The sequence below is a fragment of the Zeugodacus cucurbitae genome, chromosome 4 (genome assembly GCF_028554725.1).
Source record: "Zeugodacus cucurbitae isolate PBARC_wt_2022May chromosome 4, idZeuCucr1.2, whole genome shotgun sequence".
In the NCBI taxonomy this organism is placed as follows: Eukaryota; Metazoa; Arthropoda; class Insecta; order Diptera; family Tephritidae; genus Zeugodacus; species Zeugodacus cucurbitae.
In genome coordinates this window covers 33,338,009-33,626,366 of record NC_071669.1, presented here as the reverse complement: position 1 = coordinate 33,626,366, position 288,358 = coordinate 33,338,009, and the positions used below count along the sequence as shown (strand labels likewise).

General features: G+C 36.5%; 7 protein-coding genes and 4 long non-coding RNA genes across 25 annotated transcripts; 6 read left to right on the top strand and 5 right to left on the bottom strand.

The window, feature by feature from the left end:
• Positions 1–2,619: 2,619 nt before the first annotated feature.
• On the bottom strand, positions 2,620–24,362 carry LOC105218668 (ubiquitin-conjugating enzyme E2-22 kDa). Its single transcript, XM_011194398.3, has 5 exons — positions 24,130–24,362; positions 21,550–21,702; positions 7,167–7,249; positions 2,894–3,057; positions 2,620–2,841 (listed from the first exon to the last, which is right to left on the bottom strand). The coding sequence occupies exons 1-5, from the start codon at positions 24,190–24,192 to the stop codon at positions 2,705–2,707; spliced, it is 600 nt and encodes a 199-aa protein (XP_011192700.1). The 5' UTR covers positions 24,193–24,362; the 3' UTR covers positions 2,620–2,704.
• Positions 24,363–24,972: 610 nt separating this feature from the next.
• LOC114804761 (uncharacterized) lies at positions 24,973–25,960 on the bottom strand. The gene is made up of 4 exons (XR_003752879.2): positions 25,821–25,960; positions 25,407–25,757; positions 25,175–25,345; positions 24,973–25,110 (listed from the first exon to the last, which is right to left on the bottom strand). It is a non-coding gene; the product is annotated as an uncharacterized LOC114804761 (long non-coding RNA).
• An 18,788-nt stretch (positions 25,961–44,748) lies between these two features.
• On the bottom strand, positions 44,749–62,630 carry LOC105218667 (SANT and BTB domain regulator of class switch recombination). Of its 6 annotated transcripts, none has more exons than XM_054229608.1 (10): positions 62,475–62,630; positions 62,226–62,420; positions 61,724–62,174; positions 61,346–61,655; positions 50,282–50,553; positions 49,989–50,232; positions 49,795–49,932; positions 45,468–45,678; positions 45,196–45,382; positions 44,749–45,143 (listed from the first exon to the last, which is right to left on the bottom strand). In XM_054229608.1, exons 1-10 carry the CDS (start codon positions 62,527–62,529, stop codon positions 44,873–44,875), a joined length of 2,334 nt encoding a protein of 777 aa, XP_054085583.1. In that variant the 5' UTR covers positions 62,530–62,630; the 3' UTR covers positions 44,749–44,872. The 6 variants fall into 6 exon arrangements, with proteins under 6 accessions (XP_054085583.1, XP_054085585.1, XP_011192694.2 ...); XM_054229610.1 differs by having other exon boundaries at positions 62,226–62,297; positions 62,475–62,544; XM_011194392.3 differs by having other exon boundaries at positions 61,724–62,420.
• LOC128921585 (uncharacterized) lies at positions 58,092–59,448 on the top strand. 3 transcript variants are annotated; one of them, XR_008471024.1, is made up of 4 exons: positions 58,092–58,508; positions 58,572–58,921; positions 58,983–59,153; positions 59,218–59,448. It is a non-coding gene; the product is annotated as an uncharacterized LOC128921585 (long non-coding RNA). The 3 variants fall into 3 exon arrangements; XR_008471023.1 differs by having other exon boundaries at positions 58,098–58,921; positions 59,226–59,448; XR_008471022.1 differs by having other exon boundaries at positions 58,100–58,921.
• A 26,453-nt stretch (positions 62,631–89,083) lies between the features above and the next one.
• LOC128921586 (uncharacterized) lies at positions 89,084–89,811 on the top strand. The gene is made up of 3 exons (XR_008471025.1): positions 89,084–89,255; positions 89,317–89,465; positions 89,530–89,811. It is a non-coding gene; the product is annotated as an uncharacterized LOC128921586 (long non-coding RNA).
• Positions 89,812–90,659: 848 nt separating this feature from the next.
• On the top strand, positions 90,660–91,915 carry LOC105218666 (kelch-like protein 5). Its single transcript, XM_011194391.3, has 4 exons — positions 90,660–90,828; positions 90,917–91,004; positions 91,064–91,346; positions 91,444–91,915. The coding sequence occupies exons 3-4, from the start codon at positions 91,126–91,128 to the stop codon at positions 91,760–91,762; spliced, it is 540 nt and encodes a 179-aa protein (XP_011192693.2). The 5' UTR covers positions 90,660–90,828; positions 90,917–91,004; positions 91,064–91,125; the 3' UTR covers positions 91,763–91,915.
• Positions 91,916–124,357: 32,442 nt separating this feature from the next.
• LOC114804768 (uncharacterized) lies at positions 124,358–126,287 on the top strand. Its single transcript, XR_003752886.2, has 3 exons — positions 124,358–125,321; positions 125,414–125,868; positions 125,928–126,287. It is a non-coding gene; the product is annotated as an uncharacterized LOC114804768 (long non-coding RNA).
• Positions 126,288–135,542: 9,255 nt separating this feature from the next.
• On the top strand, positions 135,543–195,410 carry LOC105218665 (alpha-tubulin N-acetyltransferase 1). Of its 6 annotated transcripts, XM_011194390.3 has the most exons (7): positions 193,986–194,203; positions 194,257–194,316; positions 194,369–194,437; positions 194,506–194,577; positions 194,662–194,706; positions 194,771–194,956; positions 195,068–195,410. In XM_011194390.3, the coding sequence occupies exons 1-7, from the start codon at positions 194,138–194,140 to the stop codon at positions 195,272–195,274; spliced, it is 705 nt and encodes a 234-aa protein (XP_011192692.2). In that variant the 5' UTR covers positions 193,986–194,137; the 3' UTR covers positions 195,275–195,410. The 6 variants fall into 6 exon arrangements, 5 of the variants coding, with proteins under 5 accessions (XP_054085594.1, XP_054085593.1, XP_028900309.2 ...); XR_008471021.1 differs by lacking the exons at positions 193,986–194,203; positions 194,257–194,316; positions 194,369–194,437; ... (1 more) ...; positions 194,771–194,956; positions 195,068–195,410 and adding exons at positions 135,543–135,706; positions 171,550–171,706; positions 172,806–172,961; positions 187,764–188,090; positions 193,645–193,764 and having other exon boundaries at positions 194,662–194,699; XM_054229619.1 differs by lacking the exons at positions 193,986–194,203; positions 194,257–194,316; positions 194,369–194,437; positions 194,506–194,577; positions 195,068–195,410 and adding exons at positions 135,544–135,706; positions 171,550–171,706; positions 172,806–172,961; positions 187,764–188,090 and having other exon boundaries at positions 194,771–194,952.
• LOC128921584 (craniofacial development protein 2-like) lies at positions 166,518–205,612 on the bottom strand. Of its 3 annotated transcripts, none has more exons than XM_054229616.1 (4): positions 198,567–205,612; positions 168,930–169,022; positions 168,370–168,864; positions 166,518–167,343 (listed from the first exon to the last, which is right to left on the bottom strand). In XM_054229616.1, exon 1 carries the CDS (start codon positions 203,264–203,266, stop codon positions 202,223–202,225), a length of 1,044 nt encoding a protein of 347 aa, XP_054085591.1. In that variant the 5' UTR covers positions 203,267–205,612; the 3' UTR covers positions 166,518–167,343; positions 168,370–168,864; positions 168,930–169,022; positions 198,567–202,222. The 3 variants fall into 3 exon arrangements, with proteins under 3 accessions (XP_054085591.1, XP_054085590.1, XP_054085589.1); XM_054229615.1 differs by having other exon boundaries at positions 168,370–168,860; XM_054229614.1 differs by having other exon boundaries at positions 168,370–169,022.
• Positions 166,828–168,371, top strand: LOC105218663 (uncharacterized; the record flags this gene model as incomplete). Its single annotated transcript, XM_054229785.1, has 4 exons — positions 166,828–166,965; positions 167,018–167,169; positions 167,222–167,291; positions 167,344–168,371. Coding segments are annotated over 4 exons (600 nt in total), but the record flags the coding sequence as incomplete, so codon positions are not given.
• Positions 205,613–226,037: 20,425 nt separating the features above from the next.
• Positions 226,038–255,403, bottom strand: LOC105218662 (cleavage and polyadenylation specificity factor subunit 5). Its single transcript, XM_011194385.3, has 5 exons — positions 255,144–255,403; positions 236,903–237,167; positions 227,491–227,656; positions 226,195–226,309; positions 226,038–226,129 (listed from the first exon to the last, which is right to left on the bottom strand). Exons 1-5 carry the CDS (start codon positions 255,278–255,280, stop codon positions 226,108–226,110), a joined length of 705 nt encoding a protein of 234 aa, XP_011192687.1. The 5' UTR covers positions 255,281–255,403; the 3' UTR covers positions 226,038–226,107.
• Positions 255,404–288,358: the final 32,955 nt, after the last annotated feature.

Below are 288,358 nucleotides of genomic sequence, written 5' to 3'. Positions count from 1 at the left end.
AGAGGGAGGCCTCCACTCCGATGGAAGGACCAAGCGGAGAAGGACCAGTCTTCCCTTGGTATTACCAATTGGCGCCAAACTGCCAAAAGGAGAGATGCGTGGCGCGCTGTTGTGGACTCGGCTATAACCGCGTAAGCGTTGTCTACGCCAGTCAAGAAGAAGAAGAATTGTATTGCACTGGCAAAAAAACCTGGATAATAATGATCTTAATAAAAAACCTGGAGAAATTCATTATATTTCTCTTCGAACTTGGAACTCTTTTAGAAGAGCCATTGGCCCAAAATATGACACCAAATGATATGACTGTATACAGCAATCCCCACAACAACCGGTTCTGCAATACCGGAATTGACTCGGATTTTCGGATCCGACTAAGGGCTGTTATTTCGGCGACCTATACCTGTCTGGATCGGAAATTTCTAGTCTAAAATTTTCATCAGTTGAGCAACACCAGGGGGGGGGGGGGGCCGCAAGGTTGCTCTCTATCCTTTTGATCCGCGCTAGCGTTGAGCCAAACCCGGGCCCAGGGGAATATTTCTACGGCGTATGCGCCAAAAGGCTCCATCCAAACTTCACCTCGGTTAGGTGTAATACATGCACTGGATGGACCCATCTCAAGACCGGTTCTGGCCTTAAGACTCATAGGAAGTGGACCACAAGTTATGTGGCCCCATGCTGCTAACGCACAAAGGCGCCAACCGCCTCTACGGCAGTGCAATTAGCACCAAGTTTACGCACTGGTCCTCCGGAGATCCAGGCAGCATGACTCCCAGTCTGATCAGACCAATCCCCAACCTTCATCCCGCTCCAATCCTTGTACGAGGACCACAACGCAACTCCTGGTCCCTCGTACCGTCTGTTCCATGTGTCAGACCGTAATACGTCGGAACGTCATATCAGTTAAGTGCAATTATTGCTTTGGCTGGTGTTATTTACCGACGTGCTCCCGTCTGCGCACCACTCGTGAGAGGAGTGGGCCATACGTTGCCCCATGCTGCGGGAGTCTGCCTCGCAACATGTCAAACGGAGTCGCGAAACAACACCCTAGTGCGACAATTTCCTCTGCGGGTTTTGCAGCAGCAACAATCAACACCTGTACATCACACCCACGATCACCACTGGCCAACCGAGACAAACGAAGCTTCACAATTTAACTGCAACGAACTCCAGATTGAGATCGAGGAGATAGTTGAGTTAATAAGTCGGGAAGGCGTATTGATTGATTGAAAACCGATTGGTACTTGGTGACTTTAACGCGCATCACGATCTTTGGCATTGTTGCCTGTCAAATGATCGTCGGGGAATGGAGTTGGCAGAACAGATTGACGATTCGACATTCTGCACATTCGCTAGCGGTGGTCTGATAAATAGCATAACCTGGCGACCTATGCTAACTCTCACATCAGACCATCTGCCTATAATTGTCTCGATCGAAAAACCTCTTGACTTTATATCTATGGACAACCGTAACTTCTAAAAAGCTATCTGCTATCGGCTTCACAGAATTTACCGAGAACACCTTCAACGCACTGCCGATTCCTACGGACGTATTCGTTGACGAACGTCATTTCGCAAGGCGTTCGCAGCTGCTACTGTTCGCTTCATTCCTGCTGGACACATTGCGGACAACCGCCCAAACTTCCCAGCGGAAGCAGCAATTTTTGCCAATGAGCGCGGTGCTTACGCCATGTCGATCCCTGTGATCCCCGTATAAGGGATCTCAATTTGGAGATTCGACGAACGGTAAATCAATATAAGCGGACGAAATAGGCAGCGCACCAGAAGTCTTGTAATCTTTCCACTGGCGTGGGTAAGCTCTGGACTACAGTCAAATCCCTATCCAACCCGATCATCTCCTTTCGCAGAAATCATCCCTGCAGTTACCTACTGGAAGCCGAGCCGCCTCCCAGAGCCATCAAGAGTACATTCCTGAAACACGTCGACGACCTTAAAGACTATACCGACAGGACTTCGGATGCGACTAACTATAGACAAGCACTAAATGCCATTCACTGAGGAGCTATTAACACCTTCATTGACTCTGGCGTACTTAGAGAAACAACACCGACCGACTTTGGTCCGACCCCATCGAAACAGCTCGTTTCCTGGGCCTCCCGTTAGATGACTTCGATGACAATTAGGCTAGGCTTGTTGTTTCCGGCAGGCCTGAGTAACCGCTACAACAACAACAACAACTGTACACAAGTGCCACAAGATTTCATACTCGACCTGGTTCAATAACTATGAAGTTTTCCGAATGTAAAAAACTATGAATTTAGCATAATATCGTTTACATGATAAGTTGCTACTTCTTGTTTTCGTAAATTTAAAATTCTTTAAAAAAAATTAAAAATTTGTAGGGTGTTTTAATACATAATTTTTTGATACACCTCAATAGTAGAAAAAAATAGTATTCAATTTTAAAAGCGTGATCTAGATATTTTACGGTTTAAATTTCTTATGAAATACGTTCTTTTCCGTAACAAAGACAAAGGCTAAAGACTGGCTCTAAATGATTAATAATAATTTCAAATTGTGTTTAACACAATAAATTCAGATTTAAGTAATAGGTTTTAAGCAAACGTTTTCTATAATACGAATAATTATTTTTAAATAAAATAAAAATAATTCAAACCCTGCTAAACAATATTTTTTATAAATTCTTATTTCCATAAAATTTGTATTTTTATAAATAAACAAGAAGCTAGCTAAACAAGCTCTCTGTCGCCTTTTCCAAATCCCAGTTTTCTTTTGACAAAACAGCCCGCGCATCATGCTCATCAATTCCCATATCTTTTAGGCGTTGAATTTTCGTATCACACTCAGTAAATTTGTGTGGACCTTTAAATTATAGACATTGTATATAGTAATCTCATAAATATTTTTTATTTACCTCCAGCATATATATTTGTCCAATGCTTAGCCGTCATAAGAAACAATTGATATTTATCTTTATACTGGTATGCTACTACTGCGTCTTGTGGATCATCAGGCTCTGCAGCAGCCAACAAAGCTTGAAGGGAGAGTAAAACAGTCCGCAAAGTCATTGCAGCGGCCCTATAAAAATTAACAATCATCACACATATCACCACATAAATATCATTAAATATAAGTATTTGCCTATGAAAGAAGCAGATTAAACACAATCGCACTTTTGGATTAGTTTGTTTGTATGATATTATTATTTACTAGTAATTACATCACATCACAACTTTAATTTTAATCATATTAAAATATTTAAGGCATTTAAGATATTTAAGATATTAAAAAAAAAAAACAAATATTTCACAGCAAACAAAACATGAAACGAAGTAAAAAATATTATAAAATGTAAGTTTTTCAGAGAGTATTAAACCCTTAACCCTTTTATGCCCTTATTCTCGTTATTTAAAAATTTTTGGACCAAAATAATTGTTTTATTTAAAAAATACATAAAACGACACACCAGAAATTATAATATACCCAAAACGAGAGTTAGAGCAGCGCACAGAGAAATTTAGACGTCTTAAAGTTGCGATCAAAGGATAAAACACTTTTATATATTACTTAAATAGAATTAGAGAACTCTGGCATAGCCGATGTTATTGTTGTTTCCGACTGCATGAAAGTATATGTACAACTATGTATGTACAACTGTGTTCGAAATTAAATAAGCAAAAGTGAGCCATTAATTTTTTTTTACAATGATATTTGATGTTCATGGAGTACCGTTATATTTTTTGTTTTTTTTTTGCTGTATTTAAAAGTAGCAATGCAAACGAAATGGGCATATTGCTTTAAATAATTTGATTGAAATGCGAAAATCTAAATTGAAGTCAATTGATACAATAGTTCTTTAGTGAATACATCACTCTTTAGATTAGAAAACTTACTTTTTTTTACGAAAATGGGGTATGTGAATACATCGCTTTTTAGATTAGAGAACATATTTGTTTTACGAAAATGGGGTGTGGCGAAAAGTTTTCTAAATAAGAATGAAATATTTATAAAAAGAGTCTTGGCGGAAGGAAAAGCTTACAAGTTTATCGAAGATTTGTTCGGATGTTTTTTTCTTTCAAAGACGCATTAAAACCCAAAAATGGAAACCAAATCCTGAAAATTGTTTTTTTTTCCGAGGACATCAACAGTATGTATGTATGAAGACCAGAAAAAACTATTATTAATCATAGCTGAAATTTTAATTTCCACACTTTCTTTTTATTTAAACAAGTGATTTATGCTATTTTCTAAGGAAACCAATTTTCTTGTAAGCTTGATTATAGGTAAATAATATAAAATAACAACGAACTATAATAAAAATCAATTACATAATTTCTTTTTCATTAAATAAATTTTTGGTCATTCCACTGCTATTTTAGGAATGTTTGAATGTCGCATTAATTCGACAGCTAATTAGAGATCGTTCCAATCCTTTGGATCTTCCACTTGTGAAGTACGCTACGAATTAAAATGTTGTTATTTGTTATTTTTAATATATTTTGTAAATTTTCAAATAGATTTGAAAGATATTTCGGTATATAAAACAAAGCATTTATTTGCATACTTGTTGGACGCAATTTAAATCCATCAACCGATCAACTGATGTCCCTCCAATTATGAAGATTTGCGCAGCGCTATGATTATTTGCTGAAAGAATAATCGTCCCTATTCCCGTTGTCGTTATCGTTTTAAAACGACTTAAGAACGCCTATTTGGCATTCCTGTTGGCGTTAACGACATTTATCGAAAATAAATTGAGATTCCCCAATTTGAAACGACTATAGAGACGACATAGAAACAGTCGTTTTTTGTCGTTGCTATAATTGTGAGCGACATAGAAACGACGCGGTTGTTTGAAGGAATATTTAAAGTGAAGATGAAAATTCCAAATCGGAAACAGTTTGAAAATTTAATTTCTGAAATGGAAAAATATCCTGCATATGCCAAGGACTTTAGAAAAGGGATAAATCCTTTAAATTTCGATTTTTTGGGAGGGATATTTTTTTTCTAAAAAAAAAAACTAAATCCATTCCACCGCCATCTCGCGTCGGAAATTGTTGGCATTAATAAAATTGCATTTTTATATCTAAGAGTATATTTAAGATATGAAAGGTCTTAAAATTCAAAACGAAGAAAAAAATAGAACTCCAACAAGACGAGGAGTTAATAAACAGATACCCATGTCTCCTTTGGCTGTGTTCGGTAGAGTAGTCGGATTAGCCAGAAGCAAGGAGCATAAGACGATGGAAGTATAACATATTTTAGAAGAAAGTTTGGAGACGTAGATGTCACCACTACTTCTTTTAAAAAATCAAACAAAGTTGGAAGACTAACATTGTTGCACGTAAGCACAATAATTACAGTGATAACGTTGTTTAGAGTCTATAGAGAATAGCGTAAAATCCATTAAGGACTGCTTTAAAAATGTGTCTCGTTACATAAGAAAGAAATTTTTATATGGGAAAAGAGCTCCTTAAAGTATACTATATAAAATATGTAGACAAATTTCGATAACTGTTCTTAGGCGTTACGATATACTTCAAGAATACCAATTTAGGAACGAAACGACGATAAGAACGACGACGACTATTAAAACGACAACGACAACGGGAATAGGGCCGAATAGCTATCAGAAAGGCCAAGGGAATGACTTCGGAATTTCACAACTTAAATACAATGTCAGTGACCAGTTACCACATTAATGCAACAGAAAATATGCCCAAAACATATAAAATTTAACATATGTAAGTGAATAAGAGCAATCAAACAGAATTTCCTGGTGTAATCCGATGTATGAATGGAACACATGTGCACATTTCAACACCTGCAACATCTGTATAATAATATCTACATCTACAGCAGTAAATCTTACAAATTGTTAAAAATAAAGGATTATTAAAATATTAGCTTCTGCCATTCTTTTCCAGTACTATGTGGTGACCTGAATCTATTTGTTTCGGCATTAAAGCCTTTCCATTGTACCTCCGGATGGTTTTGCATTTATTTGAAATAATATTTAAAAAGCAACTCATTCAATTATATATTAATGTAAATTTATTTTTTTATTTGTATTTACAATTTCTTCGCCATCTCAATTTATATACTGCTTTACTCAAAACTACAATCTATAATGAAGAAACTGGTCTTGATCAGTAGCGTGTTTTGACATATAATGAATTAGGATAATGACAATAGCGTTTAGAAATCAAATTTCATACAAATTTCCTTCCGTAAATCGAACTTTTTGACCAGGACATAATACAAAATTTAAAATTTTACTATCGAGGCAGAATTTTAAAAGAGTCCCTCTATATCGTATGGTGGCGAACAAAAAATATGATATTACACTTATTTGGATACTATAATGAGGATTGATAGTAATAGATAATATGCAAGAAAGCCAGTAGCCTCTCGAATGTATTTTTCGGGCTACGATAGCCTGAAGGTGACTGGACTAAGGCTATATACATAATATGGGTGTAAATTATAGGCTGAGCATAAGCAGACGAAAAAGAATGTACTAAAGCTTTTTCTTTGGCATACAATTTACCCTTTTTGAATTATGTCGTTATTTGTGAAAAAATATAAATCAATTTCGGTGTCATGATTTGGATGTGTCGTTATTGCGAAAAAAAACAACATGGACAATTATATTACCTTTTCACAAATATCTTTGCAACACAAAATATGTCGATCTTTCTGAAAAAAAAACCAACTTCACCCTATGACAATATGTTCAATAAGGTCACATTCTTATTTCACGGTTTATTTTTCTACGCATCAGAATGAAATTTGTATACAATATGGACGATGAAATTGCGCACATTTCTGCATAATCAACTGAAAAATTGTGTTTTTTGAGTTATGACACTATTCGCGTAAATGAGCGATATGTGCATTTTAGAGCATGGCTTTCAAAAATAATAAACTATAAAGGTTTTTAAGATGTCAGTGATAACTGTAGTTAAAATAAATTAGTATATTAAAATGTCTCATATTCATATATTAAAATGAATCGTGTACTGTGTTTATTAATGAGAATTTTAGATTAATTTGTCTCAAATGCATTATTTTTTAATGTTTTATGTTATATTAGATGTTATGTTGCTATATTATTATAATGTATTTCATTCGAGCGTTATATTGTATTTCTAATGCACTTTTTCTATAAACTTTTCCATACTAACCAATTGTCTTTCAAAATATCCAAGCAAATTGCTCCAGTAACCGAAGAGATATTTGGATGCCAGATTTTTGTTATAAATCGGACCTAAAAATTAATTGGAAACAGTCAAAAAAATTATAATATAATTTAATATATATAATAAACTTTACATAATTTATAAAATAACTTATAAAATTGATTACCAACATTCATGTCGCTTATTATACTCTCGCAACATGATTCACAGAGTGTAATCTGCCTAATCATTGATTCCGCAGGGAATTCGATTTCGATACGATAAGAATTTTCGATCGCAAACTTTTATGCAATCATTGATTCCTTCGATAAACTGCTTTGCCACGAAAGCTGAAACAACATAGCTCGCGAATGCGAAAAAATGCGCTTGACTGCGTATATTACGAGCACCTCCATAAATGCGCTTTTGAATGCGTTGATAGCTGTGCACAAGGTGATACACATATACACTTTTTATTTCCGAGTTTGAAAACGAACTAAATAACATGGACGGCGATTTTAAATTTTAGTGATTTTTATAAGCAGTGTACATAGAATACCTCGAATTAAGCAACGGAAGGAAAATTTAAACTGCCAACCTTGTTTATTAAAACTTTATCCCTCGTTATCTTAAAAAATTATTTTAAATATTTGATAAATATATTATTAAAAAATTAATGGATATTATATTTCACAAAATACTTATATTGTAGCGAAGAAAACGAGCTTAAATAATTAAAACACACAAGATAGTAACATAATGTTGGTTGCTATTCTTAAGAATGTGAAGGTTGTTGTGTTTTCGCATGAAAGTTTAAAATTTTCAACTTCTGTGCGTTTTCGAATCCGAGTTCGAATTTCGGAGCGTTGGTTGCGAAAACATGCACTCAACTGTCAAACGTTCGCATTCGCGAACTATGTAGTTTCCGCTAAAGTGAAAACGTAAAACTGTCGACCTTTGTCTCCAAATTGGCCAAGTTTGATAAATTAAATTTTCAGTGCTTTTTATTTCGTTAAAAAGTTTAAAACCTTCGAGTGAACTTAAAGTTATTAAGCTGAAGGACATACCCCCTGTTTTAGATATGCGTTATACGTTTCTGACATTTTTTTGGTTACATACATAAAATCAGTTTAAAAATATCAATAAAATATTTTAATGACCCATAATATAATATATACACGTGATGCCTTTACACATTTTCTCCCATCCAGTTTTGTCTGGGTTTGGAGAGCCTACACCGTTTAACTACTCAAAAGCTTTGTGACATCACATTTCAAAATTTAGGGCATTATCGTTTTCCGCTCTGCTGCGCTCCTGGGTGCTAGTTCAAAATGTGGCAACTTGTGGCAAGGAGGGGGGGAGGGGTTAAAAAGTCCTTAAATTCGTGTGACGTAATTTATGGATGGCCCCTAATCTAGTTCGTCATCAGTAATTGTTTACAGAAAAACTTCCAAATGGTTTATTTCTTCTAAATTTCCGCAACTCACTCACCAACGGATAGATTTCAATCAAAACTTTCGATTTTCCAGATTCAATGATTTCGAAATTAGCGACATCTATTAGCAGCGAAATTTATTTTATAAAGTCGGTTCAGTTCGATCGAAAATGTTATTTTCGATACGGTTCCAATGATTTCAACGTAAAATGTTTCGATCGAAACGGATTCAATGATTATCCCAATAATTAAAAAACTAAGTGAGAGAAAGAAATCGAAATAAAATATTATGTCGTACTAACCGGATGACGTATAAAACGAATATTTACATATGTATGTAATTATATATTATAAGTGCGAAAGTGTGATTTTCCTATTTAGGTAAATAAAACATGTTGTAGGAATCAGTTACATATGTTTATTTTAATTATTCTTATATGCACACAAATAAGTAGTACATACCAAATTACAACCATAGGTACGTAATGTACTGTAATACTGTCACTAACGTAGGAAATCTGATATTTGGCTTTGTTTTCGACAGACTTTTGTTCGGTAGTCAGAACTTCGGACAGCATTGTGGGTTCGTGACATCATTGTTTTGATATGGTCATCATCAAAGTTAGTCTGAACAAATACATTAAGCGTTTCCGCAGCCTTCAGAGCTTCCGATACACTCAAGGTTGGACAAAACTCTGGTTCGTCATCATCAGCGCCGCTATCTTTGCTATTCGCGCCGTCGGCGATGATATTATCCACAATGTTTTCATCAGACGGCTCTTCACAAGTGGCGACAGCATCATCGACACGCGCGTATTGTTCAAAGTCCTCGTTTGTTATGGGTAACTAATGCTTATCAATAGCCTTCGCACAAATGCTCAGCGGTACGTCGTATTCCCCGGTCGCGCTGAAGCTTAAACCACTGTAACAATGCCTTATCCAACTGCTCATGAGTAAAAGTTCTTACACGTTTGCATTTCAAAACATTGGCATTAAATAGCGGCTCGATCTTGTAATTATTCATCTTTATTGTGGATATTGTAGAATGAGATACGCCAAATTCCTTTGCGAGGGTCGCGTTTGATTCACCAGCTTCTAATCTGTGTAATATTGCACTCCTTTCTTCAATTGTAAAACACTTTCTCTTCACAGAACTCATTTTATGGCGCTTTATGAACTTGTCATAACAGGTGACAAACACTAACTGTGATTTACGCGCGCCAATAAGGAGATTTGAATTGAAGCGCGTCGTTTTAAACGGACGAATTATCGTAAAAAATGTCGCTATAAACGGTTTGTCGCTCAAACCGGAGTCGCACTAAACGGTTACATTTTCTCAGTATGTAACTATTAAACCGAACTTGAGTAAATAATATCGACGCTAAAAACGGTTAGTCGTTATAAGCGACGTCGTTATAAATGAATTCTACTGTAATTATAAATATTCCGAAGGAACATAAGGAATGTTCACAATGGGCCTCCTAAAGGCCTAGGTGAGTCATTTAACAACCACTTTACCTACCTTTACCAACATAATGTGCTGAACACATAGAAGACGACAAGAGACGAGCGACATCTGTCAAATATTAAAATACACGCGTTCTTATGGGCACAGATTTTTTGACAACAGCACGACTACGCGACAACAGGCTTGTAGTTGTCGTTGTCGCCAAATTAGGAATGTTTCTAATTTTGCCGACGACAATGGCTGCCACTAACATGTGAAATGTAAAATTATTCAAAGTTCTCACAAGTATGACGTTATTTTGCCAGCAGAAACGTAAAATAGCTTTGGTATATCATTTATAATAACAATCAATTATTTAAAACAAATAAATCGCCAATTTTTACATTTTTTGCATAATAATTTCACTTTAAACTAAATATGTAAATTTTATTGAAGTGAAAGATGTTAGTACGGCAACAATGAAATTGCTGTTTGATATGTCGCTGCCGTCTTCAAAATGTTCAAGACGCTGGCTTCAAAGCGACATTTGTGGTCATCTGTCGCTACGTCGTGTCGTGTCGTCGTCTTTGTGTTCAGCACTTAAGGAATGATATGTGAAGAATTCATATGGTATAATAGAGCAAGTGGGTAATAATGTAATGTTGTCGTGCTAGGAATCTGTGAATCACAAACGAAGTATGAACCCAATATAACTAATGTGCAAATTATTATATTGGGTATATAGTTGAAAGGTATGGATTCCACAAAATATTAAGTTAAGGTGCAAAATTTAAGATTTACAAAGATACTTCATATTTAATTATAATATTCGGTATATGCATAAACCTTTTGAAGACATATCAGTGGTAATACATATAGTAAAATTTAACTTCAGTTAACAGTCGTAACCGTGTTGTTGCATTTTTACGGTCGCATTTTTTTTTCTTTCTCTCGCTAGTGCTGTTGTTGAGCATCTGCAATTCTAGCGGTATCTGTGCTATAACGCCACTTTACAGTTGTTTACAAAGAACTTTTTTTTTTTTTTTTATTGTCAATTTCTCGTTGTGACTATTTCTTATTGTTAACTTGTGCTACATTCATACAGTTTTGCATACATAAAAAGTAATAGTTTTCACAATGCCCCTGGGGCCAACAATCTGGGTGATAATAGGTTTGCCCTATTATCCACAGCCCAGAAGACTAAAAGAAAAAAGCCTGAACAAACAACGTTGGACCAATTTCCGGAACTCCCGATAACAAAGAAGGATGACCCCAAATACCTCGTCATTAAGTCGCGGGATGCCAGTAAACCTATTACATCCATCTCCTGCTTTGCGATTTATAAAGGTATTCAATCTATCAGTAAAGATATTAACAACATTTCGTCACTTCGCGATGGCAACCTACTCCTCCTTGTAAAAAATCAAAAAATTGCTGATAAATTCCTTTCCACTACGAATCTACCCGGTGCAGGCGCTGTTGAAGTCGCTCTTCACAGCACCCTTAACTCAGTCAAGGGCACAATTTATGCCCCCTTTATTTGCCAACTTAGCGACGATGAAATAATCGAACGTCTCAAGGAACAAGGTGTCTCTGCAGTCCATAAGTTTAACAAATTGGTTAAAGGCGTTCGTGTACCTACTGGTGCCGTATTATTAACATTCAATAAATATACACTTCCTAACAGAATTGATGTAGCCTGGAGAACCCTAGATGTCCGTCCGTACTACCCTAATCCTATGCGCTGCAAAACTTGTCAGCTATTAGGACACACCGCTAAACACTGCCAAAAAACTCCTTCCTGTGTCATTTGCAACCTTCCTCCTAACCACCCTTCACCTTCTGATTGCACCAGAGTTTACTGCGCTAACTGCGCCGGGGAACACCCCTCGTCCTCTAATGCTTGCCCTAAATTTATTCAATCGAAAGAAATATTAAAGATTAAAACTATACACAAATGCACCATGCGGGACGCCATTTCTATGTATAAAAATCAACTTCCTTCCACCCCATCCCCCTTCTCCTTTGCCAACGTGGCAAAAATCCAAACCAACACCGATATAAATACAAACTCAAAAAATCCTAATAACAAAGATAATACTTCAATATCAAAAAATTCTAACCTTAATAATAACGCAACAACAACAAAAGCTAACAACGTATCATCCTCCACCATCAATCCATTGCATCACATAGAACTTCCAGAAACTCCAAAGAACTCCCCTCTTCAATACCCCTCTCCCTTGAATTCTTCCCCCTCCCCATCTTTCTCTCCACTTTCTCACATCCCATCGCCCGCCTCACACACCTTATCTCCCCTGGCATCTTTTGCCATCTCTCCTCTTGCTCATAACACCAATCCAACTTCCTCCTCCCTTTCATCTCCTTCACCCTCGTTGATGGAACAATAAATCCCCTTACCTCACATTATTATTTTTTTATCCATGTTATCAATCCTTCAGTGGAATATCAACGGATACTTAAATAACTACATCGAACTCGAACTTTTAATTAAAATATTCAACCCCTCAGCAATTTTATTAAATGAAACTCATCTTGCCAACAATATTGTAGCTCATACCCCCAAGGCATATATAGGTTATTTTTATAACCTCCCCAACAATACCACCAGCAAACAGGGAATAGCCATTCTTATCAACAGAAAAGTACCACATAACACCCTCCCCCCTACTCCTTCAAACATCTCCTCCCTCTCCATAGAAATTCTTTCTCCTAACAAACTCATCATTATTTGTGCCTATTCCCCTCCTAATGAATCATTCACTTTAAGTGATATCTGTTATCTCGTCCCGTCTTGTACTACCCCTTTCTTACTGGCCGGTGATTTTAACGCTTGGAGCCCCCTTTGGGGGTCTCCCTCTGCTAATCCCAAAGGTCGAATTATTGAAGATTTTATACTTGGTTCTAACTGCATTGTTCTTAATGACGGTTCCCCCACCCACTTTTCCACTCACTCTTCCTTTACACATATTGACCTATCGCTTTGTTCCTCATCCCTACTCACTAAAACCGAATGGCTCCGGATTGATGACCTACATGGTAGCGATCACTTCCCCATTCTTTCTAAAATTTCCTCTCCCCATCATGCATCCCGGTTTAAAACTAGAGTACACTTTAAAACAGACTTGGCTGATTGGGATAAGTTTGAACATTTCTGCGAATCTCTTTCCTGTCTTTTCCCCATTTCGTCCAATGTCCATCAGGAGTCCTCACGTATTCAAAAAATTATCCGTTCTGCAGCCAATTATTCCATACCTCAGTCCTCCTCTAAATCACTCAAACCTGCACCTCGTTGGTGGAATAGTGAACTTTGTGCGTTTAGACAACAAAAACAATTTGCTTGGCACCAATTTAAGCGCACTCGCTCAAATGCTAACTTGATGCAATACAAAAAATCTAATGCGATTTTTCGTCGTAAGGCGAAAGCTGCTAAAGTACTCTGTTTTCAAAAGTTCACTAGCGAAATCAATTCCTCTTCTAACCAAAAAAAGATCTGGGCTGACATAAGGAGACTGTCTGGTTTAACCTCCTTTTCTCCGATTTCTCTCCTCACTTCTCCTCGTGGCAACCTACTATATCCGCAAGATATAGCCTTAGAATTTGCGCTTCACTTTTCCAACGTTTCCTCGGATTCCAGTTTTTCTCCTGAATTTTCCTCCAGCAAACTGTCCATTCTCTCCTCCCCTTACCTTCCTCCCTCGAACTTGTCTTCTTCAGCTAGGTTTTTAGATTCTGATATATCCATTTTTGAACTCCTCTCTGCACTCACTGTAGTTAAAGGCAAAACCCCAGGGATTGATAAAATATCCTACCCTATTATTAAACACCTCCCTCCCTTCCTGCTATCCCGTCTAATTAATCTTTATAATAACATCCTTCGGACAGGCAACTATCCTCTTCTTTGGAAAACCAGCGCTGTCATTCCCATTTTAAAACCTGGTAAGCCCCCCTGCGAAGTCAATAGTTATCGGCCTATATCCCTCCTACCTTGCTTAGGTAAACTTATGGAGAAAATCATTGCTATCAGGCTATCCTGGTATGCTCAATCTAACAATCTTATTCACCATAACCAGTTTGCATTTAAGAAGGGGCAGGGGACGTTAGATGCTCTTCTGCATCTTGACCAATTTGTCTCCGATGCATTATCCCACAAAAATCATGTGTCGATTCTTTCACTTGATTTTTTAAAAGCTTTTGATCGTATTGGTATACACGTGGTATTAAGGCAGCTCAGAAAATGGAAAGTCGGCTCACATATATATAACTTTGTTAAATCTTTTCTCACTAAACGTAAAATTAGTGTACTTGTTTCTAATGTCCGATCCTCTATACTTCCTCTTGATAATGGAACACCCCAAGGTTCCCCCCTTTCAGTCATTCTTTTTATTATCGCATTTGATGAAATCAGTACAATTTTATCTGACTTCCCTAATATCAGTCACCAAATCTATGCTGATGATTTAATATTATTTTCTAATGCCTCCGATTTGTCCGTTGTTACGTCTTCCTTTTCTAGAATCTTATCCCTCTTAATCCACTGGTCTGGTTCTTCGGGCACGTCAATTTCTTCCTCTAAATCTAAGTTATTACATATTTGCAAGAAACATCATTGTAATACACCCACACTTACCGTTAATAATATAAATTTAATCTGTACACATAGTTTTAAGTTCCTAGGCTTAATATTAGACTCTAAGTATTCATTTAAGCAACATTGTCAATATGTAAGAAAAAGACTATTTGTTAACTTAAACATAATCAAGTATCTTTCATGTAAGCGCTCACTCATTGGCCCGGCTCTACTGGTAAAGGTCACCAAAGCTCTCATCTTATCAATAATTAATTACGGCTTAGAAATATATGGACACCATTCAAAAAATCATATTAAGCTGCTTGCCGCTCCGTATCATTCTGCTGCCCGTCGTTCAATTCGTGCGTTTCCAACATCTCCGATAAAAAACATATTGCCTGAATCTGGACTTCCTTTTTTAAAAGACATTATTGTAGACAGCTTATATAAACTCTATCCTAAGCTCGTAATCAATCCCAGTTTTATTCTGAAAAAGGATTTCCACTCAGCTCTGACACGTATACGATCGCCAAAGATTCAATCATCGTTATACAAATGCGCCATATTTGTTAAAGAAAATGAGTTACCGCATAAAATAGCTTTACCCTGGAATATCAAACACCCCCCGTGGCGTGTGAATGAATCATTTGTTTCCGATTTAGTTCAACTACGAAAGAACAATACTTCTAGCAATGTTTATAAAGCCCACTTCCTGAAAGTAACAGCTCCTCTCAAATCAGCTGGTTGGAAACTCCTATTCACAGACGGATCAAAAGGAACTCACACCTCCTTCGCTGCAGTTAGTGAAGATGATAACCCTATTTCGTATGGCCTGCTATTTTCCTTCTGTTCAATATTTACAGCTGAAGCTACCGCAATTCTTAAAGCTGTTCAATACTCAAAGCTAGGGAAATCTACAGTAACTAACTTGCTTGAATTTGTAAACCATGTGTCAATGGGTTTTAGGGATAATAAGAATACTGATGTTATATATACAGACTTTAGTAAAGCATTCGATAGAGTAAACCACTCAATTCTTTTGCAAAAACTGAATCTTCTTGGTTTTCAACCAAGACTTCTTGAATGGGTATCCTCATATCTTACAAACAGAAAACAACAAGTTTTATTTAATAATACTTTATCCGATTCAATTAGTGTCACTTCAGGGGTTCCACAGGGTAGTCATCTCGGCCCGATTCTGTTCTTGATGTTCATCAATGATATACCTTCAGTAATTAAGTTTTCAGAAATTTTATTATATGCGGATGATGTAAAACTTTTTAAATCATATACTTCTCATAACGAAAGGACTGAGTTGCAATCGGATTTAAATAATTTAGTTACTTGGTGTCACAAAAATGATATGCCACTGAATCTTAAAAAATGTAAAACGATGTGCTTTTCCCGTAGAACTGTTGATCTGCCTCTTCGGGCACGTCAATTTCTTCCTCTAAATCTAAGTTATTACATATTTGCAAGAAACATCGTTGTAATACACCCACACTTACCGTTAATAATATAAATTTAATCTGTACACATAGTTTTAAGTTCCTAGGCTTAATATTAGACTCTAAGTATTCATTTAAGCAACATTGTCAATATGTAAGAAAAAGACTATTTGTTAACTTAAACATAATCAAGTATCTTTCATGTAAGCGCTCACTCATTGGCCCGGCTCTACTGGTAAAGGTCACCAAAGCTCTCATCTTATCAATAATTAATTACGGCTTAGAAATATATGGACACCATTCAAAAAATCATATTAAGCTGCTTGCCGCTCCGTATCATTCTGCTGCCCGTCGTTCAATTCGTGCGTTTCCAACATCTCCGATAAAAAACATATTGCCTGAATCTGGACTTCCTTTTTTAAAAGACATTATTGTAGACAGCTTATATAAACTCTATCCTAAGCTCGTAATCAATCCCAGTTTTATTCTGAAAAAGGATTTCCACTCAGCTCTGACACGTATACGATCGCCAAAGATTCAATCATCGTTATACAAATGCGCCATATTTGTTAAAGAAAATGAGTTACCGCATAAAATAGCTTTACCCTGGAATATCAAACACCCCCCGTGGCGTGTGAATGAATCATTTGTTTCCGATTTAGTTCAACTACGAAAGAACAATACTTCTAGCAATGTTTATAAAGCCCACTTCCTGAAAGTAACAGCTCCTCTCAAATCAGCTGGTTGGAAACTCCTATTCACAGACGGATCAAAAGGAACTCACACCTCCTTCGCTGCAGTTAGTGAAGATGATAACCCTATTTCGTATGGCCTGCTATTTTCCTTCTGTTCAATATTTACAGCTGAAGCTACCGCAATTCTTAAAGCTGTTCAATACTCAAAGCTAGGGAAATCTACAGTAACTAACTTGCTTGAATTTGTAAACCATGTGTCAATGGGTTTTAGGGATAATAAGAATACTGATGTTATATATACAGACTTTAGTAAAGCATTCGATAGAGTAAACCACTCAATTCTTTTGCAAAAACTGAATCTTCTTGGTTTTCAACCAAGACTTCTTGAATGGGTATCCTCATATCTTACAAACAGAAAACAACAAGTTTTATTTAATAATACTTTATCCGATTCAATTAGTGTCACTTCAGGGGTTCCACAGGGTAGTCATCTCGGCCCGATTCTGTTCTTGATGTTCACCAATGATATACCTTCAGTAATTAAGTTTTCAGAAATTTTATTATATGCGGATGATGTAAAACTTTTTAAATCATATACTTCTCATAACGAAAGGACTGAGTTGCAATCGGATTTAAATAATTTAGTTACTTGGTGTCACAAAAATGATATGCCACTGAATCTTAAAAAATGTAAAACGATGTGCTTTTCCCGTAGAACTGTTGATCTTTCCCCCTATGTAATAAATAACTTCAGTTTAGAGCAAGTTTTTAGCTTTGTTGATTTAGGAGTTAATATGGACCCTAAACTAAATTTTAATTCTCATGTAAATTCAATTGTCTTAAAAGCTAAAGGTGCTCTTAGCTTTGTTAAACGTTGGTCTAAAGAATTTAGTGATCCGTATATTACTAAAATTCTTTTTACAACATTGGTAAGGCCTATATTGGAGTATGGTTCTGTGGTATGGAATCCTAGCTATCAATCCCATTCTGATAAGCTTGAGTCCGTTCAAAAACAATTTTTACTTTTTGCTTTAGGCCACTTACATTGGGATTCAAGATTGAATCTTCCCCCGTTTACTAGTCGTTTAAAACTTATAAATCTTCCCACACTCACTAGTCGCAGAGAAATGCTAGGTATAATTTTTCTAGTAAAACTTCTGAATGGTTTAGTTTGTAGTTCATTCCTTTTGTCTGATATTAAGTTTAATGTCCCATTGCGTTCATCCAGGCAGTTTAGACCATTATTTCTAAAATCTTCTAGAACAAATTTTGAGTTAAATGAACCATTCTGCCGAATATGTCATGATTTTAATTCGCATTCCAGCACATTTGATCCATCTGACTCAATATTTAGCATCAAAAAAACTATTTTGTCTTCTCTTAATAAATAATATTCAGAAATTTTTAACTTTTTGTTTTTATAAATTTTTAAATCTCAGCTGTTGAAATGTTTCTTTCTGTAGCTGAGCAGTTTGAGAACCGGACGCTTAAAAATCTCTTGCCTTTCTAGACTCGGCAAATTCCGCTCGTATGCGGACTGCGCCCCACGCGTCGGTTGGGCGGGAGGAGGGTAATCGTTTGGGTTAATAATAAACCAAGGAAAATATATTATATGTACTGACAGTTTATCCTGCTTTCAAGCTTTAAAAAACAGCAATAACTCCAATTACATCATTTGCGCCATCAGAGACATTTTGATATTGCTCCCACATAAGCTCAGAATTATGTGGGTTCCCAGCCACTCGGGAATAATTGGAAACATGCTTGCGGACTCAATTGCCAAGGAAATGTGTCACTCTCCCACTATAACCTCACCACTTTTCGTTAAGGGCGACATCTACCGGCTCATCGCTCAACTGAGAAGTACCAATTTAGCTGCTGATTGGGTAATTTACAATCACCATTACTCAAGAATTAACCCAAATCGCACGAAACCTAACTTTCCGACCTCTCTGGCAGTCAATCTCATCACTCCGTACATCAGACTCTGCATTGGGCACACTATTATTACCAATGCACACCTTCTGGTTGGCAGTCGCATCAGCCAATGTCCCTTTTGTGAGTCAACGGTTAGTGTGCTACACCTTCTCGTTTTTTGTCCCGCTCTGGACAGCCTCAGACTTATAAACTTTAACAACGATGATCCTATTCAGCTTTTAATGAACCCTACTATTAGCAACATATCTAAAATTTACAATTATCTGAAGGATACAGATCTCCTTCGATGTATTTAAACTAGTTTCTATTTTTCCCACCAGTCAGCCGAAAGCCTATGATGCTAGCGCTGCGTACTTTAGTTTATTTAATAATTTGTTTATTATGTAAGCTTTAATAAAATAAAATAAAATAAAAAAACTTCAGTTAAATTTTGTTGAGATTTGGCAAGTCATATATGAGATGTGAAACTTCACCCAAATGTCAGCGTTCACTCCCTTTATAGTATACATATACAGAGGTAGGTAGTCAAAATTATTTACACATCAAACGTTTTTTTTACAAGTTTCACAGAAAAAGCTTTGGCTTGTTGTTGTCGCAGGGTAACAATATGCTGTGTTGTTATAAACCTTGATCTATTCCTAAGAGAATGAAGTCAGTTTGAACTAAGGACTCGCAGTAGTCAAAAGTATTTACACACATTTTTTTTTGCGTCAGAATTATTTACACACCGCGATTTAGCCTTTATTCTTGGATTTGATTTAAGCAAGAGTAGTTATTGGCATCTATTGCATTCATAACTAACTAACAAAGCCTCAAAATATAAAACTTGGAAAATAAAAAGCCGAAACCAAAGGAATTATGTATTATAACTAGATAGGAGGCTGTTACTAAGTTTAAGACTGGTGTTTCGGTTTCGGAGTTAGTAAAAATTTATAGAATTTAAAGGAATACTGTTTATAATGCTATTAAAAAGAAGGAGACGAACAAATACAAGAATGATTTAATTAGAACTGGACAGAAACCTGTCATAATTCTAAGATAATGTATAAGATTAGTAGGAACTGTCACACAAAATCCCACAATTAGTCCTGTTAATATTGCAGCAGCATCGAATCAGCATATTGCATGAACTGTCAATGATGCTACACTGTTCAGGACCTTAAAAAATAAATAAACATAAATTCCCACGTTGTCCATAAAGTGGTCAATATTTCCGAAACCTAAAAAAGCGATATTCCTCTCATTTGCCTTAAATTTCTTTAGGATGCAAAATATACCTGTAGTGGGCAAATAATTATTAATTATTATTATTAGTTCCAGGACTTCTTTAGTAAACCCTTTATCCATTTACCAAGTGAGAAGAAGAAGAATGCAGTTTGGACGCTAAATAGAGTCGGAGGTGATATTTTGATTTTTTGGGGATGTTTTCCTTACATGAGTTTTGGCGATTTGGTACTAATTTAGGTACCCAAAATCATCCGAATATATAAGAATGCACATGACCATGCCATTGTAGTGGTTAGTCGGCCTTTTCCAACTATTGACTACATTTTACAACAGGACAATGCTCCATTTCATAAAGGATCGTTACCAACAAAACTTTTATCTGAAGCAAATCAAGTTGACCTCCACAGAGTCCCGACCTAAAATTTATTGAAAATATTTGGGTTTCGTTAAATATCAGAGGACAATTGGTATAATAACCGAAAACGCCAAAATTACCGACATTTGGTCTAAATTAACTTAGCGCACAATTGGGTTGAATCAATTCGGACCATAAAGCAGGCTGATATTGATACCAAAGGCAATGTAACCAATTATGAATTTATCGCCTTTGAATAGGAACTTATACTGATAATTAAAATTTTAAAATTATCATTAAATAAGAAGAGGATAATAGAGTTCAAGTTGCGTGTAAATACTCTTGACGCAAAAAAGGTGTGTAAATACTTTTGACTACTGCGAGTCCTGAGTTCATTTGCTTATTTCTCCGTCATATTTCTAGCTATTCTTGCCAAATTGACTTCATAGATCACTCAGGAATAGATCAAGGTTTACAACAACATAGCATTTTGTTGCCCTGCGACAACAACAACAAGTCAAAGCAGTTTGTGTGAAATTTGTAAAAAAAACGTTCGATGTGTAAATAATTTTTACTACCTCTGTATGTATGAAAATGATCTACGCGTAATACAGCGGTCATCATAAGAGAGATGATTAAGCACACATTTTGAAAATTTAACTTTTGGGAATTAATATATTTGAAAATTTATATGTTAGCGTTGAACAGTGAATAATGATATCTATTGCTATTATTGACTGCGTATATGAAGCGTACAAGAATCTGTGAAAATTATAAACCAGACTGTACTGAATGGGTAGCACCAAAAGAGAAGTTGCCCATAATGATTAACCAAAAATTTCCGTGTATATAGAGTTAGCTACGAAACTGTCTCCAATTTAGCACAATTGTGCTATGAAATGGGAATCCCTGATCTAATGTATTATTCTAGTAAATTAGTTTTTAAAAACATCGTGAAATTAGAAATGTTGTACTCTTGTAACATGTTGTAAATGTACAGAAAAAAACGGATATCAGAAAATAATAGAGGTCAAGCCTATAGAAACTGGAACTAAGACTTTAGATTTTAATACAAGACTTCATATATGTTACTCTTAATCATTTAACGGGAAAACCCGATAGATAGATAGATTGCAAATGATATTTCAAAAAAAAAGGAAAAATTAAACTAGTTTGATGAAAATATAAGGCTTGTTGAATGATCATATTTGAATAATATGAAAAAAAACTTCGAATTAAAATTGTATAATTACTTTAGGTGGATTAAATGGATATGTTTCCGGGACTTTAATCTCTAAAACAAATTTGCCACCCTCATATGGCGTGTCCGGCGGACCAGCAATTTCCCCTCGCAGTTCTGTCCAGCTGTCATTAATTAGTTCAATTTTAATAGAACATTGCACAATCTGAAAATAGTTATAAATAAAGCATTGTTAGATAAAATATCAGTGTTTCAAGATAAAGCTACATGTTCAGGTTATTTATCTATTTAGTATTGGAGGGCTGCGGTAATTCATGGACCGATTTGGACTTTAATATATACAATAATATAGATTATTTAAACAATTCAAAGGTACATTTTTTAAAAAGTATTTTATGAAATTGTTAGTTAAAAATTCCGAAAACTCAGCCAATGGTATTTCATATCCATTGGCGTCTAAAAAGAAATGCTCTTGCAGCGGGCAGCATAACTAATTATTGGTTCATCTAACATATAAACCAAAAATATTTCGATAGAACAATTCGTCCAATTTCGTTATTGAACGCAGGAAAAACAAAAATATAAAAATTTGTATTTTTGATAGATATTCAAAAAAAAAAATTGTTTGGTCAAGTTTTCGGCATATATTGGCTCGAAAAAAATAGAAAAAACCCTTTGTCCAACAACTAGATAATGCTATTTCAAAGTGTGCAATATTTGAAGTAATTCGCTTTATAAATTTTCGAGTAATCTTGTCCATCGACTTGCAAAATTTAGTTTTAAGATAAACGCGTTTAAAGTTTTAAATTGAAAATGGCGTGATCCGATGGGCTTCCATCGTCACTTAGGTCTCTTAGACCTTTACTCGTTAGTACTGTATACATATATTAATTTGAAATATACTTATGTATATTATATTACTTTGATTGACAATTTAAAGGAAAAATACAATGATATGTATACCTATTCAAAAAGCTTGTTTAAATAAATACATAATAATATATTAATTACGTTTTTTATCTATTCGTACTGTATGAAATGACCCAATAAAAAGAAAAGCACACAATGGTTACAACAAACGCTTAAATAAGAGAACTTTTAGAAGGCAATTTAAACTGCATAAAGGACTGTGAAATATGCCAAGTCACCTACTTTCACTAGTGAAGAGTTCCAAGATATCATCATGAAGGCATAAATCCCCAAATCTTAAAACAGACGGAATAAATACGTTGATGCTAAAACATATATGATCGATGTAAGATTCCTCAACAAGTTACTCCACTGTCACTGTGGAAAATCGGACGAGTGTTCCCACTGATGTACCTGGGATCAAGTCGAAGGTATAACAATTCTGTCAATTAACAAATTTGGGTGAAACTTTTGATAGTATTAACATTTTCAAGCCGCTAACGGCCGCGATTTGGACCAAATTACATAGTAACAACAAGATACTCAAAGCGCAGCAGTTTCCGCCGAAATATCTCTGCAGTCATATTATTCTTCAAACAACGAACCATTATGGTCCGAATTTGACCATTTACAGTGCCAAATCTCATGACTGGAGTTTGAAGCAGATTGAGTATAAAATTATATTAGATGGGAAACATGCGTAGTTTTGAACCAATATTGTAATGCACCAAATTTGTAATTGACAATTTATAAAACTAGTAGATTTCAGAAGTGCTATCTCCTATGAAAAATCCCTTTTTAAAAAATATTTGATATCTAAGGGTAATTATTTATACGTTATTAAAAATTAAATGAGACGGTACTAGGAGTTCTCAAGAGAAAGGTTTTACCGAAGATTTATGGTCCTTGAACATTTGCAAGGCGAATACCGCAGACAATGGAGCGATGAGCTGTATGAGTTTTACAACATTGTGTATTTCAGCGAATAAAAAGACAGCGGCTATGGTGGCTAGGTTATATTGTTTGAATGGTTGAACGCACTTAAGCCTTGAAAGTGTTCAATTCAGTACCCGCTGGTGGAAGCCGAGGAAGACTTTCACTCCGTTGGAAAAGCCGGCCTGGCTGCACTTGGTATTATCAATTAACGCCAAACAACCAAATGAAAAAAAAATGGTGCGTTGTTGTTAACTCAGCTACAACCGCATATAGTGTCTAAACAATAAATAAGAAGGGACAACTGAGTTCTGATTATCTTAATCTTAAATTGACAATGGTTTCAAGGAATGCAGAAGTCAATATATTTTATTGTTTTCAAACAAACATAGAACTAGCCATTATTTTTTAATTATTCCTCTAGCTTTTGATCTATACGTACTACAATTTTTCTATATTGGACTTTCTTTTCTTACCTGCTTCGAAAAACACTTCAAAGAACTTAACGAAATAAAACGGGATAAAACCGACAGCTATAATTATAAATTGATTCATAACACAAATTGATTCTAATGAAGAGTTATGTGGTAAGATTCTCATCATATTAACCATATCTAAATGCACTAATTATGACAGCTGGTATATTATATGCATTTAATTGTAAAGCATTCTTATGATACCCATTTACTCAATTCATAATTTATATAAAATTAACATAAATTTTCCATGTCACAACTTTGCATACAGATTTAATAGTGCCATCCAAAACAATTAATATTGTCATACTTACTTCCTCACTTCTCATTACTTCTTTGAACTCTCGCTTTATACGAGAAACAGCCATGTTTGCCATTCTGTTGTATCAATTTTAGGATATTCAATAAGGATATATTCCTTTTCAAGGACCGTTTAAAATTACTCAGTTTATAATTTTTGTTAATTTTGACCTTTATAGAATTTTTTTTAATTGTATGAGTTGAAATGTCAAAATCACAAAACTGTTTCTAATCGATAAGTTTAAATAAGGGAACCCTATTTATCGAGTTAGAATTTAAGATGCCAGAAAATAGGAACTTACAGAACAATCTATTACTTAAATATTGTGAAGAACATGTATACTAGAATAAACCCTGCAAGACAGGTACCGGCGAATTCTCCGGTGAAATGCCAGGGAGCGGTACCCGCAGTTTCAATGAAAGTTTCTATGCCATTCTTAAGGGCGAATTGACAAAAGTACCCGAATCGTTCATCCCTTTCTTGCACATTACATTCTTCATTTAGCAATGTATATATACCTCTTGCACCATTTGGAGAATGGTATTGGTACAATCACGGATGAAAGACCCAATACTGCGAACCAAAACTCCACGTGCACTTTCAGTACTGCGACCCACAAAAGCCCAGAAACTATACCCTCTGTTTTCGGTTAGTTCTACCAAAATCCCAAATGAGAATTTAATAACAAAATCATTAATTATATTACATATTTATTGAAAATATCATGCCTTTTAGTTGTTATTTATTATATTTACTTTATACATATATTATCGTACTACACTATATACATATGTATAAAGTAGGTGAAAATGAATATTTGAACAATTTTTGCTATCGGACAAAGGCTGGAGGAAGAGTGGAAAATGTCAAATACCCCGTGCGGTCTGGATGTGTAAGCTGCGCACATTATGTGAGGACTCTTTTGGTTTCTTTCGGAGTTTTTATAAGATCTGTTCTTTCATTAATGTCACTAGTACTAGATTCATCTGGGTTTCTATACAATATAAAGTAAAATTTGAATTTTTATAAAGTTTGTAATAAAAGTTGGTAATAATTACCTTATGTTTCAGGAATTCTAAATCTAACACGGCACCGTTCAAGTCTTAACATCCATGCTCTTGCTGTAGTATTTCCATTGAACTAATTTCGGTGAATTTATGTCCTTGTAAAGCGATACTACAACGTTATGGTTCCTCAATACAAAGTGAAAATGAATCAAAAAAGTCCGCCTAATTAAACATACAAAAAGTTTTTAAATTCCTATGAGCACAAACATTCACTTAAATTTACCCTTTAATTGCTGTGTTTTAGCTGCTAATGGCACGGCCAAGTGCCGGTAAGCTCAAAGATACTGAAACTGCTTTGCCCTCTAGCTCATTGGCAAAGCCCAGTTGACATACGCCATGTCGTTCCAATTCTCGTGCTTGTGTTGACCAAAAGGTTTAATTGCACGCAAAAAAGTGACATTAAACGTAATATCTGGTGTGTGAATGATTTGTGTTCCATGTAGCAGCGTTTGCGTCCATAGTTTTGGATTTGCTTGCAGCACATATTCCCTCGCTTCGAAAATTCTACGCTGCTACAATAAGTGACACCAATAAGTTTGCGTACCTTTAACGCGCCATATTAGGTTTGAAATATCTGTGTGGAAAATTAATTAGAATTTAAGGCAAGATAATATTATTATATTCAACAATTATTTACGTATTAAATGGTTTCGCCATTGATGTTGATCATTGTTGGCGTAGCTTCTATTGTGTGCTTCGAATTGACAGTATTTTGGTTTTAGAAAACTTTTATTTTACGTTTTACTTATTTAAAAATGCGTGCTTCAAAAATTTAAACTTTAATTAGGCTGCAGATCACTGAATTAAATAAAACACGCAAAATAATACTTCACAAGCAGCCATGATATAGCTCAAAACAAAACTTGTTCAAACACGAGAACTTTGGTTGTTTCTTTCTATCATTCAGGGTGCTGTATGAGAGAAGAGTTGAGTTAAATGTTTATGCACATTTTACCCTTTGTTGTGTATGTGTGTATGTAGTGGTGTTATTAAAATTTCTTTGAATGTCCACTTTCACACGGGCAACTTTTGTTGCTAATTCTCGGGCGATTCTCTTTTGCTGTCGCCCCTTGCGTTCACAATTCTTGTTCGACAACACTGTTCGTGTTTTTCTGTCATTCTCTTTCATATAATTTTCTCAACTTCTTGTACTCATCGTTTCCAAGCAAAAAAATATATTTCATTAAGTAATTTTTATCGTTATTCTCAATTTTCTAGCACATTTTAATTATATTATGCATATTTCTCTATGTATTTGCAAATTATATACAAAATTAAATGATTAAATTCAAATTTTCAAATATATTGTAAACATTAATTTTAAAATGTGTGCAAATGCAACACTGTTACGTAGCAGCGAACTGTTACGAATAAGAACACAAAGCGTGTTGCCTGAACACAGCAAACTCGGCGCGATTCTCCTCTCTTCGTCGCCCCCTCTCCTATAAAACTAAGAATTGCCGCGACAAAAATTGCCCGTATGAAAGGGGTCAATGTGTTGGAGTTTCATTACCCATGACTTGCTGGGAACCAGCATCGACATCGAAATCGATAACTTTCCAGATTAATCCAGACATCGATATTCGAAGTTACCAGAATGTTCGAGTGACAATAACTTGCTAACAATCGACTTTATAAAGGCTGTCGGACTGGCAGCAACACACAGTTCCAATTATAGAGTTGCCGAGTAAAGTGCAAGAAGTTATAAGTGAAAAGTTGTAAACTCGTATAACGAGTAATAATGTGTTTAGTTCTTTGAATTAGAAATAAAGATAAAAGAAATCCGTTACATTATGTTAAAACCCATCTATAATAATTAAAGAATTAAATAGGTTGGCTTTAGTTTACTATTCCAGGCTTTCGGGGATAAAATGGGTATGGTTGGCCTTAATCTCCAGATTAAGAATAAATTACATATAGCTGCAGCTGACTTACAATTTTCGAGATAAGCGTTGCCATATTAATGGTCTATAGAAGAATGAAACTAAATAAAAATAATGGATTTTAAACCAAATACTGAAACTGCAATCGTATGATAGGTAATGAAAAATATTTAATAAGATCATGCAGAAGGTAGTTCTACGCAAAAGAACTTGTCATTCTTTTTGATAATCGGTGTTGGCTCGACCAGTATTATTTCTTTAAGGGGTCCGAGGCCGCCAATGCAGAAAGTAGTTCTTCCCGAAAGAACTTGTCATTTCCATCTTTTTGATAAACATGAAGGCGAGGCCGAAGGTCGCCAATGCAGAAAATAGTTCTACACGTAAGAATTTAAGACACCCCGAGATATTATTTGGTGGATAAACCCTCCTTTTTTTTCTTATTTTGATGCGATTTGCAAAATACGTACATATGACAACATGGAACCCATTTGTTATTGTACATATTAAGAGAGTTGTGGAAAAAGTTAAATGTTTATTTACGGCAAATTTTAATATAATTTATAGAAAATAAATATGTAGCAACAAGTAATCGAAGTGTAAATATATGTAAAGTGCAAAATATTTTTGAAAAATTCAATGTACAGTGAGAAATATCGTGTTGAAAATTGTTTATTTTTAAATTTTAAGTGTGAATATCTCGAAAACTATAAGTCAGCTGCAGCTTTATGTATATGTGTATATTCTTAATCTGAAGAATCTCCACTTTCCAACGATACAAATATTATCACCGATTGTGAGGATATACTAATGTTTCCCCAAATGATCTCATTTTGCCATTTAAATATTATTTAAATACTGTCAACAATGTTTACCTTTTCTTATCAGCTGATTTCCAATTTTTTTTTTGCCAAATCAATACAATTTTTTATTTACAGTACTTTTCGTTTAATTGACTTTATGGTTAATTGGTTTCCCCGTTTAATTGAACGGTGTTAGCGGGCAAAAAATATAGCTTATGAAAGCACATGTAAATTTTCTCGGATAATTGGACTCGGTTAATTGATTTTCCCGCTTAGTTGATTCACAATATATGTCATCAAAAATTATTTTCCTTTTAAATTTCCCCAGTTTATTCCACCAAATGATATTGTTGAAAAAAAAACTAATGTTCTAATCAACACTGTATAATTTTTTAATAATAAATTGGAATAACAAATATATATAATACATGTGTACATAAATAGATTCATAAATATGTACCTACATATGTAAGTACACAAAATTGTTATTGCATTGTTTTCTATAATGTTAAAAAATATTCAAATATTTGAAAAACTTTTAGTGCACATATGTATGTATGTATGCAGTTTCCTTTAAGGAGTTAGTTGGGTTTAAGAGGTTGAAAACATGAGTAAATTTACTTTTTTTTAATGTATACAATCATATATTTCATTCAGCATACTATTGATACATAATATAAACATTACTTTGTGAAATTTATATTTACAAATACCGAAAGCTTAACCGTTGGTACCTCATCTTCCATGAAGTGTCCAAAAAAGGTTCTTGTCGTGGACATCAAAACTCATTATTGGTTCATCCAAATCATAAAATCAAAAATATTTGTTGTTAATGATCGAAGGAAAAAAGAAAAGATTAAAAACTGAATTCTTGATAGATTTTGAACAAAAAAAAAACTAACTTTTGTGGTAAAAGTTTCGCCATATACTGACTCGAAAAATGGTTGTAATAAAGATGTGTGGACATTTATCAACATATGTAATCGCTTCATAACTTTTCAAGAAATCGTGCCCACTGACTTTAAAATTCGAGTTTTGAGATAAAATTTGAGTTTTTTGAAATTTTAAACATATCGATTTCATACTTTTGGATAATATTTTAAAATTGTACTATTTAATAAGACAAACAACTTTAAAATTTTGATACCCACGTAATCGCTTAATTCACCAAATGGTCCAAATAAGCGTGATTCCTGTAATTGAACCAACTGTTCATTTAAACGCGATTATTTTAATCGAACAAATTTTGTTGTGCAATTAAGCGAAAAGTATTGTATATAAATCTGTTTTTATTCTTTCCAACATTCATGCCTTTTATTTTTTTGTACCTATGGCAATTTTGAATAATGGTGAAACCATTAATTAAACCATTAATTAAAGGCTAAATAAAATTTAAAATTAAAAAGAACTTAATTCTCAATGAAAACATTTCGTGAAACCGGCTGTTAGTTAAAAAAACTCTGATTACATGTCACGGCTGTCCAATTGAAAGAAGCATTAAATTTTAAACAGGTACGGTAGGATCTACGGTTAAATTACTAGAAACCCTTTATACCGCTTCAAGGATTTGCTTAGCCTAAATCTTAAGCTAGTTGCATCGTATCATTACATTTCGAACTTTCGTTAAATTGTCGTTACCAGCCAGGTATGTTTTGGACATCTCTCAGCGACGCAGTAATTGAGTCCATTGCTACCTGTACTGGAGGCCGTGGTCGCAAAGAGCACCCTATTAAAAGATGCGCTTGTGTTACCCCGTCGTCTATGGGATCCTAGCTCAAAGGCGCTAGGGGCCGAGAATTGCGAATTGCCATCAAGTCGGCGAGCAGTGTTGACTGCTCCTCTGCTGTGAGTACGGCGAAGAGTTTGGAAGACTTCACTGAGAAGGTGAATCCTGTTTGTGTGGCAAATCCCTTCACTTCTGGAGACATTGCTAGAAACGCCTTTTTCAGCTCGCGCAGCATGCGGTTGCGAAGTTGGTTGCGTTGTCGTTGAATATCATCTGCCGCATTTCTCAGTGACCAATGAATTTTTTAAGGGCAAAAATAAATGAATTGTGTGGGGACTCATGCAAGACATAAATTCTGTATGTCCGAGTTCAGTCTGGATAAGTAGGAGGATAACCTGCTACAATATTCAGAATGTTGCGCAAGGTTCACTCTGATTTCACGACGCAACTCGAGCTCGTCGTCTGCAGATAACATTAGATATGCTAAGAAGATAGAGAACGTTTGTATCAAATAAACCGTGGCTGTCTTTTCTGTAACCTAATTCCCATTACGGGGTTATGGGTGGAAATGTGTCTCTTGAGTAGAAGGGTAGCGAGTTTATTAATGAGCGGATCAAAACTTTAAGGGAAGACCTATTGTTACGCCTTTCAAACAGATGGTGGTACATTAAAGCATCAGTAGCCTTCAACAAATTATTATTTACTCGATATGCGCTGAGTAATATATAACTTTTTAAAATATAAACAATAAATGTATAATATTTGTCAATTCCATTCTGACATCTTATAGCAATCTTCTCGCTTGTACTAATATCGCTTCAGATTATTTCTCAATTGTCAAACCAGATCGATAGTCTGTTCGAAGGGACTTTGAGTAGTAGCTATCAGAAATTTCAGCACAGTTTTCTTTACAGTCGTAAGAGCAGGAGGAACGTCAGTCGTCAGTGACCCACCATAAAGCGGACATGTCAACACAGCTAGAAGCACATGCGGAATTAAAAGATTAGTAGGACCGGAGGTGACCTCAAATATAGCAGAGGTGTTAATATAGATGGAAGTGCACGAGGAGATTACTTCAATAGGAAGCGCATGAACCGCGTATAATATCGCAAGTTTCAGCACATATGCATTCAAAACTCACGGTTGTTATCTCTCATTTTAGTATACTGATATCAGCCGACATATGCCATATAAATCAGGTTATAGTTGCCAGAGCAGTACACGTTTCGGGTAACATCAGGAAAAGGGTAACTATTGCTATCTTTAACTATACGTCGGTGAGATTACCTTGCTCGCTCTCTCCCATGGATGTGCCGCAAATGCTGCATACTTTTTCTCCTGGCATTTTTGTATTGTTATGGAAATCCATCCCTGCAAGGATCCATCCATTGGTTACCAGTAAAAAATGCCTGTCTCTCTTGTTCTAGCATCAGGGAAAAGGATACTATTTCACCTCTTTTACTACAAGGCGATGTGATGTTCTCACTGTTTCTCATTGATATTGTTACAAATGCAGAATATGTCTTTCTGCTCTAATTTTCTATTGTTTTGGAAATATGTCACTCTTTGGTTAGCAGATCTCTCTGCAGTATTCTGTTACTTAATCAATCATCTGTCAGTGGAAATTGTTTGTATCATCATTTCCATGGCCACCCCTTAGTCAGAGGATGTATATTTATTGGTTATTTCTTGGTCACCGTTTCGTTACTAAAGCTGGAAACAATAGTCACAAATCGTCTCATAGTCACCTTTTATTTCGTTCAGAAATGAAAAAAGAAGTTTTTATTTTTATATATTTAATTGTATGAGGTGTTTACTTATATAAATTAGTATGGTATTTTACACTTTTAATAATTATTAAAGATTAATTTTAAGATATTCTCATTTTAGTATCAAATAAACTTTCATTTTTACAAACATTTTTGTGGCTATCATTTATACATTGACAAAATTTATATCTTTTAGATATAAAGTTAGATTAATTATTAAATGTTTATAATTTAAAAATTCTCAAAAGTTTTAAGTATTGATTTTTTGTGTTATACTATACAAATCAAATTTCACCATTATTACGACTGTTATTAATATTCGTATTAATTTGTATATAGATTCTAATAGTATGTTTACATATGAAAATAATCTCGTTTAATAATCAGACCGTTTACATACAGCCAAATGAGATTGGCAATTGTCAAATGTGTCGCATTTGTTGTTGTATTACACATATTTCTCTTACTGTCGGCCATTTTTGTTTACATTTTCATTTGACATTTCCCCTCCTCTTCGCAAAACCGGAAATCTAGTTGTATAAAACGATACTCGTTATATGTAAACATAGTAACAACAACATTGTACATTTAAATTAAAATAAATTTAGTGCTAGTGCGAACGTTTAAAACTTATATATTAACAATCATAATATTGGAAGTTGTTGTTTTGAGTTATGTTATTATCATACCCTGCAAGACAGGTACCGGCGAATTCTTCGGTGAAAAGCCAGGGAGCGGTACTAGCACTTTCAATGAAAGTTTCATGCGATTCTTAAGGGTGAATTGACAAAAGTTCATCCCTTTCTTGTACATTACATTCATTATTTAGCACATTATATATACCTCATGCACAATTCTGGGACTGATCTTGGTACAATCACGGATGAAAGACCGAAAACTGCGAACCAAAACTACATGTGCACTTTCTGTACTGTTCTTGGTATAATCAAGGATGAAAGACCCAAAACTGAGAACGAAAACCCCACGTGCACTTTCAATACTGTGTCCCACAAAAGCCCTGAAACTATACCCGGTATTTTCGGTTAGTTCTACCAAAACCCGAAATGAGAATTTAATAACAAAATCATGAATTATATTAAATATTTATTGAAAATATCATGCCATTTAGATGTTTATTATATTTACTTTATACAAGTTAACACAATTGATTATGAAATTCGCAAACATCGGTCAATAACTTTACCTGCAATCGATGAACTGCTGACGCTCCTGTTATTGACTCCGCACACGCATCCGCCCAAATGCTGACTCCGCACCAGCATATTGGCAATTGGGGTTAAAAATCAACGTGGCCAGCAAATAACATTGGTTTAATTTAAGCTTAAGAAGTATTTTGTATTTAGTCTTTAGTAGACAGTCTTGAGTCGACAACAGCTCTTTGTTGGAGTCTATAATGGACAGTCTTAGTCTTTAGAACTCATTTTAAATAATAAAATAAACTGCGGACGCAAGTCCGCTATTAAAAAAAAAAATAAAGTTTTAATAAAAAACTTAACAGGCGACCGAGCAGGGACCAGCTGAAGTTTAGTTCAAGTGTACTTTAATATAATTTAAAGCAATGTGTTGAGTGAAAGAATCGCCCGTGAAAAAAACGGCCGAAACACAACATATCAAACCGTGGAAAAGACAGCTGAAAGTGCAACATATCAAGTCACCCGTGAAAAAGACGGCTGAAAACGCAACATATCAAATCACCCGTGGAAAAGACGGCTGAAGGATAGGAACACTTGACTGGACGAGCTGGTCCAACACCCAACAAGCGTCAGGATCCTGTAGGAAGAAGACACACCCTCCAAACGTGCGCACCGTGGGAGTTTTAGTAGGTACTAACCAAACGAGAGGACACCCTAGGCGCAAAGACGCTAACAAGTAAGAATTAGAAGATAAGAATATATTAAAGTTAAAAGTTAAAAATTTTGTGAAAGAAAATAAAGAAATTAAAAAATTAAATTATAAAAGTTAAAAAAATTTGTAAAAGAAAAGAAAGGAAACTAACAGCCGGTTTCACGAAAGTTTTTACTTGAAAATTAAGTTCCATTTAATTTTAATTTTTATTTAACTTTGCATTTAAATTTCCTGCGTTTCACCATTATTGACATTTGGCATCCAAAAAATTAAAAGGCAGGGATGTTAGTAAGAATAACAGCTGATTTATGTAAACAAATAAATTGTATTTCATTGTCAAAATGGTAAACAAATGGGAATTCAGCTGATAGAAAAGCGTAACCATGGTTACATATGACACTATTTAAATAATATTTAAATGGCAAAGCGTGACCGTTTAAATAAAAATTAAATCAAATGGTGCAACTGAAATTTATTATTTTTCACTTAAATTTGTTTCGTGAAACCGGCTGTAAAAGTAAGAAAATAAAGAAATTAAAAAGAAGTAAGAAAATTATAAAATTAAAAATTTTATGAAAGAAAAAAAAACATCAAAAAATAATAAAGAAATTAAAAAGGAAGAAAGCAAATTAACAAGCTTAAAATTTGATAAAAAAAAAAATTTTTACATTAATGAAAAAGGGAGAAAGAAAAACACATAGATTTTTAAGAATTAAAAAAAAATAAAAACATTTTAAAAATTAAACAAAAATAATAATTTGAAAAATACAATAAAAAAATACGTACATACGTAAGATTTAACAAAAAGAAAGGAAGCATATAAATCATTAATTTTTATTTTAAAAATATTTTTAAGAAAAATTTTTTAGTAACATTTATCTACATTTAAAATTTACTAACCTTAACTAACATTATAACAAATACATAACAACGGGCTCGTACAGCCAATAAAAAAATAAAAAATCAAGCTGCGATTCACCACCTTCGGGGGGACCCTTTAGAGAATTATAAACATAAAAATAATTAAAACAAACTTTTAACAATAAGAAACGGTTTGTACAACCGATAAACAAAAATAAAAAAGCTGCGATTCGACCCTCCGGTTCTTTATAATTAAAGTTCAACTCTGCGATTCACCACCAAAGGGACCCTCCAGAGTAAAAGAAAAATTAATATAACTACATAAAAAAACTTAACAATATGTCAAACCCTAATAACCTAATCCGACCTCCTGTACTTAACGCTGCTGCTCAGCAATCAGCTTCTTCCTCAAACCTTCTTCTTCTTGACACAAACCTTTCCCACAATATAAATGAACAGGATAAAATACTAGACGTTGTAAGATGCCTGCTCGATTTCTCAGGTAATCCAGGAGAGTTTAACTCTTGGAAAAAAGTGTAGATCGAATCCTTCAGATCTATGAACCTCTGAGAGGAACGCCAAAATATTACGGCATCCTCAATGTTATAAGAAATAAAGTCGTAGGAAATGCCGATATGGCCCTCGAATCTTATAACCCTTGAGTACCAAATGACTTCTTTGGTGCAAGGTAACCACACCATACAAGAATCCAGAGTATTCTCACTTATCTCTCATTCTAAACAAAATCGGATGCATGGAAGTTGGTCCAGAATCAATGCATCTACTTACACGCACTTACCGAGACAAAGCTCTCGATACATTTATTCGGGGATTAAAAGGTGATTTGCCAAGACTTCTTGGTATGAGAGAACCAGTTGATCTCCCTCAAGCACTTCACTAATGTTTAAAACTTGAAAATCAAAACTATCGTTCGCACTACGCGCTAATCAATAATAACCAAATTAGGAAACATCACGATTTTCGACCACCTCTCCCACCTAGAAAGCAGAACAACGTATTTTATCCACAGTTAACTTATATTCCGAGGCCACAGATGCCTCCACAAAATTTCACGTATCATCAACGTCATCAAGCTCCTCCAAATAATTTTCGCAATATGCAAAATTACAAACCATTTGGCCAACCACCTACCAAACCTCAATTTCCACGACCAAAGCCAATGGATGTCGACCGCTCCTTACATTCAAGAGCAGTCAATTACATGAATAGACCCCAAATTAATAACACCGTAAAAAGACCATCTAATTTTTCTCAACAAATACCTCTGAAACAGCAAAGAAATTTCCATATTGAATCAGCTACTCAACAGGATACACAACAATTGATCAAATATTTAGTATACATACGTTTCTACTAGACTTGACGGTGTTAATTTCGGGAATATATATGAAACCTATGAAATAAGTCCTCAGACACCTGAAAATCGCTTGGTTTTCACATACATACATGTACATATGTCTTAATATTACGGTTCCGTTTCAAGGAGAAGGAACATTGAGATCAGTAAAATAGTATAAGGGTGATTGATTATATAACCTTTTATTGGGAGAATTACAAAAAAACAATGAAAAAACCAGAGTTCGAAATATATTCTTTCATAAACAATGGACACTTTTTATTTAAAATTAGATTTTAATAGTAGTTACGTAAAAGAATTGAAGATAACTGGACTTCATTTAACTAATTAGTTCTTCCAACCGTGCCAGTCAAATTAATCTTTTTACAACTTCATATATTTACTTGATACTTTTTTTTTAATTCTCTTTTGAGACGAAATCTCGGTCTCCAATACAGAAACCAAACTGCAATCTTTGCAACTGCGCCTTTTTGACAATCGACTGTTTTGGTTTCTCTTTAATCGCGCAATACCCAGATTTAATAAAAAACGCGAATGAATTATCGTCTCGATATATATAACCGTATATGTATGTAAACGAACTGGTTATGATGGCTTTTATATTAAAAATATATTTGAATCGAAAAATCTATTTGAATTTCTGTAATATAAAATTCGAATGTCAATAAAAATAAACTGGAGAAAAACATATAAAAATGAAACAATATTGTCTACCTCTTGCGTTGGTAAATATCTGCTACTATTTACAACTTTTTGAACAATTTTCTGGATAAATTTTGAAAAAAACATTATTGTTTTGCTAACGCAGAAGGGTTGTCAAAAAAGAGTGAGAAAGCTGTTTACTTATCAAACCTTTTATAATTGAATCATGGGCTCAAGTAAAAATTATATACAGCCCTGCCACGTAACAATACAAGTACTAAATGACGAACCATTTTTCGCAAAATCTATTGCAGGACAGATGAAAATTACTCACTATACAACCATAAATTTGTTCGGCAATAAAGACACTACTTTGAAATTCTTCCTTCTCCCTACATTAAATTCTCTCGACGGTATAATTGGGAATGATAGCCTTAAAGAAATGCGTGCCACCGTTAATACTTATAACAATACTCTGACATTAGGTAATGGCACTAAAATTAAAATTAAACAAAAATTATCTCCGACAGTTAATAAAATAAACGTAAGGACTGATCATATGACAGCTACACAAAAACAATACATAAACCATCTAACTACAGAATATCCTAATCTTTTTACCGAACCAAATGAAAAACTTACTTATACCACCACCGTAATAGGAGAAATTAGAACTTCTTCTGAAACCCCAGTATACACTAAATACTATCCATATTCTTTGGCAATGAGAGATTTTGTTCAAAATGAAATAGGAAACTTACTAAAAGATGGAATCATTAGAACATCGCGATCACCCTACAACTCACCTGTGTGGGTTGTACCAAAAAAATTAGATGCATCAGGACAAAAAAATACAGATTGGTAATTGACTATAGGAAATTGAACACATTAACAATAGCAGATAGATACCCTATTCCAGAAATCAACAAAGTAATTTCACAGCTAGGAAATAATAAATATTTTTCTGTTCTTGATTTGAAGAGCGGCTTTCACCAGATTCCCTTGAAGGATTCCGATATCGAGAAGACGGCATTTTCAGTCAATAACGGCAAATACGAATTCCAAAGAGCATTAGATGATATTTTGAAGAATCATATAGGAGGTGAACGAAGCCACTTCCAAAATGTGAGATTTTTTTAGAAAAGAAGTCGAATTCTTAGGTTTCATAATATCCCAAACAGGCATAAAAACTAATCCTGCCAAAGTAAAATTAATTCATGAATTTCCATGTCCAAGAACGTTGAAAGACTTAAGGTCTTTTCTTGGTCTATCAGGTTACTATCGACGCTTCATCAGAGATTACGCTAAACTAGCGAAACCTCTGACCTCGATTTTGAGAGGGGAAGATGGACGAGTGTCCAAAAATGCCTCAAGCAAAAAGCTAGTTGTTTTCGATAAAAGTGCATTAGAAGCTTTCAATAAAATTAAATTATCACTAATATCAAAAGAAGCTATATTATCATACCCAAATTTCAAACAAGAATTTCACCTTACCACAGACGCATCCAACTATGCTCTAGGAACAGTCCTTAAACAAGCTGGTAAACCAATAACTTTCATATCCCGATCATTAAATAAAACCGAAGAAAGCTACGCCGCAAATGAAAAAGAAATGCTGGTAATTATTTGGGCTCTCACCTCACTTAGAAATTATTTGTATGGATCAGCGAAATTTGTAATTTTCACAGACCACCAACCGCATTGAGTAACAAAAATCACAATGGAAAAATGAAGAGATGGAAGTGTATCTTAGAAGAATACAACTACGAGATGAGATACAAACCAAGAAAAACGAATATCGTAACAGACGCACTCTCTAGACCTCCACAGACTGACATCAATGTTCTAACAACTACCGACCATAGTGATGAAAGCTCAGCACATCACCTCATCCCAGCCACAGAAGCACCGATAAATGCTTTTAAAAACCAGATTTTCTTAATATCAGGGAATGAAGATAGCTATGCATTTCAATTCCCATTTCCATCCTATCACAGACACACAATTACAAAACAAAATTACTCGACCTTACTTACTGTCCTGTACATTATATCAGCGAAATTTGTAATTTTCACAGACCACCAACCGCATTGAGTAACAAAAATCACAATGGAAAAATGAAGAGATGGAAGTGTATCTTAGAAGAATACAACTACGAGATGAGATACAAACCAAGAAAAACGAATATCGTAACAGACGCACTCTCTAGACCTCCACAGACTGATATCAATGTTCTAACAACTACCGACCATAGTGATGAAAGCTCAGCACATCACCTCATCCCAGCCACAGAAGCACCGATAAATGCTTTTAAAAACCAGATTTTCTTAATATCAGGGAATGAAGATAGCTATGCATTTCAATTCCCATTTCCATCCTATCACAGACACACAATTACAAAACAAAATTACTCGACCTTACTTACTGTCCTGTACATTATAGACATATTCAAACAATACCTTGACCCAGCATTACTTAACGGACTAATACACATCATTGTCTTGGACAAATACGAACATTTTTTGAAAATTATCTATGACGAAATAACTACTCAAATCCCCAGAAATAATTTCCTATATCCTATACTAAAACACGAAACTATCCAAACCTTTGAAATCCTAAACGCACTTAAACATATCTATAATAACAAAATGAAAAGAAAAATTGCTATATTGGGAACGGCATGGAAATATATTGCCGGATCTCCTGATCATGAAGATCTAAATATAATAACTAGTAATTTAAATAATCTGAATAACAACAAGTGAGGAAGGGCTAAGTTCGGGTGTAACCGAACATTTTATACTCTCGCAATTTATTTATTTAACTTAATTAATATTATATAATACACAATTTGACCCACATATTCGTTATATATATTGTATAATGTCCATTGAAAGTTGGAAACCATATTAGGTTAGAAGCACCGAGGTCCTCATGTTCGATATATGGGTCCTTGAAAACCTAAGGTCCGATTTTGGCGATTTTTAGAATGGGGCTGCCACACTAAAAACATAGTATTTGGGCAAAGTTCCGCACCGATATCTTCACTAGTGTTTACTTTATATATTGTAAGGTAAACGATCCAGATCGTCTTCAAAGTTCTGGTATATAGGAAGTAGGCGTGGTTGTGAAGCGATTTGGCCAATTTTCACAACATATTCGCCCCTATTCCCGTTGTCGTTATCGTTTTAAAACGACTTAAGAACGCCTATTTGGCATTCCTGTTGGCGTTAACGACATTTATCGAAAATAAATTGAGATTCCCCAATTTGAAACGACTATAGAAACGACATAGAAACAGTCGTTTTTTGTCGTTGCTATAATTGTGAGCGACATAGAAACGACGCGGTTGTTTGAAGGAATATTTGAAGTGAAGATGAAAATTCCAAATCGGAAACAGTTTGAAATTTTAATTTCTGAAATGGAAAAATATCCTGCATATGCCAAAGACTTTAGAAAAGGGATAAATCCTTTAAATTTCGATTTTTTGGGAGGGATAATTTTTTCTCAAAAAAAAAAAAATAAAATAAATCCATTCCACCGCCATCTCTCGTCGGAAATTGTTGGCATTAATAAAATTGCATTTTTATATCTAAGAATATATTTAAGATATGAAAGATCTTAAAATTCAAAACGAAGAAAAAAATAGTACTCCAACAAGAGGAGGAGTTAATAAACAGATACCCATGTCTCCTTTGGCTGGACCACTAGTTAGAGTAGTCGGATTAGCCAGAAGCAAGGAGCATGAGACGATGGAAGTATAACATATTTTAGAAAAAAGTTTGGAGGACGCAGATGTCACCACTACTTCTTTTAAAAAATCTAATAAAGATGGAAGACTAACATTATTGTTCTTAAGTACAATAATTACAGTGATAACGTTGTTTAGAGTCAATATAGAATAGCATAAAATCCATTAAGGACTGCTTTAAAAATGTGTCTCGTTGCATAAGAAATAAATTTTTATATGGGAAAAGAGCTCCTTAAAGTATACTATATAAAATATGTAGACAAATTTCGATAACTTTTCTTAGGCGTTACGATATACTTCAAGAATACCAATTTAGGAACGAAACGACGATAAGAACGACAACGACTTAGAAACGACTATTAAAACGACAACGACAACGGGAATAGGGCCGATTATTGGGAGGTAAGGAAACTATTACAAACCAAGTTTCATTGAAATCGGTCAAGTAGTTCCTGAGATATGGTTTTTGACCCATAAGTGGGCTACGCCCCGCCCATTTTCCATTTTGTAAAAAAATCTGAGTGCAGCTTCCATCTGCCATTTCTTATGTGAAATTTAGTGTTTCTGACGTTTTTCGTTAGTGAGTTAACCCACTTTTAATAATTTTCAACCTAACCTTTGTATGGGAGGTGGGCGTGGTTATTATCCGATTTCAACTATTTTTATGGGGTGTGGTGAGGTACGTAAGAGAATCGACTACAGAAAGTTTGGTTTATATAACTCTATTGGTTTGCGAGTTATATACAAAAAACCTATTTGGGGGGGGGGTCACGCCCACTTTTCCAAAAAAAAATACATCCAAATGTGCCCCTCCCTAATGCGATCCTATGTTCCAAATTTTATTTTCATAACTTTATTTATGGCTTAGTTATGACACTGTATAAGTTTTCGGTTTTCGCCATTTTGTGGGCGTGGCAGTGGACCGATTTTACCCATTTTTGAAAGCAACCTCCTCAGGGTGCCAAGGAATGTGTGTTCCAAGTTTCATTAAGATATCTTAATTTTTACTCAAGTTATCGCTTGCATGGACAGACGGACGGACAGACATCCGGATTTCAAATCCACTCGTCATCCTGATCATTTATATATATATAACCCCATATCTAACTATTTTATTTCTTGGTGACACAAACAACCGATATGTGTACAAAACTATAATACTCTGTGCAACAGGTTGCGAGAGTATAATAACGATAAACAAGTAATCATAAATAACTTATTTGAAACACGAATGAATAATATAACTAACATAGTAAATAAGATGTCAAATTCCATAAGAAAAGACGAAAATTTTATAACTGAAAATCTAATAAATTCGCAAAATAAAATAAGATTAATAAAAGAAGAATTAGTAAATTTAAGATATGCCATTCAATGGGCCAAAAATAATATTATAATTTCAGTAATGTTAAGGGGATGGGGTCATATGTAGAAGTTCACGCAAGTGAGGAAAGTTTCTGATTGCCATTCACTTGGGAGTGGCCAGGAACGATTCTTTTGAATATGACTCAAGCAGCTCACGACTTCCGGTTTTAGACCAAGTATCCCCTGGGTAGCTAACAGACATCCGTTTGGAGGCGAGCTAAAGTGAGAAGGCGAAGCCCGCTTGTGCGGTTGTGCGTAGGGCTTGGGACCCACCACATAAAAAAATCTCCCCAATGAAAACAAACACCGAGCCTCGGATGAGAAACCCCCCTTTTGATGACGACCCCTGCAAACGTACTAAGGATCATGATTTGAGGGCATGCACCTGGAATGTCCGGATTGGGAAGGTGCCTCTGCCCAGCTGGTTGATGTCCTCATACAACTAAAGGCTGACATCACCGCCGTCCAAGAAGTGCGATGGACCGGACAAGGACGGAAGAAGGTGGGTCCTTGTGACATCTACTACAACAACCATATAAAGGAGTGCAAATTCGGTGTTGGATTTGTGGTGGGAGAGAGACTACGTCGCCGAGTCCTAGCATTCACCCCGGTGGATGAACGTCTTGCCACAATCCGCATCAAAGCGAGGTTCTTCAACATATCGCTGATTTGCGCCCACGCCCCAACGGAAGAGAAGGACGATGTGACCAAAGATGCTTTCTATGAGCGCCTAGAACGCACCTATGAGCGCTGCCCCCGCCACGATGTCAAAATCGTGCTTGGCGATTTTAACGCCAGGGTGGGTAAAGAAGGTGTCACAATTAAGGTTCGACGTCGAAAAGCTGCAATCACAACCGACAGCCGAACGATTTTCTACTCGACTTGCACTCCTGCTCTCTGAGAGCACTCATCAGCATCTCGATATAAGGGAGCTGTGGAACGGCTTCTCAAACTCATTGCATACCGCTGCAGCCGAAACAATTGGTCTCCGGCAACGCCAAAAAACCAGTTGGTACGATGAGAATTGTCGTTCCGCAGTGGAGAGAAAACAGACTGCCTACCTCGCAACGTTGCGATCGACCACAACACGTTCGGGGTGGGATAGATATCGAGAACTGAAGAGGGAAGCGAGACGCATTTGCAGACGTAAAAAGAAAGAGGCCGAAATGCGTGAGTATGAAAAGCTTGAAAAGCTGGCCGACATGGGTAATGCTCGAAAATTTTATGAAAAGATGAGGCGATTAACAGAAGGTTTCAAGACCGGAGCATTATCATGTAGGGACCGAGAAGGTAATCTGGTAACGGATGTCCAGAGCACACTGGGATTATGGAGGGAACACTTCTCCGACCTGCTCAATGGCAGTGAAAGTACAACACCAGGAGATGGCGAACCCGATTCCCCAATCGATGACGATGGAATAGATGTTCCATTACCCGACCATGAAGAAATTCGAATAGCAATTACCCGCTTGAAGAACAACAAAGCGGCGGTTGCCGATGGATTACCGGCCGAGCTATTCAAATACGGCGGCGAAGAACTGATAAGGTGCATGCATCAGCTTCTTTGTAGAATATGGTCGGAAGAAAGCATGCCTGACGATTGGAATCTTAGTGTGCTCTGCCCAATCCATAAGAAGGGAGACCCCACAATCTGCGCCAACTACCGTGGTATAAGTCTCCTCAATATTGCATATAAGGTTTTGTCGAGCGTATTGTGTGAAAGACTAAAGCCCACCGTCAATGAACTGATTGGACCTTATCAGTGTGGCTTTAGACCTGGAAAATCCACAATGGACCAGATATTCACCATGCGCCAAATCTTGGAAAAGACCCGAGAGAGAAGAATCGATACTCACCATCTTTTTATCGATTTTAAAGCTGCCTTCGATAGCACGAAAAGGAGCTGCCTTTATGCCGCGATGTCTGAATTTGGTATCCCTGCAAAACTAATACGGCTATGTAAGCTGACGTTGAGCAACACCAAAAGCTCCGTCAGGATCGGGAAGGACCTCTCCGAGTCGTTCGATACCAAACGAGGCTTCAGACAGGGTGACTCACTATCGTGCGACTTCTTCAATCTATTACTGGAAAAAATAATACGAGCTGCAGAGCTAAATAGAGAAGGTACAATCTTCTACAAGAGTGTACAGCTGCTGGCGTATGCCGATGATATTGATATCATCGGAAGCAACAACCGCGCCGTTTGTTCTGCGTTTTCCAGACTGGATAAAGAAGCGAAGCGTATGGGTCTGGTGGTGAATGAGGACAAGACGAAATATCTCCTGTCATCAAACAAACAGTCAGCGCACTCGCGTCTTGGCTCCCACGTCACTGTTGACAGTCATAACTTTGAAGTTGTAGATAATTTCGTTTATCTGGGAACCAGCGTTAACAACACCAACAATATCAGCCTTGAAATCCAACGCAGAATCACTCTTGGCAACAGGTGCTACTTTGGACTGAGTAGGCAATTGAAAAGTAAAGTCCTCTCTCGACGAACTAAAATCAAACTCTATAAGTCGCTCATTATTCCCGTCCTGATGTATGGCGCTGAAGCGTGGACGATGACAACATCCGATGAGACGACTCTTGGGGTTTTCGAGAGAAAGGTTTTGCGCAAGATTTATGGTCCTCTAAACATTTTCAACGGCGAATACCGCAGACGATGGAACGATGAGCTGTACGATTTATACGACGACATTGACATAGTTCAGCGAATAAAAAGACAGCGGCTACGCTGGCTAGGTCATGTTGTACGGATAGAAGAAAACACTCCAACTCTGAAAGTATTCGATGCAGTACCCGCTGGAGGAAGCCGCGGAAGAGGACGACCTCCACTCCGGTGGAAAGACCAAGTGCAAAGTGACCTGGCTTCACTTGGTGTTTCCAGTTGGGGCCAAAAAGCAAAAAGGAGGAATGAGTGGCGCGCTCTGGTGGATTCGGCTATAATCGCTTAAAGCGGTTCCTACGCCAAATATATATATATACCAAAATATCAGGTTGGGCAGACTCCCCCATGCCAACTCTTCTTTTAAAAGTGCAGAGGATATATTACTTCTTTAAAAAGTCAGTAAATGTTATTTAGAGTAAAGAGGATCACACTAGGAAGGGGAACATCAATTTATTTTCACACTTTTTAGTGCTCATTGTGGTGAAATTCATTAATTTTCAGGTTCAGGAGTTATCCCAGCCCCCAGATACTATACATTCTGATTCTCGTTATTCTAGTAGACTTTATGTCAAATATATGGGCCGAATTGTGTGTTATTTTAATAACAATAAATAAATAATTTGCGAGAGTATACAATGTATTTTATATATTTAATATTTATTTGTATATATTATAGATTTTATACTCTTCAAATTAGAAATGGTACTATATATCTTTCTTCCACCAACAACTTGGAGATCTGTTTATTTTGGATTCTCCAAAAAGTCAAAAAATATTTCAAAAATTAAAATAATCTCAAAGATAAAACTTATACCGTCTTATTCTTTGAAAAAATGACAAATAAATAATGTATATAATGTTTTGCTAGTTTGTTAGTTAATAAATTAAATTGACACATCTGCCTGGTAATATATATACATTTCTTAACGTGTCGTATTGAAAATATATTTAATATATATTAATGATAAAGTCGGTTATTTATATTTGTTTTTTCCGATAGTAGACGACGATGAACTGCTCATAGGGTTTGAAGAAGTTCTATGTTTTAGCTGATCCTTCCATTCGGATTCTAGACGCACATAAATGCCTCCAACCGACCCGCATGGAAGAACGCTCTTATCTAATCCATAATTTTTATTTATTTGAAGTACAATGTTTTTCAAAGCCCGTTCTTCGAATTCTCTCTGATGATCTTGATTACTTCGAGCAGATAGTTCTCCAAACCAATTACGACCGGAATTTAAACTAAATCAGGAAGATTTAAGAATATACAAAATTTATACACATGGTTACTTACTTTTTTTTTAATTTTTTGGTGGTCAATACTTCAGAACATGTCTTTTCTGATTCGCAACCATCACTGCTAAAATCAATTTCAGATTTGTTTGTGTTAATTTTATTGTTTCGGCAATGTATATTGAAAGGTGATTCGCTGCCACTGCTGTCACTGCAAGAATCGTCGATAATTGAAATCCCATCATGGTCTATATATCAAATAGTTTTTGTTGTTTGTTCTTTAATAACTATATCATGTATAAATTTCAAAACATATATAATAATTAGTTTTACCTCCAGCATTCATAGCAGGCAAAAATCCCTGCCGGCATTGTTGCGGAGTAAGTGGCACTCCAACCCAAGGGTGAATTTTTTCCGAAGTCCTACAATTTTCACCTGGTGGATCACAAAGTATGCAATCATCAGGTATAACCTGAATTATTTGTAAAATCTGGCGCTCTCGATCGGTCTCTGCAAGTACACTATGCTCACGAAAATGGCATCCCTTAAAAGTAACAAATATTATATTATAAAGCAAGTCTACTAAATAAAGAATTTTTATGTTCGGATGAAGTCGCAGACTTGGCCTGGCTACGGTATCGCCAAACAACATCCAAGTATGGCAACTACATCTGTGGGTATTGCAGCAGCAACAACCAACATTAGCTCTCTCATTCCTAGGTTCTTCATTGTTCAACCGATACAAACTATACTACTACAATTTAACAGCAACGGACTCCAAAGTAATTTCATTGGGATAGTTGATTTAATGAGTTCGGAAGGCCTATTGATAGCCAAGAAACCAAGCTAAATGGTCACTCAAATCTTCCAAGCTGTACCCGTTTCAACATTATACATAAACATCGCGATCGAGACAGTGCCATGTCATCTCATCGATGGTGACATCGACTGCAGGGATACCACTCTACAATGTCAGAGAATAGCTATTCCTTAGGATGCGATGTCGCGTTCAAATATTTAATATATAACCAGTTACACATTGCCCAACAGGATATCACCTGAACATATGTACTTGGCCACTTTAATACGCACCACGAGCTATGGCACTCTTACTTGCCAAACGATCCTAGGGAAATGGAGCTGGTAAACAGATTTACAATTCGATATTCTGTACAATGAATGACGAGGTGAGGGTATCAAAAAGACTCCGAATCTCTGAAACTGAAAATCGTCGTGTAAGTCATTCTCTTTGCATCGCAATCGCGTGCCAGAGAGTCGTAACGAGAGCTCGCAGCAGCTTGCTGAACAAAATTTCAAAACCTCCCAAGTAGGGCTTGAGAGTCGAGAACGGAGCGTGTGCAGCGGCTTGAAGAATAAAATATTAGAAATATACAAGTTCGCACTAGGGCGTCGAAATTATGAAAGCTCAGAGATCATGTGCAGAACACATAGAAGACGACAAGCGATGAGCGACTGTCAGATATTAAAATACACGCGTTCTTATGGGCACAGATTTTTTGACAACAGGTTTGTATTTGTCGTTGTCGCCAAATTAGAAATATTTCTAATTTTGGCGACGACAATGGGCAGCTGTAGAGTTGCTACTAATATGTGAAATGTAAAATTATTAAAAGTTATAACAAATATGATCTTATTTTGCCAGCAGAAACGTAAAATAGCTTTGATATATCATTTATAATAACAATCGATTATTTAAAACAAATAAATCGTCAATATTTACATTTTTTGCGTAAATAATTTCCCTTTAAACTAAATATGTAAATTTTATTGAAGTGAAAGATGTTAGTACGGCAACAATGAAATTGCTGTTTAATATGTCGCTGCCGTCTTTAAAATGTTCAAGACGCTAGCTTCAAAGCGACATTTGTGATCAGCCGTCGCTACGTCGCGTCGTGTCGTCGTCTTTGTGTTCAGCACTTCAGAGAGAAAGACAACGGACATCAAAGACTAGAGGTCGTAATAAGTTTTAGCTCATTACAAATAAAATATAATTTCATATTCGAATTTTCCTCATTTTACTTTTTTAAAATGAACACACGCATGAAACGGTACAAACATATGCATGGGAGAGTATGTACAAGTGTGTAAACACTTATAATTTTTGAAATGTTTGGTTAAATCCGTCCGATGCCGGAACGGTCTGCTAGTTTTAAATAAGTTTTTACGTTAATTGTGTGAAAACTCTTTTTAGAATTTACAACGAAAAGAAGGAAGAAATAATAAATTGGTGTCTCTTCAACAATTACAGTTATTTTACTTTTTAGTATTAAAATACAATTTAACTATTAATATTTTTCTGTTAAAAATATAATGCTTCAAATAACTCATAGTTAATTTAAGCAATAATAAGTATTTTATTTTAACTTTACAAAATTCGGTGCAAACGCTTGACACACCATACATGTTTCCCCATTCATTCTTTTAAGCACATAATAGCTATAATCGTTTGGCCACATCTCTGCTAGCTATCTTTGGGCTCTGCACGCTTGTCAAAAATTTTACATGTGAAAGCAACAACAAAGTTATTCAGTTGAGTTCGAGCAAGAGAGTATGCGGATACCTCATTAAAAATTCTATCGCCGCTTGCAGAGTGCTGCCAAATTTTGTTTTACATTTTTACATACCAAATTCACAAATATATACTTTTGTTGTTTTTACTTTGAAATACATTTTAATTGATTAAATAAAACGTAAGGCATAGACGCAGCTCGAAACAATGGGGTACAAAAATTTATTTTTGCGCGGATTTAAATATTTCTCCACCTAAGAAAATGGTGCAACACTATTGCGATACATGTCTGTTTGAATTACAGCATATGCGTTCTAATGTCTTCTCTATAACTCTTAGCCAATCGATGACAGCTTATAATAATCTAACTCTTTGTTTTAATAATAATAATAATTAATAAATTTCATTGCCTTGCTGGTTCATTTGCTGAAACCGTTTGATTTAAATATACACCATACATATAAACATTATAAATGCCTATTTACATGAAGATATTTTTATAAATATATAGTCAAAATATATACTTATGTACATATACAGAGGTAGTCAAAATTATTTACACATCGGACTTTTTTTACAAGTTTCACATAAAAAGACTTTACTTGTTGTTGTTGTTGTCGCAGGGCAGCAAAATGCTATGTTGTTATAAACCTTGATCTATTTCTGAGAGAATGAAGTCATTTTGGCACGAATAACTAGAAATATGGCGGAGATATAAGAACAAATGAATTACAGACTCGCAGTAGTTAAAAGTATTTGCACACAACTTGAAATGGATTATCCTTTTCATCATTTTTGTAATTTTAATGTCTAGTCTAAGTTACTAATCGATACATTCGTAATTGGTTACATCGACCTTGGGATCAATAACAGCATATTTTATGGCCCGAATTGATTCAACACAATTGGGCGCTAAGTTAACTGTAAATTTAGACCAAATGTCTGTAATTTCGGCATTTTCGGTTATTATGTCAATTGTCCTCTGATATTTAACGAAACCCCAAATTTTCAATAAAGTTTAGGTCGGGACTCTGCGGAGGTCAACGTGATTTACTTCACTTAAAAGTTTTGTTGGTAACTATCCTTTATGAAATGGAGCATTGTCCTGTTGTAAAATGTAGTAAATAGTTGGAAAAGGCCGACTAACCACTATAATGGCATGGTCATGTGAATTCTCATATATCCGGCTGATTTAGGGTCCCTAAATTAGTATCAAATCTCCAGAACTTAATTAAGGATAACTTCCCCAAAAAATCACCTCCGTTTTCACGTGGTAAATCCATAAAGCGTTTACTAAACAAGCCCTGGAACCAAAATTCAGCATTATCTGTCGACGACAGGCTCCAGGATCTAATTTAAGGCAAATGACTGGCATATCGCTTTTTTATTTTCGGAAATATTGACCAATTTTCGCAAAACGTCAGGTATTTATGTTAACTTTTTTAATGTCCTGGACAGTGTAGTATCATTGACTGTTCGTGCAATATGCTGATTCGATGCTGCTGCAATATTAGCAGGACTAATTGTGGAATTTTGTATGACAGTTCCTACTAATCTTCGGAATTCTCTTTGAGTTACCACAAGTTTCCGTCCAGCTATCTTTAAATTGTCTTTGCAATATTTCGTGTCCTTTTTTTAATAACATTATAAACAGTATTTCATCAAATTTTACAAATTTTAACTAACTCCGAAGCCGAAACCCCAGTCTTAAACTTAGTAACAGTCTCCGATCTAGTTATAATCGATAATCCTTTGTTTTCTGCATTTTATTTACAATTTTTATATTATATTATGTATATTTTAAGCCTGAGTTAGTTTGTTATGAATGCAATAGAATCCAATTACTACTATTGCTCAAACCAAATCCAAGGATAAAGGCTAATCGAAAAAAAATATGTTTAAATACTTTTGACTACTGCGAGTCTGTAGTTCATTTTCTTATATCTCCGCCATATTTCCAGCTATTCTTGCCAAACTGACTTCATTCCCTCAGGAATAGATCAAGGTGTATAACAACATAGCATTTTGTTACAACAACAAGCAAAAGCTTTTTCTGTGAAACTTGTAAAAAAACGTCCGATGTGTAAATAATTTTGACTACCTCTGTATACTTTACTTAAAGGTACTCACATTCGCTTCAGGAAATGTTTCAAAACGAAATGCTTTTTGTCCGCAACAAGGATAACGACCAACTGGCCCGGCTATGAAATCATCATTAACTGATTCCATATAATTTGGACTAAGAGGATGAAAACGACACCATGTCATCTACAAATACATACATATCTCAAAATATATTAATATATTTATATATACTTACATACCTTGTATACTGGAAAATGTGATTCACATATACAGCAATATAGAAAATGGCAATGACCCCAAAGATTCCAATAAACCCTACGCCATGACCGATGTTCCTTAAATATCTGCGCAATAAAGTTATTCATGTTCCACAGGTTGTCGCGCACATGAAGGCTGTTAAGTTGACCCCACCGCGTTAAACGTGTGTTGTTAGGTTGACAGGGAATGTAACTTTTAATGGTGTTTGTAAGATGTTCACCACATCTTAAAAAAAAATTATAAATTATATATATAATTAGCAAATTAATACCACCTTGAACATCGAAACAAGCCAGCTAAACTATAAGAGTGCCCTCGCAGTGCCTCTGGCTCTGGCTCACAAAGGCTTTGAATTAACTTTATCCACAAACGCGGGGCTAAACGTTCCTTTTTGTCTCGCACCATTTCCAATTCTAAATTGGTAAACATAGCAGCTAACCGCGTGATTATGGAATCATTTAAACAGGAGAGGTTTAAGGAACATCGTACAACATCACATAACCGTGCATGGCAAAAAGATAAACATTCCAAAATTAATGGCTCCATCTTTAAAAAATTATAAAAATAATGGAGTTGAAATGGAGAAAGTATTTTAAACAATTTTAAATGGTCTTATATTGCTATTCATATTTTTATTGGCTGATAAAAGCTCTATTTTCTCTTAATAATGGATACGAATATATGATAATTAAATAGTGTAATATAGTGTAAGCTCTACTAAATTATTTGATTACAGCAGCTGTATGTGCAGCATTTTCAAGCCTGGAAAACGAAGCGAAGCACATTTTTTTTTTGTTTTTAATTACAGTTGTACCTATTATACAATGATTAAATACTAACCATAATTCAATTCTAATAAGTTAAAAATAATAATTAAAAGCTAAATGTTAGAGAAATTCATTTGCTGCTACAGTTGCCTTGCAAGTCTGAAGGACTCTTACGTTTCAGTCGGTTTTTTCGTTCAGCAGTACCGATGAGTCTGGATGCCTCTTCATTTACATGCTGTATAAGCCTCATTTCGTGAGTCTTTGCAAGTTTGGTTATTTCGTTTATTTCTGAATTTACACCAAGATCACGAATGCGCCACTTGGAAGCCTATTTAGTAATTGCATTAACTGCTGTTTGCACTCGAAGAGTAGATTTTGAGGTTGACTCTTCTGCTGCTAACAGGGCTGTGTCATACGCAAATGTCGCTGTCACATAACTTGAGTCAGTGGGGATATCACTTGTAAAAAGCAAGTAAAGCATTGGCCCCAACAACCTTCCTTTGGAAACACCCGCTTCTAACGGTTGTAAATTTGAGTATGCATCCTCTTGTTTTATGCGAAAGTATCTATCTTTTAGGTAGGAAGCAATTATTTCGCAATATTGTTTGGGTAACATGCATTTCCATTCCAGCAGTAGACCCGAATGTCAAACTCTATCAAAAGCCTGAGACACGTCTAAGAAGGCCGCCGAACAAACGATTTTTTTATCCATAGCATTTTCAACGAAATTAACGATTCGGTGTACCTGGTCAATTGTTGAATGATGATCAGGAAAACCGAACTGATGTATTGGTATAAGGTGTTTTCGATCTATTATTGATTTGAGCCTCTTTATGAGAACATTCTCCAAGACTTTCGATAGAGCTGGCAGCAGCGATATTGGCCTATAAGAGGTGATATCATGTAGTGGTTTACCCGGCTTAGGTATCATAATAACTTCAGATACTTTTCAAAGCGATGGTACTTATCTTAAGTATAATGCACTGTTTACAATGTTTACAATTTTTTTTATACAATTATTTGGTAGATTGCTTAATATTTCTCCGGTTATTAAATCAAACCCGGGAGCTTTTTTGCCTTGAGTTCTTTTAATTTCATTACTAGTAACTGGAGAAATGCTGACGAGTGGATCCAATCAACTATTTTCACAGTTTAGCTCAGTCCATCGTTAGGTGTAAATGTGTTTCTCAAATGATTTGCAAATATTGCAGCTTTTTGTGCATTCATTTTGCCCATTCAATTTCGTTTAATTTTATTGGTGCGGCATGTTTTATTTGTTTGTTAATACAGTAATCCCCGCTTAAGTGCCCCTGCTTAACATGCAAGACTTTTGGGACACTTTAGCGGAAAAGGCACTTAAATAAATCCCGCTTAAGTGCCTCGAGGTACTTACCAAGCTTTTTCTCAAATACTTCGAATTTATATTTTTTCTTTGAGAATGAAAATTACATTTATTTCTTATTAATAACAATAAATATTAGGAAAAAACATTACAAAACTATGTATATGTTTTCCTTTTGACAATTATCAGCGCAATCACAAAAAGTCAACATCTGTCGATATGCGCATTAGCTTAAAATCGACTTTATTCAGTATAGTCTTAAATTTATACCAATCAGTATGTTTATTAGATAAAGAACACGTGCCGGACCGAATTACTGGTTTTTCACATAAAGTTAGTGACACTGGAGACTAATCAGAGCTTAAATCTGAGTTAACTTCAATACGTAAATTCATTTTCGATAATGAGAATGTTTTGCATTAAAGTCACCACCCATGATGTACCTTCCGTCATATTTTTTAATAAACTCGTATAAGTATCAGTTTTGATATTATGCCTGGGCGGACTATATAGAGCAATTAAGTATAATGACGGACTGTGCACTTTTACTGAAATTGCTGTAGTTTGAATTTCTTCAGTCTTAACTTCTTCGAAATGTTTAATAATACTTTTGATTAAAACCGCGCTTCCTCTTCGTGCTGAGTTTTCTGGGTGCGAAGTGTGGTATAAGTTATAATTTTTAAATTATAAAAATGAATGGTTCGTAAAATGTGCTTCGGACAACAAACATACATTAATATTTCTGTCGTTTAGAATAATTTCCAATTCATTTGTACTTTTGGAAAGACCATTGGCGTTCCATAGCATTATTTTCAAAGAGTTACAGTTCATCAATAAATTGTATATGGTATTCAAGATCTCAGGAACTACTCGACCGATTTCCATGAAACTTGATTTGTAATAGTCTCCTTACCAACCCAATATTATGTTGTGAAAATAGGCCAAATCGGTTCACAATCACGCCTACTTGCTATATACCAGAACTTTGAAGACGATCTGAATCGTTTACTTTACAATATAGAAAGTTAGCACTAGTGAAGATATCGGTGCAGAACTTTGCACAAATACTACGTTTATAGTGTGGCAGCCCCATTATAGAAATCAAAATCGGACCATAGGTTTTCAAGTCCCCATATATCGAACATGAGAACCTTGGTGCTTCTAACCTAATATTAGGGTTTCCAACTTTCAATGGACTTTATACAATTTAAGTATATGTGTATTGTATAATATTAATAAATTTAAGTAAATAAATTGCTTGTTATTAACTATTTTGTTAGTTTTTTTATTCAATTTAAATTTTTCCCTTATGACTTGCAATTTTCCGAATTGTACTATTAAAGGCGAATCTGATCGTTTTGTTTCTTGTTGGCTTTGTGACGGGGTTGCTCATCTTAAATGTGCTGGATTGACAGGTAGAATCTGGATTCTATTCTCGATGGTAAGGGTCTGCGCTGGTCGTGCTTAAAGCGAAGACCAACAGAAATTGAATTATTCAAAGTTTGTAAACATGCGCGCAATAATTTTAAACAAATCGGTCGAGAACTTCAAAACCTTACAGAAAAATTTAGGCATTATGAAATGTTGTTTCAATCATTTAAATGCTTCAATGATCAAGAAGATGAACGTTCGTCAAAACATAAACTTCCGTCTGATGAAGAATCTACCACAATCTCTGACAAGAGAATTTTCCTTGCCCTCAAGGTAAGAAGCCTTCGTCATCGAAAGTATTTAATCCATCGAAAATTACTACTGATAATCCTTAGCGGAAAACTACTCAGGATTCCCCTTCTAATAATTCTTCGTCTGGGGCTAAAAATTTGGTCGTAATAAGGTAATCTATTTTCATTTCAAGATTGGCCGAAGATATAAAGTGTAATACTATCGAGATAATCTCGTCGAGATTAAAAACGAATGATACTGACATTCGAAAAATTAACTTCAAATACGAAAAAAATTATTTTAAAATTTACGTATCTGCTGATAATTTTCCAATGCTTATTGATTCATCATTTCTGCTGTCTATTCTTCAATTCCATCCGAAGAAGTTGAAGTTCCTCATGTGGACATAATTGAATTTAAGTGCATACGAATTTGCATTAATAGATGTTCTATTTACTTAACTTTATCTTATATACCGTCTCAATCGGACTTATCTGTATATATGCAGCATGCTTCTTTAATAAATAATGTTTTTTTAATTGCTAAGAATACTGATTACATAATTGTTGTACGCGATTTCAATTTACCGTGTGTATCTTGGAAATCTGTTGACGATTGCATTACTTCTGTTTGCACTCGTTTAAGCTTTAATGAGTTCTTGGAAGAAATGTCTGAGATGGGTCTTAACCAAATTAACTTAATTCCGAACAAGTTCCGTAAATTCTTAGATTTGGTCTATGTTGATAATACTTCAATATTTTCTGTTGTCCGGTCTGATCCTTTAGTTTTGCCAGAGGACTCTTATCACCCTGCCTTGGAAATTAATATCGATATCATAGACAAATTACTTGTTTACAATAAACAGGACTTTTGTTCTAAAGCTAACTTCAAAAAGATTAATTGTGAACTTTCTAAATTGACTTGGCCTGATTACAGTGGTAATATTGAATTAAATGTATCACATTTTAATAAAACAATTTTTAATATTTTTGAAAGATTTGTTTCGAAATGCTTTGTTACCCAAAGAAAAAGCTCAATGAGCAATGTAAATTAAAAAAATAGAAAAGCTCGAGCTTTAAACTTTATAAAATACTGAAGCTCTTGTTGACTATTTAAAATATTCTAAATTGCGTCGACAGTTTGCGGAACTTAACAAAAAATGTTATAAAAATTACATTATCAAAGTAAAAAATAGTATTATTCGTAATTGTTTTATGGTTTCGATAACACCAAACGTATGATATCTAATTTTCCGTCCGCGATGAAATATTAATCAACCATGTCATGTGACAATTATATTATTTCTAATATGTTTTCAGGATTCTTAAAGTCCAATTATTTTTCAAACTCCCCTATGAGTGTGCCATATCATCAAGTGTTACGTCCGGGTACTGTAATTAATACCCCAATTATTTCTGAAACAGATGTCTTAAATTATTTAGTTACGTTTAAAAATTCGTTTAAATATGGCACTGATATGGTTCCCTCAAGCTTCCTTAAAAAATGTGCAAAATATGCATACATATCTATCTGCCCTTTACTAAGCTTTTTAACCAATATCTTAAACAAGGTATTTTTCCGTCAATGTGGAAAAACTCTAGAAAACAACAAGTTTTATTAAATAATATTTTATCCGATTCAATTAGTTAGGCGTTCCACAAGGTAGTCATCTCGGCCCGATTCTGTTATTGTTGTTCATCAAAGATATACCTTACAATTATAATTAATTATAATTAAGTTTTCAGAAATTTTATTATATGCGGATGATTTAAAACTTTTTAAATCATATACTTCTTATAACGAATAGGCTGAGTTACAATCGAATTTAAATAATTAAGTTACTTGGTGTCACAAAAGTGATATGCCACTGAATCTTAAAAAATGTAAAACGATGTGCTTTTCTCGTAGATCGAGTGACCATTCTCCATATGTAATAAATAATTTCAGTTTAGAGCAAGTTTTTAGCTTTGTTGATTTAGGAGTTACTATGGATAATAAATTAAATTTTAACTCACATGTAAATTCAATAGTTTTAAAAGCTAAAGGTGCTCTTAGTATATTACTAAAAATCTTTTTACAACATTGGTAAGGCCTGCATTGTTGTATGGAATCCAGGTTACCATACAGATTCTGATAAGCTAGAGTCCGTTCAAAAAAAATTAATTTTCGCTTTACGTCATTTACATTGGTCAATCTTAATCTTCTTCCGTATACTAGTCGTTTAAAACTTATAAATCTACCTATACTCACTAGTCGCAGAGAAATGCTAGGTATAACATTCCTAGTAAAACTTCTGATTGGTTTAGTTTGTAGTTCATTCCTTTTGTCTGATATTAATTTTAATATCCCATCGCGATCATCTAGGCAGTTTAGACCATTACTGCTAATGTCGTCTAGAACAAATTTTTAATTAAACGAACCATTCCGCCGAATATGTCATGATTTTAATTCTCTTTTCAGCACATTTAATCCATCAGAAACAATCTTAAACCTCAAAAAACTTCTCTTAATAAGTTATTCTTCTCTTAATAAGTTATATTCAGAAATTTTAGATTTTTTTATAAATTTTTAATCTGAGCTGTTGAAATGTTTCTTTCTTTAGCTGAACAGTTTGAGAACTCGGAGCTCTCTTGCCTTTCTAGACTCGGTGAATTCTGCTCGTTTGCGGACTGCGCCCCACGCGTCGGTTGGGCGGGAGGAGGGTAATCGTTTGGGTTTATAATATTAATAAACTATTTTAATAATTCAAAGCTATGATATTCATATTTGTGGGCCTTGGACATAGCAATCTTTGTGATTACCATTTTGATCAGGATGTAATACGCCAACGCCATCTACTTCGATGATCGTTCGAGGTTTGGGTTAATATTTTTCAGATGGTCCGTGAGGTTCCCACTTATGGTTATGTGAAATATGCCATTGTCCCATTATCAAATATTTTTTATTGATTAAAATAAATAAAGTAACAGATAATGCATTATTATTAAGGTGAAGCGATAATGTAAAGAGAAAAAAATTGTTCTTGTTTTTTAACGGCATAGCTATGAAAAGTTGCTTTTTAATAAATAAAACAAACAAACAAAATATGAAACAGCTGGCTTAATGTTGTGAGCTGCCCCAGTAAGTCGAAAATTAAACAAATTTACATTTTAAACGTTAATAAGAAAAATATTCTCCTACATTACTTAAAATACTATTCACACATCAAACAGTTTTTCGTATTGAATAAGGCATTCGTTGACGCGATAGCAGCCTTGCCCTAATAAAACTATCTCGTTAATTTTCCCCAAAAGTGCACTTGATGCTTCTGTACCAACTTGATGCATCGCTCCACGGCTTGGGTGTGACATGTACCAAAACAGTTTTTGACAATGTCTTTCAAGGTTTCATCAGACATGTTTAAAGTTATAGGTGGCTCACTTATTTTAAAGTCTCGCCAAATAATAATGTCAGTGTCAGAAGTTTAATGCAGGTACTTTAAACGTTCGAATTTTTCGAGCATTCCCTGCTTTTACAATTCATTGATATGCAATATCCCTTATTTATCTGTTGTCCCCAAGCACTTCATTGGATTACTTTGTCAACGATTGCTTTAATATCGGAATTCAAATAACGACTTAGGTTAATGGTTTGCCATAGATTTTTGCATCCGTTAATGCACGAGGAATTAAATTTTATTGTAAACCACATTGTTCCATAAACTTTCATAACCTACGTGGCTAATACTTTTTTTCTGGGTCAGTTTAAGTGGCATACAATCTTAGAATTCGATTGGCTATTGTTAGCCAGCTGGAATAGTTAAGGGCTTCATATTAGCTAAATCAGATGAAAATATACGTGTAATGATAGCAGTCATTATGTCGTATAAATACTTTTGGTCGGTACTAAGTTCTTCCATAGTTATTTCACGTAATATTGTAGGTATAACGGTAAATTCGACTATCGGCATTGTTTGACAAAAAAATAAAATATCACCAAGATTGATGATTTTAAAACTAGTATACAAAAAATCTTCACTATCAAGAAATCTGTGAACCAGTGTTTTTAGAATTTAGAATTGTTGTTACAATCAAATTTTTATTACATAAATTCGCAAAATAGTTTTTTTTTAGCAGATCGCCACAAATTCTTGCAGAGATTTGCAATAGTTAAGTTTCTGTTTCAAAAATTACCATCATATCGTACATAATGAATTAACATATTTAATTTTAACCGAAAACATTCAGGCAACACTGGAATAGAGAATGAAAAGAGAAACAGAGAGAGAGAGAGAGAACAGTTCAAATATCAACGCAACTTAGAATTCTAAATTCAACAGACTTTCAAGTCAAGTCAAGCGTTCGATAATCACCCAGCAAGTCATGGGTACTGAAACTCCAACACATTCAAAGAAATTTTAATATCACCACTACATACACACATACACATCAAAGGGTAAAATGTGCATAAACATTTAACTCAACTCTTCTCTCATACAGCACCCTGAATGATGGCTGCTTGTGATTTATTATTTTTCGTGTTTTATTTAAATCAGTAATCTGCAGCCTAATTAAAGTTTAAATTTTTGAAGTACGCATTTTTAAATAAGTAAAACGTAAAATAAAAGTTTCCTAAAGCCAAAATATGGAATTGAAGAGGGTGATACAGAAATACTTCATTGCACTGCCAATTCGAAGCACGCAATAGAAGCTACGCCAATTGATGTTGACAATGGCGAAACCATTTAATACGTAAATAATTGTTGAATATAATAATATTATCTTGCCTTAAATTCTAATTAATTTTCCACACAGATATTTCAAACCTCTTATGGCGCGTTAAAGGTACGCAAACTTATTGGTGTCACTTATTGTAGCAGCGTAGAACTTTCGAAGCGATGGAATATGTGCTTCAAGCAAATCCAAAACTATGGACGCAAACGCTGCTACATGGAACACAAATCATTCACACACCAGATATTACGTTTAAAGTCACTTTTTTCGTGCAATTAAACCTTTTGGTCAACACAATCACGAGAATTGGAACGACATGGCGTATGTCAACTGGGCTTTGCCAATGAGCTAGAGGGCAAAGCAGTTTCAGTATCTTTGAGCTTACCGGCACTTGGCCGTGCCATTAGCAGCTAAAACACAGCAATTAAAGGGTAAATTTAAGTGAATGTTTGTGCTCATAGGAATTTAAAAACTTTTTGTATGTTTAATTAGGAGGACTTTTTTGATTAATTTTCACCTTGTATTGAGGAACCATAACGTTGTTGTATCGCTTTACAAGGACATAAATTCACCGAAATTAGTTCAATGGAAATACTACAGCAAGAGCATGGATGTTAAGACTTGAACGGTGCCGTGTTAGATTTAGAATTCCTGAAACATAAGGTAATTATTACCAACTTTTATTACAAACTTTATAAAAATTCAAATTTTACTTTATATTTTACAGAAACCCAGATGAATCTAGTACTAGTGAAATTAATGAAAGAACAGATCTTATAAAAACTCCGAAAGAAACCAAGAGTCCTCACATAATGTGCGCAGCTTTCACTTCTAGACCGCACGGGGTATTTGACATTTTCCACTCTTCCTCCAGCCTTTGTCCGATAGCAAAAATTGTTCAAATATTCATTTTCACCTACTTTATACATATGTATATAGTGTAGTACGATAATAAATATAATAAGTAACAACTAAAAGGCATGGTATTTTCAATAAATATGTAATATAATTAATGATTTTGTTATTAAATTCTCATTTGGGATTTTGGTAGAACTAACCGAAAACAGAGGGTATAGTTTCTGGGTTTTTTTGTGTCGCAGTACTGAAAGTGCACGTGGAGTTTTGGTTCGCAGTATTGGGTCTTTCATCCGTGATTGTACCAATACCATTCTCCAAATTTTTTATCGGTATCCTTTTTTTTAAGAGTACATTTTGAAGTAGGGTGTAAATCACCACATACCACACAAACACTGCGTAGAGTGCAATAAGACTTAGTATGCCCATACTCTTAGCAGTTGGTGCATTGTACCGAACCATTTCTTTTATGAGGTACCACATTCTTAATTCCCAACCCGCATTCTTCAAGGGCTTCCGAAGACTCTATGCCTTTTACAACAACAACTAGGCCTTTCGAGCTCGTCAGTTGATAAGAATACTAGTTTTTATTGTTATTTGACAAACATTTCACTATAACCAAAAAACTTTTCTCAGTGTAGGACTGTATTTTAGTTTCATCTAAATTGCCTTTTTTCAAAGGCACTATATGAAATTTGTTAGTACCTACAATTCCACTTAGTTTTGCAACAAGTACATTTGAGCTACACTCTCGCAAATATATTTGCGGCGACTTGGCATTCACGACCGTGGCATCGTCGTTCGATCCATTGCTTAATATGGCAAATCTGATGCCATTTAAAGTTCCAGGCTTATTTTTATTAAGCGTGGCGGGTTGGAATTTTTTGGAATTGACCGCTGACTTTAAAGGAGTTGATTTCCTTTTAATATTGACGTAGCGGTCAATACCAATCTGTACAGATGGTGTTTTTCTTTTTGGTACATGCTCACTTTGTATTGTTTTTTCCTTTGGTGTCCGCTCGTTTGCTGGTACCTGCTTGCTTGCTGTTGTCTGCTGTTTTGTTGTTGAGCACTTGTTTGTTTTTCTTTGTTTGTTTTGTTCACTTCAATTGTATTATTATTTATTTTTATTGTTTATAAACTTTTTTGTTTTAGTATTTTTTTTATGTTTAACTTTTGATTTTCCACAGTACTTGTAGTTGTTTTGTTAATCAATTTTATTTGTTTTTAATGAATTCAATTAAATCACGGAGCGCATTAAAACACGTCCGTACTCTTTGAATGCTTACAAATATTTTGATTTTTTCATTCTAAAAGAAAAAATATTGGTTCGAAGTATTTGAGAAAAAGTTTGGTAAGTACCTCCAGGCACTTAAACGGGTTAAGTGTCTTAAGTATCTTAAGCGGGGATTACTGTATTTAACTGTGGTAAAGAAATTTATTGTCAAAATGATATAACTAAGACATATGTACATTGCAAAAACTATTATAGGGGAGAATATAAATAAGCATTATCAATTTTCAAATCAATCAATCAATAAATTTTTTACAATTAAATTTCAAATGCGACCCTTGGAAATACAAAATCGTTATTTTTTTAATACCTGATATGGGATTGGATGAATATATTAATATATATACACAATATGTCAAATAAGTGTTTTGACAAGAGAAATTTATAGTTTTCGCAATTTTTTTGCGCTTGCGGTGAAATTCGGTGTCCTTTTATTGTTTCCATCTATTTCCCAGATACTAAAGTTATTCGTCGCAAAGTTATTTTTCATCAACAATAATTTCTATTTGTCAGATGGTATTTGTAAACAAATGTTTTTCATTGTGCTGCCATATATCATAATAGAATTTTATAGAAAATAAGCATCGACTGTGAAACGCAAATGACTACTCAGGAAGCAGGAGGTTTGATCTTTTGGGACACAGAAAGTTTGGGTGTAATCTCAACTACAAATGTTTATACTCTTTATTGATAGAAATGATCTTACTTGTAAAAATCCAGCAGATACCAATATTGGAATTACATTGTTTGCATCCAATCGTGGCATATCTTCTGATCCTTCAATTGTGGTTTTCTTACAATCTGATGATTCAACAAAATCTTTTAATTTCATCCACTTTATCAACCAATCGAATATTTGTAAATCGCAATGCACCGAAATGTCCATTTCATCAAGCTTTTGTCCAGCTGTAACCTCAGCAAAGTATCCCATTTTACTCACCAATAACCGTTGTGAGCAACTAAAATCCCTGGTAGTATTTTTAACCTCATCGCATACATGGATAACAATTTCAGGTCTGAATTTTATGAAAATAAAAAATATTGTACAATGTGAAATGTGTGTTTGTATACCGGATTAGCATACTCTTTTGTATCTCCTGAAGTCCTTAACTTTCTCATTGACTTCGCTTCGTTCAAATAAGTTCCACAATTTAATCCTTTTCTGTCATTAACATTTTCAATTTCATTACATTTTCCGTTATTATTCACTATTACAGAACCTGCATTCTCCAAAAGTATATGTTTAGAATTAAACGATTCCTTTTTATTGCCATGTTTAAGTTTTAATTGATTTGGAAAAGAAGCTGGTACCGGTATTGGGCAAATAAACGAGAGAACAGAATCAGCCATTCCTTCATTAATAACATAATCTAACTTTTTATATAATTTTGTTTCCGCACATTCTTTCACTTTTACACCGCTTTCTAATTTCTTGAAACTACGTCGAGAAAATGATCCAATGGCCAATCCCACGGTACTTCGCCTTTGGGAGAGGTTATTATCATCTATTTCGCTTAAAGAGATTTCACCACCTTCTACAACATTTGGCTTCATAATTTTATTCTGAAATCTCTGTTCCAAAATACCTTGAAAGATCTCTCTATCCACCATTGTTTCGAAATTCAGTTCATCTTTCGGGATATCTGAGTGATGATTTTCTGATGAATTACATATCAAATGACCTTGTTGATTAGTGTGCATTGATACAACATTATTTACGTGACAAGAAACTTTTATGAAATCTAAAAACTTATTAATTTGTATTTCTTCTTCGGCATTTTCTACAAGTAAATTAATATCAGCTGTAGGCTGAAGTAAATTATTATCAAAATTACTTTTCTCTTCACACTTTTCTTTATAAGACTCTGTTTCTACTTTTCCTAAATTCATAACTTAACTTTATACGTCTTGTTATAAGCTGAACCGATTCGATATGGTAAACATTTTTGACAAAACACAATACTTGTTTCCCTTGGAGATGGCTGACTACTTAGCCTATAATAAATTCTCTATCTTGCATAAGTTTATTTGTACACAAATAAAATTGTGCGAACACATTGATTATACATAGATACATATATACATTACAAATATTAAATAAATTATGTAGTTAATATGTATAACCGCGTAATCTGGAATAACGATCCCACGATTTCAGGGTGAAAATGGGTATGGTCGGATAGAAGAGATTCTACAGATTAAGAATATAAAGTCTCTAACTTGAGTCACCATAAACCACAAAAAAAACTTCGATTTAGAGAGACTTCAAGTTATAGAACTTCGAGTTATGGAAGTACAACTGTATATGTATAATTATAGTCGCCGGAAGTTTCCGATATATTCGCATTTTTAGTTGAAAATATGATAAATCTTAACTTAAAATTTCTCGATTTAGAGTTTATTTTTAACATATTTATTTTGTATAAATCATTCTAATATTTGGTTTAAATAAGATTATACCCCAAATTATATCTCGGAGTGTCCTAAGCTAGCGTAGAATTACTTTCTGGATTGACGGCCTTAGGTCGCGCTTTTAATAAAATAATAATATATATATATTTTTTTTTATTTGCAAATTATGTAGACATGTGTGGTAACATTTATTATTAGTCAACATGGACTAAAATAATTGGTATGAACTAAAGATTTAGTAACAATGTAGTGAAGTGTTAGTATATAATAAGTTCATAATATTATATACATGAAAAATTAACTATAAATCGGGAAATTACAAGTTAAAATTTATCGAATTTTCTATAAGTTTCCGGTAGCTATAATTCTATTATTATTCTTAATCTGGAGGCACTCCTCCATCCGAATATACCCATATTAACTCTGCAATCGTTGAATGATATGCTGAAGCCGACCCTCAGTAATATAGGATATCAAACAAAAACTAATTTTAATAATATGTACTTTTTTAATTCAATAATAATCTATATACTTACTAGCGGACCCTATAGACGTTATTCTGTATAAATGTCTTTAATTGGAATATTTCAAAATTTGTTACGAATAAAACAAGTAAGGAAGGGCTAGGTTCGGTTGTGACCGAACATTTTATACTCTCGCAATTTATTTATTTAATTTTATTAATATAACACACGATTTGTCCCACATATTCGTCATATATATGATATTAAGTCCATTGAAAGTTGGAAACCCTAATATTAGATTAGAAGCACCGAGGTCCTCATGTTCGATATATGGTTCCTTGAAAACCTATGGTCCGATTTCGGCGATTTTTAGAAAGGGGCTGCCACACTATAAATACAGTATTTATGCAAAGTTCTATTCCGATATTTTCAGGTCGACACCCACTTAAAATTTTGTATATTAATTTGGGTGGAGCCCTTCTGTACCTTCTTTATAATGAAATTTAAGGTTTCTGGTGTTTTCCCTTAAGCGCCAAATATACGACACGAATACTTCCGCGAACATTCCGCAATCTTGTTCGCAGCTTTGGCCATACACCATACGAACTTTTGGCCGAACATTAGTTCTCTTTCAGACAGCGATGAATACGGAAAACAATTGTGCTGCAGCAATATTGCTCGCTGTGGCAATTAAGCGTAGAAAAAAGAGAGAATCTTTGATTTATCTTTGCTTTTTACTTGCCACAATGATGGCAAAGATTTATACATTTCAATAAATGCACTCAGAAATTTTTTATTGTCTATTTTACTTTTCCGAGCACAGAAATTACTACGATTATGAGCTATTTCGCCATACACGCACGAACATTTGCGCGAACTGGCAAACACCACCATACACGACAGAAAAGTTCGCAGAAACATGACATAACGGGAATGTTCGCGGAAATGTTCGTATCGTGTATTTGGCGCTTTACTGAATAAAAGCATTTTTAGCATACCGTTGTATGGGAGGTGGGCGTGGTTATAATCCGATAACCTCCATTTATGGACTGTATAAGGTAGTAACTAAAAGAACAGATCCTAGAAAGTCTGGTTAGTATAGCTTAAGTCAAACTGCAGCGGTTGGCTTGTATATGCATCACTGGTGCTATGCGCACGTGTCCAACTGCAGCATTGGAGGCAATCCTAAACCTTACCCCACTTCATTTGGTGGTTGGCACTATGGCCAAGAAAACCTTACTGGCGCTAACAAGGCCAGGTTTAGGAAACAGCAGGATGTTAAGCGCCCGGCAATTGGATATCATCGGTAGGAAGCTTCCAATGACTCTCCTGCCGAGGGACGACATCATTAAAAGGGTTCATCTTGTGAGACGTTTCAAAACAGTAATATCCAACAAAAGGGAATGGGAGGACTCAACTCTCAAGGAACTCATAAGTAGAAGCACACAACAATGGTACACAGACGGATCAAAGACAGCAGTTGGTATAGGCGCCGGGATAACGGGGCCACGCCTGAAGCTGTCTTTACCCATGGGCAATTTTCCCAGCATCTTCCAAGCTGAAGTCTATGCCATTACCAAGTGTGCAGAGGTAATATTGGACAGGGGATATCATAAGGAACGCATAGCCATTATCAGCGATAGCCAAGCAGCTCTTCAGGCACTATCATCCTTCGAGGTGGACTCGGGGCTGGTCATGGACTGCATAGATACTTTGAACAGGATTTGCAGAAATAACAGCATAACTCTAGCTTGGGTTCCAGGGCATAAAGGAATAAAGGGAAACGAATTCGCGGACCAACTGGCAAGGAAGGCCGCGGCCACCAACCCAATCGGGCCAGAACCCTTTATTGCGGTTGGTCGGCATGTTCTTACAACCCGCCTGAAAGAGGAGGAGGCAGCAAGCAGGAATCGCTGTTGGTTGCACATGCAGGGACTTCGCCACTCAAAACTGTTCCTGGGAGGATACAATCTGAAAAGATTCAAACAGTTAATGGCGCTCCCCAGGAACAAGCTGAGACAATTGGTGACACTATATACCGGCCACTGCAGACTACGGTGTCATCTGCACAAAATGGGAATACACTCGTCGGACCTTTGCCGATTTTGTGATTTAGAGGCGGAGACACCAGAGCACCTACTCCTTGACTCCGGCAATCGCGAAGGAGAGGGGACAGTCAATTGGGGCTCTTTATCCCCAAAGAGGAAGTATCGCATGCATCAGCCTTGCAACACTGTTAAGATTTCTTAACGTGACGGAGTTGGAGGGGGTGCTGTGATAACTGGAGAGAGCATAATAGACCTTAGGTCGCGGTGCAATCCTCACAATATAATCTAATCTAATGTAATAGCTTAAGTAGTTTACGAGATATGTACGGGGCTACGCCCACCTCTCCAAAAAAAATTACATCCACATATGCCCCTTCATAATGAGATCCTTTGTACCAAATTATATTTACATAGCTTTAATTATGGCTTAGTTATGGCACTTTATGTGTTTTCGGTTTTCGCCATTTTGTGGGCGTGTCGGTGGTCCCATTTTCGAAAGCAACCTTCCTATGGTGCCAAGAAAGAAGTGTGCCAAGTTTCTTAATTTTTACTCAAGTTACAGTTTGCACAGACGGACAGGCAGACATCCGGATTTGAACTCCACTCTTCACCCCGATCACTTTGGTATATATAAACCTATATCTAACTCATTTAGTTTTGGGTGTTACAAACAACCGTTATGTGAACACAACTATAATACTATCTTAGCAACTTTGTTGCGAGAGTATAAAAATTATTCAAATACCTAATATCGTTACACGTACCTTTATCATAACCACTCAATTCGTGGGAGTATGGGTATAACATGACCCAAGTGAAATGTGGAGGTAGTTTCAACTCATTAACACCAAAATCAAAACTGGTGGTTTGAAAACGTTTTCATTGTTATTTATTAATTCAATCATCGATAAAGAAGTTAAAAAGAAAGAAATCATTGTTATTTATTAATTCAATCATCGATAAAGAAGTTAAAAAGAAAAATTCAAATTTGTTTGTTTCATTTTTTAGAAAAAGAGGGTGTCCTCGCGAGGGGACAATGGGTAGTTTAAGTTTTGTGCACAATTCACTTATTCCTTTGGAATATTACACAATCGTCGTACTTTTCTTAAGCGCTCTATGTAATAATTTGTTTGACCACATATTGTCCTTCCAACGTACTATTGTAATCACATTATTTTTTCAAAACGATAATCATATTCTTGTTTCGAACTTGTTTTCTTCATTTCCTTTATGGATATCAGTGGACACCTTTTTTTTCTATTATCTCATGTTGTACCAGTAGCTCTGTAACTCAATTTTTTTATATCGCATAAAGGTGGTATTTGTTAAAAATATTTTCAAAATATTCAAATGGTACTATAATAACCTAATATTGCTAGTAAGAACTTGACTACTCGTTCACCAAGCTGATCTTTAGTAATTTGTACAGGATTACCACAGTACACGTCAAAAATATAATAATATAACCGGGTTTCACTTAATAAAAAGTTTTTTTCTGAATGTCGGCCAAACAATTTAACCATGGACTCAACCACTGACTTTCATAATTATACTTATGAACACCACAAAAAACGTTGGTAAATTAAATGGTTATGCCTATTGTCACCAATTGGGGACACCACAATGAAACTACAGTGATCCCAGTTTAAGGGCCTCCCCCAGCTTAAGTGCCTTTCCCGCTTAAATGCCTGTAATATTTAAGCAACAAAAATAAAATTGTTTGCAATTTTCCTCTTTTAAGTGCCTTTTAATATTTTTTGCATTGAATGCGCTGAGTTTTGTCAAATAGAAAACATATGTATACTTTTGTAATGTTTTCTTTTCATATTTACTATTATTAATAAGAAATAAATGTTACTTTCATTCTAAAAGACAAAATAGTTGATCGAAGTATTTGAGAAAAAGCTTGGTAAGTACCTCGAGGAACTTAAGCATAATTAATTTAAGTGCCTTTCTCGCTTTAGTGCCTCAAAAGTGTTACATCTTTAGTCAAAATCGTTTAGTTTAGTTTCACAATATACATAATCGAAAAAATATATAGTTGAACTTCCATAACTTCTATAACTTTAAGATGTAGACTCATCCCACTCGGACACGGCGAGTATTGGTGATGGATCCGTCTTCAATCTCGGCAAACTCGAAGAGGATCGAGTTGAATGCATGGAGAGTGCGGAACTCGCACTGTTGGAGAAGAATTTGGAGGATGAAGATCCTGGTGGTGAACAACCTACTGAGGGAACTTGAAAATCAAGGCTGTCGAGTGACGGCCTATGCTGATGATGTAGCCATTTTGGTCAAAGGAAAATTCCTTAACACCGTATATGAGATGACCCAAAGATACCTAGTAGTGGTAACCCGCTGAGCCATGAACCCTAGTAAAACGGAACTCGTCTTATTTACAAGAAGGTACAAAATTCTAAATGCACCTCCCTCCTCACTGCTAGGCTCCAGTCTGCAACCTGCGGACAAAGTGAAATACCTGGGGCTTATTAGTGATAGGAAGCTCTCATAGAAGCCAAACATTGAGGAGAGAGTGAAAAAGGTTTCGGTAAACCGACATTAGCCGTCTAAAGAAATTCGTAACGGATTCCAAGCGTTTTGCTGAATCTTAAGGGTGATCCAAAGGGAGTTTTACTGGTATCACAATGGACAGAGCGCTAAGCTGTCTAAGTGAGATCTTCTGTGTTTTTACAGAGGTCTGCCTGCAAACCTAACCTAACATATAACTCTAATATCTCCATAATTCGAATTATTGAATTGGCAATAGCGGCTAGATATGAAATGCCAAACTAAATAAATAAATAAACTGTGTATAAATCCATATTTTACAGCTTTTTGAAAGATTGTATATTTTAATGAAAACTTCTATAATTCGAAGTCTCTCAAAGTCGATGTTTTTTGTTGCTTCAGGTGATTCAAGTTAGGGAAGTTCAACGGTATATATAAATGCTCCACAATATTTACATCGTCCAAATGTCTAATTTTGGAGCGCTAGCAATTTCACTTTATTGACACAATCAACAACTATTGCGCCATCTATTAATTATAGTTGAGGATTGAATTTTCAAAACAGGGATATTTACATTTTTTTTACTAAGTATGCAGTCTTGTTCTTAGTGCTATTATACAAAATTTCGACACTTGGGTTATGATCTGAACGAGATAGTTTCCAAGTAAAGAAGCTTTAAATGTAAACAAAAGAGGATATGAACTAATTATTTTTTTCTAGTGCAGACTTTTCAAAACGGGATATTTACTTTTACAAAGTGTTTTATTTGTTTAGGATCGCGGGATTCCGTATGAAAAGGGGATATTCTGTTTTTTTTTTAAATTGAGTTGTTCTAAATGGCAACGTCCTATTTTTACCAAATTGTGTAGTTAGAACAACGTAACGACATAGTTTCTAAACACAAAAACTATTTTTCACTTCTCAATTGAAGATTTTTGGTGTTAAAGATGCTGATATCGATATTTGAAAAAGTGTCCTCGTATGGGGACAGAAGACGGTAGTGGGTTAACCTAAAAACGAAATGTTGAAACTCAAACTATTATTCCTTAACAGATTAGTCTAGTTTAGTCTAGACATAGTTTCTAAACACAAAAACTATTTTTCACTTCTCAATTGAAGATTTTTGGTGTTAAAGATGCTGATATCGATATTTGAAAAAGTGTCTCGTATGGGGACAGAAGACGGTAGTGGGTTAACCTAAAAACGAAATGTTGAAACTCAAACTATTATTCCTTAACAGATTTTTTTTTTTACAAAAACTTAATTTATCATAATACCATTGAATAGACTATATTTTTGGATAATTCTTGAGGAGCAAATTATGTGTACATATGTTTTTCCAACTCTAGAATATATTATAAAAATTTAAGCCACAAATTGTTATTGTTTCACCTTGTGCAAATTAATAGTAATGCAAGTTTCTAGCGGTTTGGAAATTGCTCATAATATTTTTTTATTATATATATATTGCAAAGTTTCTCTGGGAGTCAAATACATTTACACTTGATGTATATTCATACAATCGTCAACTTCTAAAAATGTGTCTTGCAATCGAAGCTAATAAATCATTTTGACGTTGAACGCAAGTATAAAGAGCATAATTTAATATTATTTTAATTAATTGTTTATTTCATCAGCTGTAGTTTCATGTCGCAAATGTTAGAAATGTTTCAGGCGGCTCTAAGCGAGTGCATGTGAGCCAATGTACATACATCTTCTTCTTTACTTGCGTAGACAACGCTTACGCGGATATAGCCGAGTTAATAACAATACGACATTCATTTTTCATTTTCGCTGCTTGATGTCAATAGGTGATATCAAATGAAGCCAGGTCCTTTTACACATGGTCTTTCCTCTCTGCTTCCATCAGGTGGTACTGTATCGAACATTTTCAAAGCTGGAGTGCATTCGTTCATTTGTACAACATGACCTAAATAGCGTATCCGCGGTATATCGTCGGATAACTCGTACAGCTCAACGTTCCATCGTCTGCGGTATTCGCCGTGGCCAATGTTCAAAACACCATAAATCTTCTGCAAAACCTTTCTCTCGGAAACTTCTAGTACCGTCTCATCGGTTGTTGACATCGTCCACGCTTCAGCGTAGAGTGTGGCTTTTGTTCGTACTCAGTCCATAGCAGGATCTATCGACAAGAGGGATTCTGTGTTGGATTTCCAGGCTGTCATTGTTATTGGGGTTAATACTGGTTCCGAGGTAGACGAAATTATCCAAAACTTATCTACAAAGTTATGACTATCGATAGTGACGTGGAAGCCAAGTCGCGATTGTGCTGACTGTTTATTTGATGATCTCCTGTCATCTTGTCGTCTTGTCCTCCTTCACTACCACTCCTTCGCTTCCATAACATATCTGGAAAAAGCAGTTCTAACGGCGCGGTTGTTGTTCCCCAAGATATCGATATCATACGCCAAGAACTGTATACTCTTAAGGAAGATTGTGCCTTCTCTATTTAGCTCTGCTGCTCGTATTATTTCATCCTGTCTTAAACTGCGTTTGGTATCAAACATTCACACCGTCAAAGAGACAGCTTTGTCTTAGAAAGCAGCTTAAAAATCGACAAAGATGTGGTGGATATCGATCCTCTTTTCACCGGTCTTTTCAAAAATTTGGCGCATATCTGATCTGTTGTAGATTTTCCAGGTCTAAAGACACACTGATAAGGTCCAATCAGACTGTTGACGATGGGCTTCAGTATTTCAAATAGTATACTCGATAGAACCTTATGCGTGCGATATTTAGGGGTCTTATAACACGGTAATTGGAGATTGAGTTTCTTATCATTGGACTTGCTTTCGTCCAACCAAATTCTGGAAAGAATCTGATACATGTACAATATCAGTTTTTTAGTTCCTTATTTGAATAGCTAGGCCTGCAATTCATCGGCCCGCAACACTTTGTTCGCATTCTCCTGGTGTTGTAGTTTCACAGTCATTCAGCAGATCGGAGAATTGTTCCCTCAATAATCCCAGTATGCCCTGGACATCAGTGACCGGATGGCCACCTTGGTTCCTACATTAGAATGCTCTGTAAGTCGCTCCATTTTTTCGACCAGCTCGTTGCCGAAATCCAATTGTTTCGTTTTCAGCGGTACGCTGGGAGTTTGAGATGCCGTTAAACCGTTGCCTTATGGCGAGATGCTGATGAGTGTAGAGAGAGCAGGCGACGTTGAATCTTCCTTGTATTTGTTGACGGGCGTTCTTTGCTGCACAGAGGCGAATGTGTATCGTTGAAGTGAATAGAGGTAAGTGCGGTGTAATTAATTGTTACACGGCCACACGTTTTTGTGGCTAAGGTATATATTAAATTTGTAAGATTTTCAATATAGTGATAGAGTTCTTACGCATAAAGACGAAAACGTTATAGCCGGTAAATTTGAAAATGATTAATGCAAATCAACATAGTTTGTTAAGGCAGTAGTCTGCTTTACAGGCTTCAAAAAATCGATTTTTTGTTTTGTTTTAAATCTCTTTCAAAACTATCCAAGAATATCTCTTTAAAATTCCAAAGGCCAATTCGACATATTTTTGAAGCTAGAGCAGGTTTAGTGGCCGAGCGTCGAGCAGGTGCGAATGGATACTGAAAACTTTAAAGCGCGTTTTCTCGAGTTTTCATTTCCACAAGTGTTAGAAAACGGTGCCGGCGATAGCAAAAAGAATATATATACGATCGAAAAAAACCAAAGTGATCTACCTTCAGTATTAAATTATCTTCTATTTGAACTAGACAAAAGTAGTTGAAGTTGTACAAAAATATTATTTAAACTACAGTAGAACTCCAATTATCCGAATTAATGGGGACCGGGACCCATTCGGATAATCAAATATTCGGATAATCGGATTTTTTTTTTTAATTGCTATTGGAGAGAATAAAAGCTACGTTTTGATATTACACTATTTTTTTATTGAATTAAATGAAAGAAGCATGAAATTTTCACATGTTTTAAATATAAATAAAATGTATTTATGTACAAGTTTAGAAATAAAAATCATTGTTTTTTAAACATCTCCGTCAATGTAAGCTGTTTTGCGGTCTTCAACCGTTTTCGGGCAGCCAGGTCACGCATTAGCTTGACGGTGAGCAGTTGCAAGTGGTCACACTCGGGCTGACGCTCCATCCACTTCAAAGCAGTCTCGAGGCCGGCAAATGCTTCACTTCGCGGGGGGAAGTTAGTGTAGGCACAACGGCAAGTTAAGACAAGTCAAGTCAAGACTTGACGCGCAAACACTGGCTTCGCGGGGGAAGAATAATAGCGCACTTAGACTTTTTTTGGGCAAATTTTTTGTGATTCGGATAATCGGCGATTCGGATAGTCGGAGTTCGGATAATTGGAGTTCTACTGTACTTGTTTTGCAACTTAAAGACAATTTTTTTTTTTTTAAAAAGTGATTTTTTTTTTCAAACTTCGAAAAAATTTGGAATTTTATAACTTCTTCGATATTTGTTTAGTTCCTAAAGAAAAGAAATTTATAAAAATAAAAAAAAAAATTGTTCGACTGTTTCAGATGCATCGCACGACCTCCATCACCGGCACCGATTTACAAGTGCAGACTCCAGGCGCTCCAGAAAAATACTTACAACTTTGAAAAAAATTCAGTATTTTTTAATAATAAATATTGTTTTTTAAGCCTTAAATATAGTACACCATCGTCTTAAAATTCCGTTTACCGCAATTATTTCCTTCCCTTTCAAAAAAAATTGCTAAAAAAGTTTTTTTTTCGGCTTCTAAAGCAGACTACTGCCATAAACTTTATATTTTTTAATCTTATATTGAAGTATGCATTGTTGCATACTAATTTGTATTAGTAAATATACTATACTATATATATACGCTATACTAATTTGTATTAGTAAATATAAAGTTGGCTCAATCTTGGTTTCAATAACGGTATTGGTTGGCTTCTTCACAGCTTGTCTTGATACATTGCAAAGTCGAAGTTGATGTTATACAGCATGATGACAACTGATGCTACTTTTAAATGCAAAATTAAGTAGCGATAGTCCAGGCAATTTCAATGTTTCAAATTCTTGGGGATAGTTGACTAACAAAATTCTTAATTTTTTGCATTGACATCGTCGGCATCTTTGTTTTTTGCCACCAATATTGGTCGTTCACTCAGTCAATTGTGGTAATTATATTGTTGTTTTATGTCCGGATTAGCTCCTCTTTCGAGTTTTTGAAGCGACATAAATCTGTTGGAAAATGTTTTCAGTTTTTTTGTTTTTGTTTGCGTTGTCGCGTAAATCTTTTAAAGTCCTGCAGTGCCTCCAGCGACCTTTTGTGGGCCATTGTGCGTTCGTCTCCGCTATAGCGCAATTTTTAGCGATTTTGCAAACTGGTGTTTCGTTGATTTGCAATTTAGGAGTAATTTCAAGGCCGTTTGTCTACTAACAGGTGCCAAGTTGCCCTATTCCAACGCTAGGTCTGCCTCATTTTGCGATCGTATTTTTGCCAATTTCAATAGAATTACAAATTTTTTTCCAGTACCCCAAGGAGATGCAAGAAACATAATTCCTCCAAATCTTCATAGTTTGTATTTAACTATCGTATGCAATCCTATGTTGTCCATTCAATTGTGGAAGAGTTGTGCGAACTGTTTCGGTCAATGTTTCAGTATCATATTGTATTGTAACTCATAGTCGTTTCTTGTTAACATTTACATAAAACAAATAATTTATTATATGTTTTGAAATAAAAGCTTATACGCGTCACGGTTGAAAAAAAGCCATCCAAAGTGAAAGATTTTTGTCGCAGTATTTACTTGAGAGTTTGGTTTCATATAAAATCATTTCCGTTTATACGTATGTACATACATTATTACTATTTAAATTCTACTAATTACTGTGCAATAGTTTCAAACGCTTTGATGCATACATTAGAATTATTATTACTCAAAAAACACATTTTTATTGGGTGGAATATTATTTTATTTTTAAAACATATAAACAAAACAAAATATTAGATTTTGACATTACGAATTAAAACACTTTTTACAAATTGTTTTGGGCTATCGACAAAACTTTATACAATTGAACAATGATAAAAAATATTTTAACAAATCAACAATGACAACTTTAAAAATATTATTATTTTTTTGTTTAATTTTTTTTTTACAATTTTGTTGTCAATTCAAATAAAATTCTCTTATTATTATCTTCCTCACAATTTTTCCTTATTTATTAACTTTCTAATCCTTCCCTGGCCTTCCACAAATATTTCAAAACTAAAATAAGCCAGATCGGTTTGGCCATTCTCGACTTTTGGCGAGACTAACGAACAGCAATTCATTTTTATATCTATAGATTACAAATTGTTTGAATTTGATTAGAAAATTGTGGATTTAAGACTTTTTCAGGCAATAAGAACCATCCTTGTACTTCAAGAAACATGCTAAAAAAGAATTTGCGAAATCGGTTCAGCTGTTCTCGAGTTATGCGCTTAGCAACACATTTGGCGATTAATTTTTTATACTCTCGCAACATGTTGCACAGAGTATTATAGTTTTGTTCACATAACGGTTGTTTGTGTCACCAATAAATAAAAGAATTAGATATAGGGTTATATATATAAAAATGATCAGGTTGACGAGTGGAGTTGAAATTCGGATGTCTGTCCGTCCGTCTGTCCATGCAAACGTTAACTTGAGTAAAAATTAAGACATCTTAATGAAACTTGGAACACATATTCTTTGTACTGATGAGCGATATTTCATTCTCGGTGAATTTTTTCATTGTGATTGAAAATCGCATATAGCAACTGAAATAAATTTTTGTAAATAGCAGTGATTTACAATCGCAATTGCAGTTCAGTAATATGAGCTCGATCACAGTAGCTATAGAGAAGTTTATTGCCTTTGTTCGATCACAGTACATATCAGTAATTCTAATTCGATCACTGTAGCAATAACAGTTCAGTACTTCTAAAAGTAGCAATCATTGTTCAGTAGCAATGTCAGTTCGAAAGTAGCAATCACTGTTAAGTGATCACAGTTGCAATTTTAGTAGCGATTTCGTTTTTTTGGGTACGGTGATTACAATTTTTATTACAAAAGCAGGTACATTTTGGATATTGTTAAAATTAATAAAATGTAAATGTAAAAAACTAAAAAAAAAATGTTGAGTACAAATTCTCATAAAATCGTTTTTTTTTTGCGATCGCAATAAAATAAATAATCACAGTGATTTAAAAACTGAAATCACAGTTAGGGTATTCACAAGGTGTCATATTGTGTCATATCGTCATATTGTGTTATTTTTTTATGACTGTCATACCAACACTGTTATTGTTTCACATGCAAAATTAAAATATGACTGATACAACACTGGGTGGTATGTTTCTTGAGTTCGTTATTCTATATATGGCCAAACCAGATATATGTCCGTATTTTCCAGATATGTGCAATGTGCGGTATAAATCGGTTGAGAAGTGTTCGGGCAGAAGGGCACGAGCAAAACCGACCACTGACCGACCCAAAAAACCAGTTCTTCACAGAAAACCGACTACCCACTCGTCGAAGGTTTGCCCCAAAACGCCCCACCCACCGACCGCCCACACTGCCACGAGTGTGTCCCAAAAAAACCCGGTTCCAAAAAGTAACCGGTTACTGCAGTACTAGGCATATGCCGCAAAAAACCGAAAAAATTCGGCAGCAAGTGAAAACCAAAAAAACTGTATAAACCAAACTTACTGCAGTCGATTCTTTTAGCAATTTCCTTATACAGTCCATAAATTAAATCAAATAATAACCACGCCCATCTCCCATACAAAGGTTATGTTGAAAATTATTAAAAGTGAGTTAACTCACTAACGAAAAACGTCAGAAACACTAAATTTTACATAAGAAATGGCAGATGGAAGCTACTCTAAGATTTTTTACTAAATGGAAAATGGGCGTGGCGTCGCCCACTTATAGGTCAAAAACCATTTCTCAGAAACTGCTCGACCGATTTCAATGAAATTCGGTATATAATATTTTCTTGACACCCTGACAACACGGATGAAAAAAATAAAATAGGTGCACAAGCACGCCAACTTCCCATATAACTCAATTTTGAATTCCATCTGATTCGTTCACTTTATAATACATATATACATAGGGAACCGATGAAGATAGCGGAAAAAAATACTGTATATCATCTATGGCTTCACTTGTGGAAAAATTTTCGAAATCGGACTATAACTTCTCAAGGCCCCTGATATCTACGTGGAGAACTCAGTTCCTAAGGCCATTTTTTCACCGAAAAGATCGGCAAATCTTTCAGATATTTTAATTTAATTCAGAGGTAATTTTGTCTCCTAATTGTGTGTCTCTGTTCCAAAAATTATTAAAATTCGATCAGAACTTCGTTATTCTATTAGACTTTATGCCGGATATATGGGTCAAATTGTGTGTTATCTTAATAAAAATTACATCAATGAACTGCGAGAGTAAAAAATGTTCGGTCGCACCCGAACTTAGCCTTTCCTTACATGTTTTTATATTATACTGACAGACCCGGTGACACGTTTTTGTGGCAAAGGTATACAGTTTGTCAAGAAACAGTTTACACATTGAAAATAAATACACTTTTTCACTTTCCGCAGAAAATTTATTACTTTTTACTTCAGTTCAACATTTTTTTTATCTGGGATGGTTACATACAGTATTTAAAGAGAATTGATGAAAAAAACTGCGAAAGCAATGCAAAAACAAATCAAGACCAACAAAAAACAAAAATCATTAAATTTATTAGTGTCAAGAAACACTTTACACACTTCGTTTTTTTTACTTGTTTAGCACGTGTTACACAGTTCACCGTACTTTACCGTTAACTATTCTTCATAAAGGCATTTTCAATGAATTTGTAAATTAGTTGGTACAGTACTATTCGTTTAATTGCACATCAAAATTTGCACAAATGTTCGTTCAATTAATCGGGGAATCAATTAACAGATACTAGCTTAATTGAACAATTTGTTCAATTAAAAGAATCCCGTTTAAATGAACAGTTTGTTCAATTACAGGAATCACGCTTATTTGGACTTTTTGGTGAATTACGTGGGAATCAAAATTTGAAAGTTTTTTGTCTTATTAAATAGTACAATATTAAAATATTATCCAAAAGGATGAAATCTATATGAATAAAATTTCAAGAATGTAAAACTTTAAACGGATTTATCACAAAACTCGAGTTTTGAAGTCAGTGGACACGATTTCTTGTAAAGTTATGAAGCGATTCTGTTGAAAAATTTCCACTCATCTTTATTACAACTATTTTTCGAGACCACAAAAGTTAGTTTTTTTGTTTAAAATCTATCAAAAATTCAGTTTTTAATCTTTTCTTTTTTCCTTCGTTCATTAACAAGAAATATTTTTGGTTTGTTGATTTGAATGAACCAATAATGAGTTATGATGTGCACGACAAGAACCTTTATGGAAGATGAGGTACCAACGGTTAAGCTTTCGAAATTTGTAAATATAAATTTCACAAAATACTGTTTAAATATGTATCTTTAATATGGTGAATGAAATATATGATTGTATAAATTAAAAAAAATGTCAATATACTTATGCTTTCAACCTCTTAAAACCACCTAACCCCTTAAAGGAAACTGCATACATACAAATGTGCTCTTAAAGTTTTTCAAATATTTGAATATTTTTTCCATTATAGGAAAAAATGCAATAACAATTTTACGTATTAACATAGGTATCTATGAATATATTTATGAACATATGTATATATATTTGTTATTTAAATTTACTATTAAAAAATTATACAGTGTTGATTAGAAGATTAGTTTTTTCAACAATATTATTTGGTGGAATTAATCGGGGAAATTTAAAAGGAAAATGATTTTTGATGACATATATTTTGAATCAACTAAGCGGGAAAATCAATTAACCGATAACAACGTTTTATTAAACGGGGAAACCAATTAACCATAGGGTCAATTAAACAAAATGTACTGTAATTCATTTTTGCTTTTTTCATATCTTAAGTACCCAATATTTTCTTTTTAATATGCCGTGCAAAGGGTTTATTTTGAAGAGATCCAACTATTGCCCCATAATCCCCAATAGGGTAAAAACTTTTGAGATCTAACAGCAATGTTTTCTTTAACCCTCTAAATAGTGTATAATGGCTAAAATTGATCTTAAAATAAGGAAATACTAGTACCAAAGCGAGGTAAAGGCCCAAAATTATAAATAAGTGGACATGTACAGTGTCTAATGTCTCGAAAACTTGACCAAATTCCAAAAATTTTGATCAGTGTTCTTACGAAAGAGTTCTAGGAACAGTGTAATATACAGATTTCTTTTTACTAACTTTCTAATCTTTTCCTGGCCTTCCCCGAATATTTCAAGACTAAAATGAGCCAGATCGGTTTGGGTCTTCTCGACTCCTTGCGAGACTAACGAACAACAATTCGTTTTTATATATATTGATTAAAAATTGTTTAAATTTGATTGGAAAATTGTGGATTTAAGACTTTTTCAGGCAATAAGAACCATCCTTGTACTTCAAGAAACACGCTAAAAAAGAATTTGCGAAATCGGTTCAGCGCTTAGCAACACATTTAGCGATTAATTTTTTATACTCTCGCAACATGTTGCACAGAGTATTAAAGTTTTGTTCACATAACGGTTGTTTGTGTCACCAAGAAATAAAAGAATTAGATTTATATAGTGTTATATATATAAAAATTATCAGGATGACGAGTAGAGTTGAGTCCGTCCGTGCAAGCGATAACTTGAGTAAAAATTAAGATATCTTAATGAAACTTGGAACACATATTCCATGGCACCCTGAGGAGTCTGGTTTCGGGAAAGGGCACATTTGGATGCAATTTTTTTTTAAGTGGGCGTGACCCCGCCCCCAAATAGGTCTTTTGTACATATTTTACAAGCCAAAAAACTGTATAAACCAAACTTTCTGCAGTCGCTTCCTTTAGCCATTTCCTTATACAGTCCAAAACTGAAAGAAATCGGATAATAAACATGCCCACCTCCCATACAAATGTTATGTTGAAAATGACCAAAAGTGCGTTAACTCACTAACGAAAAATATCAGAAAGAAGCTGCACTGAGATTTTTTTACAAAATGGAAAATGGGCGTGGCGTCGCCCACTTATGGGTATAACCCCATATCTTAAGAACTACTCGACCGATTTCAATGAAATTCGGTATATAACACTTTCTTGGCACCCTGATGACACGTGGTAGAAATCGGTTCACAACCACGCCCATTTCCTTATATATATTTCATCTGATTCGTTCACTTTATAATATATACATTAGGAACCAATGAAGATATCAGAATATAACTTTACACAAATACTGTATTTGAGCTGTGACATCACTTGTGGAAAAATTGTCAAAATCGGACCATGACTTTTCAAGGCCCCTGATATCGAACATGAAGAACTAAGTATCTAAGGGCCATTTTTCACCGAAAATATAAGTAAATCTCTCAGATATTTTAATGTATTCCCTTACAGTTTGTCTCTGTACCAAAAATGGTTAAAATCGGGTCATAACTTCTCCCAGATCCCAAAGATCTAATTATAGGTAATATAAAATTAAGTGAGCGTATAGTCTTCGATATATTGTATATTAGTGGCGAAAACGAGTGAAATCGGTTTAGGAGTTACCTCAGTCCCCATATACTATTTATGATGATTTCCGTTATTCAATTGAACTTTATGACGAATATATGGGTCGAATTGTGTTATCTTTATAAAATTACATCAATAAATTGCGAGAGTAAAAAATGTTCGGTTGCACCCGAACTTAGACTTTCCTTACTTTTTTTTATTTTTGTTGTCGATTCAAATGAAATTCCAATTTCCATATTTACTTACTTTCTAAACCTTTCTTGGCCTTGCTCGAATATTTCTAGACTAAAATTAGCCAGATCTGTGTGCCCGTTCTCAACTTTTAGCGAGACTAACGACCCAGCAAGTCATGGCTATTATTGAAAAATGTTGTTAATTACCGCAAACTCTCGGAATATTTTAAATAGTCACCAAGCATTCCAGCTTTTTTATAAAGTTTAAAATCACGAGCTTTTCTATTTTTTAGTTTACATAGCTCTTTCGAAAACCATAATTAAAATAGTTTTATTAAAATGTGAAACATTAAATTCAATATTACCACTATAATCAGGCCAAGTCAATTTATAGAGGATGGGGTCATATGTAGAAGTTCACGCAAGTAAGGAAAGTTTCTGATTGCCATTCACTTGGGAGTGGCCAGGAACGATTCTTTTACATATGACTCAAGCAGCTCACGACTTCCGGTTTTAGACCGGTTTGGGACCACACACATAAAATACCTCCCCAATGAAAAAACAATCAGAGCCTCGGAAGAGAAACACCCCTGTTGATGACGACCCCTGCAAACGTTTTAAGGAACATGATTTGAAGGCATGCACCTGGAATGTCCGGACCCTTAATTGGGAAGGTGCTTCTGCCCAGCTGGTTGAAGTCCTCATACGACTAAAGACTTACATCACCGCCATCCAAGAAGTGCGATGGACGGGACAAGGACGGACGAAGGTGGGTCCCTGTGACATCTACTACAGCGGCCATATAAAGGAGCGCAAATTTGGTGTTGGATTTGTGGTGGGAGAGAGACTACGTCGTCGAATCCTGGCATTCACCCCGGTGGATGAACGTCTTGCCACAATCCGCATCAAAGCGAGGTTCTTCAATATATCGCTGATTTGCACCCACGTCCCAACGGAAGAGTAGGACGATGTGACCAAAGATGCTTTCTATGAGCGCCTAGAACGTACCTATAAGCGCTGCCCCCGCCTCGATGTCAAAATCGTACTTGGTGATTTTAACGCCAGGGTGGGTAAAGAAGGTGTCTTTGGCACAACAGTCGGAAAATTCAGCCTCCATGACGAACCATCGCCAAACGGCCTGAGGCTGATCGACTTCGCTTGGGCCCGAAATATGGTTGTCTGTAGTACCAGATTCCAGCACAAGAAAATTCATCATGCAACATGGCTGTCCCCTGATCGAAACACGCGCAATCAAATCGATCACGTTGTGATAGACGGAAGTCATGTCTCCTGTGTTTAAGGCGTGCGTACGCTCCGAGGACCAAATATTGACTCGGACCATTATCTAGCAGCAGCAAAGATACGCACTCGCCTATGTGCAGCAAAGAACGCCCGTCATCAAACACAAGGAAGGTTCGACGTCGAAAAGCTGCAATCACAACCGACAGCCGAGCGATTTTCTACTCGACTTTCACTCCTGCTCTCTGAGAGCACTCATCAGCATCTCGATATAAGGGAGCTGTGGAACGGCATCTCAAACTCACTGCATACCGCTGCAGCCGAAACAATTGGTCTCCGACAACGCCAAAAAACCAGTTGGTATGATGAGAGTTGTCGTTCCGCAGTGGAGAGAAAACAGACTGTCTACCTCGCAACGTTGCGAAAGACCACAACACGTTCGGGGTGGGAAAGATATCGAGAACTGAAGAGGGAAGCGAGACGCATTTGCAGACGTAAAAAGAAAGAGTGTGAAAGTATGAAGAGCTTAAAAAGCTGGCTGGTTTCAAGACCGGAGCATTATCTGTAGGGACCGAGGAGGTAATCTGGTAACGGATGTCCAGAACATACTGGGATTATGGAGGGAACACTTCTCCGACCTGCTGAATGGCAGTGAAAGTACAACACCAGGAGATGGCGAACCCGATTCCCCAATCGATGACAATGGAATATATATTCCATTACCCGACCATGAAGAAATTCGAATAGCAATTACCCGCTTGAAGAACAACAAAGCGGCGGGGGGCGATGGACTACCGGCCGAGCTATTCAAATTCAGCGGCGAAGAACTGATAAGGTGCATACATCAGCTTATTTGTAGAATATGGTCGGAAGAAAGCATGCCCGACGATTTGAATCTCAGTGTGCTCTGACCAATCCATAAAAAGGGAGATCCCACAATCTGCGCCAATTACCGTGGTATAAGTCTCCTCAATATCGCATATAAGGTTTTGTCGAGCGTATTGTGTGAAAGACTAAAGCCCACTGTCAACGAACTGATTGGACCTTATCAGTGTGGCTTTAGACCTGGAAAATCGACAATGGACCAGATATTCACCATGCGCCAAATCTTGGAAAAGACATGAGAGAGAAGAATCGATACTCACCATCTTTTCATCGATTTTAAAGCTGCCTTCGATAGCACGAAAAGGAGTTTCCTTTATGCCGCGATATCTGAATTTGGTATCCCTGCAAAACTAACACGGCTATGTAAACTGACGTTGAGCAACACCAGAAGCTCCGTCCGGATCGGGAAGGATCTCTCCGAGTAGTTCGATACCAAACGAGGCTTCAGACAGGGTGACTCACTATCGTGCGACTTCTTCAATCTATTACTGGAAAAAATAATACGAGCTGCAGAGCTAAATAGAGAAGGTACAATCTTCTACAAGAGTGTACAGCTGCTGGCGTATGCCGATGATATTGATATCATCGGAAGCAACAACCGCGCCGTTTGTTCTGCTTTTTCCAGACTAGATAAAGAAGCGAAGCGTATGGGTCTGGTGGTGAATGAGGACAAGACGAAATATCTCCTGTCATCAAACAAACAGTCAGCACACTCGCGTCTTGGCTCCCACGTCACTGTTGACAGTCATACCTTTGAAGTAGTAGATAGTTTCGTATACTTGGGAACCAGCGTTAACAACACCAATAATGTCAGCTTTAAAATCCAACGCAGAATCACTCTTGCCAACAGGTGTTACTTTGGACTGAGTAGGCAATTGAAAAGTAAAGTCCTCTCTCGACGAACAAAAATCAAACTCTATAAGTCGCTCATTATTCCCGTCCTGATGTATGGCGCCGAAGCATGGACGATGACAACATCCGACGAGACGGCTCTTGGGGTTTTCGAGAGAAAGGTTTTGCGAAAGATTTATGGTCCTCTGAACATTAGCAACGGTGAATACCGCAGACGATGGAACGATGAGCTGTACGATTTATACGACGACATTGTCATAGTTCAGCGAATAAAAAGACAGCGGCTACGCTGGCTAGGTCATGTTGTACGAATGGATGAAAACACTTCAGCTCTCCAGTTCGATGCAGTACCCGCTGGAGGAAGCCGCGGAAGAGGACGACCTCCACTCCGGTGGAAAGACCAAGTGCAAAGTGACCTTGGAGGAAAGGAGGAACGAGTGGCGCGCTCTGGTGGATTCATAAAACTAAACGAGTTAGATATAGGGTTATATATATCAAAATGATCAGGGTGACGGACGAGTTAAAATCCGAATGTCTGTGTGTCCGTCCGTTCGTCCGTCTGTCCGTGCAACGGATAACTTGCCACGCCCAGAAAATGGCGAAAACCAAAAACCTATAAAGTGTCATAACTAAGCCATAAATAAAGTTATAAAAGTAAAATTTGGAATAAAGGATCACACTATGAAGGGGTATATGTGGATGTAATTTTTTTTGAGAAGTGGGCGTGGCCCCGTCCCCAAATCTTTTGTATATATCTCGCAAACCAATAATGCTATATAAACCAAACTTTCTGTGGTCGGTTCTCTTACATACCCCACCACACACCATGAAAATAGTTGAAATCGGATAATAACCACGCCCACCTCCCATACAAAGGTTAGGTTGAAAATTACTAAAAGTGAGTTAACTCACAAACGAAAAACAAATTGTTTTGGGCTATCGACACAACCTTAAATTTCACATAAATAATAGCAGAAGGAAGCTGCACTGAGATTTTTTTACAAAATGGAACATGGGCGTGGCATCGCCCACTTATGGGTCAAAAACCATATCTCAGGAACTACTCGACCGATTCGAATGAAATTCGGTATGTAATATTTTCTTGACACCCTGATGACACGTGTGGAAAATGGACGAAATCGGTTCACAACCACGACAACTTCCCATATAACTCAATTTAGAATTCCATCTTATTCCTTCACTTTATAACATAAACATAAGGAACCAATGAAGATAGCGAAATAAAACTTTACACAAATACTGTATATGAACTGTGGCATCATTTGTAAAAAAATTGTCGAAATCGGACTATAACTTTTCAATGCCCCGGATATCGAATATGAAGAACTCAGTGCCCCAAGGTAACTTTGCACCGAAAATTTCGGTAAATTTCTTAGGTATCTTAATTTAATTCAGAGGAAATATTCCATTTCTTCTAATAGTGTGTCTCTGTACCAGAAAAGCTTAAAATCGGGTCATAACTTCCCTTATATATGAATATATGAGAATACCTAATTATAGGATTTTCAAAAATACTATGAGCTTAATCTATACAAATCTATACTAATATTATAAAGAGAAAATGTTTGTTTTTTTGTTTGTTTGTCTCGAATAGGCTCCGAAACTACTGAACCGATTTGAAAAATTCTTTTACCGTTGGAAAGCTATACTATCCCTGAGTGACATAGGCTATGTTAAAAAAAATACCAAAAAACTTTCTTTGATCGCGAATGCTACGAAAACGATTGAAGATATAACAAAGTGATGTACTACAATTTTGTAGAACTTATCAATTTCTACAAAAAACGACATCATATCTATAACTATTATAGCTTTATAAAATCGCTTATAGTGATTTTATATAAAAATAATATATAATAACCACTACTTGAAAAGACCCTTTATTTATACCTTAGTATTAATCCTTATCGATATAAATGATTTATTATTTAAGATCTCTTCAAAACCTTTCTATAACTTTTTGAATTATTAGATTCTGACATTCCATTCAAAAGATATCATGGGTTAAAGATTTTGAAAAGCCGCTCGGCGGCTAACTATGCGTTGTAGAGTTGTAGGCGTCACTCGGGAACGAGAACGAACAAACTGATCTGGCTAATTTTAGTCTTGAAATATTCGTGGAAAGCCAGAAAAAGATTAGAAAGTGAGTAAATATGGAAAAATTGCGAGGAAGATAATAATAAGAGAATTTTATTCGAGTTGACAAGAAAAATATAAAAAGAGAAAACAAAAAAAATAATATTTTGAAGGTTATCATTGTTACTTTGTTAAAATATGTTTGTTATTGTTCAATTGCATAAGATTGTGTCGATAGCCCAAAACAATTTGTAACAAATAAGGAAAGGCAAAGATCGGGTCCAACCGAATATTTTATACTCTCGCAATTTATTGATGTAATTTTATTAAGATAACAAATAATTTGACCTATATATTCGGCATAAAGTAACATAGAAAAACATAATATATAGTATATAAGGGCTGATGTGATTCCAGAACCAATTTCACTCATTTTCACCACCAAGGTTAACGGGAATAGGGCTAACTTGGCACCTGTTAGTAGGCAAACAAACGGCACATTCGGCCTTGAAATTACTCCTAAATTGCAAATGAACAAAAAACCAGTAGGCAAAATCGCCAAAAATAGCGCTATAACGAAGATTTTCCAAATATTCAAGAAGTCGCTGGAGGTACTGCACAGGACTTTATAAGATCTTGATTGTCGATGAACGTTTTTGGTGGAGCCAGGATTCTGTTAGCAGGTGATTTACGCCAGACTCTTCCAATTATTCCTGGATCAACTGTTACTGACGGGCTAATCGCATGCCAAAAAATCATTTAATTTGTGGCGACGCATAAAGAATCGCCAATTAACAACTAACATATGAGTGTTTTTGCAACAATATCAAATTGCGATTGTAGAAGCAGTTGGCAGTTGACACCTCGATGGATTAATAGCATTTCCAACAGATTTCTGTCACTTCATTGACTCGAAAGAGAAGTTTTGCTGACATGAAACCTCAATATGATAACCATAAATTACTGATTGAATGACCTATATTGGTGGTAAAAGAAGATATCGATGATCTTAATGCGACAATTTAGAATTTCGGTCCAAGAGAGTTGACAGAGCTACAAACCAGGATGACGTAGTCAATTATCCCAAACTATTTAAAATTGCCTGTACTATCACCAATCACTTGGCAATTAAAAGTAGTGTGAGTTGTCATCATGCTGCGTAACATAAATCAACCTCGAGTAATCAATATCGTCGCCGAAGCCAAGATTGGACCAACTTAATTTAATGTATACTTTGGCCACGAAAACGTGTGGTCGGGTCTGCTAGTAGCTTGTAAATCGGTTAATATGCGAAATATATTTATGCCGAATATATGGGTCAAATTGTGTGTTTTCTTAATAAAGATATAGCAATAAATCGAACTTAGCCATTCCTTACTTGTTAAAGTTAGCTTTTGCAAAGTTGAAACTAAAACAATGGTCCTGTTTATTGTAAACAAGATCGGATTTGATTTCGATATGAATTTCCAAAGCAGGATGATAAAAGTCCTCAGGCAAAACTAAAGGATCAGATCGGACAACTGAAAATATTGAAGTATTATCAACATAGACCAAATCTAAGAATTTACCGAATTTGTTAGGAATCAAATTAATTTGGTTAAGACCCAACTCAGACATTTCTTAACTCATTAAAGTTTAAACGAGGGCAAACTGGTATAATGTAATCATCAATGGATTTCCATGATACATACGGTAGATTAAAATCGTCCAGAACAATCATGGAATCAGTATTATTAGCAAATGAAAAAACATTATTTATTAAAGAAGCATGCTGCATATATACAGATAAGTCAGATTAAGGAGGTATATAAGATAACGTTAAGTAAGTATAACCACTATTAATGCAAATTCGTATGCATTTAAATTCAATTATGTCCGCATGAGGGATTTCAACTTCTTCAGATGGAATTGAAGAGTGGACAGCGAATAGTACCCTTATTATCAAGAATAGAATCTCAGATCCTCCCTGTCAATCCAGCACATTTATGATGGGCAAGCACGCCACAAAGCCAACATGAAACAAAGCGATCGGAATCGCTTTTAATATTGCAGTTTGGAAAATTACAAGTCATTACGAAAAGTTGAAGTAGAATGAAAATCAAAAATAGTAAACAAAAATAAAAATTATGTAAAAACAAAACAAAAATAAATCAAATACAATAATAAAATAAATGTAATTCGGTAATAATGGATGACCAAAGATCACAACCACTATAGTGAGCAGTTTGAGAGGCACTGAAACACTTAAACGCGAACAGCTGTGAGCAACGAAAAACAACAAAATCAATATGAAGAACTTATAACAACAATAAATAATTGAAATGACTCGGCACAAGAATTTAAGAAAAATAATTAAAATAGTACTAAAATATAAGTACAACACAAAAACAAAATAGCACAAAATACTTAGCTTTAGATTTCACTTAGCACAAATAAATTATATTTAATAAAATTTAATATTTAAGATAACATTTCACACAAATTCAGGAGCCGAGAAAAAATACGAGCTTCACAGTTGACGCGTTGCCAGAGTGGTAGATTGGACTTAAAGAATTCAGCAAACATATTAGAAATACACTACTGGAAAAAATTAAGGGATAAAAAAAAAATCGAAATTTTTGTGCAAATTTCAACAGGCCGTAACTTCGAAAGAAATGGTCGTACAAGAAATCGATACAAAAGGAAATTATAACTCCAAGTGTCTCGTTTTTGGATTAGAACTTTAAAAAATTTTAACCTCTGCGTAATCGTAGGAAAACCAGCAACAAAAAAAATTTGAAAATTTGTTTAGTTTTTTTTTTTGGTCTACGGGCGTCGAGTGAAACAAAAAAACGGCTGGCTGGATTAATTTAATCTTTTTGTAGGGTTTTTGTGGGCATATTGAACTGTAAAAGGCATACTTAACATTAGTGGTTTCCTGAAAATTTTCGATCTAGCGCTCGATTTTCCAAAAAACCACCAAAATCCCTTTTTTTGTTGCATTTTCAAATTCATGTGACAATAAGAAAAAATTTTTTCGGAAAAGCAATGGCTAGTCGTTAAGGAGAATTCATTCAAGTTCTTGAAACCCACCTATAACTTTTTGTGCGATCATTGGTTGCTGAGATATCGATAATCAAAGACAAAAGAATCCTTTTCCATTTGAAGACCGATATCTCGGCAAGAAGTGGACGTATCAAGGTGTTCAAAAAACCAAATTAAAGCTAATTGAACAAAGTATTCGATATTTATATTGGTTAAGCTAAAAAGATTTTTTCCACGCCCGTAGACCAAAAAAAAACTAAAAAAATTTTTTTGTTGCTGGTTTTCCTACGATTACGCAGAGGTTAAAATTTTTTTAAGTTCTAATCCAAAAACTACACACTTGGAGCTATAATTTCCTTCTGTATCGATTTCTTGTACGACCATTTCTTTCGAAGTTACGGCCTGTTTAAATTTGCCCAAAAATTTCGAATTTTTTTTTATCCCTTAATTTTTTCCAGTAGTGTAGTATAATTGTCACATAACATAGTTGAATTATTTTTCATCGCGGACGGAAAATTGGAAATCCTGCGTTTGGAGTTAACGAAACCATAAAAAAATTTGGATTGCGAATAATATTATTTTTAACTTTATTTATATAGTTTTTATACTCCAACACATTTAAAATAATGTTAATATCACCACAACATACACACATATGTCACAAAGGGCAAAATGTGCGTAAACATTTACGCCAACTCTTCTCTCGTACAACACCCTGAATGATAGAAAGAAACAACCAAAGTTCTCGTGTATTTGAACAAGTTTTGTTTTGAGCTATATCATAACTGCTTGTGTAGTATTATTTTGCGTGTTTTATTTAAATCAGTGATCTGCAGCCTAATTAAAGTTTAAATTATTGAAGCACGCATTTTTAAATAAGTAAAACGTAAAATAAAAGTTTTCTAAAGCCAAAATGTGGAATTGAGGAGGGTGATACTGTAATACTTCATCGCACTATCAATTCCAAGCACGCAATACAAGCTACGCCAACAATGGTCAACATCAATGGCGAAACCATTGAATACGTAAATAATTGTTGAATATAATAATATTATCTTACCTTAAATTCTAATTAATTTTCCACACAGATATTTCAAACCTCATACGGCGCGTTAAAAGTACGCAAACTTATTGGTGTCACTTATGGCGTAGAACTTTCGAAGCGATGGAGCACATATTCCACGCACGCAAATCCAGAACAATGTATGGAAACGTTGCTACATGGAACACAAATCATTTACACACCAGATATTAAGTTTTATGTCACTTTATGCAGCTAAACACAGAAATTAAAGGGTGAATTTAAGTGAATGTTTGTGATCATAGAAATATAAAAACTTTTGGTATGTTTAATTAGGAGGACTTTTTTGATTAATTTTCACCTTGTATTGAGGAATCATAACGTTGTTGTATCTCTTTACACGGACATAAATTCACCGAAATTAGTTCAATGGAAATACTACAGCAAGAGTATGGATGTTAAGATTTGAACGGTGCCAACATAAGGTAATTATTACCAACTTTTATTACAAACTTTATAAAAAATCAAATTTTACTTTATATTTTATAGAAACCCTCCTCCCAGATGAATCTAGTGCTAGTGAAATTAATGAAAGAACAGATCTTATAAAAACTCCTAAAGAAACCAAAAGAGTCCTCACATAATGTGCGCAGCTTACACTTCCAACCCGCACGGGGTATTTGACATTTGTCAGTCTTCCTCCAGCCTTTGTCCGATAGCAAAAATTGTTCAACTATTCAATTCTTTATACATATGTATATAGTGTAGTACGATAATATATGTATAAAGTAAATATAATAATAAACACCTAAATGGCATGATATTTTCAATAAATATGTAATATAATTAATGATTTTGTTATTAAATTCTCATTTGGGATTTTGGTAGAACTAACCGAAAATAGCGGGTATAGTTTCTGGGCTTTTGTGGGTCGCAGTACTGAAAGTGCACGTGGAGTTTTCATTCGCAGTTTTGGGTCTTTCACCCCTAATAGTACCAAGAACAGTACTGAAAGTGCACATGTAGTTTTCGCTCGCAGTTTTGGGTCTTTCATCCGTGATTGTACCATTGCCCGAATTGTGCAAGAGGTATATATAAATTGTTAAATGATGAATGTAATGTGCAAGAAAGGGATGAACGATCACACGTACACTATAGTTTCGGGTACTTTTGTCAAGTCGCCCTTAAGAATGGCATAGAAACTTTCATTGAAACTGCTAGTACCGCTCCCTGGCATTTCACCGAAGAATTCGCCGGTACCTGCCTTGCATGGATGGCTGCTTGTGAAGTATTATTTTGCGTGTTTTATTTAAATCAGTGATCTGTAGCCTAATTAAAGTTTAAATTATTGAAGCACGCATTTTTAAATAAGTAAAACGTAAAATAAAAGTTTCCCTACAAGACGGAGCTAACTCATACACCACTACACATGCAATTTTTTTCAGCTTTTACCAATACATACACTTTGCTAACATTTTGTAGTTAAATGGCAATCTCGGTAGTTAGAGTGGCAACATTCATTAACCCTAATTTTTGTATATATAAGAGAGAGATGAACGTACTACAATGAACCGATCAAAATCTCCGCCATGGCCGCCATTCATATGAAAAGAAAATTTGAAGTAAGTGGATGTAAGTGCGTATTAATAATTTGTTACTGATATTATTTTATATACATATATTTAATTTTCTCTTTACAGAGCGGTACTATTGTTGACTGGATGCTGCAGCTTATTTTAAGGAAATAACTGCAGAAAATGGCAAAGCGAGCTGCAACGCACATCTAGTACATACATGCGAAATTAAAAAGAGAAGCAGAACAAGGATTATGCCACTTTAGGCATATGGGTGAGTTGATAATATCAAACCTTACGTATATACTAAACATAAAATCTTTTGTTAGAATATACTTTTATCTTTTTATTATCCTTTTCAGATATTTGTAAACTTAGGAGGAAAAATTAAAGCTCAATTCAAATACACAATAAGTGTAAAATCGTACAACGCAACAGGCAAATAACAAGGTTTGTACTACGAATATAGATATTTTAATTATTTCTAACTAACTTTAAATATTTTTCAGTCATCGGACTTTTGGAGTAGCACTTTCTACACTTATTTTCGACGTGCTAAACAGTGTCTCCTATGATGCCATTGGATCTACACAATTTTTCATTGGTGGCTAAAATTACAAGTCTGAAAGCACTAATAATGTTGAGGAACAATTTGGAAACATGTACGTGGGAGAGCATGCCTGCATTACCACAGCACTTACGGGGCATGAATGTGGCGCTATTGAATGAAAGCATCTACGTTTTGGGAGGTTATGTGCACAATGCAGCTGCGCCATTGGACACTGTGTATAAGTATTTGGAAATTTTTTAAATTAATAAATTAATTACTTAATAAATCTATTAATTTATTAAATAATGAATTAATAAATAATAATAATATATCATTTAGGTTAGACAATAACGGCACAGAGTGGCAGCAAGTCGCCAATTTGTTGAAACCACGTTTTGAAGCAAACGTTACGGTATTTGAGGATAAAATATACGTTTTTGGTGGTTTGTCAGCTGCAGGAACACCACTTGCCGATTGTGAATGCTATGATGCAGTGAGCAATACTTGGACACAATGTGCTGATATGCTAGAACAGTGGTCGGCACTCCATACCACAATTGTGCCGACTCAAGTCACACGTACGCTTACGCTCTATCATTCAGCCGTTGACGAACCAGCAACGAGTAAACATCGCGCATGGCTATGGCACTTTGCATAAGTGCCCTACGCGAAATGCCTACTTTTATGAATGCCGTTTTATGTTATATATTATATTTATGGTTTTAAGCTATTTAAAGACAGAAAATTTAATGCTTTTGTGTTCTAATATATTTGTTTAAATAATAAAATAACTAAAATGAATGAATGAGTACAAAAATTCATGTTTTATGATAAAATTAAAAACATTCTTAAAATGTTAGGCTACAGAGTTCTCACTGGGTATTCATTATTTCGTGCTCACTTATACAGTCACAATTCCTCTCGTGCCGACCACTGTGCTAGAACCACGCGGTAATGTTGGTGTAAGTACTAACATTTAACGGAAAACATACACAAGTTCGAATAAATTATTATGCTCTACCTTTTCCAGTTGACAATAGCAAATTTATGTGTTAGGCGGTACAAAAAGTGTTGGTGACGTTTGTGTGCAATCTTATGATCCATTAAAAAATGTGTGGACAAAGGAAAACTTTATTGTTTAATATTAATAAATTTACTTTCAGATTTCTCCAATGAACATTGAACGTAGCAACACATGTGGCTTATATCTAAACGAACTCATTCTAGCCATTGGCAGTCTGGCAAATTCAAAGGATAATTAACAGAGCTCTAAAAACAACATTGAAGCGCCGAAGTTGTTCATCTTGCTTCTGATTTGATTAAGGAGGCATTATTAGGCTGAACTCACAAATTTAACAAATATTGTGATTGTTAACTTATAAATTTTGAACATATGCAATAGCACTCAATTCATTAATTTAGATATAAAATAATGTTAATAGCATCTATATACAACTAAATGTACAAATATTTGTGACAATCGCAATAGTAGTGAAATTTAATTTGTATTGTATAATAATACAAAAAATCAATACTTAAAACTTTTGAGAAATTGTACATTATAAAAATTTAATAAATAATACTAACTTTATATGTAAAATATGTAAATTTTGTTAATGTATAAATGACTGAAATAAATATTAAAATGTTAAAATATAAAAATTAATCTATAATAATTATTAAAATTGTAAAATAGCATACTAATTTATAAATGTAAATACATTATGGTAAAAAAAAAATAAAAAAAATTTAAATTTTTCATTTTTAAACGGAAAAGTTGGTGACCTATAGAATGAAGACCAATGGATACCAATGAACCAAATTTAAGTAACGAAACAGTGACCCATCAAATGACCAATACCTGTGATTAAAGGGTTACCCTGAAAATGATAAATCGAACAGTCTCCACTGATAGCCCTGCAAGACAGGTACCGGCGAATTCTTCGGTGAAATGCCAGGGAGCGGTACCCGCAGTTTCAATGAAAGTTTCTATGCCATTATTAAGGGCGAATTGACAAAAGTACACGAAACTCTTGTGTACGTGTGATCGTTCATCCCTTTCTTGCACATTACATTCATCATTTAACAATTTATATATACCTCTTGCACAATTCGGGCAATGATCTTGGTACAATCACGGATGAAAGACCCAAATCTGCGAACCAAAACAAAATGTGCACTTCCAGTACTGTTCTTGGTACTATCACGTATGAAAGACCCAAAACTGCGAACGAAAACTGCACGTGCTTTTCAGTACTGCGACCCACAAAAGCCCAGAAACTATACCCGCTATTTTCGGTTAGTTCTACCAAAATCCCAAATGAGAATTTAATAACAAAATCATTAATTATATTACATATTTATTGATAATATCTTTTCATTTAGGTGTTTATTATTATATTTAATTTATACATGTATTATCGTACTACACTATATACATATGTAAAACGTATTGAATAGTTGAACAATTTTTGCTATCTGACAAAGGCTCGAGGAAGAGTGGCAAATGTCAAATACCCCGAGCGGCCTGGAAGTGTAAGCTGCGCACATTATGTGAGGACTCTTTTGGTTTCTTTAGGAGTTTTTGTAAGATCTGTTCTTTCATTAATTTCATTAGTACTAGATTCTTCCAATTTCTGGGAGGAGGGTTTCTATAAAATATGAAGTAAAATTAGAATTTTTATAAAGTTTGTAATAAAAGTTGGTAATAATTACCTTATGTTTCAGGAATTCTAATTCAGCACAGCACCGTTCAAGTCTTAACATCCATGCTCTTGCTTATGATCACAAACAATCACTTAAATTTACCCTTAAATTTCTATGTTTTAGCTGCTAATGGCACGGCCAACTGAGGTGCCGGTAAGTCCAAAAATACTGCATTTGCTTTGCCCTCTAGCTCATTGGCAAAACCCAGTTGACACACGTCGCGATGATAAACGTTTACAAAATCACCTAAACCATGTCGTTTCAGTTCTTCCCGGGCTTGTGTTGAGCAAAAGGTTTAATTGCACGTAAAAAAGTGACATTAAACCTAATATCTGGTGTGTAAATGATTTGTGTTCGATGTAGCAGCGTTTGCATCCATAGTTCTGGATTTGCTTGCACATATTCAATGGTTTCGCCATTGATGTTGACCATTGTTGGCGTAGCTTCTATTGCGTGCTTCGAATTGACAGTGCAATGAAGTATTACTGTATCACCCTCTTCAATTCCATATTTTGGCTTTAGAAAACTTTTATTTTACGTTTTCAATAATAACGTGCTTCAATAATTTAAACTTTAATTAGGCTGCAGATCACTGATTTAAATAAAACACGAAAAATAATAAATCACAAGCAGCCATGATATAGCTCAAAACAAAACTTGATCAAACACGAGCACTTTGGTTGTTTCTCTCTATCATTCAGAGTGCTGTACGAGAGAAGAGTTGAGGTAAATGTTTATGAACATTTTGCCCTTTGTTGCATATGTGTGTATGTAGTGGTGTTATTAAAATTTCTTTGAATGTGTTGGAGTTTCAGTACCCATGACTTGAGAGGAGATGGCTGATTAAAAAAAAACTACTACAGGGAGCTCTGCTAACCACAGAGTGACATATGCTTTTCCAAAACAAAGAAAAATTAGAGCAGAAAGATATATACAGCATTGGCACCAAAATCTATGAGAGAGAGCGAGCAAGATAATCACACTGACATGCCATTTTTTGACATGCCGTAAAAGAGGAGAAATGGTAACTTTTTTGCTGCTGCTAGAACAAAAGAGACCAAAAAAATAATACAAGCTTTCTTTACTGGTGACCAATATTCCATAAGTTAAGTGACTCTACTCGTCTTGCAGGGTTGCTAAAGCCAAAATGTGGAATTGAAGAGGATGATACAGTAATACTTCATTGCATTGTCAATTCGAAGCACGCAATAGAAGCTACGCTAACAATGGTCAACATCAAGGGCGAAACCATTGAATACGTAAATAATTGTTGAATATAATAATATTATCTTGCCTTAAATTCTAAAATTTTCCAGACAGATATTTCAAACCTCATACCGCGCGTTAAAGGTACGCAACCTAATTGGTGTCACTTATGGTAGCAGCGGAGAACTTTCGAATCGATGGAATATGTGCGGCAAGCAAATCCAGAACTATGGACGCAAACGCTGCTACACCGAACACAAATCATTTACACACCAGATATTAGGTTTAATGTCGCTTTTTTACGTGCAATTAAACCTTTTGCTCAACACAAGCCCGGGAAGAACTGAAACAACATGGTTTAGGTGCTTTTGTAACCGTTTATCATCGCGACGTGTGTATGCTGGGTTTTGCCAATGAGCTAGAGGGCAAAGCAGTTGCAGTATTTTTAGAATTACCGGCCCCTCAGTTGGCCGTGCCATTAGCAGCAAAAACTCAGAAATTAAAGGGTAAATTTAAGTGAATGTTTGTGATCATAGAAATTTCAAACCTTTTTGTATGTTCAATTAGGAGGATTTTTTTGATTGCTTTTTACCTTGTATTGAGCAATAACAACGTTGTTGTATCACTTTACAAGGACATGGATTCAACGAAATTAGTTCAATGGAAATACTACAGCAAGAGTATGGATGTTAAGACTTGAACGGTGCCGTGCTGAATTAGAATTCCTGAAACATAAGGTAATTATTACCAACTTTTATTACAAACTTTATAAAATTTCAATTTTACTTTATATTTTATAGAAACCCTCCTCCCAGAAAATAGACGAATCTAGTACTAATGAAATTAATGAAAGAACAGATCTTCCAAATCTCCTAAAGAAACCAAAATAATCCTCACATAATGTGCGCAGCTTACACTTCCAGGCCGCTCGGGGTATTTAACATTTGCCACTCTTCCTCCAGCCTTTGTCAGATAGCAAAAATTGTTCAAATATTCAATACGTTTACATATGTGTAGAATCCTCTGGTATCGGATTAATTACTATTCTTATTTATTTTCTTTTTAACTGATAAAATACAGCAAGTTTATATGCTCTTATGAAAATCACACTAAGTAGCACACACAGCGAATTCTGTTCGCCTTCACATTACTTTATCAACTGATCCACTCAAAAGATGCAACGTCCTTTTATTTCAATTCGTTCTTTCAACAATATTCAAAGTACCTAACGGTTCCTGCATATTTCTTCACTCTCAGCTGAAAGCGAACAGACCTCACTCAGTAACAGTTATTTTCCATTGCTGCTACAATGTGCGCATTTACAAATCAAAATACTGTAATACATGCCGCCTAATGTGTCGCCTAAGCGTCGCCTATTTCAAACGACGCAGCTGCACAAACAGTGTCCTGTTATATTTCAGAACGACATACACAAACAGTGTCCTGTTATATTTCAGCACTACATACACAAACATTGATCTACAAAATATTTGTACTAGCGTTCTCACATACGCACATACTGATCGACATAATATTTGTACTAGCGCTCCGACACGGCCTTCCTGACAAATCACACGTCCTCGTGTGTAGACTTTAAATCGCAATATTCTAACACGTCAGCCGTTAACTATAGCTATTGTTTACAAACACATTTTCATTAATATCATTACATTTTCTTTTAAAGGCTTCATCACTGTATCTATCATAGTTTCTATTTCATTTGTCTCCTTCAACATTTTTCATTACTGTCTCTTTCAACAGTTCCATTATATTTTCTTCCTAACCATACTTAACAATTCATACATATTTCAACTTTATTAATTGGTGTAGTTTCTTTTACAGCCAATTACCGACCCCCGCCATAACAAGTCCATCTGTTATGGTGCGGTCATTATCAACTGGTGTAGTTCCTTTTACACCCAACTACCGACCCCCGCCATAACAAGTCCATCTGTTATGTTGCGGCCATTATATCCCCTCTTGGGATTCCAAGACACCTAGCGTGTCTTCCATATCTTCATTCCCACTTGGGAATTGGATACATCTCCTCTTGAGTCGCCCAAATCTTCATTAACTTCTTCGCTTATTTCTCTATTTGCTCTCGTAAATTTATGCGCATACTTATAAGTTCTATTTCTTGTTAATGATTTTAAATCATACCTATCTTCGTCTAGTAATGCGATTATTTCAAATGAACCTTTAAATTGTGGGTCGAGTTTTGTTTGGTTACACTCTTCATTTTTTTAACAACTGATCTTCTTTATTATTTTTACCTTATTCTTATTAAACCTATGTTTGTCATAACGAGCATTAGCTTCCATATTTTATTAAGCTTGTTTTCTAAAATATTCTTTATCAATTAAATTATCTTCTTCTTCACCTATTGGCAATAGGCCAAAAGGTCAAGCTTCCCTTCCGATTAGCATTTCTAATGGTCTGACCTTGGTAGCACCATTGCTCGTGCAGTTCATTGCCAACTGTACTTGGGCCAAGGCATCTTTCGACGACCTCTCAATGGTTTCGACCGCGGTCAACATACTCTTAAGTGTGCTCATTCACGTTCTACCTGACCGCTTGTCCTGCTCACACCTGTAGCAATTCAATGTAGCTCAAATTTTTTTTTGAGTATAACAAAATGCACGGAATCCTGAGCTCGCAAAATTACGGCCCTGATCCGCTATAATTCGTCTAGGCACGCTAAACAAACATACGACGGCCTTGTTATAACTATCAGTGTCAATGTTTAAAGCGTGATGAAAATAAACAAATTTTGTGAACGCGTCTTATCAAAACAATTACGTACTCCTTTAAATCGTTTTTTTTTCACTCATCTTTCCCGTTATGTCTATATGCACTGTGTGCCACGGAATGTCTGCTTTAGGGAACAAATGTAATTCAGCCTGGTGGCTTAGTTAGTATAGGTTATACAATTTTCTACAAATCTACGAACGTATTTAGACATATTTGCGAACCAATATCCATAAACCTTATCTAACGTTTTCTCCCAACCTAAATGCATAATAGATTCGTGGACGTGATTAATCACTGCCCATCTAAATGGCTTAGGAATTACAGGTAAACATTTGGTTTTACCGTTTCTTTGTATTTTCTATTTTAATTTCTTTTTTTTATTCATTTGTTTTATCTACATTTTCTCGCAATTCGTTATTTTTTTAACTTAGTTAATAACTCTGTTAACTCAAGATCTCGTTGTTGTTCAGAAACTAGCCAATTATCACTTATCTCAGTCAATTCAATCCGTTTTTCAACTATTTTTTTTTTTACACTCGTACATTTTTTTATAAGTGGATTCCTTGATAAAAAATCTACATGTGCCATTCGTACTTCTTTTGTATATTGGATATCAAAAACGAATGACTGTAGAAAGGCCCACCATCGATGCACACTCGGTGATAGGTCTGACCTTTTTGCGATTTGCAATCAGTAAATACTACAAATTTACGAACGTGTAAATAATGACTTAATGCTTAATGGCATTGACGATTACCAAAGTCTCCAGCTCATACGAATGGTACTATTTCGATTCAGCAGGTGATGTGCATTTACTAAAATATTCAACAACATAGGGATTTTTGTCTATTCTATGTATCAATCTTGCCCCATAGCCAACCGAACGGGCATCCGTGTGTAGTATATTGAGGGTCAAATATAGTTAGCACTGGTTCCTGGGTTAAAACAGATATTATTTTTGAGCGAATTCTTTCAGCCAAATGAAATCAGAGTTTTTCTTTTAGGTAAGCGTATATAACGGTTTTAAGATCTCTGAAAATTTAGCCACGAACTGCCGAAAGTAAGAAGCTTGATTCAATTGCGTTACCGTTTTTCCATTGCTCACTTTAAATCCCAGATATTATATCCTAGTTTTAACAAAGAAACACTTTGTTACATTGAATGAAGGTTTCCAACACAATCAGCAATCGGTCAAAGCTTCATCCTTAGTTTTGGACACAATCGATGCACGATGGTATAAGTGTATGCCTCATATAATTCTTTAATAATAGCACGCTGAAACACAAATGGAGCGTTTTTCAAACTAAAAGGCATAGTTAAAAATTCATATTGACCTTCGGGCATCACAAAAGCGGTGCGCTCAAATGAATCTGGATGAACCGGTATTTGATAGAAACCACTAGCCATATCGAGACATGAGAAATGCCCCACGTAATCTAGCAATCTGGTCAGAAATTAAAGGCAAAGGGTACTTGTCTGCGACTGTGTTCTTATTCAAGGCTCGGTAATCCACACAAATACGATCACTACCATTTTTCTTTTTAACAAGCATCATCGGACTAGCGAAAGGTGAACAACTGGGACGAATAATATTAAACTTCAGGAGCTCATCGATTTTATGACGTACATTCTCTTTCTTATCTTCGCTAAGTCCATATGGCCTACACTGCACTGTTTTTTTGTGGATCTATTAACCTAATTTCCAAATGGCCTTGTTATTACACTAGACTGTGGTATTCCCTCTATAAACCAATCAGAATAGCGTTTCAGAATGTTTTTTAAGACTGTCTCATCGGAGTTACTCGGAATCGGAATCAACTAGATTTTCATAAATATCAAAAGTTACGATATCAACTCTTTTTTGTTTTACAAATACTGAATTTTTCAGAGCCCATTGCTAAAGCCCTAGTTTAATATTTCGCGGCCAATAAAAACATAGTATTTCACATACAGTTTGTCAACAAATTCTTTGCAAAATGAAAATTGACTCAAAAAATCAACTTTGACATTAAATTTCTTTAACAAAGGTTTAGTTTTCTATGATTTTTCTTTTACAGTATTATTATAGGATATATCTAGTCATAGAATATGTTAAAAAAATAACAAAAGTAAAAACAAAAACATAAGATAGGACTCAAATAAGCAAAAACAACAAAAAATCAATTGTCAATCAATTCTTTGCAAAATGCAAGCACATGTCGAAGAACGAATTCATGAGAAACGAACGGGACATTTTCAAAAAAAAAAAAGCCAACACGTGTTCTTCTCGGAATATTCTGGCATATATTCATGTTTCGAATTGCACAGATCTAATTGGAACTACCGATCTAGTTGAAAATAAGAATCGTCAAGTAAATGAGTTCATGAGAAATTTAACCAATTGGTATATTTTCATTATTTCAAAGAAAAAAATAAAAAATAGGTGTCCAAAATTTTTAATATTAAGCTAAGGACTATATACAACACTATTCAGGTGCAAAAAATAAAATATACTGCATTGGAAGAACTCTGGACGCAAACTTTCAGAGCTTTCATTTTGGGATTTTTCTAAAATAATACAATAAGTAGATAAAAACCCCAAAAAGTTGACTGAAAGAGATGGGGAAAAATAAAAAATAGTATTACAGCAACAACAGTAACCATGAGGAAGTGAGAAAAGAGTCAGTACTCGTCCCAAGTAGCGTGGAAAAAGCCACCGCTTTCTGTCATTAAAATTAAAAAATATATCAAATTCGCTATCGATGATTATAATAAGCCAACGGAGGACTGAAGTCTGTTTCCGCCAAACTTTTCTGGGTCCATCATGATGCTACGTCATTGTCTTCGTCTAGTCACAAAACATAACGCCATTCCAGTATTCCATTGGCTTAGTAACATCAACTATAGCTAATTTTCAATAGTAATAGATGCTATTGGTATATAACTGTGGCATTTTCCTGGCTACATGGGACGAGTACTGGGGAAGATTCAACACTATTCTCACTTCCTCATGGTTACTGTTGTTGTTGTAATATTTTTTTATATTTTTCCCCAATTATTTCGGGCAAATTTTTGGGGTTTTTATCTACTTATTGTAATACTTTAGAAAAATCCCAAAATGAAAGCTCTGAAAGTTTGCGTCCAGAGTTCTTCCAATGCAGTATATTTTATTTTTTGCACCTGAATAATGTTGTATATAGTCCTTAGCTTAATATTAAAAATTTTGGACACCTATTTTTTATTTTTTTCTTTGAAATAATGAAAATATACCAATTGGTTAAATTTCTCATGAACTCATTTACTTGACGATTCTTATTTTCAACTAGATCGGTAGTTCCAATTAGATCTGTGCAATTCGAAACATGAATATATGCCAGAATATTCCGAGAAGAACACGTGTTGGCTTTTTTTTTTTTTGAAAATGTCCCGTTCATTTCTCATGAATACGTTCTTCGACATGTGCTTGCATTTTGCAAAGAATTGATTGACAATTGGTTTTTTGTTGTTTTTGCTTATTTGAGTCCTATCTTATGTTTTTGTTTTTACTTTTGTTATTTTTTTAACATATTCTATGACTAGATATATCCTATAATAATACTGTAAAAGAAAAATCATAAAAAACTAAACCTTTGTTAAAGAAATTTAATGTCAAAGTTGATTTTTTGAGTCAATTTTCATTTTGCAAAGAATTTGTTGACAAACTGTACTTGCCCATAACAACATGCAATAAAATATTTAAACAATACTGTTCAATACTTATATTAGAAATAAATTGCAATGCACTAAAGATGGAGTCGTTACTTTTGCCACTTAGTTTTACAATGTTGCTGAGTGGTTTTTTCTTACATTAATCTGCAACACTCTCCTTAACCAAGGAACACTCAGCTCGAAACAAAATGGAACGAACTCACCTGATAAACTGCAACAAACTCTTGTCGATTTGAGCCATACGAGTCAACACTACCGACACTGCAATTTCCAAGTCTTTAACCTTCCACTTGGATATTAGTGAAGTAATAATTCGATTTCCATATTCTGCTAATCTCTCCAATGTAAGATGGCCATTCAAAACGTTCAGTAGGATCGCTGTAGTTGTCTACACTTCTACGATTGTTTCCAGGTTATGCCTGCGAAACATATTTGTGATAGCCATTGAGATGCGTTGACATCCAGCGCCTTGCTAATTGCCATCACAAGTTAAGTGCGCCGCCTTCTAAACGATTTTCACCAAAAATCAGGTCCACCGTTCTATACCATGCAGAGGCATCCGCTCCAGCAGAATCGGAATTAAACTTTGGCAAAGCAACTTGGACAGGCCTTGCGTCTGCTGACGGCCTTAGAGACTGCATGGACATGATTATGTCCAATAGATTCCGGTTCTGTGCTTCAAGGGCTGCTAGGATCTGGTCAGAACCTTGAACTGTAGGCTCAGCCAATCCCACTTCTGATGTAGAATCCTCTGGTATCGGATTCATTACTATTCTTATTTATTTTCTTTTTAACTGATAAAATACAGCAAGTTTATTTGCTCTTATGAAAATCACCTAAATAGCACACACAGCGAATTCTGTTCGCCTTCACATTACTTTATCAACTGATCCACTCAAAAGATGCAACGTCCTTTTATTTCAATTCGTTCTTTCAACAATATTCAAAGTACCTAACGGTTCCTGCATATTTCTTCACTCTCAGCTGAAAACGAGCAAAAATACTGTAATACATGCCGCCTAATGTGTCGCCTAAGCGTCGCCTATTTCAAACGACGCAGCTGCACAAACAGTGTCCTGTTATATTTCAGAACTACATACACAAACAGTGTCCTGTTATATTTCAGCACTACATACACAAACATTGATCTACAAAATATTTGTACTAGCGTTCTCACATACGCACATACAGTGATCGACATAATATTTGTACTAGCGCTCCGACATATGTATATAGTGTAGTACGATAATACATTTATAAAGTAAATATAATAATAAACACCTAAATGGCATAATATTTTAAATAAATATGAAATATAATTACTGATTTTGTTTTTAAATTCTCATTTGGAATTTTGGTAGAACTAACCGAAAATAGCGGGTTTAGTTTCTGGGCTTTTGTGGGTCGCAGTACAGAAAGTGCACGTGCAGTTTTGCTTCGCTGTTTTGGGTCTTTCATCCGTGATAGTACCAAGAACAGTACTGGAAGTGCACATGTTGATTTGGTTCGCAGGTTTGGGTCTTTCAGCCGTGATTGTACCAATACCATTCCCCAAATTGTGCAAGAGGTATATATACATTGCTAAATGATGAATATAATGTGCAAGAAAGGGATGAACGATCACATGTACACAAGAGTGTACTTTTGTCAATTCGCCATTAAGAATGGCATAGAAACTTTCATTGAAACTGCGGGTACCGCTCCCTGGCATTTCACCGAAGAATTCGCCCGTACCTGTCTTGCAGGGGAGATTTCTCATACAAAATTCCTCCTGATAATTCGAGATTATAAAATTATCTCGTTTTTTACAACTAGATTTTCGGTGTTATTCCTAGATTTATCGATAATTTTGCGAAGAAGAGGAGAAATGTCAAATGAAAATGTAAACAAAAAAACTGACAGCGAGAGAAAGATGTGTAATACAAGAACAAATACAACACATTTGACAATTGATAATCTCATTTGGCTATGTGTAAACGATTAGATTATTGAACGAGCTTAGAACAAGATTATTTTCATATGTAAACATACTATAAGACTGGAACGTTGCCCGTCCTAGATTTAGAATTCATGAAACATAAAGCTCCAGTTACCGATACTTGACTTGACCTAGAGAGACTTGATAACTGTCACATAAAAGATCCGTTTAATGGGCCTTGCATGTATTTGATTACCGAACGCATGACTTGACTTGAAAATCTGTTGAATTTAGAATTTCAAGTTAAGTTGACATTTCAGAGAGTGGCATCTTTGCTCTCTCCCTTTATTTTGACATTTCAGAGAGTGACAGCTCAGTTATTTCGCGCGCTTTTTTGATAGCACGCTTCATTTCATTTTCATCATTTCATTTTCATAATCTCATTTAATTTTCTATATTTAATTTGCCATTTGATAAATAATCCGAATAAACACAATGAATGATGAAAAATTAATAGAAGAAGTGCGGGCGCGTGAAATTTTATATAACAAGGCCTGCGTAGGCTACCGAGTGCCGAGCCGGAAGAGGGACACGTGGGTAAGCGTGGCGAAGGAGCTAGGTGCTACTGGTAAGTAATTGTTATTAACAATTTATTTATTAGATTGTAATATATTTTGTATATATATATGTGTAGATGTTAATAGTTTAAGTTGTGTTTATTTTACAGAAGAGCAGTGCTCGAAGAGGTAGCTGACTCTAAGGGAAAGATTCAGTAAGGTGGTAAGGAAAATGGAGGCACCATCAGGAAGTGGGGCGAGTAACGCCGAAACCTGGCCATTGTTCGATAATATGAGCTTTTTAAAACTATATATACGGCCCAGACCGTAAGTTAATATTTTTTTTATATTTTATACGTATTAAATATTTATTTCCCTTTTACAGAAATCGTTGCACCACAAACATTTTAGATGATATGTTTTCGCAGGAGCTGTTGGAGCCAATTAGTTTTGAATGTTCTCAGACTAATTTATCGTCGCCTTCGGAGTTATCGTTTTCAACTCCGATCCGGAAAAGAGTAAAGAAAACAAACAGCGATGACGACGGCTGCTTCAAAGAAGCGTGCGAGCTATACAAAAGCATGTGTGCAGAGAGGAGCAAAGGCAGCGAGGCGGTGAGGTCGTTTGGTGTTATGTTGACCTCAATCATGAACGATATGAGCGAGGTAAAACAAATGAAAGCAATACAAGTTTTAACAAATTCATTATTTGCTATTAAATCGAAACCCGAATAATTTTTTTTTAATTTTTAAATCATTTGTTTGATGTTTTATACATATATTGAATTAATATGTAAAAATGTTTAAAAGGCTTGTTACCTAGACGTAAGAAACAACGATGTATCTCATTTTTTCAAAAATAGTTTTAAAATGTTTAAAACGCTTGTTACCTAGACGTAAGGAACAACAATGTACCTCATTTTTCAAAAATATTTTTAAAATGTTTAAAACGCTTGACGTTTTATACTTATATTGAATTAATATGTAAAAATGTTTAAAATACGTAAGAAACAACAATGTACCTCAATTTTCAAAAATAGTTTTAAGAATGTATTTGAAAAAAAATAAAACAATTTGTTTTTATAACTCTTTAATTTTGTGTCTTTGTCTTTTATTTTTTGTGTGTTATGTAGTTATGTTGGTAGTGATTTTGATAGGGAAAAATTATCCTATTTTGTATGTACATTTATTTGATTATACAGCCTATGTCATATTTTATTTACTAAATAGATACCGTCATAATTATGATTTTGTCGGTAAATAAAATATATACATATATTTTCGTAATAAACTTTACTATACAGAATTCATTTGCCATATGCCTGTGTAATCTTCCTAATACAGATAATTACCATCTTTTTCAGTAAATAAAACAATATTTATAGATATATCTATGGTGTATACGTATGACACAGGTATACTTACGTGCGGAATTATAACCAGTATGTGAAAGGGGCAAACACACGATATTTGTAAAACGTTATAAAAATTATTATTAGGTTTATTAAATGGAAATTCTCTTTGATGAAATACAATTGGTTTGTTACAAGTTTAATAAAATTAAAAATAAGTAAATATCTATATATTGCATATCTTTTAATGTACCTCCGTCACTTTGTCCTGCATAGCTACCAATGCTGGCAGAGGTAAACGTATACCTAGCGTCGCAGGATGCCATTAAAACTATACTATAAAACTTTTTATAGTTATAAAATAACGAGCCTGAATTTTGTGGACGAACAATAGCTATATGCTTCCCGTCAATTGCTCCGACACAGTTGGGTATATTCCACAGTTTTAAAAAATCTGCAGCAATATCTTTATATTGTGCGGTACTTGGCTCGCTAAGGTATATCGGGGTCAGATGTAACCAAAGTATTTCACACGTTTCAAGTACGATATTCCGCACTGTTGTTTTGCCTAACTTATGCATCGAGGTTATGACCTCAAAAGGTGTTCCATAAGCGAGGTACCTAAAAAATATATGAGAATACAATTAAATGAATATGTTTCAAGGATTGTTTAACTTACATTAATGTTATAACCACTCGCTCCTCGACACCAACTTATTGTTTTGGTTTTTTTAAAAACGAACTAATTATATTTAAAAGAATATTGTACACTGTCCGATTCATCCGTGTTAAAAGAAATAGTTTTTGGTCGTCTTCTTTTAATTTTAAAAAGTTCTTCCAGAAGAAATCATTTGGGTTTCTATCCCGATTAGCTGGATGAACGGACCAGCGGCATTTACGTCTTCTCAAAACTTTTCTTCTTTGAAGGCGAAGAATATTTAAATAAACTAGTTCTTGGAATAAATCACTATCCATTATTAAAATTTATTATTATTATTAAGGTATTCGGCAAAACAATTTGTTTTATTATTTATTAAATTTTCACAAACTTCACAAATCAATTAAAATGTCACATTTGTGTGCTCTCTCAACATTCAAAAACAGCTGATTTCTACGCGCTGTGTTTAGTATAACTGCATCTAAGTTTTCCAAGTCAAATTTTTCGAAGCTGAGTCAAGTCAAGTATGGGTAACTGGAGCTTAAGGTAATTATTACCAACTTTTATGTTGTAAAAATTCAAATTTTACTTTATACTTTATAGAAACCCTCTCCCCAGAAATTGGATGAAAATAGTACTAGTGAAATTAATGAAAAAACAGATCCTACATAAAGTCCTAAATATACCAAAAAATGTTCTCACATAATGTACGCTGTTTACACTTCCAGTCCACACGGGATAGTCTTCGTCCAATAGCAAAAATTTTTCAACTATTACATATTTATATAGCGTAGTACGATAAAATGCATTTATAAAGTAAATATATTAATAAATACCTAACGGGCATGATATTTTCAATAATATGAAATATAATTAATGATTTTGTTATTAAATTCTCATTTCGGGTTTTGGTAGAACTAACCGAAAATCGCGGATATAGTTTCAGGGCTTTTGTGGGACTTGGTACTGAAAGTGCTCAAGTGTTTTGGTTCGCAGTTTTGGGTCTTTCATCCGTGATTGTACCAAGATCATTCCCAGAATTGTGCAAGAGGTATATATAAATTGCTATATGATGAATGTAATGTACAAGAAAGGGATGAACGATCACACTTGTGTACGTGTTTCGGGTACTTTTGTCAAATCGCCCTTAAGAATCGCAAACTTACATTGAAAGAATTAGTACCGCTCCCTGGCTTTTCACCGAAGAATTTGCCGGTACCTGTCTTGCAGGGGAAGAATATAGAATACAAATTGTTTGTATGGGAGATTAGAAATGTGTGGATTTTAGACTTTTTCAGCCAAGGCTAGCACAAGTATTGGAAGTGTAGCTAAACCTAGTTGCAGGAAGTCAGCAACAACATCGCCAGCCAGAGGCAAGAGAAGGAAGATGCCAGAAGTGAGGTTGGTGGAAGTGCTTTCGCCAAAGAATAGGTTATGAAGTGACTCACAAAGGCCTACAGAAGTCAATTGATTGTACGAACACGGTGTTACCAAATTTTAAACTTGAATCACCATCAACAGCGGTAGAAACACAAAAGTCTGCTGAAGAGGCTAAGCCGTAAGCTAACAGACCGAAAACAAAGTATGAGACACACAAAAAGTCGTTTGCTGATGTGGCCAGTAACTGAATATCATCCGTGTCCTGGATGAGTGTGATACTGGACAGATGCCACCTAGTTCTAGGACCAGAACAAAATAAAAGCCCGTGATAGCCCAGATAATGCAGCAAGTCTACCAACGAAGAGATTGAAATTCGTAAAAGCTGTTGAAGAACCTGCAACGGAACTTGGCGTGCCAACGAACAGGACCACTATACAGATTATGCTGTAGCAAACCAAAGTGACGGAGCGATTAGTTATGGTAAAGTCCAAACTGAGGAAGGTCACATGGAGTACTTTACGGGGTCTGAACTAGTAGACAGACTCTAGGAATTATACACTGAGAAAGAGCTTTTAAGCACTCTCAAGAAGGTGCGGATTCAACATTAACCAATGCATATTCCTCAATTAAATCGTTATCATAACAAACTTTCTTCACTAGTCCTAATTACCCGAGTTGCAAAAGAGCAGCCTGATATTGACCTCTTTCAGGAGCCATGGGTCAATGAGGGGTCATATCTGCGGTTTGAGTGCATCGGTATTCTGATTACACATGGCAGACTGCGTAAGTGAGAACAGTTTATATAAAATGGCAATGAAAAATCTTGCTGTTTTTATGACATATAAATGCAGTGACTAAGATACGACAGTAAGCTGGGAGACGGGCATAGATAGGTATAGGATAGTTTCGAGCTTTCGGGCAGAGCATAAAAAAGCACATAAGGAGTGCAGAACAGGGATAGGTATCATAACCTTCTGAAGTAAAAACGAGATAAGAAAATTCAATTTTTTTGTAATGACATCGAAACTTCAGTAGAATCGGATGCAGTGCAGAATCCTTATGTCGACTTGTACTACTGCATTACACTTCTTTTGAATAAGCATTGCATTGTATGTATTAGACCAGTGATCGGCAACCAATTGCCCGCGAAGTGCTCAAGTGTGTTTCACACGTACACTCAGTGTCAGTACTTGCAATCATTATTACACCATAGAAGCAATGTCAGGTCAGTTGCTTGCTGACTTGACAGCCAACAAGACGTATGGGGGTATATGAACACAAAATACAATGCTTTTATATATATAATTTTATTTCCAATTTGATTTTTTATTTTTGCAAGACAATTCATAAAATTACAACTATTCTTCTACCAACTTCATCCGCTAGTAATTAGATTAGTAAGTAGTAGATTAGTAATATTATTAATAATTGTGTTGTTAATCTAAGTAGTACTATCGATTTTTTTTGCAAAAAATGCAATTTTAAGTTTACTGATTTGTAATATTTCTACGCAGTAATAACAGTTGAATGTATGTGTTAAACTAACGTACACTATAAAAACAATTGTTAGGAAACAAGTATGTATGTGATTGGCGTTGCAACCGTTTAGCCGGTTATAACCGAATCGACGATAGTGCGCCACCTCTCTCTCTCCTTCGCAGTTCGGCGCCAATTGGAGATCCCAAGTGTACCAGGTCGCTCTCTACCTGGTCCCTCCAACGGAGTGGAGGCCTTCCCCTTCCTCGGCTTCCTCCGGCGGGTACTGCATCGAACACTTTCAGGGCTGGAGTGTTTTCGTCCATTCGGACAACATGACCTAGCCAGCGTAGCCGCTGTCTTTTTATTCGCTGAACTATGCCAATGTCGTCGTATAACTCGTACAGCTCATCGTTCCATTGTCTGCGGTATTCGCCGTTGCCAATGTTCTGAGGACCATAAATCTTGCGCAAAATTTTCCTCTCGAAAACTCCTAGTGTCGTCTCATCTGATGTTGACATCGTCCAAGCTTCTGCACCGTAAAGCAGGACGGGAATGATAAGCGACTTGTAGAGCTTGATTTTCGTCGAGAGAGGACTTTACTGTTCAATTGCCTACTCAGTCCAAAGTAGCACCTGTTGGCAAGAGTTATTCTGCGCTGGATTTCGAGGCTGATATTGTTCGTCTTGTTGATGCTGGTTCCCAAGTATACGAAATTATCTACGACCTCGAAGTTATGACTGTCAACAGTGACGTGGGAGCCAAGACGCGAATGCGCCGACTGTTTGCTTGATGACAGGAGATATTTCGTCTTGTCCTCATTCACCTCCAGACCCATTCCCTTCGCCTCCTTATCCATGCGGGAAAAGCAGAACAAACGGCGCGGTTGTTGCTTCAAATGATATCAATATCATCGGCGTACGCCAGGAGCTGTACACTCTTGTAGAAGATTGTACCTTTTCTGTTCAGCTCTGCAGCTCTTATAATTTTTTCAGCATCAGGTTAAAGAAGTCGCACGATAGTGAGTCACCTTGTCTGAAACCTGGTTTAGTATCGAACGGCTCGGAGAGGTCCTTCCCAATCATGACGAAGCTTTTGGTGTTGCTCAACGTCAATTTACACAGCCGTATTAGTTTTGCGGGGATACCAAATTCAGACATCGCGGCGTAAAGGCAACTCCTTTTCGTGCTGTCGAAAGCAGCTTTAAAATCGACAAAAAGGTGGTGTGTGTCGATCCTCTTTTCACGGGTCTTCTCCAAGATTTGGCGCATGGTGAATATCTGGTCAGTTGTCGAATTTTCCAGGTCTAAAGCCACACTGATAAAGTCCAATCAGTTTGTTGACAGTGGGCTTTAGTCTTTCACACAGTACGCTCGATAGAACCTTGTATGCGATATTTAGGAGGCTGATCCCACGGTAATTGGCGCAGATTGTGGGATCTCCCTATTTATGGATTGGGCAGAGCACACTGAGATTCCAATCGTCAGGCATGCTTTCTGCCGACCATATTCTGCAAAGAAGTTGATGCATGCACCTTATCAGTTCTTCGCCGCCGTATTTGAATAGTTCTGCCGGTAATCTATCGGCCCCCGCTGCTTTGTTGTTCTTCAAGCGGGTAATTGCTATTCGAATTTATTCATGGTCGGGTAATGGAACATCTGTTCCATCGTCATCGATTGGGGGATCGGGTTCGCCATCTCCTGGTGTTGTACTCATTCAGCATGGCGGAGAAGTGTTCCCTCCATAATCCCAGTATGCCCTGGACATCGGTTACCAGATTACCACCTTGGTCTCTACATGAGGATGTTCCGGTCGTGAAACCTTCGTTAAGTCGCTTCATTTTTTCATAAAATTTTCGAGCATTCCCTCTGTCTGCCAGCTTCTCAAGCTCTTCGTACTCTTCTCTCCGCTGCGAGACGGCACTCCTCATCGTACCAGCTTGTTTTTTGTCGTTGCCGCAAACCAATTGTTTCGGCTGCAGCGGTACGCAGTGAGTTTGAGATGCCGTTCCACAGTTCCCTTATACCGAGATGCTGATGAGTGCTCTCAGAGAGCAGGAGTGCAAGTCGAGTAGAGAATTTCGTGGCTGTCTGTTGCGATTGCAGCTTTTCGGCGTCGAACCTTCCTTGTGTTTGTTGACGGGCATTCTTTGCCGCACAGAGGCGGGTGCGTATCTTCGCTGCGACCAGATAATGATAGTCTATATTTGGTCCTCGGAGCGTACGCACGTCTAAAACACAGGAGACATGTCTTCCGTCTATCACAACGTGATCGATTTGGTTCCGCGTGTTTCGATCAGTAGACAGCCAAGTAGCTTGATGTATTTTCTTATGCTGGAATCTGGTACTACAGACGACCATATTTCGGGCCCCAGCGAAGTCGGTCAGCCTCAGGCCGTTTGGCGATGTTTCATCATGGAGGCTGAATTTTCCGACTGTTGTGCCAAAGATACCTTCTTTACCCACCCTGGCGTTAAAATCACCAAGCACGATTTTGACATCGTGGCGGGGGTAGCGCTCATAGATGCATTCTAGGCGCTCATAGAAAGCATCTTTGGTCACATCGTCCTTCTCTTCCGTTGGGGCGTGGGCGCAAATCAGCGATATATTGAAGAACCTCGCTTTGATGCGGATTGTGGCTAGACGTTCATCCACCGGGGTGAATGCCAGGACTCGGCGACGGAGTCTCTCTCCCACCACAAATCCAACACCAAATTTGCGCTCCTTTATATGGCCGCTATAGTAGATGTCACAAGGACCCACCTTCTTCCGTCATTGTCCCGTCCATCGCACTTCTTGGATGGCGGTGATGTCAGCCTTTAGTCGTATGAGGACATCAACCAGCTGGGCAGAGACACTTTCCCAATTAAGGGTCCGGACATTCCAAGTGCATGCCCTTAAATTGTTATCCTTAAAACGTTTGCAGGGGTCGTCATCAAAAGGGGGGTGTCTCATCCGAGGCTTTCGACGATTTTTCATTGGTACTTCGTTTTTATGTGGTGGGTCCCAAGCCCACCAGCCATAGCGGGCTTCGCCTTCTCACTTTAGCTCGCCTTCAAACGGATGTCTGTTGGCTACCCAGAGGATACTTGGTCTAAAACCGGAAGTCGTGAGCTGCTTGAACCATGTGGAGAAGAATCGTTTCTGGTCACTCCTAAGTGAATGACAATCAAAAACTTTCCTCACTTGCGTGAACTTCTACACATGATCCCATCCTCCTAGGAAACAAGTATTGGTCCTAATTTAACTAGTCCTAAAAAAGTTCGGGACCAGTAGAACATAATACTTGGTCAGTTGAGTTGCTCTCAAGTCTCATACACTCTCACAAAATATATTGTTTGAATGCATGAGTTTGCCTCGTTATACTAGTTTACAACTTCCTACTTCTAATTTCCTGCACTTTCTTTTTAGAATTGTCCTCACTCGACAACTCTCTTATTAGAACTGTGTATTTCTGCCAGTCCGGCAGCCCTTCTATAGAAGATTGTTGGCAATAATCGCCACTCGAACATTCTGGCAACTACGAATATCGATGTCTGGATAAATCTGGCAAGTTATTGATTTCGATGGATTTCGATTGATAATTCTAGTTTGTTGGGGTACCATTTCTTTACAGTATTGTAACGGATTTCCAAAAACTGTTGTCCACTTAAGTCTGATCGACCCGATTAGACATACTTCCAGAACCAAACGCTTAACATATCTTCCTTTAATTTCGTCTTCTAAGACACTGTCGTCCTCCTCAGCATGTCTTTCTCCATTGGCATTAATCTTAAACTCAATCAGTAACCAAATATTATCCTCGCAGTCGTCTACGCCGTTGTTTCCTGGACAGCAGGCCGATAAGCCAGGAACATGGATATATGGACATCCTCTGTATCTGTGGTGATACCTATCCATGATGATATCGGATCGCGGATGTGATGTAGCTTCGCATATTTTCCGGACACATAGCTTCTGGCACATCTCCCAACTTTTGATGTCCACGTCCACCATCTCGTCAGTCTCTTTTCTTAGAATTGGGTATTTTTTCGTCCTAGCCATCAAACCACTAATGTTTCCTGATTTTTTGGTAGGTAATGGACCATCTACAACCATGGCGAATCGCTCAAATGGTGCTAGCGAATTGTACTGCTTCATATGACTATGATCACCTGCGTCGATATATGCACTCTCCATGCACTTCCAGCTGTGTTGACCCCTCTCCTTTTTGTAAGGTCACGGTCACCTCCATTGACTCCTCCTCACTTCCAACTGGGATAACAAAATCTCTCCATGCGCTTCCAAAGGTCTTGGCATACACGTCTCATTCGCTTCCAAATATGTGGATGTATTCTCCCCATGCTCTTCCAGCTGTCTTAACATGTCAGCTCTATTTAAGGACACATCCATTGACTCCTCCTCCTGCTTTTCCTTTGCTTCGCTTCCGAATGTGTTGACAAAATCTACCCATGCGCTTCCCAAGGCTTTGACATACGCGCCTCATTCGCTTCAGTCTGTGTTAACAAAATTTCTTCATGCTTTTCCAGCTATATTGGCACATCCGCTTTATGTGAAGTCTCATCCATTGATTCTTCCTTCTGCTTTCCCAACTGTGAAGATACCCCATTCCCCCCCCCCCCCCCCATTCGCTTCCGACTTCCGCTCTTTTAATTGTGAAGAAAATTGAGCTGATATCTACGTTGATAGCTCTGTTATTTGCTCTCTCTTTTGGTCTTTTATTTGGGCTTTCATTTCCTTCATTTCTAATGACTGCGCCTGGAACTGTGACAATATGTGTGACAAAATCGTGTGCATGTCTTCTTTTGTTAACTGAGCCATTATCTATTCTGCAGTTTTATTTGGCAATCCCACTTCTGACACTAATTGTAACGGATTTCCAAAATCTGTTGTTTACGCGAAACTCTACCCTGAGTTCGACCGCTGGATTGTCAAATAAAAGTCACACTTATAGCCATTAAAGTTTAAAATCTTTATTTCTCTAATTTCTTATTCCTTATAACTTACCCAGCAAGTCATGGGTACTGAAACTCTAACACATTCCAAGAAATTTTAATAACACCACTACATACACACATATGCAACAAAGGGCGAAATGTGCATTAAATGTTTACTCTTCTTTCGTACAGCACTCTGAATGATAGAAAGAAACAACCAAAGTTCTCGTGTTCAAACAAGTTTTGCTTTGAGTTATATCATGGCTGCTTGTGGAGTATTATTTTGCGTGTTTTATTTAAATCAGTGATCTGCAGCCTAATTAAAGTTTAAATTATTGAACCACGCATTTTAAAAACGTAAAATAAAAGTTTTCTAAAGCCAAAATATGGAATTGAAGAGGGTGATACAGTAATACTTCATTGCATAGTCAATTTGAAGCACGCAATAGAAGCTACGCCAACAATGGTCAACATCAATTTCGAAACCATTGAAAACGTAAATAATTGTTGAATATAATAATATTATCTTGCCTTAAATTCTAAAATTTTCCACACAGATATTTCAAACCTTATACGGCGCGTTAAAGGTACGCAACCTAATTGGTGTCACTTATGGTAGCAGCGTAGAACTTTCGAATCGATGGAATATGTGCTGCAAGCAAATCCAGAACTATGGATGGAAACGCTGCTACATCGAACACAAATCATTTACACACCAGATATTAGGTTTAATGTCACTTTTTTACGTGCAATTAAACTTTTTGCTCAACACAAGCCCGGGAAGAACTGAAATGACATGGTTTAGGTGCTTTTGTAACCGTTTATCATCGCGACGTGTGTAAACTAGGTTTTACCAATGAGCTAGATGGCAAAGCAGTTGCAGTATTTTTAGAATTACCGGCCCCTCAGTTGGCCGTGACATTAGCAGCTAAAACTCAGAAATTGAAGGGTAAGTTTAAGTGAATGTTTGTGATCATAGAAATTTCAAAACTTTTTGTATGTTCAATTAGGAGGACTTTTTTGATTCATTTTCACCTTGTATTGAGCAATCATAACGTTGTTGTATCGCTTTACAAGGACATGGATACCCGGAAATTAGTTCAATGGAAATACTACAGCAAGAGCATGGATGTTATGACTAGAACGTTTCCCTTGCTATATTTAGAATTCCTGAAACATAAGGTAATTATTACCAACTTTTATGTTGTAAAAATACAAATTTTACTTTATATCCAGTACTAATGAAATTAATGAAAGAACATATTTTACAAAAACTCCTAAAGAAACTAAAAGAGTCCTCAAATAATGTGCGCAGCTTACACTTCCAGGCCGCTCGGGGTATTTGACATTTGCCACTCTTCCTCCAGCCTTTGTCAGATAGCAAAAATTGTTCAACTATTCAATACGTACATATGTATATAGTGTAGTACGATAATACATTTATAAAGTAAATATATTAATAAATACCTAACGGGCATGATATTTTCAATAATATGAAATATAATTAATGATTTTGTTATTAAATTCTCATTTCGGGTTTTGGTAGAACTAACCGAAAATCGCGGATATAGTTTCAGGGCTTTTGTGGGACTTGGTACTGAAAGTGCTCAAGTGTTTTGGTTCGCAGTTTTGGGTCTTTCATCCGTGATTGTACCAAGATCATTCCCAGAATTGTGCAAGAGGTATATATAAATTGCTATATGATGAATGTAATGTACAAGAAAGGGATGAACGATCACACTTGTGTACGTGTTTCGGGTACTTTTGTCAAATCGCCCTTAAGAATCGCAAACTTACATTGAAAGAATTAGTACCGCTCCCTGGCTTTTCACCGAAGAATTTGCCGGTACCTGTCTTGCAGGGGAAGAATATAGAATACAAATTGTTTGTATGGGAGATTAGAAATGTGTGGATTTTAGACTTTTTCAGCCAAGGCTAGCACAAGTATTGGAAGTGTAGCTAAACCTAGTTGCAGGAAGTCAGCAACAACATCGCCAGCCAGAGGCAAGAGAAGGAAGATGCCAGAAGTGAGGTTGGTGGAAGTGCTTTCGCCAAAGAATAGGTTATGAAGTGACTCACAAAGGCCTACAGAAGTCAATTGATTGTACGAACACGGTGTTACCAAATTTTAAACTTGAATCACCATCAACAGCGGTAGAAACACAAAAGTCTGCTGAAGAGGCTAAGCCGTAAGCTAACAGACCGAAAACAAAGTATGAGACACACAAAAAGTCGTTTGCTGATGTGGCCAGTAACTGAATATCATCCGTGTCCTGGATGAGTGTGATACTGGACAGATGCCACCTAGTTCTAGGACCAGAACAAAATAAAAGCCCGTGATAGCCCAGATAATGCAGCAAGTCTACCAACGAAGAGATTGAAATTCGTAAAAGCTGTTGAAGAACCTGCAACGGAACTTGGCGTGCCAACGAACAGGACCACTATACAGATTATGCTGTAGCAAACCAAAGTGACGGAGCGATTAGTTATGGTAAAGTCCAAACTGAGGAAGGTCACATGGAGTACTTTACGGGGTCTGAACTAGTAGACAGACTCTAGGAATTATACACTGAGAAAGAGCTTTTAAGCACTCTCAAGAAGGTGCGGATTCAACATTAACCAATGCATATTCCTCAATTAAATCGTTATCATAACAAACTTTCTTCACTAGTCCTAATTACCCGAGTTGCAAAAGAGCAGCCTGATATTGACCTCTTTCAGGAGCCATGGGTCAATGAGGGGTCATATCTGCGGTTTGAGTGCATCGGTATTCTGATTACACATGGCAGACTGCGTAAGTGAGAACAGTTTATATAAAATGGCAATGAAAAATCTTGCTGTTTTTATGACATATAAATGCAGTGACTAACATACGACAGTAAGCTGGGAGACGGGCATAGATAGGTATAGGATAGTTTCGAGCTTTCGGGCAGAGCATAAAAAAGCACATAAGGAGTGCAGAACAGGGATAGGTATCATAACCTTCTGAAGTAAAAACGAGATAAGAAAATTCAATTTTTTTGTAATGACATCGAAACTTCAGTAGAATCGGATGCAGTGCAGAATCCTTATGTCGACTTGTACTACTGCATTACACTTCTTTTGAATAAGCATTGCATTGTATGTATTAGACCAGTGATCGGCAACCAATTGCCCGCGAAGTGCTCAAGTGTGTTTCACACGTACACTCAGTGTCAGTACTTGCAATCATTATTACACCATAGAAGCAATGTCAGGTCAGTTGCTTGCTGACTTGACAGCCAACAAGACGTATGGGGGTATATGAACACAAAATACAATGCTTTTATATATATAATTTTATTTCCAATTTGATTTTTTATTTTTGCAAGACAATTCATAAAATTACAACTATTCTTCTACCAACTTCATCCGCTAGTAATTAGATTAGTAAGTAGTAGATTAGTAATATTATTAATAATTGTGTTGTTAATCTAAGTAGTACTATCGATTTTTTTTGCAAAAAATGCAATTTTAAGTTTACTGATTTGTAATATTTCTACGCAGTAATAACAGTTGAATGTATGTGTTAAACTAACGTACACTATAAAAACAATTGTTAGGAAACAAGTATGTATGTGATTGGCGTTGCAACCGTTTAGCCGGTTATAACCGAATCGACGATAGTGCGCCACCTCTCTCTCTCCTTCGCAGTTCGGCGCCAATTGGAGATCCCAAGTGTACCAGGTCGCTCTCTACCTGGTCCCTCCAACGGAGTGGAGGCCTTCCCCTTCCTCGGCTTCCTCCGGCGGGTACTGCATCGAACACTTTCAGGGCTGGAGTGTTTTCGTCCATTCGGACAACATGACCTAGCCAGCGTAGCCGCTGTCTTTTTATTCGCTGAACTATGCCAATGTCGTCGTATAACTCGTACAGCTCATCGTTCCATTGTCTGCGGTATTCGCCGTTGCCAATGTTCTGAGGACCATAAATCTTGCGCAAAATTTTCCTCTCGAAAACTCCTAGTGTCGTCTCATCTGATGTTGACATCGTCCAAGCTTCTGCACCGTAAAGCAGGACGGGAATGATAAGCGACTTGTAGAGCTTGATTTTCGTCGAGAGAGGACTTTACTGTTCAATTGCCTACTCAGTCCAAAGTAGCACCTGTTGGCAAGAGTTATTCTGCGCTGGATTTCGAGGCTGATATTGTTCGTCTTGTTGATGCTGGTTCCCAAGTATACGAAATTATCTACGACCTCGAAGTTATGACTGTCAACAGTGACGTGGGAGCCAAGACGCGAATGCGCCGACTGTTTGCTTGATGACAGGAGATATTTCGTCTTGTCCTCATTCACCTCCAGACCCATTCCCTTCGCCTCCTTATCCATGCGGGAAAAGCAGAACAAACGGCGCGGTTGTTGCTTCAAATGATATCAATATCATCGGCGTACGCCAGGAGCTGTACACTCTTGTAGAAGATTGTACCTTCTCTGTTCAGCTCTGCAGCTCTTATAATTTTTTCAGCATCAGGTTAAAGAAGTCGCACGATAGTGAGTCACCTTGTCTGAAACCTGGTTTAGTATCGAACGGCTCGGAGAGGTCCTTCCCAATCATGACGAAGCTTTTGGTGTTGCTCAACGTCAATTTACACAGCCGTATTAGTTTTGCGGGGATACCAAATTCAGACATCGCGGCGTAAAGGCAACTCCTTTTCGTGCTGTCGAAAGCAGCTTTAAAATCGACAAAAAGGTGGTGTGTGTCGATCCTCTTTTCACGGGTCTTCTCCAAGATTTGGCGCATGGTGAATATCTGGTCAGTTGTCGAATTTTCCAGGTCTAAAGCCACACTGATAAAGTCCAATCAGTTTGTTGACAGTGGGCTTTAGTCTTTCACACAGTACGCTCGATAGAACCTTGTATGCGATATTTAGGAGGCTGATCCCACGGTAATTGGCGCAGATTGTGGGATCTCCCTATTTATGGATTGGGCAGAGCACACTGAGATTCCAATCGTCAGGCATGCTTTCTGCCGACCATATTCTGCAAAGAAGTTGATGCATGCACCTTATCAGTTCTTCGCCGCCGTATTTGAATAGTTCTGCCGGTAATCTATCGGCCCCCGCTGCTTTGTTGTTCTTCAAGCGGGTAATTGCTATTCGAATTTCTTCATGGTCGGGTAATGGAACATCTGTTCCATCGTCATCGATTGGGGGATCGGGTTCGCCATCTCCTGGTGTTGTACTCATTCAGCATGGCGGAGAAGTGTTCCCTCCATAATCCCAGTATGCCCTGGACATCGGTTACCAGATTACCACCTTGGTCTCTACATGAGGATGTTCCGGTCGTGAAACCTTCGTTAAGTCGCTTCATTTTTTCATAAAATTTTCGAGCATTCCCTCTGTCTGCCAGCTTCTCAAGCTCTTCGTACTCTTCTCTCCGCTGCGAGACGGCACTCCTCATCGTACCAGCTTGTTTTTTGTCGTTGCCGCAAACCAATTGTTTCGGCTGCAGCGGTACGCAGTGAGTTTGAGATGCCGTTCCACAGTTCCCTTATACCGAGATGCTGATGAGTGCTCTCAGAGAGCAGGAGTGCAAGTCGAGTAGAGTATTTCGTGGCTGTCTGTTGCGATTGCAGCTTTTCGGCGTCGAACCTTCCTTGTGTTTGTTGACGGGCATTCTTTGCCGCACAGAGGCGGGTGCGTATCTTCGCTGCGACCAGATAATGATAGTCTATATTTGGTCCTCGGAGCGTACGCACGTCTAAAACACAGGAGACATGTCTTCCGTCTATCACAACGTGATCGATTTGGTTCCGCGTGTTTCGATCAGTAGACAGCCAAGTAGCTTGATGTATTTTCTTATGCTGGAATCTGGTACTACAGACGACCATATTTCGGGCCCCAGCGAAGTCGGTCAGCCTCAGGCCGTTTGGCGATGTTTCATCATGGAGGCTGAATTTTCCGACTGTTGTGCCAAAGATACCTTCTTTACCCACCCTGGCGTTAAAATCACCAAGCACGATTTTGACATCGTGGCGGGGGTAGCGCTCATAGATGCATTCTAGGCGCTCATAGAAAGCATCTTTGGTCACATCGTCCTTCTCTTCCGTTGGGGCGTGGGCGCAAATCAGCGATATATTGAAGAACCTCGCTTTGATGCGGATTGTGGCTAGACGTTCATCCACCGGGGTGAATGCCAGGACTCGGCGACGGAGTCTCTCTCCCACCACAAATCCAACACCAAATTTGCGCTCCTTTATATGGCCGCTATAGTAGATGTCACAAGGACCCACCTTCTTCCGTCATTGTCCCGTCCATCGCACTTCTTGGATGGCGGTGATGTCAGCCTTTAGTCGTATGAGGACATCAACCAGCTGGGCAGAGACACTTTCCCAATTAAGGGTCCGGACATTCCAAGTGCATGCCCTTAAATTGTTATCCTTAAAACGTTTGCAGGGGTCGTCATCAAAAGGGGGGTGTCTCATCCGAGGCTTTCGACGATTTTTCATTGGTACTTCGTTTTTATGTGGTGGGTCCCAAGCCCACCAGCCATAGCGGGCTTCGCCTTCTCACTTTAGCTCGCCTTCAAACGGATGTCTGTTGGCTACCCAGAGGATACTTGGTCTAAAACCGGAAGTCGTGAGCTGCTTGAACCATGTGGAGAAGAATCGTTTCTGGTCACTCCTAAGTGAATGACAATCAAAAACTTTCCTCACTTGCGTGAACTTCTACACATGATCCCATCCTCCTAGGAAACAAGTATTGGTCCTAATTTAACTAGTCCTAAAAAAGTTCGGGACCAGTAGAACATAATACTTGGTCAGTTGAGTTGCTCTCAAGTCTCATACACTCTCACAAAATATATTGTTTGAATGCATGAGTTTGCCTCGTTATACTAGTTTACAACTTCCTACTTCTAATTTCCTGCACTTTCTTTTTAGAATTGTCCTCACTCGACAACTCTCTTATTAGAACTGTGTATTTCTGCCAGTCCGGCAGCCCTTCTATAGAAGATTGTTGGCAATAATCGCCACTCGAACATTCTGGCAACTACGAATATCGATGTCTGGATAAATCTGGCAAGTTATTGATTTCGATGGATTTCGATTGACAATTCTAGTTTGTTGGGGTACCATTTCTTTACAGTATTGTAACGGATTTCCAAAAACTGTTGTCCACTTAAGTCTGATCGACCCGATTAGACATACTTCCAGAACCAAACGCTTAACATATCTTCCTTTAATTTCGTCTTCTAAGACACTGTCGTCCTCCTCAGCATGTCTTTCTCCATTGGCATTAATCTTAAACTCAATCAGTAACCAAATATTATCCTCGCAGTCGTCTACGCCGTTGTTTCCTGGACAGCAGGCCGATAAGCCAGGAACATGGATATATGGACATCCTCTGTATCTGTGGTGATACCTATCCATGATGATATCGGATCGCGGATGTGATGTAGCTTCGCATATTTTCCGGACACATAGCTTCTGGCACATCTCCCAACTTTTGATGTCCACGTCCACCATCTCGTCAGTCTCTTTTCTTAGAATTGGGTATTTTTTCGTCCTAGCCATCAAACCACTAATGTTTCCTGATTTGTTGGTAGGTAATGGACCATCTACAACCATGGCGAATCGCTCAAATGGTGCTAGCGAATTGTACTGCTTCATATGACTATGATCACCTGCGTCGATATATGCACTCTCCATGCACTTCCAGCTGTGTTGACCCCTCTCCTTTTTGTAAGGTCACGGTCACCTCCATTGACTCCTCCTCACTTCCAACTGGGATAACAAAATCTCTCCATGCGCTTCCAAAGGTCTTGGCATACACGTCTCATTCGCTTCCAAATATGTGGATGTATTCTCCCCATGCTCTTCCAGCTGTCTTAACATGTCAGCTCTATTTAAGGACACATCCATTGACTCCTCCTCCTGCTTTTCCTTTGCTTCGCTTCCGAATGTGTTGACAAAATCTACCCATGCGCTTCCCAAGGCTTTGACATACGCGCCTCATTCGCTTCAGTCTGTGTTAACAAAATTTCTTCATGCTTTTCCAGCTATATTGGCACATCCGCTTTATGTGAAGTCTCATCCATTGATTCTTCCTTCTGCTTTCCCAACTGTGAAGATACCCCATTCCCCCCCCCCCCCATTCGCTTCCGACTTCCGCTCTTTTAATTGTGAAGAAAATTGAGCTGATATCTACGTTGATAGCTCTGTTATTTGCTCTCTCTTTTGGTCTTTTATTTGGGCTTTCATTTCCTTCATTTCTAATGACTGCGCCTGGAACTGTGACAATATGTGTGACAAAATCGTGTGCATGTCTTCTTTTGTTAACTGAGCCATTATCTATTCTGCAGTTTTATTTGGCAATCCCACTTCTGACACTAATTGTAACGGATTTCCAAAATCTGTTGTTTACGCGAAACTCTACCCTGAGTTCGACCGCTGGATTGTCAAATAAAAGTCACACTTATAGCCATTAAAGTTTAAAATCTTTATTTCTCTAATTTCTTATTCCTTATAACTTACCCAGCAAGTCATGGGTACTGAAACTCTAACACATTCCAAGAAATTTTAATAACACCACTACATACACACATATGCAACAAAGGGCGAAATGTGCATTAAATGTTTACTCTTCTTTCGTACAGCACTCTGAATGATAGAAAGAAACAACCAAAGTTCTCGTGTTCAAACAAGTTTTGCTTTGAGTTATATCATGGCTGCTTGTGGAGTATTATTTTGCGTGTTTTATTTAAATCAGTGATCTGCAGCCTAATTAAAGTTTAAATTATTGAACCACGCATTTTAAAAACGTAAAATAAAAGTTTTCTAAAGCCAAAATATGGAATTGAAGAGGGTGATACAGTAATACTTCATTGCATAGTCAATTTGAAGCACGCAATAGAAGCTACGCCAACAATGGTCAACATCAATTTCGAAACCATTGAATACGTAAATAATTGTTGAATATAATAATATTATCTTGCCTTAAATTCTAAAATTTTCCACACAGATATTTCAAACCTTATACGGCGCGTTAAAGGTACGCAACCTAATTGGTGTCACTTATGGTAGCAGCGTAGAACTTTCGAATCGATGGAATATGTGCTGCAAGCAAATCCAGAACTATGGATGGAAACGCTGCTACATCGAACACAAATCATTTACACACCAGATATTAGGTTTAATGTCACTTTTTTACGTGCAATTAAACTTTTTGCTCAACACAAGCCCGGGAAGAACTGAAATGACATGGTTTAGGTGCTTTTGTAACCGTTTATCATCGCGACGTGTGTAAACTAGGTTTTACCAATGAGCTAGATGGCAAAGCAGTTGCAGTATTTTTAGAATTACCGGCCCCTCAGTTGGCCGTGACATTAGCAGCTAAAACTCAGAAATTGAAGGGTAAGTTTAAGTGAATGTTTGTGATCATAGAAATTTCAAAACTTTTTGTATGTTCAATTAGGAGGACTTTTTTGATTCATTTTCACCTTGTATTGAGCAATCATAACGTTGTTGTATCGCTTTACAAGGACATGGATACCCGGAAATTAGTTCAATGGAAATACTACAGCAAGAGCATGGATGTTATGACTAGAACGTTTCCCTTGCTATATTTAGAATTCCTGAAACATAAGGTAATTATTACCAACTTTTATGTTGTAAAAATACAAATTTTACTTTATATCCAGTACTAATGAAATTAATGAAAGAACATATTTTACAAAAACTCCTAAAGAAACTAAAAGAGTCCTCAAATAATGTGCGCAGCTTACACTTCCAGGCCGCTCGGGGTATTTGACATTTGCCACTCTTCCTCCAGCCTTTGTCAGATAGCAAAAATTGTTCAACTATTCAATACGTACATATGTATATAGTGTAGTACGATAATACATTTATAAAGTAAATATAATAATAAACACCTAAATGGCATGATATTTTCAATAAATATGAAATATAATTAATGATTTTGTTATTAAATTCTCAATTGGGAATTTGGTAGAACTAACCGAAAATAGCGGGTATAGTTTCAGGGCTTTTGTGGGTCGCAGTACTGAAAGTGCACATTTTGTTTTGGTTCGCAGGTTTGGGTCTTTCATTCGTGATTGTACCAAGAGCATTCACAGAATTGTGCAAGAGGTATATATAAATTGTTAAATGATTAATGTAATGCCCAAGAAAGGGATGAACGATCACACGTACACAATAGTTTCGGGTACTTTTGTCAATTCGCCCTTAAGGATGGCATTGAAACTTTAATTGAAACTGAGGGAACCGCTCCCTGGCATTTCACCGAAGAATTCGCCGGTACCTGTCTTGCGGGGTTAACATTTTATTACTCAATACTCTATTTTACAACTCTAACTTATAACTTGTTTATACTTTACACTACAACTCTCTCCTTAGAATTGTCCTCACTCGACAACTCTCTTATAATAACTATGTCTTGTGCCAGTCCGGCAGCCCTTATATAGTCGATTGCGATACATCGCCACTCGAACATTCTGGCAATTACTAATATCGATGTCCAGATACATCTGGCAAGTTATCGTTTTCGATTGTCAATTCTAGTTTGTTCTGGTGCCATTTTCGTTACAGTATATTAACGAAGATACTAATGTAATATAAGCACTTTTTGGTGGGAACATGATATGAAGCCTAGTCTAACAGTTATTGGTCTATTCGGTTGTATACATGTTAAAAAGTTTTTTTTTGGGCTAATTAACATAAAAATTATCATACATCTATCTACCCAGATAGTGGCTATGTAATAGGTCAAGTAGATCAAAAATATTAGCAATAGTAAATATTAAAGTATTGTAACAGATTTCCAAAATCTGTCGTTGCTGAAACTCTACCCTGAGTTCGATCACTGCCCCACAAGACGGAGCTAAAGCTGAAACGAAATACATAGCTCGCGAATGCGAATGCGAAAGCATGCGCTCGACTGCGTTTATTTCGAGCAACTACATAAATGCGCTTTTGAATGCGTTGAAAGCTGTGTACAATGTGATACACATACTCAATTTTTATTTGCGAGTTTGAAAACGAACTAATTAACATGGACAAGGATATTAAATTTTTAGTGATTTTTATTAGCAGTGTTCATAAAATACCTTGAATTAAGCAAAGAAAGGAAAATTTAAACTGTCTACCTAGTTCATTAAAAATTCATCACAACTTATCTTTAAAAATTAAAAACTAATAAATATTATATTTCACAAAAATACTTATATTTTAGCGAAGAAAACGGGCTTAAATAATTAAAACACGCAAGATAGTAAGTAACATAATATGGGTTGCTATTCTCAAGAATGTGAAGGTTGCTGTGTTAGCGCATGAAAGTTGAAAATTCGGAGATTTGGTTGCGAAAACATGCGAAAGCTATGTAGCTCATCTCATAAGAACATGTGTATTCAACTCAACTGTCAAACGTTCGCATTCGCATTCGCGAGCTATGTAGTTTAGCTCTAACTCATACACCACTACACATGCAAAGTTTTTCAGCTTTTACCAACACATACGAAATAGTAACTTTTTGTAGTTAAATGGGACGCACACCTGGTGCGTACATGCAAAACTAAAAAGAGAAGCAGAACAAGGATTATGCCACTTTAGGTATATGGGTGAGTTGATAATATCAAACCTTATATATGTATATACTAAACATAAAATCTTTTGTTGGAATATACTTCTATCTTTTTATTATCCTTTTCAGATATTTGCAAACTTCGGAAGAAAAACTAAAGCTTAAGCTGGATACCACCCATATACTCCCATATAGGAAGGTAGCTATACTTGATATGGGTGCTGGGAATCCTACCATCAGTTTTTCATGGCATACAACGGCAATCGCTCATCAATCGTACAATACAAATTCGAATTAGAATTCGACGTATGGTTGAAGCAGCACTCGTAGTTCTTTGTGTTAGGGAGTAACAAAAATCATGCACCTACAAATACAACGCAAAATATGCATCAACAACAGGAATTATTGAAACGAATTTAATTGCAAAACAAACACAAAACAATAATTTTGATATTCTTATTATTTAACAGAATTTGGTGGATAATCGCCACATGGTGTAACAAGTGCTGCAGCAACAACAAGTAATACACATTCAAATTCACAACAAAAGTCAAAATCGCACAACGCAACCGGCAATTACCAAGGTTTGTTCTACGAATATAGATATTTTAATTATTTCTAAGCAATTATACATATTTTTCAGTCATCGGATGATGTACAACAAATTACATCGGACTTTTGGAGTAGCAGTTTCACTACTTATTTCCGACGTGCTAAACACAGAGCCTCCTATATTGCCCTTGGATTAATACAATGGATAGTTAACATAATAACAGAGCTCGAAAAACGCAGATGTTGTTTATCCTGATTCTGATTTGATTATGCTGAACTTACAATTTATCATTTTCACTATTATGATTGTTAATTTATAAATTTTGAACGTTCGCAAAAGCACTCAATTTATTAATCTAAATATGAAATATTGTTAAATTAGCATCTATATACAAATGAATGTACGAATATTTGTAACAATCGTAATAGTAGTGAAATTTAATTTGTATTGTATAACAACACAAAGAAAAACAATTTCAATTTTTCATTTTTAAACGGAAAAGTAGGTGACCTATAGAATGAAGACCAATGGAGACCAATGAACCAAATTTAAGTAACGAAACGGTGACCCAACAAATGACCAATACCTGTGACTAAGGGGTGACCTTGACAATGATAAATCGAACAATATCCACTGATAGATGGCTAATTAAATAAAATACTACTACAGAGGGTTCTGCTAACCACAGAGTGACATATGCCTTTCCAAAACAATGAAAAATTAGAGCAGAAAGACATATGCAGGATTTGCACCAAAGTCAATGAGAGAGAGAGAGCAAGATAATCACACCGACATGCCGTAAAAGAGGAGAAATGGTAACTTTTTTCCTGCTGCTAGAACAAGAGAGACCAATAAAATAATACAAGCTTTTCTTACTTGTAACCAATACACCATAAGATAAGTAACTCTACTCGTCTTGCAGAGTGGATTGTCAAATATAAGTCACACTTTATTGGTTAATTGGCTAATGTTTATTTCTAATTCCTTATTCCCTAAAACTTTTTTCCTTTACAACTCTAACTTATGGCTTGTGTTCACATCGATACATCGCCACTCAAACATTCTGCCAACTACGAATATTGATGTTTAGATACATCTGGCAAGTTATCGCTTTCGATTGTCAATTCTAGTTTGTTCTCGTACCATTTCCGTTACGATACTGTTGCCAGAATATTATGGATAGTTGCCAGAACATTCGAGTGGCGATATATTGCCAACAATCGACTATATAAGGGCTGCCGGACTGGCAGCAACACCCACTTCATGTAAGAGAGTTGTCGATTAAAGTGTAAGCCCGTTATAAGTTATAGCCCTGACAGACGGCGGCGTTACCTCGGAATAACTGCTTTAATCGAGGTTAATTCCTCGAATTATCTCAGTTAACTCCGTTTGCTATGTATGTGATTGGCGTTGCAACCGTTTAGCCGGTTATAGCCGAATCGACGATAGTGCGCCACCTCTCTCTCTCCTTCGCAGTTCGGCGCCAGTTGGAGATCCCAAGTGTAACCAGGTCGCTCTCCACCTGGTCCCTCCAACGGAGTGGAGGTCTTCCCCTTCCTCGGCTTCCTCCGGCGGGTACTGCATCGAACACTTTCAGGGCTGGAGTGTTTTCGTCCATTCGGACAACATGACCTAGCCAGCGTAGCCGCTGTCTTTTTATTCGCTGAACTATGTCAATGTCGTCGTATAAATCGTACAGCTCATCGTTCCATCGTCTGCGGTATTCGCCGTTGCCAATGTTCTGAGGACCATAAATCTTGCGCAAAATTTTCCTCTCGAAAACTCCTAGTGTCGTCTCATCTGATGTTGACATCGTCCAAGCTTCTGCACCGTAAAGCAGGACGGGAATGATAAGCGACTCGTAGAACTTGATTTTGGTTCGTCGAGAGAGAACTTTACTGTTCAATTGCCTACTCAGTCCAAAGTAGCACCTGTTGGCAAGAGTTATTCTGCGCTGGATTTCGAGGCTGAAGACTATACGCTTCCTTAATTTAATATTACTTATAATTAGGTATAAGGGATCTGGGGGAAGTTATGACTCGATTTTTACCATTTCATGTACAGGGAGAAACTGTTATAAGAAAAAAATTCAGAGGGAATGAATTACATTAAAATATCTGAGTGATTTACCTATATTTTCGGTCAAAAATTACCTTTAGGCACTGAGTTCTTCATGTTCGATATCAGAGGCCTTGAAAAGTCATGGTCCGAATTTGACAATTTTTCCACAAGTGATTTCACGGCTAAAATACAGTATTTGTGTAAAGTTTTATTCCGCTGTCTTCATTTGCTCCTAATGTATATATGTTTTATAAAATGAACATATCAAAAGAATTCAAAATTGAGTTATATGGGAAGTAGGCGTAGTTGTGAACCGATTTCGCCCATATTCCACCAGTGTCATCAGGGTGTTTAGAACTTGGTATATACCGAATTTCATTGAAATCGTGGGCGACGCCAAGCCCATTTTCCATTTTGTAAAAAAATCTCAGTGCAGCTTCCTTCTGCCATTTCTTATGTAAAATTTGATGTTTCTTACGTTTTTCGTTAGTGAGTTAACGCACTTTAAGTAATTTTCAACCTAACCTTTGTATGGGAGGTGGGCGTGGTTATTATCCGATTTCTTTCATTTTTGGACTGTTTAAGGAAATGGCTAAAATAAACGACTGCAGAAAGTTTGGTTTATATAGCTTTATTGGTTATTATTTGGGGGCGAGGTCACGCCCACTTTTCCAAAACATTTACAAGAACATAGTCCTTCTCCACCTGGTCCTTCCATCGGAGTGGAGGTCTCCCTCTTCCTCGGCTTCCACCAGCGGGTACCACATCGAAAACTTTCAGAGCTGAGGCACTTTCGTCCATTCGAACAACATGACCAAGCCCACGTAGCCGCTGTCTTTTTATTCGCTGGACTATGTCTATGTCGTCGAACAACACATACAGCTCATCATTCCATCTTCTGCGGTATTCGCCGTTGCCAATGTTTAAGGGACCGTAAATCTTCCGCAAAACCTTTCTCTCGAAAACTCCTAGTGCCGTCTCATCGGATGTTGACACCGTCCACGCTTCTGCACCATAAAGTAGGACGGGAATGATGAGGGACTTGTAGAGTTTAGTTTTTGTTCGTCGAGAGAGGACTTTACTGTTCAATTGCCTACTCAGTCCATAGTAACACCTGTTGGCAAGAGTGTATCTGCGTTGGATTTCAAGGCTGACATTATTATCGGTGTTAATGTTGGTTCCTAGGTATACGAAATTATCTACAACTTCAAAGTTATGACTATCAACAGTGACGTGGGAGCCTAGACGCGAATGCGCTGACTGTTTGCTTGATGACAGGAGATATTTCGTCTTGTCCTCATTCACCTCCAGACCCATTCGCTTCGCCTCCTTATCCATGCGGGAAAAAGCAGAACAAACGGCGCGGTTGTTGCTTCCGATGATATCAATATCATCGGCGTATGCCAGGAGCTGTACACTCTTGTAGAAGATTGTACCTTCTCGGTTTAGCTCTGCAGCTCTTATAATTATTTCCAGCATCAGGTTAAAGAAGTCGCACGATAGTGAGTCACCTTGTCTGAAACCTCGTTTGGTATCGAACGGCTCGGAGAGGTCCTTCCCAATCGTGACGGAGCTTTTGGTGTTGCTCAACGTCAATTTACACAGTCGTATTAGTTTTGCGGGGATACCAAATTCAGACATCGCGGCGTAAAGGCAACTCCTTTTCGTGCTGTCGAAAGCAGCTTTAAAATCGACAAAAAGGTGGTGTGTGTCGATCCTCTGTTCACGGGTCTTCTCCAAGATTTGGCGCATGGTGAATATCTGGTCAGTTGTCGATTTTCCAGGCCTAAAGCCACACTGATAAGGTCCAATCAGTTCGTTGACGGTGGGCTTTAGTCTTTCACACAGTACGCTCGATAGAACCTTGTATGCGATATTTAGGAGGCTGATCCCACGGTAATTGGCGCAGATTGTGGGATCTCCCTTTTTATGGATTGGGCAGAGCACACTGAGATTCCAATCGTCAGGCATGCTTTCTTCGCCGCCGTATTTGAATAGTTCTGCCGGTAATCTATCGGCCCCCGCTGCTTTGTTGTTCTTCAAGCGGGTAATTGCTATTCGAATTTCTTCATGGTCGGGTAATGGAACATCTGTTCCATCGTCATCGATTGGGGGATCGGGTTCGCCATCTCCTGGTGTTGTACTCATTCAGCATGGCGGAGAAGTGTTCCCTCCATAATCCCAGTATGCCCTGGACATCGGTTACCAGATTACCACCTTGGTCTCTACATGAGGATGTTCCGGTCGTGAAACCTTCGTTAAGTCGCTTCATTTTTTCATAAAATTTTCGAGCATTCCCTCTGTCTGCCAGCTTCTCAAGCTCTTCGTACTCACGCATTTCGGCCTCTTTCTTTTTTTGTCGGCAGATGCGTCTCGCTTCCCTCTTCAGCTCTCGGTATCTATCCCATCCCGCACTTGTTGTGGTCGTTTGCAACGTTGCGAGGTAGGCAGTCTGTTTTCTCTCCGCTGCGAGACGGCACTCCGCATCGTACCAGCTTGTTTTTTGTCGTTGCCGAAAACCAATTGTTTCGGCTGCAGCGGTACGCAGTGAGTTTGAGATGCCGTTCCACAGTTCCCTTATACCGAGATGCTGATGAGTGCTCTCAGAGAGCAGGAGTGCAAGTCGAGTAGAGTATTTCGTGGCTGTCTGTTGCGATTGCAGCTTTTCGACGTCGAACCTTCCTTGTGTTTGTTGACGGGCATTCTTTGCTGCACAGAGGCGGGTGCGTATCTTCGCTGCGATCAGATAATGGTCCGAGTCTATATTTGGTCCTCGGAGCGTACGCACGTCTAAAACACAGGAGACATGTCTTCCGTCTATCACAACGTGATCGATTTGGTTACGCGTGTTTCGATCAGGAGACAGCCAAGTAGCTTGATGTATTTTCTTATGCTGGAATCTGGTACTACAGACGACCATATTTCGGACCCCAGCGAAGTCGATCAGCCTCAGGCCGTTTGGCGATGTTTCGTCATGGAGGCTGAATTTTCCGACTGTTGTGCCAAAGACACCTTCTTTACCCACCCTGGCGTTAAAATCGCCAAGCACGACTTTTACATCGTGGCGGGGGCAGCGCTCATAGGTACGTTCTAGGCGCTCATAGAAAGCATCTTTGGTCACATCGTCCTTCTCTTCCGTTGGGGCGTGGGCGCAAATCAGCGATATGTTGAAGAACCTCGCTTTGATGCGGATTGTGGCAAGACGTTCATCCACCGGGGTGAATGCCAGGACTCTGCGACGGAGTCTCTCTCCCACCACAAATCCAACACCAAATTTGCCGCCCTTTATATGGCCGCTGTAGTAGATGTCACAAGGACCCACCTTCTTCCGTCCTTGTCCCGTCCATCGCACTTCTTGGATGGCGGTGATGTCAGCCTTGAGTCGTATGAGGACATCAACCAGCTGGGCAGAGGCACCTTCCCAATTAAGGGTCCGGACATTCCAAGTGCATGCCCTTATATCATTATCCTTAAAACGTTTGCAGGGGTCGTCATCAAAAGGGGGGTGTCTCATCCGAGGCTTTCGTCGATTTTTCATTGGTACTTCGTTTTTATGTGGTGGGTCCCAAGCCCACCAGCCATAGCGGGCTTCGCCTTCTCACTTTAGCTCGCCTTCAAACGGATGTCTGTTGGCTACCCAGAGGATACTTGGTTTAAAACCGGAAGTCGTGAGCTGCTTGAACCATGTGGAGAAGAATCGTTTCTGGCCACTCCCAAGTGAATGACAATCAAAAACTTTCCTCACTTGCGTGAACTTCTACACATGATCCCATCCTCCGTTTGCTAACTCCCATTTAATCCTCAAAAGGGAGTTCGTGGCATTTTCGTTGGCAACATTGTTAAACATGGCCGCTTTTTATCTATTGTGAATGAAAATATGCAATACTGACAGATGTTTTTCAATTAAATGTAAACAAAAACATACGCATGCTAATTTTTTCTAAAATGGAAGTAATAATACTAACGTATTTATATCTATTTTTTTAATAATTAGTGATTTTATACTATTTGTGCGGCTAACAACCGCAATAATTGCTTTCTATCCAATTTTATTTCACCAAAATGGAAATATTATTGCCAATCAGCTGTTATGGGAGTTTATAACTCGCTTTGCTGCCGTCTGTCACCCACAAAATTGGAACTGATTAAAAGCGCAGTTAATCGGGAATAACTTTGCCGTCTGTCTAGCGTATTAGAGTTGTAAAGTAGTGTATTGAGTAATAAAGTGTTAAGTTATAAGGAATTAGAAATTAAGATTAGTATATAGCCATTAAAGTGTGACTTTTATTTAACAATCCAGTGATCGAACTCAGGGTAGAGTTTCAGCGTAAATGACAGATTTTCAAAATCCGTTACAATTGGTGTCAGAAGTGGGATTGACAAATAAGATACCATAGGAGATAATGGCCAAATTCAGTAAATTAATGATACCACAGCTAAAAAAGAGTTGAAACAACGAGGCTTAGCAACGAATGGGTTGAAAGCTGAGTTACAAGCCCGATTGCGAGAAGAAACCCAATATTCATCAAAGAATACGGACATAAGCACAATGTTGGCACGAATTTTGGCTCAGCAAGCCCAGATGCCATCGCAAATATTAACGCAAGTGTCCTTAAAAAATATAGGTGTCAACACAGATGTCAGCACAGCTGAAAGAACAGGAAACACGTTTATCACAGGTGGCCTCACAAATAGCAGAAGTGTATGTCAAGTCTTTTAGAAGCGCATGGACAGATTTTGTCAACAATGTCAGAAGCGAATGGGGTGTCTTCACAGATGGAAAGTGAGGATTAATCTATGGATGTGACCTCATATAGAGCAGACATGTTAAGACAGCTTGGAGAGCATGGGGATAATATTTCCACACATTGGGAAGCAAATGAGACTTGAATGTTAAGACTTTTGGAAGCACATGGAGAGGTTTTGTTATCACCATTGGAAGTGAAAGGGGTGTCCTTAAAGTTGAAAGAGGAGGAGTCGATGGAGGTGACCTTAAATAGAGCAGAGATGTCAACACAGCTAGAAGTGCATGGAGAGTGTATACCATCGCAGGCTTCGGCACAGGTGAATACACAATTGAAGGAGCAGTAGGCACATATATTGACGCAGGCGATCTCAGAGGAGACTGACGTGTCTTGGACAAAAGATTCTGATTTGAAGGAAGAAGAATTGCGACAACATGAGGTTCCAGGTGTGAAAAGTCCAAAGAAAGAAGAAATGGCCGCAAAACCTCTAGTCGCAAAAGCTCAGTGGAACAGTCTTAAGTTGGTGGCTGGTTGCTTATATCGAGTGTGGAAAACTAAAGGACAAATCTCCCGATATCTCATGATTGTCGGGATGAAGGATTACTTAAAGTTCGCAATGAGATGCACAAAGGTACCAATCAAGGATTCTTGAGATTCAGAAGAAGCAGTAGAGTTTGGGAGCGCCATTTGAGCGTTTCGTCATGGTTGTAGCTGGTCCATTACCTACCAGTATGTTAGGAAACTGGAGTGTTTTGTTGGTCAGGACAGCGGTGCGCCCAATTCGTGGTAAAGAGACTGACGTACAGTTCTTGATAAAGAGACGTGGACGTGGACATCAAATGTTGCGAGATGTATCAGAAGCTATGTGTCCAGAAAAAACTTGCAGTTGTATTCCATCCACAGTCCGATTGCATGGTGGAACTATTCATCCGCTATCTGAAAGAGCATTTAAGGAAACTGGTGGACAGATACCACCACAGGTACAGAGGACGCCGATATATCCTTGTTCCTGGCTTATCGACCTGTTGTCCAGGAAACAACGGCGTAGACGACTGCGAGGATCATTTTTGGTTACTGATTGATTTAAAGTTTAGGATTAATGCCAATGGAGAAGGAATGCTAAGGAGGACAACTGTGTCCTAGAATACACAAGAAGAAATGCTAAGCGTTTTTTCTGGAAGTATGTCTAATCGGGACGATCAGACTTAAGTGTAACGAAAATGGTACCAGAACAAACTAGAATTGACAATCGCAAGCGATAACTTGCCAGATCTATCTAGACATCATTCGACTGGCGATATATTGCCAACAATCGATATATATAAGGGCTGCCGGACTGGCAGTAACACACAGTTCTTATAAGAGAGTTGTCGAGTAAAGACAATTTTGAAGAGAGAGTTGTCGAGTAAGGTGTAAACACGTTATAAGTTAGAGTTGTAAAGTAGAGTATTGAGTAATAAAGCAAAGATAACATTATACGAAACTCTTTCATTCGAGAGAGAGCTGTTAAAGTCCGCATTTTTTATAACATTTTGCAGTGGTGACACTGAGAAAAAATATAAGTTTGGAGATTTTTATTAGACATCTTGGGTATTTATTTTTTTGTTATTTACTTCTTATCCATTATTAAGCCAACACATGCATTTATAAAACATATTTTAGGATATATACATAAATATAAATAGAACAAAATATTATAATAATTCTAAATCGTAGATATTTTAAGTCGACAATAATGTAACTTAATTTTCTGCAAATATTTTAGTAACTCATATATTTATTTATATTTTATAAAAAAATTAACACCTTAATATATTCTCTAAAATTTTAAGAAAAAACTTGTACCCAGATATGTATTTACGTAAATGACATTTAACACTGCTAAAGAAAGTATATTACTTGGGTACAAATAGCCACTGTTTTTTTAAATAATACACACATGTTAACTTCATGTAAATAAAAGTTGATAATAATTGAAAATCACAGAAAAACTTATCGTACAAAAAACGAACTATTTCATCGTTTATTTCTGCGGTATTCTCAGTGGTAGCTCGTAATTTTGACTGTCAGCTGTTCAGTAGCGCATGATCTGGTTTTGTTGCCGACATCAAAAAAGAGTTCATGGGCTCTCTCAACAAGAAAAAGAGAAGAGTTTCGTATCATATTATCCATGTAATAAAGTGTTAAGTTATAAGGAATTAGAAATAAAGATTAGTGTATTGCCATTAAAGTGTGACTTTTATTTAACAATCCTCAGGGTAGAGTTTCAGCGTAAACGACAGATTTTGGAAATCCATGATAGTATGAATCATTGTATGAATCATTATACAATGGTATTGTGCTGAACACATAGAAGACGACAAGCGACGAGCGACATCTGTCAAATATTAAAATACACGCGTTCTTATGGGCACAGATTTTTTGACAACAGCACGACTTCACGACAAAAGGGTTCAAGTCTTCACTGTCGCCAAATTAGAAATGTTTCTAATTTTGCCGACGACAATGGCCGCTGAAGAGCTGCCACTAACATGTGAAATGTAAAATTATTCAAAGTTCTCACAAGTATGACGTTATTTTGCCAGCAGAAACGTAAAATAGCTTTGATATATCATTTATAATAACAATCGATTACTTAAAACAAATAAATCGCCAATTTTTACATTTTTTGTGTAAATAATTTCACTTTAAACTAAATATGTAAATTTTATTGAAATGAAAGTTTTTAGTACGGTCTTCAAAATGTGCAAGACGCTGGCTTCAAAGCGACATTTGTGATCAGCCGTCGCTACGTCGTGTCGTGTCGTCGTCTTTGTGTTCAGCACTTATGAATCAAAGTCGGTGTAGACGTGCTGTTGCAGACTTACGTACTCAATTGAATTCCTGCTTATCGATAAATTTATTTCACATGACTAATTTATTTGTTTACCTCACAAAAAGTATCTAATACTGTGTTCAGTTAAAGCTATAGTAATTCGTAAATCCAAATACAAAATAATGCAACGTTATTTGCTACATATTGTTTAAATATAGAAGTGTTGTTCTATAGTGTTATCATAAACGGTACAATCAATAATCAGTAGTCATATGTATCCCAACATTAATATTAAGTGTTATTTAGATTTGGATTTGGTATTCAATCAATCATTATATTCATAGGTAAAAGCTCTCATAACCACATTGTGAATATTTTGCTTGAATTATACTTTGGGTCAGCTTGAGTATAGTATCCCCCGATTTCAGAGTTGAAATGGGTATGGTTGGAAAGAAGAGGGGGAAAACTTTAGAATAACATCCCACGATTTCGCGTAGTATTACTTTCTGCATAAAATAACCCTGGTCGAGCCAACACCGGGGATGGGTCGGCTTTAGTATACTATCCAAGGCTTTCGGTAATAAAATGGGTATCGTTGGAAAGAGGAGGTTCTCCAGATTAAGAATATATATACATATATAGCTGCAGCTGACTTATAGTTTTCGAGATATTCGCACTTAAAGTTAAAAAAATGCTACTTTTATCTTGAATTTTCACAATATATACTGAATATTTTATTAATATTCTGCACTTATTTTACACTTACACTTCACCACATTGTTTCTGCATATTTATTTTATAAAAATTATGACGAAAATGGCTGTAAATAAATATTTAACATTTTACACAAATCTTCGTTTAAAAAATAGCAAAAAGGGTTGCAGGTTGACAAGTAATCAGTGTTGCCACATCAAATATTTCGCAAAAATCAAAAGAATAAAAATAGACAGAAAAAAGAAGGATTATACCCCAAACCAACCCATAATGGTGTTATGACTAATGCAAAGTCTTTCGGTATTAGCTTTTCTTTGATAACACCCGGTGATTGCCCGACCAGGGTTATTTTTTTGAAGCGCGGCCGAAGGCCGCCAATGCGGAAAGTATTTCTTCACGAAAGAATATTTCAATTCCCCCTCTTTGATAACTCCCGGTGTTGGCTCGACCAGGGTTATTTTTTTGAAGCGCAGCCGAAGGCCGCCAATGCGGAAAGTATTTCTACACTAAAGAATATTTCAATTCCCCCTCTTTGATAACTCCCGGTGTTGGCTCGACCAGGGTTATTTATTTGAAGCGCGGCCGAAGGCCGTCAATGCGGAAAGTAGTTCTACACGAAAGAGTATTTCAATTCCCCCTCTTTGATTACTCACAGTGTTGGCTCGACCAGGGTTATTTTTTTGAAGCGCGGCCGAAGGCCGCCAATGTGGAAAGTAATTCTACACGAAAGAACTTTTCATTTCCCTTACTTATAGTGCATAGAGTGAATATCATAAACTTTCTTATATTATCTTTATATAATCTTTTTGTAGGGCATTTGTTTTCTGCATTTTGGGTATTTATTTATTTTGGTTCTTCTCATTCGTTTGCAAAATATCTGATATGACAACACTTATTACTTGTCAAGCTGCAACCCTTTTTGTTATTGTTGAAATTAAGAGATTTGTGTAAAATGTTAAATACTTATTTACAGCTATTTTCGTGATAAATTTTATAAAATAAATTTGCAGAAACAATGTGGTGAAGTGTAAGTGTAAAATAAGTGCATAATATTAATAAAATATTCACTATATATTGTGAAAATTCAAGATAAAAGTAGCACTTTTTTCAACTTTAAGTGCGAATATCTCGAAAACTATAAGTCAGCTGCAGCTATATGTATATATATTCTTAATCTGGAGAACCTCCTCTTTCCAACCATACCCATTTTATTACCGAAAGACTGGGATAGTATACTAAAGTTTCCCCCCGGGGATTATCAAAGAGATGGAAATCATAACTTTTGTCGTGTAGAACTACTTTCTGCATTGGCGCTTCAAAAAAATAACCCTGGTCGAGCGAACACCGGGATTATCCAAGAGATGGAAATTACAACTTCTTTTGTGTAGAACTACCTTCAGCATTGGCGGCCTTCGGCCGCGCTTCAAAAAAATAACCCTGGACAATCCAACACCGTGGTTTATCGAATTAAGAGAAATACTGAAGTATTTTTCCATAGTATTATGGTTTTTATATATGGGATAAAATCCCTCCTTTCTATATATTTTAATTCATTTTAAAATTTTTTAGATATGGCCATGCTTCTTTTTCGTCAGCATGCAACCCTTTTGTTATTGTGTGAATTGACAAAATTGAATTGAATAAAAATTAAAATGCTTATATAAAGCTAATTACTAAATAATTAATGTAAAATAAATATATAGAAAGAAAGTAGTGAAATGTAAGTGCAAATATAAATGAAAAATTAACTATATAGCGAGAAATTACATGTTAAAATTAGACAGTTTTTAAACTTTAAACGCGAATATCTCGAAAACTATACTAGTCTCCTGCTGCTATAATTATATATATTCTTAATCTGGAGGATCTCTTCTATCCAACCATACCCACTTTATCCCCAAAATCGTGGGATGCTATACTAAATCCCAGCCAGAGGAGGATCTCAAGATTACGAATACAGTACTTTTCGTTTCTTGGCCCAATGGTTAATTCTTTTCTCCGTTTAATTGAACGGTGTTACGGGAAAAAAATAATACCTTATGAAGAAAGCACATGTAAATTTTCTCGGATAATTGGACTCGGTTAATTGATTTGGGGAAACTTTAGTATACAATCCTAGGCTTTCGGTAATAAAATGGGTATCGTTGGAAAGAGGGGGTTCTCCAGATTAAGAATATATATACATATAGCTGGAGGATGGGATCATGTGTAGAAGTTCACGCAAGTGAGGAAAGTTTTTGATTGTCACTCACTTGGGAGTGGCCAGAAACGATTCTTCTCCACATGGTTCAAGCAGCTCACGACTTCCGGTTTTAGACCAAGTATCCTCTGAGTAGCCAACAGACATCCGTTTGAAGGCGAGCTAAAGTGAGAAGGCGAAGCCCGCTATGGCTGGTGGGCTTGGGACCCACCACATAAAAACGAAGTACCAATGAAAAATCGACGAAAGCCTCGGATGAGACACCCCCCTTTTGATGACGACCCCTGCAAACGTTTTAAGGATAATGATATAAGGGCATGCACCTGGAATGTCCGGACCCTTAATTGGGAAGGTGCCTCTGCCCAGCTGGTTGATGTCCTCATACGACTTAAGGCTGACATCACCGCCATCCAAGAAGTGCGATGGACGGGACAAGGACGGAAGAAGGTGGGTCCTTGTGACATCTACTACAGCGGCCATATAAAGGAGCGCAAATTTGGTGTTGGATTTGTGGTGGGAGAGAGACTCCGTCGCAGAGTCCTGGCATTCACCCCGGTGGATGAACGTCTAGCCACAATCCGCATCAAAGCGAGGTTCTTCAACATATCGCTGATTTGCGCCCACGCCCCAACGGAAGAGAAGGACGATGTGACCAAAGATGCTTTCTATGAGCGCCTAGAACGCACCTATGAGCGCTGCCCCCGCCACGATGTAAAAGTCGTGCTTGGTGATTTTAACGCCAGGGTGGGTAAAGAAGGTGTCTTTGGCACAACAGTCGGAAAATTCAGCCTCCATGACGAAACATCGCCAAACGGCCTGAGGCTGATCGACTTCGCTGGGGCCCGAAATATGGTCGTCTGTAGTACCAGATTCCAGCATAAGAAAATACATCAAGCTACTTGGCTGTCTCCTGATCGAAACACGCGGAACCAAATCGATCACGTTGTGATAGACGGAAGACATGTCTCCTGTGTTTTAGACGTGCGTACGCTCCGAGGACCAAATATAGACTCGGACCATTATCTGGTCGCAGCGAAGATACGCACCCGCCTCTGTGCAGCAAAGAATGCCCGTCAACAAACACAAGGAAGGTTCGACGTCGAAAAGCTGCAATCGCAACAGACAGCCACGAAATACTCTACTCGACTTGCACTCCTGCTCTCTGAGAGCACTCATCAGCATCTCGGTATAAGGGAACTGTGGAACGGCATCTCAAACTCACTGCGTACCGCTGCAGCCGAAACAATTGGTTTTCGGCAACGACAAAAAACAAGCTGGTACGATGAGGAGTGCCGTCTCGCAGCGGAGAGAAAACAGACTGCCTACCTCGCAACATTGCAAACGACCACAACACGTGCGGGATGGGATAGATACCGAGAGCTGAAGAGGGAAGCGAGACGCATTTGCAGACAAAAAAAGAAAGAGGCCGAAATGCGTGAGTACGAAGAGCTTGAGAAGCTGGCAGACAGAGGGAATGCTCGAAAATTTTATGAAAAAATGAAGCGACTTAACGAAGGTTTCAAGACCGGAGCATCCTCATGTAGAGACCAAGGTGGTAATCTGGTAACCGATGTCCAGGGCATACTGGGATTATGGAGGGAACACTTCTCCGACCTGCTGAATGGCAGTGAGAGTATAACACCAGGAGATGGCGAACCCGATCCCCGATGACGATGGAACAGATGTTCCATTACCCGACCATGAAGAAATTCGAATAGCAATTACCCGCTTGAAGAACAACAAAGCAGCGGGGGCCGATAGATTACCGGCAGAACTATTCAAATACGGCGGCGAAGAACTGATAAGGTGCATGCATCAGCTTCTTTGCAGAATATGGTCGGAAGAAAGCATGCCTGACGATTGGAATCTCAGTGTGCTCTGCCCAATCCATAAAAAGGGAGATCCCACAATCTGCGCCAATTACCGTGGGATCAGCCTCCTAAATATCGCATACAAGGTTCTATCGAGCGTATTGTGTGAAAGACTAAAGCCCACCGTCAACAAACTGATTGGACCTTATCAGTGTGGCTTTAGACCTGGAAAATCGACAACTGACCAGATATTCACCATGCGCCAAATCTTGGAAAAGACCCGAGAAAAGAGGATCGACACACACCACCTTTTTGTCGATTTTAAAGCTGCTTTCGACAGCACGAAAAGGAGTTGCCTTTACGCCGCGATGTCTGAATTTGGTATCCCCGCAAAACTAATACGGCTGTGTAAATTGACGTTGAGCAACACCAAAAGCTCCGTCATGATTGGGAAGGACCTCTCCGAGCCGTTCGATACCAAACGAGGTTTCAGACAAGGTGACTCACTATCGTGCGACTTCTTTAACCTGATGCTGGAAAAAATTATAAGAGCTGCAGAGCTAAACCGAGAAGGTACAATCTTCTACAAGAGTGTACAGCTTCTGGCGTACGCCGATGATATTGATATCATCGGAAGCAACAACCGCGCCATTTGTTCTGCTTTTTCCCGCATGGATAAGGAGGCGAAGCGAATGGGTCTGGAGGTGAATGAGGACAAGACGAAATATCTCCTGTCATCAAACAAACAGTCGGCGCATTCGCGTCTTGGCTCCCACGTCACTGTTGACAGTCATAACTTCGAGGTCGTAGATAATTTCGTATACCTGGGAACCAGCATCAACAACACGAACAATGTCAGCCTCGAAATCCAACGCAGAATAACTCTTGCCAACAGGTGCTACTTTGGACTGAGTAGGCAATTGAACAGTAAAGTCCTCTCTCGACGAACCAAAATCAAGCTCTACAAGTCACTTATCATTCCCGTCCTGCTTTACGGTGCAGAAGCTTGGACGATGTCAACATCAGATGAGACGACACTAGGAGTTTTCGAGAGGAAAATTTTGCGCAAGATTTATGGTCCTCAGAACATTGGCAACGGCGAATACCGCAGACGATGGAACGATGAGCTGTACGAGTTATACGACGACATTGACATAGTTCAGCGAATAAAAAGACAGCGGCTACGCTGGCTAGGTCATGTCCGAATGGACGAAAACACTCCAGCCCTGAAAGTGTTCGATGCAGTACCCGCCGGAGGAAGCCGAGGAAGGGGAAGGCCTCCACTCCGTTGGAGGGACCAGGTGGAGAGCGACCTGGTTACACTTGGGATCTCCAACTGGCGCCGAACTGCAAAGGAGAGAGACAGGTAGCGCACTATCGTCGATTCGGCTATAACCGGCTAAACGGTTGCAACGCCAATCACATACATACATACATACATATAGCTGCAGCTGACTTATAGTTTTCGAGATATTCGCACTTAAAGTTGAAATAAGTGCTACTTTTATCTTAAATTTTCACAATATATACTGAATATTTTATTAATATTATGCACTTATTTTACACTTACACTTTACCACATTGTTTCTGCATATTTATTTTATAAAATTTATCACGAAAATAGCTGTAAATAAGTATTTAACATTTTACACAAATCTCAACAATAACAAAAAGGGTTGCAGCTTGACAAGTAATAAGTGTTGCCATATCAGATATTTTGCAAAGGAATGAGAAGAACCAAAATAAATAAATACCCCAAATGCAGAAAACAAATGCCCTATAAAAAGATTATATAAAGATAATATAAGAAAGTTTATGATATTCACTCTATGTACTATAAGTAAGGGAAATGAAAAGTTCTTTCGTGTAGAAATACTTTCCGCATTGGCGGTCTTCGGCCACGCTTCAAAAAAATAACCCTGGTCGAGCCAGCACCGGGAGTTATCAAAGAGGGGGAATTGAAATATTCTTTCGTGTAGAAATACTTTCCGCATTGGCGGCCTTTGGCCGCGCTTCAAAAAAATAAACCTGGTCGAGCCAACACCTGGAGTTATCAAAGAGGGGGAATTGAAATATTCTTTCGTGAAGAAATACTTTCCGCATTGGAGGCCTTCGGCCGCGCTTCAAAAAAATAACCCTGGTCGGGCCAACACCGGGAGTTATCAAAGAGGGGGAATTGAAATATTCTTTCGTGAAGAAATACTTTCCGCATTGGCGGCCTTCGGCCGCGCTTCAAAAAAATAACCCTGGTCGGGCCAACACCGGGAGTTATCAAAATGGGGGAAATGAAAAGTTCTTTCGTGTAGAACTACTTTCCGGATTGGCGGCCTTCGGCCGCACTTCAAAAAAATAACCCTGGTCAAGCCAACACCGGGAGTTATCAAAGAGGGGGACTTGAAATATTCTTTCGTGTAGAAATACATTCCGCATAGGCGGCCTTCGGCCGCGCTTCAAAAAAATAACCCTAGTCGGGCAATCACCGGGTGTTATCAAAGAAAAGGTAATACCGAAAGACTTTGCATTAGTCATAACATCATTATGGTTTGGTTTGGGGTATAATCCTTCTTTTTTCTGTTTACTTTTATTCTTTTGATTTTTGCGAAATATTTGATGTGGCAACACTGATTACTTGTCAACCTGCAAACCTTTTTGCTATTTTTTTAACGAAGATTTGTGTAAAATGTTAAATATTTATTTACAGCCATTTTCGTGATAAATTTTATAAAATAAATATGCAGAAACAATGTGGTGAAGTGTAAGTGTAAAATAAGTGCAGAATATTAATAAAATATTCAGTATATATTGTGAAAATTCAAGATAAAAATAGCACTTTTTTCAACTTTAAGTGCGAATATCTCGAAAACTATAAGTCAGCTGCAGCTATATGTATATATATTCTTAATCTGGAGAACCTCCTCTTTCCAACGATACCCATTTTATTACCGAAAGCCTGGGATAGTATACTAAAGTCGACCCATTGATTTTCCCGCTTAATTGGTTCAAAATATATGTGATCAAAAATAATTTTCTTTTTAAATTTCCCCGGTTAATTCCACCAAATAATATTGTTGAAAAAACTAATATTCTAATCAACACTGTATTATTTTTTGGTCGGCTTTAGTATACCGTCCCACGATTTCGGGGATATGTACGTATAAAGGAGGATCTCCATATTACGAATATATATAATTATTGCCGCCGCAAACTTATAGTTTCTGAGATATTTGCAATTAAAGATTTAAAATTAACAATTTTCAACACGTTATTAATCACGGCACGATTCCGATTACTTTGGCGGTCGGGGTTTGACAACTCCTTATAGTTTTTAAAATATTCATGTTTAAAAGTCCAATTTTTTCTATAAGTAACACATGTAATTCACACACTGTAACACTATTTTTTCATATTTTTCACTTCACATATTGAAAATTACACTATTAACATTCAATTTAATTCAAAATATAGATTTATTTAAGATTTTTTAAGCAAAAATTACTTATTTTAAAAATCACTTAGCACATTAATAGCTGAAAAGGTTTCTGTGTTTACAATTATGTGGAAAACGAGCGTTGCCACATGTTAGAAACCATAGATGATAGATTTTGTAATGACTGTGTTTTATTTATTAGCATATCATAGTTTTTTGTCGTAGAACTCTCTTCTGCATCAAGGATGTATATAAAAAATCTTTCCAGGGATGTCCGAAGTTTTTTTTCGTGTAGAATAAAAGCTTTATTTCCGAAACCAAAAAACAGGGATATGCCTTTCATTTGCCTTAAAATGCATCCTAAAGCCTGTCGTGGGCAGATAAGGCTGAATTTTAGTTCCAGGGCTTCTTTAGTAAACGCTTTATGCATTTACCACGTGAAAAGAAGAATAATGCAGTTTAGACGGTAAATAGAGTCGGGAGTGACATTATGATTTTTTGAAATTTTTATGGAAATTTTCCTTACTTCTGTTTTGAAGATTTGGTACTAATTTAAGGACCCTAAATCAACCGGATATATGAGAATTCATATGACCATGCCATTGTAGTGGTTAGTCGGCCTTTTCCAACTATTTACTACATTTTACAACAGGACAATGCTACATTTCATAAAGGATCTTTACCTACAACAGTTTTAAGTGAAGCAAATCAAGTTGACCTCCGCACAGCCCTGACCAAAACTTTAGTCAAAATGTTTGGTCTTCCGTTAAATATAAGAGGACAATTGATATAATAACCGAAAACGCCGAAATTAGCGACATTTGGTCTAAATTAACTGTTAACTTAGCGCACAATTGAGTTGAATCAATTCGTATCATAAAGCAGGCTGGTATTCATGCCAATGGTAATGTAACCAATTATGAATTTATCGCCTTAGAATAGTAACTTAGACTAAACATTAAAATTAAAAAAAAAAAATATCATTAAAAACTAACAGGATAATCCATTTCATGTTGTGTGTAAATACTTCTGACGCAAAAAAATGTGTGTAAATACTTTTGACTACTGCGAGTTTTCAGTTCATTTGCTTATATCTCCGCCATATTTCTAGCTATCCTAGCCAAACTGACTTCATTCGCTCAGGAATTGATCAAGGTTTACAACAACATGGCATTTTTTACCCCGCAACAACAACAACAACAAGCCAAAGCTTTTTCTGTGAAACTTGTAAAAAAACGTCCGATGTGTAAATAATTTTGACTATCTCTGTATGTACATAAATAGATTCATAGCTATCTATGTATGTATATAAAATTGTTATTGCATTTTTTTCCTATAATGGTAAAAAATATTTTAATATTTGAAAAAATGTAAGTGCACAAATTTAAGTGTATGTATGCAGTTTCCTCTAAGGGGTTAGATGGTTTTAAAACGTTGAAAACATAAGTATATTTACATTTTTTTTTAAATTTATACAAACATATATCTCATACAGCATATTAAAGATACATAATATGAACAGTATTTTGTGAAATTTATATTTATAAATTCCGAAAGCTTAGATGTTGGTACCTCATCTACCATGAAGTGTCCATGAAGTGACAGATAAATACAATTTTTTGTTTACATAAATATGCTTTTATTCTTTTTAACATTCATGCCATTAAATTTTTTGCATGTCAATTTTGAATAATGGTGAAAACAAAAAAACTTAAGTAGAAAGATATAATAAAATTTAAATAGAAGTTACTTTTCAATGAAAAAATTTCGTGAAACTATATATATTTTACAGCTTTTAATAAAATTTTGTTTTAATGAAAAATCTATAACTCGAAAGTCTCCCTAACTCAAAGTTTTTTTTGTGGATTTTGGTGATTCAAGTTAAGAAGTTCCACTGTAATTTCAAAAAACCGAGGCATTCGCACGGCACAAATGGAAGTCGTTTTTCTAGACAACGATTCAAACGCCGATTTCAGCGAATTGTGAGGCAATATTCAAAAATTTTTGATTGTAGAACGTTGTGCACGGATGTCTTTAAATTTGCTTTGAATTTCTCCCAAAAGTAATTTATGGTTTAAATATTTACCACATTCCCACGGGACATGTCGGAAGGGACATTTTTTTCGTATTAATATTTATCTTGATTTGAGTTATAATACGGAATTATTTAACAAGTCCAAAAAAATCGTTTAAAAAAGTGGTATATATTTATTTATAAATAACATCAAACGAGAAAGAAATACATTTTTTTATAGTATGTATTGGAAATAGTATTATGAATATGAAGCAACTTTTACTTGTTCTAAATTTTATAATAATACTACGTTCATACCGACATTGAAAACATGTTTTCATTGAAAAAATGGGTTTTCGTTCGAAAACTGTGACATTGACAATTTGATAACTAGAGTACAGGGCAAATACAAAATTTTTTTGAGAAAAAAAGCGCTTTAATACTACATGCAACTCGACTCATGTATTGGGCACAAAGTCCACTAGAAAACAAAAATCATTATATGAAAGATGGTGTAATTGCTGAAGTTTCACTTAATATATTAGAAGTTTTACTCAGGTAATCGCTTGTACGTACAGACGGATTTTAACTCGTCTTTTCATCCTGACCCTATATAACCTACAAAACGACGCTATGCATGCTTAGTTTGGACTTCAACAGTTATAGACGTGTGAACGTGGAGTTCACTAACGTCGATTTTCGCGCTATTTTAAAGTTTTCCTTCGTTAACCCTGCATTACTAACCTCAAATCATGTCGCTAGGTTACTAACCATGGGTCTTATCGACCCTCATTTGTATTATCTATTAAAATCGTTTAAACTTATAAATTGCTAAAACGTATACGTCTTTTAGTATATTGTAGTATTTTATTGTTAAATTTATAAAATGATGTGTTAAAAAATTAATGTATATACTTAAATTGAAATTAAGTTTGTATTCATTACAACATAGCTAAAAAAGTTAAAAAAAGTTATCCAGCCAGATTCCGCATAAAATGATAAGTTTTAAAGATATTGACTTCAAATAAAGTGCATTTGAAACCTGAAATATAAAAGTAAAATGTTAAAAAGAAAAATTGGAATGACTATTGCAAAAATTTTTCAATTATGTATGTCTAATCGACCCAGGCTATTTTTTTAAACAATTTTTTATGCATAATATTTTACATGTTTCTTATTCTTATTGTTTATAAACGTTTAAATGTGTACAAATTTAGATTACACATATATCTTGCGTTAAAAAATATTCTTTATTTTTTGTTAATTTAAAAAGTTTGCGTGTCTGGGTCGATTCGACCCTAAGGTTAGTAATGGAGGGTTAAAGGCAAATTCGCCAGAGAAACGTTCCGTGGAATTAATGGTGTTTTGGGGGATGGTACGCCATAACTTCGAACTGTGGAGGAATGGTTTCGATGATTCAGAGCGGGTGAAAACGACACCATGGATAAGCCAGCCAGCGGACCGCTTTTTGTCTGGTGATGTATAATTGGATGTTGTTGGTTGATCATTAAAATATGGATTTGATTATTACAATCCATATTTTAATGATCAGTTTCCTCAATAACGGACAAATCTTCGATATTTGGAGCAAAAGAAACCAAGATAATTATTGTGATGTATAAAGCAATAGTATTTTCAAACACGCCTCCAATTACATCTTCATAAAAATTGTGTAGATATTGTCCACTAGCCATTACTACTTCACATCCGCTTTTAAGTTGAGCGCGACAAACATTATCTGGTATTCCCCCAAATTCGTCTTCCCAATAATCCAGATATATTGTCATCCACTGGAGGCTCAAGCTCTTTAATATATTCAAGCATTTGTTGCATAAATAAATCTAGTTTTTCGCATAAGATAACGGCTTATAGTTTGTAGTTTTGTAGTGCAGCTTACAAGTTATTCATAGAAATATAGCGGTACATTTTGCGTTACCAATAGCGGTAATCGTGGGTTAATTCGGGTTAAGTAACTTTATAAGACAAAAAATAATTTTCAATTTTTAAATTCCACGCCTACGATGTCTTACGAGACCAATTAAATCACAAATCTTCTGATTTTTGAACAAGGTTTTTTTTTTATTTTAATTGTATACAAATTAACTATTTACACCCAAAATTTTGCAAGCTTTCTGCTTATATTTCCGATGCTACCACTGCACTACAAGTGTTACTTTTTGATGTCGCACGGGACAATAAAATATATGATAATAAGAGAGCAAAAACTAAAAAACTTAAAGTATGTAATCGCATACTTTATTATGCATTTGTACCCTTATAAAGGTTTTACACATAGCAAAAGTTAATGCATAATATTACTATGTTTATGCTTCATTTCTACTCGGTTATATTATACACGAATATTGTTTTTGCCTCAAAAGCTTAGCGTCACCAGGAGCACGACAATCGCATAAGTGCCATATTTCGATGGTGACCCAATGGTGCACCTTTAGTGGTCACTGGCGGACGGATCGGATGCACTAGGTGGATGGAATTCTATTTATACATGTTAGTCCATCCACGATCACCGGGAGCGCGACAATCACCAAAAACCTATTTTTTTTCACTTTGACGCGCTGGTGAGGACCGGGTGCGTCCGGGTGGTGGCTCAAACGCTTTGGTTAGGTTCCATTGGCTACCATTTGCGCCATTGGTAGCGAACCTAGTGTCCCCAGGAGCGCGACTATCGTATGAGTACCATATCTCGATGGTGACCCAATGATGTACCTTTGGCGGTTTGGCTAGTTTTTCGCTAAAAATTTAATAAATTACCAAAAATTTTATGAAAATCTATAATATTTTCTTCCAGAATTTAATTGTTTCTGCTAAATAAAAGTCAATGTGAAGAACTTGAGTCAAGGATATATAAAATAAGTGTACTTTAAAATGTAAGTGTAGTAGTGTAGTGTATTGAAAACATTTCAAAATTAAAAAAAAATTTGCGCAGCCCTCGGATTAATTCAATTCAGAATTCACCTCGAGTAGAGTATTTGCCGTTTATGCTTATAGGCTTTACCCATGTAGAAATGAAGCATAAACGTAGTATATGTTTCCTTAATCATTTTCTCCAAAACACACATGCAGTAGAAAAATCGATATCAGAAAATTAGCTCCTATGCGACTTGGCTATCGTATATCTCGTAATTGGTTATGAATTAATTTAAAATTAATTTAATATAAATAAATTTAAATTATTCCCTTTCGAAATGCAAAAATAATATTTTTATACACAAATTAAAAAACACACACACACAAAAATCATAAAACGCTTAATTCATAATTCATATCAAAAAAATTTACATACGTTTGTGATAATTTAAATACTTTCCCCCGTATAAGTCTGGGTACACCCCTTGAAAATCTTAAAATAACACTTTTAACGCAAATTGCTCGTTTCGTTTTAATATTTTTTACAAATTTAAATAAATAGAAAAAAATATGAAAATATATATTTTACACTAGTATTATATTTTACACCAAAAACTCGGTAAAGCTTTGCACTAATGAAAATGTTCGCAAACGCAAGAAAGCTACTATTTAATTGCGTTTAACGCACTTGCTTTTCGCTTTTGCAAAAACAGCACTCTGTATTGCATTTGCGAATCTCAAACTCGATATCAAACGCAACGACCAAAAAATGTATGTTAGTATACATTATTTTATAGTTTTATTTACTGAAGTGCACAGTATTTTCTTTATTTTTTAATAAAGGTGTTTATAACACCTTAAACTTAACGAGTTTGATAGAGTTATATGAGTACAATCCGGATGTCTGTCTGTCGTCCGTTTGCTTCAACATTAATATTTTGCTACTTTATAGAAATTAAGTTCTTCTGTCAGAGGTTTAATTGCATTAAGAACTTAATTAAAAGGCGTCTCAGGAACTACTCGACCGATTTCAATGAAACTTGATTTGTAATAGTTTCCTTACATCCACGCATCCACAATCCACAATCACGCCTACTTCCTATATACCAGAACTTTGAAAATGATCTGAATCGTTTACTTTAGAATATATAAAGTAAGCACTAGTGAAAATATCGGTGCAGAACTTTGCACAAATACTACGTTTATAGTGTGACAGCCCCATTCTAGGAATCGAAATCAGACCATAGGTTTTCAAGGCCCCATATATCGAACATGAGGATCTTGGTGCTTCTAACCTAATATTAGGGTTTCCAACTTTCAATGGACTTTATACAATATATATGACAAATGTGTGGGCCAAATTGTTTATTTTATAATATTAATAAAGTTAAATAAATAAATTGCGAGAGTATAAAATGTTCGGTTAAACCCGAACTTAGCCCTTCCTTACTTGTTATACATATTTTATATAGTATACTTTATGTAACGAAACACATCTTTAAAGCAGTCCTTAATGGATTTTATGCTTATCTTTATTGACTCTAAAAATCGGTTTCACTGTGCTTGGTGCACTTACGTTTATCTGCCCAACAGTTTTAGTCTTCCATTTTTATTTGATTTTTTTTAATTGGAGATATGTTGGAAAGATGGAAAGGCTTAGTGCTGGCGTGTATACCAAAAGAAGTAGTGGAGAAATCTGCGTCCTGAAAACTTTCTTCTAAAATATGTGATACTTCCAGAGTCTCATACTCCCCGCTTGCGGCTAATCTGACTTCTCTACTTGGTGGTCCAGCTAATTACCGAACCGCATCAATTTCGCAACAGCTTCTTCCAAAGGAGATAGTAGTATCTGTTGATTAACTCCTCCTCTTGTTGGTCTAGTTTCGGACTTTTTGTGTTCTATTTTTTCTTCGTTTTGAATTTTAAGATCTTTCGTATCTTAAATATAGTCTTAGATCTAAAAACGCTATTTTTTTAACTTTATGCCAACCATCTCCGACACGACATGGCGGTGCGAATGGATTTAGTTTTTTGGAAATATCCCTCCAATATTTACTGTTTCCGATTTCGGATTTTCATCTTTACCTCAAATATTCCTTAAAAAAAACGCATCGTTTTTATGTCGCTCTCAATTATGGCAACGACAAAGAACGACTGTTTCCATGTCGTTTCTATACTCGTTTCAAATTGGGGAATCTCAATTTATTTATAGGTTTTCGGCAAGAATGGTAGAATACATGGTTGCAACATTCGTTTACCGATAGCTTTTTTGTGTATTAATTTCCTGTGCCGTGACGTCTCTACGCTCAGAAACACGCGAGCAAAACAAGCAAACGAATAAAAAACCGACGTGCACGGTAGTACAAAACAATAAGTGGGAATTAATTTGAAAATGAATTGCGTAATGCCGGAATTTAATAACAATACTACAAAAAAACGAATATAAAGGCGCCTGCTACACGTTCAAAATTTATCGTGATATTTGGTTTAGCATACAATATTAATGGGTTACGATCTATATAACAAAATATTCAAATATTTTAAAATCCAGATCATGGATCGTGGATCGCGTGATGAATATTGAACGTGTAGCATATTTTGTGATTTACAAGTCCGTATCGGTAGAGGGCAATAGTGCCAAAATTTTAAAATCAACTACAGTAGTTTTCCGAAATAACGAACACATCAATTGTCTGATCTGTTCGTTACATCGAATTTGTCGTTAATTCGAGTACTCATTTAAAGGTTGTTTTTCAGTAAAAATGAGTTAAATATCCGTAAATTGCAGTTTAATAAATTGTTATGTTAAATTATTTGTTCAAAAAAGAAAAAAAAAGAAAAACCATAACAGAACAATTTATTTTTATCAGCTAACAGCACTACGTATGTTTCCTTTTTATAGCAGATCATATTTTTTGAAAGGTCTACCTTATTTTTTAATATAGTCGGAACGGTGGACACTTCTAAATTATTTTTTTTACACAATTCCCACGTTTACTTCTATTTATTTTTTTGATATGATCAATAATTTCAAACTTTTCAATAAAATTCAATATTTTTTTCGTTCTTTTGTTCTGTTTTGTTTTGCTGTTTTTTTAAGATCTTTTGTTTAACTGATATTACCACGTTTTTATTTTATTTTTAACTCTTTCTACATATATTTTCTTCATGTAGTTCGTTAACTTACTCAATGTAAAAAATTTGCTTGTTCGTTATAAGCGGTTTTCTTTAAAACGAAATTCGTTATTATTATATACGATTTTCTTCGGTTTTCTTCCAACATTTTATAAAAAAAAATGTACACAGAAGTAAACATATACCTTTTTTAAATATTTTTTCTTGTAAAAACACAACTATAATAGTAACGTATAAATATTGCGTAATATATATTGGTCGTGTAGCAGTTGTAAAGTACATCAATATTCAATATAGATTGCGATCTAAATATCACGATAAATATTGAACGTGTAGCTGGCGCCAAAAAAGTTTTTTTCACTATTCCAACAAACAATTTTAATTATAAATATGCATTATTATATTGTAATATAAATCTTATTTATTTTATAAATGATACTTTGACTGCACATTATTCAATTTGCTTCACTATGTTTTACATTTCTGTTTTCCATTTGACATTTTTTCATGTTGCCTATACCCATTCTGAGCATAGTGACTTCAGTACGTCGTAATCTTGTATTTTATCATTTTTGGGGTTTCGGTTATCACCATTTTGTGGCCTCGGCGTGACCGATTCCGCCCATTTACAATACCAACCTTGTTTTGGTGCCAAGGAGCACGTGTACTAAGTTTCATGTAAAGAAAGCACTGCTTTAGATGTAACATTTTTGAGGCGAGGAAGGCATTTAAATGCCTCGAGTGCCCAGAGGTACTTATAAAGCTTTTTCTCAAATACCTCGATCTACTATTATATTTTTTTTCTTGTAGAATAAAAATCACATTTACAGTGATCCCCGAAGTATTTGAGAAATTGCTTGGTAAGTACTTCGAGGAACTTAAGCGGGATTCATTTAGGTGCATTTCCCGCTTAAGTGTCTCAAAAGTCTTGCATGTTGTTAATAACTAAAATACGAGTATGTTCTCCTGTTGATAATGCTCAGTGCATTCAATGCAAACATACATATATAAAATACACTTAAAAGAGGAAAATTAAAATTGTTTATTTGTGGCTTAAATGTTACAGGCATTGAAGCAGGGAAAGGGGTTATGAGTAATCAGGATTTTCAAAAAAAAAACAATTTTTGGTTTTTGCATTTACGTTATACCTAAGACAGACATATGGTTTCCATACTATATGTACTACAATAAAAGCTCTAGAAACCATGAACCAGCATAGTGACACACATGTAGTATATTGTACTATGTTTACATTCATCAGCTGATACAAATAAATTCAAGCAAAATGTAATTATGAATAACAGACAGGAAAATTGATCCTGACTTAGTTATAACTTCAAGCAATCTTAAAATATTATTGTCCAATATAATTATTACATATTACATATTATTTTCAGTTATTTTATAGAATTAACACCACGTTTTAATAGTTTTAGAATCTTAAATGTCGCTGAATCTATTATTGATAGTTTTAACAAACGAAGCAAATCTGTAGACAATTCTCCTACTCCATTTTGTTTCTATTACAAACAGGAAGCACACATTGATACCAATCTCGTGGATGGTGTTTGCCCTGGTCCTAGGAACTTATGCTCTACTTTTTAATATAGACTGCTCTAGTTCGTTCCACATGCAGTAGAAAGCTTTATTTGTTTCGTAAATCATAAATTGGAATGTTATAATTCAATTGTCTGTCATAGTTTTAAACTATGTCTATAAACCGAAGATCTCTATAACACGAACTTTTGAATTGGCAATATCGTTTAGAAATCAGATTTCAATCAAATTTCCTTCCATAACTCAAACTTCCTTAATTCGAACTCTTGAATTGGCAATATAAGTCAAATTTCATACAAATTTCCTTCCATAAACCGAACTTTTCGACCAGGGCGTAATACAAAATTTCAAATTTTATTATCAAGGCAGAATTTTAAAAGAACAAAAATTAAAATATAATATTATGGATAGCATTAATGTAACCAAAGCAAGGGATACAGACATCAAGGGCTAAAGAAAAGCATACTGCAACAAACAAAATTACTATAAATCTATAAATAGGCTTTTTGAAAAATTTTATGTTTTAAGGGGTTAGGTGGGTTTTAGAAACTAAAAACAAGAGTATTTTTACATTTTTTTAAATCTATACAATCATATATTTCACTTAAACAATTTAACACATCAAAGATCCATATTTAAACAGTATTTTGTGAAATTCTTATTTACAAATTCCAAAAACTCAGCCGTTGGCACCTCATCTACCATGACTGGCGGTCTTTCGGTGGAGATCATAACTCATGATTGGTTCATTTAAAAACAATAAACTAAAAATATTTGGATAGTACAAGGATAGTTAATGAACGGAAAGAATGGATGAAAGGAAATAATAAAATATTGAAACTTGAATTTCTGACTGAATTTTAACAAAAAATCCACTTTATTGGTCAAATATATTATTGGCTCGAAAAAATAATTGTTTTAATGACATAAAACAATATTTGGTTTATTAGCTAGACAATGCTATTTCAAAGATGAGTGCAAAATTTGAACAAAATCGCTTGATAACGCTCCAAGAAATCGTGTCCACCGACTTGAAAATTTGAGATTTGAGATAAACGCGTTTAAGGCGCCTGCTACACGATCATTATTAAATGTGATATTTCCTGTATCGCGATATTTATTGATAAATATTGAATGTGTAGCATATTTTGTGATTTACAAGTCCGAATTGGTGAAATACAACAGTACCTAAATTTTAAAATTAACTTTATTCGAATAAATGAACATGAATTATACTGTTTACAATAGAATCTTTGCCAGAGTTATGCAACTCATCTGCCAAAGGTTTTTTGATAACGTCCAAATATTGGATACATATAATGAATTGCTGTGGGAGCAAAAACAATCGCCAAACATGATTTTCTTAGGTTTTCTTCCGAAATTTTATGAAAAAATGAACAAATAAATTTTTTAAATATTTTTTCTTATGAAAATACTAACAACATCGTATAAATATTGACGTAATATATATTGAACGTCTAGCAGTCGCGAAGTAATCCATCAATATAGATCGGGATCCAAATATCACGATACATATTGAAGGTGTAGCAGGCCCCTAAAAGTTTACATTCTTACTAATGCCTAAGGCAGACATATGGTTTCCGTACTATAACGTGTACGACAATAAAAGCTCAAGAAACCATGTACCAGCGTAGTGACACACTAATAGTATTGTACTATGTTTACATTTATTAGCTGATACAAACAAATTCAATCAAAATATGATTAACTGGTAGAGTAATGGATGTCAGAATTCATTAGGATTAGTTATAACTGCAAGCAATCTTATAATATTATTTTCCATTATAATTATTACTTCTCAACACATAAAAAACACGATTTTTGAGTTGAGTATGCAGAAATGATCGCAATTTCATCGTCCATAGTATATAAATACTAGCAGACCCGGCCACACGTTTTTGTGGCAAGGTATACATTAAATTAAGTTGGTCCAATCTTGGCTTGACATGATGACAACTCACACTACTTTTAATTGCAAAGTGAGTGTTGATAGTTCAGGCAATTTTAAATAGTTTGGGATAATTGAGTACGTCATCCTGGTTTGTAGCTGTGTCAATCGTCCGCAATTTCATCGTCCATATTATATAAATACTAGCAGACCCGGCCACACGTTTTTGTGGCAAGGTATACATTAAATTAAGTTGGTCCAATCTTGGCTTGACATGATGACAACTCACACTACTTTTAATTGCAAAGTGAGTGTTGATAGTTCAGGCAATTTTAAATAGTTTGGGATAATTGAGTACGTCATCCTGGTTTGTAGCTGTGTCAATCGTCCGCAATTTCATCGTCCATATTATATAAATACTAGCAGACCCGGCCACACGTTTTTGTGGCAAGGTATACATTAAATTAAGTTGGTCCAATCTTGGCTTGACATGATGACAACTCACACTACTTTTAATTGCAAAGTGAGTGTTGATAGTTCAGGCAATTTTAAATAGTTTGGGATAATTGAGTACGTCATCCTGGTTTGTAGCTGTGTCAACTCTCTTGGACCGAAATTCGCATTAATTAATTAATTGTCGCATTAAGATTAACGATATATTTTTTACCACCAATATAGGTCATTCAATCAGTAATTTATGGTTATTATATTGAGGTTTCATGTCAGGAAAACTTCTCTTTCGAGTCAATGAAGTGACAGAAATCTGTTGGAAATGCTATTAATCTATCGAGGTGTTAACTGCGACCCTACCATTTCCAACTGATTCAACAATCGCAATTTGATATTGTTGCAAAAACACTCATATGTTAGCTTGCGATTAGCCCGTCAGTAACAGTTGATCCAGGAATAATTGGAAGAGTCTGGCGTAAATCACCATAAGCGTTCATCGACAATCAAGATCTTGTAAAATCCTGTGCAGTACCTCCAGCAACTTCTTGAATATTTGGAAAATCTTCGTTATAGCGCAATTTTTGGCGATTTTGCCGACTGGTGTTTCGTTCATTTGCAATTTAGGAGTAATTTCAAGGCCGAATGTGCCGTTTGTTTGCCTACTAACAGGTGCCAAGATGCCCCTATTCCCGAAAATGAGTAAAATTGGTTCTGAATTACATCAGCCCTCATATACTATATATGATGATTTTCTATTGGACGTTATGCCGAATATATAGGTCAAATTGTGTGTTATCTTAATAAAATTACATCAATAAATTGCGAGAGTATGAAATATTCGGTTGGACCCGAACTTAGCCTTTCCTTAGTTGTTACAAATTGTTTTGGGCAAACGATACAACCTTGTACAATTGAACAATAACAAAAATATTTTAACAAAGCAACAATGACAACCTTCAAAATATTATTTTTTTGTTTTCTCTTTTTATACTTTTCTTGTCAACTCGAATAAAATTCTCTTATTATTATCTTCCTTGCAATTTTTCCATATTTACTCACTGTCTAATCTTTTCCTGGCCTTCCACGAATATTTCAAGACTAAAATTAGCCAGATCGGTTTGGCCGTTATCGACTTTTTGTAACTGTAAATTAGAAGTAAAACAAAATGTTAATTATTAATATCTCCTAACTAAATTTCATCAAAATCCTTTCAGCCGTTTAGGCATGATAGAGCAAAACTCCCAGCAAAAACCATAAAAAATCACTAACTCAATTCAGTTTTCTGCCTACTTCCTACCCCCTAAGTACGATGACGTGATCTTTTTGATCTTATATCCGTTTTTATGTAACCATCTATTACCTAGACAGACAGAGTTACTTTCGCATTTATAATATTAATATTGATTTCATTCTGATGCGAAAAATAAACCGTGAATGGTTTTGTTCAGAATTAAATTAAGTTTAAGTTAAATTAAGTTAAATCTGGTTTTCACCATTGTTAGAAAGAATAAAGGCATATTTATGTAAACAAAAAATTGTATTTATTTGTCAAAATGGAAAAATATATTGGAAATCAGCTGATGGAAAATCTTAACCACAGTTACATATGACAATATTTAAATGGCAAAACGAGATCATTTGTATATAAATTTAGTCAAATGGTAAAACTGAAAAAGATTGTATTTCACTTAAATTTGTTTCATGAAACCGGCTGTTATTAATTTTTATACTCTCGCAAAAACTTGCTAAGAGAGATATGAAAGTAAAATTTGGTTCAGAAGATCATACTAGGTAGGGAGATATTTGGTGGTTTTGTGGGAAAGTGGGCGTGGTCCCGCACCCTTATAATTTTTTTGTACATATCTCATAAACTGTTAAAGGTAGATCAACCAAAATATATATTAGTATAAAAATTTAGGAAATCAGATTATAATCACACCCACTTCCCATACAAATATTATGTTGAAAATTACTAAAAATGCTTTAATTCAGTGGGGAAAATAGAAGTAACCTTTAATTTCAGTATAAAGATGGTACAGAAATCTGCATTAAAATTTGTATACACAATTTGATTTTCCGTCCATAATATTTTCCTGGCATCCCAATGATATGTTTTGAAAATAAGCCAAATCGGTGCACAAACACGCCTTCTTCCCATATAACAGAACTTTGAAGTCGATCTGAATCGTTTACTTTACAATATATGAAGTAAGCACTAGTGAAAATATCGGAACAGACAAATAGCGCATTTATTTTGTGGCATCGCCCTTCTAGAAATCGCCATATGTTTTCAAGGCCCCATATATCAAACATAAGAACCTCAGTGCTTCTAATAAATTTTTTAATTCAGAGGGAATGTTTTTCTTCTAATAATATGTCTCCGTGTCAAAAATTTGTGATATCGGGTCATAACTTCCTCTAGCTACCTTCTTTTTCTTGACTGGCCTCCCTCCCTCTTCTTCGGTTTCCACCAGCGGGTACTGCATCGAAAACTTTCAGAGCTGGAGCACTTTCATCCATTCGAACAACATGACCTAGCCAGCGTAGCCGCTGTCTTTTTATTCGCTGGACTATGTCTATGTCGTCGAAAAACACATACATCTCATCGTTCCATCGTCTGTGGTATTCGCCGTTGCCAATGTTTAAGGGACCATAAATATTCCGCAAAGCCTTTCTCTCGAAAACTCCTAGTGCCGTCTCATCGGATGTTGACATCGCCCACGCTTCTGCCCCGTAAAGTAGGACGGGAATCGGTGTTTATGCTGGTGCCCAGATAAACGAAATTATCTACAACTTCAAAATTATGACTGTCAACAGTGATGTGGGAGCTAAGACTCGAGTGCGCTGACTGTTTGTTTGATGACAGGAGATATTTCGTCTTGTCCTCGTTCACCACCAGGCGGGAACAAGCAGAACTAACGGCGCGGGTATTGTTTCCAATGATATCGATATCATCGGCGTACGCCAGTAGCTGTAAACTCTTTTAAAAAATTGCACTCTCTATGTTTAGCTCTGCGGCTCGAACTATTTTTTCCAGCATCAGGTTAATGAAGTCTCACGATAGGGAGTCACCTTGTCTGAAACCTCGTTTGGTATCGAACGGCTCAGAGAGGTCCTTCCCGATCCTGACGGAGCTTTTGGTGTTGCTCAACGTCAGCTTACACAGCCGTATTAGTTTTGCGGGGGATACCAAATCCAGACATAGCGGCGTAGAGGCAACTCCTTTTTGTGCTGTCGAAGGCAGATTAAAAATCGACAAAGAGATGGTGTGTGTCGATCCTCTTTTCACGGGTCTTTTCCAAGATTTGGAGCATGGTGAATATCTGGTCAGATGTGGATTCTCCAGGTCTAAAGCCACATTGATAAGGTCCAATCAGTTTGTTGACGGTGGGCTTTAGTATTTCACACAGTACGCTTGATAAAACCTTATGAGCGATGTTAAAGAGGGTTATCTAACGGTAATTGGCGCAGATTGTGCGGTCTTCTTTTTTGTGGATTGGGCAGAGTACACTGAGATTCCAATCGTCGGGCATGCTTTCTTCCCACCATATTCCGCAAAGAAGCTGATGCTTGCACCTTATCAGCTCTTCGCCGCCGTATTTGAATAGCTCGGCCGGTAATCCATCGGCCCCCGCCGCCTTATTGTTCTTCAAGCGGGTAATTGCTATTCTAATTTCTGCACGGTCGGGCAATGGAACATCTGCTCCATCGTCGTCAATTGTGGAATCTTGTTCGCCATCTCCTGGTGTTGTACTTTCACTGCCATTCAGCAGGCTGGAGAAGTGTTCCCTCCACAAACTCAGTATACTCTGGCCGTCCACAACTAGATCACTAGGAGGTCCTACAGGAGTGTGCTCCGGTCTTGAAACCTTCAGTTAGGCGCCGGATCTTTTCGTAAAATTTTCGAGCATTACCACTGTCGGCCAGCTTGTCAAGCTCTTCATACTCACGCATTTCGGCCTCTTTCCTTGTTTGTCTGCAAATGCATCTTGCTTCCCTCTTCAGCTCTCGGTATCTTTCCCATCCCGCTCGTGTTGCGGTCGATCGCAACATTGCGAGGTAGGCAGTTTGTTTTCTCTCCACTGCGGGACGACAATCCTCATCATACCATCCGTTTTTTTTACTTTTCCAAAAGCCAATGGTTTCGGTTGCAGCTGTACGTAAGGAGTTTGATATTCCGTCCCACAGTTCCCTTATACCGAGATGCTGATGAGTGCTCTCAGAGAGCAGGAGTGCAAGTCGAGTTGAAAATCGTTCGGCTGTCGGTTGTGATGGCCTTTGACGTGTGCGCTTTTCTACACAGAGGCGGGTGCGTATCTTAGCTGCTAGAAGATAGTGGTCCGAGTCGATGTTGGGACTACGAAGCGTACGCACATCAAAAACACTGGAGACATGTCGTCCATCTATCACAACATGATCGATCTGGTTGCGAGTGATTCGATCCGGGGACAGCCAAGTAGCTTGATGGATTTTTTTTATGCTGGAATCAAGTACTACAGACGACCATATTTCGGGCCCCGGCGAAGTCGATCAGCCTCAGACCGTTTGGTCTTGTTTAGTCATGGAGACTAAATTTGCCGACTGTTGTGACACCTTCTTTACCCACCCTAGCGTTGAAATCGCCAAGCATGATTTTGACATCGTTTGACATCGGGCAGCGCTCATAGTTACGTTCTAGGCGCTCATATAAGGTATCTTTGATCAATTCGTCCTTCTCTTCCGTCGAGGCGTGTGCGCAAATCAGCGATATGTTGAAGTGTTGAAGAACCTCGCTTTGATGCGGATTGTGGCTAGACGTTCATCCACTGGAGTGAATGCCAGGACTCGACGACGGATGTCACAAAGACCCACTTTCTTCGGTCATTGTCCCGTCCATCGCATTTCTTGGATTGCGGTGATATCAGCCTTTATTTTTACGAGGACATCAATCAGCTGGGCAGAGGCACCTTCCTAATTAAGGGTCGCCTCCAAACGGATGTCTGTTGGCTACCCAGGGGATACTTGGTCTAAGACCGGAAGTCGTGAGCCAACATGCAAAAGAATCGTCCCTGGCCACTCCCAAGTGAATGGCAGTAAAAAACTTTCCTCACTTACGTGACTCCATCCTCATAGCTCTCATATACCTTAATTTAGGGTTTTCAAACTTTTAAAGGACTTTATACCATACATATGCCGAGTATGTGAGTCAAATTGTGTGTTATATTAATCAAATTAAATAAATTGAGAGAGTATAAATGTTCGGAGGGTTCGGCATTAAATACGTTCGAACTGTCTGCTATTTGCTTCTTTAATTTAATTAAATATTAACGTAAATTCATTTTTTATTTGTACTTACATTTTTTCTGGCATCTCAATAAATGAACTGCTTTACTCAAAACTATGAACTATAATTGAGCATTAGCCTGATTTTGACATTTGGATACTATAACTACTAGTAATAGATAATAAGCAAAAAATGGCCTGTAATCGTCTGGCAACTGGTGACTCCTTAGACTGTCATAATCGCAGGTAGCCTTACGTAATGTAGCTGTCGGCGATCAGTCTATTATAGATACGCAAGTGGGGTGTTAAGAGTATATCAAAATCAATCTCACTAACACAAATTAATATATTCATCATATAATATTAAAGTTGTGAGAAGGTATTCATACAATAATAGCTAGAATACTACCGAATATATGTAAATACATATATATTATTCGAAACATACTCATTTAAATATATTGCTATGTCTTCTATTCAAATATATACAATATAAACTCAACTAAAGATAGGAAATGTAATATGTTGGATATATCACAAAAAACCAACCAGATGGATGAAAATCGTCATATTATTTATATGGGTGCTAAACCAAAGTCGAGACTGATTTCATCATTATATGCACTGGGAAAAGTTGAATTTTATTCAGGTAACTTCCAACTATTTAATATAGTGATTCCCATTTAAGCTTTTAGTACTTTTAAAAATAATATTTAATGTAGAGCGGCTGTGGTTATTTTTCGATATCACGAGTTCATACATAAGGTACGAGGAAGTGCTATTAAGTGCCCAGCAAATCTGGTTGAAATAGCCTTAAGGGTGTGCGTAAGACTATTTTGATCCTATCCAGCGAATTTGGATTGGATATCTTTAACTGCGGGTTTGCCATTTGGTGCCAAAGAACATGTGTACGTGCATCCTCGTCCCGTCATTTGGTTTATTTGGTATAATATAAATTTATATCTATCTTAAGTAGTTTAATGTGTTACAAATAACCGTTGAATGAACTGCTTTAGTAATATTATACTCGAACATTAAATATTGGGCCTAATCATTGAATCCGCAGCGAATTCTATTTCGATACGATAAAGATTTTCGATCAAAAATGTTCATACAATCATTGGTTCCGACGATAAACTGCTTTACCATAAAGTGAGACCGCGAAACTGCTTTATCGACCTTTATATACAAATTTGTTTAAGTGTCTGTGCTTTGTTAAAAAAATTTAAAGCTGACCTTTTACTATTGTGAAATTTCTTCCAAAAAAATATTTAATTTGCCGGGGGCTCTTTGAGAAAATTCTTTCGCTATTTCAAGGGGCATTTTTATATCGCTTTTAAACATCTTTAATTTATTTTTGTTAGTCTGCTTTTGCCTCTTGTCTCTAAATTTAGTCCGTCATCAGTAATTTTTTACATAAAAACTTCCAAATGGTTCACTTCTTTTAAATTTCCGCAACTCACTCATCAACGGATAGATTTCGACCAACATTTTCGATTTTTCGGATTCAATGATTTCGTAATTAGCACCATTTATTAGCCGCGGAATGTATTTTTTCGAGTCGGTAAGTGAGTTCAATGTGATCATAAATTTTATTTTCGATACTGTTTCAATGATTCCGACGTAAAATTTTACGATCGTATCGAACCATTTTTCGATCGAAACGGATACAATGATTAGGCTCATTAATTCAATTGAAATATACAATGGATGTATAAATTTCTTTCCCATTTCGTATTAATAGTGGAACAAAAGTAAAGTTTTAATACATCGCAAATCGTATTTCTTAAATAAAAAAAATAAAATTTTCCTTTTCTAGTAATTGTTTCTTAGTTTCTAGTCATTATCCAGAAAATCGTTACGACACCAGATGATAAACCACCGACTTGACTCTCTTATTTGTGTATGTAGACTTACACCCTTGTCTTTCAGGACGTCTATTATAACGTTTTCCGCCAAAACCGAAAAAGTTTAGTTGGTTTGGTTCGTTTTACATCGGTTTCGTCCGACCCACGCATGTTCCTTGCAATTTTGGTGAACCAGGTTCATACTCGCAAATTTAAGTTTTTGCTATATAATAATATATATAGAGGCTACTCAAAAAGGACACCTTTCTCTAAGAGGGCACATTTCTTTCAAATAATAAATTTTTTTTAAATAGTCTTGGACCGTACGTCTTGGTATTGCTTTAAATTATTTTTTAAAATCTGTTTTAAATAGATATTTCTGAGCGTGATGTGTCACCATCTTGTTGAAACGAGTTGCTATTGTATTTGTTCTTCCTTCCTCTAGATTTGTGGTTTTTCACGTGGAGAAGGGCGTAAATAACTTTATTTGTAGAGCTTTGTATAGTTTCGACATTACTTTCCGATCAAAAGAGTCGAGACGCAGGGCGTTGCTCATATTTTACTTTTATTCCTTTAATTTTCAAATTAAAAATCAAAATGTATTACTTATTTATTTATAATTATTTTATCTAATTTTTTGTTTCGATATTCTACTTTTTAAACAAATTTAAGCAGAGTTATTCTAGAGATATGTAAAAAGTCGCGGATCAAACGAGCTCAGAAACATGTTGTAGTTTGTGTCTGTGGCATCTTCGAAATGTTGCTTATATTTAGCCTGCTCTGTTTCGTCGAACCACACTTACAGAAAAAAACCTAGTGGGGTTGCACTCCGGGAGTTCAGGCAGAAGTGAAAACTTGAAACTTGGCGCGTTAGGCACTTTTTTGGGTCTGCATTTTTAGGTGCGCTCTCGACATGGGAAATTGTACATAAAAAATCACGTTTATCAAAGCAATGTGGGCACTTTTTGAATGGACATGAAGTATAATAATATAGAAACTATATTCGAGGGAAGTGGTTTTATTTAAATGACTAAATTAGATTAGAGTAAATCAAAGCCCACCGTCAACAAACTGAGTGGACCTTATCAGTGTGGCTTTAGACCTGGAAAATCAACAACAGACCAGATATTCACCATGCGCCAAATTTTGGAGAAGACCCGTGAAAATAGGTTCCCACGTCACTGTTGACAGAGCTGAAGCACTTTCATCCATTCGATGATATCGATATCATTGGAAAGAACACCCGCGCCGTTGCTCTGCTTTTTCCCGACTGGATAAGGAAGCGAAGCGTATGGGTCTGGTGGTGAACAAGGACAAGACGAAATATCTCCTGTCGTCAAACAAACAGTCAGCGCATTCGCGTCTTGGCTCCCACGTCACTGTTGACAGTCATAACTTTGAAGTTGTAGATAATTTTGTCTACCTGGGAACCAGCATTAACAGCAATAACAATGTCAGCCTGGAAATCCAACACAGAATGACTCTTACCAACAGGTGCTACTTTGGACTAAGTAGGCAATTGAAAAGTTAAGTCCTCTCTCGACGAACAAAAACCAAACTCTACAAGTCTCTCATCATTCCCGTCCTACTTTACGGTGCAGAAGCGTGAACGATGTCAACATCCGATGAGACGGCACTAGGAATTTTCGAGAGAAAGGTTTCGCGGAAGATTTATGGTCCCTTAAACATTGGCAATGGCGAATACCGCAGACGATGGAAAGATGAGCTGTATGTGTTATTCGACGACATAGACATAGTCCAGCGAATAGAAAGACAGCGGCTACGCTGGCTAAGTCATGTTGTTCTAATGGATGAAAGGGCTCCAGCTCTGAAAGTATTCGATGCAGTACCTGCTGGTGGAAGCCGAGGAAGAGGGAGACCTCCACTCCGATAGAAGGACCAGGTGGAGAGGAACCTGGCCTCGCTTGGTATAACCAATTGGCGCCAAACTGCCAGAAGGAGAGATACGTGGCGCGCTATTGTGGACTCGGCTATAACCGCGTAAGTGGTGTCTACGCCAGTCAAGAAGAAGAAGAATATAACCCACAATTTGACACACATATTCGTCATAAATATTGTATAAAGTGCATTGGAAGTTGGAAACCCTAATATTAGGTTAGAAGCACCGAGGTCTCCATGTTCGATATAAGGGGCCTTAAAAACCTATGGTTCGATTTTGGCGATTTTTAAAATGGGGCTGCCACACTATAAACGTAATATTTGTGCAAAGTTCTGAGTTCTGCACCGATATCTCACTAGTGCTTACTTTATATATTGTAAAGTAAACGATTCAGATCGTCTTCAAAGTTCTGGTGTATAGGAAGTAGGCGTGGTTGCGAAGTGATTTGGCAAATTTTCACAACATATCATTGGGATGTAAGGAAACTATTACAAACCAAGTTTCATTGAAATCGGTCGAGTAGTTCCTGTGATATGGTTTTTGACCCATAAGTGGGCGACGCCACGCCCATTTTCCATTTTGTAAAAAAATCTAAGTGTAGCTTCTATCTGTCATTTCTTGTGCCAAATTTAGAGTTTCTGATGTTTTTCGTTAGTGAGTTAACCCACTTTTACTAATTTTCAACGTAACCTTTGTATGGAAGGCGTGGTTATTATCCGATTTCTTTCATTTTTGGACTGTATTGGAAACGACTGCAGAAAGTTTGGTTTATATAGCTTTATTGGTTTTCGAGATATATACAAAAAACCTGTTTGAGGTCGGGGCCACGCCCACTTCTCCAAAAAAATTACATCCAAATACGCCCCTTCATTGTGCGATCCTTTGAACCAAATTTTATTTCCATAGCTTGATTTATGGCACTTTATGTGTTTTCCATTTTCGCCATTTTGTGAGCGTGGCAGTGGTCCGATTTTGCCCATCTTCGAAAGCAACCTTCCTAGAAATGCCAAGAAATAAGTGTGCCAAGTTTCATCAAGATATCTTTATTTTTACTCAAGTTACAGCTTACACAGACGGACGGACCTTCGGATTTGAACTCCACTCTTCACCCTGATCACTTTGGTATATATAACCCCATATCTAACTCGTTTAATTTTGGGTGTTACAAACAACCGTTATGTGAACAAAACTATAATGCAACGCAACTTTGATGCCAGAGTATAAAAATAAAAATGTAAATTTTTTTAAAACTATAATCGTAGCATATATATTTTTTCGGGTTTTCCTACTTTTCCGGCTTTCCCATAATTTTTAGCGATTTTCCGACCATCGAATCACGTCCCTAGTGAAATTCTCTAATAAAATGAGTATATTTTCGATTTTTCAGGTTTTCCTACTTTTCCGGCTTTCCGATAATTTTTAATTCTTAGCTGAAATGAGCATAGAGTTAATTTTCCTAATTTCCCAAAATTTCGAAGCGTATACTAATAGTATTGTACACTATTGTAAACATATATGTACCCCACGTGTTTCTCATTTTTTAGATAATTTTATTTAATAACGTGTTGCATTTCTTTATGTACGTATCATGTACGTAGCAAAATTTACCAAATAAAATAATAATTTACTTACGTGATGACGAGCAGCAGTTGTAATAATGTATACAAATTATTGTAACACTATAATATACAAAAGCACTACAACAATGTTTGTATTAATTTTATTAACTTTACTCTTCAGATTTTAACACAATACCATAGCAGCAACACAAGGCAAATGAAATATTTAAATAAATAAATTTTCCGTTTAATATTCATTTATAAAATAAATATAAAAAACTCTCAATCTCGTCTGTCGCGAGGGCACGAACGAATGCCCATGCAAAGGCTGCGTATAGCATGCAGCGCTCTCGCATACCTATACACTCTGAGTATACATATCTGTAAGTATGTAATCTCGTCTGTCGCGAGAGCACGAACGAATGCCCATGCAAAGAGCGCGTATAGTATACATATATTATAATAATACACGCGGAGTATATCTGTGCAAAATCTCATCTGTCGCGAGAACGGCTGAAAATGCTCACCCACAAAAGTGCCCAACACGCCATAAGAAGTTTTCACTTCAAAAATACATGTCATTTGAATTTCTCTGCGCAGAGCTGAGACAATGACAATGCTGACATAATTCAAATATGTATTTTATTTTTGAGAAATATCAGGCCACATTCTGAATTGCTCTCAGCTGTTAATTGAAATTGTATACAAATGGAAAAAAATTAATAGAATTTATGAGCAGAAACCAGTTTTTATACGATAAAAGCCATCGAAATTACAAAAACACCTCCCTGAGAGACGGTAAATTTCAGGAGCTTTCGGAAAAGTTGAACATTCCAGGTAAATCTTTAATTTTATAAACGAACAGATAATTCATATTGATACATGTTTTGAATGTTTTTTGGTGAGAAACTAATGACACGTTGGCGGACCCTACGCGATAAATTTTATAAGGATATGAAAAAGAAACCATCGAGAAGCTGCGTGGATTCGCCACATAAAAATAGGAAATGGCTGGATAGCCTGATGTTTTTAAAAGACGTTGAAATGGATAACATGAAGTAAGTTTGGTGTTTTTTATAATTGTATTATTTATTGTATATGCATTTTCAGTACCCAGAGCAATTATGGCCAAGAAATTGTTGAGGGTGACGACTTTTTCCTGAGCGATTTTGGCGAATCCGCTTGTAGCACCATTACATTGGAGCCCGTCTCTCATACTGCACCGTGGGTGACTGGAAAAAAAAATAAAAATTGAAGAGTTAATCGAAAGCTCTCATAAAAATTTTAAACGTGTTACGTCATTAGCTGAAGCATTATTGATGGGTAGCAGTGAAAAATCTGCTATACAACTATTTTTTGAAAGCCTTGCCAAGCAGGCGGAGGGTGCTAATTTAACAAGCCTGGAGATGTCAGAATTACAACTCCAAATGACACAATCATTTCACCAATTTTTAGTGAACATATCAAAATAAGTTTTTTAATCACTTTTTTTAATTATATTTCTTCAAACGAATTGAAATAAAAAACCAAGCATTCAATTATAGTAAAAAGTATAAAATTATCTATTTATTCCATTGTTGTAGCGACATAAAACATTCACAAATAATTTTGAGGAATTCAGGTCCGTTCCAGTTAAGTAGAACCAACTGTTGTGAGGACGGATTTATTTATTTTATAATATATTTATCAAATAAAAGATAATTTTTATGAGGATTTCGGGCATTAAACGCACTTCGTCTTGCGGCTTGACAATATCGTACTCTGATGCAATGGCGCTACAAATTGTCACCACTGCCCTTCTATTAGTATGCCATTTTCATTTAGTCAACGAAGTTTTTGGGACAACAGAAATCGGAATTATAAAACTTTACAAATTTATGTAAAATTAATGTTGCTTTTACTATTGTATTGGCATTTTCGGGAAACACATCCAAAGACTTATAGAGAACTCGTCATATAGCCATTAAAATGCCAAAGGTATTTTCAATTGTAATCCGCTCTGGATAAACATTTATTCAAATGGTCTTTGTTTACTTCCAAACAATTTGGCCGGATTTGGCCTCATCAAATGTTTTGTCAAAGGAAAAGCAGCATTCCCACATAATAAAATGGGAAATTTATCGAACTACGTGGGAAATTTTCTGCTTTACCACAAAGTGAGAACATAAAACTGTTTCATCGACAAATGGGAAATTTGATAAAGTGGCTGAGCTTAAAATAAATATTTTTGTTTTGTTCAAAAAACAATGTAAACTGACCTTTAACTATTGTGAAATATCTTCTTCAAATTCTTCTTTGAGAAAATTCTTTCACTATTTCGAGGTGGCAACTTTATATCGCTTTTTTTTAATTTATTTTTGTTATTTTGTTTTTGTCTCTTGTCTCTAAAACTCCCATTTAAAATATAATTTCCGTCATCAGTAATTGTTTACATAAAAACATCCAAATGGTTTAATTCTTTTAAATTTCCGCAACTCACTCATCAACGGATAGATTTCGACCAAAATTTTCGATTTTGCGGATCAATGATTTCGTAATTAGCGACATCTATTAGCGGCGAAATGTATCTTTTCGAGTCGGTTCATTTTTTCGGAGTTCAATGTGATCGTGAATTTTATTTTCGATACTGTTTCAATGATTTCGACGTAAAATTTTTCGATCGAATCGGATTCAATGATTAGGCCCATTGTTTATAACTGAAATAAAGTGATCCGGATTTCGTCAATAGCTAATACAACATGGGGGATTCCTGTCTTGAGGTAAAATGAATCGATTATTTGTCTCCACTCATATTCATTTGGTTGCGCCAAGAATTTACCTGAAAGTTTCCAATAACATTTTGCCAATTGTGGATACTCTTACTCTGAAAGCCCAAACCAGCATCTGGCGGCAAACTCCATGAGCCAAATATCTATTGTAAGATTTGATAAATGTATTTATTTATCTGGGTTGTTGTGGAATCTGATAGCTGTTGGTATCAGAATTCAAACCAAAATAACATAACATTTTACATAAAAGTTAAATACCATATATGTACATTAAAATATGTACATTTTTGCATATCGAAATACAAATAAATACTACTTTCGACTCCTTTGAGCATAGATCGAATTATTGTAATTCCCTAAAACTTTCCTTTTCTCGTTCGCGCTACTTTCATTGCCAAATAAAATAAAAGCTGAAATAATTTCTCATTTATTTTTCTTGTTTAATGAATATTATGAAGTAATTATTTGATTAAAATTCCTAAAAAATTGTATTGGCGATTTTGCCCCATGAATAAATAGTGGCAAAGCTGATTCGAATATTGGTATTGTTTATATTCGAAAAAATGAAAATCCAATCAGATTCTGTGACACCATTGAAAATCAGAATTGGTTTGCCATTCTGAAGTGCTGAACACATAGACGACGCCAAGCGACGAGCGACATCTGTCAAATATTAAAACACACGCATTCTTAAAGGCACAGCTTTTTAGACAACAGCACGATTTCTTGAAGTGAAAGGTTTCAGTACAGCAAGAATGAAATTGTTGTTTGATATGTCGATGCCGTCTTCAAAACGTTCAAGACGCTGGCTTCAAAGAGACATTTGTAGTAAGCCGTCGCTACGTCGTGTCGTGTCGTCGTCTTTGTGTTCTGGACTATGTCTATGTCGTCGAATAGCACATACAGCTCATCACTCCATCTTCTGCGGTATTCGCCATTGCCAATGTTTAAGGGACCATAAATCTTCCGCAAAACCTTTCTCTCGAAAACTCCTAGTGCCGTCTCATCGTATGTTGACATCGTCCACGCTTTTGCACAATAAAGTAGGACGGGAATGTTAAGCGCCTTATAGAGTTTGATTTTGGTGCGTCGAGAGAGGACTACTTTTCAATTGCCTACTCAGTCCATAGTCGCACATGTTGGCAAGAGTGATTCTGCGTTGGATTTCAAGGCTGACATTATTATCGGTGTTGATGCTGGTGCCTAGGTATTCGAAATTATCTACAATTTCAAAGTTATGACTGTCAACAGTGACATGGGAGCCAAGACGCGAAAACGCTGACTGTTTGTTTGATGACAGGAGATATTTCGTCTTGTCAGTCGTCAGTCTGGAAAAAGCAGAACTAACGGCAGTGTTGTTTCCACTGATATCGATATCATCGGCGTGCGCCAGCAGCTGTACACTCTAATAGAACATTGTACCTTCTCTATTTAGCTCTGCAGGTCGTATTATTTTCTCCAACATCAGGTTGAAGAAGTCACACGATAGTGAGACACCTTGTCTGAAACTTCGTTTGGTATCGATCGGCTCGGATAGGTCCTTTTGAAGGGATACCAAATTCAGACACAGCGGCCTAGAGGCAAATACTTTTCGGTGCTGTCGAAGGCAGCTTTACAATCGACAAATAGATGGTGTGTGTCGATCCTCTTTTCACGGGTCTTTTCCAAAATTTGGCGCATGGTGAATATCTGGTCAGATGTAGATTTTCCAGGTCTAAAGCCACATTGATAAGGTCCAATCAGTTTGTTAACGTTGGGCTTTCTCTTTCACACAGTACACTCGATAGAAGCTTAGGAAGCTTATCCCACGGAAATTGGCGCAGATTGTGGGGTTTTCCTTTTTTGTAGATTGGGCAGAGTACACTGAGATTCCAATCGTCGGGCATGCTTTCTTCCGACCATATTCCGCAAAGAAGCTGATGCTTGCACCCTATCAGTTCTTCGTCGCCGTATTTGAATAGCTCGGCCCCCGCCGCCTTGTTGTTCTTCAAGCAAAGTTTGTTTATACTCTCTTTCAAAATTTAACCGTTACTATAAAATGAAATACCTTACAATATAATAATTCTTACGTGAGGTACTTGAATCCATCATAATCCTTGCAAAAGGTCAAGTAAAAACTAAAATATAATAAACGAGAAGATCAAGTTTCGAAGGGCGAGTGCAAGCATTTGTTCTTATTACTGGGATGCCTCTGTTAAAAAAAAACGGACTTATGGCTGGCTAATTTATAATAATCAACGTACATATTCTTTATTTCTGATAGTTGTATTCTTCCAGATGGCGGTCAATTATTTCCGTTCTTTATTAGAGTTTAGTCTACCAACATCATACAACGATCTTTGCATTTCATTTTATTTCAGTGGTTGTTGTTGTTGGTGTTTGGTTGAGATTTATAGGGCTCATATTTCATTCCATGAGTACACTTATTGCCGATGTATTCCGTTGAAGTTATTCAAATACCTTCTCAACGTAAGGTATCAACTATGAAATACTCTTATTATTTCGTAAGATATTTAACAAGTTGTACCTATTTTAGTTATAAATTTCATATATATATACCTAAGTTAATTTAATACTATAATTCCATTCCTATTTGATCGTTTAGTATCGTTATATTATGTAAGAAGTACACTAATACATATATCTAAGTCCGATCCTAATTTTTCTCAGGTTAAGAATTATAAAAAATAGGCTAGCAGAAGGAAGGAAGAACTATAAGAATGGCTAAATTCAAATTTGACATCGGATGTATTTTTAGTCAACCCGTTGTAAAAATATCATCCAACTTGCTACCTCACACATTTCTGGGCGATAGAAGAATGGCTATGTGAGTATAGTGATTGCAAAACAAGATTGTATGTATAATTAAACATTTATTTAATATTCTATAGCATTTACATATGTTTATGACAACTCAAGCAACTAAACAACCGTGTAACGAAATTCGCCTAAAGTATTCGAGATTGATATAATGTAATATATGAAGAACGTGTGTTCTTTTAGACGTGTGGTTCAGATGAAATAACCTGCAGATAAATTATTGATATGGTCAAGAATTTAGCCTAATTATTGCCATCATAATTTATAAATTGTTTCAGACAAGTGCCCGCCGAAGGTCGTATGTCAGCAATACACATTCTTCCGGAGTAAGTCCGTTCATTATGAAATGGCAAACTGAGTATAAATCAAGTAACAGCTATCAAAAAACATGCGATAATTTGTGAAAAACTATAAAAGGTTATAACCAAGTCACAAATTTCCATATCAAGAGTAGAAAGATAGAATTGATTTCGTTGTCTTTCAGTACTTAATACAGAAAAAGTTAGAAAATTATAAATAAAATAATTCGCTAGGGTTCATAGCCCCTCAACAAATGTACGATATATTGTACAAACTTCACTTCGGTGGTAAACATTTGTTTATATATATGTATGTATGTCATTTATTCATATTTAAATATGTATATATATAACACAATGCATATGTAAAAAATGTTTATAATAATATACTTACAAATTAATTAATAAGTTTAATTAAAAATGTATTTAATTACATTTATAAAGACTAAATTATTATTGTGTATATACATATGTACATATGTCCTTGGTTACAAGCTAACAGCAGACTATATCTTTCAATCTTTAAAAACTTTGTTGATTAATTTTATATAATGGATTTTTTTAGTTTATTATGCTTGGATAAAAGATTATGATGAAAATGTAACAACACATTTTTCTAAAAAGCCCTTGTTCTTTCACACCAAAGAAAACAGTGTCGTTTGTCGGCCACTATATCTCGAATAGTTTAAGCATTACAAACAACCGATAGTTGATTGAAATTTTCGTGTGAATGAGTTTCAAGGTTATATAAATCAATTTCAATACTATTAATTTAATAATTATGTTTTCAATTTCATCTATTCACAGGGATGTTAGCTCAAAGGTGTCTGAAATTATAGACCGGTTAGGTGAACTTTCAGCCATAGCACAGAAACTGTCCAGACCTATTACATCAGCACAAAAGCTGCGTATGTCTGAAAATCAAACTGTCTATCTTATGGCTGATATAAATGGATGCGATGGGTGAGTAAATGTTTATTTTGAATATACGACTATGTAAATATGATGTATGGGTACGAATGATAAAATGCTACTGGGACTGCGGCACAATTTACCGATATGTGCGGGGCCACAATATCGTGCGTGAAATACAAACAGCGTCCAATTACAACGGGATTATGCATTGATGCTGTAGGTTAGATTAGGTTAGTTTGGTCTGGCAGGTCTGCAGGCCACGCATAGACCAGTTATGGTCCTTTGCGATACCAGAATGGAGTGCCCTCACACGTTCCCCGAGTAGTAGCCATCGTTTAGAATGAATGGGCCTGACGTAAATTTTAATAGTTTATGAGGCTTCACTAACGATATCTCCTCTAACTTATCGTATTGTGGGGCCCCTAAGTACCTGAAACACTGTCTTGCTAACGCAGGACAAACGCACAAGAGATGCTCCACTGTTTCCTTGGTGCCCCGCTCTTGACACTTTCGGCATTCCTCCCGATCTGACAGCCCCATCTTATAGGCATGTGCCGCTACTAGGCTGTGACCGGTAAAAATGCCAACCATGGTCCTACAGCCCTTTCTATCGAGCGCCAGTAAGAACCTTGTATATTTTTGATCTACCGCTTTGCATATAACGTTTGCAGTTTTACACCCCGGTAGATCCTTCCAACAAGATTTGAGTTTTCTTGTCATACATCTGTGTATGTCGTCGTACAGAATGTGCATGGGTTTACTGATGTCGATCGTGTTCCCAGGTAACAGCTGTACACCACTCTTGGCAATCCCGTCTCGATGCCTCTATGGCCTGGCACCCAGTAGAAGTGTAGCCTCGTATTCCTGGCGACCCTCTCCACTGCTGTCCTGTTTGAACGGTTTGTTTATGACTAATTCCGGACAGTATATAACTTCACCTACTCCCTCTTCCATTTTAGAGCCATCCGTATAGATATTTAAGGTGTTGCATGTAGTTGGGGTACCATTGCGCCAACCATCCTTTTCCATGTTTACCTTGAACTATCTTTCCCCAATTGTAGAATGGGACCAGATAGTCTGTGCCTGTCAACTTAGCAATCAAGCTGTGTCCGAAGGATCTGTATGTAAATTCACCTGTTGCCAGTAGTCGTCTCGCCGATTTCGCCGCGCAGTTTTCGGCAAAGAGATCTATAGATGGCCGGTTTAATATTTGTTCTAGAGCAGGCGTTGGGGTGGTTCTTAGGGCCCCCATTATATAGAGCGGTGCAAGCCGCTGTACCTTTTCCATCAGCTTCCGATACGTAGATTTCCTTGTATCCGTCCACAACACCAGAACAGAATTGGTCTCACTCTTGCTGTGTAGCACCAGTGCATGAGAGAGGGAGAAAGCCCCAGGTAGTTCTACGCGCACAGAAGTTTGTTGTTCAAGACTAACCCCAGGTATTTGGTACGGTCCTTGAGCGGGAGCTCGGTTCCATTTAGCGAAGAGGGCCTCCGTTCCACTTTCCCGTTACCGCATACTCTGTTATCTTGGAAACTTTGTCTTCAAAATGTTTTAGCAAGTTGTTTACCACTAATGTCCATAAGAGTGGAGATAGCAATCCGCCTTCCGGAGTACCTCTACAGACTTCGTTGGTCACACTGGCATCATTCCATTCTGCTTTTATCTTCCTAGAAACCAAGAGGTTTTTTACCCACCGTTGTATGACAGGCTCAACACCCATTGACTCGATACTACGCAGGATGGATTCCGTAGACACATTATTGAATGCTCCCCAAAAAGTTGAGGAATGCTCCCAGAGCATATTTCTTGTATTCTAGAGCTTTTTCAATGTTGTATAGCAATGAATGCAGTGCAGTCTCCACGGATCTGCCTTTTGTGTACACATGTTGTGATTTGGACAAGCTGCCTGGAGGCGCTGTGTCTCTTATATGCGCCTGAACTCTTTCGAGTAGGTAGGATTATTTTTACCTGCCTTCGGTATGTAAACTACCCTAGCCTCTCTCCACGAGTGCGGTACATAACCAAACCTTAGACATTCTCTGAATATCACTCGCAACCACGGCACGACCAGCTGCTGCGTTCTGTAGCATGGCTGGAAAAATGCCATCCGTACCGGGCGATTTATATGAGTCGAAAGAGTGGATTGCCCATTATATTTTATCCTCCGTAATTATGTACGCGGAGCTTGAGGAGCTGGCAGATAGAGGTAATGCTCGAAAATTTTATGAAAAAATGAAGCGACTTAACGAAGGTTTCAAGACCGGAGCGATGACGATGGAGCAGATGTTCCACTACCCGACCATGAAGAAATTCGAATAACAATTACCCGCCTGAAGAACAACAAAGCGGCGTGGGCCGATAGATTACCGGCCGAGGTATTCAAATACGGCGGCAAAGAACTGATAAGGTGCATGCATTAGCTTCTTTGCAAAATATGGTCGGAAGAAAGCATGCCTGAGGATTGGAATCTCAGTGTGCTCTGCCCAATCCATAAAAAGGGAGATCCCACAATCTGTGCCAATTACCGTGGGATAATCCTCCTAAATATCGCCTATACGGTTCTATCGAGCGTACTGTGTGAAAGACTAAAACCCACCGTCAACAAACTGATTGGACCTTATCAGTGTGGCTTTAGACCTGGAAAATCCACAACTGACCAGATATTCACCATGGCCCAAATCTTGGAGAAGACCCGTGAAAAGAGGATCTACTAACACCACCATTTTGTCGATTTTAAAGCTGCTTTCGACAGCACGAAAAGGAGCTGCCTATACTCCGTCATGATTGGGAAGGACCTATCCGAGCCGTTCGATACCAAACGAGGTTTCAGACAAGGTGACTCACTATCGTGTGACTTCTTTAACTTGATGCGTTAAAAAATTATACGAGCTGCAGAGCTAAATAGAGAAGGTACAATCTTCTATAAGAGTGTACAGCTACTGGCGTACGCCGATGATATTGATATCATCGGAAGCAACAACCGCGCCGTTTGTTCTGCTTTTTCCTGCATGGATAAGGAGGCGAAGCGAATGGGTCTGGAGGTGAATGAGGACAAGATGAAATGTATCCTGTCATCAAGCAAACAGTCGGCGCATTCGCGTCTTGGCTCCCACGTCACAGTTGACAGTCATATCTTCGAAGTCGTAGATAATTTCGTATTCCTGGGAACCAGTATCAACAATCCAACATTGTCAGCCTCGAAATCCAGCGCAGAATCACTCTTGCCAACAGGTGCTACTTTGGACAGAGTAGGCAATTAAAAAGTAAAGTCCTCTTTCGGCGAACCAAAATCAAACTCTACAAGTCGCTTATCATTCCCGTCGTGCTTTATGGTGCAGAAGCTTGGACGATGTCAACATCAGATGAAACGACACTAGGAGTTTTCGAGAGGAAAATTTTGCGCAAGATTTATGGTCCTCAGAACATTGGCAACGGTGAATACCGCAGACGATGGAACGATGAGCTGTATGACTTATACGACGACATTGACATAGTTCAGCGATAAAAAGACAGCGGCTACGTTGGCTAGGTCATGTTGCCCGAATGGACGAAAACACTCCAGCTCTGAAAGTGGTCGATGCAGTACCCGCCGGAGGAAGCCGAGAAAGGGGAAGGCCTCCACTCCATTGGAGGGACCAGGTGGAGAGCGACCTGGTTACACTTGGAATCTCCAACTGGCGCTGAACTGTGAAGGAAAGAGAGGAGTGGCGCGTTTGTCTTTTCAAAGCTGTTACAAAAGTTTTTCCAGGACTGTCGTTTGCTCCTGCGCACTAACTTTTTGTAATCCCATAACATTCCAACATTCCTCGCTTTCCGCTAGTTTGGCCAAGTTGAAGATTTTCCTTACACTGCGTCTACACAATTCGAGCTCCTTGTTTCACCAAGGGGGCCTCGTTTTGCGTTTGGTCCGCAGCATAGGACAAGCGGAATGATAAGCCTTAACGAGAGCACTGCAGAAGAGATTCACACCCTCCTCTAACTCTTGTGGAGAATTGAATGCGCACGGTATAATACCCCTGACAGACGGCGCCGTAAATTCGGATTAATTGCTTTAATCAGGGTTAATTTGAGAGTTATCCCAGTTAACTCCGTTTGCTAACTCCCATTTAATCCTCAAAATTTTAGAGATTTAGTAGGAGTTAGTAGCATTTGCGTTGGCAACATTGTTAAACATGGCCGCTTTTAACCTATTGTGAATGAAAATATGTAATACTGACAGCTGTTTTTCAATTAAATGTAAACAAAAACATACGCATGCAATGAAGAAAAATATTTTTTTCTAAAATGGACGTTCTAATAATAACGTATTTATGTATATTTTTTTAGTGAATAGTGATTTTGTACTAATTGTGCGGCTAAAAACCGCAATATTTGCTTTCTATCCAATTTTATTTCACCAAAATGGAAATATTATTACCAATCAGCTGTTATGGGAGTTTATAACTCGCTTTGCTGCCGTCTGTCACCCACAAAATTGGAACTGATTAAAAGCGCAGTTAATCGGGAATAACTTTGCCGTCTGTCTAGCGTATTATACTATAAATTATAAACACATTTCGTTTCATTACTTCAATACCTTGATGTCCGAGATGTACTGATGATATATATTGAACTCAATTTACCAAATGACATAGTCCTAATCGAAATTTCGATAGATACCGCGATCTGAAGAGGGAAGCGAGACGTAAAAAGTAAGAGGCTGAAACTTGTGAGTATGTAGAGCTTGAAAAGCTGACCGACATGGGTATTGCTCGAACTGGTTTAATTTGGTATTTCCAATTGGCGCTAAATTGCAAGTAATACCAATGCCTGGACAGATTTCAGCACTATTTGAAGCTAGGAAAGGTCTATACTCTCAATAATTATTTTACACAGGTTTATTAACCCTCTCATGCCCGAATTAAAATGGGCGGATCTAACATTTATTTAGTACAGATATATATTAGTCTTAACTCAAATATGAAATGATAAAAATTTCAAAGTCCTTTGTATCCTGGTTCATTAGTTACAGGATGTTGCATATAGGCACAAATTAAATTACAGTACTTTTCGTTTAATTGACCCTATGATTAAATGGTTTCCCCGTTCATTTGAACGGTGTTATCGGGCAAAAAATATAGCATATGAAAGCACATGTAAATTTTCTCGGATAATTGGACTCGGTTAATTGATGTTCACGCTTAGTTGGTTCAAAATATATGTCATCAAAAATCATTTTCCTTTTAAATTTCCCCGGTTAATTAGACCAAATAATATTGTTGAAGAAACTAATCTTCTAATCAACACTGTATAATTTTTTAATAATACATTTGAATAACAAATATATCTACATATGTACATGAATTGATTATATATAAATAAACTGATATGTACATAAATTGATTATTATAGTATACCTATGTAAGTACATAAAATTGTTATTGCATTTTTTTATAATGGTAAAAAATATACAAATATTTGAAAAACTTTAAGTGCATATGTATGTATGAAGTTTCCTTTAAGGGGTTAGGTGGGTTTAAGAGGTTGAAAACATGAGTATATTTACATTTTTTTTAGTATATACAATCATATCTAACTTTTTTGCCATATACTGACTCGAAAAATAGTTGTAATAAAGATGTGTAGAAATTTTTGAGTTTTGTTTAAATCCGTTTAAAGATTTACATTCTTGAAATTTTAATCATATCGATTTCATACTTTTGGATAATATTTTAATATTGTACTACAGTGGAACTTCCCTAACTCGAATCGCCATAATCCACAAAAAAACTTCGGGTTAGAGAAACTTCGAGTTATAGGATTTTCATTAAAATATATAAATTTTTCAAAAACTGTAAAATAAGATTTATGCACTGTTTTATTTATGTATTTCGCAAAAATTTTAATGGACATATGTTAAAAGATGTTTTCTGTAATTTTGTTTGTTGCATTTTGTTATTGTTTGCCTCTTGGCGTCTATATCCTTTGTTAGATGATTTATGAAATCGATAAATGTAATATTATATTTTTTGTTCGCCTCCGTACGATATAGAGGGACTCTTTTAAAATTCTGCCTCGATAGTAAAATTTTAAATTTTGTATTATAGTCTGATCAAAAAGTTCGATTGATGGATGAAAATTTGTATGAAAGTATTTAATAAGACAAAAATGATCCAAATTAGCGTGATTCCTGTAATTGAACTAACTGTTCATTTAAACGGGATTCTTTTAATTGAACAAATTGTTCAATTAAGCGAGTATCTGTTAATTGATTCAAATTTTGATATGCAATTAAGCGAAAAGTACTATATTATATAATAAATAAACTAAACACTTTTCTCATGACTATTTTTTTTAATAACTCTTTTATCCATATTTATTTATAAAGTTCACTTTGTTTTAAAATAATACAATTATTTTTATGTTTTTGAACACTTTTTGTATAACCACTTTAGAATAACTTTTTTCGCGAAACCGGTTTTGACAATTCCACTCTGCGGAGAACGCATACTGAATGAATACGTGCACAGCTCATAACAGAAAATGTAACTGTAAGCTTGCACAACACATAATTGCCTATAGGCAACATTGGGCATGAAAGGGTTAAGATAACTCATAAATTCACCAATTGGGGTATTTGGTGCACTGCTTTCATCCAATCCCAACTTGTGTTGTGGCGTTCATGGCTTGAAGCATTCCATGGATAGTGGAATGCAATTCGTTTATGCCTATTCTGTAATCGATTCGAAAAAGAATTATCTCGAATTCGAATGTTTTGAACTCTGTAACTTTATTTTCGCATTTTCAATCCTTCTTTGTGAATTCGACTTACGAATATTTGAAATTATGTAAGTTGAATTTAATTGTCAAATGTATTCGAGTTTCGTATAAAATATAAATAAGAGCTCTAAATGCAATATTCAGGGTTGTGGTGGAATCTGACAGTTGTCGGAATCAGAATTCAAACCGACAAAAAATTCTGGTTCGTGTCATGAATTCTGATATTATTAGTTTGATGTTCGAATCAGAAATTTTATTGGTTTTAGTTGTCATGGAAACCAACTATCAGAAACAAACCAACCGCTTCAGGGCTGACAGATTTGAGATATTTTGTTCCAATTTATTTTGATTTGCCGTTAAAACGCTTTGGAAAAAATATAATTATTATTAAAAAATAAGATAAGAACGCTAAATGACGTAATTATTTAATTCAACTGAAAAAATGAAAATATAAGAAATTTACAAAATAAGTCATTCAGATTAAATCATGGAAATATATAACTTTTTACTTAAAAGTTAAACAATATATATATACACTTAAATATGTACATTTTTACATAAAAATAATTATTATTTTTGACATCTTTTCAGCATAAAGCAATTAGTGTGATTCCCTAAAACTTTAATTTTTTCGTTTGCGCTACTTTCATTGCCAAATAAAATAAAAGCTGAAATAATTTCTCATTCTAATTATATTTTTTGGGTTTAATGAATATTTTGAACTAATTATGTGATTACAATTCCAAAAAAATGTCTTGCTAATTTTTCCCCATGAATAGATGGCAGAACAGCTGATTCGAATATTGGTTTGATTATATTCGAAAACACAAAAATCCAAACGGATTCCGTGACACCAAAGAAAATCAGAATTGGTTTGCCATTCTGACATTCAGCAAATCTGTCTTGGATTCCACAACACCTCTAATTATTTTTAATTGGGACTCGGCTAACAAAAGGCAAGGAATACTGCCAAAAGGTTAAAGCGGAAACTACATAGCTCGCGAATGCGAACTTTTGACAGTTGAGTTGAATACACATGTTCTCATGAGATGAGCTACATAGCTTTCGCATGTTTTCGTAACCAACGCTCCGAAATTCGAACTCGGATTCGAAGACGAACAGAAGTTGAAAATTTTCAACTTTCATACGCTAACACAGCAACCTTCACATTCTTAAGAATAGCAACCAACATTATGTTACTTACTATCTTTTGTTGTTTTAATTACACAGGTCAACAAAAAAAAAATCGATGAAAGGTTCCTTTGACCAAACATGGTGTATGATATGTATTTTGGGCCGCTGAAACCGAATCTGAAGTCCGTTTTACTCCATCACGTCAGGATTTTATCCTAACCTCAAAATACATGTCCAATTTTACTTGACAGAAAAAAATTTAAAAATATTAACGGATTTAGCTTAATTTTGGAATAAAGGGGTTTTGAGGGGTCCCTGATCACTTATTTAAAGTCAGATTTTCAAAATACAAAATAGAAAATCCAATATGGCTGTCGGATTTTTACAAAACTTAGTATCTGTGTGTTTTTGAGTTTGGTCAACAAAAAGGCTGATTCGTTTGTATTAATTTATTTAATAGTAGCGAGTTTTTTTAGTTTCAAATGATCTTCGTAGTGCTTTTCTTTTATATGGATTTGAAGTCTCTCTTTTTAGTGACCAACAGTAGTCTGCTAACATGTGGTTATTCCATACATTCCATTCCATTCCATTCCATCTCTTGTAAATCCTGGTGGAATCTCTCGCCCTGCTCTTCACTAAAGTCACCCAAATTTTCAGGAAAATATTCGACGTGTGAATGAAGAAAGTGCAGTTTTAGATTCATTAGGCATCCCAATTTTTCATAATTCTTTAACATTTTCTTGACAATATTTGCGTAATTAGGATCTTTTGTATTTCCCAAAAATTTTTGTGTTACTTCTCTGAAACTTTGCCGGGCTTCTTTTTCCACCGTAGTCATTCTTTTTTCAAATTCAGTATCCTTCAAAAGCTCTCTTATCTGTGGACCATTCAAAACGCCTTCTTTTATTTTTGCTTCTGACAATTTGGAAAACTTTTCGAAGAGGTACATTTTGCTTTGCGCATTTCTTATTGCTTTAATAAACTGTTTTACAAGACCCAGTTTTACATGGAGTGGTGGTACTAAGACTTTACGTGTTGGAATTAGACTCTCCTTTATAACATTTTTAGAGCCTGGAATTAATTTTTTCCTTAATGGCCAATCCTTTTGCACATACTGCTTATCACGATCTCGACTGTCCCACTTTGTTGTCCCAGTAAAACCGTTATTATCTTCAAATCACCACACAATTGCCACTGATGTTTATTATATTGTAGTTTTTCTAGTAAGAAATGGAGGTTGTAGTATTCCTCACTAGCAACTGGTAACGAAGCACACTGGTTACCATTGTGCAGCAAGACTGCTTTTAAACTTCGTGTCGAAGAGTCAATAAATAGGCGCCAGTCGCTAGCTTCATATGGAATATCATATTCATTTATTAGTCCTTCAATATCGCTGCAGTACACTAAATCATCAATGTTTGTGAAATACTTCCTGAATTCAATGTCTAAAATGGGATTAGGGTCACGTACACGTACAACTAAACCCATTGCAGACTCACTATATACTAAGTTTTGTGAACATTAAAGAAATTTTTATACATTCGACAGCCATGTTGGATCCGCCATTTTGTATTTTGAAAATTTGTCTTTAATTTCGTAATCAGGAACCCCTCAAAACCCCTTTATTCAAAAATTAAGCTAAATCCGTCAATATTTTTAAATTTTTTTCTGTCAAGTAAAATTGGACATGTATTATGAGGTTAGGAAAAAATCCTGACGTGATGGAGCAAAACGGACTTCAGATTCGGTTTCAGCGGCCCAAAATACATATCATACACCATATTTGGTCAAAGGAACCTTTCATCGATTTTTTTGTGGACCTGTGTTCTTTAAGCTCGTTTTCTTCGATACAATATAAGTATTTTCTGAAATACAATATTTATTAATTTATTAATAATGTATTTATCTAATATTTAAAGTAATTTTTAAAGATTAGGGGTGATGAAGTTTTAATAAACAAGGTAGGCAGTTTAAATTTTCCTTCCGTTGCTTAATGTACACTGCTTATAAATCAATAAAAAATAAAATCAATACAAATTTAAAATCGCCGTCCATATTATTTAGGTCGTTTTTAAACTCGCAAATAAAACGTGTGCATGTGTATCGCCTTGTACACAGCTCCTTGGCTAATGAATTTTAAAGTAGCAGCAACTTTTATATTTGGACTTACTCCCGCGGATCGTATTGGCACGGTTAGATTCTCAGTTATGCGCTGTATGACATAATCAAAGGATTCCATTGAAAGTCTAAAGTTTTGTATGAAACTATAATCCCAAATGCAAAAAAGTATATAACCGAACATAATACATATGCACACAACATTACGTTTTTTGCAATAATATTAGATTCATTTCTTAAATAACTTCTCGCAATCATTTCCACAATGCAATGGAATCCATTTTTTTGGTGGTGGTGGTTCAACTTTCGGATATTTATAAGCTTGATTCGATTTTTTTACAGAATGCTAAAACACATTCGCGTCGAATATTAAATTCGAATATAATTAACTTTCGAATAGTCAATTATATGAATAATATATGTATTTATGAATCCGTGTGACTCGGCTCCAATAACCGGCTTTATTAATTTTGCACACGGAGTCATTGCAAATGGTTTTCTGGATCCATATTTTAACCTCTTTCGCAACATCTGTAGTCTTCACCTTTGGATTTTCGATTTCACGGCTATTTAATTTAGAGAGACGTCCGGAAAATGGTTTTAAAGCGATGAAACCTATTGATATATACCTTTCAACGTTGTAGATTTACTTTTCCTATCTATATCACAACACTTTTGTTTTATAAGTAAAATTTTATGTTATTACTTCAACCAATACCAAATTCATAATTCATTCTAAATTTCTGCTAGTTTTGTATGCAAATTTGTTTCGGCTATTGTATTTAACTAGCGCCGATTGGGCTGAAATTTTAAATATTAAAATTAATTAATTTTTCAATTAAGAAAGATCGAATGATTTTATCTCAAAAACTATTAACTGTTGATTTTTTTCCCGAAAATCTAGATAAAAATTTCCTGAGGCCACCATTTTGTTAATGAAAAACAAGCTTCGATCAGGCCCCGGATTATCTATTTATAAAATTAATTTTTTTATCCGATTAATATTACATTAATCTCCAAGGACTTATGATAGTCACCACAAGGACCTTTTTTTGAAACTGGGTCAACACACACAGCTATAACTTTGGGAATTATAAAAGTTTTTTTTTTAATTTTCGTGACTTCAAGTCAAAACATTGTGTAATAATGTCTATCCTTAACCCCTTAAAGTATTATATATTTTAGGTAGGTCATCTTTACATTTATTGCTTATTTATACATATCTTAAGCTTTATAAATATTAAAAAAACAATATTTTTCTTAAAAAGTGATACATTTTGAACGGAATGACGTGGCCGTTTAAAAAAAAAACAAATTTTGACTTTCGTAATTATTGAGACTTTATTTTCGGAGACATCAAAATACTCGTTAGAATATAGACTTTGAAATTAAACAAAAAAAATCATTTGTTTGAAAATTTCAGGGTGGCGCAACTTCTTAAGGAACGAATTCCGTGTTGCAATCACGTAAGCAAATGCGTCAGATATAGATACAAAAAATTCTTAAGAAAATCAATGAAATGAACACATCGATGAGTAACAAAACAAATATGGAAGGGCTAAGTTCGGGTGTCACCGAACATTTTATACTCTCGCAATTTTTTTATTTAATATTATTAACATAACAAACAATTTGACTCACATATTCAGCACATACAGTAGTTTTCCGAAATAACGAATATTCGTTTTAACGAAAACGCTTATAACGAACAAGCAAATTTGTTTTGAGTACCTTAAATGACGAACATCGGGGATTTGTAAGTACTCGATTTAACGAACAACATGACGAAGACATATGAAGAAAGAGAAAAAAATCAAATGACATCGAACTAGAATTAAAAATAAAACTTGAAAAAAAAAATCAAAAGAAATGTGCAAATTGGAATAATGTTAAATTTTATAAAAAATTATTGATCAGCATAGAAGTATAGGTGTCAGAATTGGTCCATTTTGGAAGAATTTATTGGATTTGAATGGTTTTGTTATGGTTTTTCATTTTTTAACAAATAATTAATAAAACAATTTATTAAACTGCCATTTACGGATATTTAACTCATTTTTATTGAAAAACATACCTCTAAGTGAGTACTCGAATTAACGAAAAATTCGATATAACGAACAGGCCTGACAATTAATGTGTTCGTTATTTCGGGAAACTACTGTATATGGTATAAAGTCCATGGAAAATTTGAAAACCCTAATATTAACTATTTTCATCAAAATTGTCACACAATACCAAAAAAAATATTTCTTAACACAAATTTGAAAAAAATTAAAAAATATTTTATAAATTTGTCAAGTGCACAGAACAGGGCTGTAAGTATATGGGAGATAGGGGGTGTTATGACCCGATTTCACTCATTTTTGGCACGGAGACATATGTATTATTAGAACATATTCCCTCAGAATTTATTCAAAATATCGTGAGGCACCTATTCGGTAAAATATTTGTTAAAGCACTGAGGTCCTCATATTCGATATATAGGACTTGAAAACTTATGGACCAATTTTTAGAAGGGCGAAGCCACTCTTTAAATGCAGTATTTTTGTAAAGTTCTGTTCCGATATCTTCACGAGTGCATTCTTTATATATTGCAAAGTAATCGATTCAGATCGACGCAAGGCAAATAGGCGTGGTTGTAAACCGATTTGGCTTATTTTCATAACATATCATTGGGATGCTAGGAAAATATTATGAACCGAATTTTTGAAATTGGTCGAATAGTTCGGAGATATGGCTTTTGACCCATACGTAGGCGGAACCACGCCCATTCAAAATTTTGTATACCATTTTGAGTTCAGCTTTTCTGTACCATCTTTATAATGAAAATAAAGGTTCATGGTGGTTTTTTTTACTGAATTAAAGCATTTTTAGTAGTTTTCAACATAACCTTTGTATAGGAGGTCGGCGTGGTTGTAATCCGATTTCCTCCATTTTTGAACTCTATAAGGTAGTACTTGAAAGAAACGACTATAGAAATTTTCATTGATACAGCTTTAGTATTATAGTTTACGAGACATGTACAAAAAACTTAGTAGGTGGCAGCGCCACGCCCACTTTCCCAAAAATTACATCCATATATGCACCTTCATAGTGCGATCCTTCATACCAAATTTTACTTCAATAGCTTAATTAATGGCTTATTTATAGCATCTTATGTGTTTTCGGTTATTGCCATTTTGTGGGCGTGGCAGTGGTCCGATTACGCTCATCTTCGAACTTAACCTTCTTATGGTGCCAAGAAAAACGTCTTCCTCTCTTTCATCAAGATATCTCAACCAATATAAAAATATATATTTAATGGTCTTTAACATAAGTAAGTAACTAGGACCTCAACTGGGATGACAACAACTTTTGTCATCTGAAAACCAAATTCCGTTAAATACAGGAATCTAAACGAATTCACGATCTTAAAGGGAAACAAGCACAAGTCCTGAAAAAGTGTAAACAAAAAAAATTTCTGAAAAAGTAAAACAAGCTGAAAAAGCGAAACAAAACTCCTGAACTCTTGATAAAGATATAATGCATCAAAAAAATTAATACCACAATGCAAGTGCACCCTACAACCAAACCGGAAATCAAAACCAAAAAGTAGATAACTCTAGGCAATTCATACGCTCTATACACAAACAACAAACATATTGAAATGTGCTTTATGCACTTCCTCTTCACTGAAGTAGACACTGTATTTCGAAATTTGTAATAATCATTCTCAATTTCAGTATTTTCTTATTCCAACGCTCCCATTGAACTTATTTTTGTAATGGTATTTTGATGAGATATTTTTTACCATTATAGTTTACAAATTTGAATGTTAATGATACACAGAAATCTAGGAGTACTATCTAACGGGTGATTTTTTTGAGGTTAGGATTTTCATGCATTAGTATTTGACAGATCACGTGGGATTTCAGACATGGTGTCAAAGAGAAAGATGCTCAGTATGCTTTGACATTTCATCATGAATAGACTTACTAACGAGCAACGCTTGCAAATCATTGAATTTTATTACCAAAATCAGTGGCAGAAAATCCGCTTTTTTATCGACAAATTTTGTTCAGCGATGAGGCTCATTTCTGGTTGAATGGCTACGTAAATAAGCAAAATTGCCGCATTTGGGGTGAAGAGCAACCAGAAGCCGTTCAAGAACTGCCCATGCATCCCGAAAAATGCACTGTTTGGTGTGGTTTGTACGCTGGTGGAATCATTGGACCGTATTTTTTCAAAGATGCTGTTGGACGCAACGTTACGGTGAATGGCGATCGCTATCGTTCGATGCTAACAAACTTTTTGTTGCCAAAAATGGAAGAACTGAACTTGGTTGACATGTGGTTTCAACAAGATGGCGCTACATGCCACACAGCTCGCGATTCTATGGCCATTTTGAGGGAAAACTTCGGAGAACAATTCATCTCAAGAAATGGACCCGTAAGTTGGCCACCAAGATCATGCGATTTAACGCCTTTAGACTATTTTTTGTGGGGCTACGTCAAGTCTAAAGTCTACAGAAATAAGCCAGCAACTATTCCAGCTTTGGAAGACAACATTTTCGAAGAAATTCGGGCTATTCCGGCCGAAATGCTCGAAAAAGTTGCCCAAAATTGGACTTTCCGAATGGACCACCTAAGACGCAGCCGCGGTCAACATTTAAATGAAATTATCTTCAAAAAGTAAATGTCATGAACCAATCTAACGTTTCAAATAAAGAACCGATGAGATTTTGCAAATTTTATGCGTTTTTTTTTTTTAAAAAGTTATCAAGCTCTTAAAAAATCACCCTTTATATGTATTGAATTGCAGATTTTCTTGTAATTAACTTTATTAATTATTTTCAGCGATGTCGTTATAGGACTTTTGAAAATTGGTACCAAAAATTTATATCTTTTCGATAGTACGGGCCAGACGAAGAAAATTGATAAAGCACGTTGTATATTAGACTTCTACATTCACGATTCAAGACAGCGTATGGGAATAGGTAAAATACTGTTTGATATAATGCTTAAAGAGGAGAGTTGGAGTCCAGTTAAATGCTCAGTTGACAGGCCATCTGAGAAGTTAATACAATTTTTAAAGAAATACTATGGCCTGGAAAAAATTATACCACAAGCTAATAAATTTGTGTTATATGAAGGATTTTTCGACGAAGATGAAGATGCTAACAGGTACGTTTTTACATCTTAAAAATCTAATTATTTTAATTATTGTACTCTTAATACTCTCTGCAATTTACTGTCTAAGACACAAAGACAAAGTTTAAAACATATCCTTATATGCACTAACACCAACCCGCCTAAGTGCCCCTTCTTAACATGCAAGGCTTTTGAGACATTTAAGCGGGAAGGCACTTAAATGAATCCCGCTTAAGTGCCTCAAGTTACTTGCCAAGCTTTTTCTCAAATATTTCGATCTAATATTTTTTCTTTTAGAATGAAAGTAATATTTATTTCTTATTAATAAAAAAAATACTTATTAATAACAATAAATATGAAAAAAACATTACAAAACTATGTATATGTTTTCCTTTTGACAATACTCAGCGCATTCAATGACAAAAATAAAAAAAGGCACAAGCAATGGTGTATTTGTGGTTTAAATATTACAGGCATTTCAGCGGGAAAGGCAGTTAAGCGGAGGCTCTTAAGCGGGGAATTCTATATGTACATTTAGAGAAAAAACAACGATGCCATAAAATATTGTCACTTAAGCAGGAAAGGCTCTTAAACGGGGATCAGTGTATATATATTATGTGTTTATCTATCTGATTATAACCTTGTATACCACTACTTACATTGTTTATATATGTGGAATTTAGTACAGAAGAAAGGTTCCATATATGCATGTCGTGACAACTATTTCTCTCACCAGACTTAGACTAGCCCTGCTTAATGTTGTTAAGTGTTGTTTTCATTTTGAAAAGTATGGAAGGGTTTAGTTTAGCCGAACATGTTATGTTTCGTATTGAGGAAGGCTAAAAGGGGGACAATATGTTCAGATGTTGGCAAAAATTAAAATACACTTGGATCTCCTTTTTGGACGGTTTTTTACACGATTTTGTTTACACCTTCTAGTTACCTTTTTTTACGTTGGTTTACTATTTTGCACGTGTTTTTTATTTTATTTATAAACTTTTTTTGTTCCAATAAAATTCCATAGGTAAATACTGGTATGCTTCTTTTTAGAACAAGTTTTCGAAGTATCTTTATATGTATATTCGAATAAATATTCCAAATAAATTCTAAATTAAGTTTAAACGAAAAAAAAAAACATTTTTTCATTTAAGTAAATTTAAGTTCACTCGATGAGGAGGTCAGTTTTAATTTTTTTATAAAGAAGCAAAGAGCACAGACATTTTAATTTATCAAATCTGTCGACAGTTTTACGTTCTCACTTTGTGGTAAAGCAGATTAACGACTGAATGAATGATTGGATGAAAATTTTCGAACGATAATCTTTATCGTATCGAAATCGATTTCGCTGCGGATTCAATGATTAGGCCCAATATTATGAAAATCTGCAGTGTTTTAATTGTGTAAATTCTCACTGTACGAATATAATATAGTAAGTTTTATATGAAAAATTTGTTTTTTTTTTTGCATTGATAATTTGCTGTCCCAGTTACCCGTGCAAAAAAGAGATCAAGTGTATGTGGTAATTAATTTTTATATTTTATATTTTTAGTCAACGAAAAAGTAAATGTTCAGGAGAACTCTCTCATACTATTTGATTACATGCTAGAGGAAAATGTTTAACCTGTTCAGACACTTTACACTTAACTTTAGAGCTTTTAGCTTAATGGTACTGTGTGATCGGACTCCGTCAAATCATGTGCAAATTCCTATAAATTAATTGTGATAGTAGCTGTCGTTGATTAGTATGAAATATATTTAATGATCCGAAAATTATTAATTAATTATCAACTTATATGAATGCAGCACTATAACTATACATATTAATTTAATCATATACAGTGCTAGCCAAAAAAATTGGAATTATGAACTAAAATATTCATACAGGAAAAAATATTAAATGAGGAATTGTTTGTATTTGCAATAAGAGATAAAATAAATTGTTACCAAAAAAAATAGTAATGTTAAATTCTTCAAGAGCGGTGATTGTTTTTATTTTAGTCTGTCTAATAGGTAATATCTCAATTAATACTTTGTTGCGCTTCTTTTTGCCTTAATTACCGCCCTAATCCTTCCTGGTATGGATGAAATGACCTTTTGGGGTAATCCGACCTGCATGTCATCATACCACCTATTCAAAACGACGAAATGACGTTTTTTTTGGTTCCAAAATATTTAAATTTTATTGTAGTGAAACGTTTCAGTAAGGCAACAATGAAATTGCTTTTGATATGTCATTGCCGTCGCACGTCGCACGGTGGGTCCGCTTATATGAAGCCGCCGCCATAAATATTTACCGTTGAGATATCGCTATAAAATTTTCACCAAAAAATCTAAAATATAGAAATTAGCCACATCGAGCGACTATATCCTATAGCTCCCATATGAACGATGGAGACAAGTTATAATAACTTTGCCTTGAAATGTTATAGTCCGATTTCGGCGATTTTTACACAGGCGCGCGATCCCACACTCTTTGTGGAAGATGGCCTAAAGTTCTTCCATAACTTGTCTGTTTCGTCTATAGTTTTAAGCACTAAAGGCCCATAGATACCATAAATAAATTTGCATCAGATATACCATCAAAGTCGTTAGGTATGAACTAGTGGTATTGACTTTGATTTGACGAACCGTCACAACCCCATTTCGATGTTGGAGTCATTATTTCTGGAACATGAGCTAGATTTGTGAAGTTCTCGGCGGCCAAAATAATTCTTTTAGCTGTGTGATCAAGTAAACTTTGCAAATCAACTTTTGCAGATATTGGGTAATAGTAATATTTTCAGAGTAACAATGCCTTTTTTCCTCCCGAACTCTATAATACGGTGGCAACACATCACATCCGAAGTCTTTAAGCACATTTCGCACAACTTCATACTGATGCTTTCATAACTGTGCATCAATTAACATCGCCAACGCTTTTTGAGAATCTATGTATGTCTTCTTAATAGCTGTTGATCCAGCTGCGGCCTTTAATTCTTGTTCAGAGTACTTATCTCGAAGTTGTTGGACCTTGTAACCTTTAGCCCCTTGACTACCTTCTTTAAATTTCTTTACCGGTCGTCCAGCAATTAAACTACGTTTATTTGAAGTCCCGGGTAATAATTTATCAACCATCTCTACAGTAAAATTCTTATCCAGCCATACGGAATGATTTTTAAATGGTACGTTTTTTTTCCTGTGGCACTGGTTCCATTTTGAATTGAATGAACTTATGTACCTTTTTTTAATTTGTTCTAAAATTAACTTCACCTTATCTTCACTAAAAGAAGGGAATTTATCCCTCAAAAACTGCGTTAACATCGGCCGCACCGAATAAATTCTTCAGTAGCTGTCGATTACTTATGGAAACGGATGACACTTTGCAAATATTATTTGCAATATATATTTATACAAATCACACTTGTTAAGAACAGTTAGGTTTTTATTACTCTACGAATTTCGAAATTACACAAACGCTACTTTAAATTAGCAATATGTGAGGACGCGCAATAAGTCAAACAATTGCGCCCGTTGTCACAACAACCGTTCATAGCTATCTTTGATCCTTATCCGCACGTATCCGCAGTTAATTTTTTCGTTATCATATTCCTTAAAGTGTACATAAAATTTTAGGACTAACTAGACTATGTAGGTACATGTAGCTAATAGTCAAAACCAAAGTGTATTCAACAAAGTAAACTAAGTATTTGACATACCCGTTTTTGACAATAAAATAGTATACATTTCATGTATTTGTTTACATTAACGTGTCTTTTTTATCTTGAACAATATAATATATATTGATAAAATTGTTTGCAATTTGTCAGTTGGAGCACAAAACATTAGTAAATTGCTTCCATGAGCTGTTATGCATAAGCAGAAAGTATTCGGCACTTTATTTTATTCATTTAAAAAATATTTTTTTTTTTTGTTTGAAATTTGTTTACTTTTGAATTTAAAAATTTGAATTTTTGAATAAATGTAAGGGTTAAATCAATGGCAACAAACTTGTCAAATACGGGTAAAAAAAATTAAATGTATATGATACTTAGTTCACTTTGTTGAATACACTTTGGTCAAAACTATAATTTTTATGTAAAAGTGTTTAAAAAATGTGTTTATTTTAAATCTTTGTCAAAATAGACATGAATAAGGCCTATGAAATGAAAATAATTATTTAATAATATATTATAATATATATTAGGATAGAATTTAAAGGTACTTCTTATTGCATAAAACGTCGAAACCCCATAATGTCTGTTCTCATATTTTTCTCAATATTTTTTACAATTTTCAAGAGTTATATTTTTATTTGACTTTAAGAATAAGTTGTTATGTCAGTGAAATGTGAATTCGCAAATACGTGATAAATTAAACTATATTCATTGTCTAGAAACACTACTGGAATGAAATTTTGTAAAAATTAGATAGTTAAAAACTACATATTTTTCCGCCTTTTACCCACTGTGCGTCGTGTCGTTGTCTTTGTGTTCAGAGCATTACACTTTGTTGTGTATGTGTATGTATACTATGTAGTGGTGTTAGTATGTGTTTCAGTACTCTTAACTTGCTGGGAAAATCTCTACCAGATTCAAATCAACAGTTTTCATAGACCTTCACTTTGCCAATGGTTTAACCACAAGCCAGTTTCTTAAAGAAAAAATCTCTTTAATAATTGAATTTTATCCAGTAACTTCTAATTCTCTTCTTTATATCTTTTAGAATCTAGTCTTCTCCCAGTACTTTTAATTGACCATATTGATTGAAATTAGCATTATACTCAGCTTTGTGGGTTACAACCGATTTCTTACTTATTTCTTTCTTCAAAGAACAAAGCTATATTTGTATGTCAAAAATATCCGTTTTGAAACGGACGCTCACATTTGAAACTTTTTAAAAATATCCTCCACACTATTACATCTACTCTGAATATCTGAGAAATCTATCGATATTTTCAATAAAAAATTGCCGCATGCTTTAAAGTCCTCATGTTCGGTATCTGGGACCTTCCAATGTTATAATCCGATTTCGGCGATTTTTAGACGGTCTATACCACACTATACAGTATTTGTGCAAATTTTATGGCGATATCTTCACTGGTGCTTAACTTAGTTAGTGTAAAGTTAACGAATCAGATGGACTACAAAATTGTGGTAAAGTAGAAATGGTAGTGAATCGATTTCGCCCATTTTCAAACTATAGGATTGGGATGCCAAGGAAATGTTACGAACCGAATTAGTAATAGTCCCAGTCTGTAAGTAAATATGACAGAGCCGCATTTAATTCTACTACAGACACGTCATTTTCCATATAACACAATTCAATAAGGTTCTTGCAATTTACAGTATATAAATAATATATATATATATATATATATATATATATATATAATATAACATATGGATCAGAGAATATATAACTTTACGCAAATAGTGGTCAGAATGTTGGTTCACTCAATATGTAAAATACTTTATTCAGATTAAGAGAACGATTGTTTAAATCGGTCAATGGGTTAGCTCCATACTGTACATATTGATTTTTGTCATTCCAGTAGACCTTAAACCGATTATATCGGTCAATCTTTATACTATCTCACTTATATTTTTAGACTTTAATTGAATGCAATGATTTCGATTCACTGGAGAGAAGCCAATCCAACAAACTATTAAACAAATAGAGGTTCAAACAAATGATCAGCACTTTTGGCACAACGCTGCGGTTTAATGGGGTATGCGCATATTCGTCTGTAAAATTCAAAAGGATAACTTTGTTGTTGCTTTTACATGCCATTTTTTACAAGATAGCAGCGCCCAAAGACAACGAGTGGAGTAAAGTAGTTAGTTTTTTTAGTTAAACTGTTTAGATTTTAGAAGAAGCACCGCTTTTGCAGAAAAATCCGTACATATAAAAGTAATATAATTTTAAAAACACTTGCGTGAAGTTAGAATCGATTAGAAAACCTATTCATAATTGTCAAATATCAAACTGAAAGAATTCAATAATTGATTCCAGGAAAGTATATACATATATTTTTCTTCAACCAAAAAATTTCCCAATACTCGCGTATCGAAAGCAAAATATAAATATATAAGCATTTTTAAATGGAATCCAGAAGAGGCAATCTTCAGGCCCTGCCCAAACAGCAATCATCGAAAATGCAGGTCGTAGTAAGTTCATATGTATAGATTTCGGATTTTTTTTTATTTTTCTCCTTTGTAAGAAAACGGCTAGCGAGGTGAGTCTCACACCCAGTCAGGCGGCAGAGCAGGCCAAAATAAATGTAAGTTCTGATACTTCTCTCTGAATTGATTAATCAATTAGTGATGACTTAGGAGCGAAAAAATCCGTTGGATGCCTTAAGTCGCTTATCATTACGGCCACAAGGTGTAGAAAAGCGATCGGTAATATTATTTAGATATGAAGACCGAAAATAAAATCCTTTTAATTAATTTTTGCATGCTTTAATAAGGGTTTGCAAGACGTTGATGAAGAATACTTAAAAAAGAATATGTTTTCCCGTACACATTTAAATAGGCATGCGGTAAAATGTTCTAATTCCGAAATGTTTGACCATTAACATATATCAAAATACATTTTTTCTTATTTGTATTTCTAATATATATAGGGACTGAATGACTCATATGAACATCAAAGTCACACAAATTCGATGGTAAACCGTATTTATAAATAAATATTCACATGTAAAATTATCTAGACTTTCTTTTTAAATACAGGCTCAAGGTGATGCTTCCCATACACAATCGCAGCAGTATCAAGGAAAACAACTGTACAATCCAAATTCCGCACAACCAGTTCAACAAACAACAGAAATTTTATCACAGCAGCATGTTCCCACCCATCAGCCCCAAACAACTTCATCACCAATGCAGTGTAAAAATCAGTCGTTCAAAGAACCTCATGTAAATTATTCTTCCTACTTTTTTTTGAATATTTATAAATAAATTATGTGAATGTATGTATTTCATCTAACTCAATTCACATCTTTTATCTTCATTTGATCACATTTGCAGTTATCACAGCCACGAATTGAAGCGGCCCGAAATCAACAACCGCTCCAATCATCTCCTGTACCTGCCCCCGAGCCGGAATTGTGTACAACTTGCCCTAATTGTCAAACAACGATTTATCTTGTTCGTGGACACGATACCAGCAGTGAACCCGCACAAGGTTATACCTCAATTCAACATGATACTACTGGTAGCACAGCTGCTAATTAGCACATTACTTGAGTGGTGATCTGTACTGACTCTTTCAAAATAAGCAATTTATTTCTATGTCAAGCTAAATTTTTGTGTAATACAAATTTCTCAGTGTAAAATGTTTAATAAAAATTGTAGCTATCACTAAAATGTACTTCTTAAGATAGTGTAAATTTGGAGTTAATATTCACACGATTACATATTGAAAATCCAAGATTTAATCAAATCACAAAATCAAATGCTACAGACCTTATTATCTAAAAAATGAGTATACTAAATATTTGTATATGGAATGCCAATGGTATAAACCAACACAAACTGGAGATAATACAATTTCTGACTGAAAAAAGCATAGATGTTATGCTGCTATCAGAAACTCATTTAACAAATAAGAACAATTTCTTTATACCGGGATATAGACTTCATGCTACAAATCATCCAGATGGAAAGGCGCACGGTGGAACAGCAGTATTGGTTAGAAATCGGTTAAGCCACCACGCTTTAGAACCGCATGCTACAGCCCAGTTACAAGCTACAACAATATCTTTGAAAAATCGGGGTGCTGACCTTAATCTAACTGCTATATATTGTCCACCTCGCTTTAAAATTACAGATTGCGAATTTAAAGACTTTTTTGGAACGCTAGGTCCAAGATTTTTAGCATGTGGAGATTACAATGCAAAACACATGTACTGGGGCTCACGTCTTATTAATCCGAAAGGACGGCAGCTGTACTACACTATTATAAATAAGCACAATACCTTGATATAATATCTCCTGGTAAGCCGACATACTGGCCCAGTGATAGAAACAAAATACCAGACTTAATAGATTTTGCTGTAGTCAAAAACATAGATAGATCGCTAATAACAGTAGATACATGTACTGACTTATCTTCTGATCATTCTCCTGTACTAATAAAGTTATGCGAACAGCCCATGATAGTTGAGCCGAAAGTTTCTCTAACAACTCATAAAACAAACTGGTTGAAATATAGAAAATATATCAGTAGCCACATTAACATAGATTTAAAAATAAATACAGGAAGAGATATTGATAACAGTATAGAAGAATTTAATGATGTAGTAACTAATGCAGCTGTCTTGGCAACACCAAAAAGAAAAATTAAGGTTCTTAGAAACATGATTAATAATGAAATAGAAAAGCTTGTGAACGAAAAAAGGCGAGCTAGACGCGAATGGCAGATACATCGCTCTCCTTCTACTCAGCTTCAACTGAAATCTGCTGTACGTAAGTTAAAAAAGCGCTTAAACGCGAGGAAGAATACAGCACTGAAAATTATATAAAGAAACTGTGTCCAAATTCTACCAAGCAAAACTCTCTTTGGAAAGCCCAAAAGTCTTTTAAGCCACCGGTAGATTCCAACATGCCTATAAGACAGTCAAATGGTAATTGGGCACGAAGTTACGAAGATAAGGCAAATTGTTTTGCAAATCACCTAGAAAAGGTATTTCAATCAAATTGCCCAAAGAACAATTTTAAGTTGCCAATCATCCACAATACCACAAACGAATCACTTGGGTCTATTAAGACTTCAACTACTCAAATTGTTAGTATCATAAAAGAGCTTAATCCAAAAAAATCGTCAGGCCACGATAATATTACTCCAAAAATGCTAATTGAGTTACCAAATATTGCTTCAACAGTGCTCTCCTTGCTCTTTAATGCAATTTTTAGTTTCGGATACTATCCTATTTCATGGAAAAAGTCGCAGAGAATCATGATAGATAAACCGGGAAAAGACCTGACACAGCCGTATTCATACAGACCAATCAGTCTTCTACCCTGTCTTTCTAAAATATTTGAAAAAGTGTTACTATCAAAGATGTCTCCTTTCCTTCATGAATATAGGGTAATACCAACGCACCAATTCGGTTTTCGTGCAAAACATGGCACTGTAGAGCAAGTAAATAGAATAACTAACGAAATTAGGAAGGCATTCGAACATAGAGAGTACTGTTCTGCTATATTTCTAGATGTGGCTCAGGCGTTTGATAAAGTATGGCATGAAGGACTTTTGTATAAGACTAAAAAATTTTACCTTTCCAATTGCATAAAACCTTGGAGTCCTATTTAAAAAATAGAAAATTTGCTGTAAAAGTAGGTGATTTTATATCTGATGAACGTTCAATAAGGGCTGGAGTACCACAGGGCAGTGTTTTAGGCCCAACTCTATACATCATATATACAGCTGATCTTCCAACTGCTAATAATGTTTTGACATAAACTTTTGCGGATGACACAGCTTTAGTGAGTCGTAACAAATGCCCCATTATAGCATAAAGAATATTGGCGAACCACTTAAGTTCTGTCGAAGAATGGCTAGCAAACTGGCGTATAAATGTGAATGAACAAAAGTGCAAGCACGTTACATTTTCTCTAAGACCAAAAATGTGTCCGGCAGTAAAAATGAACAATATTTTGGTGCCCCAAGCGAATTAAGTTACATATCTTGGTATTCACCTAGATAGAAGGCTTACGTGGAGAAAACAGATATCTAGTAAAATAACGTGCATGAAGATAAGAGCTGCAAATTTAAATTGGCTTTTAAATAAAAACTCTAAACTTAGCTTAGACAACAAAGTGCTTTTATACAATGCGGTTATAAAGCCGATTTGGATGTATGGCATTCAACTGTGGGGTACGACCTGTGCAACTAATATTGATATAATACAAAGGTTCCAATCGAAAATGCTTAGATCAATCACGTGCTCACCATGGTACATGCGCAATGAAAATATCCATAAAGATCTTGGTATCCCTATGGTAAAGAAAGAAGTAGAGGACAGCAGATTGAAATATATATCTAAACTCCGTGATCACCCAAACCCATTGGCTAATGCTTTAGTACATTCCTGCGATCAAACACGCCTAAAAAGAAGGGATATGCCTGCGTACTAAAGAGCAACGTTTCACCAATACAGCTCAATCACTTGGTTGAGCTTGTCTAGCTTCTAAATAGATTTAAGATTTTATAACTTGTTGTTAGGCTTAAAAACAAGCAGATTCAATAAATAAGGAAATATTGAAAAAAAAAACATATTGAAAAACCTTTCCTTGCAATTAAACTTAAGGGTCGGCTTTAGTATACTATCCCAGGCGGTAATAAAATGGGTATCGTTGGAAAGAGGAGGTCCTCCAGATTAAGAATATATATACATATAGCTGCAGCCGACTTATAGTTTTCCAGATATTCGCACTTAAAGTTGAAAAAACTACTTTTTTATCTTGAATTTTCACAATATATACTGAATATTTTATTAATATTCTGCACTTATTTTACACTTACACTTCACCACATTGTTTCTGCATATTTATTTTATAAAAATTATGACGAAAATGGCTGTAAATAAATATTTAACATTTTACACAAATCTTCGTTTAAAAAATAGCAAAAAGGGTTGCAGGTTGACAAGTAATCAGTGTTGCCACATCAAATATTTCGCAAAAATCAAAAGAATAAAAATAAACAGAAAAAAGAAGGATTATACCCCAAACCAAACCATAATGATGTTATGACTGATGCAAAGTCTTTCGGTATTACCTTTTCTTTGATAACCCCCGGTGATTGCCCGACCATGGTTTTTTTTATTGAAGCGCGGTCGAAGGCCGCCAATGCGGAAAGTATTTCTACACAAAAGAATATTTCAATTCCCCCACTTTGATAACTCCCGGTGTTGGCTCGACCAGGGTTATTTTTTTAAGCGCGGTCGAAGGCCGCCAAATCGGAAAGTATTTCTACACGAAAGAATATTTCAATTCCCCCTCTTTGATAACTCCCGGTGTTGGCTCGACCAGGGTTATTTTTTTGAAGCGCGGCCGAAGGCCGCCAATGCAGAAAGTAGTTCTACACGAAAGAACTTTTCATTTCCCCCACTTTGATAACTCCCGGTGTTGGCTCGACCAGGGTTATTTTTTTTTAAGCGCGGGCGAATGCCGCCAATGTGGAAAGTATTTCTACACGAAAGAACTTTTCATTTCCCTTACTTATAGTACATAGACTGAATATCATAAACTTCCTTATATTATCTTTATATAATCTTTTTATAGGGCATTTGTTTTCTGCATTTTGGGTATTTATTTATTTTGGTTCTTCTCATTCGTTTGCAAAATATCTGATATGGCAACACTTATTACTTGTCAAGCTGCAACCATTTTTGTTATTGTTGAAATTAAGAGATTTGTGTAAAATGTTAAATACTTATTTACAGCTATTTTCGTGATAAATTTTATAAAATAAATATGCAGAAACAATGTGGTGAAGTGTAAGTGTAAAATAAGTGCATAATATTAATAAAATATTAAGTATATATTGTGAAAATTCAAGATAAAAGTAGCACTTTTGTATATATATTCTTAATCTGGAGAACCTCCTCTTTCCAACGATACCCATTTTATTACCGAAAGCCTGGGATAGTATACTAAAGTTTCCCCAAACTTAAACATTAATGCGCAACCATTGAAAAGGAACGAAACGAAATCTAATCTATAAATAAACGGTTTTTTTTAATTAAAAAATGAAAAATATAATTTATTTTATTAATACACAAGTATTTACATATATAATAAGTCTTGCTATTTTGAATACCCTATTATGGCTTAAAACTCAACTCTGTTGAATTAAAATTACTGCAATGGAACTTAAGAACGACTAAATTCGCATTCGGTATTACGGTTTACAACGAATGCTTTGATTATTATTTATTAGTGGCAGCTCTACAGCCCATTGCCGTCGGCAAAATTAGAAACATTTGTAATGAGAAAAGTGAATATTTGACAGATAATTAAGTAATTGACAAAAATTTAAAGCAAAACAGTTTTGTTATTGTTTGCAAAAATACAATGACAAAAATGTTGGGACCAAAACTGATTTGCTGCGTTTACAAATAGGGCAAATCCATTTGAACTTCCACTTCACTTGCGTACCGATTTGTTTATCTTCTATAAAGAGATTTTACTTTCTTATTGGCTTTATATTTTAAAATACTAGAAAACACAGTTAACAATCAAGATTTTATATTTCTGAGAAGCACTGTTTGAAGTATTTGACAGTATTGTACAAGAAGTCTTGAAATTCTATTAGCTTATTTTGTATGGGAGACTTCTTCTTCTTCTTAACTGGCGTAGAAACCGCTTACGCGGTTATAGCCGAGTCCACAACAGTGCGCCACGCATCTCTCCTTTTGGCGGTTTGGCGCCAATTGGTAATACCAAGTGAAGACAGGTCCTTCTCCACCTGGTCCTTCCACCGGAGTGGAGGTCTCCCTCTTCGCGCCAATGTTTAAGGGACCGTAAATCTTCCGCAAAACCTTTCTCTCGAAAACTCCTAGTGCCGTCTCATCGGATGTTGACACCGTCCACGCTTCTGCACCATAAAGTAGGACGGGAATGATGAGGGACTTTTAGAGTTTAGTTTTTGTTCGTCGAGAGAGGACTTTACTTTTCAATTGCCTACTCAGTCCATAGTAGCACCTGTTGGCAAGAGTGATTCTGCGTTGGATTTCAAGGCTGACATTATTATCGGTGTTAATGTTGGTTCCTAAGTATACGAAATTATCTACAACTTCAAAGTTATGACTGTCAACAGTGACGTGGGAGCCAAGACGCGAATGCGCTGACTGTTTGTTTGATGACAGGAGATATTTCGTCTTGTCCTCGTTCACCACCAGACCCATTCGCTTCGCTTCCTTATCCAGGCGGGAAAAAGCAGAACTAACGGCGGGTGTTGTTTCCAATGATATCGATATCATCGGCGTACGCCAGTAGCTGTACACTCTTGTAGAAGATTGTACCTTCTCTATTTAGCTCTGCAGCTCTTATAATTTTCTCCAGCATCAAGTTAAAGAAGTCGCACGATAGCGAGTCACCTTGTCTGAAACCTCGTTTGGTATCGAACGGCTCGGAGAGGTCCTTCCCGATCCTGACGGAGCTTTTGGTGTTGCTCAACGTCAACTTACACAACCGTATTAGTTTTGCGGGGATACCAAATTCAGACATCGCGGCATAAAGGCAGCTCCTTTTCGTGCTGTCGAAAGCATCTTTAAAGTCGACAAATAGATGGTGTGTGTCGATCCTTTTTTCACGGGTCTTCTCCAAGATTTGGCGCATGGTGAATATCTGGTCAGTTGTTGATTTTCCAGGTCTAAAGCCACACTGATAAGGTCCAATCAGTTTGTTGACGGTGGGCTTTCACACAGTACGCTCGATAGAACCTTATAAGCGATGTTAAGGAGGCTTATCCCACGATAGTTGGCGCAGATTGTATGGTCTCCCTTTTTGTGGATTGGGCAGAGTACACTGAGATTTCAATCGTCGGGCATGCTTTCTTCCGACCATATTTCGCAAAGAAGCTGATGCATGCACCAGCTCTTCGCCGCCGTATTTGAATAGCTCGGCCGGCAATCCATCGGCCCCCGCCGCCTTGTTGTTCTTCAAGCGGGTAATTGCTATTCTAATTTCTTCACGGTCGGGCAATGGAACATCTGTTCCATCGTCGTCGATTGGGGAATCGGGTTCGCCATCTCCTGGTGTTGTACTTTCACTGCCATTCAGCAGGCTGGAGAAGTGTTCCCTCCACAAACACAGTATACTCTGGTCATCAACCACTAGATCACCGCTGGGGGTCCTACAGGAGTGTGCTCCGGTCTTGAAACCTTCAGTTAGTCGCCGGATCTTTTCGTAAAATTTTCGAGCATTACCCCTGTCGGCCAGCTTGTCAAGCTCTTCATACTCACGCATTTCTGCCTCTTTCTTTCTTTTTCTGCAAACGCGTCTCGCTTTCCTCTTCAGCTCTCGGTATCTTTCCCATCCCGCTCGTGTTGCGGTCGATCGCAACATTGCGAGGTAGGCAGTCTGTTTTCTCTCCACTGCGAGACGACAATCCTCATCATACCAGCTGTTTTTTTGGCTTTTCCGAAAGCCAATGGTTTCGGTTGCAGCTGTACATTAGGAGTTTGATATGCCGTCCCACAGCTCCCTTATACCGAGATGCTGATGAGTGCTCTCAGAGAGCAGGAGTGCAAGTCGAGTAGAAAATCGTTCGGCTGTCGGTTGTGATTGCAGCTTCTCGATGTCGAACCATCCTTGTGTTTGTTGACGTGTGCGCTTTTCTACACAGAGGCGGGTGCGTATCTTAGCTGCTACAAGATAGTGGTCCGAGTCGATGTTGGGACCACGAAGCGTACGCACATCAAAAACACTGGAGACATGTCGTCCATCTATCACAACATGATCGATCTGGTTGCGAGTGATTCGATCCGGGGACAGCCAAGTAGCTTGATGGATTTTCTTATGCTGGAATCTAGTACTACAGATGACCATATTTCGGGCCCCGGCGAAGTCGATCAGCCTCAGACCGTTTGGTGATGTTTCGTCATGGAGGCTGAATTTTCCGACTGTTGTGCCAAAGACACCTTCTTTACCCACCCTAGCGTTGAAATCGCCAAGCACGATTTTGACATCGTGGCGGCGGCAGCGCTCATAGGTACGTTCTCGGCGCTCATAGAAGGTATCTTTGATCACTTCGTCCTTCTCTTCCGTCGGGGCGTGGGCGCAAATCAGCGATATGTTGAAGAACCTCGCTTTGATGCGGATTGTGGCTAGACGTTCATCCACCGGAGTGAATGCCAGGACTCGACGACGGAGTCTCTCTCCCACCACGAATCCCACACCGAATTTGCGCTCCTTTATATGGCCGCTGTAGTTGATGTCACAAGGACCCACCTTCTTCCGTACTTGTCCCGTCCATCGCATTTCTTGGATTGCGGTGATGTCAGCCTTTACTCTTACGAGGACATCAACCAGCTGGACAGAGGCACCTTCCCAATTAAGGGTCCGGACATTCCAGGTGCATGCCCTTAATTCGTAGTCCTTTAAACGTTTGCAGTGGTCGTCATCAAAATTGGGGTCTCTCGTCCGAGGCTGTTTTTTTCTTTTCATTGGGGGGGGTGTTTTTATGTGGTGGGTCCCAAACCCTACGCACAACCGCATAAGCGGGTTTCGCTTTCTCACTTTAGCTCGCTTCCAGACGGATGTCTGTTGGCTACCCAGAGGATACTTGGTCTAAGACCGGAAGTTGTGAGCTGCTTGAGCCACATGTAAAAGAATCGTTCCTGGCCACTCCCAAGTGAATGGCAGTCAGAAACTTTCCTCACTTACGTGAACTTCTACATATGACTCCATCCTCCACTTCTACATATGACTCCATCCTTACTTAGTCAACATAATTATAAAGCTATCATAGCTTGCATATTGAACTAGAGGCATTATCAGTTCAATGCGTTTTCTCATTCACAATAGTTTGATTGATTTCCAAAAAAAAGTAGTTGGCAATGCGATAAACCTCATTTTGACAGATAAAAATGTAAACAAACCAATTTTTTAAATTCTTTCGATGTGCAAAATGGCCAATAAAAACTTTATCCATATTTAATTGGACCATCCCGGATCTAACGATGATTGTAGATTCCTTAAAAGATCAGAATATTATAGAAAAGCGGTAAACAAAAGGAAATTTGATTTATAAATTCCACCGTTTATTTTAATAAATTACATTTCAGGTGAGAGTTCGGGTCCGCATTGCCAAGACAATACATTTTTAAGCGAAGATATGAAATAAGCTAAATGCGTTTTATTTGGGCATGGTTTAGCTATTAGCTTGTGGTGGTCAAATAAAACACTTCTTATGTTTATGTTTATTAGAGAAAATATCTTTGAACCTAAACTTAATTGACTCTCTCGGTGAAAAAAACTCACGCATGCTACAGAGTGGCTTATATTGCGCCAAACTTAGATACATGTTATGCAAAGTTAAACAGTTTTTTCTTTTTATAGTCAACCACTTTTATTTATGAAGTAAGTTATAATAGGCGTGTTTTATTTGACCACCAAATTAAGCTATTAGCTTATTTTGTATGGAAGACTTAGCCAACATAATTATGTTGGCTTGTCATAAGCTATCATAGCTTGTATATTGAACTAGAGGCATTGCCAGTACATCGTTTTTTTTCATTCACAATAGTTGGGTTTTTTCCAAAAAGATGTAGTTGGCAATAGCGAGAAACCCCATTTTGACAGATAAAAATATCAACAAACCAAAATTTTAAATTCTATAGAACTTTATCCATATTTATTTAGACCATCCCGGATCTAATAATGATTGTAGATTCCTTACAAGCTCAGAATATTATAGAACAGCGGTAAACAAAAGGAAATTTGATTTATAAATTCAACTTTTTTTCAAATAAATTACATTTCAGCTGAGAGTTCGGGCCCGCATTGCCAACACAATTCATTTTAAGCGAAGATATGAAATAAGCTAAATGCGTTTTATTTGTCCATGATTTAGCTATTAGCTTGTGGTGGTCAAATAAAACACGCCTAATATATATCTTAATATATAAAAATCACGTGTCACATTGTTTGTTTTCGATGGACTCCTAAACTACTGAACCGATTTTAATGAAATTTTTAACACTGTGTGCAGTTTGGTCCAACTTGAAAGATAGGATAGTTTATAACTCTCCTTATAGTCGCATTATTTATTTATTGCAAATTATTTGTTTATTATTAGCAAAGAGCTATCCACTAGTTGGTGGCGCTAAGTACGCTATGTAACAGTAGATGGCGCTATATTTCTTTTTAAATGTTCATGGATTTAGGCTGTCATAACAAAAGCTGACACTTGCTAAAAACATTAAATGAAAATGCGTTGTTTGAAGTTTATATTATTTGTGGTAAAGTTATACGAATCTATGACTTCCAATATTCTAAATTTAAGAAAAAATCACATACAATCCGTGAAATAAATAAAGTTATGTACATATGTATGGTCAGCCAAATAAGCAATGAACAGAGTTCAAAAAGCGTTTTAACTATTTCAAATAAAAATTGGGCGGGGCGAAGTTCGCCGGGTCAGCTAGTATATATATATATTTGGCTTGGGAACCGCTTTAAGCGATTATAGCCGAATTCACCAGAGCGCGCCACTCGTTTACCACTTCGTTAGTAGGACGGGAATGATGAGGGACTTGTAGAGTTTGGTTTTTGTTCGTAGAGAGAGGACTTTTCTTTTCAATTGCCTACTCAGTCCAAAGTAGCACCTGTTGGCAAGAGTGATTCTGCGTTTGATTTCGAGGCTGACATTGTTGGTGTTGTTAACGCTGGTTCTCAAGTAGACGAAACTATCTACTACTTCAAAGTTATGAGTGTCAACTGATGACAGGAGATATTTCGTCTTGTCCTCATTCACCACCAGACCTATACGCTTCGCTTCCATATCCAGTCTGGAAAAAGCAAACGAACGGCGCGGTTGTTGCTTCCGAAGATATCAATATCATCGGCAATTTGGGTGGCATCCTTTGCCTATATTTCTACTGTATAATTAACGGTATAATATTCGAATAAGCTTGCCTACTTTATAGCCGTAGTTTTTTTTGTAATTCGTAATTGTTCGTAATTCGATGGCCAGGTACTGTACACAGCCGTATTAGTTTTGGGATACGAAATTCAGACGCGGCATAGAGGCAGCTCCTTTTTGTGCTGTCGAAGCCAGCTTTAAACTCGATGAAAAGGTTATGAGAGTCGATTCTTCTCTCTCGGGTCTTTTCCAAGATTTGACGCGCATGGGGAATATCTGGTCCATGGTAAATTTTCCAGGTCTAAAGCCACACTGATAAGGCCCAATGACGGTGGGCTTTAGTCTTTCACACAATACGCTCGACCGGACCTTGTCGGCCCCCGCTGCTTTATTGTTCTTCAAGCGGTCAATTGCTATTCCAATTTTTTCATGGTCGGGTAGTAGTCGGATATATTCCATCGTCATCGATTGAGGAATCGGGGTTACTAACATGTATAAAAGTCGCATAGTTTAAAACTGGTTTTTAAATATGCCGAATGCTTTACGGTGGGCAGCTTTCCAAAATACGCTCTCCTTTCCTACCACGCTCTGTGGTATTTTGCATAGAACTTGTAGTTACTTTTACCCCAGTATGTATGTGATTGGCGTTGAAACCGATTAGCCGGATATAGCCGAATCGATGATAGCGCGCCACTCCTCTCTTTGCCTCACAGTTCGGCGCTAGTTGGAGATCCCAAGTGTAACCAGGTCGCTTTCCACCTGGTCCCTAGAACTGAGTGGAGGCCTTCCCCTTCCTTGGCTCCCTCCGGCGGGTACTGCATCCAACACTTTCAGGGCTGAAGCACTTTCGTCCATTCGAACAACATGACCTAGCCAGCGTAGCCGCTGTCTTTTTGTCTGTTGAACTATGTCAATGTCGTCGTATAACTCGTACCATCGTCTGCGATATTCACCGTTGCCAATGTTCTGAGGACCATAAATCTTGTGCAAAATTTTCCTCTAATTTTTAAATATATTACACACACTTCAATCGCTTATGGCCATATAACGAGCTATATAAGGTTTGTTCAATTTGCTTGCCTTCACAACTTACTCAAAAGAAACGCGAATACTGAAATAAACACGTGCAGAGTCTAACGCTTTCAAAAATAACGGTAAATTAAACATAACAAAAAAGAGCCAATTAAGAAAAAAGTGAAATTTGAGCGAATAGTGAGAGTTTAAAAAGATTATTAGAAAATTTTCTACTGCGTGCGTTTTTTTTTTTTTTGCCGAGAGTATACGTATATTCGAAAATATTACATTTTATCGTGGGGTTGCGACACAAGTGCTGCCGGTTTGTTTGAATTACTGAATAATGGCTTCCCTATATCGTCGATTGGGGAAATGTTCTCTATGGCGATATACATACAACTTGCAAGAATGTGAATATTAAACATAACTCCGAGAAATCTAAAAAATCTTTTTTCTTCTATTTGTATTTGTAAACAACTTGCACGAAAGTGAACTTTGATCTTAAATCTGATAAATTACAAAATAAATGGTTAAGAATAAATATCCTTTATGATTTTATTTGTCGATAAACAACTTCCAAGAAAATCAACTTTGATCATAAATCGGATTGAATACAAAATAAATGATAATGAATAAATGTAGTATATGTTTCTATTTGTCGATAAACAACTTGCACGATAGTGAACTTTGATTTTAAATCTGATAAAAATACAAAATAAATGATTATGAATAAATGTTATTAATGTTTCTATTTGTCGATAAACAACTTGCAAGAAAATGAACTTTGATCTTAAATCTGATAAAAATACAAAATTAATGATTATAAATAAATACAACTTGCAAAAAAGTGAATTTCGAACATAAATCAGAGAAAACTCAAATCAAATGAATATGAATATCTGTTCTTTATGTTTCTATTTTTCGATATACAACTTGCAAGAAAGTGAATTTTAAACATAACTCTGAGAAAATGCAAAATTAATGATTATGACTAAATGTTCTCTATGTCGATATACAACTTGCAAGAAAGTGATTTTTAAACATAACTCTGAGAAATCTACAAAACCTTTATTCTTCTATTTGTCGATAAACAACTTGCACGAAAGAGAACTTTGATCTTAAATCTGATGAATTACAAAATCAATGATTAAGAATAAATATTCTTTATTTTTTTATTTGTCGATATTCAACTTGCAAGGAAGTGAACTATGATCATAAATCTGATTAAACTCAAAATAAATGATTATGAATAAATGTTCTTTATGTTTTAATTTGTCGAAATTATCTACGACTTCGAAGTTATAACTGTCAACAGGCTCCCACAAGCCGCGAATGCGCTGACTGTTTGTTTGATGACAGGAGATATTTCGTCTTGTCCTCATTCACCTCCAGACCCATTCGCTTCGATTCCTTATCCAGGCGGGAAAAATCAGAACTAACGGCGAGGTTGTAAAGGCAGCGCATTTTCGTGCTGTCGAAAGCAGCTTTAAAAAGCAGCAGCATGGTGAATAACTGGTCAGTTGTGGATTTTCCAGATCTAAAGCCACACTGCAGCAAGAAAGTGAATTTTAAACATAACTCTGAGAAAATGCAAATTTAATGATTATGACTAAATGTTCTCTATGTCGATTTGCAAGACTTGCAAGAAAGTGATTTCTAAACATAAGTCTGAGAAATCTAAAAAATCTTTATTCTTCTATTTGTCGATAAACAACTTGCACGATAGTGAACTTTGATCATAAATCTGATAAAAATACAAAATAAATGATTATGAATAAATGTTCTTTATGTTTCAATTTGTCGATAAACAACTTGCAAGAAAGAGAACTTTGATCATAAATCTGATAAGACTCAAATTAAATGATTATGAAAAAATATTCTTTAAGTTTCTATGTGTCGATATACAACTTGCACGAAAGTGAACTTTGATCTTAAATCTGATAAATTACAAAATAAATGATTAAGAATAAATATTCTTTATGTTTTTATTTGTCAATAAACAACTTCCAAGAAAGTCAACTTTGATCATAAATCGGATTAAATACAAAATAAATGATTATGAATAAATGTAGTATATGTTTCTATTTGACGATGTACAACTTGTAGGAAAGTGATTTTTAAACATAACTCTGAGAAATCTAAAAAATCTTTATTATTCTATTTGTCGATAAACATCTTCCAAGAAAGTGAACTTTGATTATATATCGTATTAAATACAAAGTAAATGATAATGAATAAATGTACGATATGTTTCTATTTGCCGATATACAACTTCCAAGAAAGTGAATTTCAAACATAACTCTTGCACACACTGCAATCGCTTATGCCCATATCACGAGCTATTTAAGGTTTGTTCAATTTGCTTGCCTTCACAACTTACTCAAAAGAAACGCGAATACTGAAATAAACACGTGCAGAAACTAACGCTTTCAAAAATAACGGTAAACTAAACATCACAAAAAAGAGCCAAATAAGAAAATAGTGAAATTTGAGCGAATAGTGAGAGTTTAAAAAGATTATTAGAAAATTTTCTACTGCGAGCGTTGTTATTTTGTGCCGAGAGTATACGTACATATATACTAAAATATTACATTTTATCGTGGGGTTGCAACACAAGTGATGCCCGTTTGTTTGAATTACTGAATAATGGCTTCCCTATATCGTCGATTGGGGAGATTTTAGATTTGAATTCATTGTACAAGAACTGAAACTGAAATACATGTACCCAAACAATATTGCGAAATAATTGCTTCCTACCTAAAAGATAGATACTTTCGCATAAAACAAGAGGATGCATACTCCAACTTGCAACCGATAGAAGCGGGTGTTCCCGAGGGAAGCGTGTTGGGGCCAATGCTTTACTTGCTTTTTACAAGTGATATCCCCACTGACTCAAGTTATGCGACAGCAACATTTGCGGATGACACAGCCCTGTTAGCAGCAGGAGAGTCAACCACAATATCTACCCTTCGAGTGCAAACAGCAGTCAATGCTATTACTAAATGGGCTTTTAAGTGGCGCATTAAATTAAACGATTCCAAATCAATGCACGTAGATTTTACTTTACAAAAAACCATCATACCATCCCATTTATATAAATGGTACTCCTATACCACATCACAATAATGCTAAGTACCTAGGAATCACCCTAGAAGCTAAGCTTCGCTGGAAAGAGAATGTTACGAAAAAAGGTGTGAGCTTGATTTAAAATTTGCTAAGTTTTACCATCTGGTCGGTAGGAGATCCACGCTTTCAATCGCAAACAAGCTGTTTATATATAATCAAGTACTAAAGCAAATTTGTGTCTATGGAGCTCAACTACGGGGTTGCTTAAGTCAAAATTGTATTGCCTGCATTCAGCGCTTCCAAAATAAAGTACTAAGAAGTATAGTTAATGCTTAGATCTGCTGACCTTCACCGTGATCTTGGTGTGAATTCAGTAGTAAACGAAATAACCAAACTTGCAAAGACTCACGAAATGAGGCTTATACAGCATGTAAATGAAGATGCATCCAGACTCATCGGTACTGCTGAACGAGAAAGTCGACTGAAACGTAAGAGGCCTTCAGACGTAGCAAGGCAACTGTAGCAGCAAATGAATTTCTCTAACATTTAACTTTTAATTATTATTTAACTTATACTACTATAACTTATTATACTTGAATTGTTAGTATTTAATCATTATATATATATATATATCTTATGCAAAACCTTTCTCTCGAAAACCCCAAGAGACGACTCGGATGTTGTCATCGTCCACGCTTCGGCGCCATACATCAGGACGGGAATAATGAGCGACTTGTAGAGTTTGATTTTTGTTCGTCGAGAGAGGACTTTACTGTTCAATTGCCTACTCAGTCCAAAGTAACACCTGTTGGCAAGCGTGATTCTGCGTTGGATTTCAAGGCTGACATTGTTGGTGTTGTTAACGCTGGTTCCAAAGTAGACGAAACTATCTACTACTTCAAAGGTATGACTGTCAACAGTGACGTGGGTGCCAAGACGCGAGTGCGCTGACTGTTTGTTTGCTGACAGGAGATATTTCGTCTTGTCCTCATTCACCACCAGCCCCATACGCTTCGCTTCTTTATCTAGTCTGGAAAAAGCAGAACAAACGGCGCGGTTGTTGCTTCCGATGATATCAATATCATCGGCATACGCCAGCAGCTGTACACTCTTGTAGAAGATTGTACCTTCTCTATTTAGCAGCTCGTATTATTTTCTCCAGTAATAGATTGAAGAAGTCGCACGAAAGTGAGTCACCCTATCTGAAGCCTCGTTTGGTATCGAACGGCTCTAATAAAAAAAAATTAGGTTAATTAGCCCAAAATAAAAACTTTTTGTTAGGCTACATCTTTGCTTCGGCCGTTTTTTGTAAATTTAAGGCTTTTTCCACTTAGGACAACCTCACCGTACGTATCCGAAAGCATTCGATGAACTAAGCCGCACTTTTCTTGGAATTAAAAAAGAAAAGCAAAAATCCCGCAAATGTCGAGATTTCGGCTCAAAAAGTGACATTTTCAGTTGAGAATAAGTTTGGGATGCAAACAGATCTCTACAAAATTTTGTTGGGTTAATGTTGACACAAATTTCCAAGATCGATATAAAACGATTTAATCGACCAGTGCTTGACCCTAGGGACATTCCCGCAAATGCCAAAAATTCGGCTCTAAAAGTGACATTTTCAGTTGAGAATAAGTTTGGGATGCAAATAGATCTCTACAAATATTTTGTTGGGTTAATGTTGACACAAACGTCTAAGATCGATATAAAAAAAATCTATTTAATCGACCAGTGCTTGACCCTAGAGGATGGAGTCATATGTAGAAGTTTACGTAAGTGAGGAAAGTTTCTGACTGTCATTCACTTGGGAGTAGCCAGGAACGATTCTTTTGCATGTGGCTCAAGCAGCACACGACTTCCGGTCTTAGACCAAGTATCCTCTGGGTAGCCAACAGACATCCGTTTGGAGGCGAGCTAAAGTGAGAAAGCGAAACCCGCTTATGCGGTTGTGCGTAGGGTTTGGGACCCACCACATAAAAACACCCCCCAATGAAAAGAAAAAAACAGCCTCGGATGAGAGACCACAATTTTGATGACGACCACTGCAAACGTTTAAAGGACTACGAATTAAGGCCATGCACCTGGAATGTCCGGACCCTTAATTGGGAAGGTGCCTCTGTCCAGCTGGTTGATGTCCTCGTAAGAGTAAAGGCTGACATCACCGCAATCCAAGAAATGCGATGGACGGGACAAGGACGGAAGAAGGTGGGTCCTTGTGACATCAACTACAGCGGCCATATAAAGGAGCGCAAATTCGGTGTGGGATTCGTGGTGGGAGAGAGACTCCGTCGTCGGGTCCTGGCATTCACTCCGGTGGATGAACACCTAGCCACAATCCGCATCAAAGCGAGGTTCTTCAACATATCGCTGATTTGCGCCCACGCCCCGACGGAAGAGAAGGACGAAGTGATCAAAGATACCTTCTATGAGCGCCTAGAACGTACCTATGAGCGCTGCCGCCGCCACGATGTCAAAATCGTGCTTGGCGATTTCAACGCTAGGGTGGGTAAAGAAGGTGTCTTTGGCACAACAGTCGGAAAATTCAGCCTCCATGACGAAACATCACCAAACGGTCTGAAGCTGATCGACTTCGCCGGGGCCCGAAATATGGTCGTCTGTAGTACTAGATTCCAGCATAAGAAAATCCATCAAGCTACTTGGCTGTCCCCGGATCGAATCACTCGCAACCAGATCGATCATGTTGTGATAGATGGACGACATGTCTCCAGTGTTTTTGATGTGCGTACGCTTCGTGGTCCCAACATCGACTCGGACCACTATCTTGTAGCAGCTAAGATACGCACCCGCCTCTGTGTAGAAAAGCGCACACGTCAACAAACACAAGGATGGTTCGACATCGAGAAGCTGCAATCACAACCGACAGCCGAACGATTTTCTACTCGACTTGCACTCCTGCTCTCTGAGAGCACTCATCAGCATCTCGGTATAAGGGAGCTGTGGGACGGCATATCAAACTCCTTACGTACATACAGCTGCAACCGAAACCATTGGTTTTCGGAAAAGTCAAAAAAACAGCTGGTATGATGAGGATTGTCGTCTCGCAGTGGAGAGAAAACATACTGCCTACGATGTTGCGATGGACCGCAACACGAGCGGGATGGGAAAGATACCGTGAGCTGAAGAGGGAAGCGAGACGCATTTGCAGACAAAAAAAAGAAAGAGACCGAAATGCGTGAGTATGATGAGCTTGATGGATTACCGTCCGAGCTATTCAAATACGGCGGCGACGAGCTGATAAGGTGCATGCATCAGCTTCTTTGCAGAATATGGTCGGAAGAAAGCATGCTTGACGATTGGAATCTCAGTGTACTCTGCCCAATACACAAAAAGGAAGACCCCACAATTTTCGCCAATTACCGTGGGATAAGCCTCCTCAACATCGCGTATAAGGTTCTGTCGAGCGTATTGCATGAAATACTAAAGCCCACCGTCAACACTGATTGGTGGCTTTAGACCTGGAAAACTAACAACAGACCAGATATTCACCATGCGCCAAATTTTGGAGAAGACCCGTGAAAATAGGATCGACACACACCATCTCTTTGTCGACTTTAAAGCTGCTTTCGACAGCACGAAAGGGAGCTGCCTTTATGCCGCGATGTCTGAATTTGGTATCCCCGCAAAACTAATACGGCTGTGTAAGCTGACGTTGAGCAACACCAAAAGCTCCGTCAGGATCGGGAAGGACCTCTCCGAGCCATTCGATACCAGACGAGGTTTCAGACAAGGTGACTCACTATCGTGTGATTTCTTTAACCTGATGCTGGAGAAAATAATACGAGCTGCAGAGCTAAATAGAGAAGGTACAATCTTCTATAAGAGTGTACAGCTACTGGCGTACGCCGATGATATCGATATCATTGGAAACAACACCCGCGCCGTTAGTTCTGCTATTTCCAGACTGGATAAGGAAGCGAAGCGTATGGGTCTAGTGGTGAACGAGGGCAAGACGAAATATCTCCTGTCATCAAATAAACAGTCAGCGCATTCGCGTCTTGGCTCCCACATCACTGTTGACAGTCATAACTTTGAGGTTGTAGATAGTTTCGTCTACCTGGGAATCAGCATTAACAACAATAACAATGCCAGCCTAGAAATCCAACGCAGAATCACTCTTGCCAACAGGTGCTACTATGGACTAAGTAGGCAGTTGAAAAGTAAAGTCCTCTCTCGACGAACAAAAACCAAACTCTACAAGTCTCTCATCATTCCCGACCTACTTTACGGTGCAGAAGCGTGGACGATGTCAACATCCGATGAGACGGCACTAGGAGTTTTCGAGAGAAAGGTATTGCGGAAGATTTATGGTCCCTTAAACAATGTCAACGGCGAATACCGCAGACGATGAGCTGTATGTGTTATTCGACGACATAGACATAGTCCAGCGGATTAAAAACAGCGGCTTCGCTGGCTAGGTCATGTTGTTCGAATGGATGAAAGGGCTCCAGCTCTGAAAGTATTCGATGTAGTTCCCGCTGGTGGAAGCCGAGGAAGAGGGAGACCTCCACTCCGATGGAAGGACCAGGTGGAGAGGGACCTGGCTTCGCTTGGTATAACCAATTGGCGCCAAACTGCCAGAAGGAGGGATACGTGGCGCGCTGTTTTGGACTCGGCTATAACCGCGTAAGCGGTGTCTACGCCAGTCAAGAAGAAGAGAGCTTGACCCTAGAGACATCTATTGGAAAATGGCGGAAACAAAGTTCTAGACCTAATATTAACAGCAGCCGATTCGTAATATTTAAATATTTTATGAAATTTAATAACGAGTCGATTAGCCGCTGTGATTTAGGACCACTACCAAGCGGTCTTTCATTGAACCTACAAGCTTTCTTGTCTCCTGAGTTGTTATTTCAGCCCACTCTTTAAGTATCACGTTTTTGAGCTGTTGTGTACTCGATATTATGTATTTTCGTATAAAGTAAAAGTGCCCATAAATGCTCTATTGAGTTTAAGCAATCCCAATTTTTCAGCAATCGAACGCATATTACATTTTATCCATTGTTGTTTCCACAAACTCCAAGTTGCCGTGCCAGTGACTGACCCCAGACCATCACACCCCCACCGCCATGCTTTACAGTTCCCAGTGGAACTTGGAAAAAGTACTTCTATATTTCATTAGTTTTGAAAGTACTTATTGGCTATGGAAGATGAAAGTGATTACTTCGTAAATTGATGGTATGCCAATGAAGAAAAGGTTTATAAATTGAATTCAACCTCGCTACTAAGCCGCTTACGATTTCAGCAAATTGTATGCTTGTACAAATTTCTGTTGTTGTATTCTAGCAGATCATGTTGAATTTTATTTAAATTTCACTTCAAAAATAAAACTCATTACCAACCACAATACGATTTCAGCAAATTGTATGCTTGTACAAATTTGTTGTTGTATTTGATATGTTGATTTTCTTTTTTTTTCAAGAAGTAACGGCATTTTTGGTAAACGTTCTCGTCCATGAAGTTTATTTGTCACTTTAAAGAAGAATTTTGTTTGTGGGTGTTGCAAATAAATTAAGCAATATATATAAAGTGCATAGAAATAAAAGTGGAGATATATATACATATATAGTTATCAAGGTAAGTACTAACATCAAATTTTATTAATCATTAAATTTTATTAAATATGTTATATACATGTAAATATCGTACATACTAATAATAATATCAGATGATACGCGGCGATGTTTAAGCAGCTATTTGAAAAAGATGTGGGCTCCTATGGAACGAGAAGTGTGTTCCCGTTGTCCAACTTGGAAGCATTAAAAAAACTGAATGCAGATATAGTGGCAGGTTCCAGTGCAGACTATGTAAGTTGTCTATATAATCCTTTAAGTTTCACTATTTGACTAATAAATATTATATCTATTTTTCTATAGATAAAAATCATTAAAAATATAATAGGCAAAACGGGAATTCTTAAATCTATTGAGGGTATTTTCGAAAGGAGTCTTATTGTTCAGTTGAACTAAGATGGCATTCATTCCAAATACTCCTTAAAGGAATGAAAGGGGTTAATCGACTGCTTGTTTGGTAAATAATTTTAGAAAGGAAAAAATATATACATAAAATCATCATAAAATTTTTTATGATTTCAGAGGCATCAATGAAAGAATGATATTCCCATGGCGAGTTTGTTAAAGACTTGCGACAAGCTTTAAAACTGGCGAAAAATCGTCATTTTAAAACAAACTCCATATTAAAATTTAAAAAATTAAATATTTAAATAAAATTAATGGTGTCCACTATTTCTGGTTGGTTTATAGTAAGTAGTTACTAGTATGTAATAAAAAAAGTAGTTTGAAGGAAAGTACTTCGAAGTATACGAAATACTGGGTTTATAGTAAGTAGTTACCGAATTAATAAAATATTTGTGTGGGGAAAGTACTTCGAAGCACACGAAATATTAGGTTTATAGTAACTACGTACTGAATTAATCAAAATTAGGTGTGGGGAAAGTACTTTCCGTCATATGAATTCGTAAGCGAAGTGGAGGTCCTTCGCTCCAATGACATTGATCAGAAAAACGAAATTAGATAGTATTATTGTAGGAAAGTACCTCTACTTATTTTTTCAGTAGGAAGTATCCAATTCTTTCCTACTTCCAAGTCCCACTGGGTTGGATAAAGATTGTTTTTGTTGTATGCTTCACCTCTAAAGTTTTTGTCACGGTATACACTGAACAGTTCGATCTTCCTAAAATGCGCCCAAATTCGCGGTTGGAATTTCCTTCCTGCCACAATTTTATACTGATTTTTCTTCCGTCGACAATTATTTCTTTTCGATTAGACACCATCGTCAATTTCGCTGCAAATTTATAAAAACAAATATATGTATTTGCCGCACTTTAGCAAAATTTTGAAAAATAAAAGTACCGTTATCTCACTTATTCGGCGAACACGTGCAACCAAATTTTGCGTTAACATTTGACGTATAACCCTGTATAAGAACAGGGCCACACACACTTCCCCCAAAAAATTACATCCAAATATTCCCCTGCCTAGTGAGATCCTTTGTATAAAATTTTACTTCCATAACTTTATTTATGGCTTAGTTATGACACTTTATAGGTTTACGCTTTTCTCCATTTTATGGTCCGATTTTGCCCATTTTCGAAAACAACCCTCTCACGGTCCCAAGGACAGGTGTACCAAGTCAAGATATTTTAATTTTACTCAAGTTAAGCGTTGCATGAACGGACCCTATATATAACTAAATAACTTACAAACAACCGTTATGTGAACAAAACTATAATACCCTCTTTAGAAACTTTGTTGCGTGAGTATAAAAATGGCGTGTCCAATATAGTGGACGCTTTTTTGAAAATTTCATTGAAATCGCTTGAAATCGGATTCGCATCCAGCTACCCCAAAAACATATAACACACCTAGTATTATCCCCAGGTCATAATAAAACTTTTTTGTGTGGCTGTGCAATCGGTTCAGTGTTTACACTCGCTTATTAACAATGGAGTGAGGAACTAAAGGAAAACGAATTATGGTAATTGCTTTACATAAGTGGGGAAAAAAGCGAAGGTTTCTGAGATTTTTAAAAATTTAATATTTCGAGAATGATTCCTGATTTCATAGCTGCAAATGATTGGCCATCTGTGAGTCCAGATTTGAATCCATTTGACTGCAGTTTATGGTCAAGGCTCATTGTAAAAAATATAAAGAATTTTTTGCAATTCGAACTAAAACGCTAGTTTTGAATTAATTTATATTAATTTATTATTTTAATTTAAATTAATTAACAATTAGTTCTGAGAATTAAAAAATTTACTTTACACTCTACCCTCTAATGCGATAATGCCGATCTGTTAGCAACGGCTCCCGCTTTTGCCTATTTATTCCTTCTTTGCTAACTGATCTTCTGATTGCCCCCGTTTCTCCAAATCGACCAATCAAAATTCGCCACGATAGCAATAAGCGCGTATGTAATTAGGACATACGTAAGTAATTAGGAAAAAACGTAACTAATTAGGATTACGTTAATGATGCTGCCATATCGTTCGTAACACTCCCCCCCGGTATATCCTGTTGATCAGGGTGTACCAAACTCATCAAATCTAGAACGGCTATTTTGGCAGCTGGTCTCTCAAAGATGCCGCAAGAGGTCTTCAGAGTAGCGCTTCTGACTTTTCCATCATCACTTTTTCGTACCTGAATCACTCTGCCTTTAGGCCAGCAGTTTCTTGGACTATTGGGGTCAACGATGTACCCAATATCACCGATTTGAATAGGCTTTACATCCGAAAACCATTTGGTTCGCCTGGTTATGGTGGGTAGATACTCCAAAATCCAGCGTCTCCAGAATGCATCGGCTAGTTGCTGTGATGTTCGCCAGTTACGACGCATTAAAGTGGTCTCAGTAACTGGTTCTGCGATTGGCTTAACACCACTTGAGCTACCTAGCAGGAAATGGTTAGGCGTGAGTGCTTCCTCCTCTTCGTGGTCGATGGGGATGTAAGTTAATGGACGAGAGTTAATAGTCATTTCGACCTCCATTAAGACTGCACGAAGTAGTTCGTCACTTGGACGGTTAGTTGTCAGAATTTGTTTCAGTATCTGCTTTACTGACCGGACCAACCGCTCCCAGGCTCCACCCATGTGGGGCGAAGCGGGTGGTATAAAACGCCAATTAGTTGCAGCAGAGGTAAACGTCTTCGTTAGAAGATTTTTATCTAACAGTTCAAATGCTGATTTCAACTCCCTTTCAGCACCTTTGAAGTTTGTACCATTGTCACTCCATATTTCTAAAGGACTCCCTCGGCGGGCCATGAAATTACGTATAGCTAAATTACAGGAGTCGGTTGATAGCGAGTATGCAATTTCGATGTGAACTGCTCTAGTTGTTAAACAGGTGAACAACACTCCGTATCTTTTCTCTGTACTCCTTTTAACCGTAACCAGGAGTGGGCCGAAGTAGTCAACGCCTACGTAGGAAAACGGTCGACTAAATGCTGAAGTCCGGGCTGGAGGTAGACAGGCCATCATAGGTGGTCGAGGTTGAGATGATTTGTTTTTACAATACTGACAATTGCGTCGAATTTTATTGGCCAGCGTGCGAAGTTTTATAATCCAGTAGAATTGCCTTATTTCGTTGATCACTGTTTCCAAGCTGCCATGATGATACTTTATATGAAAATAATTTATAATTAAATGCGTAACGTGATGATCTGAAGGCAACAATACTTGGTCTGGCCGCCCATGTATCTTAACTCTACTGTTTATTCGTAAAACTCCGTAGTCATCCAGATAAGGTGATAGTTTGAAAATATTACTAGATTTGTCAATAACCTTTCCGGATTCTAAAGACTTGATAGAGTCTTTGAAGCTGTCATGCTGGACTTTTCTCCAAAGACAGCGCTCCGCTTTACGAAAATCTTCACTATTTGGTGCATCACCAATGAATTGATTGTCTCGAATAACACTTAACCAAATCCGAGAGCAATACATAGTCATAGCGGTTCCACGAAGTAAACGGTTCCAAGTTGAAAATCTTGAAGGTTCTGGTACTACTTCAAGCTGTTCTAAGGTTGAGTTATGAATGCCGGTAAACTGCGGACGCAGCTCTTCAGTTGAAACACATTGTGCTTCATCAGACATAAACCTCTTTCCATGCGAGAGGTATAAAAACGGTGGCCCCTTAAACCACCGACTGTCGTTCGAAAAGTCAGGATCACCATTCCATTTGGTAGCTTCATCAGCAACATTTTCTCCAGTTGGAACCCAGTGCCATTCCTTGACGTCAGTCAACTCTAGGATTTCACTAACTCGGAAGGCTACGAACTGTTTATAACGGCGATGATCGGATTGTAGCCAAGCTAATACCGTACGTGAATCTGACCAAAAAACGCGTTTATCAATGTGGATAGAGTGCGATTCAATTACATGTTTGGCGAGGCGAGCTCCTAAGAGAGCTGCTTTCAGTTCTAAACGAGGTATAGATACTAACTTAAGTGGGGCTACTCTTGTTTTACTAGCGACCATTGTACAGTTAATTGTATCGCCGTATGAGTATCGAAGATAACACACTGCCGCATAACTGCTTTCGCTTGCATCAACAAATGTATGTAATGTAATTTGAGGAACTCCGTCAATCGTGGTTCTCATGTAGCATCGTGGGATTCTCAAACTCTCAATTTTTGGAATAAATTTAATCCATTTTAGCCACTTGGTAAATTGGTCATCAGGGATTGGGACATCCCAGTCGCATCCAGCTCTCCATATCCCTTGTAAGATGACTTTGGCATATGTTACGTAGAATCCAATTAGCCCAAGAGGGTCGTATATAGTCATCACCAGGCTCAAGACCTCACGTTTAGTAGGTCGCCGTTGACATAGAAATATGTCAGAATTTCTGTACTTAGCGGATACACGAAAGGCGAAATGGTCGCTGGATGTAATCCACCACATGCCTAAAACCTTCTCAGTAGGCAGCTCATTATTAAGATCGAGAGATAGCGCATCTAATGGATGCTCATTTAGGGTAGTCAGTACTCGACTAGAGTTGGACAAAAAATTTCTTATATGAAAGCCCCCTAGCGAATGAATATGCCGAACATCTTGTGCTAATCTTATAGCTTCTTCTTCAGTATCCACACTCACCAACATATCATCGACGTAGTGATTTTCGATTATACACTTTGAAGCATTAGGGTACTCCTGTTTGAATTCTTCACCATTCTTATTTTTGACATATTGTGCGCAGCTTGGTGAACATGTAGCCCCAAAGGTCATCACCGTCATGACAAACGTAGTTGGCTCATTAGCGTTTGGTTCATACCAAAGAAAGCGTTGGAAGTTCTGATCTTTTTTTCGGACACGAACTTGATGAAACATTTCAGCAATATCGGCAGTGATTGCAATTCGCTTTTGTCGAAACTTAAAGAGCACCTTGTGCAAAGGGGTGGTTAGATCGGGACCTTTCAGCAGCATGCTGTTTAGAGATATGCCATTTACCTTAGCAGCTGCGTCCCAGACTAATCGAATCTTTCCTGGTTTGTTGGGGTTGGTTACTGCAAAAATCGGCAAATACCAGTATTTTTTTACGGCAGCGTCCGATGGCCCTAAACGTCTGATGTACCCCTTCTGCATATAATCGTGAATCTTTTGGTTAAGAGTTTCAGCCAGTTTGTGGTCGCGTTGCATTTTTGTCCGTAGACATCGGGCCCGAAATAAGGCCATTGGAAGGCTATCGGGTATCTGGATGTCCGGATGCTTCCACAATAAACTGGTCTCAAAATGACTTCCAATACGAATAGTATGGTTTTGTAATTGCTCCAAAGCAGCCTCGTCCTCCGTAGATATTATGACAACAGGTTTGGTTGACACACCCAAGTTGTCGAGGCAAATGTACGATTTGGTAATTTCAAGCAGTTCGGCTGTTGCCGAGCAATCACAAATATGGTAGACATGGTGTATGGTATCAACGTATGGGTCAGGCGTAAGACCTTTCAATGTCCATCCAAGTTTAGATTTTTCTGCAATTGGTTCATTTTCTGCTCCATATAATGATTTTATAGGAGATCCTAATGTCGCGTTATTTAAGCCAATAAGCAGTTGCGGAATGGCGTTCGAATAGGATTGCAATGGCAACCCTTCCAAGTGTTTGAAATCGGACTGCAATTTGAAAGCGTTAAGCGATTGCGTAGGCAAATGAAGCTTCTTGACGGAGCGAACACCCTTAAGAGCAAATTTCTTATGCCCATTTGGAGCTGATATGCTTAGGTCGGCTACGACCGACTCGTTCTCATAACGATGTGTGTCACCAGTCCAACGTAGGCAGAGTGGTTGCGGTGTGCCTCTTACTTTCAGTCGTTTTAAAAGCTCATCATCGATGAGGGTAAGAGACGAACCATCATCTATGAAAGCGTATGTTGACACTCTACAATGGCCTGAGTGTAAAACTACTGGAAGTATTCGAAACAGAGTGCAACTCCCGGTTGAAATATGCGCATTTATATTGGCAGACTGCGCTCCGGATAACACGTTGACGTTTTTTGATGATTTTTCAGCTACTGCTTGATTAAGGTTTAAGTTGTGGAGTAGCGGATGATGATTGTGAGTGCATCCATTAACGCTGCAAGGTTTAACGGCAATACATTTATTCGTTGCATGTTTTCTCAAACATCGATGACATAGTTTCGATTTTCGAACTACTTGCCACCTTTGACTTCGTGGCATTTCCTTGAAAGAGGTACAATTAAAAACTTCACCACAGTTTTCATCGCAAACGATACATCTTACCGAATTAAAATGATGATTAACTGTCCCGCGTTTACGCTCTCTTACCGATTCCTTCGGGACGATAACGCAGTTGGCCCCTTGAGCTAACTGGAATAGCCAATCGCTGAAGTTTTGTAGATTGCATACTGTCAGGGTTCGCTTATGCATGCCCCAGTATGCCGGTAGAAGCCCAGGTAATTTCGAAACCAACCGCTGTTCAAATTCGGGATTATTCAAATGACTAATCAGGCCAGATACTGACATTGTTGCACAGATGTTTTGCACTTCTACAGCAAAGTCGACTATAGATTCCAGATGACTCTCTGATGGAGGAGGCAATTCGTAAATTTGTCGTTGCAAAACACTGATGATCAATTCTGGTCGTCCAAATCTCATTTGAAGCGTAGCCATAATTTGGTTCACGCATGAGGAGTGAAGTAGCAGATTTTTAACTGTCTTCCGCGCTGGACCTTCCAACGCCTGCCGCAGTCGTAACAGATTCTCTTCGTCAGAGAATCCACAAACATCTGTCGATTGATTATAAGCAGCATAAAACAACGGCCACTCGCTGGGTTTGCCATCATATTTGGGCAACTCTTTAGCAAGGCTGTTACGAGACGCCACCTGATCCCTGGTTAGCCGGCGATAAGCTGAGGCTCCAAAAGACAGGCTGTTAGCGTGTCCAGCTGTAGGCAAAGTTGTATGCGTTGGTTGCGGCGGAGGACATTCCGGAAATAATGTCGAGTTCTGTCGCAACTGTTGCTCTAACGACTGTATCCTGTCCAATAACGATTGAAGGATAGGTGCTTGTAGGTTACTTTCACCTCGTTGATCAGATGATGTTCTATTTGGGATATTGTTGTGCTGCGTAGGTCCACTATTACTTACAGAGTTTGCGATTGAAACGGCTCTATTAAAGGGCGCTACAAATTCTGGAGGTAACTGCAATATTTGTGATGGGAGAGGCGCCTGATCCCTCATCCCGGTTGAGACTCTAGGCATTGAGTATTCATCTATGTCATCTTCGAAACCCATTGCGTCTATGCGATCTAGGAAGCTGTGCTGTTCCCTCGGTAAAGCTTCCCGCTGACGTAGAATTTCACTCTGCTCACGTAGCAACTCAGCCCGGCGACGTAGCCCTTGAGGACCAATAGAATTTGCGGAGTGAACAGGAGTTGCGGGTTGGCTTCCATGAAAATGCATTTGTGGGCGTGATACCGTATGCACCCCATCGACACGTGGTGGAGCTCCATACGAGGTGCCCACGTTCAAATTCTCAGCGTGCATCACAGAGATTCCTTGTTCGGCAGGCCTTTCAGTAGAACTGCTTTCTTCCAAATTACTCACCATTGGGAAGCTTGTAGAAGCAGTGAGACTGGTAGCTCCAGCGAAGTTAGCTGGTACAGCGGACATCTCAGGATTGTTAGCACGCAACATTATAATTTCCACTTCTATGGAATGCGCGATGAGGGTAGAGTAAATTTTTTAAGATGTAAAAAATATAAAGAATTTTTTGCAATTCGAACTAAAACGCTAGTTTTGAATTAATTTATATTAATTTATTATTTTAATTTAAATTAATTAACAATTAGTTCTGAGAATTAAAAAATTTACTTTACACTCTACCCTCTAATGCGATAATGCCGATCTGTTAGCAACGGCTCCCGCTTTTGCCTATTTATTCCTTCTTTGCTAACTGATCTTCTGATTGCCCCCGTTTCTCCAAATCGACCAATCAAAATTCGCCACGATAGCAATAAGCGCGTATGTAATTAGGACATACGTAAGTAATTAGGAAAAAACGTAACTAATTAGGATTACGTTAATGATGCTGCCATATCGTTCGTAACAGCTCATCGTTCGTACGTTGTCGGTATTGTTTAAAGAACCATAAATCTTCTACAAAACATTCTCTCGAAAACGCGCTGCAACACGAACAAGTTATGTAATTAGAGGGAACTGAATGAAATACTACTCCAACTCAACGGAGGAGGGGTGAAAGCATGTTCCCTTCAACTGGCAGCTAGATTATGGAAAGAGCCCTACGAAAGTTAAATCCATAAACAACGGACTGAACTGATGATCATAAATAGAATCAAAATACCCCACACTCAATGGTACAACTCTCTGGTTGAGATTGACAAAAACTCAACTGGAAAATGAATATTGAAAAAAAGAGCAAAAAATAGCGTATCATGTGGATGTACACGGCCGTCATTAGACCAATATATATGTACATATGGAGCACCGGTTTAGTGGCATGCACTAAAGAAACAATAGAACATGAGACAATTAAATGGAATACAGAAGCAGCCTGTGCAGGGCCTTGTGCTATCAAGTCATGTCCGACTGATGCACTTAATGCGCTTCTGCACTACCCGTAGACATTCAGGGGTTAGGTGGCTAGAACCTGAAGAACTATGGAATAAATCAGATAACAACATAGAGTTTTTGAAAAATAATAAAACATTATTCCGAAATAACGAACACATTAATTGTCAGGCTAATTCGTTATATGGAATTTTAAGTTTAAGTTTTTAGTTAATTCGAGAACTCACTTAGAGATATGTTTTTCAATAAAAATTAGTTAAATATTCTAATATTGCAGTATAATAAATTGTTTTATTAAATTATTAGTTAAATAAAGAAAAAAACATAACATAACAATTCAAATGCTGCCTTAAAAGAAGTAATGTGAAATTAAATATTTTTACATAATTATACTTGTAAATATCTAGCTTTTTAAAAACTTAATTAATCGTTGTTCGCTTCGTTAGAATATTCGATGGGAGCCATCCTGAAGTTAAATCAGTACAATGCGTTTTGCGAAACTGATATTGTTATTCTTTGCCGCTCTTAGCTTTTTGGCCACTTAGATTACTGGATAAAAGGACAATCACTCTTTCCTTGAATCTTTTTGGCGCTCAGGTCCGATTTAGAAAATTCTTCACCACGGAATGTTTCCCTTTTGTAGTTGGACCTCTAATTTTTCGGAAGGATTAACTTATTTTTTAATATATTCGAAATGGTGAACACTTTCACTTAATTTTTTACACAATTGCGACACTTGTACTTCTATTTGGTGCTGATCAATAAATTGAAGTTCTTTAATCAAATTCAATAGTTTGTTGATAATCAATTTGTAGATTTCTTTTGAATTTTCCTACATATGTTTTCATCATGTTGTTCGTTAAACTGAGTACCTACAAATCCCCGATGCTTGTTATTGTTGTAACGGTTACCCAGGCCTGCCGGAACGGGCTAGCCTAATTGTCATCGAAGTCATCTAACGCGATGTTCATTATTCCCCACAATAGCCGGTTCTGCTATACCAGGGTTGAATCGGATTTTTGGATCCGATCAAGAACCGTTATTTCGGCGACCCTGACCTGCCTGGATCGTTAAAACGAATATTCGTTATTTCGGAAAACTACTGTTTATAAAACAATAAAAATTAATATCTCGTACCAAGTAGCCGCGAGCCAATAGCGTATGTAGTTTACGAAAACTGAACACTGAAAATATAACCACAATCGTGAAATAATAGGCCCATAGAAAATTTGTGAGCAGAGGTTAAATGAAATTTATAAAATGTTCATCGGAGCATTAAGAGCAGTTAAATACAGACGAGCAATACATGTTATAGCGGAAAATTTTGCAACGGATGCAAATAATTATATTAAAATATCAAAATAAATAAATAAAATATATTATTTTTTCTTTAATTTAAAACAAACGATCAATTTGAGATGAGCATACAACTATTTTTAGGTTTGTAATAATGTATATGCTAAAACATTAGTTTAAAACTTTTTTCCCTTTACTGTTTCCAATTTAACTTCATCATCATATTTCGATGTCCCAATGTATATGTTTAATATTTTTACGATAATTTTTAGTGTAAGCTTATAGTTCTTAATTTTAATTATACGGCAGTAAACCCAGTAGTATAGCAGGTCAAAAGAAGAGGTCTATAAATGTAAAATAACTAATCCAGTTATTAAGGTATGTACCATGATGTCTGTATTCTATGCAGTTTAAGTCCATCTAAATGTAAATATATTAAATAAAGACATTCGAATAAGTTAAAAGACCAAGTTGATTTATTTAATTTAACTATTGTAAGATGCCACGAAAAACTCAGCGTTCCTTTACATATAAATAAAATTGAACCTGAAATATAGAGATGTTTACATAAAGATAACAGATTATAACAAATAGAATATCAATATTTATACCTGCATAAGGCTTGAGGAAGCGATGATATAATTGGACCATATCCTTGAGAATTGTCATAGAGTTCAAATAAGGGTGCTGCTACAAGCTTGTAATTTTTGGGAACAGCAAATAAAGCTAAATGATGATAGTAAAAAGGAAATTGAATAACAATATTCTACCTTTATTTGGAAAATATATATATTAAAATAATTTCGAGTTTTAGTGATATGTGCCGCACTTTGACATAATACATAATACATAATCAATTCTAAAAATATTTTATCTGTTTATATTTTATGATTCAATTGTTAAAGGTTCTGTAAAGTAGTAATTGATCGACACACGGATTTAGTGCCATGGACAACATAGACTGTAAAAATAGCACACGTGAAGAAGCTTTAAGCGAAGGTGCCGTGAAAGTCGCCCGAATTCACAACAGTATACCGAAAGGGTTTTATTCAGTAGTTGTAATGGACTTGTGAGTGATTATATAAATTAGTGTTTTCATCAAAAAAAAGAAAACAATATTAGCTATAGGCTTTTATTTATTAAATCGTATTGAAATTGACAATGCTCCATTTCCATCTTCATAAAGACTCACATGCAGTCCTTCCCTACCATCTTTAACAATTATTTCTTAGCGAGTTAACGAACTTTCAATAGTTTTAAACCTTTACCTTTTTATGGGCAGTGGACGTGCATATATTCATATTTTTAATCTAATTTCACATCATAAAATAAAATGTTGAAGGGAAATGTTTTGCCCAAGGCTTTCAAAAAAAAGTTATATAAATTAAAAAATATATAAACTCGTGATTTTAAACTTTTTTTAAAAACTGGACTATGCTCGTTAACTACAAAAGATTCTAAATTGCGTCGACAGAAATTATATTATGTATGTAGGTGCGAGAAGCACCATTTTTGAACTTAACTGTTATAATCTGGGCAACATGTTGCGAGAATATAAAGTCCATTGGAATAACAAATCATTATATTATATGTTATACATACACGTATATTATATGTTCGTCACCAAACTATAATATCCAAGACTAGGCGTTCGTTTAAGTTTGGTAAAATATAGTCATTCTGACTTAGTGATTTAAAGGAATCAAAATATATTCATATGTATATTAAAAAAATTAAGTCAACAGTCTTTGATATATTGAAAATTTATTATTGTAGTACACAATTATTATTGTCTACTCGTCACCTACGGTATAAAAGACGAGTTTTAAAAACAGTGTGAAAAATATATTTAGCATGAAATAACCCGAAAAGGAAAAAATTACTATATAACATAAACTATGACTCACCCTTTTCATGTAACTGTACCAAAAACAACCGTTTGTGTTCTTTTGGTTTAGTAATATGTGGCGGAATGTATGGATATTGAGGTGGTTCAAAATTCGGTCGCCACCAATTTCCAATTGTATCTTCAACAATCCAATCTTGTTTTACGCCATCTTGACGTCCCAATGTCTGTAAAAATAAATAAATTAGATTTTATGTCCAAATTTATTTCACTGCCATAAACATATGCCTTTAAGGAGCTGTGCGCTTATGTGTGCAGTTACACACCATCATATTTCCACCACATGGTCATTATGATTTTGAGAAATTCACATTAAAAATAATTATACATTTGGTTACATTTGTAATTGATGCTTCTACAAGCTTTAGTGTGACTGAAGTTAATATTTTATATAAAGCGTCAGTTCAATTGATGTAGCTAAAAAATATTCGTTACATACAGTCGACGCTTACAAGAGAAGCTTCGGTAAATAAGGTATATCGCTGAGATGTCAAATAAACATAAGCAAAAACAAGGAAAAACGTTAACTTCGGCTGTACCGAAGCTAATATACCCTTTCTTTCAGTAACTATGTGTTTAAGCAAATCTAAAGACGTAAGAAAAAGTAAGTAAAAAAAGAAAACATTTTACTAATCCTTTTTAGCCGGGTTGTTTGCTAGAAACATTAAGGTTATATAGTTAACTGATCTGAGCAATTTCTTCGGAGATTATATTATTACCTTAAGCAGTAATCCATGTCAAATTTCGTGAAGATACCACGTCAAATGCGAAAATATTCCATACAAGCCATTGACAACAGTTTGTATGGCAGCTATATGTTATAGTGAACCGATCTGAACAATTTTTTCGGAGATTAAATTATTTCTATGAACAATAACTCACACCAAATTTCGCGAAGATATGTAGTAAAATGCAGAAGTTTTCCATACAAGCCATTGACAACAGTTTGTATGGCAGCTATATGCTATAGTGAACCGATCTGAACAATTTTTCCGGAGATTAAATTATTTCTATGAACAATAACTTACACCAATATCGTGAAGATATGTAGGAAAATGCAGAAGTTTTCCATACAAGCCGCAACAACATTTAATTATGTTGCTGAACAATACCTCAGTGCAACAACTTCCACCGCGGGTTTAGCAGCAGTATATATATTTAATAAATATGTATGAACATACATCTCCATGCAACGTGCTGTCTAAGATGACTTTAATGCCACAACTTATGGTATTTTTACCAACCAAATGATCGTAGGAAAATGGAGATATCAGCAAAATTGTAATAGTTCGCCCAATATTATCATCATAACTTGACGGCCCATCCAAATTGTCTCGATTGAAAAATCATCAGATAATATTTCTGAGCACAACCACACAACAGATAACTTTAAAAAAGTTAAGTGGGTCGAAAGCATGTAGGATTTTAATTCGGAGATTCGACAACTGATAACTATGATTGAACGAACTTGAAGTCATATAAAATCTCCGCTCTTGTAAGTTCGAAAAAACATGTCAACTTAGTTGAAATTCAATTCGATGGTCATGTCCCCTCATACTCAAAGAAGTGTGCAAACTATTTTAGTCACCAATTTATATTGAACTTTTTGGTAAGCAAGCTTAAATATATGGCTATGCAAAATGCCTAAAAATGAACGCCACTTACTTTTATCACATTATACTGTCCAAATATATTAGCCAAGATGTAATGAATACTTTGATGTGAAAACATTTAAGCTCAAGAGAGTAACTTTTCTCTCCAAGGTATTCAGTCTGCCGCTGAGCACTCTTAATATATCCGATATGAGGAGCCTAACTGAACATTAACACGGCTTCCGCAACGTGCACAGTGCCACCACACCATAAATATACACATAAACGGTAAAATTAATCATAAACTTTCAGATGACTCATGGCTTCAATCACAAACCACCCTGTAAATGGACTGTCCAAGTAGTGTACAAACCTATTAGAGACGGGGTGTATTTTATTTATTCTTAACACCAACATCCTCACACTGTCAAGGAACATGTGTACTAAATTTCATCTCATGAATATCTCAATTTAATCAACTTATCGTTTGCACGAAAAAATTAAAAATTATCATATTCCCTTCTAGCTTCACTAGTGCTTCAATCCCACCTCATGAAAACGACCTCTAAACTTTTAATTTCCGTCACTTTGATTTACAGTGTTTTTAAAATCTTGAATTGATTCCTCAAGGTTTCTATCGATGTGCAAAAGGTCCCAAATAATTGTTATTTTTTCAACAAAACAGTATCTTCCTGCTACTTAAATTAGACCATTTTATTAATATTTGTTATAATATTAACTATTAAATACAAGTTCCCAATAGAAAGTAGTTATTTGATAGACTGAACACAATTGTGCAACTATAAGTGCGGCAAATTACTTTACATTACTAACTTAACAAAACAAATTAAAACAAGTAAGGAAAGGCTAAGTTCGGGTGTAACCGAACATTTTATACTCTCGCAATTTATTGAAGAAATTTTATTAAGATAACGCACAAATTTACCCATAAATTCGGCATACAGTTTAATAGAATAATGAAAGTCATATATAGATATGAGGGCTGAGGTAATTCCTGAACCGATTTCATTCAATTTCACCAGCAAGATACACTATATCCAATACTATACGCTCACTTAATTTTGCTAAGATATATCACATATTAACCAATACATATATGCGTAATAAAGCCCAACGAATTTTTGAAAAACTTATAATTATGTATATGGGAGCTAGGAGATGTTGTGGCCCGATTTTAATAATTTTTGGAACAGAGACACACTATTGGAAGAAAACAATTTCCTCTGAATTACATTAAATTAGCTGAGAGATTTACCCATATTTTCGGTTAAAATTTAACCTTAGGCGCTGAGTTCAACATGTTCGATATCTGGGGCCTTGAAAAGTTATAGTCCGTTTTCGACAATTTTTTCACAAGTGATGCCACAGATCATATACTGTTTTTGTGTAAAGTTTTATTTCGCTATCATCATTGGTTCCAAATGTATATATTATAAAGTGAAGGATTCAGATGGAATTCAAAATTGAGTTATAAAGAAAGTAGTCGTGGTTGTGAACCGATTTCATCCATTTTCCACACATGTCATCAGGGTGTCCATAAAATATTATATACCGAATTTCATTAAAATCTGTCGAGTAGTCCCTGAGATATTGTTTTTGACCCATAAGTGGGCGATGCCACGCCCATTTTCCATTTTGTAAAAAGATCCTAGTGCAGCTTCCTTCTGCTATCATTTCTGTGAAATTTTGTGTTTCTGACGTTCCTCGTTAGTGAGTTAACGCACTTTTAGTCATTTTCAACCTAACCTTTGTATGGGAGGTGGGCGTGGTTATTATCCGATTTCTTTCATTTTTCATGTGTTTTTGGTTATCGTCATTTTGTGGGCGTGGCAGTGGTCCGATTCCGCCCATCTTCGAATTTAACCTTCTTATGGTGCCAAAGAACACGTGTTCCAAGTTTCATTAAGATATCTCAATTTTTACTCCAGTTACAGCTTGCACAGACGGACAGGCGGACGGACGGACAGACAGACATCCGGATTTGAACTTTACTCGTCACCCTGATCACTTTGGTATATATAACCCTATATCTAACTCGTTTAGTTTTAGGACTTACAAACAACCGTTATGTGGACAAAACTATAATACTCTCTTTAGCAACTTTTGTTGCGAGAGTATAAATATGAGAGGAATGGTAACGGTTTTTTAGGCTATCTTAATAGTAACATCAAGGAAAGTGCGCCAAATCTTTGCACATAGCTAATCCTAGAGAAGAAGCCAATCGAACAGATTAGTCATTTGTTCAAACAAACAGGCAGCAAATATGGAAAAAACTGCGCTAAAATGTTCTCTAGAGTATTTGTTGCCCTATTCCTTTGGTGGAGATATAATTAAAACATGGCAAAAAAACATATCTATATATATATATTTTGTGCTTTTTTGGCAAAAATTTGTCCTTTCTGCTTTTACCATTGTGTACTCCCAGAATCACTTGAGAGTAGGATATTGCTGATGAAAATACAATATTGATGTCAGGCAATATAATCGGTGACATGTGTTCAAATGTCCAATATCCTCAAGTCGTTAGACGGCACCACGTGCCAAAGATACGTTGCTGGTAAACTTACAAGGCAATCGGTGAATAAGATTCAAACTTGCCAGAACACCGCCCAACGGAAAAATACAGGATGTATCTTATAAAGGAGCATAACGCACCACTCTCCCATAAGTCATTTGATTGAAGCCTCATCGTCTCCAGTAACATAACACATCAAACATCACTCTCTCTTTGGTCCCACCCCGTCGAAACAGCTCGATTCCTCGATCTTCCGTAAGAGGCAATATCACGAGTTGGACAATGAAGTCATTTGCACTATTTTAAAGTGGTATTACGATCAAAGCACCCTGATGGAGTAAGAATCCAATCGAAAACATCTGAGCAGATGTCAAGTTAAAAGGAGTTCGGGGGGAAATAACAAAAATACTGTCGAATTATTTCAAAACAGAACAGACATCTTGATTTCAACTCGTCTATTATCGTCGATTTATACTCTCGTACTATTTTGCACAAATTATAATAGTTTTGTCCACCTAATGATTGTTTATAACACCTAAAACTAAACGAGGTAGAGACTAGTTGAATTCCGGTTGTGTGTCTGTCCGAGAAAGCGTTAACTGGAATAAAAATTACGAAATTTTAAAGAAACTTAGTGTACTTATTACTTGGCGCCTTCAGGAGATTGTAGATGACAAAATCGGTCAATTGCTACCCCCGCAAAGTGTGTTAACTCATAACAAACAAGTAAGGAAGGGCTAAGTTAGGGAGTAACCGAACATTTTATACTCTCGCAATTTATTTATTTAACTTAATATTATATAATACACAATTTGACCTACATATTCGTCATATATATTGTATAAAGTCCATTGAAAGTTGGAAACCCTAATATTAAGTTAGAAGCACCGAGGTCCTCATGTTCGATATATGGGGCCTTGAAAACCTATGGTCCGATTTCGGCGATTTTTAGAAATGGACTGCCACACTATAAATACAGTATTTGTGCAAAGTTTTGCACCGATATCTTCACTAGTGCTTACTTTATATATTGTAAAGTAAACGATTCAGATCATCTTCTAAGTTCTGGTATATAGGAAGTAGGCGTGGTTGTTAAGCGATTTCACAACATATTATTGGGAGGTAAGGAAACTATTACAAACCAAGTTTCATTGAAATCGGTTGAGTAGTTCCTGAGATATGGTTTTTGGCCCATAAGTGGGCGACGCCACGCCCATTTTCCATTTTGTAAAAAAATCTGAGTGCAGCTTCTATCTGCCATTTCTTATGTGAAATTTAGTGTTTCTGACGTTTTTCGTTAGTGAGTTAACCCACTTTTAGTAATTTTCAACCTAACCTTTGTATGGGAGGTGGGCGTGGTTATTATCCGATTTCTTTCATTTTTGGACTGTAAGTGGCTAAAAAAAACGACTGCAGAAAGTTTGGTTTATATAGCTTCATTAGTTTGCGAGATATATATAAATAACCGATTTGGGGGCGGGACCACGCCCTCTTCCCCAAAAAAATTACATCCAAATATGCCCCTTCCTGGTGCGATCCTTTATTCCAAATTTTACTATTATAACTTTATTTATGGCTTAGTTATGACACTTTATGTGTTTTTGGTTTTCGCCATTTTGTGGGCGTGGCAGTGGACCGATTTTGCCCATTTTCGAAAGCAACCCTCTCACGGTCCCAAGGAACATGTGTTCCAAGTTTCATTAAGATATCTAAATTTTTACTCAAGTTACAGCTTGCACGGACGGACGGACGGACAGACGGACAGACAGACATCCGGATTTCAACTCCACTCGTCATCCTGATCATTTATATATATATAGCCCCATATATAACTCTTTTATTTCTTGGTGACACAAACAATCGTTATGTGAACAAAACTATGATACTCTGTGCAACAGGTTGCGAGAGTATAAAAATGCCAAAAGCATAAAATTTTATAATGAAGAGGGTACAGGAAAGCACCACACTAACTTCTAATTATCATGGTTACTGTGTATAGCATGTCTTCGTTGGCATTGTCTGCCATCTCGTACCGAAATCGTAAGTTAGCCCGAAGCCCGATTGAATAATCGTATCTTTCGTAGTGGTCAGTGTGTCTTTATTAAAGCCTCGAGCAATGTCTCCCTGAGCTTACATGAATCAGATATACATACATATGTATCTGCATTATTATCTTTCCCTCTTTAAAAATAACAAAATTCTACTAATAATTATTATTACATCTAATATTTTAAATAATATGTTAATATTAAAATTTTTTTGTGCATAATTTAAATGCTTCTATTTGCTTACATGCATGTGTGCAACATATTCACACATTTGATTGAAAGTGAATTATTTCCTGATTTGACCAAATTCGTTGTTCAAGACAAATATTTGCACTTGGAATTCATTTAAAACAAGTAAGGAAAGGCTAAGTTCGGGTGTAACCGAACATTTTATACTCTCGCAATTTATTGAAGAAATTTTATTAAGATAACGCACAAATTTACCCATAAATTCGGCACAAAGTTTAATAGAATAGCGAAAATCGTCATATATAGATATGAGGGCTGAGGTAATTCCTGAACCGATTTCATTCAATTTCACCAGCAAGGGACACTATATCCAATACAATACGCTTACTTAATTTTGCTAAGATATCACATATTAACCAATACATATATGCATAATAAAGCCCAACGAATTTTTGAAAAACTTATAATTAGGTATATATGAGTTAGGGGATGTTGTAACCCGATTAATAAGTTTTGGAACAGAGACACACTATTGGAAGAAAACAAATTCCTCTGAATTACATTAAATTAGCTGAGAGATTTACCCATATTTTCGGTTAAAATTTAACCTTAGGCGCTGAGTTCAACATGTTCGATATCTGGGGCATTGAAAAGTTATAGTCCGTTTTCGACAATTTTTTCACAAGTGATGCCACAGATCATATACTGTATTTGTGTAATGTTTTATTTCGCTATCATCATTGGTTCCTAATGTATATATTATAAAGTGAAGGATTCAGATGGAATTCAAAATTGAGTTATAAAGAAAGTAGTCGTGATTGTGAACCGATTTCATCCATTTTAAACACATATCATCAGGGTGTCAATAAAATATTATATACCGAATTTCATTGAAATCTGTCGAGTAGTTCCTGAGATATGGTTTTTGACACATAAGTGGGCGATGCCACGCCCATTTTCCATTTTGTAAAAAGATCTGAGTGCAGCTTCCTTCTGCTATCATTTCTGTCCAATTTTGTGTTCGTGACGTTTCTCGTTAGTGAGCACTTTTAGTCATTTTCAACCTAACCTTTGTATGGGGAGTGGGCGTGGTTATTATCCGATTTCTTTCATTTTTGGACTGTATAAGGAAACGGCTAAAAGAAACGACAGCAGAAAGTTTAATTTATATAGCTTTATTTGTTTGCAAGATATATACAAAAAACATATTTGGGGGCGGGGCCACGCCCACTTTTCCAAAAAAATTACATTCAAATGTGCCCCTCCCTAATGCGATCCTATGTTCCAAATTTTATTTTCATAACTTTATTTATGGCTTAGCTCTTTATGTGTTTTTGGTTATCGCCATTTTGTGGGCGTGGCAGTGGTCCGATTCCGCCCATCTTCGAACTTAACCTTCTTATGGTGCCAAGGAACACGTGTTCCAAGTTTCATTAAGATATCTCAATTTTTACTCAAGTTACAGCTTGCACGGACGGACAGACGGACGGACGGACAGACAGACAAACAACCGTTATGTGGACAAAACTATTATACTCTCTTTAGCAAATTTTGTTGCGAGAGTATAAAAAACTGTGGAAATTGAACAGTAAGTAAGTGAAAGTGAATTTGCTTGATTTTCACTCGGGAGTGAATTACAGAACCTGACTGATAATAACAAAATCAAAAATGTAAGCAAATTTGGTCCATATTTTTTGTCTTAGTCCATTGAGCCATCAGTTTATGAAATGGTCCATTTTGAATGCAATAATTTAGGAAATTTACTTTATCCAATAAATGAACAGGGTTTTTTCATTATCGCTTCAATAGCATTCAGTGGCAGCGTTGCTATTTGGTTTCACGACTGTTCTCGAAGTTATCGAATCTGGTAACACTATACCAATATACAATTTGGGAAAAGCTACGCGGTGCGCCAATCAAATTTTAGATTGGGAAAAAATTGGACTTTTTCACGCATTTCACGCAATTTAGTTGTGGAAAGGAAATTGAAATCGTATAACCTAAATTTGTTTTCGCATACGGCAGGGATGAAGACAAAGATCGATAAGATAGCAATAATATACATATGTATATCCTCCTGTTGCTCATCGAAAATTTTCTTAGTGAGGACTCTGTTGAATTTAATGCGGTAAATAATATAATGTTGGCCAAAGAACTCTGTTCTTCGACGAGACAACCTTATTACATTTGTCGGCAAACGATTTTTTTATTTAAAAAAAAAAAGTTAATGCGTATTTCTTTTGTTTTGGAAAGATATGAATAGTGTCAGAACTCGAAAAGTTGATTTTTCAGCAGAGCGGTTCAAAGTTTTCAATTGTCTCTTATTTAGCAAATATAGAAAAAAGCTATAATTTTATTGACTAAACTAGTGACATGTAATATATTAAATAAATGCTAAAAAAGTATGCTAAATCTTTTTCTTAGGAATAGACGTCTTCCGCTCTGAATTATGGCGTTATTTGTGAAAAATATAAATCAAATTCGCTGTCATAAGTTAAATATGTCATTATTGCTGAAAAACAAAATGATAAGAAGTTTTTTTATTTCCTTTTCACCAATATCAATGTAACGTAAAATATGACGTTCTTTCTGAAAAGAAACATGACTAATTCTGGCACAACTGAGATGTGTCGTTATATATAATGCAACATAACCAATGGAATAACGACACATACTTATCTCGACTGTTTATTTTCTACGTATCAGAATGCATTTTTTACACAATATTGACAGTGGTATTACCCACATTTCTGCATACCCAACTTAAAAATCGTGGTTTTGAGTTATGACACTATTCATGTAAATGAGCGATATTTAATTCATTTAATTTTTTTTCTTACACACTCCGCCGCCCTCTTCGGATTCGAATTAGGTTTGGTCCATTTTTACTTTATTTGGTCCATAAATAAAAAGTAAAACGGAAAACGTGGTTATACTATGTTTCTTTGGTACTTAAAGATCAAGTTTTTGTTAATTATCTTGTTCCATCCCATAAATGAAACCGATCATAATTCAAATTAACTGTACCCATCAAATATTTTAACTTACTTCGGTAAGAAGCCGCTTGAGGCCTTCTACCTCATCTTCTCCTGCATTAAGTTCACCTCCGGGAAGCTTGAAAAATGTTGTACCCAGCTGAAGAAGTAATACGTGAGGTAAACCATGTTCATGGACGAGTAGAACACCTTCAACTGAGCGCCGCATACCGATACGATCAAATTCTTCTCGCATCCTTTGAAAGCGAGATGGAACTGATGGATCTTTTTCAAATAATGGTTCTTTTGTTCCAAATGTGTAATTAGTCAAAGGATATCTGAAATGGGATTATGTAAATATGTATATACAGAAATAATATAAAATAAACAAGTAAGGAAACACTAAGTTCGGGAGCAACCGAACATTTTATAATCTCGCTATTTATTGCATAAATAACACATAATTTGACCCATATATTCGGCATAAAGTCCAATAGAATAACAAAAATCATCATACAAAGTTTATGAGGGCTGAGGTAATTCCTCAACCAATTTCACTCATTTTCACCACCAACATACATTTTATCCAAGATTATACGCTCACTTAATTTGGCTCAGATATATCACATTTTTGAACAACCTATAGTTATGTAGATGGGAGATAGGGGAAGTTATGACCCGATTTTAATAATTTTTGGTACAGAGACACACTATTAGAAGAAAAAGATTCCCTTTCAATTAAATTTAAATATCTGAGAGATTTACCGATATTTTCAGTTAAAAATTACCTTAGCCACTGAGTTCTTCATGTTCAATATCCGGGGCTTTGAAAAGTTATAGTCCGATTTCGGAAATTTTTTCACAAGTAGTGCCACATTATGATATGGTCGAGTAGTTTCCGAGATATGGTTTTTGACCCATAAGTGGGCGACGCCACGCCCATTTTCCACTTTGTAAAAAAGTCTGAGTGCAACTTCTTTCTGCCATTTCTCCTGTGAAATTTAGTGTTTTTGATGTTTTCAGTTAGTGAATTAGCGCACTTTTAATATTTTTTAACCTAACCATTGTATGGGAGGTTGGCGTGGTTATTATCCGATTTCAACTATTTCCATGGTATACGGTAGTGTACGGGTAGGTGGGCAACGCCACGCCCACTTCCCCAAAAAATTACACCCAAATATCCTCTGTACCAAAATTTTACTTCCATAACTTTACTTATGGCTTAGTTATGACACTTTATAGGTTTTCGCTTTTGGCCATTTTGTGGTCGTGGCAGTGGTCCGATTTTGTTCGAAAGCAACCCTCTCACGGTCCCAAGGAACATGTGTTCCAAGTTTCATTAAGATATCTCAATTTTTACTCAAGTTATCGCTTGCACGGACAGACGGACAGGATTTCAACTCTACACGTCATGCTGATCATTTTGATATATATAACCCTATATCTAAGCCGTTTATTCCTGGGTGACACAAACAACCGTTGTGTGAACAAAACTATTATACTCTCTTTAGCAACTTTGTTGCGAGCGTACTACCGAGGCCTGAACATTAAAAATGAATCCATTATTAATAAGACAGAATGGGTAAAGTTCGGGTGTAACTGCACATTTTATACGTAATATCGACGACAGAGAAATATTTGCAAATGAATTCAATATTTATTTTCGACAAAACCGTAAATGCATCACTATAATATTTAGTACAGACTTAGTATTTTTAGGTCTTTTGCTACATTTTCATGTCCGAGATATTTAAATAGCACAATTCTGTAATTCATCATATTAATGTGCGGGAAGTCAATATAAATAGCCATAGTTTTTACTTCCTCATAATTCTAATTTGAATTATGAAAGATCTAAAGCGATATAAACTCAAACTAAGGGGCGAATTATAATAGATGAAGTATAAACCAAAGTCTTTAAAGAAGGACATCCAGGGTTGCTGTGGAATCTAATAGTTGTCGGAATCAGAATTCAAACCGACAAAAAATTCTGGTTCTTGTCATGAATTCTGATATTACTGGTTTGATATCCGACTCAGAAATTTTATTGGTTAAATGATCTACTCGGATAGAATATACACATTTTCTTTACGTATGTAGACGAGTTAACTCGGCTAAATAAATGTCAATGTTAAGAACTTGAATCAAAGAATTCGAAAATAAGTGTACTATAAGATGTAGTTATTGTTTGCTAATATTGAAAACAAGTCAAAATTAAAAAAAAAATTTTGCGTAGCAGCCCTCAATTTAATTCAATTCAGAATACACCTCGAGTAGAGTATTGCTTATAGGCTTTATCCATGTAGAATATAACTGTGTAGAAATGAAGCAAAAAAGTAGTATTTAATAGTTTTGTATATGAAATATTATTGGATTCTCATTGAAAATCAAATATCAAAGTTGCAATCAAATATATTTTTTGGTACCCAGGTGTGATCAAATAGTTGACATACTGTATATACAACTTTTTGAACAACTTTTTGAATATATTTCGAAAAAAACAGTATTGTTTTGCTAACGCAGAATGGGTGTCAAAATAGAGTGAGAAAGCTGCTTACTTACCAAACCTTTAATAATTGAATCATGGGTTTGATGTTCGAATCAGTAATTTTATTGGTTTTAGGTGTTATGAAATCCAATTTTATCGGTTTAACGATCAGAAAGAAAACAAGAGCTTCAGGGCCGACAGATTTGAGATATTATGGTCGAATTTATTTTGATTTGCCGTTAACATACTTTGACAAAATATATTTACTATTAAAAGAGAAGATAAGAACGCTAAATAACGTAATTATTGAATTCAACGGAAAAATCAAAATATTCTAAGATGTTCGCAAAATAGGTAATTCAGTTTAGATCATAGAAATATCTAACTTTTTACATAAAAGGTAAACAATATACAGTAGTTTTCCGTAATAAGGAATATTCGTTTTAACGAAAACCGCTTATAACGAACAAGCAAATTTGTTACATTGAGTACCTTAAACAACGAACATCGGTGATTTGTAACTACTCGGTTTAACGAACAACATGAAGAAGACGTATGAAGAAAGAGTAAAAAATCAAATAACATCGAACCAGAATTAACAAGTAACAAGTAAGGAAGGGCTAAGTTCGGGTGTAACCGAACATTTGCAATTTATTTATTTAACTGTATTAATATTAGGAGGATGGAGTCATATGTAGAAGTTCACGTAAGTGAGGAAAGTTTCTGACTGTCATTCACTTGGGAGTGGCCAGGAACGATTCTTTTACATGTGGCTCAAGCAGCTCACAACTTCCGGTCTTAGACCAAGTATCCTCTGGGTAGCCAACAGACATCCGTCTGGAAGTGAGAAGGCGAATCCCGCTTATGCGGTTGTGCGTAGGGCTTGGGACCCACCACATAAAAACGAATAACCAGTGAATAAGAAACACAGCCCTCGGATGAGAAACCCCCCTTTTGATGACGACCACGGCAAACGTATAAAGGACTATTATTTAAGGGCATGCACAAGGAATGTCCGGACCCTTAATTGGGAAGGTGCCTCTGCCCAGCTGGTTGATGGCCTCGTAAGAGTAAAGGCTGACATCACCGCAATCCAAGAAATGCGATGGACGGGACAAGGACGGAAGAAGGTGGGTCCTTGTGACATCTACTACAGCGGCCATATAAAGGAGCGCAAATTCGGTGTGGGATTCGTGGTGGGAGAGAGACTCCGTCGTCGAGTCCTGGCATTCACTCCGGTGGATGAACGTCTAGCCACAATCCGCATCAAAGCGAGGTTTTTCAACATATCGCTGATTTGCGCCCACGCCCCGACGGAAGAGAAGGACGAAGTGATCAAAGATACCTTCTATGAGCGCCTAGAACGTACCTATGAGCGCTGCCCCCGCTACGATGTCAAAATCGTGCTTGGCGATTTCAACGCTAGGGTGAGTAAAGAAGGTGTCTTTGGCACAACAGTCGGAAAATTCAGCCTCCATGACGAAACATCACCAAACGGTCTGAGGCTGATCGACTTCGCCGGGGCCCGAAATATGGTCATCTGTAGTACTAGATTCCAGCATAAGAAAATCCATCAAGCTACTTGGCTGTCCCCGGATCGAATCACTCGCAACCAGATCGATCATGTTGTGATAGATGGACGACATGTCTCCAGTGTTTTTGATGTGCGTACGCTTCGTGGTCCCAACATCGACTCGGACCACTATCTTGTAGCAGCTAAGATACGCACCCGCCTCTGTGTAGAAAAGCGCACACGTCAACAAACACAAGGAAGGTTCGACATCGAGAAGCTGCAATCACAACCGACAGCCGAACGATTTTCTACTCGACTTGCACTCCTGCTCTCTGAGAGCACTCATCAGCATCTCGGTATAAGGGAGCTGTGGGACGGCATATCAAACTCCTTACGTACAGCTGCAACCGAAACCATTGGCTTTCGGAAAAGCCAAAAAAACAGCTGGTATGATGAGGATTGTCGTCTCGCAGTGGAGAGAAAACAGACTGCCTACCTCGCAATGTTGCGATCGACCGCAACACGAGCGGGATGGGAAAGATACCGAGAGCTGAAGAGGGAAGCGAGACGCATTTGCAGAAAAAGAAAGAAAGAGGAAGAAATGGGTGAGTATGAAGAGCTTGACAAGCTGGCCGACAGGAGTAATGCCCGAAAATTTTACGAAAAGATCCGGCGACTAACTGAAGGTTTCAAGACCGGAGCACACTCCTGTAGGAACCCCAGCGGTGATCTAGTGGTTGATGACCAGAGTATACTGTGTTTGTGGAGGGAACACTTATCCAGCCTGTTGAATGGTAGTGAAAGTACAACACCAGGAGATGGCGAACCCGATTCCCCAATCGACGACGATGGAACAGATGTTCCATTGCCCGACCGTGAAGAAATTAGAATAGCAATTACCCGCTTGAAGAACAACAAGGCGGCGGGGGCCAATGGATTGCCGGCCGAGCTATTCAAATACGGCGGCGAAGAGCTGATAAGGTGCATGCATCAGCTTCTTTGCGAAATATGGTCGGAAGAAAGCATGCCCGACGATTGGAATCTCAGTGTACTCTGCCCAATCCACAAAAAGGGAGACCCCACAATCTGCGCCAACTATCGTGGGATAAGCCTCCTTAACATCGCTTATAAGGTTCTATCGAGCGTACTGTGTGAAAGACTAAAGCCCACCGTCAACAAACTGATTGGACCTTATCAGTGTGGCTTTAGACCTGGAAAATCAACAACTGACCAGATATTCACCATGCGCCAAATCTTAGAGAAGACCCGTGAAAAAAGGATCGACACACACCATCTATTTGTCGACTTTAAAGCTGCTTTCGACAGCACGAAAAGGAGCTGCCTTTATGCCGCGATGTCTGAATTTGGTATCCCCGCAAAACTAATACGGCTGTGTAAGTTGACGTTGAGCAACACCAAAAGCTCCGTCAGGATCGGGAAGGACCTCTCCGAGCCGTTCGATACCAAACGAGGTTTCAGACAAGGTGACTCGCTATCGTGCGACTTCTTTAACTTGATGCTGGAGAAAATTATAAGAGCTGCAGGGCTAAATAGAGAAGGTACAATCTTCTACAAGAGTGTACAGCTACTGGCGTACGCCGATGATATCGATATCATTGGTAACAACACCCGCACCGTTAGTTCTGCTTTTTTCCGCCTGGATAAGGAAGCGAAGCGAATGGGTCTGGTGGTGAACGAGGACAAGACGAAATATCTCCTGTCATCAAACAAACAGTCAGCGCATTCGCGTCTTGGCTCCCACGTCACTGTTGACAGTCATAACTTTGAAGTTGTAGATAATTTCGTATACCTAGGAACCAACATTAACACCGATAATAATGTCAGCCTTGAAATCCAACGCAGAATCACTCTTGCCAACAGGTGCTACTATGGACTGAGTAGGCAATTGAAAAGTAAAGTCCTCTCTCGACGAACAAAAACTAAACTCTAAAAGTCCCTCATCATTCCCGTCCTACTTTATGGTGCAGAAGCGTGGACGGTGTCAACATCCGATGAGACGGCACTAGGAGTTTTCGAGAGAAAGGTTTTGCGGAAGATTTACGGTCCCTTAAACATTAGCAACGGCGAATACCGCAGAAGATGGAATGATGAGCGTATGTGTTGTTCGACGACATAGACATAGTCCAGCGAATAAAAAGACAGCGGCTACGCTGGCTAGGTCATGTTGTTCGAATGGATGAAAGTGCCCCAGCTCTGAAAGTTTTCGATGCAGTACCCGCTGGTGGAAGCCGAGGAAGAGGGAGACCTCCACTCCGGTGGAAGGACCAGGTGGAGAAGGACCTGTCTTCACTTGGTATTACCAATTGGCGCCAAACCGCCAAAAGGAGAGATGCGTGGCGCACTGTTGTGGACTCGGCTATAACCGCGTAAGCGGTTTCTACGCCAGTTAAGTATGTAAGTAACAGAGAACGGCATTTGCTCAACGCGCTCAACAGCCGAATAATCACACTGTTCGGATCAGCCGATCAAACTTGCCTGAGCTCACATTTTCGTTGTTGATTTTAAATTCACTCGTCTGTGTGCGATTTTTTTTTTTCACTCCGAGTTTGTTCGGCTGGTGTTCAATATAATGATTTCGGGCGCTTGCTCATTCGGTTCAACAATCATTGTTTTGAACAAGAACAACACTCAACTCGCAAAAATCAACTCGTATGATTTTACTCATGCGCGCAGCAAGCGGCACTTTTTCTGCACAGATGAAATGTGAGAAGAAGAACAAGACAAGCTACAACAACAAACTGCATAGAAATTGTTACGGTACATGCAATCGTAACGCTTACATCGTGACGTCTTGTCACTAATTGTTTACTCATAATCGATCAACTCAAATTGAACCGAATGATGCTTTCGTCAACACAGGCTCATTTTATTGAACGCTGACTTTTGTTCAGTGAGTTGAATTGAGTGAGAAATTTTGAACCGAGGACTCAAAATCCAAAGAATGATGTGTACGGCAAATTGAGTTGATTTTTACTCATCACTCTGTTTTTTTCAGTGAGTTGAGTTGAATGAAAAAGTTCGTGTATGAGTAAATCAAGAAAATAGTGATTTTTGCAGTTCTCTGGTAAGTAAATAATATTATATAATACACAATTTGATCCACATATTCGTCATATATATTGTATAAAATCCATTGAAAGTTGGAAACCCTAATATTAGGTTAGAAGCACCGAGGTCCTCATGTTCTATATATGGGGCCTTGAAAACCTATGGTCCGATTTCGGCGATTTTTAGAATGGGGCTGCCACACTATAAACGTAGTATTTATCCAAAGTTCTGTTCCTATATCTTCACTAGTGCTTACTTTATATATTGTAAAGTAAACGGTTCAGATCGTCTTCAAAGTTCTGGTATATAGGAAGTAGGCGAGGTTGTGAACCGATTTGGCCTATTTTCACAACATATCATTGGGAAACAAGGAAACTATTACAAACCAAGTTTTCGGTGGAGTAGTTTCTGAGATATGGTTTTTGACCCATAAGTGGGCGACGCCACGCCCATTTTTCATTTTGTAAAAAACTCTGAGTGCAGCTACCATCTGCCATTTCTTATGTGAAATTTAGTTTTTCTGACGTTTTTCATTAGTGAGATACTTTACTTTTAGTAAACCTAACCTTTGTATGGGAGGTGGGCGTGGTTATTATCCGATTTCTTTCATTTTTGAACTGTATTAAGAAGTGGCTAAAAAAACGACTGCAGAAAGTTTGGTTTATACATCTCTATTGGTTTGCGAGATATGTATAAAAAACCAATTTGGGGGCGGGCCAACACCCACTTCCCCAAAAAAATTACATCCAAATATGCCCCTTCATAGTGCGATCCTTTGTACCAAATTTTATTTCCATAGCTTTATTTATGGCTTAGTTATGAAGCTTTATGTGTTTTCGGTTTTCGACATTTTGTGGGCGTGGTAATGGTCCGATTTTCGAAATTAACCTTCTTATGGTGCCAAGGAATACGTCTTCCAAGTTTCATTAAGATATCTCAATTTTTACTCAAGTTACAGCTTGCACGGACGGACGAACAGACAGACATCCGGATTTGAACTTTTCTCGTCACCCTGATCATTTTGATATATATAACCCTATATCTAACTCGTTTAGTTTTAGGACTTACAATCAACCGTTATGTGGACAAAACTATAATACTCTCGTAGCAACTTTGTTGCGAGAGTATAAAAATAATACTTGAAAAAATTCAAAAGAAATGTGCAAATTGAAAAAATGTTGAATTTTATAAAAAAGTTTAAAATTATTGATCAGCACCAAATATAAGTATAAGTGTCAGAATTGGTCCATTTTGGAAGAATTCAGCTGATTTGAGTTGATTTGTTAAGGTTTTTAATTGTTTAACAAATAATTTATAAAACAATTTATTAAACTGCAATTTACGGATATTTAACTCATTTTTATTGAAAAAAATACCTCTAAGTGAGTACTCGCATTAACGAATAATTCGATATAACGAACAGGTCTGACAATTAATGTGTTCGTTATTTCGGAAAACTACTGTATATGTATTAGGGCTCTAAAAATTATTAGATTAACCTGTAAACCGATTATTCGATTATCCTGTTAGTAACAGAATATTAACCGGTTAGCACTATTCGATTAGTCGCGATGTTACGAATATTCGAATAGTCTTTCTTCTGCGGTTAATCAAATAGTTATACTGTCACTATTCAAATAAATCAAAATTGTTTGAAATCCAAACAGCCTTTGATTTTTAAAGTTTCCGCATTCCAGCCACTTTATCAGAATCAGAGAGGACGTTCTCCGTTGCTGGAAACATTGTGACACGACGTAGTAGCTGCTTGCAACCAACAAACCTTCCTTATATCAAAATAGATGTTTTATGAAAAACTGATTTAGTGCATTCGCCCAGTTGGAACGGTTAAAAACTATTTTGTCACTACTTAATGGTTCCCGTGAAATCATTGTTATTTTTTGCATTTTAAAGCAAGTTTTTTGTTAGTTTTAATGTTTCATTTTTTTCAATAAAAATAAGAAAATTAATTAACTTGCACTATTCGAATACTCGACAACGAACGGTTAACCGAATAGTCGAAAATGAGCGGTTAATTGAATAGTCGATGAGTGACGACTATCCGAATAGTGCAAACCGAATATTATTATTCGAATAATGCCTTATACGGTTAATTCGATTACTCGAATACCAAGAGCTCTAATCTAATGTATACTTAAATACAGTAGAATCCGTTTATTATGACTCCGCCTATATTGACCAACTGGTTACTATGACGTAATTACCCTACGAAGTTTGGTTTTCATATAAAATTCTGTATAAAAAAGTCGGATATAATGACTTCGCTTACAGTGACATGTCGCTTATTATGACCCATTTTTAATAAATTATGTCCGGTTAGAATGACTGACATGATTATTTACACCTCCCGCAATGTTCGTTGATTCCCGACGCCGTTCGGCACGTGGCTCGTTTTTGTTTTGAGTCTCAGTGAGTAATTGACACTTGAACGTCACGCATTCTTGTTTGTTTGTTACTGTGAAAAAATGTCATCACAACGACGTAAAGCATTTACAATTGAGGAGAAGGGTGCAATAATATGCAGATTAGAAAATGGAGAATCTAACGCATGTCTCGCAAAGGAATTTGGCGTGGGTCATTCGACAATCTCAATGATTTTTAAAAACAAGAACCGCATTAAGCAATCGTTCAATTCAAATGTTTTGAAACCGAAGAGGCTTCGAAAATCACGACAAGAAAATGTTGATGAAGCATTAACTCAGTGGTTTAAAAACTTGAGAAACAAAGGAATACCTGTCAGCGGCCCTATGCTACAGGAAAAGGCAAATGGTTTTGCCGCGCGTTTTGGTATTCTCGACTTCCATTGTTCTGCAAGCTGGATTAGTCGTTTTAAAGTTCGACATAACATTGAGGCGGGAAAAATTGTCGGTGAATCTTCGTCTGTTGATCAAAATTCAACAACAAACTGGTTGATATCTGTGTGGCCGAATTTACGAAGACAATTTTCTGATGATGAGATATTTAATGCTGATGAAACCGGAATTTTTTACAAATTAATGCCGGATAAAACTTTAAAATTTAAAGGTGAAAATTGTAGTGGAGGTAAGTTGTCGAAAGATAGAATAACTGTCATGGTAGCAACTAATATGAGTGGCACAGAGAAAAAGAAATTGCTCATTATTGGAAAGTCACAAAAACCAAGATGTTTTAGAAGTGTCAAATCATTACCTGTCGATTATGCTAACAATCGTAAAGCTTGGATGACGTCAGAACTTTTTGAAAAATGGCTTCGTGATTGGAATCGTGATTTGGTGAAGAAGAAGAAGAAAATTCTATTGCTGGTTGATAATTGCCCGGCGCATCCAAATGTATAACACTTGCTTTCCTTCCGCCGAATACAACATCAGTACTGCAGCCAATGGATCAGGGAATAATACGATCACTCAAAACGAATTTTAGGAAGAACCTAGTGCTCAAAATGATTAGCTGTCTTGATGCTAATGAAAACAACTCTTCTACAAAAATAACGGTGCTAGATGCAATTCTGATGGTTAATGATGCCTGGAATAAAATGTCACAAAGTACCATTCGTAACTGTTTCAAACATGCAGGATTCATTGAAAGCCACGACGGTTTACCTATTCAAATATCAGAACATGAATTCGATGAAGAAGATGACATTCCTTTATCTTTGTGGTCAGATTCTTTAGCAGCACCGGAAATGTGGGAAGATTATGTTGACGTCGATAGCGCTCTCCTCACATCCGAAGAACTCAACGATGAAAATATCGTACAGAACATTAGTGCTAAGAAACAACTCGAAAGTGATGGGGAAGAGGAAGTCGAGGAAGAACCATTACCTACCGCAGAAGAGGCATTAAAAGCTGCAGAATTATTATCACGATTTGTTCACAGCAATATTGAAAATGATAATTTCACCATAGCTATGTCTTCTATACACAATAGTATTAGAGACTGTTTTTACAATAAAATGAAAAAAAACAAAAGCAGACAAAAATTACAGATTACTTACAGTAAAATATACACTTGTATGTGTTATAATGTGCTGATTACGTACAATTTTTCGATTTTATATGTATGTATACATATTTAATTACTATGTTTCTGTATTAAAGTACTTAAGTACATACATATTTACATAAAAAAGTTTTTCATTTCAAAAAACGCTTTGTATGACGTCCGCTTATTATGACGTGTTTGTCAATTCCTTTCGATGTCATAATAACCGGATTCTACTGTATGTATAATTTTACATAAAACTAAATACTAAAACTTTCCTTTTGTCGTTTGCGCTACTTGCATTGCCAAATAAAATATAAAAATAATTTCTCATTTTAATTCTATTTTAATTAAAATTCCAAAAAAATTGTCTTGTTGCAAATTCGTTTTTACTTGTTACCTAAAATTACAATAAATCTGATTATATGACAAATAATCACATTTCTTTGGTAAATTTTGAAGAGATAATAAATTTTACTTTGGGAGTAAATATGACTTATTATTTTATGAAACAAGTCGGCCAAAGTGAAATATTACTTCTGTAGTCCATTTTGTTAACAATTACAAGTGTTCCTTGTAATATCAGCAAAAATCTGGATCGGATTCTGATATAAATAAATTGAAAAAATATATTTTGAGTAGTTACAATGGCATAATTACAATATTCTCTAGAGAGAATATGTTAGAGATGCGTGTAAAGCAAGAGCTTCGAAATCTCCATATTTGGGATCTAAGAAACGGACTCTTTTCACAAACAATATCCAGTTTAAAGTTTATGGAAAATCATCGAAATTATACGAAGAGAATAAAATCGGACAAATTTTCTTTAATTTTTACAATATAGAACAGATTTATCAAAAATAGTCAGGTTTCTTACAAGTATGTTCTATAACACAGTATAAATGGGAACCATCAATACCTCTATATTGTGAAACGATGCCGCCGTAGTTAACATTTCTCAGAAAATTGTAATTGCGTAGTAATTATAGGACGAACAAAATTTATTCAACTAAATTATTGATGTCCGAAATCCAAGCGAAGGAAAATCTTTCCAAATTTGATTATGTAAGCAAATAAAACTAACAATATGTGTATTAAATTTAATACATATATATGCGAACAAGTAAGAAAAGGCTAAGTTCAGGTGCAACAGAACATTTTATAATCTCGCAATTTATTGATATAGTTTTATTAAAATAACACACAACCATCATATATAGTATATGAGGGCTGAAGTAATTCATGAACCGATTTCACTCATTATTTGCTCACTTAATTTGGCTAAGATATTATCCGATTTATAAGGTATTAAGCCAATCGTATTTTTGAAAAACCTATAATTAGGTATATGGGAGCAAGGGGAAGTTATGACCCGATTTTAACAATTTTTGGTACAGAGACACGCTATTAGAAGAAAATATTCCCTCTGACTTAAATTAAGATATCTGAGAAATTTACCGATATTTTCGGTGAAAAATTAGCCTAAGGCACTGAGTTCTTCATATTCGATATCCAGGGCATTGAAAAGTTACAGTCCGATTTCGACTATTTTTTCACAAGTTATGTCACAGATCACATACAGTATTTGTGCAAAGTTTCCTTCCGCTATCTTCATTGGTTCGTTATGTATCTACTACTGAACCGATTTGAAAAATTCTTTCACCGTTGGAAAGCTATACTATCCCTGAGTGACATAGGCTATATTTAATTTAAAAAAAGGGTTCCTTTTCAAAACTCCGATAATGTAAAAAAATATACCAAAAAACTTTCTTTGATCGCGAATGCTGCGAAAACGATTGAAGATATAACAAAGTGATGTACTACAATTTTGTAAAACTTATCACTATCTACAAAAAACGTCGCGACATCATATCTCTAACTATTATAGTTTTGTCACAATAAGCGATTTTATATAAAAAAATTAATTCAAATACCACTACTTGAAAAGGCTCTTTATTTATACCTTAGTATTAATCCTTATCGAAATAAATGATTTATTATTTAAGATCGCTTCAAAACCTTTATATAACTTTTTGAATTATTATATTCTAACATTCCATTCAAAAGATATCACGAGTGAAAAATTTTGAAATTTTTCGGCGGCTGTAGAGTTGTAGGCGTCACTCGGGCACGGAGGTACGGGAGGGAGGTTAAGATCACTCGCGCGGTCGATTCCCTACTGAATGGTCCTGTGCGGAATTAAAAAAAATTGTCGCTTGATAATAATATAATATAAAAATGAATTGCTGTTCGTTTGTGCCGCAAAAAAACGAGAACGGCCAAACCGATCTGGCTAATTTTAGTCTTGAAATATTCGTGGAAGGCCAGAAAAAGATTAGAAAGTGAGTAAATATGAAAAAATTGGGAGGAAGATAATAATAAGAGAATTTTATTCGAGTTGGCAAGAAACATATAAAAAGAGAAAACAAAAAAAAAATATTTTGAAGGTTATCATTGTTGCTTTGTTAAAAAAAATTGTTATAGTTCAATTGTATAAGGTTGTGTCGATAGCCCAAAACAATTTGTAACAAATAAGGAAAGGCTATGTTCGGGTCCAACCAAACATTTTATCCTCTCGCAATTTATTGATGTAATTTTATTAAAATAACACACAATTTGACCTATATATATTCGACATAAAGTCCAATATAAAATCATCATATATAGTATATGAGGGCTGATGTAATTCCAGAACCAATTTCACTCATTTTCACTACCAAGGTTAACGGATATAGGGGCAAATTGGCACCTGTTAGTAGGCAAACAAACGGCACATTCGGCCTTGAAATTACTCCTAAATTGCAAATGAACGAAACACCAGTCGGCAAAATCGTCAAAAATATCGCTATAATGAAAATTTTCAAAATATTCAAGAAGTCGCTGGAGGTACTGCACAGGACTTTAAAAGATCTTGATTGTCGATGAACGTTTTTGGTGGAGCCAGGATTCTGTTAGCAGGTGATTTACGCCAGACTCTTCTAATTATTCCTGGATCAACTGTTACTGACGGGCTAATCGCATGCCCAAAATCATTTAATTTGTGGCGACACATAAAGAATCGCCAATTCACAACTAACATATGAGTGTTTTTGCAACAATATCAAATTGCGATTGTAGAAGTATTTGGCAGTTGACACCTCGATGGATTAATAGCATTTCCAAAAGATTTCTGTCACTTCATTGACTCGAAAGAGAAGTTTTTCCTGACATGAAACCTCAATATGATAACCATAAATGACTGATTGAGTGACCTATATTGGTGGTAAAAAAAAAGATATCGATGATCTTAATGCGACAATTTAGAATTTTGGTCCAAGAGAGTTGAAACAGCTACAAACCAGGATGAGGTAGTCAATCATCCCAAACTATTTAAAATTGCCTGTACTTTGCAATTAAAAGTAGTCTGAGTTGTAATCATGCTGCGTAACATAAATCAACCTCGAGTAATCAATATCGTCGCTGAAGCCAAGATTGGACCAACTTAATTTTATGTATACCTTAGCCACAAAAACGTGTGGCCGGGTCTGCTAGTATATTATAAAGAAAAGGATTGAGATGTATTTCAAAATTTAGTTATATGGGAAGTAGTCGTAGTTGTTAACCGATTTCACCCTTTTTCCACATGTCATCAAGGTGTCAAAAAGATGTTATATATCGAATTTCATTGAAATCAAGTAGTTCCCGAGAAATGGTTTTTGACCCATAAGTGGGCGACGCCACGCCCTTTTTTAATCTGTGTGCAGCTTCCATCTGCCATTTCATCTGTAAAATTTAGTGTTTCTGATGCTTTTCATTTAGTGAGTGCGTTAACTTTTAGTAATTTTCAACCGAACCTTTGTATGAGAGGCGGGCGTTGTTATTATCTGATTTTATCTATTTTTATGGTATGTAATGGGGTACGTAAGGGAAACGACTGCAAAAAGTTTGCTTTACATAAATTAACGATGGACATGAGCTAAACTGTGAAAATAGTCGACAGCATTTCTCCAGTTACTTGTAAAGAAATTAAATCTACCAAAGAATTGTATAAAAAAATGTAAACATTGTAAAACATAAATCGTTCCATCGCTTTGGAAAGTATCTGAAGTTATTATGATACCTAAGCCGGGTAAACCACTACATGAGTCACATCTTACAGGCCAATATCGCATGTTACCCAAACAATATTGCTTCCTACCTAAAAGACAGATACTTTCGCATAAAACAAGAGGATGTATACTCAAACTTGCAACCGATAGAAGCGGGTGTTTCCAAGGGAAGCGTGTTGGGGCCAATGCTCTACTTGCTTTTTACAAGTGATATCCCCACTGACTCAAGTTATGTGACAGCGACATTTGCGGATGACACAGCCCTGTTAGCAGCAGGAGAGTCAACCACAATATCTACCCTTCGAGTACAAACAGCAATCAATGCAATTACTAAATGAGCATCCAAGTTGAGCATTAAATTAAACGATTCCAAATCAATGCACGTAGATTTTACTTTACAAAAAACCATCATACCATCCCATTTATATAAATTGTACTGGTATACCATATCACAATAACTTTACTGTCGTTAAAAAGATAAAAGCCATAAATATAATACATAGCATCTAACGACATTCATAACAGTAAGGCATTTCGCGCAGGGTACTTGGGCAAAGTGCCACAGCCATTCGCGATGTTCATTCGTTGCTGGTTCGACAACGCCTAAAAGATAGAGCGTAAGCGTACGTGTGTTCTGAGTCGGCACTGCTTGGCACAATCTAGAACCGAAGTACAGGTTAATGTACAGATACATTTTGCACTCATTTGGACATAATATTTGTGGCCATTTAGCCACGAACTAGCAGTTTTTTTTTTACAAGTTGTATATGGTTTTCCTTTTTTAATAGCGGCAGTTTAAGTTTTATTGACAAAATTTATTCGCCATGGGAGCACCTGGCTGATGAATTTCGCAGTAACGTACTATAGTGCTATCGCCGGCAATGCAATTTTTTGCTTTCGCTCAGACACGTTTTCCCTAATTTTTTTATTTTTTTTTAATTTCCCGATCCATTGTCCCTGTCATTTACATGTGATACTGAAGAGTCAAATACAGTTTATTTTGAGGGCAACTGCAAAATACCAAAAAAAATTAAAAAAATTGAAAATAATCACTATTTTCTTCTCATTTCAATGACAGATGATATGAGGGGCAAAATTTTATATTTAAAAAAATAATAGTTTGAAAATTTGGTATGTTATTTTTTGTTTTTATGCATATTTCTTCTAATTCAAATATACATATCTAATTTTTTCTATTAACTGTTTTTCATTAACAGCAATAATATAAATACACATGCCAGAAGAAAGGTCGCTTGCTTAAATACATTTTTGATATTAAGAAAGATCACAATATTAATTTGAAAACCGATATTGAGGATAAAAGAAAAAATTGAAGAAGAATGGACACTAATGCGAATATCTGGAAACTATAAATTTCCTCCGGCTACAATCTATACTACTATTATAAAGAGGAAAGATTTGTATGTATGTTTGTAATGAATGAAGTCAAAAACTACTGCGCCGATTTTAAAAATTATTTTACCATTGGAAAGTTACATACACCCCGAGTAACATAGGCTATATCTTTGGCAAGAATCTCAACTTTCTGGAAATAGTTCCCATATCAAAAAGACTCAGTAATAGAGAAACTTAATCTGAATCTGAAAATCGCCTTGCAAGTTATTTTCATCGCATCGCAATCGCGTGCCAGAGTCAAGTAAGTAAGTAGGGCGTCGAACTCTGAGCGTTCCCGCCGCCTTCATAATCAGAGAGAAAGTCATCGGACATCAAAAACTAGAGGTCGTAATCAAGTTTTAGCTCATTGCAAATAAAATATAATTTCATGTTCGAATTTTCCTTTTACTTTTTTAAAATGAACCCACACAAGAAACGGGAAAGTACATAAATATGTATATAAGTATGTAAAAGCTTATCACTTTTGAAATGTTTGTTTAAACCCGTGCGAAGCCGAAGCGGTCTGCCAGTTATATATATTCTTAATCTGGAGAATATCCTCTATAGGCATTCGACCATACCCATTTTAACCACAATTTGTGAGATCATATCGCTCATTTACTTGAATAGTGTCACAACTCAAAAAAGTCGATTTTTCTAGAGGTGTCAAATATAGAAAAATGCCATCAGTTTATTGACAAATCTAGTGGCCTGTAATATATTAAATACAATGTTGAGCATAAATGGACTAATGCTTTTCCTTGGGCATAAATGTAACAACTTTTGAATTATGTAGCTATTTGTGAAAAATATATATCAATTTCGCCGTCATAAGTCAAATGTGTCATTTTTGCTGAAAAAAGCAATATGAAAGATTTAATTAATTTTTCACCAATATCGTTGTAATACAACAAAATGTGTCTTTCTTTCAGAAAAGAAAATCAAATTCAACTTTTCACAATATGTGTTGGAAGACAAAATACGTCGTTATTTCGTAAAAAAATATATATGTAACTAATTCTGGCACAACTGAGAAGTGTCGTTATTGTGGTTAAAAACTAATGCAACATAACAAGTTTAAGGTCGGCTATTTATATTTGAAAACAAATCCCGACCCTAAGTGTATTAACTTTGAATACACTTTAGCCCGACCTATAAAAGACTCCCAAACCTTTTATATGACCTCTAACTTCTGATTAAAAGTCGTTTTCGGTACACTGATGCTCAGAACATTTTATGCAAAAATCCACGGGAACTCTTTAGATATTTGGGTATTTACCCGCTTCTGTAAAATTGTTTAATGCATTTAGCTTTGGAATATGTTTTCCTTTAGATGGAATATCAGTTCCAGTATTTACAACATTGAATTCAATTAAATTTAATTATAATGTCGTGGATAATCACTGTTATTTTCAAAACGTATTACACATAATATCTATTTGATAATTAACACTACTTTTAACTCTATACTGTATTCAGATTACTGAAATTAAATGTCATAATGAATAATCTCTATGCCTTTACTAATATTTTACTTCTGACAATGCTGTAAACTTATACAATATGATATATTTCAACTTCGTTAACGATGGATCATAATTTGACGAATAATAGTACACAAATTTCTGCATTAATAATATCCTACTACAATGATTAATATACATGTATTTTATTAAAGTGCGTAATAATAATTTATTTCTTGCGAATAAAAACAAAATGATTCTGAAATACATAGAAGCAGACTCTTATCGTTTAAACTATGAATGTCATTGTTAATACTCACAAGTTTATTGTCCTGTTTATAGCCAAACACTGTCCAGCCGTGTACTTCTGCAATCCATTATTTACATTTCCGTCTACTTGTCCCTGACTGCTGCGCCTGGGCCAACCCGTTCCCGATTTATTTGAGACCTGCGCCATTGAAAACTAATAATAATTTATAATTTGTAAGATCTACAAAATATGCAAAAAAAACATGCACTCTATAATATATTGGCAAAACTTAGCGTCTGAACGAAACTAATGGTGCTGCCGTACTCTTGTTACAGTATTTGAGTGGATAATTATTATCGATAACTCTTAGACCCCTTTCACAGAGGCAATTTTTGTCGCGGCAATTCTTAGTTTTATATGAGAGGGGGCGACGAGCAGAGGAGAATCGAGCCGAGTCTGCTGTGTTCAGGCAACACGCTTTGTCTTCTTATTCGTAACAGTTCGCTGCTACGTAACAGTGTTGCATTTTCACACATTTTAAAATTAATGTTTACAATATATTTGAAAATTTGAATTTAATCATTTAATTTTGTATGTAATTTGCAAATACATATAGAAATATGCATAATATAATTAAAATGTGCTAGATAATTGAGAATAACGATAAAAATTAGTTAATATATATATAATATATTTTAATGCTTGGAAATGATGCGTACAAGAAGTTGAGAAAATTATATGAAAGAGAATGACAGAAAAACACGAACAGAGTGTTCGAACAAGAATTGCTCGTGTAAACGCAAGGGGTGAGAACAAAAGAGAATCGCCTGAGAATTAGCAACAGAAGTTGCCTGTGTGAAAGTGGACTTACCAGTTAATTTCTATTCCCATATAGGAATATATACAATTCAGTAATAGTATGTTTACATATGAAAAAAAAATGAGATTATCAATTGTCAAATATGTTGCATTTGTTGTTGTTTTACACATATTTCTCTCGCTATCAACCATTTTTGTTTACATTTTCATTCTACATTTCTCCTCTTCTTCGCAAAATTATCGATAAACCTGGGAATAACACCGAAAATCTAGTTGTATAAAACGATATAATTTTATAATCTAGGATTATCCAGAGAGAAATTTTGTATGGGAAATCTCGTTTCTTAATTACGGAACATCGAGATAAGCTCATAAATCAGGTACCGGCGAATTATTCAAAGAAAATCCAGTTTTTATGCTATTCTTAAGGGCGAATTGACAAAAATAAACGAAACTCTTGTGTACGTGTGATCCTTCATCCCTTTCTTGCACATTGCATTCATCTTTTAGCACATTACATATACCCCTTGCACAATCCGGGGAAAGATCTTGGTACAATCACGGATGAAAGACAAAAAACTGCGAACCAAAACTAAACGTGCACTTTCAGTACTGTTCTTGGTACAATCACGGATGAAAGACCACCTTTATACCTGTATTATTGTATTCATATAGTATATAGTATTGACTAGTTTAACAATTTTTGCTATCTGACGAAGGCCTCGCCGGGCGGCCTGGAAGTGTAAGCTGCGCGCATTATGTTACTTATTTTTATTATAAACCCAAACGATTTCTTCAGAAATTTTTTTGGATCTGTTTTTTTATTACTTTCACTAGTACTAAATGCATTCAATGGTTGGGAGGAGAGTTTCTATAAAATATAAAATAAAACTTTAATTTTCACTACATAAATGATGGTAATAATTACCTTATACCTCAGGAATTCAAAATCTAGCACGGGCACTGTTCTAGTCTTAACATCTATACTTTTGCTGAAATATTCCCATTGAACTAATTTCGGTGAATACAATACCTTGCGACACAACAACGTTATGATTCCTCAATACAAGGTGAAAATTATTCAAAAAATCCTCCTAATTAAACTAATGGTACGGGCATTTGAAGTGCCGGTAAGTTCAAAAATGCTGCATCTGCTTTGCCATTTACTCGCTAACTCTCTCTTTAGAATTGTCCTTACTCTACAATTCTCTTATTAGAACTGTATATTGCAGCCAGACCGGCAGAACTAATATAGTCGATTGTTGGCAATACATCGCCACTCGAAAATTCTGGCAACTACGAATATCGATGTCTTGATAAAACAGAAACTATATAGCTCGCGAATGCGAATGCGAACGTTTGAGAGTTGAGTTAAATACACATGTTCTTATAAGATGAGCTACATAGCTTTCGCATGTTTTCGCAACCAACGCTCCGAAATTCGAACTCGGATTCGAAGACGCACAGAAGCTGAAAATTCTCAATTTTCATGCGCTGAAGCTAAAACTACATAGCTCGCGTATGCGAATGCGAAAGCGAAAAAATGCGTTTGACTGCGTATATATCGAGCAACTCCATAAATGCGCATTTGAATGCGTTGACAGCTGTGTACAAGGTGATACACATACACACTTTTCATTTGCGAGTTTGAAAACGGCGATTTTAAATTTGTATTGATTTTTATATATCTTGGAATTGTGCGGCTTCTCTTGTGAAAATGTGTGTTGTCTCTATTTGTCATATAGAAAATTTGGAAAAGTGATAAATATTTCTTGTTCACACACATAATCCGAAACACATTTTACGAACCATTAATTTTTAAAATTCAAAAATGTTGACTTATACCACACTTCGCACCCACCAAACTCAGCACGAGTTGTCGTACTCGCGCGCACAGTTTTAATCAAAAGTATTATTAAACATTCCGAAGGAGTTCAGATTAAGACTGAAGAAATTCAAGCGACAGCAATTTCGGTAAAAATGCACAGACAGTCATTATACTTAATTGCTCTATATAGTCCACCCAGGCATAATACCAAAACTGATACGAGTTTACGAATTTATTTAAAAAAATATGACGGAAGGTACATCATACATGGTGACTTTAATGTGAGTGAGTAAGCCGACCATATTCCTACATTTGCTTCTATCGAGCGTCAATAGAAATCTCGTGTACTTCTTATCAACCGCCTTACACATAACTTTTGCGGTTTTTCATCGCGGTATATTCTTCCAGCGCGTTTTGAACTTTTTTACCAAGTTTCTGTCTAGATCATCATATAGACAGTGTATAGGTATATCTACGTTGATCATGCTTTCAGATGACAGTTTTACGCCTCGTTTGGCAATCTCGTCCACTATCTCGTTACTTGTTTGGCCCAGTAGAACATATCACTTCCTCCGAGCTCCTTGTTCCACCAGGGGGGCTTCGTTTGGCGCTTTAGTCGTAGAATAGGACACGCGGAATGAAATGCTTTATTAAGAGCATTTCTGAATAGATTCACGGCGGCCTCTACTTCTTCATGTGAATTGAACACGCAAGGTCTTAGTGTAGTATTTGAACATAGAGATCCCAGTTTGTATTTCTGTGATTTCTCCTAACGTCTTCCTTAATTTTCGGTTCAGATGTTATAGAGAAGTAGATGTACCTGTGGTCAGAGCACGACGGTGTTCTTAGCACTTTTCAATTCTCTACCATTGCACATCTACCGGTATAGAGTGTCTAAGAGTGTCTAAGACGTTTCTTTAGGTGGGTCCTATATATGTAGGCTCCTCTCCTCGGTTAGCTATCACTAGACTACTTTATAAAATGAAGTTGAGTAGGGACTCACCTCTTAGATTGATGTCGGTGCTGCAGATCGTGTGATGGGTGTTGGCATCCGCTCCCACTACTAGCGCCTGCTTCCTTCTTCTGGAAGCAGCTACCAGCCTATGGACCTCCGTCATCATGTGGCAGGTAACAGGATGCAAGGAGTATAGGCTCATCTCTGACATCCTTTACCATCAGGTCGTCTGTGGAGAGGTTAAGATCAATATGACAATACATATTTTTGGTCACTAGTATGGCTGTTCTTACCTTCTTAATAACGCTCGGGGTGTATGTGGTAAAGTTTTGTGACTTTAGCCCAGCGATAACGTTATCCGATGCTATCCATGGTTCTTTGACTAAATCCACATCGTAGCAGCCCTTCTCTAAGTTGAGAAGAAGCTCGGCGGAGGCGATTCTACTTTTGTGGAGGTTCACCTGTATTACCCTCAGCTCTCGCTTCTGCGTTCTCAGAGTGCTGGGTCGGTGCCTCCTCCACCTTCTGTAGGACTAGTGCAGTCGCCAAGATCTCTTCTGAACTGAGATCCTTCTCCACTTCACCTTTCTCGAGCGTGTTCTCATTACCGTCTGCGGGGTGGCACTTCTTGAGGCGAAGGAACACGCTTCCAACGCCCCACGCCATCTTCCCGAACCTTGCGTACCTTGTTGTAGCTTTGGTCTCCATTTTCATTCGCCGATTCCGGGTCCACTACTTGTGGTATAATTACAGTCTCTCATTCTCCCATTGGCTAGGAAGCGTTCTTACAGCTTCCTTTACCCGTGTAAGCGACGGGTCATCCTTACACTTTAACTCCGCGCTCCGCTCCATCAAATGTGGGCATTCAATAGCTCCATTTCCACTATTTTCCACCGCCCCTGTGCCATCTGCCCCAGCGGGTTACTACGGTCAATAAGTGCCACAATCAGATGTCGTTTTTCAATCTCAGTGGTCGCCGTCGCTGCTTTGGACGTCGTTGGTTTATCGTCAGCATGCCTGACGTGTTGCTTCTCAGCTACGTCCTTGCACCTCCTCTTTTTCACTGGCGCCTTCGGTTCGCTCTCCGTCGAACGCTGCCTCTTTAGCTGCTGCTCAATCCGATTAGCAAATACTGGATCCGAATTATTGCACCAGTTCCGTGTTGCGACATGGGCCCGGCCGGTTTTCACCTCCTCTCTGGCCCAAGCCAACCGTTCGACCTCATGTTCCTTCAGGTTGGACTTGCCCTCGAGTCGGTTACATATTCCGACCGCCGCCTTGTATCTGGCTTTGGCCTTCATCCCCTCCTTGTTAGGCTTCTTCCGGGGCCCTCTCTTACCAGAGTTGGTACCCACGGTCGACTGCACAGAGAGCGAAGAAGCTCTTCTTCTTTTTCGGCGTTAATGCTTACGGCGGTTCCTTGGTCCGAGTCTTCGAGAACTGTGGCACCAGTGCATCGTAAGATTGGTTTGCAGTAGTACTGCAACCTGCTCCCGTTGTTATGGAGGTGTGGCCGCTGGCGACCAACTTACGGAATTGCTGTGCCCGCTGGAGGTATCAGTCTCATCTTCCACCGACGTTTGGGCTGATATCTCAGCCCGCTTTTCTACTTCTTTGTTATCCTCCGTTGTGAGGTTTTTGAGCTTTTGAGCTCTATATAACACGATCAGCTGTTTATTATTCTGGTTTGTGAGTAGAGCTGTCAGAAGTGCAGAATTACCTTCAAAATTAAGTTTTTTAAATTATAATATCACCAAACATTAAGATTTTAACAAGAATACCAATATGGATTTGGCTGATCAAATTGCAAGTTACTTCAACCCTCTCCGTAAAAGTTTTTTGCTTTTGATCTTTTTTTAAATACGGCGGATATAAACGCGTATATTTAGCACAACCAAAATAATTCCAATATGAAAATATAAGACAATCCACAAGCAGCCATGATATGCTCAAAACAAAACATGTTCAAACAAACACACGAGAACTTTGGTTTTTTTTTAAGTTATACTTCTTAGACAAGTTCGGAACAGTTGCGAGAATTGTTGCGCAACAGCAACATTATGCATAAACATACATACATGTACACGTATGTACATGTTTATATGTCATTGAATAAACACACAAACTTACATTTGTATATGCGTGCACGTAAGTTTGTCAACCACCAAAAATAAAAAGTAATGTTCTACAAAAACAACAAGCGCAAAAAATTTATGTCGATATGTTTCATATTCATACATATTTACAACAAGCCGTTTTTCTACCAACAACGCAATGTAGCGTCGCGCAGCCGGTCATCAATTTTTCTACACAAACTTACATTTGTATATGCGTGCACGTAAGTATGTCAACCAGCAAAAATCAAAAGCAATGTTCTGCAAAAACAACAAGCAGATTGATTCAAACAAACAAAAAATAAGTGACACTGGGATAATACGTTATGTGATGGTATGTTTCTCTTGAATATTTCAATTGTCCGTAATAGATGCACCTTGTGCATTAAACTTATGCTCTTGAAACTAATATCAATTGGATTGGCAAAATTTTTAATGGTTTGATTTTAAATTGATTTTACAGCGGAAAAAGACAGTGCAGCCCGTGTTTCAAGAGAAGGGAAAAGAGCACAATATTATCGTGAATTCCGAGCACGAAAGAAAGCAGAGCGGAAAAAGGAGAAATTGGAAATGATAGCTGGCAGTCAATCGAGGAAGTGGAAAACAACTGCGGAATATCAGAGAGAGTACCGAGCGCTTAACAAATATTCAACGTCTGCTGTTCCATCAATCTCTGCGGGAGCATCTATAACTACTGATGAATCAACGAATTCACCTTCTGGACCTTCTTCGTGTGTTGATCCATCAACGTTTTTGTTATGTGATGGTAAGTTTCTCTTGAATATTTCAATTGTCCGTAATAGATGCACCTTGTGCATTAAACTTCAGCTCTTGAAACTAATAACAATTGTAAATATTATAGATATCAATCCGTCAGGACCCAGAAATGATAATTGATTTGGACCTTGGTTTATAAAATGTGCATAATAAATTTATAAACTGTGAATTTAAGAAAGTGTCTCTCGCTAGTTTTCTTTCATACAAAATGATATGCATTTCTTGGAATATCACTAAGAAGTATAATTTCATCCGCGCGTAGGGACTCCACGCTCTCTTTTTTTCTCTCATTCAGTGGCTGTACGAGAGAAGAGTAGAGTTAAATGTTTATGCACATTTTACCCTTTGTTGCGTATGTATGTAAGCAGTGGTGTTATTGAAATTTCTTCGAATGTGTTGGAGTTTAAGTACTCACGACTTGCTGGGTAATGTGCACGAAAGGGATGAACAATCACACGTACACAAGAGTTTCGGGTACTTTTGTCAATTCGTCCTTAAGAATCGCATGAAACAAAAACAGATTTTTTTCGCGATCGGATGATTGAAAAAATTATCTTCGATTTTATAAAGACATATATATATCTGCGATCGGATCGGATGAAAAAAATCATCAATATATATCCGCATGTCCGATTTTGGACTCAGTAAAACAAAAAACATAGGATTAGGATCCAAAAACGGCATAAATCGGATGAGAAGTTTTCGGGCAGAAGTCCACGAGCAAAAACAAAACTTACTCTCGGCATTTTTGCTCAGGAAATTTTATGAAAAATTAAAACTACACGTGCACGGTCGAACGTCTAATCACTAACTGAAGCTCGTTTCTTTTTTTAAAATAATGTAGTGTATAGTAAACATACAAATATAAAATATATCTATATGGTTTTAGTTACCTGGCTTTACTAAATGAAATATCTCTAAACCTATCAATGTGGCTTTAGACCTGGAAAATCCACATCTGACCAGATATTCACCATGCCCCGAATTTTGGAAAACACCCGTGAAAAGAGGATCGACACACACACAAGACGAAATATCTCCTGTCGTCAAACAAACAGTCAGCGCATTCGCGTCTTGGCTCCCACGTCGCTGTTGACAGTCATAACTTTGAAGTTGTAGATAATTTCGTGTGAAACAAAAACAGATTTTTTTCGCGATCGGATGATTGAAAAAATTATCTTCGATTTTATAAAGACATATATATATCTGCGATCGGATCGGATGAAAAAATCATCAATATATATCCGCATGTCCGATTTTGGACTCAGTAAAAAAAAAATAGGATTTTTGCTGGGTCCAAAAGCAGATATATCCAGTGTGCGGCATAAATCGGATGAGAAGTTTTCGGGCAGAAGTCCACGAGCAAAAACAAAACTTACTCTCGGCATTTTTGCTCAGGAAATTTTTTGAAAAAATAAAATTACACGTGCACGGTCGAACGTCTAATCACTAACTGAAGCTCGTTTCTTTTTTTAAAATAATGTAGTGTATAGTAAACATACAAATATAAAATATATAGATATAACTTTTAGTTACCTGGCTTTACTAAATGAAATATTTCTAAAACTGGATATGGGATCAGGACAATAGCAATGAATAACCTGTATACCTGCTCGACAGCTGCACTGCAATCCCAACCGCCCGTAGCTGTTAGAGTTAGAGCGTTAAAGGCCCCGAGACTAATTAAGCAATAACTTCAAGAATATTGCTTAGATCGGATTAAAATATTGACGACATATTCTTGAAATGTTAAACAATAAGATAACACAAAAAAATCGATTTTTCGAAAGTGAAAACCCTTAAACATTGGCAATGGCGAATACCGCAGAATGGACGAAAGTGCTCCAGCTCTGAAAGTGTTCGATGCAGCACCCGCTGGTGGAAGCCGAGTTAGAGGAAGACCTCCACTCCGATGGAAGGACCAGGTGGAGAGGGACATGCTTCGCTTAGTATAACCAATTGGCGCCAAACTGCCAGAAGGAGAGACGCGTGGCGCTCTGTTGTGGACTCGGCTATAACCGCGTAAGCGATGTCTACGCCAGTTAAAAAGAAGAAGATAATGAACCAGCTACAACCAAAGCGAATCGCTCAAATGCTCCCGAACTGTACTTCTTCATATGACTATGACGCTTAGAACTCGACACTTTAGCTACAATAGAATCTCTCATTGATTGACGGTAACCAACCCAATAAAATTAATTCTTCAATTTTTCAGAAAAATCCTCGGTTACGACCTTTGTGCATCTTATTGCGAACTTTATGTAATCTTTCATTCCGACCAACCATGAAAGATCGGGAGATTTTTCCTTCTCTACTTTTCCATACCCGATATAAGCAACCAGCCACCAACAAAAAACTGCATGTTGAGATTCTTATTCCTTCATATCACAATCTTTTGCCCATGACACGTCTGTCTTCTATGGGATCACCTGCGTCGATATATGTGCCTCCTGCTCCTTCAATTGTGTCGACACCTGTGCTGGAACTTGCTATGGTATACACTCTCCATGCACTTCCAGTTGTGTTGACACTTCTTCTCATTTCAAGGCACCTCCATCGATTCTTTCCTCTTCCTCTTTCAACATTGAGGACACCTCAATCTCTTCCAATTGTGTTAACAAAATCTCTGCATGTGCTTCATAAGGTCTTGACATACACGTCTCATTCTTCCAGCTGTCTTAAAATGTCTGCTCTATTTGAGGTCACATCCATTCACACACTCCTCCTCCTGCTTTTCCATCTGTGAAGACATCCCACTGGTTTCCCTTCTGCTATTTTAATTGTGAAGAAAGTTGAGCTGATATTTGGGTTGACAGTTCTTTTATTTACTCTTTCATTTGGTCCTTTACTTGTTGGGACAACTTTGTTGTTAAGCATGTGTCCAGTTCTTCCATTCGCGTTGACCAACGCGCGTCTTGCGTTTCAAACTGTGATTGCTGCTGGGATTTCATCTCCTTCATTTCTAATGACTGCGCCTGGAACTGTGACGACATCTGCGACATTGCTAACAAAAGTTGTGCTATCTTTAATTCTCTGAATTTAGCCATTATCTCCTATGGAATTTTATTTGTCAATCCCACTTCTGACACCAATTGTATCGGATTTCCAAAATCTGTCGTTAACGCTGAAACTCTACCCTGAGTTCGATAATTGGATTGTCAAAGAAAAGTCACACTTTAATGAATATACACTAATTTCTATTTATAATTCCTTATAACTTAACACTTTATTACACAATACTCAACTTAACAACTCTAACATATAACCTGTTTACACTTTACTCGACAACTTTCTTATAAGAACTGTGTCTTGCTGCCAGTCCTACAGCTCCTATATAGTCGATTGTAACTCGAAAATTCTGGCAACTACGAATTCGATGTCTAGATACATTTGGCAAGTTATCGATTTCGATTGTCAATTCTAGTTTCTTCTGGTGCCATTTTCGTTACATAAGAGTTATGATAAGGAAAATGATAACTGCTACACATTCAATATATATTTTGTCAATAGTTATGTTTTCACAAGAAAATATATTTAAAAAAATTTATTTTTATATTTTCGTAATTTTTTTTTATAAAATATCGGAAGAAACTCAAATAAAATGCTTGGATCTAGTTTTTGCTCCCACAACAATTCTTTATAAGCATCCAATATTTCGACGAAATCAAAAAGACCTTTGACAAACTTGTTGCATAGCTCTGGCAAAGTTTATAATATTTTGAACATGGATCGTAATCCATCAATATTGCATGCTAAGCGTTCAATAAATATCGCAATATATGATCGCGATCCAAATATCACGAAAAATATTAAAAATGTAGCAGGCGCCTAAATAAAAGCGGCAGCGGCAAATGACTGACAAAAAATCTCATGCCCATACAATTTGTATGACAGAGCGTTCCGAAGTAAAGTTGGCTGCGAAAAACGAAGTTTCTCTGTACAATAAAAATTCACAACAACAATTCAAGTAAACATTTTGATATTTGACGTAAAGTTGCCGCTTTTATTTAGGGATGGCGCATCGACGTTAACGCTGAGCGTTCAAAAACGTTCCGCCAACGCTTTTATTTAGGGAGGTTAGAATTATAAATGCAGTCAATTCATGCGTGCGGAAATCAAGTATATCAAAGCCAATTAAAGAGATTCTTTATTTGACAGTTCTCAAGTGTGGCTATGTCAAGTCATGTATGCATAATTGGAACTTAAGAGTGTTTCTTAATTGCTAATAGCTATCAGGAAGAGGAAGAGTACCATTGACAAATTACTTTCACAATGATGGAAGGCATATATTCCTATTGGACGGGACGGGATGAGCAAGGAAATATCTGAGTGTTATTTTAGGCAACTACGTAATTTTGCATGTTAAAATTAATCAATATAATATTGGAAAAAGAAACGATTTTACAGTTGAAACTTGACTAACTATCAATAGCTAGCAATTTAGAAACAGACATTTCGTTTAATTTCAACACAATATAGAAATTGTATAAAAGGATTGGATAAACACAGTTCTGCGCGCCGCCTTCCTCTAACATAGCAGTGGCGACACCCTCGTTACTAAAAATAGGTAAGAGAAACACGTTAAGATCATTTCTTGTAGGCTCTAGTTCAAACTGCACAGTCTGCTGCTAACAGTTTGTGACTTTTTGTTCTTAACCCGGAAATACCAGGACCTTCATCCTCCAGACTCTTCTCCATTAGTGTAAGTTCCGCACTCGCTGCACCATCAACCTTGGTTTCATTAAACAACCCATCGACGACCCGCCTCTAATGTTTGCACATACCTGATTGGCATCGCATCAGAAGGCTGAGGGTCATCCCCCTGACATACGTCGGGAGGATCCGTAGTATCATTCTTTCGAATCCATAGCTTATGACCCCTGAGTTTTTGGTCTTATCTAGGGCAGTTGAGCCTTTCATGATCCTAGCAGAGGTTCCTCTGCTGGTGCTGTCGATTCCGTCGCGCATCCTCTATCTCACCTATGTTCTCTGTCGGTATGCTTCCTCCCAAGTCACTGTTGACAGTCATAACTTTGAAGTTGTAGATAATTTATTTTACCATGGAACCGGCATCAACAACGCCAGCCATGTTTGCTAACGAAATCCAACGCAGAATCGTTCTTACCAACAGGTGCTACTTTGGACATAGTTCTTGTTCTCATACAGCTCATCGTTCCAACGTCTGCGGTATTCGCCTTGGTCAACGTTCAAAGGATCATAAATCTTCCGCAAAATCTTTCTCTCAAAAACTCTTAGTGTCATCTCATCAGAATCGACATTACCCACTCTTCTGTACCAAAAAGCGGGAGGGGAATAATAAGTGACTTGTAAAATTTAGTTGTGGTTCGTCGATTGTATTTGTTGGTAAATAATCGTTAAGTTTACTGTAAGTTAATAGCCTTTACCTTTCTGGAGTTGTGACACCATTAGCGTATTTAGAAAACTTGTAGATTAATACAATTTGATTAAAGGCATTTTTATTATTTCGGATCAAATACGTATTAGGATTTGTACACAACGAGGCTAATTATTAGGCTTCAGTTTAGCACATTGCCAGTTTTGATAAAAATCGTCTTTAATCGGGAATATATTTAATTTTGTACTCTTCCCGAAAGAGTGTAAGGTTTATTTCGGTTTTTATAAATTTTTTTCATTTTAGCGTTTTTGTGCGACGTGGCACCGTTCAAATGATACGAAAAAGTGTCTCGGGGCTTTTTATTGTTATCTGTTTTATTTTATCTCTAACATCTTTTAAAACAAACCGGTTGAAATATAGAAAATATATCAGTAGCCACAATTAAATCGATATAAAAATAAGTACAGGAAGAGATATTGATAACAGTATAGAAGATTTCAATGATGTAATAACTAATGCAGCTGTCTTGGCAACACCTAAAAGAAACGTTAAGGTTTTTAGAAACATGACTAATAGTGAAATAGAAAAGCTTGTAAATGAGAAAAGGCAAGCGAGACGTGAATGGCAGTTAAGTCGTTCCCCTTCAACTCTGCGTCAACTGAAATCGGCTGTACGTAAGTTAAAAAAGGCACTTAAACGCGATGAAGAATGCAATACTGAAAATTATATAAAGCACCTGTGTCCAAATTCTAACAAGAAAAACTCCCTTTGGAAAGCCGAAAGTCTTTTAAGCCACCAGTAGATTCCAACATGCCTATAAGACAGTCAAATGGTAATTGGGCGCGTAGTAATAAGGAAAAGGCAAATTGCTTTGCAAATCACCTAGAAAAGGTATTTCAACCCAATGGCCCAAAAAACATTTTTTAGTTGCCTACTTTGCCCAATATTGCAAACGAGTCAAGCGTGTCTATTAGGACGTCTACTTATGAAATTACCAAGATCCTAAAAGAGCTAAATCCGAAAAAGTCTTCAGGACACGATAATATTACTCCAAAAAATGTTAATTGAGTTGCCAAATATTGCTATATCAGTGCTCTCTTTGCTCTTTAATGCAATTCTGGGTTTCAGGTACTATCAAAAATTTGTGGAAAAAGTCGCAGATCATTATGATAGCTAAACCTGGAAAAGACTTAACATAGGCGTCTTCCTACAGACCAATAAGTCTCTTACCCTGTATTTCCAAAATATTCGAAAAAGTTTTACTATCAAAAATGTCTCCTCTCCTCCACGAAAATAATATAATACCAACCCACAAATTTGGGTTTCGTACTAAGCATGGCACTATAGAGCAAGTAAATAGAATTACTAATGAAATTAGGAAGGCATTCGAGCACAGAGAGTACTGTTCATTTCATATCAGAAGAACGAGCAATAAGGGCTGGTGTACCTCAGGGCAGTGTATTAGGCCCTACTCTGTACATAATATATACTGCAGACATTCCAATAGCTAATAACGTATTGACATCCACTTTTGCGGATGACACAGCCATAGTAAGCCGTAACAAATGTCCCATTAGGGGCAATGCAACCAACATTGATATAATTCAGAGATTCCAATTTAAAATGCTTAGAACAATAACGGGTTCACCATGGTACATGCGTAATGAAAATATCCATAAGGATCTTGATATTCCTATGGTAAAGAAGGAAATAGAGGACAGCAGAAAGAAATATATTTCTAAACTTCGTTAACATCCATGATAACATAACAACATGCAATCAAACACGTTTAAAAATAAGAGATCTACCTGCCTACTATAGAGCAACGCTCTACCAAAAAGCTCAAACACATTCTTGAGCTAACTTAGTTGTAAATAGATTTAAGATTTTAATACTAATTGTTAGGCTTTAAACAAAGCAGATTTAATAAATAAAGAAATTTAAAAAAAAATTGTTTTTATTCTATAAAATTATTTTATTTTATAAAAATGCCAGTTGAATATCGAACAAACCCTGTTGCCCGTTTTCGTGCAATGCCAACTATTGTGTAACACCCCTGACAGACGGCGTCGTTAATCCAGATTAACTGCTTTAATAGAAATTAATTCGATAGTTATCTCAGTTGACCCCGTTGCTAACTCCGATTTAATTCTCAAAATTTTAGAGAGTTAGTGACATTTTCGTAGTCAACATAGTTAATGTATTGTGAATGAAAAAAGCAATACTGAAAGCCGCTTTTGATTTAAATGTAAACAAAAAGATACGCAAGCATTGAAATATCTAAATTTTCATAAAGTGGAAGTTCTAATATAACGCATTTTGTATATTTTTTTAATAATTAGTGATTTTGTACTAATTGTGCGGCTAACAACTCATAGATGTCACCATCATCATTAAAAATTTCGTCGAAATCAATCCGTAGGTAAGTCAGGAAAAAAACTGTTTGTTAGTCTTTAGGAGAACAATTGCCGATTAGCAGCCTAAATTAAGTTTTAAAAGGATATTTTGATGAAAACAGACAAGAAACCGGTGCAGGTATAGGAACAGCTGTTGAAAGAATGTGTAAATCAAGGCTGCTTTGAGCATTTGCTTTGATTTTGTTCGTTTTAATAATTTTTGTTTGTTTATAGAATACTTTTTTTTAATAATTTTTGTTTGTTTATAGAATACTTACATATAATGAGATTATCTCCATTTACAAGCTTAACTCGATATTCTGTAATGAAGAAACGAGATTTACCATACAGAATTCCTCTATTGTAAATCCGAGATTAATTTTTTTCTCGGTTTATACAACTAGATTTGAGATGTTTTTCCTAGATCGATAATTTTGCGAAGAAGACGAAAAATGTCATATGACAATGTAAACAAAAATGGTCGACAGTATATGAAGAATGGTATATGTAAACGGTTGGATTGGCTAAGCGTTATAGATATGCCAAAAGAACACACTATCCAGTAGTCCAAACAAACAGGCCAACCGTCTAAAATGTCCTCTTAATCATGCGCAGTAGTGTTGCAAAATTTTCTTTGGTTGAAAAACTTAAATCTGCGCAAGCAAATTATTTTTGTCTGTTCGTTTCTGGCAGAGTCCATGTAATTAATATTTTAATATATAGAGAGTAAAAAATATTTAAAAAAACATATTTTTTTGTCTTTTTTGAAAATAATTTGTCCTTTTTTACTATTTTTACAATTTGAATTGCCAAAATATGTAAACCAAAACTAGATAGCACTCAGCAAGCAGCGATAACATTTGCTTGTTGCTTTCTCATGTAAAATTTTTGACAAACAAGCATCGCTCAAAGATAGCGAGCAGAGAAGTGAAAAATCGATGACAGCTATTAATTAATTAATTATTTTCTATTATAACAGTAAATGCATAAGCTTGCATATTGAACCAGAGGCATAGCCAGATCATCGCGTTTTTTTCATTCACAATAGATAGGTTTTTTCCAAAAAAAATTAGTTGGCAATAGCGGGAAACCCAATTTTGACGGATAAAAATGTAAACAAACCAAAATTTTAAATTCTATCGATGTGCAAAATGGCAAATAAAAACTTTATCCATATTTATTTTGACCATCCCGGATCCAATAATGATTGCAGATTCTTTAAAAGATCTGAATATTATAGAAAAGCGGTTAACAAAAGGAAAATTAATTAATTAGTATCATTCTTTCGAATCCATAGCTTATGACCCCTGAGTTTTTGGTCTTACCTAGGGCAGTTGAGCCTTTCATGATCCTAGCAGAGGTTCCTCTGCTGGTGCTGTCGATTCCGTCGCGCATCCTCTATCTCACCTATGTTCTCTGTCGGTATGCTTCCTCCCAAGTCACTGTTGACAGTCATAACTTTGAAGTTGTAGATAATTTATTTTACCATGGAACCGGCATCAACAACGCCAGCCATGTTTGCTAACGAAATCCAACGCAGAATCGTTCTTACCAACAGGTGCTACTTTGGACATAGTTCTTGTTCTCATACAGCTCATCGTTCCAACGTCTGCGGTATTCGCCTTGGTCAACGTTCAAAGGATCATAAATCTTCCGCAAAATCTTTCTCTCAAAAACTCTTAGTGTCATCTCATCAGAATCGACATTGCCCACTCTTCTGTACCAAAAAGCGGGAGGGGAATAATAAGTGACTTGTAAAATTTAGTTGTGGTTCGTCGATTGTATTTGTTGGTAAATAATCGTTAAGTTTCTTCTTCTTCTTCTTCTTCTTAACTGGCGTAGAAACCGCTTACGCGGTTATAGCCGAGTCCACAACAGTGCGCCACGCATCTCTGCTTTTGGCGGTTTGGCGCCAATTGGTAATACCAAGTGAAGACAGGTCCTTCTCCACCTGGTCCTTCCACCGGAGTGGAGGTCTCCCTCTTCCTCGGCTTCCACCAGCGGGTACTGCATCGAAAACTTTCAGAGCTGGGGCACTTTCATCCATTCGAACAACATGACCCAGCCAGCGTAGCCGCTGTCTTTTTATTCGCTGGACTATGTCTATGTCGTCGAACAACACATACAGCTCATCATTCCATCTTCTGCGGTATTCGCCGTTGCCAATGTTTAAGGGACCGTAAATCTTCCGCAAAACCTTTCTCTCGAAAACTCCTAGTGCCGTCTCATCGGATGTTGACACCGTCCACGCTTCTGCACCATAAAGTAGGACGGGAATGATGAGGGACTTGTAGAGTTTAGTTTTTGTTCGTCGAGAGAGGACTTTACTTTTCAATTGCCTACTCAGTCCATAGTAGCACCTGTTGGCAAGAGTGATTCTGCGTTGGATTTCAAGGCTGACATTATTATCGGTGTTAATGTTGGTTCCTAGGTATACGAAATTATCTACAACTTCAAAGTTATGACTGTCAACAGTGACGTGGGAGCCAAGACGCGAATGCGCTGACTGTTTGTTTGATGACAGGAGATATTTCGTCTTGTCCTCGTTCACCACCAGACCCATTCGCTTCGCTTCCTTATCCAGGCGGGAAAAAGCAGAACTAACGGCGCGGGTGTTGTTTCCGATGATATCAATATCATCGGCGTACGCCAGGAGCTGTACACTCTTGTAGAAGATTGTACCCTCTCTATTTAGTTCTGCAGCTCGTATTATTTTTTCCAGCAATAGATTGAAGAAGTCGCACGATAGTGAGTCACCTTGTCTGAAACCTCGTTTGGTATCGAACGGCTCGGAGAGGTCCTTCCCGATCCTGACGGAGCTTTTGGTGTTGCTCAACGTCAACTTACACAGCCGTATTAGTTTTGCGGGGATACCAAATTCAGACATCGCGGCATAAAGGCAGCTCCTTTTCGTGCTGTCGAAAGCAGCTTTAAAGTCGACAAATAGATGGTGTGTGTCGATCCTTTTTTCACGGGTCTTCTCCAAGATTTGGCGCATGGTGAATATCTGGTCAGTTGTTGATTTTCCAGGTCTAAAGCCACACTGATAAGGTCCAATCAGTTTGTTGACGGTGGGCTTTAGTCTTTCACACAGTACGCTCGATAGAACCTTATAAGCGATGTTAAGGAGGCTTATCCCACGATAGTTGGCGCAGATTGTGGGGTCTCCCTTTTTGTGGATTGGGCAGAGTACACTGAGATTCCAATCGTCGGGCATGCTTTCTTCCGACCATATTTCGCAAAGAAGCTGATGCATGCACCTTATCAGCTCTTCGCCGCCGTATTTGAATAGCTCGGCCGGCAATCCATCGGCCCCCGCCGCCTTGTTGTTCTTCAAGCGGGTAATTGCTATTCTAATTTCTTCACGGTCGGGCAATGGAACATCTGTTCCATCGTCGTCGATTGGGGAATCGGGTTCGCCATCTCCTGGTGTTGTACTTTCACTGCCATTCAGCAGGCTGGAGAAGTGTTCCCTCCACAAACACAGTATACTCTGGTCATCAACCACTAGATCACAGCTGTACGTAAGGAGTTTGATATGCCGTCCCACAGCTCCCTTATACCGAGATGCTGATGAGTGCTCTCAGAGAGCAGGAGTGCAAGTCGAGTAGAAAATCGTTCGGCTGTCGGTTGTGATTGCAGCTTCTCGATGTCGAACCTTCCTTGTGTTTGTTGACGTGTGCGCTTTTCTACACAGAGGCGGGTGCGTATCTTAGCTGCTACAAGATAGTGGTCCGAGTCGATGTTGGGACCACGAAGCGTACGCACATCAAAAACACTGGAGACATGTCGTCCATCTATCACAACATGATCGATCTGGTTGCGAGTGATTCGATCCGGGGACAGCCAAGTAGCTTGATGGATTTTCTTATGCTGGAATCTAGTGCTACAGATGACCATATTTCGGGTCCCGGCGAAGTCGATCAGCCTCAGACCGTTTGGTGATGTTTCGTCATGGAGGCTGAATTTTCCGACTGTTGTGCCAAAGACACCTTCTTTACCCACCCTAGCGTTGAAATCGCCAAGCACGATTTTGACATCGTGGCGGGGGCAGCGCTCATAGGTACGTTCTAGGCGCTCATAGAAGGTATCTTTGGTCACATCGTCCTTCTCTTCCGTCGGGGCGTGGGCGCAAATCAGCGATATGTTGAAGAACCTCGCTTTGATGCGGATTGTGGCTAGACGTTCATCCACCGGAGTGAATGCCAGGACTCGACGACGGAGTCTCTCTCCCACCACGAATCCCACACCGAATTTGCGCTCCTTTATATGGCCGCTGTAGTAGATGTCACAAGGACCCACCTTCTTCCGTCCTTGTCCCGTCCATCGCATTTCTTGGATTGCGGTGATGTCAGCCTTTACTCTTACGAGGACATCAACCAGCTGGGCAGAGGCACCTTCCCAATTAAGGGTCCGGACATTCCAGGTGCATGCCCTTAAATCATAGTCCTTTATACGTTTGCCGTGGTCGTCATCAAAAGGGGGGTTTCTCATCCGAGGCCTGTGTTTCTCGTTAAGTTTACTGTAAGTTAATAGCCTTTACCTTTCTGGAGTTGTGACACGATTAGCGTATTTAGAAAACTTGTAGATTAATACAATTTGATTAAAGGCATTTTTATTATTTCGGATCAAATACGTATTAGGATTTGTACACAACGAGGCTAATTATTAGGCTTCAGTTTAGCACATTGCCAGTTTTGATAAAAATCGTCTTTAATCGGGAATATATTTAATTTTGTACTCTTCCCGAAAGAGTGTAAGGTTTATTTCGGTTTTTATAAATTTTTTTCATTTTAGCGTTTTTGTGCGACGTGGCACCGTTCAAATGATACGAAAAAGTGTCTCGGGGCTTTTTATTGTTATCTGTTTTATTTTATCTCTAACATCTTTTAAAACAAACCGGTTGAAATATAGAAAATATATCAGTAGCCACAATTAAATCGATATAAAAATAAGTACAGGAAGAGATATTGATAACAGTATAGAAGATTTCAATGATGTAATAACTAATGCAGCTGTCTTGGCAACACCTAAAAGAAACGTTAAGGTTTTTAGAAACATGACTAATAGTGAAATAGAAAAGCTTGTAAACGAGAAAAGGCAAGCGAGACGTGAATGGCAGTTAAGTCGTTCCCCTTCAACTCTGCGTCAACTGAAATCGGCTGTACGTAAGTTAAAAAAGGCACTTAAACGCGATGAAGAATGCAATACTGAAAATTATATAAAGCACCTGTGTCCAAATTCTAACAAGAAAAACTCCCTTTGGAAAGCCGAAAGTCTTTTAAGCCACCAGTAGATTCCAACATGCCTATAAGACAGTCAAATGGTAATTGGGCGCGTAGTAATGAGGAAAAGGCAAATTGCTTTGCAAATCACCTAGAAAAGGTATTTCAACCCAATGGCCCAAAAAACATTTTTTAGTTGCCTACTTTGCCCAATATTGCAAACGAGTCAAGCGTGTCTATTAGGACGTCTACTTATGAAATTACCAAGATCCTAAAAGAGCTAAATCCGAAAAAGTCTTCAGGACACGATAATATTACTCCAAAAAATGTTAATTGAGTTGCCAAATATTGCTATATCAGTGCTCTCTTTGCTCTTTAACGCAATTCTGGGTTTCAGGTACTATCAAAAATTTGTGGAAAAAGTCGCAGATCATTATGATAGCTAAACCTGGGAAAGACTTAACATAGGCGTCTTCCTACAGACCAATAAGTTTCTTACCCTGTATTTCCAAAATATTCGAAAAAGTTTTACTATCAAAAATGTCTCCTCTCCTCCACGAAAATAATATAATACCAACCCACAAATTTGGGTTTCGTACTAAGCATGGCACTATAGAGCAAGTAAATAGAATTACTAATGAAATTAGGAAGGCATTCGAGCACAGAGAGTACTGTTCATTTCATATCAGAAGAACGAGCAATAAGGGCTGGTGTACCTCAGGGCAGTGTATTAGGCCCTACTCTGTACATAATATATACAGCAGACATTCCAATAGCTAATAACGTATTGACATCCACTTTTGCGGATGACACAGCCATAGTAAGCCGTAACAAATGCCCCATTAGGGGCAATGCAACCAACATTGATATAATTCAGAGATTCCAATTTAAAATGCTTAGAACAATAACGGGTTCACCATGGTACATGCGTAATGAAAATATCCATAAGGATCTTGATATTCCTATGGTAAAGAAGGAAATAGAGGACAGCAGAAAGAAATATATTTCTAAACTTCGTTAACATCCATGATAACATAACAACATGCAATCAAACACGTTTAAAAATAAGAGATCTACCTGCCTACTATAGAGCAACGCTCTACCAAAAAGCTCAAACACATTCTTGAGCTAACTTAGTTGTAAATAGATTTAAGATTTTAATACTAATTGTTAGGCTTTAAACAAAGCAGATTCAATAAATAAAGAAATTTAAAAAAAATTGTTTTTTATTCTATAAAATTATTTTATTTTATAAAAATGCCAGTTGAATATCGAACAAACCCTGTTGCCCGTTTTCGTGCAATGCCAACTATTGTGTAACACCCCTGACAGACGGCGTCGTTAATCCAGATTAACTGCTTTAATAGAAATTAATTCGATAGTTATCTCAGTTGACCCCGTTGCTAACTCCGATTTAATTCTCAAAATTTTAGAGAGTTAGTGACATTTTCGTAGTCAACATAGTTAATGTATTGTGAATGAAAAAAGCAATACTGAAAGCCGCTTTTGATTTAAATGTAAACAAAAAGATACGCAAGCATTGAAATATCTAAATTTTCATAAAGTGGAAGTTCTAATAATAACGCATTTTGTATATTTTTTTAATAATTAGTGATTTTGTACTAATTGTGCGGCTAACAACTCATAGATGTCACCATCATCATTAAAAATTTCGTCGAAATCAATCCGTAGGTAAGTCAGGAAAAAAACTGTTTGTTAGTCTTTAGGAGAACAATTGCCGATTAGCAGCCTAAATTAAGTTTTAAAAGGATATTTTGATGAAAACAGACAAGAAACCGGTGCAGGTATAGGAACAGCTGTTGAAAGAATGTGTAAATCAAGGCTGCTTTGAGCATTTGCTTTGATTTTGTTCGTTTTAATAATTTTTGTTTGTTTATAGAATACTTTTTTTTAATAATTTTTGTTTGTTTATAGAATACTTACATATAATGAGATTATCTCCATTTACAAGCTTAACTCGATATTCTGTAATGAAGAAACGAGATTTACCATACAGAATTCCTCTATTGTAAATCCGAGATTAATTTTTTTCTCGGTTTATACAACTAGATTTGAGATGTTTTTCCTAGATCGATAATTTTGCGAAGAAGACGAAAAATGTCATATGACAATGTAAACAAAAATGGTCGACAGTATATGAAGAATGGTATATGTAAACGGTTGGATTGGCTAAGCGTTATAGATATGCCAAAAGAACACACTATCCAGTAGTCCAAACAAACAGGCCAACCGTCTAAAATGTCCTCTTAATCATGCGCAGTAGTGTTGCAAAATTTTCTTTGGTTGAAAAACTTAAATCTGCGCAAGCAAATTATTTTTGTCTGTTCGTTTCTGGCAGAGTCCATATAATTAATATTTTAATATATAGAGAGTAAAAAATATTTAAAAAAACATATTTTTTTGTCTTTTTTGAAAATAATTTGTCCTTTTTTACTATTTTTACAATTTGAATTGCCAAAATATGTAAAACAAAACTAGATAGCACTCAGCAAGCAGCGATAACATTTGCTTGTTGCTTTCTCATGTAAAATTTTTGACAAACAAGCATCGCTCAAAGATAGCGAGCAGAGAAGTGAAAAATCGATGACAGCTATTAATTAATTAATTATTTTCTATTATAACAGTAAATGCATAAGCTTGCATATTGAACCAGAGGCATAGCCAGATCATCGCGTTTTTTTCATTCACAATAGATAGGTTTTTTCCAAAAAAAATTAGTTGGCACTAGCGGGAAACCCAATTTTGACGGATAAAAATGTAAACAAACCAAAATTTTAAATTCTATCGATGTGCAAAATGGCAAATAAAAACTTTATCCATATTTATTTTGACCATCCCGGATCCAATAATGATTGCAGATTCTTTAAAAGATCTGAATATTATAGAAAAGCGGTTAACAAAAGGAAAATTAATAACAACCGTTTTTATTCAAATTAATTACATTTCACCTGAGAGTTCGGGCCCGCATTGCCAACACAATTCATTTTTAAGCGAAGATATGAAATAAGCTAAATGCGTTTTATTTGTCCATGATTTAGCTATTAGCTTGTGGTGGTCAAATAAAACACGTCTATTGAGCTGATTTTTTTATATGCGACACGATTTTCATGAACATAACGTTATATGATATGCCGAATAGTTCCTTGACTCAAGTTTCACCATTTACGTGACACTGCTATGATTTTTTCCGTCATTTTAATACTTAGGACTAACCTGCGCACTTCAATATTTGTTTGGCGGCCCATTTTGAAATATACTTTACAAATGACAACACAAAAATGTCAAAACATTCCTGGATAGCTCACATTTATAAAAGTATTTACTTTGCATTCGAAAATCGGCGGGCTTGTAAAATATAACTAATTTTTTATGTTTTCTTTAATTTACGTGATTAAACATACATATATGTGCATAGTCAATAAATTAGTAAAAGTTCTTAACTTCGAAAATTATATATGATTGTACGATATACGTTCTTTGTCTGTGATTGGCTGAATTTTTTGATAAAATAGAATTAATACTACTAGACGGTAGATGGCGCTGCTGGAAAATAATAATCAGCTGATGAAATTACCAACTTCTTATAAAAAGCAAAAACAAAAATGTATAACAGCTGTAAATTGTGTAACCGGCAGTATAAACGGCAAAAATGGGTTTTTCGATTTAAATTTAAATTGATCAATTTATTTGGCTGTCTAAAAACGCTATTACTGTTAAAATGGGCGAAAACACCACAAATTGACGAAAACCGGAAACACATAACGTGGGCGTGGACCCGCCTCTAAATAAGTTATTTGTATATATCTCGTAAACCAGTAAAGCTATATAAACCAAACTTTCTAAAGTTCTTTCTCTTACGTACCTCATTCGCGGATCTCGTCTGATTTTCTCACCCGCTTCAGTGCAGTTATCTTTAATTATTTTTCTTTCGCGCTCTATCCCACGTGTTTCTTTTGTTTGTGCGAACAAAGGTATACTCTACCTAGTGACTAATTAACTAAAAGTGCATCATGCCCCCCGGGGCTACTAACCTAGGGGAAAACAGGTTTGCCCTGCTTTCCTCTAGTCCACAATCAAAAAGGAAAAAAGCCAACAAATCTGTTGAACAGTTTCCTGATCTCCCTCTTGTAAACATTACAAAGAACGACGATCCTAAGTTCATTGTATTAAAATCGTGTGACAGCAACAAGCCCCTATCACGTTTTTCATGTTTTTTGGTACATAAATCCCTTAACGCCATAAGTAAAGATGTGAAAATAACAGAGATGAGAGATGGAAACCTCTTGCTACTTGCAAAAAATAAAAAAAATTGCCGAAAAGTTCATTAACATCAAAAACCTCTCAGGCATCTGCCAAATCGAAGCAAAATACCATGAGCAACTCAATAGTGTCAAAGGCACAATTTTCGCTCCGTTCCTCAATAACGTCCCAGACAACGAAATTGTCGAAGGCTTAGAAGCATATGGTGTAACATCCATTTACAGATTTCAGAGAAAAACTGAAGGAGTTCTAACACCAACAGTTGCGTTACTTTTAACATTTGAAAGCTACAAACTTCCCGAAAAAATAGATGTTGCATGGAGGAAAATTTCTGTTCGCCCATATTTCCCCAACCCAATGCGTTGCAAATCTTGCCAAAAACTTGGCCATACACTAAAGCATTGCAAAAAATCTTCCATCATGCGTCAATTGCAATTTCCCTCCGCACGAAGAAGAAAAATGCTCAAGATTATTGTGCGCAAATTGTTCTGGTGAACATCCCGCGTCCTCAATAAGTTGCCCAAAATTCCAACAAGCGAAAGAAATATTAAAAATAAAAACGGAAGAAAAGTGCAGTATGCGCGAAGCAGCAAAGAAATACAGAGCGCAAGCTCCCTCCCCCACTCCTCTTCAATCATTCTCTGAAATTACTAAGCGACATGCTCCTATAGCAAACAACAATATCAATATACCCACTGAAAAAACTACAACAACAAACTATAATACAAACATCACTCCCATATCTCCTCCAATCTATTCACCATCCACCTCTTCATTAAAATCAAATACAATAAGCCTTACCGCTTCATCCCCATCCCCCCAAAGTTCTAATACCAATCTTCCCTCCTTTCTAAACTCTCAGCTCAGCGAAGCAATGCAATCCACCTTAGCAAGCGCTAAGTTAAATGACATTGCGCAATTCGCTAATAGCTCAAGTCTTAAACATTCTTCTTCACGCGACTAGACGCGCTATGCCAAGCATAGTTCACTCATAGTTGCCAATACTCAATTTTCTCTCCCCACTCACCAGCTATTTATATTTCTCCCTTTTTTCTTTCTTGTCTTTACTTTTTTCGGTATGCTGTCGATCATACAATGGAATATGAACGGTTATGCCAACAACTATCACGAACTAGAAACTCTTATCAATTCTTACACTCCATCCATGATCTTCCTTAATGAAACTCATATTCCACATAATCAACCCGCTCACACGCCAAAATCCTACGTAGGCTATTTTAACAATCTCCCGCACGTAACAACAAAAAAACAAGGCGCTGCTATTTTAATAAGAAGAAGCTTACCCCACAAAGTACTACCTGTTCGTTCTAATCTCTCAGTAGTTGCCATTGAAATTAATGCACCAACAAAACTAGCAGCAGCTTGCATCTACATTCCACCCTCACAAGTTTTTGCTTCTTCTGATATTCTGCAATTGATAAACCAAATAGATAAACCACTTATTTTAGGAGGAGATATAAACGCCTGGAGTACAATATGGGGATCTACGCACACAAACGCAAGAGGCGAAAAAGTTGAAGATGCGATACTTGCATCCAATATTATCTGTCTTAACGATGGATCCGCCACACATTTTTCCACCCACAACACCTTCTCCAATATTGATGTCACGTTTTGCTCTACTAATATAGCCCCCCAATGCACATGGCAAGTGCTAAATTCTTTGTTTGGCAGCGACCACTTCCCAATATTCATACAAACAAATCCGCGCAACAATCAAAATACGAGTACATTTAAATTCACATCTAAATTCAAAACTGATGAGGCTGATTGGAAAAAGTTCAGACAAATATGCAACAATCTTTGCGAGACCACGCAAGTTTCCTCCAACTCGAACCAGGAGTCTGCTAAAATTTCGAGAATCATACGTACCGCTTCTCACTTTTCCATCCCTCGAACGCTTCCCAACAAAAGTAGGAAAAATATTCCTTGGTGGAACGCTGACTTGTCCAGACTACGGCTCACAAAGCAGAATTTATGGTATGAATACAAGCGAACACGCTCAGCTGAAATCTGCTCCTTTACAAAAAGGCAAATGCGTTATTCCGACGTTCTGCCAAACATTATAAAAAGAAAAAGTTTGAAGAACTCACTGAGACCATAAACCCCCGCACTAGCCCAAAGAAAATATGGCATGATATCAAAATGCTAACCGGATCTCCTAAACAGCCTCTTTTTTCCTACATTCAAACTCAAAGCGGTCCATTAACGGCTCCTGTAGATATTGCCAACCATTTTGCTTCTTTCCTGTCACTCTCTTCTTCCGATGCTAGCTTCTCAGACACGTTCCGCAACCTTAAATCTCAACGAATAAGTTTTGAACCTCCTATTTTGTACCGTTTATCGCCTCCCGCTAAACAACTAGAGTCGGAAATTCTACTAACCGAACTCGAATTCGCCCTTTCGTCCGTTAAAGGTAAAACCCCTGGTCTTGACAAAATTACCTATCCAATCATTCAAAACTTGCCTATCCAGGCTAAGCATCGTTTACTCAACCTCTATAATAATATATTTGAAAGCGGATGCTATCCGCATGCCTGGAAAACTTCGTGTATAGTTCCTATCCTGAAGCCCAATAAGTCAGCGCTTGATGTCAACAGCTATAGGCCGATATCGCTCTTACCCTGTTTGGGAAAACTTCTTTAAAAAGTTATAGTTAACCGGCTGATGTGGTATGGCAACAAAAGAAAACTCATAAGCCCCAACCAAACCGCATACAGAAAGAATTATGGCACCATCGATGCTCTTTTGCATCTAGATCACTTTATATCAAGCGCTCTTTTCTCTAAAAACCATGTCTCAATTTTAGCAATAGATTTTCAGAAAGCATTCGACCGTGTTGGTGTTGGTATCGTTCTGAGACAATTAGATAAGTGGAAACTAGGCCCTAAAATCAAGAAATTTGTCAAGAACTTCCTCAGTCACAGGCAATGCAAAGTAAAAATAAATGGTTTCCTATCCTCCATAGCTTCACTTGACAACGGTACCCCGCAAGGGTCTCCATTATCCGCCTTCCTTTTTATAATAGCTTTCGAAGAGATTACTCAACTCACTTACAACCATCGCGGCATCGAGTGCCAGCTTTATGCTGACGATGTAATTTTCTACACAAAGAATGCGAACCTCACCAATACAGCCCAACTGTTTGAGAATATCTTATCCGAAATTTCGACATGGTCCCTATCATCAGGAACTACTATATCTTACGAAAAATCAAAAACTTTACACATTTGTAAAAAACGAACATGCTCAGGTTTACTAACCTATTCTAACAATATTAATATTAGTATGGTAAATGAACTTAAAATCTTAGGGCTAGTACTAGACTCTAAATATAGCTTTAAGGCCCATTGTAAGCATATTAAAGACTGCCTCTTAACTCGACTAAATATAATCAAATATCTAACGTCGAAAAAAAGTTTAATTCATCCATCAACTCTCATCAACGTCACCAAGGCTCTAGTGATTTCCAAGATCGACTACGCTCTACCTATCTTCGGCAACTCCCCGGTTTCTACAATGAAAATACTTTCCTCCCCTTACCATGTGGCGATGCGCAGAAGCATTAGAGCATTTCCAACAACTCCACTAAAGAATCTCTTTGCTGAAACTGGCCTGCCAACTATAATAGACAGGACTACCGACTGCGCCAGACGTTTACTACCAAAGCTTCTGTTCACGACCAACACTATTCTCGCCAAAGACGTCCACAATGCTCTCTCGAGGAAACGGAAACCTAAGTACTTGTCAGCCATCACGCGTTGCGTTAACTTCGCCAGGCAACTTGAGTTACCTTCCTATAAATGTTCTCTTGGACCTGAAACTCGTCCACAATGGATGATAAAAAATACTTCCTTTGCTATTAAGACCCTGCAACTGCCGAAAGATAAGACCTCATGCGAAAAATACAGGCAACTCTTCGCTTCGGAGAAGTCAAAATACTCCAGTTACGGTTGGAACTTTATATACACCGACGGCTCAAAAACAGCAAACAGCTCAACGTTCGCAGTCACAAAAGAAAATGGTGACTTGATTCGACACGGCTCTCTCCACACAATATGTTCCTCATTTACGGCCGAAGTCGTCGCTTTATTAGAAGCAGTTACTTATGTAAAGTACACCAGGGGAAAGTATATCGTATGCACCGATAGCAAATCTTGCATCGAAGCCATAGAATCCCCGGAAAATACACAAAATGAAATAGTCGCCATACGCAACAATCTTTTGAAATATCCAAACAAACTGAAACTGGTAATGAAAAAGCAGACGCAGCTGCGAAAAATGCAGCAAATACACCAACCATAACTTTCGGTTATTTCACAAAACAAGACATTATAACTGAGATTACACGCCTAAGGAAAAAATCAGCAAAAGATATTTGGAGTGGATATATTCATCACTATTCTAAAATCAACCCGTTCAGAATTAAGCCTACCTACACTGCCGACATCACCTTACGCGCCATCAGGCCCTTTACTCGCTTACGTCTGGGACACACCATAATTACACACGCTTATTTATTGCAACGTGCCCCCCATGGAAACTGCCCATTCTGCGACGAAAACGCAACGTTAGAACACATATTGACCGCTTGCCCTATAACTGCAACAATTAGAGATGAGATTTTTAATTCGGCCGATCCATTCCAGCTTCTGAATGAGCCCACCGCTAACAATGTGATAATGATTTATAATTTTCTTAAGGAAACAGACCTACTTCGACGAATATAAATATTTATAGCTACTCTAATTAACTCACTAACCCTACTTCCTAAGTACTAATCCATCCTTTCACTTCTGTTTTTAAGATTACATTAAGCATACATATGTATGTAGCATAACAGACAGCCGAAGGCCTCTGCTGCCAGTGCTGCTAGATATTTATTTGTAGAATATTAAGTATTGTACAAATAATTTATAAAATAAAAAAAAAATGCGCAATTTGCTATCGGCGTATAAAACCGCAAAAGATAATGCCAGCAGAACGAGTGCGTCTCCATATATTGCTCCATTTATGGAAGATATGGAAGACATTTTCGGAGACAGTGTACTGGTTGGCAACAGCCATACGCTCTCTGTTGGCCTTATCATTAACCAATCATTTCTCTCCTTTTGGCAGTTTGGCGCCAATTGGTAATACCAAGTGAAGACTGGTCCTTCTCCACCTGGTCCTTCCATCAAAGTGGAGGCCTCCCTTTTCCTCGGCTTCCACTATCGGGTAATACATCGAACACTTTCAGAGCTGGGGCACTTTCGTCCATTCGAAGAACATGACCTAGCCAGCGTAACCGCTGTATTTTTTTTTTACGATTCTTTTGCATGTGGCTCAAGCAGCTCACGACTTCCGGTCTTAGACGAAGTATCCTCTGGGTAGTCAACAGACATCCGTTTGGAGGCGAGCTAAAGTGAGAAGAAATTTATAAATGGAAAAATTGTTAAAACTAAATGTTTATGTAAAAAATCATTTATTCGTTTCATTAATATTCTTTTTCAGTTGTATATGTACATATATCGAGTGCTGATGTCTTTATTTTACGTAATGTATTTAAAACATCTACAATAAATTTCAAATAGAAGATGAATATGAAAGTTGAAAGGGCATATTTTTGCAAGAACGTGTTTGAAAATATTGTTGTAAAGGATTTCCAAAATCTCTCGTTTACGCTGAGTTCGATCACTTGTCAAATAAAAGTCACAGTTTAATAGATATAAACTAATCTTTATTTCTAAATCCTTATAACTTTACACTTTATTACTCAATACTCTACTTTACAACTCTAACTTATAACTTGTTTACACTGTACTCGAAAACTCTCTTATTAGAACTGTGTCTTGCTGCCAGTCCGGCAGCCCTTATATAGTCGATTGATGACAGTATATCGTCACTCGAACATTGTGGCAATTACGAATATCGATGTCTGGATAAATCTGGCAAGTTATCGATTTCGATTGTCAATTCTAGTTTGTTCTGGTACCATTTTCGTTACACTGCCCTCCACTTAAGTCTGATAGTCCCGATTTCAGAACCAAACGCGTAGCATTTTTCCCTTTAATCTTGTCTTCTAGCACATTGTTGGCCTTCTTAGCATTCCTTTCTCCATTGCCATTAATCCTAAACTTAAAATCAATCAATAACCCAAAATTATCAACGCGGTAGTCTACCCCGTTGTTTCCTGCACACCAGCCCGATAAGCCAGGAGCAACGAACCCTTTGGTGGTACCTGTCCACCAGCTTCCTTAAATGGTCTTCCAAACACATAGCTTCTGGCTCATTTCCAAATTGTTGCAGAACACATCCGCCTTCTCGTTGGTCTGTTTGCCTGAAATTGGGTATTCATTCGTTCTGACCAACAAAACACTCCTGTTTCATGATTTACTGGGTAATGGACCAGATAAAACCATGGCGAATCGCTCATTGTGTTCCAAACTGAACTGCTTCATCTGACCATGACTCTAGGAACTCGACACTTTAGTTGCAACGCACGTTATTATTGATTGAAGGCTTTCCTGATCCTCAAGTATTCTTGATTTGGGCCTTTGTGCATCTCGTTTCGGACTTTAGGTGATGTTTCGTTTCGAACAACCATGGGAGCTCGGGAGCTTTGTCCTTCTTTGCATTTCCACACTCGATATAAGCAACCAGCCACCAACTTAAAACTGTTCCACTGAGCTTTTGCGACTAGAGGTTCTGTAGCCATTTCTTCTTCCTTTGGACGTTTGTTCCGTTCTACTACTCCATGCATTACAGATTTCACAACTGGAGCTTCTTGTAGTTCCTTTGGATTACAATTTTTTGTCCATGACACTTCTGCCTTCACCTGCGTCAATATATGTGCCTCCTGCTGCCTCAATTGTGTAGACACCTGTCGTGAAACCTGCGAAACCTCTGCTCTATTTAAGGTCACCTCTATAGACTCGTCCTCCTTCAACAGTGAGGACACCCCATTCGATTCCAACTAGAAGTCATCTAGTTGTTGTTATTGCCAACAATCGACTATATAAGGGCTGCCGGGCTGGCAGCAAGACACAGTTCTAATAAGAGAGTTGTCGTGTGAGGACAATTCTAAGGAGAGAGTTGTCGAGCAAAGTGTAAACAAGTTATAAGTTAGAGTTGTAAAGTAGAGTATTGAGTACTAAAGTGTTAAGTTATAAGGAATTAGAAATAAAGATTAGTGTAAAGCATGGATAATATGATACGAAACTCTTCTCTTTTGCTTGTTGAGAGAGCCCATGAACTCATTTTTGAAGCTGGCAACAAAGCCAGATCATGGGCTACTGAACAGCTGACAGTCAAAATGACGAGCTACCACTAAGAATCTCGCAGAAATAAATAATGTAATAGTTCGTTTTTTATACGATAATACGATTTTTTTGTGATTTTGGATTACTATTAACTTTTATTTAAATGGAGTTAATATGTGTATATTATTTAAGAAACGGTGGCTATTTGTACCAAACTAATATACGTTCTTTAGCAGTGTTAAATGCCATTTACGTAAATACATTTCTGGGTACAAATTTTCTCTTAAACTTTAAGGGAATATATTAAGGTGTATATTTGTTTATAAAATATAAATAAATACATGTTGCTAAAATATTTCCAGAAAAGTAAGCTACATTTTTGTTTATGTTGACTTATAATATGTACGATTTTTAAATATTATAATATTTTATTAATACGAGCTGCAGAACTAAATAGAGAGGGTACAATCTTCTACAAGAGTGTACAGCTCCTGGCGTATGCCGATGATATTGATATCATCGGAAGCAACAACCGCGCCGTTTGTTCTGCGTTTTCCAGACTAGATAAAGAAGCGAAGCGTATGGGTCTGGTGGTGAATGAGGACAAGACGAAATATCTCCTGTCATCAAACAAACAGTCAGCGCACTCGCGTCTTGGCTCCCACGTCACTGTTGACAGTCATAACTTTGAAGTTGTAGATAATTTCGTTTATCTGGGAACCAGCATTAACAACACCAACAATGTCAGCCTTGAAATCCAACGCAGAATCACTCTTGCCAACAGGTGCTACTTTGGACTGAGTAGGCAATTGAAAAGTAAAGTCCTCTCTCGACGAACCAAAATCAAACTCTATAAGTCGCTCATTATTCCCGTCCTGATGTATGGCGCTGAAGCGTGGACGATGACAACATCCGATGAGACGACTCTTGGGGTTTTCGAGAGAAAGGTTTTGCGCAAGATTTATGGTCCTCTAAACATTGGCAACGGCGAATACCGCAGACGATGGAACGATGAGCTGTACGATTTATACGACGACATTGACATAGTTCAGCGAATAAAAAGACAGCGGCTACGCTGGCTAGGTCATGTTGTACGGATGGAAGAAAACAATCCAGCTCTGAAAGTATTCGATGCAGTACCCGCTGGAGGAAGCCGCGGAAGAGGACGACCTCCACTCCGGTGGAAAGACCAAGTGCAAAGTGACCTGGCTTCACTTGGTGTTTCCAGTTGGCGCCAAAAAGCAAAAAGGAGGAATGAGTGGCGCGCTCTGGTGGATTCGGCTATAATCGCTTAAAGCGGTTCCTACGCCAAATATATATATATATATATTATATTTATGTGTAGATGTTTATTGTTTATCTTAAAATATATATTTATAAGTGTATGTGTTTGCATAATATTGGTTAAGAAGTCTCTATTAAGCGTATATTGCAAACCAATAAATACTCAAGAAATCGAATAAAAATCTCCTAACTTATGTTTTCCCGCAGTGGCACCACTGCCAAATGTTATAAAAAATGCGGACTTTGACAGCTCTCTCATGAATGAAAGAGTTTCGTATCATGTTATCTTTGGTGTATAGCCATTAAAGTGTGACTTTTATTTGACAATCCAGTGATCGAACTCAGGGTAGAGTTTTAGAGTAAACGACAGATTTTGGAAATCCGTTACAATATTATAAGTCAACATAAACAAAAATGTAGCTTAGTTTTCTGCAAATATTTTAGTAACAAGTATTTATTTATATTTTATAAACAAATATACACCTTAATATATTCCCTCAAAGTTTAAGAGAAAATTCGTACCCAGATATGTATTTACGTAAATGGCATTTAACACTGCTAAAGAACGTACATTACTTTGGTACAAATAGCCACCGTTTCTTAAATAATATACACATATTAACTCCATTTAAATAAAAGTTAATAGTAATCCAAAATCACAAAAAAATCGTATTATCGTATAAAAAACGAACTATTACATTATTTATTTCTGCGGGATTCTTAGTGGTAGCTCGTCATTTTGACTGTCAGTTGTTCAGTAGCCCATGATCTGGCTTTGTTGCCAGCTTCAAAAATGAGTTAATGGGCTCTCTCTACAAGCAAAAGAGAAGAGTTTCGTATCATATTATCATGGCTTAAATATTATTTAAAATTCTAAGTGAAAAATGTATTAACTTGAAAAAGAAGAATTAAACAACAATAGTACAAAAAAGTCGTATATAAAGAGTTTTTTCACTTTTCCAACCAACAAAAAAGCTGGAAAAATAGC

Excerpts from the sequence above, each read along its gene's own strand:
- LOC105218668 (XM_011194398.3), bottom strand. The coding sequence starts at position 24,192 with ATGGCAAACATGGCTGTTTCTCGTATAAAGCGAGAGTTCAAAGAAGTA. Across the intron at positions 3,058-7,166 it reads GATATTTTGAAAGACAATTG|GGCCGCTGCAATGACTTTGC; the intron begins GTTAGTATGGAA and ends TAATTTTTATAG. Across the intron at positions 2,842-2,893 it reads GACAAATATATATGCTGGAG|GTCCACACAAATTTACTGAG; the intron begins GTAAATAAAAAA and ends TATAATTTAAAG.
- LOC105218667 (XM_011194392.3), bottom strand. The coding sequence starts at position 62,529 with ATGAATTTAGGAAAAGTAGAAACAGAGTCTTATAAAGAAAAGTGTGAA. Across the intron at positions 62,421-62,474 it reads AGAAAAGTGTGAAGAGAAAA|AAAATGCCGAAGAAGAAATA; the intron begins GTAATTTTGATA and ends ATTTACTTGTAG. Across the intron at positions 50,554-61,345 it reads TATCTGCTGGATTTTTACAA|ATGGAGCCATTAATTTTGGA; the intron begins GTAAGATCATTT and ends AATTTTTTAAAG.
- LOC105218666 (XM_011194391.3), top strand. The coding sequence starts at position 91,126 with ATGATGCCATTGGATCTACACAATTTTTCATTGGTGGCTAAAATTACA. Across the intron at positions 91,347-91,443 it reads CCATTGGACACTGTGTATAA|GTTAGACAATAACGGCACAG; the intron begins GTATTTGGAAAT and ends TATATCATTTAG.
- LOC105218665 (XM_029044476.2), top strand. The coding sequence starts at position 171,600 with ATGGCTAAATTCAAATTTGACATCGGATGTATTTTTAGTCAACCCGTT. Across the intron at positions 171,707-172,805 it reads GGCGATAGAAGAATGGCTAT|GGATGTTAGCTCAAAGGTGT; the intron begins GTGAGTATAGTG and ends ATCTATTCACAG. Across the intron at positions 188,091-194,770 it reads GAAGATGAAGATGCTAACAG|GCTCAAGGTGATGCTTCCCA; the intron begins GTACGTTTTTAC and ends TTTTAAATACAG.
- LOC128921584 (XM_054229614.1), bottom strand. The coding sequence starts at position 203,266 with ATGCGGTTGTGCGTAGGGTTTGGGACCCACCACATAAAAACACCCCCC.
- LOC105218662 (XM_011194385.3), bottom strand. The coding sequence starts at position 255,280 with ATGGCGCAGGTCTCAAATAAATCGGGAACGGGTTGGCCCAGGCGCAGC. Across the intron at positions 227,657-236,902 it reads TCAAGCGGCTTCTTACCGAA|ACATTGGGACGTCAAGATGG; the intron begins GTAAGTTAAAAT and ends TTATTTTTACAG. Across the intron at positions 226,130-226,194 it reads CTTCCTCAAGCCTTATGCAG|GTTCAATTTTATTTATATGT; the intron begins GTATAAATATTG and ends TCTATATTTCAG.